Raw genomic sequence first — 288358 nt, 5'->3', positions numbered from 1 at the left:
AACTCTTCCAATCAATGTTCCGTGTGAGGTCATACGATACATTGATTGTTTCCGATGGTCTTGAACCGTTAGCAATTGAAATCACGATAGGCAAATGATCGCTACCGTGGGGATCAGGGATCACCTTCCACATGCAATCTAACTGTAGCGATGTCGAGCAAAGCGATAAATCCAACGCGCTTGCGCGTGCTGGTGGTGTAGGAATCCGCGTCATTTCTCCCGTGTTTAAGATGGTCATGTTGAAATTATCGCAAAGATCTTGGATTAATGTTGATCTATTATCATCATGAAGACAGCCCCATACCGTACCGTGCGAGTTAAAGTCTCCCAGAACTAGCCGCGGTGCCGGTAAGGATTCCGTGATATTACAAAGCGTTCGGTGCCCTACCGAGGCTCTAGGAGGAATGTAGATGGAAGCAATGCAAAGGTCTTTACCTTTGATTAAAACTTGACAAGCGACAATTTCAATGCCTGGTGTCGAAGGGAGGTTAATTCGATTGAAAGAATAGCACTTTTTGATCCCCAAAAGTACTCCTCCATAGGGGTTTTCTCGATCCAGACGAATTATATTAAAGTCGTGGAAGTTGAGATTTATATCGGAAGTTAACCAAGTTTCACATAATGCGAAAGCATCACATTTTAAACTATTTAGTAAAAATTTAAAGGAATCGATTTTCGGGAGGATACTTCTGCTGTTCCACTGTAGAACAGTGATCGAATCGGTGACCTCGTTCGATGACTTAGCCATCGAAGGATACGATCGCTGCAAGGAGGGGCCATTTAGTAGTCAACTGCTTCAAAAATGTTTGCACTATAGGGAGAAAACGTATCAGAAGGCTTTTAAGAGGATCAGTAACATTGAAAGCTGTGAAAATTAAGTCCACTATGTCAGAAAATTTCATTAGTCCGCTACTGGACTGAGTATCTGTTTGAAAAAAGGGGACACTTGGGGTTTTGGATGTCCCTGGAAGTGGTGGGTACTCCTTGTTAGAATTAATATTTCCAAGTCCTGGAGCAAATTGCTTCGGCTTTTGTGCATCACTTCCGTTGGATTTATTGGTTGTAGATGGCGCACTCTGAGTGGACGACACCTTGGCACCCTTACGAGGCAATGTAGGGGAGGCTGGATTTCTCCTCTTCCTGGATTCCCCTGGGTTAACCAAAGATGTTCCCTCTCGTGGGTCGTCAGATTCTTGCTCAACGTTAGCCAAACCAGCATAGGGATTTTCGGACAGGACAGATGGCGAAGCATTCTTTAGCATTTCTGCATAAGAACGCCTTGAGCGTTCCTTAAGGGAGCGCTTAATTTTATCCCCGCGCTGCTTGTACGCAGGGCATGATTTAAGAGCATGTGAAGGGCCCCGCAGCAAATACACTTTTCAGTTTCTTTGTCGCAAGAGTCATCCTCATGCTCTCCTTCGCATTTGCCGCATCGTTTCTTATTTCCACAATATGTGGCTGTGTGGCCCAACTGCTTGCAATTGCTGCAGCTCATGACCCGCGGTACAAACAGGCGAACTGGTAGGCGAACCCTGTCAAGGAGGATGTAGTTGGGAAGAGAGGACCCGGCGAATGTCACCCGAAGCGAGCCTGATAGAGAGTAGGTAGTCTTACCTCCCTCGGTGTTTGCGGTATACAATTGTTTGCATTCTAAGATCTTAATCTGTTCAAGAGAGGGGTCCTTAAAGCAGCCAACCCCGTGCTCCAACAGTTCTTCGCATTTCAGGCCCGGTTCGGACACTACCCCATCGATTTCACAGGCCACACAAGGCACGTACGCTTTAAATTCCCGCGTAAAGCGCTCACAGCAAGCAATCGCGTTTGCCTGGCCGAGATCACTCACTACAACACGTATCTTGTTTGCCCGAACACGTGTTATCTGAGTTACGGCCGGGTAATTAGCAGTCAGATCTCGAGAAAGTTTTAATACATTAACCGCTTTCTCTCCGGTCCGAAAATATACCACCCATGGCCCAGAGGAACCTTCTGGGTACTGCTTTATACGGGGAGCAATGCGAGTATTAGGGGGATCAGGGACTACCATGATTACATCAGATGGTATTTCGCCCTCGGCCATTTAAGCACGAGGGCAGAGCGTTATATAAACGGGAATGTGTCTTATTATTTGATTACAAGGTAGAGTAAAAGTAGGGAAAAGGAAAGAAAGCAAACGAGGAAAAAAAATAAAGCAAAACTTATCTGCAAACAACGTCGATTGTTCCGCACCAGCGAAAACAATGTACTGGATTTACTGTCGGCACCAGCAGAACGGCTGCTAACGAACGAACAAAGGATGACCTTGACTCACTAAAATTTACACACCGAGCACCACTGTGAAATATAACGATCCGTTCCGTTCAAAGGTTGGGAGACGTATGTACCTATCTTTTTGACAATAGACTTTTCGTGTTTCTTGGTCTCTCCGTTTTCAAGGAAAAATAGTTTTGAAACCCTACATGCACTAGAAAAAAGTTGGGCATGAAAGGGTTAATGAAGCAACGATTCTAGAGATCGAGGGGCTTGATCGTACCTATCTTAACACCCCGACCCGTATTGCTTATCCATGGTTGGGCTTACTATCATTTAGAACATCCAGAAGAGCCACCTCGTTGTAATGTTCCATTATTAGTTAGCACGTCAACTTTACGTACCTGGCCGTCTAGTCCTGGGTAGGTCTTTATCACACGGCCTCGCAACCAACCGTTTCGCACAGTTTCGTCTACCACAATCACTAAATCACCTTCCTGCAATGATTTTTGTTCTGAAAACCACTTGGTTCTTCTGGCGATAGTTGGAAGATAAGCTTGAACCCAACGCTTCCAACATTGGTTGAGTAGATGTTGTAAGAGTTTCCAGTTTGTTCTCAGGCAGATTGATTCATGTGCTGGAGACCTATTCGTGTTGGAGGTTCCGCCCGAGCTCATTAGGAGGAAGTTGTTCGGGGTTACTACTTCCTGCTTTGGCGTCTCTAAAGGTACAAATGTAAGTGGATGTGAGTTGACGATCATCTCTGCTTCCGATAAAAGCGTTGTTAGTCCCTCGTTGTCCAACTTGTCACGATGGGACAGTACTTTGAGGGCCTCCTTCACTGAGCGAACCTTTCTTTCCCATGCGCCACCCATGTGAGGGACTGATGGCGTATTGAAGTGCTATTCTGTTTCAGCATTGGTAAATGCTGCGGCTATCGAACGGTTAATTGTTTTGATCTCTTCAGACAGTTCTCTCGCTGCACCTCGGAAATTGGCGCCATTGTCGCTGAAGATCTGTTGAGGTGTCCCTCTTCTAGCGATGAACCTTCGAGTAGCAATTTTGCAAGACTCCGCAGATAATGGATGCACCACCTCCGCATGAATGGCACGCACCGTGAGGCAGGTGAACAGTGCCACCCAGCGCTTATGGTTGCTTCTTCCTCGTTTCACTAGTAACGGTCCAAAGTAGTCCAATCCAACAAATGTGAATGGACGAACATACGGAGTGACTCGTACCTGTGGGAGTGGCGCCATCCTTGGCTCAATCGGTTTAGCTCGGTATACACGGCACCACATACACTTCTTCACGATCTTGTTCACGACTGACCGTAGTTTAGGAACGTGGAATTTCTGTTGCATTTCGTTCATCACTGTACTTTTGTTAGCATGACCGTATAGGTGATGAAATCGAAGAATGAGCAATTCCGTTACATGACTCTACCTAGGTAAAATCACCGGATTTTGGAAGTTAAAACAATAGTATGCGGCCAGTCTATTCTCAACCACCAAAGGCGTCAGTCACAATACCACTGTGCTCTTTGCTGCTATCCAAGCCAGCGCATGAAGTTGCTTTTTTCTTGTGTGCTTAGTCTGAAGAACAAAGGGAACCGTTACTATTATTCTGTCAAGATGACTGAGTCTCATCAACAAAATGTGATTCTTCGGGCTAAACACGGTGACCATTGACTTCCGGTCGTTCCGCATAAGACCGAGTATTGGTGATGTGGAACATTTGCTGAAGGTGAAAATGCAGCTTCGGTTTTCGGATGTCAGCTTCATCCAGTTGGAGCACGTCAGGCACGCGGTGCTGATAACGTTCAACAAATGCGCCCAGGCGAAAAGATTCATTACGCAAAACAACTTGAAACACGTTCTGGATTGTGACACCGCAAAAATCAAGATCCCTCTGTATATGGATAACGGAAACGTGAAAGTTAAATTACATGATTTGGCACCACGTACTTGCGAAGTGGCCATTAAAAGATTCCTGTCGTATTTCGGAGAAGTGGAATCCATTACGGATACTTTCCAGGTATTTCAAATGGCGTTTTTGTGGTGAGAATGCGGGTAGACCAACCCATTCCCTCCTACCTTACCCTACAGCACACAACAGACGGGGGTGATACCAGTATACAGCGAACTCTATGTACATATCAAGGACAAACTAATACGTGCCAGTTCTGTGAACAAACGGCACATTACGGATAATCCTGCCCAGAGACCGCTAAGAAAACCTCATCTACTAAATACCAGCACTTACTCTCCAATATCATTCCCTGAGTCACAAACGGTTGCCAAATTTGTGGCTGCTGTTCAAGCAATAATGACAACTGCGAAAGCCGCTTCAAGTACCACAAACTCAACAGCTAATTTCAGCAATGAGGGAGCTACTAGTAATGCCGGAGGGTTCACGCTCGTGACCCGAAAGGGAAAGAAGTTAGGAACAACACCTGATCGCGAACATCAAGGCAGTAACCCCGATGATGACCTGGACATGTGCGAAGACGACAGAGATACAAATGACCCCCATGATATAGTTGACGTGGATGCAAATATTTCCCCGATACGAAAACGGATCTCCGCGCGCAAGGGCAAGTCGCGCGTACGGGATCGGTCTTAGCATTAATTGTTTGTTATTTTTATTGTTTACATCACGTAAATATATAAAAGACCCACGGCTCCGTGAAGCTAACGCCTTGAGGTGTGCCAAATAAACGAATTAAAAAAAAAGTATGCGGCATTCGGATCTATGCGACTTTCCATTCTGATGATGCCATCTTCGTCTAAGAACGGAGATAAACCTTTTAGTGGGCTAGTCTTACCAAGGCGTAAACGCTGGACAATCGGCAAATCAGCGTTTTGTTTCAGTACCGCAATTTCTGCCTCAAATGCTTCAGCTTCTACCATTCGCCACAAACTTTTCTCTGCAACTATATAATCATGCTGAGTTAGTGAAACGCTCCGTGATACTGGTGACGCTCTTTCGTGTGAACGACATTTTCTCGCAAAATGATGTAAATACGCAAGTCGTTTCAAGAGATCTTCAAAACGAGAAAGCTTAGAAGACTCGACCAATTCTCGGTTTGACGCTCGCCTATGTACGTGAAGGTTTCGTAGTTCCTCCGTCGCCTCATTTAGATCAAGCCAGTATGTTTCTGGCAAATATAAAAAATCAGGCCCACGGAACCAAATGTTCTGAACATCGAAACTTAGTCACTTCCCCACTTTGTTGCATGATCGGCAATATTCATCTTAGTTGGTACCTAATTCCATTCCTCAATCGCAGAGATACTTGCCGAAACAACGATTTCTCCTCTTCCTGGATTCTCCCGGGTTAACAAAAGATGTTCCTGTCTCAAAGCTTGTGGTGACAGTTATCGCAACATCAAACATGTAGTCTGATCGTGCGCCTAGTATTACGGCGCTAGATCTCCGGTAAACGATTCCCTGTGGCCTCGTTCCAGCCCGAGATGTGTTGGCTATCCTCGATCTCCCTTATATGTAATATACATATTTTTAAACACGATAATTGTCCAAATTTGGTTATCTCTTCTCTTTTCGTTGATATGCCAAAAGCGATCCGAAAATTTGGCCTCAAAATAGTTCATAGATAACAAGTCGGCGATTGGCTGACGATTTGCTAGAGCCCATCAAACAAATTTTCATGTGAGGTTGAAAAAATAGCGTCTCATAAAACTTTGTCTTCACTGTATCTGCGCTGGAATCGTGCGCTGGATTGATCGCCTATCGAAGCCCTTACGATAAACGCTGGATCGTTCTCTGAGCTATACTCAAGCGCGATCCTTCTGACGATCGTGTGATGGTTGCTGGAGAAAAAAAAAAACAACGGAAAACATGTTAATGAGTGATGCCGCACATCGTTAAACTGACACCTTTGTGCAAATAAATAGATTTTATGGCCACTTGTGACGTCGGTGGTCAAGAACGAAACCGTCCGTTTGCTAATTGTCCCTCAAGGGTGCCATCAGAGAAGCAGGTTGGCCCGATCATAAATACACATATAGGGATGTCCGTTGCTTGCAAGTACCCTACCCTATAATGAAGGAGGCTGTGGTGAACGCTCGGAACCGGATCGTGAGCTGTCAGCGATTAATTACAAGAAATAACACGCATAGCCTGCTGCCTCAGCAATCAACGCCGAACGATGGACGGTTTCGATTAACAATTGGTATCTTGCCCTTAAGACTTAAGATGGTCAGGAAATGTAATAAATATAATGTTTAGTAGGGGTTTCGTAGGGCATACGAATTCATTACGTTTCTGTTATTGGCGGTGGTGATAAAGATGGATAACTTTATTCGCCATCCTGTCGGTTGTTGTTATACATGAAATGTACACAAACATTGTGACCTATAATAATTGATTGCCGAGATTCTGCGATTTATTGCAACCAGTTGATTATCATTACTCACATCAATTCTGGAGCCTTAAGTCAGATTGGTTTTTGCTTGATGGAGTGATGATGATTATTCAAAAGTCGCGTAAAGTGGTATGATGGATGCACATTTATTTATAGACTTATGAACGGCAAATTCACGGATAACAGAAGAGTGTTTAAACTTTTTTAAAAGGTAATGGTTTATTTAAAGGTAATAGATGCGCTACTGAGTGTAATTGTGTCTGTTCTCTGTGGCAAATCGGTGGGGTTGGAAGAACCGGCACTTTCAAAGCAACATTCCAAGCATTTTTGAAAGTTCTTCAACTAGATGACTCTTGCAAAAGAAAATTTATCTGGATTTTAGATTGTATCATGGGTTGAGGAATGTTGATGCTCCGCAAAAAACCACTTATGACACCGATTCGTTCGTTCATGATAACAAAGAGTCGATGCCCAATATGTTGCTGCTTTACAACGATGAAACTGTGGAAAATCTATCTCGGGAACACGTGGCTCTGCATTATAAAAAAAACACAAACGCACACACATTCCCGGTTTGCGATTACTCTCTTTCAACCGTTCTCTTTTAACGACACAATGAAAAGCATAATCATCGAGTTAATTCCAGCAGGCCTTGACTAATTCTTTGTCTGGTCAGTGGTCGTGGACTGAACACAGACATGCCTGATAGAGAGAGGGCTCCACAATAGGGATTACGATGATTAACGGAGCAAATCCTGCCGTGATTCATTACAAAAAATTCTTGGAATCGTTTCAGAGCTTTACCGCGTTCTACACAAGTGTTGGATGTTTCGCATCAATAAATAACTGTTCGGCGATTTGGGTAGGTATGGATGTGGGGTGCCACGATTTCAACCCTATTGCTTCGGCCCGAAATGGACCCGATGGAATTTCGCATGTTCGCACATCATAACGGCAGACGGTTTTCGCCCTGCCTCGCGCACTATTCTATAGTTCTATAGACAGAGCGGGGTAGCGAAAACAACAACAACAAAACCCGTGTAAATAGAGCGACCGAAAGGTGCGAAGAATTGACTGATTTTTTTTTTTGCCGCCTCCTGTGATCCATTCCGGTCCTACCTACGGCGCAAGATCGAAAGTCTAGTCGGAAGAACACGACGCATGCTTGGTTTGGTGAGCAGGTCGTTGACCGCGATGTTGTTTCAACCGTCGTCGGTTGGTTGATCTTTCGCGGCCACTCCCCACTGGACACCCCAGGCGGCGGCATCTGTCCCCTTCGACACCATCGTCACCGTCCAAGCTCCGCCAGCCTTCAGGCAATGGGAGCCAACTGCGCTGCGGCGTGACTCTCACCGAGATACCTTCGTTTAGGATGGATGTTCTAATTGCTCACGGTATGTAAAGTGGTACTTTCCCACAGGTTCCCTTTCTTCATTAAAAGCCGAGCTCTTCAATAATTGCGAAATGTTTGCCGCCGAAGGAAGCTCAGTCGAGTCACTGTTCAGTGACATCGAGTTGCATCACTGTACGTTCGTCGTATACATGTGCCACCGGCATTCGATCGCTTCCTGAAGGGGATGAGATAAATGTCCGTCAAAGCTGTGTCACGTTTCGACATTTACGATTTACCATTTCGGTACGCGCATATGTCACCCAGCTATTATGTTGTCCTTTAATGAGTTTTCCGCTAAGCAGAAAATGATTTACAACTGCCTGGTGACGGCTGTCGCGGCCATCTATGCCTGACATTCGAGAAAATGCCAAAGCCTACCTGATCGTTGGGGGACGTGCACTCGCAGACTGTAGACGATCTAGCATAACGAAGGTTTATTATTTTCACACAGTGATATAAAATGTTGTGATGCAACTGCATGGAAAGAAAAACAAACAATTGGAAAAAAAATCACGATTCATACTATGAAGCGGAGGAAAAAACGATCAATAAGTGAACGCCAGTCGCCACCTTGTTAATCGCTGAGTTGCGACTACTATTCGTGTGCTTTCAAAAATATTGTTATGTTTGTTTTCTATTTTCATACGCTATACTTTCACGCCCCGTTTGGCCGTCACCAGGAGTCAGGGGGACTAACAGCCTCGAAAATGGTGAAATTTTATATTTCTTCATCAATTCGGAACTCGACAAAACTGTGGGAACAATGACAACAGCTAAACAATCGACTCTGCGGCAAAAAAATAGTTCAAAAGGATCTGAGTGGTAGCAGTTGGTAGTAACTTCATGCAAGTTGCTTTTACCGGTGAGCTTCCGAAATCATGAATGACATTTAGAAATTTGTGGTTGATGGGATACCAAACGAAAAAAAAGGTGGGAGTGGGAAGCAATAACTGAAAACAGCTTGCTGGGGAGCGGGTAAAAGCAGTTTGTTTTACAAACTCTGGTGTTCGTCAGATGAACAAAGCAATCTGTTTTTTTTGTTTTTGAACTATATGAAATCGTAGGGAATATGGGTAAGGAAACTGAAGAGCATTATGACAAGTTCCAGTTGATAGAAACACCATTTTGGTGTAATGGGGTTTGACGGGGACATAGTTTCCGTTTTTTTTTGATATAGTATTTACTTACTATAATTTCAGTGGAATAATTTTTTTGGAAAACTGTAGATCCAAAGAATACATTCAGGGCTACTATCGTTACTTATTGGTTAGCGGAATATAATTTCGCATATGTTATGTATAGTTTACTTTTTATTCTGCTTGCTTGGGCGTTCCACTTGAGTCTAACAGCATGGTCGAGAAGCGAGTATCATTATTTTTGTCTTAGTCATCAATTTGCCAAAGTAACTAACAAACTTGACAAAATCAGCTACATTTCAGGGGTGGTTTTTGTCATAATTGATGCTGCCTTGGTGCTCGCGATCAGATATTCTTGCTTCTTGCACTTGAGTGTCATAATTATTACACACACCACATTTGAAAGTAGTTTTCTCACTGATGGTGCTGGTTGTTAATACGGAGATGTTGGTTGCAGCTTTTGCTTTTATCATTATTCTCTGAAACCCTCACCCCACGTCTTCTTAATGAGAAAGAGAATGTGACTTTTCTAGGAGTTGGAAGTCGATTGTTGCGAGTTTCGTCACATACCACAGTGTTTTTGCCAAAATCGTGCAATCTAATAATTACGCCTAGATCGTTCAATTTGAGTCAATGATGTCTTCGGAGGAATTTGTGGACATCATAAGTCATTTTGTATGGTGCTGTCATTTTAATGTTTAATCTCTCTAAAAGTGAGATATATTTATCAACTTTCTTGCAAGAGTATATATTAAAATTATGTACTCGGCAAAGTTGTAGAGCAAACTATTGCCAACAACTTTACTGAAGACACAAAGTATTTACCATTAATATCTTCAACATTTTTGCTGGTTACTTGTGGATGCTCCCTTTAAAGCCAATTCATTTATATAACTTTTTAGATAACATTCTGACGGTATACTCCGTAAAATGGTTTAAATTATCAAAATGGACAACTTTATAAATTTCAACAATGGCTTGTCTCGTGTATTTTCAAAGTAACTTGGCAATATTTGAAAACAAAAGTGTTTCAAATGGTGATTGGTTGTTAACGTGGAAACAGGTGAGTTTTCATCAATAGTATTTTCGGACTACTGATCAAAAATAGCAAAGTTTGTCATTTGCTGCTATGATTTTTATGATTAATCCTTCTATAAGCAAGATTTTATAACATTTTTCTTTGGTATCAGAAATGAGCTGTGGAGATTGCTTTCACGATTATCTTTGCTGAATACTCGAAGTCTCTTCTTTAAATACTTAAAAAGTCAGAGCTGGTTTTATTTGGATGACCGCCAAAAATATTTAAAAAAAAATTTCGATTATTTTATATATTGTAATTTGTAGTTTATTTATCAGCAGAACGAAAACTTGTAAGTTACAAACTTTGTATAAAGTCAAGTATATTTCAATCGTCAAAATGCATAATTTTCATTAATACATAATTTTTCTTATTTACTCAACAACTGTAAGTCACGTCGTCTAATGTAAAATAGTTAAGTTTTGGCAGTTTGAATTATAAAAAGACCATTGATTTTATTGGCTTATTGGTACTTGGATTTCATTGGTTGTCATCGTGTAATATCAAAGCATAGTGAAACGGAGTAGTGAAACAAATCCTTGACACATGCACTTCCGATTTCAGTTAGCTCAGCCCACAATAAAACACAAACATTTGGTGGTATTATTGTTATTAATATCGAGTGTCAATTTTCAGTTTTGGAGCTAAAAGTAGAGAGCCTCAAAAATTTAATAATACACAATAATACGAATAATCGTAATAACTGACAACACATAATTGTTAAGGATTGCAGATTCAACACGCGAAAATCGTAGTACTTGACATGATTATCAGATCGCGAAAACAACCTCAAATCAACTTATTACTTTTTGATGTAGGACAAGGTATTGTTCCATACTCAAACAACGCTCTGTAACAACGTAGATCAGATTGCCAGGTGTTAATTCTGTCAGAAAGAGAAATGTTTGCAAATATATTTTTTTAACAAATTGCATTACGAGAGAAATCCGTTGGGTAATTTCTCTTGAAAATCTGGGTAGAAGTAGTTTAGAGTGTATTGTTTATACTGTATTTTTATCGCTGTATGTTTTTCGAAATTCAAAAAATCCTCAGCTCTCACATTGGGTCATCGGAAAACAACTCGGAATCGTGCAGTCAACGGTGAGCATCGAACGGAAGGAGAAATGCGATGAGAATGGATGTTCTATTAGTGATCAGGATCACAATCGTGTAGTGAAAGCGTTTAATCCCAATGCTTTGGTAAGGGATGTGGACAATAAGTTGAATCTGTCACTACAAGTCTTTCGTTCAGATAGCCAAGGACTGGGAGGGACTGCACACGTACAAAGTGCAGAAGGCTCCAAATCGTGACGAACGGCAAAATAGGTGGGAAAGTCACGTGCTCGGAAACTGTGCGCTCAGATGCTGACGAAACCTCATTTGTTTCATCATGGATGATGTGACTTACATCAAAGCGAACTTCCGGCAGTTTCCTGGGCTACTGTTCTACACCGCTCAGCACAAGTTTGATGTTCCGGAGGAAGTAAAGAAGCAGAAATTTTCAAAGTTTGCCAATAAGTACATGATTTGGCAAGCGATCTGCTAATGTTGCAAACGGAGTGCGCCATTCGTGATTAACGGGTCTGTAAACTGGAAGATCTACCTTCAAGAGCGTCTGCTTCCTCTGTTGAAGCAACACGAGGGCCCTACAATCTTCTGGTCAGATCTAGCTTCGTGCCACTAGTCAAATGTTGTCCTGGAGTGGTACGAAGTCAACGGAGTCACTTTCGTATCCAAGGACATGAACCCTTCCAACGCACCGGAACTATGGCCCATCGAAAAATACTGGGCAATTATGAAGCAGGTATCCCAAGGATTTGAGGAAGACATGAAGAAAAATTGGGTTTTCGAACAGAAGAAGCTGCAGTCAGATATTGTACAGAGCCTAATGAGTGGGCTTTAGCGCATGGTGCGAGTGTATGGTTGTGGTATTGAAGTTAAATGAAATAAATATGCCAAAAGCTTACTAATGGTTTATATTATATTGTCTCTCGCGCGATCATGAATCAGTCACATGGTTATAAAATCAAATTTATGCTCGCGAAGTTACATACATGCTAGCGCAAGCGACAAACACGTTAACATACAAACGCTCGATTCCTTCGCGATCATCTACGCACACCTGCACCCGTGATCTCACAACCAGGATAACGCCCCGTAGATTAAGTGAACGTTTTAACACTTCTAAATTTACAAACGCGGTCTCAAGTCCTTACTCTCGGCTCTAGCAGCCAAGGTCCATGCCTTCAGTTGGACCAATAAAAAATGACGCTCAAATCCACTAGACAACACATTCCACGGTGATATGGACTGATATGGACACTCTATTCTTGCATCCGAACCGTATACACGCGAATGAACACACGGTTATAAAATCGAATTTTTACATGGGAAGTTACATACACGCTAGCACACGCGACATGGAAATGCCTACGCGATCGAACACATTAACGTACAAACGCTCGAGCCCTTCGCGATTGGGAAGTCTCTACGCCCGTACATATCTGAACCGTTCAATTAATATCACATTTAGAATCACGGTCAGCTAAAATTGGTCTTAAGTAGTGTTTTAGTGGGCGACATTTCCCGTCTCGTCTGCAATTATAGCGAGTGATTCTGACGGGGGATCCATCACAGCTCTACAGCAGTACAACTTTCAAAAAAAATATGAAAATTCTACTTTAAATGTATAATTCGTTGGTTATGGGCTTTAACTAACTTTAAATATTCATAATTTAATTCGAACTATCATCATCATCATCATCATCGTAACTGTGTAACCGACTAATCCGGGTGTTTTGGATCATAAAGTAATTTAAAAACAAAAATATGTGTTAAAAATTTAAATTGTAAATAAACCCATTTTTTCTATTTTTTATATTTTGTCAAGAAAAACCTCAAGAGAAAAGAAACATTTTAAATGTAATTGTATGAAGGAGAACTTATCGGTAAAAAAAGTTTTTCTAACAATAACTTTATACATGTTTTTAAATTTCATGCTAATTGACATACAAAACTATAATTTTATTACAGAATATAATTCTAACTCTCATTTTAAATCAAAATGTATTTAACAAAAATCTTCCAAAATGCGATAGTTTTCGAGATATTTGGAATTTTGTTCCAACAAAAACAGTTAATTCGTGTGATTATGCTCTTTTTAAAAGTTATTCGCGTTACCCAATTATAAAATGTCAAAAATTTAATGTTTATCGTTTTAAAGAGGTAAAAGAAACTTTTTCAGTGTATTTGGATCATGGAGAAGCTTTCAATAAAAAAATTTTCCTAACAACAATTTTTGACATATTTTTATAATTCTTACTATTTGCAGTAAAAAATACAATATTTATTTTGAATATGATTCTAAAAGCTATTTTAAATCAAATCGCTAATGATAAAAATTTTCTGAAATGTAGTAGTTCTCGAGATATTTAAAATTTTGATTTAACAACATAATTCTTTTGTTTTACTACGACATTTTCAGAAGTTATTCGCATTTCTCCAATTATATTTACTTTTTCAAAAGGCCCATAATATTTCCTGTAACTTTCTCTTTGACATCAAGGTGATATTGTAAACCATTTGAAAGCTATACGAAAACAATCAAAATATTATTCAACCATAGGGTCTTATGATTAAACTAAATAGTTCGATCATACTTTGGTTGTTTTCGTATAGCTTTCAAATGGTTTACAATATCACATTGATGTCAAAAAAAGTTACAGGAAATGTTATGGGCCTTTTGAAAAACCTTTTTTTGTTGATGGAGAAACGCGAATAACTTCCGAAAAGGTCGTAAGAAAACAAAAGAATTGTGTTGTTAAAACGAAATTTGAAATATCTCGAGAACTACTACATTTCAGAATTTTTTTGTTATTAGCATTTTGATTTAGAATAGCGTTTAAAATCATATTCAAAAAGAAAATTGTATTTTTGACTGCAAATAGTATTAATTATAAAAATATGTCAAAAATTGTTGTTAGGAAATTTTTTTTATTGACAGCTTCTCCATGATTCAAATACACTGAAAAAGTTTCTTTTACGTCTTTAAAACGATAAACATTAGATTTTTGACATTTTATGATGGGGTAACGCGAATAAGTTTTAAAAAGAGTATAATCACACTAATTAACTGTTTTTGTTGGACAAAATTCCAAATATCTCGAAAACTATCGCATTTTGAAAGATTTTTGTTAAATACATTTTGATTTAAAATAAGACTAAGAATTATATTCTGTAATAAAATTAAAGTTTTGTATGTCAATTAGTATGAAATTGAAAAACATGTATAAAGTTATTGTTAGAAAAACTTTTTTACCGATAAGTTCTCCATCATACAATCACATTCAAAATATTTCTTTTTCCTTTAGGTTTTTGCTTCTAAAATATAAAAAATCAGAAAAAATATTTTTTTGCAATTTGAATTTTTAACACAAATTTTTGTTTTTGTGAAAAATGACACTTCTTTTTCAGTGTATATTTTTTTCGCACATAAATATTCATTCCCTGAACAATCGAAATAATCGAACAAATTTGAAATTAATGAACGTACACATGTTTAGGCCCTTTTAAAAAATTGCTCTTGTATCAAAATATTGCAATTGTCAGAGAAAATAATGGAGATTCATAAACCGACCACAACTTCAAAGTTTCGTTCGAATCGACGATGGTCATATTTTGTGGTCGGCCGGTTTCTCATGGAATCCCTCATTATTAATAGTCTTTCTCCGGACGTAAAAGTTCACATATAAGGCGATTTCAATCAACGCGGTATTGATTTCATACCAGATGCTGATATTGAGAGCATCCTACTTCCTGTTGTAGGGGAAAATGAAACTTTGCAGTTCATTTGCGATAAATCTGTCAGTTTAGGCCTTAATCAAATAAATCACATAAGAAATCAGCGGCATTGTTATTTAGATTTGTTAATGACGAATATAGACGAAGACTTCTGTGTAGCGGAATCACTTACTCTCTTATGGAAGAATGAAGCTTGTCATACAGCCATTGAGTTTTCTCTATTCTTGCATGTTAACGACAGACCTGGTGATAGTGAATTTGAGGAGGTATTTGACTACGAGTCCGCTAACTATGAAAGCTTGAGGCAAAAAATTAATGCTATAAACTGCCGTAGACATCTTCTACAAAATATTATTTGAAGTCATTCACAAAGATATACCATTGAAAAAAAAGCCGTCACCGTTAATAGAGAAATCAAAAATATAAAAAATCGTAAGCAGAAAGCACACAAAATCTGCAGAAAATATAACAGCGAAGATAACTTAACAAACTGTTTAAATCTATGCGATCAATTGAACCTTGCCATTCATATCGCGTTTGAAGAGTACAATGCAAGAACAGAACGTGAGCCAAAATCCACAACTTCAATTCCACACTCTGACGACGACGAGGACACTGAAGATGTGATTTGCAAGATCAAAACCATACGCAGCTGCTGAAAAAACATTTTGAACATTTCCTTACTCGGTTTCATTATTTTTCACGTCATTTGCCACTTCCTCATTTTCTTACCTGAATGACGTCAATGTATTTATTATTTGTGTTATTAATTTTCAAGTAATCTGTAGTATTCATACTCTTCAAATTAAAGTTGAACCGCTGATTTTCTAGGTGTGTACATTGTTTTGTTTAACCTATCGTACCCCCACATTTTAAAAAACATCGAAAAAAGTACCTTCGACTTAATGGATTTAACTTGTAAAATATTTAGCCATACGTAAAATTATTATTGCCAGTACATTGTCAGATATTTAACCTTTCCAATGGGTGCCTGTTTGTAAACAACAGTGCAAAAATACCATCGCAACTGAACCTACTTGACCCCACTCTACTCTTTTTCTCATAAGATTGAATGTGGTCAATGCTTGGAAGCTTATACAAAATCGCATCTAAAATGATATTGATGCTTCGACTCAACTATAGATCACGGAAAATACTTGAAAATCATCCGGAAAATCTGGTCAACTCTTGAACATAGTCCTAGAACCCTGAATTTTTTTTGCGGATATTCCGGAAAGTTTTCACGAAACCAATAGGGTCTTTGTTCCGGTCACACATGCAATAATAATTCCAGTTCCGGATCTTTCGGAAGGTCACGTTACCAGTAGGGTTCCTATCCAGCATGAATTTATGCGAATGATGTTCCCAACAATATTTTCGAAAAAAAATCTCAGAGCTCTATGACAAAGCTCATGAATTGGACAGTGCTACGGGTGTTCCAGATCTTCCGGAAGGTCATTATGAAGCCAAAAAAATATATGTAGGTCATAAGTACGAGTTTATTCAAATGAGAATTCAAGAAGCACCAAAATACACGTAGTTATAAGATCAACTTCATGCATTGATCAGTTCTGGATTATCCGGATGGCTATTATGTTACCAATGGTTCAAGTTTTTACTCGGAACTACGAATTTAACTGAACAAATGCTTTCGAACAAAAAACTTCAAAATGCTAGAACTAAATTAATTAATTCGCCAGTTTTATGGATATTCCGGTTCTTCCAGATGATTTTCGCGTAGAATCCAGGGTCAGTAGTTGAAGTAGAGTATCAATTTCATTTAATTTTAGATGGGATTTTATATAATATTTCAAGAATATTACAAAACTTTGGGATCAGTTTCATTGATTGACCACATTTTCGCTTGTTAAGTATTATGAGAAATGCTATTGTACCGCGGAATCGGTATTGGATTCTTTATACGGAACATCCAAGATAGGTCGTGTCGTGTACAAAACTAACATGTACATTCTCAGTTTTGTATTGTTTGTGTTTTCTATTAGTATTCTGTAAATGAACCTGTGATTTATGAAGACGGTTTTGAATACATCTATGTTTACCAAACTGGTCAGAAACAGTAACATTTACCGGACACTGAAAATTGAAACTTTGGGTTCAAGTTCATATAGATTTGGCTGAAAATTTCTCTTAAAACTGAGTTCGAAATCCGGGTCAATGTAACCCGCTAACACCTTCAATTCGTAACTTTTTTTTGTACAGCCCTTCAGGAATGTCCGAAAATTTTGTACTCTATTGAAAATCTCCATGAAAGAGGAAAAGTCAAGAAATCCAAAACTCCTAGGTACTTAAACTTAAAAAGTTATCATATTTTGAAAGTTCATTGACCCCAACACCTAAAGAAGGTTAATAAAAAGAAAAAAAAAATGTAGCATGATGGGGATCCATCCAGCAGCTTGTTGAAGCAATCACAATAGTCGATGAAATAAAACATCCCGGCAGACAATTAGTGAGGGCAAAAACTAGTTCATTCAAGAGTTTCAACTTCGCAAAATACTTAGTGAATGGTGTGCTTCTCCGTGACTTAACTTTTTGTCGGTTTAGACAGCATAAATAGTTAAGTGATTTTACGCTTGTCCGGACATGCCGCAGATTCAGGTGATTCGCTTTTAATGCCAAAATATCCTAACTCATGCGTGTAGAAGACAAAGGTTAAGTCGCCGGGTAACTCTAAGTTTGCTCATATCACCATAATCTACGCTTTCCTAAACTTTCTTCCTTTAACTCTTTGCTCTTCCTTGAGTACTATGGCTCTTAATATTGAAAAATATTTCACACTTTCCAGTCCCTTGCTAATGTAATGTCGTTGTCGTGTTTTTGATATGTTCTTTAGTTAATTAAATTCACTGAATTTTATTACCTGAAGTACGCTTTCTGGTGAAGAAATTGTGGGTATTCAACCATCCGGGCTATGTATACGCGTACGTCTTGCTTAACAAATCATATAAAAAGATGCAGACAGGTTTCTTCCATTAAAGTACTGCCAGTCAGAGGTAGATGTATTGGTCATGGTAAATTTTAGTAAAAAAGAAAATTACAAAAATAAACCACACGATTGATAAAAATATGTCCCATTCTATGATCAATCTCCAATCCACGAATCCAATCAAACGAAGGAATCTTCAAAAGTAACACCGGAGAAGAATTCTATCATCAATCAACACGCGGAAATCTATTCAAACACGTGGCCCCAATGTTCATTCCGCCGATCCGATCCGATGATGACAACATTGAAATTTTATTCTTCCCAATAATTGATCACTTCCCTCCCCGGGCGAGCATCAACGCTCTAATCAATGGTTTGAAGGTCTCTTATAAACTTCTCAATGGCGGCGCGCCGTTCGTCTAACCTCGCCAGCCTGCACAATTGGAAACAACTTTATTTCAACCAACGATTAGTTATCAATTGTATTTACTCAGTCTTCTTCAGCACCACCAGCCATCAGTTGTGTAGGGTGACTCTTTTTCATTTTAGTTTGCAATTTTCGGTTTTTTTTTCAATCGGCTAACGTTTGATAAGTTAAAACGATTCGTATTGGGAGAATAGAAATGCCAACTTAATTACGTTGTCTCTTTGCTGGAAACAGCTTTTCATATCTTATCCGGTATTGATATTAGATTGCCAAATGGGATGTCTCATTTCAAATTTAGTAAGCATCCGAGGACATCCCTATCCGGATATTCCTGATCATAATACACACTGGTGGCATGTTTGCTGACCGAACCGCGTGAAGCAATAACAATTTTCGCCTAAAGCCAAGAGGAGAAGATCTTGCAAGTCGATAAGAGTATTAACTTCCACACTGTGAGCATTTATTATTATTATTGCCTTCCTACCTTTCCACCCCGACCGGCCAAATCGAGGTGAAGATAATTTACTTACGGATGAAACTGCGCGAACATGGCGGGAGGGAAAGGAACTCGTGATGAAAATTAACAATGCATTGCCGCAACTACGAGTTCATCGGTCTGTGCCCGAATGCTCGCTGTTTTGTGTTCCGTCGATCGCGCTAATGTCAAATGATTTACACCCAATTTGGTCCCCCGCGGTACAGCGGCGAGTTACGCAAAAATACGTAAATTTCCCAGTTGGCGCGGAAAATTGGCTCCCCAAGCCACTTACTAATAGATAATTGCGCACTCAAACAAAGGAGAGTTCAGTCGCTGGTGTCTAATTGGTCGGATTATCACTGTTCCATTGTAGTAGTAGTAGTAGCAGTAGTAGTAATACCCAGAGGTATAGTAGTAGCGCCATGCAAAGTGCACTTCAATTAAGCCAGCATCAATTAGACGCATTTTCCATCTCATTATTTGCGGCACTTGTGTCGCTCGAGTCCATTTGATTATGATAGCACCTGAACAACAGAGAAGAAAAAAACTAAAATATGAAAAGCTCTCTTCCCCACACTCATTTCGGGTGGGGAAAAATTAGTCAATTGGCTCACGGGTCACGTAACAACAGATCTCCTCCTTCTCCAGTCTCAGCTCCGAGTATCACTTTACAATGTTGCAAGATGATGATGATGATGATGAGGTACCTACTTCCCAGGTCGGATGATGAGTAAGTGAGTGTGAGAAGCTCCTCAGCTTTTCGACAGTCAAGGGGGCCCTACTCTAATGTTTCGCAAATATTGATACCCGAGTGGCCGGTGCTATTTATACATAGGCAAACCGCAGCGATTACTACGATGAAGCTAACTAATGGGCAAGCCATTATGTAAGACAAGATGGCCCCGTTGTTTGGCAGAATGAATAAGCAATCAATCAATCGGTTGTCTCGATGGGGCAATTAATATGAAGGATTAATCTCTATAATTGAGACTGCTCTTGGTGTACCTATGTTTGTTACTTTTTTCGTTCAAGTTTAACTTGAGTCATCATATTTTTGTTTTACGGTACCTGAAACAATTTCGTTTTATGGTTAGAAAAAAAAATCAGTCTAAACGACAACCTTGTGTGCCCTGTTGTAAACCGCGGCCTTCATTTGTTGATGTTCGCCGTTTGCTTGGTTAAAGATAATTACTAGGTGTGTGGAGCTAATAGCTGGTGGAGTCCAATTTAAACGTTAGGGAAAAGTAAACATAGAACTCCGCATGTACGTGCGTTTGTTTTGTTTGCATTTTTTTCTGACGTTTGACTCACCAATAAATTACGAAATATAATTGCAAGGGTTGTTGCGTTCCAAATCAAGAAAAAATCAAGTGGATTCTTCGATTCAAATGTAATTTTTTAGATTTTCAAGTAATATTTCGATGCTGGAATTACAAACTCGGCACCATTCCAGTTAGGTATCGAAAATGCGGGGAAATACACATTATTCGGATTTACGATTTTTCATCGAAGATAAAACTGGTTTTTGAAGAAATGCTGTTCATACCTCTCTAAGGATTTTCCCAAAAGATTTTTTCACAGGGATCATAAAAAAGAAGGGTGTTCTGTCATTTGGCTTAAAGACATTTAGCCGAATGCAGATTTACCGTTCGCTCTTTGACCAACTGTCATTTGGGCGAAATGGTCAATTGACAGAATGGGTCATTAGGCCGAATGTCTATTGGTCGAATGGGTCATTTGTTCCGAATGGAATTGCATTCGGAACAAATGACCCATACGAATTAAATAGGTCATTTGGCCGAATGCCTTTTGGCCGATTGCCGATGGACCGAATGCCGATTAGCTAAATGCCATTTGGCCGATTGAGTAATTAGGTCGAAAGCTATTCTATTTGTTTACATAAGCATAATAGATATGAATTAATCAATATAGAATGTAATTTTTTGCCTTAAATTGAATTCTGGTTATTTACTCTTGTATTTACAGTATTTGTATCTATTAAATGTTCTATGGATACATTCTTTCTTTTTAGCATGAGCTGTTCTTTCTATATACTTCTTGTCTACAAGAAAATTGTATTGTGGAGGTTTTTTCGCGAATAATTTTGCTAAACACCAAGTTTCCTCTTCAAACACTTTAGAAGTTACAGCTTGCCATTTTTTATCACGCATACAAAATCGATTGTTAACCTTCCGGCAGTCGCGCTATTGTACTGAGTGCACGTTGCTCTGAAAATCTAGCAAAATCGTCTTCAGGCATCAGCGGCTGCTCGTCCGGTGGACCGTATACTTCAGTAGAGTTAGGTATCTTTTCCAATATGGTTCCTATGAGTTTTAAATGTTCAATGAAGTTGTATAACTATAACTATAACTATAAACTATAAACTATAAACTATAAACTATAAACTATAAACTATAAACTATAAACTATAAACTATAAACTATAAACTATAAACTATAAACTATAAACTATAAACTATAAACTATAAACTATAAACTATAAACTATAAACTATAAACTATAAACTATAAACTATAAACTATAAACTATAAACTATAAACTATAAACTATAAACTATAAACTATAAACTATAAACTATAAACTATAAACTATAAACTATAAACTATAAACTATAAACTATAAACTATAAACTATAAACTATAAACTATAAACTATAAACTATAAACTATAAACTATAAACTATAAACTATAAACTATAAACTATAAACTATAAACTATAAACTATAAACTATAAACTATAAACTATAAACTATAAACTATAAACTATAAACTATAAACTATAAACTATAAACTATAAACTATAAACTATAAACTATAAACTATAAACTATAAACTATAAACTATAAACTATAAACTATAAACTATAAACTATAAACTATAAACTATAAACTATAAACTATAAACTATAAACTATAAACTATAAACTATAAACTATAAACTATAAACTATAAACTATAAACTATAAACTATAAACTATAAACTATAAACTATAAACTATAAACTATAAACTATAAACTATAAACTATAAACTATAAACTATAAACTATAAACTATAAACTATAAACTATAAACTATAAACTATAAACTATAAACTATAAACTATAAACTATAAACTATAAACTATAAACTATAAACTATAAACTATAAACTATAAACTATAAACTATAAACTATAAACTATAAACTATAAACTATAAACTATAAACTATAAACTATAAACTATAAACTATAAACTATAAACTATAAACTATAAACTATAAACTATAAACTATAAACTATAAACTATAAACTATAAACTATAAACTATAAACTATAAACTATAAACTATAAACTATAAACTATAAACTATAAACTATAAACTATAAACTATAAACTATAAACTATAAACTATAAACTATAAACTATAAACTATAAACTATAAACTATAAACTATAAACTATAAACTATAAACTATAAACTATAAACTATAAACTATAAACTATAAACTATAAACTATAAACTATAAACTATAAACTATAAACTATAAACTATAAACTATAAACTATAAACTATAAACTATAAACTATAAACTATAAACTATAAACTATAAACTATAAACTATAAACTATAAACTATAAACTATAAACTATAAACTATAAACTATAAACTATAAACTATAAACTATAAACTATAAACTATAAACTATAAACTATAAACTATAAACTATAAACTATAAACTATAAACTATAAACTATAAACTATAAACTATAAACTATAAACTATAAACTATAAACTATAAACTATAAACTATAAACTATAAACTATAAACTATAAACTATAAACTATAAACTATAAACTATAAACTATAAACTATAAACTATAAACTATAAACTATAAACTATAAACTATAAACTATAAACTATAAACTATAAACTATAAACTATAAACTATAAACTATAAACTATAAACTATAAACTATAAACTATAAACTATAAACTATAAACTATAAACTATAAACTATAAACTATAAACTATAAACTATAAACTATAAACTATAAACTATAAACTATAAACTATAAACTATAAACTATAAACTATAAACTATAAACTATAAACTATAAACTATAAACTATAAACTATAAACTATAAACTATAAACTATAAACTATAAACTATAAACTATAAACTATAAACTATAAACTATAAACTATAAACTATAAACTATAAACTATAAACTATAAACTATAAACTATAAACTATAAACTATAAACTATAAACTATAAACTATAAACTATAAACTATAAACTATAAACTATAAACTATAAACTATAAACTATAAACTATAAACTATAAACTATAAACTATAAACTATAAACTATAAACTATAAACTATAAACTATAAACTATAAACTATAAACTATAAACTATAAACTATAAACTATAAACTATAAACTATAAACTATAAACTATAAACTATAAACTATAAACTATAAACTATAAACTATAAACTATAAACTATAAACTATAAACTATAAACTATAAACTATAAACTATAAACTATAAACTATAAACTATAAACTATAAACTATAAACTATAAACTATAAACTATAAACTATAAACTATAAACTATAAACTATAAACTATAAACTATAAACTATAAACTATAAACTATAAACTATAAACTATAAACTATAAACTATAAACTATAAACTATAAACTATAAACTATAAACTATAAACTATAAACTATAAACTATAAACTATAAACTATAAACTATAAACTATAAACTATAAACTATAAACTATAAACTATAAACTATAAACTATAAACTATAAACTATAAACTATAAACTATAAACTATAAACTATAAACTATAAACTATAAACTATAAACTATAAACTATAAACTATAAACTATAAACTATAAACTATAAACTATAAACTATAAACTATAAACTATAAACTATAAACTATAAACTATAAACTATAAACTATAAACTATAAACTATAAACTATAAACTATAAACTATAAACTATAAACTATAAACTATAAACTATAAACTATAAACTATAAACTATAAACTATAAACTATAAACTATAAACTATAAACTATAAACTATAAACTATAAACTATAAACTATAAACTATAAACTATAAACTATAAACTATAAACTATAAACTATAAACTATAAACTATAAACTATAAACTATAAACTATAAACTATAAACTATAAACTATAAACTATAAACTATAAACTATAAACTATAAACTATAAACTATAAACTATAAACTATAAACTATAAACTATAAACTATAAACTATAAACTATAAACTATAAACTATAAACTATAAACTATAAACTATAAACTATAAACTATAAACTATAAACTATAAACTATAAACTATAAACTATAAACTGTAAACTATAAACTATAAACTATAAACTATAAACTATAAACTATAACTATAACTTACTGAAATTCCTAAATCAAAGCGATAACGCTTTGATTTAGAAATTTCAGTAAGCGACAACGCCTTGACTTAGCTCATTCATATTCCGATCTGTTATGCCGTTGACTATTACCAAAATAATTGAATTGTTCACTAATAACAACACTGTGCTACGGTGATTTTGTACTTTTCAAGAGACCTAGTATAGATTGTAGATCTCATCAAATGCAACACAAAACAAAGTATGGAAAAGTTTGTATGCACTCAAAAACTTGATTTTGTAGCAAATAAACGATTTTTCGAAACTTTCGGCACTAAAATTTTTTTTGCGTGATCATTTTTCACCCGATTTTAAATTTTTTGAGTGTTTTGGAAAGAAAAAGAAATTTCCTTTTCAACGATATTCTATTTTATGTTCTTTTGTTAAAAGTTGTATGCGCTTTTGGGACAACAATATGAAAGTTATCATTATCCTGCTATTTTTTATTAAAAATAAAAAAAATACTCAACATTTTCATTAGGAAACGTTTTGTTTTAAACAAAATTTAAGAAGACCATTTTATTCCGCATCCAATGATTTATTTTTGATCAAAATCGGTTGAAAAATGGCTGAGATATTATTTTTTTTCCAAATTAGAAACCCGCTCGAATGAACTCTTAAGGGGTTTGCGAGGTATTGTCTCGCACTATAAGATTCTATAATTATATCTTCCGTTATTTTATCCAATTTCATGTTCAAAGTTCACACACATACTTTTGAATGTATACGTAATCGAGCAAAAGAGAGTCGTTTTTTGAAATTTTTTTATGAGACCGTCCCCTTAAAAGTTCATGCGAGCAGTTTTCTAATTTGGAAAAAATAGTAACTCTGTCATTTTGCAACCGATTTTGATCATAAACAGGTCGTTGGATACAGAATTGAATGTTGTTAACGGTGTTTTTAAAGTGAGTGCGCTGGTAGAATGACCTTTTTCCTCCTACTTAACTATAAAACTCAAAACTCGCTTAACTACTATTGAACAAATTACGCTATGCACCTATGAGGGGCAAACTACGACGTGCATGTATTGTAATTAGACAGCATACCATGGACAATAGAGTGACAAGAAAAAATTACCCCTATCGGTCCACCCCTGACTCGATTTCTAGTCCCACCAGGAGCACTTGCACCAAATTTGAAGGAAATCGGATAAGTTTAGCTACCGGACCAACGTTCCGGAAGTTTGTATGGAATTTTTCGACAGTTTACATGGAGAAAATCCACTACCTCACATTTTCACCGCCAGGTGGCACTGTATGCATCGTATCATCACTGTAAGTGAAAATAAGAAAGATAACTTTGTCGAAGACTGCTAGTCAATCCGGCTTTGTTAAAAGAAGTTATGTGGAAGTTAAAGTTCAGGAGCGTTGGTCCGGTAGCTAGACTTGTCCGAATTGCTTCAAGTTTGGAGCAAGTATTCCTGGTGGGATTAGAAATCGAGTCAGGGGTGGGCCGATTGAGTTTTCAAAAATATAATAATTTTTCTGGGCAGTCTAATGGACAGCCTAGCGCGGAAGATGCAGATGAGAATGCATCTTAACCGATTAACAATTTATCAACGGAAAACCAGTCAAAAACAGAGTTTTCAATGCCAATACCAGAATCACAAACGGTACTCAAATTTGTGGCAGCTGTTCAAATCATAATGAACACCGCAAAAGAAGCATCCTGCGCCCCAAAACCAACTAAGCAATATCAGCGAGGATGCCAATAACAATGCCCCGATAGATTTACACTCGTCACCCGAAAGTACAAGAAACAGGGAAGAACATCTGATGGCGGGTACCAATACAACTTCAATGAAAAGTGGCCTTAACATGACAGGCACAAGAGAATTGAATGATCTACATGACGCAGTAGGTGAGCAGACGAACGTTTCCCCGCCGCGAAAGAAGATTCCCGCGCGCAAATGAAAGTTGCGTGCACGGAAACCGACGGATGATAAATAACATTTGTTTTTATTTACATATTTTATATATTTAAAGCATATCAAAGATCTACGGCTCCATCAAGTTACCGCTATCAGCCGTGTCAAAAAAAAAACGAAACAAAACACAAAAGTTATCGAGATAAAAATAATTTCTGCTAGAATTTTGGTAGCTCCTAGAAGAAGAGAAAGAAGAGTATTGTGTCCATTTTGCGATAACTTGGAAATCATTATCGAGCGATAGTAAATATTTAGAGTGAACGTTACGGTTTCAGCAATCTAATTTAGGCTTTCTTAGCAATTGAGGTGGCTAATAGTTTGTTCTCTGAATATAATAACTATGATTAAGAGCCCGTGTAATGTAATAACAAACAAAAATGCTAATGTTTTTTACTTTTCTCTTCTATTTGCAGGTGAGTCAATCCAAGGCCATTATATTTAGTAAGTATTATTCACTATTTAAGGTTTGATTTGCTTTAGATATATCACATTTATTCGAGATTAGATAAAACTTTCTAACATTTTGTATTGATCCTGTATCCACCGAGATCTTAGAGATTGTATTTTAACCTAATATGTTTCTGATTTCTGTCGTATTCAAACTTTTAGATTTGATCAAAGTTTACTGTAAACCGACTACCATAACCAGCACTATGCTGTCTAGTCAGAATATCAACTGGTCATAGACAAAGGATAAAGAGTAGCTTATTCGCACTAGTTGCTTTCCAAACTGAACAATTTAATAATTCATCAAGTTTAGGTACATTAAGGGAGTAACGATCAGAAATTGAACAAACAAGTATGTGTGTCGATTTACAAACTTTTCGTTAAAATTCATATATAATAAAAAATTCACTAAAGTTTCCCTTTCAGCGAGTGCAAGGCCTTTTGAAATAGGAGGTCGAAATAAAACCGACTCCTCGGCTCGAATTATATCCATGCTCCTCAACCGGGCATAATGTGATCTTTTCCGGGGCCAAAGACAAATAGTTTTCAAATCTATTGCAGATTTCCCGGGTTCTGATGGAACGATATTCAGCTGTGACAGAAATGTCGAAAATTCGCCATGACAAGCTTCGTGTGGTGGTAAATGGTTTCAAGCAAGAAAATTACATTGCTGGTTACGGGCCTTTTCCATAGGAGTACACAGTATATATTCCAGGTAACAAGGTTGAAATAAGTGTGGTCATTTTCAATACGAGTCTTAATCGCGCGTATCTGTTAACACACGCGATTTAACTATTTTAAAAACGCAATGATTCAGTCAGTATTCTAGATACTGGACTGCAAACATTTGCATTCCGCATGGATTGCAGCTGACGGAAAGAGGACATATCATCTCAAAAGAGGCTCTTCTTGCGGTGAAAGCTCGAAAGCCCTTTCCGTATTTCATGAGGCACATATGGAAGCTCCTGTGTGATTTGTCTGTACTATCATACAAGATTAACTAATTTTGGATCCCTTCGAATTGCTTCATCCCAGGTAATGAAGAGGCGGACTATTTCCTATTTCGCTAAGGCGGCGCATTGGAAGGTGACATTTTCGAATGATCAATCTGCTTTAATGAATTTTTCAATATTTATCCTCAGAGGACGGTAGAAAGACAACGTGAAGCAGTTGAGAGTTTGGACGGTGGCTACATTTTATTATCCCGGAGGTATCAATGAAGCCTTTTGGTTTGGAAGGACTGGATATAAGTCGGGATTCCATTCGTGTAATGTCTCGGCTTATGTCCTTATGCTACTCAGATGTTGAAATTTATACCCTCCTGAATGTCTTCCTGAAGCATTATAGCCCTCCCTATGTTTTCCTAGTTTTAATTACTAAATTCAATAATCTTTAGAAAAAATGTCACTGTTGCGAGGCACATTTTCTATACACGAGTTTTCCTACATTCGATTTGATCTGCCGGCATAGTTCGGTTCCAGTCACTTTGCCAAACGTTCTAAATTTTCTTCTTAAAGAACCGAACGATATTTTGGGAAGGGATTGGAATGTCTAGTTTTTCCTTCGTATTCAAGTCTGCAAGCTTTAACTTTACCAGAAATAACTGAATGCCATCTCGTCATACTCATTGGTCATTGGCGCAAAAGCAGCTAGTGCATATGCTTCGGCTGAGAATATGCTGCCTGGTCGGTAATCTGACATGATGTGCCTTCTCGGACGTTTCTCTGTAGTTCGTCGTCGACTTTTGGTATTGAGCTATACCAGTCTCTCTCAGTTAATCTTAGAAAACTGCATGGTATTGGCGTGGGGTATCTGGTGACTGATGCATTTGAAACCATTCCGTCTACGGCAGTGCAGGTAGAAGTCAGCCTTCGTGATGTCCCCTTGTGACGTGATAAAACTAGGTACTATTCGTCTGATGAAGACATTATTGCTGGCATTGAAAAGTTGAGGTCCTCAACCTCAGCTGGTCCGGATGGGATCTCTGCTATCATCTTGAAAAGGTGTGCGAGTGCTTTATGCGCATCTCTAAAACTAATCTTCAACCAATCGTTATCGAAAGCAACGTTTCCTCTTTGTTGGAAAAAGTCGTTTATGTTTCCCATCTTTAAGAAAGGAGATAAGCAAGACATAGAAAATTATCATGGCATAACTTCCCTTTGTGCTGGCTCATAACCGTTCGAAATTCTTGCAAGCGATGTGCTATTCCGCGAAGTGAAAACATGTATATCGACAGTTCAACATGGGTTTTACCCAGGTAGATCAACAGTCAAGAATTGAGCACAATTCACTTCGCATTGCATTAAAAATTATAGAAACTGGAGCCCAAGTGGATACCATTTATACCGATCTTAAACCAGCGTTCGATCGCGTCGATCACTCCCTTCTACTGGCAAAGATAGAGCAGCTTGATGTCTCGCACAGTTTTACTGCGTAGCTCAAATGTTATCTTGTTGGCCTTTCCATATCTTTTAAACTTTATTTATCAGGTGTGCCCCAAGGTAGCAATCTCGGACCCTTACTGTTCTCCTTGTTTTTCAATGACGTTTGTAATGTACTTCCGCCTGAATGCAAACTTATTTACGCAGATGACCTTAAACTGTTTCTCATTGTGCGATCTGAATTAGACTGTATTGAACTAGAGCGTCAACTAGATGAATTTTGTGACGGGTGTGTTCGAAATCGGCTGACTCTCAGTGTATCCAAATGTTCAGTAATATCTTTCACAGGCTCATTAAACCTAAAAAACCTGTCGGGTAAAACCGACACCCCATAGGGGTAAGACCTTCATTTGATTTATTTTCTCTCTATTTTTTTTATTAAAAATGTGATATATGCGTGAGTAATAAAGTGTGAGTATGCGTGGGGCAAATATGTGCTTGTTGTAGCTTCATCATGTAGGAAGGGGATGAGAGTCCGAAAGCTTGGTGTTACAAACAAGAGTTCTTTTTGCTATAGCATTATTTCTTGGTATTCCCAAATAATGCTTACGCACAGCATTGCAACCTACAGTGTTATTTTATTTCCTAAGAGAAGATTTGCAAGCGTTCTACATCCTGCTTATAGGATTCATTCATCTATAAGTGATACACATTTCTTAGTAAAACTACCTATTTCAGACTTTGATTTTTCGGGACTCTGATCATCAAATATCTACCAGGGTATACAAAAGATCATTGTCTCACTGTGATAAAGTTCATCTATCACAAACCAAGAGAACACTAGAAATTCAGTTTGAAGCTTTTTGCAGAAATAGCAAAGCTTCGATAGAATCTGATAAGCAAAAACTCCAATTTCTGATTTTTAAAGAGACTTATAAGAAATAAACGCAGTAAAAATATTTCTGATATTACTATAGTGTACTAATAGTGTAATTGAAGTATCACAAAGATCCCCAGTCTTTTATAATGAATCGCAAATAAACACAACCATCTTAACAGCATGTCGGTTTTACTCCAACTGCGAACATTTTTTTAATTTTTTTTCTTCATTGCACCCAGTTGATCATAGGAAACGTCGATAATAATACGTACTAAAAAGTGGTGATTCGAAAAGCTTTTTCGGTTAAAACCTTAAAATCTAACATCCAGATGAGTATGAACGCTGCTGTCGAATGTTTTGTTTATTTTTATGACATTCGACGTACTAACGTAAATCTAATTTGTCTTCAAATGCTCTAAATAATCGTATTACTAATAAAGTGTCATGATGAAAAGAATAAAAATTTGATTTCTAGGGAAAGTTGTGGGGCTTTGGTTTGGCCCATAATTTCCCTTCGTAATCTGAAAATAATTTTTGAAATTAACTGAATGTGGTGAATTTGGCACCACTTGCATCAAGTACAGGTCGGACTCGATTATCCGGGGATTTCAAAAAAATCTCACCCCGGATAATCGAATCACCCGGATAATCGAATCAAACTTTTTTTTTGCGTTATTTTATGAATTTAAGCTTCATACGTGGTGAAATTGGAAATAAAATGGTCAGGGTAAATTTTCCTATTATGGTAAATGTAAATGTACCTATTTTGGCCCTAGTCAATTTTTCAGACTTTCAGGGTGTGATTTGTATTTTCAGTTGGTTTTCATTTATTATTCATATTGGTAACGAGTTACCGGTATGTATCAGTTGTTTATAGCTATTTGTGTAAGAATTCTAAGACAAACTTTTTAATAAGGTGTGTTTTTTGCATTACATGTCAAACTCGATTACCCGGGTCTTCAATTTTCCAATGTAAACGATTCGATTACTCGAACACCAGAAAAAAAATAAAAGTAAGTAAACTGGGGTCGTCTGTTTCTTGGCTCCAATTTAATTTACGTGGTGGTGTTACATATCAATAGCTAACAAGTCTTTTAATCCTCATTCTAGTTAGAAGAGTGCGTGTTGCGCCCCCATAAAAAGATCCTCGTCCTTGTCCTTGTAGCATTATTTAGTTGACCAATGTCGTACCTGATTGTCAGGTAATAACTACGCGTGTAGTCTTCGCAAACTCTCCCACTCATACTTGTCACTAGCGAAGGACTACCAGGTTACGTAGATGGCGCCTCAGCGAGAAGTATTGCTATCCATTTTTGCTTGAGCTACCCAAGAATTGAAATCACCTCCAGGGATGGGCGGGTCTCTTTTGAGAACCATTTCTTGAACAACTTTTTAACCATTTCTTGAACAACTTTTTTCTACCGCGTATAGGGTCCCACAACTATTTTTCATTAGAGCTGTTGGCGTCAAGAAACACGAAAAACCTGGTTTAATAAAGATAGGTGCTTCTTGTGCAGTGCTAGAAGCTTCTCAATATTTACCTTCCGATCTAGTTCAATTGCATGAAAAAGATAATTGGGGGATATCTAAATTAGAAAATTTTAGCAGTTTTCAATAATATTGCCAGTCTAAGAAAATATTCCAAAATTTAATTTTCACCATTAACTGAAACTATCACTGGCAGCACTGCTTCAGCGGAACCCAATCAGATTAATTGTAATAACTTCTGTTCTACTGATAATATTTATAACTTTTAGTGCTCAAATGAAAGATCTTAGTCGCTTTTATTAGCCTTACTTGTCGTTGTGTAAACTAAAAGTTATAGTCATTTGGAAACGTGGTTGTTTATCAACAAGAAGGGCGTGAGGGGGTTAAAGATGCCATTGGAATTCTGAGCAGGAATCAATTGTTGAAGGGGATAATGGGAGAAGAGCAATATTGTGTCAAAGTCCACTGGAATTCAGAGCGGGATATTTACACCGGATTTCAATGAAAATAGGACCATGATTCTAACAGTATCTGAAATAAATCATAATCTTCAGCGGAATTCTATCTTGACAAGGATTTGATCAGACATTTAAGAAACTTTTCTCTAGAATCCTGCATAAAAATTCAGAGAAAAAAACCATATAAATACGGACGAATATTCAATCAAAATTCTGAAATAGATTCCATTGGGATGCTAAGAAAACTTCGATCAGAATCCCGGAAAGTATCCAAACAGAATCCTGAGAAGCATGTCATCATTATCCCAAGAGATAGCCAGAAATCAACCGAGCAATGTAGGTATAATGATATTTTATGTGGCCTGTGTATTTACGTGTATCACGAGAAAAGTGTACTTTTAGTGTAAAATTAAAAAGTTGCATATTTGGCAAAACTGGTGTTAAAAATTTTGAAAAAATTATCTCTCTGATTGATTATAATGCAAACAGTACTAGAGATATAATTCGAAGAAAAACAATTTTTTAAACAATTTGTTAAAATTAAAAGTGTTCTCATGGACTGAGGGGCTGTTCAAACGACACAACAATTTAAGTTATTATATATTGGCTCCAGGCACGGATTCAGAAAAAAAATTCTGGAGGGGTCTGAAATTTCGGCTTTAAAATGAACATTGTGCAATTCGTAACACGTAAAAACCTTAGTTAATGGATACAAGTTTTGGTTGGTCAAATTAGGTTTGGAATGATTTTAAGTTTGAAACTAATATAAACTTAAATTTAACTTAAAATTTCTCTCTGTTTTCACTTGTTGAGAAATTTTAAATTAAATTTCAAAGCGGGTCCGGACCCCCAGGACCCTCCCCCTGGATCCGCCACTGATTGGCTCTAAATGAACAATTTCTTCAAAACTGGTTCCAATCCATGCAGGTCGATTCCAAGTTTTGGTTTTTTTAGGTCACTTTGCGCGGAATAACCCATAAGCTATTTTTGGTAGGTCAAAATTTGAGAGGAGATTGATCCTAGACCCCTCAATTACCCGAAAAAATGTTCTATTGACTGCAATAATCGAATTAGTACTAAAATAAGACATTATAGTTGAAATCAGATTTTTTTTCTAAACACCCGGATAATCGAATCATTTTCCCCGGATAATCGAATCACGGATAATCGAATCCCCGGATAATCGAGTCCGACCTGTATACTCAAACTGCACAAAACATTGCTTAACGCAGGGCTGATTTTTGGAACAAGTTGTGTTCTCATTTAGCCCTTCGTTATGCAAATTTGCGATATTATGATGGATTGGCTAAGCGCGGTTATTCACGAAGCGCGGTCGTTTCTTTCAATTGGGAAAGGTCGCGTGGAATTTTGGGTAAATGCGCTAATATATTGAAATTTTTATTAACTCCAATCTTGCTTAGCGGCTATTCATATAATAGATAATACAATAACAATCAAATGCTCATAAAAACAGATCCTGACTGTTATTCTTGTTCTTAATCATATTGAGTTTTTGTCTCAACTCTACTCAATCAAAAAAATACATTTTCAGCACATGTTGAAATGTATGCAATTTTATGTTTTATAGACAATCAAGCTATTCAAACTCGGCTTCCCATTCGAAAAATTGTCCCTAATCCTTTGGAACATCTCTTCAAAGAAAGCTTATAATAATTCAGGCAATTATTTTATTTTATTTTGATGTAATTTTACAATTATGGGATCTCGGCTAAGAGATAAGTTACCATTTCCACAATTTTCCAAAAGTTGGCATGATGCTTAAAACAATAGGTTCTCAATGCAGGGATCAGACAATATTCTTCCAAAAATATTTTGTACAATATTTAACTAAATTAGTCAGCATCAATCAATTTACCTACAAAAATTTGAATCAGAAAATTAACATTGACGGAAAAATGCTTCGATCGTTTCTAAGTGTTTGGCAACTGAAGTTGCCGATTTGTTTTCCAACGTCAATTATCTGACAAGTGGACTTGCTGAAACCGACTGAAATTCTTTCTGACCAAATTTGCGGCTTGGTTCATGAAATTAGCGGGAACCAATCAGGAACGAGCTTCAGTCAGATGATTTGAAATCGGTTTTTTTTCGTGTGTGTATGCTATCTTACAGCAATCAGAAATGAAAATGATGGGTTCTGCTAGTAGTACGTTTCAACACAAACTGATTCATCCACCAGTCGTGAACAGCTCACAAATATTTCTTGGTATTGTACAGCCATCCGTTCGCGCCAAGCAACCCAATACGATTGTCGATAGAAACAAATCTGTAGCGGACCTATATTTAAAACATCATTTAAGTGTTCGGTTGGTGCACCATATTGACGGCTCTGACTGAGATGAGCTAAAAAATTTCACCATTTTCGGCAGTTTTTGAAAGATTTTTTAAAACACAGTATTTTCGGTATTAATGCATGTTATACATACTCCAAATTTTAATACTACATTGCGGAACATATTTTCGATAAAATTACCTTAAACCTCAAATGATTCTATTAAGTATGATGGAAGTTATTAACGTTTAAAATCTGACGCGACTGCCACAGCCGATATTTTGAAACGGGCCCCCATATTGAAACGTTAGAAGTATTCTACTTCAAAATCAATATCTTCGATTGGTTCTAATATAATATAGCATAATTCTTCAATTTTACAGTAACTTTGTAATAAGCGTGCTAGCGGCTGACCTTTCGCTAAGGCTTACCAAAAACTTCATTTCCGATTATACGATAATCTCAGGAAACGATAGTTAAAAATCGTTTAACTAAGGGAATTATTCCTATACGCTGACGACTAATTTATGAACCGAAAGCCTCACCTAGAAACAACCCGCTTGGGACAACTGGTACCACCGAACCTTGACAGTACGGCATCCATGCGTCAGGTTCGACATTCCAACCATAAAATACCTGACCATTTCTAGTGCAGAATGCGTTACAAAAAACAAACGTCCATTTATACACGCTTAACTTATTATTGTTTCGCTTGATCGCAGAAACCACCTCAGCCGCACCTCCGTCAAGTCGAGCAGGAGGAAAGAAGGCGCAGCTTCAGCAACCGCAGCAACCTCTGATCGAACGCTATGATCGTCATCGAAAACCACGGGCGCGCAAATTTACACCGATTTATCGGCCACTTATAACCGTAAACTCTTGCGGTGATTGCGACGGTCTCCCAAGTTCACGGTTCCAACCTTCCACGTTGTACCTACCTGTCGTTGCTTCCAAATGCGCGTTGACGACAACGGCGCAGACAGGACATTACCCCCGCGCGATAGGTGAAGACTTTAAGGAAAGACTTGAAACGATTGCTGGTTAGCAACACGGTCATATTTTTTAACCATGCTCATCTAATCACAACCGTAGCACTGTTTTGCATTAGAAGAGGTAACATAGTGTTCCGAAGGTCTCTTATACTGATCGACCGTTGCCAAATAGCTTGTTAGTTCGACACCCAGTGTAAATATTTAGCCGAACAGGGTCCATCGCCAGCCGGCCCATCTCCGCTCACTCATCAGTGTGTAAATAATCAACAGATGAGCTGCTGAAATCGATTCGGTTCGTTCGGTTCTAATGTTCGCCAGTAGCCAGGCAGTGGAGGCATCAGATGGCGATGGCATGGACGATCATGACTCGCGATAAATGCGCGGATATTTGGATTCAAATGGGCGTATTATGGTGGCTTTTATGGTCAACACGAGAGAGGAGAAACCGCCATTAGGTAGGAACCTTTTGTTGGGCCGTTTTGGCTGGTAGGAGCATGACATGCGTGAATTGAAATCATTCAACTACTTGCTTCGGTTCCCATTCGTCAAAAAGAAGCTCCCGATGGGTTCCGCTTCCTTACGATTGTAAGGCTGTGAGTAATGATGGTGGAGCATGCTTGAAAGAATAGAGCGCGTTCAAGTAGCTTGGTGAAGGTGAAGAATTTGCATTGTTTGAACTGATGATCCGGAATAGTTTAGAGGATCGATGTAGGTTGTGATGCCAGGTGTTTTAAACAGCTTCTGGTAATCAATACGAACTAATGACAACATTCAAATTGAGTTATACAGACTTTTCGAAAAAAAATTGAGAAGGCGTTAAATTTATTGTTTTTTTGAATTAATGTCCTTATGATGGTCAAATCGATTGCCATGTACTGATGAGACAAAGTTAAAACTTTAATCCTAACTTGATAACACTATTGTTACATCTTCTTTTCTCCCGCATGAGAAGGAAAAGATTGCAACAAGGTACCTTACAATTGGAAGACTGAATGATGAAGTTGAGTCAACTCACTGCAATATTTCGGCGGCGAGGCCAAGGGTGTCATTCCAGAGCATGTTCGAAGGGAGAAAATGTTGAAATTGGTCAACAATTTTCTGCTCTGACAGGCGTTTGAGAATTGGTAAAATTCACGTTCCCTAAATCACTTCTGGACTGAAGACACAGGAAAGAGTTAGCGATCGGCTTTGGAATTAGACACATGATCAACGGTAAACATGCTCTAGTCTGTAAAAATTCTGTTATGGCAGTGATATCCGGGCTGTCCTCGGACAGCTTTCGAGGAGGGTTGGCCCTTTTTTCAATCTTAAGTCTTTCTTACATTCACCTGGACACTGCATTTGAAAAATCTATTTGCGATTTTTTGTGTGGGACTAAAATAAAAATACGCTTCCACTTCATCATGAGGCATCTTAGCTTAGGTAGACTGAAAATGAACAAAGAACCAAAAAAATCATGCTTGGGAGGAGCAAATCATTCTCACTATGCGTGTTACACTAATCCAACATATTCATAAAATTGTCAATAACGTCCGATGCTGTTCTACCGGGGAAGGAAAGGATTGTTAGTTCGACACTCGCTGTTGATAGATACCGAGACTATCTCTGTACCTCCCCGAGCATCACGGGAAAGGAATTCAGTTAGTAGGAAAGTGAAAACATTATGAGGTATGTCTTGGTAGACAATATGATCTTAGGAAATTTTCGAAGGTCGCTCGCGATCAATTTCCGAGAATTTTAAACAAGCAACTTGAACTCCGCACAGCCGGCCATCAGGAGTGTTGCTTCTTATTTACACTTCAACGATCATTGCCAGATATTTTTTTTTTAGTTTTCGTTAAGCTTGAGCTTGAACGTCACGTTAAATAGCGAGAAAATGTCTGGAAACATCGATATTTTTGTCAAATAAAACTAGCGAAGGAAAAGAAAGAAATAGTCTCGAAAAATTAATTGAGGTTAATGAACAAACAGAAGCTACAACAGCACTCGATTTCATTTGTAAAGAGAACATGAAATAATTTTGAGCGGCCCAAAATGCGCAGAAAACATTACTTTGTATGACGGATACATTACCAGTTACACACGCGCGTCGTTTGTTCCCCCATCTCTGTCAGGATGCGACCCACAGAACTTCACTAATACAGCTCCTGCCCGAAGCGAAACTGAGTCAGTCTCCAACCCCAACCGCAGTCAAAATACTTGAACTGACAGTGGTTGAAGCAAGAACTCGGTTAGCACCGCAGAGCGGTAAGGGATAGGAATTCTGTATCGGAGGTGAATGGCGACATAGCTTGGCCTCATGTTGCACAATAATACAGCTTTGCCAACCCACTGCCACTGCATCATGATGCAACTAGATAAAACTACTTTAAATCTGCACATGAAGTGTTTGGTGGCACGTTTGATTCAATAGTAATTTGGCGCCAATCATCATGCATCTCTATACCAGCAAATATTTTAAAAATTCGGTTTTTGGTCTTTTAGGGCAAAAAACAGGCAACATGATATCTTGAAATTCGAAAAGTAGAAATGAATTGCCGTAGTATTTCAAGTAGAGTGGGTCAAGCAGGTCAGGTTTTTTTTGGCGAGCTCGTGCGATGGTGTTTTTTGCACTGATTTTAACAAATATGCACTCGTTGGAAAGAATTATAATAATGATTTTATGCCTGGCTAAATATTTTTCAAGCTTCGATGTTTTAAAATATAAGGGTTCATATTCGAAGTTAAATAAAACAATTGGGGGGTGGGTATAACGCAGTTGGTAAATCAATTGCCTTGTACGCAGCTCACCTGGGTTCAAGTTCCAACCCCGCACATATGGTTAGAGATTTTCCTTAAGAGATTTTTCTAACTCGAAGAGGCGAATGACCTTAAGAATAAAACCTCTATAATCAGAAAAAACAATTGATACGCCTAGAAAATCGGCGGCGCAACTTTTATTTGAAGAGTATGATTATTTAAAAATTAAGAATGCAGATAATAAATGGAATCCATTGAATTCATTCTGGAAAGAAAATGAGAAAGTGGCTAATGATGTAAAAAGTATGAAATCGCGGAAGGAAATGTTGAAAAAACCTGTTTTTCAGCAGCTGCGTGTGGTTTTGTACATGTGAATGACTTCTTCGGCGTCCTCGTCGTCGCCAAATTGTAGAATAGAAGTTGTGCATTCCGGCTTACCTGGTTGGTTAGCGGTAGGACGATCACGTTTGCGCTTCGAGGCATTTTTTGGGTTCCTTTTCCTTTTCTTCTTCGGTCATGTTTTGTCGATTATCTGCTTTAACAACACCTTCGATTGTTATAATGTTAACTAACGAACAATATTTGACGCGCTTTTATTGATGACGAGCACTTTCCTTTCACACGAGAACATAATGTTTCGAACGGAACCTTGAATTGTTTAGAGGCTGATCGAGTTCTTACGCCATCTTGAGCAGCTGCTATTGCGTTCTTTATATTCTAATCCCTAATTAATACCATCCTTTACACTTTGTTTTGGCATATTTCGCACAAAATTACGCACCACTACCTGTCAAAATAATTTAAATTTACATTGTAGTAGTTACCTATACCACAGACTAACACACATAACACTATGAGGAAATTCCTCTGAAAAATATCGATCCGCTCATTTTACCGGAACTCTAGCTCCACCTTTTATACACGGTCCCAAACAATCATTTGCTAGAGTGTTATCCCTTAGGCCTGGGAACAATTTTTCACTAGTGTTCTATCCCCTGCATACTTGTTCACATGTCACTGGCGCCATCATCGCAAATGCGGCTATTGTCCCAACTAAAATACATATTTAAAATTTTCGTTAAATCTTTGTTTTCGAGTGTTATGTCTGCTAGTCTGTGCCCAAATGGCTGATCGTATGTGCCCTAGGATTATGTATTATCTTGATGTCCGTATTTTTTCAAAACAAAAAATATCGAAAAACCAACATAAAACTCGTGTTCAGCATTTTTTGCGCACGAAAAAATTCACCTGACAATTTTTACATTGAATAAATGTACTGTACTGAGGACGAAAGACAATGCGTTTTCGAAGAACAACGCGCGAAAGAATAAAAGACGCCGTTACTATGTATTAGTGATTCGCGGTTAGAAACGAAATGACAGTCGTCAACGATGTTCTCTACCATGTATCGAATTCACCCAACACGAGCCACTTTTGCAATAACAAAGCGAATATAATGCCAGATACCAATTGTACCCCCATACAAATTTGACCCATTCTACAACTATATTTAATAAATCAATTCACAAAACAATAATTAGTCCATGAATAATATACCAAAATTTGGGGAAAAGTTTATGTCAAAATTTCAAAACAATTAGCAAAGTTGCTTGAAAGTAAAAATTATTAGAGATGCCTTCTGAATTTGTAAACCTATTAACGAACACACGACGTAGGTCGCTAATAATATTTTATGAATCAAGAACCAGCTAATGAACCACGAACATGTATCTATGGACAATAATCTGAGTGCTGTTCAAATATACATATTATTATGACCATGTACAAAATCGTTTATTATATGTACTATAGCAGAAAATATTTTATTATTTTGTGAATTACGTCATGAGTACATATGGTAAATCGTGAGAAACATACTAAGACTCATGCACCAGTTTACGAGGCATGATGGATCCATGAATAATAATTCTGAGTTTTGCGAAATAGTTCGCATGCCAATATCCTCGGATTATGATGGTGAAATCGATAAGTAATATCACGATTTTGTGAATTATTTCACGAGCATGTATATAAAATTAATGTTTTATGTATGATCACCGATGAGAGTTTGATATGCGAGGCTCTGTAAACATACCAATGAGGTAGTTCTAAAATATATTATGTTATTTTGGTATGCTATACGGTACACTCGCAGTGTTGGCATAAAAAACCTAATGTTTCAAAGGTTTTCTTCCATTTAATTCCACTATGTGTTTATAGTTAAATGCACTTCACTATTTAACAGATACCAGTATTTCGATTACTCCCAGCAAACCAGCAATCGTATATAAAAGTTTACAATAAATTACAAATGATGACAGACTAAATCAAAATTACAAATAGTGCAAGCAAAAATTATGTTTTGTTGTAAAAAGTTCACATAAAATGCAAATCTGTGATCGAAATACAATGTTGACTTGAAGTTATTTATTAGTCCACTACAACTTAAAACAAAATTGTTCATGCGGAATAATAAAGACAATTTTGAAATTAATTTGCAATTGGATTAAACTGCAAAATCGTTCAAAAAATAGTCACCTCCTATAGCACTTCGCAAATTCTCTGCCAGACTAGTTCAATATTTGAGCAATAAAAATGGCTTGAGTACAGAACTTGTGATTTGACAGGTATAGAAGGTATCATTGGTGTGCCATATTTAGGTTGGATTATGGTATTTTTAGATCGTAATCACAAAGCGATAAAAATGATCAAATATAATCGTTGCTTGACAGTGTATAAATAGATGAGTACATAGCGGCTATGCTAGGAATACGAAGATCCCAGGTTCGAAACTGGAAGTAAATCGTAGCAGGTAATTTTAATAATTGCTGTTCCAGTAACTCCAACCTCACCCATGAAAACAAATATCTACCAGTCTGGACGTAACTTATAACAGAATTATGGAAATTTCATCCTGATTTTTTATTTTCATAATATTATTTTTTAAAAAATACTTCTTGTTACCACATTGGGGACCTTAAGCTGCAAACACCTTCATGTGTGATTGTAAAGTTGATCATATATAAACTCAAAATGATAAGCTAGATGATTGTATACTGCTCCTGATGAGATCAATCAATCACATAGTTCTACTATACCGATTTGTTGTACGTATATGGCCTCCACTTTTGTTCACATAGAAGAGATCTGTGCATTTTATACAATCAATTCATATCGTTGAAGAGTACAGTTAATTAAATTGCAACTTATTAAAGTGAATCAAAATGTTGGCTGGGCTACTTGTAATCTTCTTCAGTGTTTGTACCAGTCTATAGGAAATTACGGGATTGTAAAGTCGTTTTATCTAGTGGACCGGGTAGGCTGTGGTCGGTGGGTACCTAGATGCATGAAGCTGACCGTTTTTTGCATGTAGGTAAAATTTCGAAGAGCTATGAATATCCGTTACCTTGGTCTCGATTTAATAAGGAAGGAGACAAATGTTTGAAAATTTCCAGGCTTTCAGCTACGTCTAATTTCCAAAGATTAGAGACTTGACGCTGAATTTTCATATCTTCTATAGTTAAGTTATGTTTTTCTGAAAAACGTGTTCCGCTACCTTGGATTTAAAGTGAAATGGTAAATCTTTATCAGATTCTCTAGAAGCTTTTGCTATTTCCGCAATATGCTCTTTGAATCGAATTTTTAATGTTCTCCTGGTTTGTCCAATATAAACTTTATCACAATGTGAACATGATATTTTGTATATCCCCGATTTGCTCAGTGTTTCTATCGGATCCTTTGTGGATTCTAGTATTGATTTTAGCTGGTAATTTTTACTACTGAAAACTAGATCTACACCAAACTTTTTTAATTTTTTCCTAAGTGGATAAGACGTATTCTGGTTGCAAAACTTTGAAACGAGTGAGATTCTCACCCAAGAGGGGTTTACAGTCTTTGAGAGTTTTTCAACACGTTTAATCATGTCAGGGAGGGGGTTCGTTCTCTGTGCCTTTCTCATTTCTTCAAACTTTGACTCCATGACCGATTATGTTCAATATAATTGTGAAAATGTCTGTTACATTCTTAATACACTTCGCACCAACACACTCTCGCTAGCCACGGATGATGTCTTCCTTTCTTCCCTTGCTACGCTCCTGTAAAATTCATAAATCCTATGTCAGTCGAAAGAAAATTAGGTTGAAGATTTTTAGAGTGATTGCATAACCTTTCTATACGAGAAAGGCGAAGGCAAAAATTTGCCAAAACGCAACAAAAAAATCAATCTTTGTTAAAGTTTTTTTCGAGATTTCATCAAATTTCGACGTTTCGTGCATGTTAAAGACATTAGGTATCAAATATATAAATTCGATTTTTAAATTTTCCTATTCAGTTCCTACTTTTATGAACTCAGAAACCGTCGCAGACTTTCGGGTGTCACTAGAGATTTGGACTGTTATAGTGGTATCAGAAGCATCACTCCTAAGACCCAACGAAATTGTAAGCCTCTTTTTTGTCGTTTTATCAGTGAGAGAATCGAAGCACCGAAAACATTCGATCATTTGTATTTCAAATTACAAGTTCATTGAAACTAGAGAACAGTGACTAGCCGGGCCTCTGAGATTCTTTGCTTTTTGAGGGGTGAAGCCGTAACTCCGCAAACGGATTCAAATCGACATAAAATTCAATAGCAGCAAAACATTTTTTTCGACATAACACAAAATCTAGTCGTTTCATGCGTTTTGGAGGTATTTGGCATCGAAAGTACGAATTCGATTTCATGTGGTCCCCAAAAAAAATTGTTCCGGCTTATGTGGGAATTTCATAGGTCACCGGAAGGATCGGTTTATATTTCCGGAACCATATAACCGATTCGTACGAAATTTTATAGACATCTATGGCTTATATACCTTTCATTTGGGACTAAGTTTGTGAAGATCGTCCCAACCTTCCCCGATAAACTGTTGTAAATTTGTTAATTTAATATTTTTAATCTATTTAATTGAAAACATTAAATAGATTAAAAATATTAAAAAGTGTAAAAGAGAAGCTGTACCGCTCGCGTCTGGTGGCTGTACTGGGGACAGTATTTCTTTGTCATGTTACTGCTTTACTTACAGACTGCCGTACAGCGCTGAGCGTCCTGCAATAGCGAACGACAGCAGCGACGAAAGAGAAATACAGCCGCAGAAAAGGTAGGCATTTTGCATCCTTGATCGCATCATTTGGATATCCTGGTGGTACCAGTTTATATGGGAATTTGCTGTGTGACCGCACTCTTCAACCCGAAACTTCGGAACCGGAATTCCGATCAACAAAAAATTCAATAGCAGCCAATGGGAAGGTTGTACCTTTCATTTGAGACTTATTTTGTGCAAATCGGTTCAGCCATCTTTGAGAAACAGAGGTGACATTTTTTTCCACATACACACATCCACACATACACACACAGACATTTTCCGATCTTAAAGAACTGAGTCGAATGGTATATGTGAATCGGCTCTTAGGGCCTCGGTTAAAAAATCGATGTTTGGAGCGATTGCATAACCTTTCTATATGAGAAAGACAAAATGATTTTTGACATTTAATTTGATCTATCGAACCTTGAACAGCTATAACTTGTTTTAGAGACTGTTGTGGTTGTCAGTCCCTTGGTTTGTAGGACTGTTGGGTACGTTTATAAATGGCAATACATACAGACAGTTAACAGTGTAGGAAGAAGGAGGAAAAGATTAAACTGTCATTCGAAGTCTAGAAGTCTAATTTACAAGCTGTTCTTATCAAACTAAATCTAAATCCAAAGTTTTATCTTTTTAACCTAAATAAAATTACCAAAAAGATCGGTGTGGGAAGTGCAGAATTAAAACTTATAACTACTTATTAAAACGTAAGTTAACCTAAACATGCAATATACTTTACTTAATATGAAAACAATAATAACTGTTCCACGTGGTGTGCGTTGGCTTTCACATCGCTAACAGACAGTTATATGACGTCAGTACAGAATAAATTTGTATTCACTAAATAGATAGCCATATATCACAAATTTCAAACAGCCGAAGCATCAGAAATCCGGCCAGAGCGATTTGCGAACCGCTTGTAACGGCCTGTTGAGGGAACATAGGGAGAAACAAAATTTGCAAGATTTCCTATAAAATAAAATAATGAAACTAAAACTAATTTAAGTAAAATATTTCAGCTTTAAGCTGTCAACTAAAAAAGGCTGCTCTAAGGATTGTTAATCCTCAAATCCGAACAGAGACATTATAATATCATGCATCCTTCGGCAAAGTTGTTCAGCATATCCTGGACTACACTTCTACCTAATTGGTGGCATACTACAGGAAGAATTGTAGTCTGTAGAATTGAAAATGCAAAAAGTAGGTTTTCCCACACTAATTTCCATACAAATTTCAAGCGCTTCTCCGGGTCAAAGCCAATCGACCCCAAATTTGGCACAGTTATTTGGGACCCCAAATGGAACCAAAAAAGTGCTGTGCAATATCTCTTCCAGCTTTTCGAATGAGCCAACAACGTACTCACGATGGTTGCATATTCCTGGAAGTAACTATGAAAATTAACTATCAACCCACGTGCTGCGACAATCTGTCGTTAATGACTGCAGACACAGTCAGTTTGATAGCCCTTGAATGATTCCCACTAGTGGCCAACCAGTCGGACGAAACTGGGATGTGGGTGTGCCCTTGGCTTGGTCCTATATCGATCGGTTGCCGGTGCTGTTTGCACTTGTAAACGGCTATCATGAATATGAAATCACTGCCATCAACCAACCTACCACTGCCAAATTGGCAAAGCTGACGTAAAAGCCTTGGAATACCCCTCTGAATATGACACCAATTTCGGAATCAGTCAGTCAGTCCACAGCAGAAACCAAAGTCCTGAATAATGTTTTACGACAGCCATCGCGTAGAGCTTCGAAGTAAGTAGGACGAAATGTTTGTCGCATGTGAGGATACATTGAGCATCAGTAGCTATTTGCGGGGACTGAGGGAGTTGAATCTTATAGCGAAATGGCCAGCTGTGAGATGAATATTTCATAAGATAGCATGCTCGACTGTAATGGGTAGTACGTTTGTGTCAAATTGGAACATGTTAGGAGATTCTGCAGTGGAACAAATTTAATACAAGATGAATCAAGTCAGAAACTGTACAATATTGGAGACTAACGTTCAAACGATTAACAGTTATAAATTAGAATTCTTGTTAAGGTATTTCGAATCGATTTAATTGCCTCCTCAAACAGATGGCACGCAATAGTAGCCTCAGTTCCAATGATTAAAACCAATATTAAACTGCAGCTAATTTGCCACAACCGACAGCTAACGCAAGCCAGCCAGTCCCTGTCTCTACCATCCAATTCTCGGAAACAATTTTCCAACCGCAACGAGCTGGCGCCAGAGGATGTTCACTTCAATCGAGTCTGTCAAGCCATCAGATAGCGATCCACCCTTCCGCTTCCAGGACAGCTTACAAATGGTGCGCACCAGGTAGGTACATATTATTTTCCATTTGAAACCGATCCGCGCCATAATTCCAACTATCATGTTCACTTGAGCAGGTTATTTTTATTCATTCTATATTTAGAGCTCACTCTCTCTCTCTCCCTGCTTGCTGGCAGCATCCAGCATCGCCGGTCGAACGACTGAAGGCAGAACAATCCCAAGAATGTGCCAGGAGAATTAATTATATCGGGACAGTTTTATTACACTATCTCCGCGGGAACAGGGGAGGCTCTCCAGGACGGGAACTTGCTTCTGTTGCAGTCTGCTCCAAGATCGCCATCGTGTGCAAGTAAGTGCGCGCCCGGCCGGTGCAAGGGGTTTGTTCCTACGATGCTAAGACAAACCAATAACCAAGCCGACACACCGCCACGGCTTTGATATATTACTCCCGTACTTGGGAAACGATTTGTAATAATCGACTTAATCCACGTGCATGCGAGCAAGCAAGCAAGCAAGCGAACAAACGTCAGCAGCAGCATGGGGAGGCGACGTGCATCTTGCTCTCTGGGATTCAGTTGCGATGGTTACGCTACACTTGCTGATTGAATTGATAATGAAGAAAGTAGCAACACGGTAAGTTAAAAGTGGGAAATCCGATCGACGGGCTTTTCTCCGTTTACGAAATTAACGGTGATCGTGGGTTTGTTGTTTCTATGGTCATTGGTAATAGTAAGGCTTGTCAACGGGATAATCTTTTGTCTTCTGTTGGCAGCAGTCTTAGGTAGCATAACTACGAATCACTCAAGTCTACCAACATGTTGCCTGGCCAACACAGATTTGTCCCTCTTTATCATGATAACCAACAAAAGTTCTCAGTAATCTCTAGCTAATTGAATGTCGTTAAAAGGTATAAAAGGCGTAAATTATACCTGTGAATTAAATGAATGTGATAAATTAATAGAATTTCAACAAAATCAACTAAATAATTAAAATTTAAAAATTGAACCATATGAATGGAATGAATGAAATAATTAAATTAAGAAATAGACTACATATATGAAATAATTAAAATAATAGTATGAAAAAAATAAATATAATGAATAAAACGCATTTAATCCACCTAACAGTGTGATAAGACATTTCTTATAACTCTTATCACTCTCTTCGGATATTATATCGATTGAGAGCATTTAGAACTTAATACTTCGCGATGCTTTTGATAACACGTGCTACATGGAATAGGGGCAGGACTCAGAGAGTCGCTCAAATCAGCATAGGACAACATAAGTGCTAGAAATGACCCATAAAATAGACATACAAACGAATTATTAGGGAAAGTTGTTTAATAAGTTTTTTTAATATTAGGATAAAAAGCTGAAAATTTATATATTTTCTCAATATGTAACATATAAACCCTTAAGTATACCAATTAATTTAGGATACCCTGTTAACAGCGCACGAATGGGAATAGCCAAATTTATTAAAAAGTCGATAAAATAACCCTTTGAAAACTATCAAAAATTTGGTGTAGTTCGATGTAATTGAAAAAAATAGCCCCAAAAAATTATTATTATTATTATCTTTATTCTTTCATCTGACTATTTTTTACATGAAATAAAACTTAAACCTAAATCCTGCAACTATTCCGAATCCGTCCGATGAAGCGGGAGGACGACTCACCAAATTCTTGCATCTCCTCAACAGTGGGGCGAATCATTACCGTTATCGGTTCGTGATAACCAAGGCTCGAGAAGAGAACCATTACGTAAAGGGCTTGGTGGCACTCGAATGTTTAGCAACGATAGAAGTTTCGAGCAGTCGACTTCGCCATTCAGCAGCTTGGCAACAAATCCCGCTTGTTGAATTCTCCGCCGTCGTTCTAGAGTGTCCATTAGAGTGGGACATGGTTATATGAAAAAAATAAAATTTGGCTCCGAGCTACTTTTTGGGTCCCATTTAGCTCCCAGAACAACTCTGCAAATTTTTAGCTCGATAGGTGAAACTATATTTTTGCGCCCGCATTTTAAAGTTTACATGGGATTTCGTATGGGGAAATTGCCTATTGTAAATTAATTCTTCCAAGAGTCGCCCGTTACCTCCTAAAAATAAATAGATTTCTGATTTTTATAGCAATTATTGTCAAGGAAACAAAGTCTAGAAGACTGCAAAACGATCTGATGCTCGTGGAAAAAGTTATTAAGCAAAAACCGATTGATGCCCCGAAGATTGATGAAAATTTCACTTTTCATAGCATCACTGCTTCTGACGGTCTAATTATATACAAAAATTTTAACTTTCTCTTATTATGTACAAAAGAAGCCTCAATTTATCCCTCAAAATCTTGCGAAGTGGCTAAATAGTGTAGAAAAACGATTTAGACACATTAAGAGAGGATTGAAATAAAATTGCGTATAATTGGACAACCAACAGCAGTGGTGCTAGAAAAAATGAATATTTTGTCAATCGTTAGAGCATCAATCGGTTTCTGCTTTATAACTTTTTTCTCAAGCATCAGATCGTTTTGAGGTTTTCGAGACTTTGTTTCTTTGTTAAATTTCCTATAAAAGTCACATAACGATTTATTTTTAGGAAGTAATGGGCGACTCCTGGAAGAATTATTTTGTAAATGTTAATTTTCCCATACAAAATCCCATGTAAACTTTAAACAGCTGGCGCAAAAATATAGTTTCACCAATCGAGCTAAGAATTTGCACAGTTGTTTTAGGACCCAAATGGTATTTAAAAAGTTGCTCGGAGCTGGAAACTAATTTTTGTCCCACCCTAGTGTCCATGTTCAGCAATTTACAGTGATCAGAATATGGTGGAAGATTATGAGGATCTCGCTACGTTAGATTTCATAGGGCCAATCTAATAAATTTGCGCTGCACACTTTCAATCCTTCAGATCGAATTCAACTGAAAAGGAATCCAACCTACTGAGGCACTTTCTAAAATTGGCCGGACGAGCGAGCAGTAGAGAGCTTTCAGGCAGTACGGGTCAGTGAAGTCCTTCGCTATTTTCAAGATGAACCCCAATTGCCTGTTTGCTTTTGCAATGACAGCTGTACGGTGTACGCTAAAAGTAAGTTTATGATCGAACAACACTCCCAGATCACTGAATCTTTGCAGAACCTCGCCATTGATGGTGTAGTCGAAATTTAGTGGTTGCCTGAGACGGTAGTAGGACATAACCATACACTTTGGTACGCTTACGGTCAGCTTATTCCGTTTACACCAATCAACGAACAGATTCAATATTGATTGGAGGCGAACGCAATCGTCGATGTTACGCACAATAAAATACAGCTTTAGATCGTACATCATTGAAGTATAACACGAACAGTAGTGGGTCGAGATTACTGCCCTGTGGTACTCCAGATGGGTTGGTGAAACACGACGAAGTTCTCGATTCGAGCTTGACACGAAGAGACCTACCAGTCAGATAAGATTTCTGCCATTGAACAAAGCGCTGCGATGCACCTAGCTTGGATAACTTAGCTAAAACAATATCATGATTAATTGAATCAAACACTGCTTTTAGATCGGTGTAAATAACGTCACCTTGTGTCCCGCGCTCCAAATGTTCAAAACAGGTAGTAGTGAAATCGAGAAGATTCGTTGTGACGGATCGTCCAGGCATGAATCCATGTTGGTCGCTAGAAATGTAGCTTTTGGTACTCTCGAGAATAATGCTACTCACAATAATCTCGAAGATTTTTGATGTCGCAGATAAACTGGTGATCCCTCTATAGTTCGTGACATTACGCCTGTCTCCTTTTTTAGGAACCATGAACGACTGCTTCAAATTGCAGGAAATTTCGAATCAGCGAACGATTGGTTGAATATTCTGCATAGCGGTTCTGCAAGGGCACCAATGTTACGGCATAGCACCACAGAAGGAATGCCGTCAGGCCCAGGCGAGAATGTACTTTTTAATTTCTTTGCGGCTTTTGCAACCATTGCAGGTGTAACCTCAAAGCTATCAAAATCTAATAGGTTACCTGGAACCAGCAGCAAATATCGACGAAAAATGAGTAGCAAACAGCGTCAACTGAAATCCAAGCCCAAGTCGTTCTGGAAGTATGTTAACGAGCAGCGAAAAGAATCCGGTTTGCCATCTTGTATGTCGTTTAATGGAGTTTTAGGCACCGACACTAAGGAATTTTGCAAACTGTTCTCCGACAAATTTTCAAGCGTTTTTTTTCCAACGAGCGCCTGCCACCACAACAAGTCGCTGCCGCCGCTAATTTAACTCCTTCTCTAGGACGAACCATCAACCGAATTTGTGTTGATAATGCTGCCATTCTTGCAGCAAATGCCAAACTGAAAGCATCTTGTTCCCCGGGTCCAGATGGTGTTCCCTCGATTTTTGTCAAAAAGTGCATCAGCGGGCTTCTTGAACCACTTCGGCGAGCCTTCGTGCTATCACTCACTACTGGTACATTCCCTTCCTGGTGGAAAGCAGCGGACATGTTTCCAGTTCATAAAAAAGGAAACAAATCGAACATTGACAATTATCGGGGAATCTCGTGTTTAAGTGCTGTATCAAAACTGTTCGAGCTGGTTGTGTTAGATCCTATTTTCTTTCACTGCAAACACTACATTGCAGATGACCAACACGGTTTCATGCCTAAACGATCGACAACGACAAACCTGCTCTCGTTCACAACATATGTAATGGATGGATTCGCTGACGGATTGCAAACCGATGCTATTTATATGGATCTATCTGCGGCCTTCGACAAAATCAACCATGATATCGCAATAGCGAAGCTGGACAAACTCGGTATTCATGGACAACTACTGCGCTGGTTTCGTTCCTACCTCGATGGAAGGCAACTCCAAATCAGCATTAAGGACTGTCTATCTACACCATTCTTCGCTACATCCGGCATCCCACAAGGAAGCTATCTCGGTCCAGTGATATTCCTCCTCTACTTTAATGACGTCAACATCAAATTACAAGGACCCCGCCTTTCTTTTGCCGACGACATGAAAATGTTTCGACAAATACGGGATAAAACCGATGCCGAGTTTCTTCAGAGTGAATTGGAGAGCTTTAGTACGTGGTGTGATCTAAACATAATGGTTTTAAACCCGACCAAATGCTCAATCGTTACGTTCACGTGGAAACGCCATTCGACTCAGTTTAACTACCATTTCTTCGGCTTGAGCATTCCAAGACACTCTAACGTCAAGGATCTCGGAGTCATCATGGATTTGGCACTAACGTTCAAACCACATACATCATCCATTGTGGATAAGGCTTCAAGACAGCTTGGGTTCATCTTCCGAATAGCGAAAAACTTTAAGAACGTATACTGTTTAAAATCTCTCTATTGCGCGCTGGTTCGCTCAATACTGGAATATTGTTCTGCTGTTTGGAACCCTTACTACCAGAACGGTGTCGACAGAATCGAGGCCGTCCAACGCCGGTTCATACGCTTTGCACTCCGACATCTTCCTTGGCAAAACAGATTTCGGCTGCCGAGCTACGAAAACCGTTGTCAGTTAATACCGCTCGATACTCTAAGCATCCGGAGGGACTGCTCTCGAGCCCTGTTCATCTCAGACTTACGGATTGCCCTTCAATCCTCGGACGCCTCGATCTTCAAGCTCGCGTTCGAGCTCTGCGCAATAGCTCTCTTCTGCGAGTCCCGTTCAGGAGAACTAACTAAGGGCGCCAGAGCGCTGTTACCGGACTCCAGCGTGTGTTTAACAGTATGGCGACGGCGTTTTACTTCAACCTGAAAAGGAATTCGATAAAAACTAAAATAATGCGTATTCTGAAATGTAATTAGTTTAAGTAATCACCATTGGGCCCAAGGGTCTGTTGGTGACGGTATAACAAATAAACAAATAAACAAATTTGTGAGAAAACTAACGACTGTTGGTGGAATTCCTTTTATAGGGGTTATGTTCGGCTTCCAGTCTTTGAACTATTTAACAAACGGAATATTTACTTATCATCCGACGTTTCGGCTACATGTATTGCGCCTTTCTCAAGGAATCTACAAAACGTTACACTCAGTCAAAATTACATTACAAGAAACATTGATTAACCTAAACACTTACTAAGCTAGTTACCGTGTTATCGTCAAGCACACCTTCGTATATTGGTGCAATTGTCATATTTAGCTGTTCTGAGGGTGAAATGTGCAAGAAATGTATGATTATCGGCGCGATGCCTTTTGAATTTGAAAATGTTACTTTTGCGTATTGCCACTGACTCACGTATGTGGCGGTTTAAGAATTATCCGAAAACGGTCCGTAAACGAAGAAAACTACAGTGTTTGCTGTTTCTGTATCCACTTCTGTTTTGATCACAGCGGTACTCATGATCAGTGATCGTACCCCTCTCTAGGTGGGATCCGTGTGTGTATTTTCGTGTTTTTCTTCTCTCTCCTCTCTGTGTTGTTAAGTTCTAGACCACTACATAACGAAGCACCACGACTTTGACTTCAATCGGGTAGAGGTATTGAACAGCACATGGAAGAGACAAAATTTAGCTATACTCGAAACATGCCACATTGTAAACACACCACACACAGTCAATAAACGCACTGACACAGACAATTTGAGTAACACGTATGCAGGGGTTTTACACACAGTCAAAAACTTAAGTAGTTTTCAAGCCAATAAATATATCGTAGAGAAGAAGTAACAAATTCCGTCTAAATACTGTTTCAATAAAAAGTGATCCGGCCCATTACGCAGATAAGATTAGCTTACCTAGGCAATACTCCCACGGTCGGCTGTGTGGAGTTCAAATTGCTTTTGTTCAGGGAGCATATGATACTCGCGGTAGCCGGCTGCCCAGAGTTTAAAAAGAACTAAAAACTAAACAAGATCTTTTCTTTTTCGAGTCATCGTGCACTCGAAGACTAACTAAACAACTACCTAATAAAATATGCTTTACAGGTCGCATCGCTTGCTTGGAGCGAATCCTAGACCTGATACCCTTCCAAACTACCAACTCCGCGACACCTATGGAAGAGTCTGATGAATCGTCGTCCTTCCGTTAAGTAGGTGGAGCATCAACACTTCCTGTCTACCTTATCCTTTATCCTTCCCCGTGAACGATGAAGATGGGGGCGGCCGGCAATGATGGCTATCATGCCGTTGAGGTTTTAATGTGGTTCGGATCGGTATGAATTCCTACTTACCATTTCCTAAGCAACTCTTATTAGATAATCAGCAGTCAAACATGATGAAGTCAGTGTGCAATCCGCCAAAATCATCGTCACAACGCAACGCAACAATAAATTGCACCACATTTCCACATGATTTTGCAAAATAATACAATCCTTTGAAGAATTAATCGATTGCGAATATTGACTTCAATTTCATACACTGCTCCATCCAAAATGAAATCGATGGAAATTCTGTTACTCATGTAAATCTATGGATTATCGTGTTGAATTATTTAATTCAGTCGATCCACCATGCTTTCAGGAGTATTGGTTTTATACGTAACCTACCCAGCAGTCTTCGTCAGATGAAGGTTTTTATATTTAATCGAAAGAATAAAGTTCTTTCTACGAATTTTTGCGATTAAGTAAGTTGCTTAAGGTGTAAATTGATAAAAAAATATTCGAAAATTGACAATAACTTTGTTGTTTCGAGAGCTACGGATTCATCATTGTTATAAAAAATGTGTATTTTATCGCTTTTAACAACTTTGTAGAAGACACTTTTAATAATAAAAAGTAATCGTTAAAAGTTATATTCGAAAAACTGTTTTACGGGGTCTATCCCAAGCAAACCTACATATCTCGCTACTGTTACTATATAGAGCTTTAGTATCTTCGGTAAAGTTTTACACAATAATATTTTCTAGAGCTTTACTGAAGACAGCGAGCTTCTAGCTAAATAATTTGGGAAAAAAAATTATATCTCACTTTTAGAGGACTAATCACTCAATTCATTATATCAAAGGATGCATCTATTTATATCTAGAAACTTCTTCGAAAAAATCCATTCACCAAAACCAATGGCTCAGCAATTATTCAATTTTGATCGCAAAAATGCTTCGGTTGAAAAATTTTATTTAAGCGACCGTGTACTGCTACCTCGAATTCGAATGATACCAAGGGATTTCAAACGATTGTGTGTAGGAAAACAGATCAATTTATTTAATTGTGCTCCAGGTGGTCAAACTAAGAATATTGTCTATCCGCGAGAATTACAATAAGTTTCTTCTTTGTAACAAAAATATTTGTTATTTTTAGTATATTTAAAATATTTCGTTTAGTCCTGATGGGTGTAGCGAAGCGCACCGGGTTACAGCTAGTAAAATGTATAAAATGTATAAAATGCATAAAATTTATAAAATTTAAGTGAATTAAAGGAATAAAAGATATATAACAAGTTGAAAGAAAATAATGAAATGGGTGGAATAAATAAATAATATAAAATTTTAAAGAAAATCCAAATGATTAATGTATATAAAATAAATGAATGATATGGATGAAGATAAAAAAGCAATAAAATGAGTAGAACGAATAAAATATAATTAGTCCAAAATTAAAGATATTCCAACATTCTCAATGCCTTAAATTAACAAAACGCATAAAATTCATGAAATTAATTAACTGAAAAATGAGTATATGAAATGAAATTGAAGTCAAAATGATTTAAATAAAATAAATGAATGAAACAAGGTGGACGAATTTGAGAACCAACGTTCTGTAATGTTTCTGAAAATCCCTTTAATTGTAGAATTAAGATACATTGCACTTTCAAGTGTTTTTATTCTTTTCTATTTTCATCTTTTCGTGTTCGTTCTTCTTTTCTTGACAACGACGTTTAAGATATTTAATCTAGATTTGTTGATGGACCTTAATTAGTTATCAGGAAGCTGGAACATTCAACTTGTTTCGTAATTCAAAGATGTCTTTTTGGTCGCAGATTTCTTAAGAAAAGTATTTATTTTGCGTCAAATGGCAAACGCACTATTGGAAGATTTTACTAAACATATTTTGTCTCATTTTATGTAGATTTCTCTAGAACTTCCGCATTAATAACTATTTCAGGTAAAATTATTTCATCTTCATTCAAAATTCGAAGTTGAAAATAGCAAATTTCTTATATGATGGAACCGAGTAAGGGGGTAAAAGAAATGTTGTGGGGATTATTCGCAGTCATTTCAAAGTTGACCCTGTATATCAATAAAATGTCAAAGATTAATAATATTGGCAAATACGTCTGCCTGAGATATAAATACTAATGAAACTGAATATTTTCAGACCACCCCATAGAACAATTTGCCAGACATGAAATTAAAAATTTTGCATTTGTTGGAATAAGAAATGTAACTCATGTAACGACATACAGTGAGTTAGAATTTAAGAGCAGTTATCGACTGAATAGTTCTTCGAATAGTCTTGAAGAGCGATTAACCGACTGATTGTTTTCTCATTTGCATGTCAAAATTCTACGTGAGCTGCTTAGCTCTAGGCGTTCAAAGTAATTGTATGAATTGTTTAGATTTAGCGTTCGACCGGCACCAAGTAGGTGTCAGATACTGTCTAGATGAATTCGAAACGCCGAAATCCAACTGGTTTGGGTGTAGTACCCTCATACACTAATTGAAAGCGAAGACTGTCTGGCAACTCTGTCCAGAACCTGTAGACAGTAACAGCAACGCCACTTGCGGGTAAAGGTGGTTCTTTCCATAGTGATGCACACACATATATTTTTACATTAAACTTCCTACCTTCGTCCAATAGAGGCGTTGTAACCTCTGTCGCTTCTTGTTTGTATGGGGGAAGGAAACAGATATCAGTCTTCTTAGTATGTAGTCTTCGTTGAAAGTAAACTTTTACCACGCACACTGTTTATAGCAAAAAGAATGGCAAACAGCGAAATCAACTACCACAAGTTTAGAAGAGACTAAATGTTTTCTCAAGGGCGGTGTGATCTGTCCAACTATTCAATTCTTTTTTCATCTCCTCGTGCTGGGAAAGACATTTTAAAATTTTTTTTAATACGGTTATAAGATATATTTTGTCGGGGAGTCGTGAATTTCCTCCCCCTGTCTTTCTTCTCATTTTTGACCTCTATGTAGATAAACAATACGTTTGACTAGGGTTTGCTCAGGAACACAAGATTTTTGGAAGCTAGCTTAGTCATTAGACTGGTTCAATTTTTAACTTTTAGCTCCACCAGGCTTTTCTGATTCCTTTTATGGTCCTTAGTAATTGTGCGAATTTTAGTACCGATTGGTTGTGTCTACGGACCCTCCAAAAATTTCAAAGTTTATATGGAAGTTTGTATGGAAAATCGGTTAACATTGAAAATAAATTCTTAAAAAATCACCTCATCATTCAATTAATCAGAACACTATATATTTCTAAAGGTATTCTTCTACTGAACACATTCGGGGAACATTGCAAGTTTATGAAAATTCGTTTAGAAAAGAAAAGTTATTAACAAAAGAAGCAGTTTGACTTCAAAACAAGTGGATTTTATTAGTAACTATAGCAACCCTGTTTGAATAGCTCCATCGTTATTCAAGTGTAAACTAGGCTTACCACTCACCGCTCTCGTATGGCTGATGCAGCTATTTAAACAGGGTTGCTATGATTAATAATAAAATCCACTTGTTTTGAAGTCATGCTGCTTCTTTAGTTAATAACTTTTCTCAGCGATTTTTTACAAACATGCAATGTTCCACGAATATGTTCAGAAGAAGAATACCTTTAGAAATATATAGTGTTCTCATGAATTGATGGATGAGGTGATTTTTTAAGAATTTATTTTCAATTTTAACCGATTTTCCATACTAATTTCCATATAAACTTTGAAATTTTTGGAGGGTCCGTAGACACAACCGATCGGTACCAAAATTTGCACAATTACTAAGGGCCATAAAAGGAATCAGTAGAGCCTGGTGGAGCTAAAAGTCAAAAATTGAACCAGTCTATTAGTCATGTTACTAAGTTAGTGTCTGATTCTGATGAGCCGAAGCTATAACGTAAATTCCATAACTAATTTGATTATTGATGTCGTGTTCTTCAAGCGCAAATGTGATTTCACCTAATTCTCTCCTTAGTGGGAACAACTGATTCGATCCCAATTTTTTCTCCTTATGGGAAATATAGCATGGAACACTTGTTTTACGTTTATTCGCACATCCCGTCCCAGTTTTTCCTGTACTATCAGCGACAGGAACAAAACATTTTACTTTCATCCATCGTCAATGGCTACTTCAATCCTTCTAAATTGTTCAGTTCCGATTTGATTATAACTCATGCAAAATGCGTCAACTCTATTTTTTCCTTCACACAACTCGTTCGTACCTAGTGCTTTCGTTTGCCTCTCTGTCTGATTACATTCCCCTATTAAATTATAATTAAATCGTCATATTATATAATTTTCATCATACTTCTTTGTCTTCTGAGCTTCTCGGTTGATCAATCCGTACGATCGCACTATCAATTTGAAATCAATTTATCCTTGTCCAATTTCCTGATGGACGTAAGCTTTTTCCTCGCATGAATATTAATTATTAATATTTATCATCTCTTTTCTTCTTACAGGTAATTACCGGCGAGTTCCTTCGAGGCAACCAGGCAACAGGTGGCGTCCGGAGGTATGACTAACACCATCCATCACCGATCCGTCCTCAAAAAGATCGTATCTGAAGAGTGCTTCTTCGAGTGTCAGTAACTCGATTTATACAGTCTCACCTCTGTTTTAATGCGCTTGGTCTGAAGGGTTATGAACGTACGGCTTACTACTATGTATAACTCAGTTTAATTGAAACGTGGATCGTATGGTGGCGGGCGATCTGTGCGGTGCCGCGTTCCCAGAGACGGACGACGTCACCTTTTGTCCGGGTGTTACTTTTTACCCCCGCAGCTGCAGATTTTAATGGGGTCTGAGTCATGAGATGGGGCGAAGATGAGCACCTGGAAGCGTTGATTAGATAGACGGACGACCTTGGCTAATGTTTATGTTTGGTCGGTCATCCTGCAGAGTGGCCTGTCTGTGAGAAATTCCTTACGGCGGTGACTGTACTTTGCGGTACTTATAGTTTTATGTTTGTGTTCGTTCGATGAATAGCACGATTGAATAGCTAAAATTAGAAGTGATTCAATCATCAATCTTGTGGCGTGATCTTCTATAGGCTCGCGGGGTGATAAGCTTGTATGATTCAACACCAGGATCTGTTCCTCTCTGTGAATTGGAATTTATTTATTCAACTACATTTTACATATTTTTACTACAATATTGAACAATATCACGACATTTAATTGCATTTACAATTCATTGACACCTTTTTCGGCACTAATTTAACGTGCGGAAAGCACGCTCATTATACCAATTTTTCACATACCTCTGCCACCATCAAAATTCTTCTGCATACAATTGAATTCCCTTTCCCCATCGTCTAGTCGGATGCCCTGACTAACCAACGATTCAATTGTGGCACAGCAAAACAAAAGCTACAATTATACGCATAGCAAACCGTACCGTCAAGGCGCCCCGTACGAGTCACCCGTGCCACTAACACCGGTAGGGTAGGTACGGGGGACGCAGAATGCATCGGAACCGTGTCAAGTTCAAACGATGCGCGATGGTTGATGGGTTTTGAGGGTAATTTCAGCAACAAATTATTACACCGATTAAAGACGCGTACACAATTGATTATTATTACTATTGTGGTAGGTACGTGTTCGAAATGAATGAACTTTCGCTGTGAATCGGGTGCGAATCAGTCTGAGGCTTTCGATTTTAATTTCAATCCAAGGAGGCAATGAATTGGCACGACACGGGTGATGCCAGCGAACATTCCCTTGGCGGGTAAGCCGTTGCGAACCTTCACGTGCTAATTTTACGGCACCCCTTCGTACGCATGACTTCGTGAGATGGCACTGGGAATTGGGCCCAGCCGGCTGGGGTAGCATTGGGTGGACCTGATTGATTGACTTACTTTCGAGGTCGATTGGGTGAGAAATTAGCAATCTTCTGTTTGTGGGACTGTATGTGGTGGCGAATTGTAATGAACGTTGGCTGTAAAAATGAGGAATTTCCCAAGGGTGTCAGCATTGTATTCAGTTGCTTTTGTGCTTAACTGCTTCGGGTACATATGAAGTATGGATCAAATGATTTAGAGTCACTGTTCGCTTTCAATCTGATGGTATATTAAAAATATCGAGGACATGCATTTTCTAGAATAGTTTTTGACTAAATTGATGACTGGAGAAGCGAAATATGGGTGTCGATCTTCTCAGTAGGACCAAGCGGTTAATCTTTCGAGGTGACTAAGACGAATTTCGCGCCAAATCGTATTCAGAGTTGGCAGCACCCTCCCAGATTTTAATGAAACTTTCTGTACATGAAGACTTTGTCACAAAAAGCCACTTTGCATACTTTGTTTTTCCAAAAATGATCTGGACTGTCTTTTGAAAAGGGCTAAACTTTTTTTACCATTTTTTTTCAAATAGCTATAGTCTAAAAATGACAAATCCTACAAAAAATGTTGTAGGAGTGGTTTTCACAAAATTAGTCAAATTTTCGAATAAAAATATTGAAAAAATTCTACACTGAAAACAATCGATTTTAAAAATTTAAAGCCGATTTACAAAAAATCCCCATTTTAGATTCAGATGAAATTTTGTTCTAAGATAGATAATTATGTTCCCTACCTACAGTCAAAAATTCAAGTTGGGCACTTCAAAGAAAAAAAAGTTATTTGAAAAAAACTTTTCCTTGTGCAAATTGAATTTTTTTCTTTCTATAGAAAACTAAACCAAAGAAATTCATAATCATCTCAGAATCCAATAATACTCAGTTTGTGGGAAGATATTGTCTAATTTAGCAACTAAGCATATATTTATTAAGGGGTTAATACTTTTTCATTTTTCATAAAATCGAATTTTTTTTTTGTCTGAAGGTACAACTCCTTGAGAATGTTTTCCCAAATTTTTCTAGAGATCCGGGAAATAGATCGAAAGTTACAGCGCTTCCAAACACGCTTCGTTTACCAAGAGCAGTAGTAATTTAAAATTTAAAACTCGATTATCTCGAAATGTTGTCTTACTAAAAATGTTTTTTCCGCGATCACGATTGCTGAAAAACTACTCAATCAATTTTCTTAATTTTTTTTTCAATTGATCGTAATTAATTTTTCTCGTACTTTAACGATTCGAAGAATTTTTTAATACAATTTTTAGAGCTTAAAACAGCGATTTTTTACTTAAAACGTTCTCGAATGCAGGTAAGGTTAAGGTACGAGGAATACTCATATACTAATGGAATTTTTTGAATTTTGGGATTTTAGAAGATCTATTGGTCTTCAATTGTGATCACCGCAAACCTCTTAAATAAAAAAGGGTTTCGGGGAAAAAGCCATAACTCCGCCAATTATCAATTTATTTTTATAAACTTATGCTTGTTTATTTCACTGAAACATGTACTACCAAAATATTATAAGTTTGATGTAACGAAATCATTGCTTTATTCCTCTACATAAATTCAAACTTTCTTGACATTTCTTTCATTTTGAATTTTACATAATTATTTATTTATTTTTATATTTAACGTTTGTCTTAAAACTATCTTAATGCATGCTATTTTGTATTATTTCTATACATACATTTTCGTCTCTACTTTGCCACCAGGAATAGGCACAAAACTGTGAAATTTTTGAGTTTCAGATATTGTTTTGGCGTTATTATACAGGTCTTCGAGTTCTTCTGACATTTTGTTGTACTGTTCAGTGAATATGTAGCAGAAAATTAATTTTTTGATATTTTTATCAATTTGTTCAACTGTCCAGTTTTATAACTCTCGGGGAGTTAATATGATATTTCCATAGTCGCGAGTAGGACTGGCTCTTTTTGCCATTCGCTTGAGAGTGCCACTAATAGCATCACAGAGTCCTTTTCCATGGGATGCTGCAACAAAAGGCCATCCTGCGCTTTACTCATACTTTGACTGGAATCAACACAAGCTTGCGAAGTATTGCTTATTTTTGTATTGTGCTGCTGCTTCATCAGACTTAAAATAAATTTTAGAAAAGTTTGTCAATTGTTTCATAAAATTTATCAGTTTTGAGAGGAACAAATGAACTGCAGTCTTCGAGTTTCCTTGTCTTCCAGTTTTACAGTCTTCATTCAAGACTTCATGTACAGAAAGTTTCATTAAAATCTGAAAGGGTGCTGCCAACATTTGTTCGAGTTGGCGCGAAATTCGTCAATTGTGGTTTGAAAACCGTCGGTTGTTTTCTAATTTATGAATGAATTTAAGAGCATTACGACTTTTAGGCATCACGGGTGGAATGATATCTATTAGTAAGGAGAAGAAGAAAAGGGTCATTCACTGAAGACCCGATTTCATCGGCCTGCGATTTAGTCTACTTCCGATTTTTTGACACTATTTTGAAACCAGCCTCATATGAAAATCCATTTGATGTACTCTAGCAGCCAAACTATGCCAAATTTGAGTATATCATTTTTTGAGCATATTTTTCTTATTTTAGAGACGCAGTATATTAAAAAAAATTAAATTTAAAGCCTTTAGATAATAATTGTTTATAACGACTTATTTTCAATTCGCTTTTTTCCGTATTTTACTCCACAAGCAAGCCTTTGAAGTTTTCCTAGCTTTTTATGAGTTGATATCTTTTTTGTTGTAGGCCACTAAACCAGCGAGGTATATTCTTGGTTTGACTATTGTAGAGTGAACCATACTTAGTCTGAGATCCCATTTTTTACTAATTGTTCCACTGCACACTCAAAGAGCACTAGTTGCCTTGCTTATAACCTGCTCAATATGTGCATTCCAGTTTTGTTTTTTATCTATTTTCAACCCCAGATACTCTACCTCAGACGACATTGCAACTACTGTTCCGTTGAGCAAAAGTGTTGATATGGAATGTTTCCTTTTTCAAGTGAATGGGATTATGTTCAGGCCCTATTTTTTACATCATTTCGATGTGAAGTTCAATGCAGTTTGTATTCTATTTGAGATAACATTGTCACATTTTCCCCTCACGAGGATTACAACACAATCTGCAAATCCAATCGCTTCGTATCTCCTTTCAGTTGATGATTTCAATAGCTCATCTACAACTAATGGCTACAATAAGGGTGATAGAACTCCACCTTGAGGGCATCCATTATTTCGGTGTCGTGTATTTAAGCATGCTAGTTATTGCACGGTTTGTTAGCATTGAGTTGATCCAATTTATTGTATATATTTCAAATTCATGTTTTCTCAGAGCATTCCCCATTGAACTATGAAATGTATTGGCAAAAGCTATATCTATGTTGAGAAAATCCGAATATGAGATTTCTTTTGTTTCAATAAAATTCTCTAATTTTCCAACCAACATGTGTAATGCATCTATTGTTGACTTGTTGCTTTGATATGCGAATTCAAATTCGTTTAGTGGAGAGTCTTTCAAGTATTCTGTTTTAAAGTGTAAGTCAATCATTTTCTCAATTATTTTCAGAAATATGGAGGTAAGCTGAATGGCCTAAAAAGTGAATGTATCGTACTTCCCCGATTTTGGTATAAATATTACCCTTGTTTTGTCACCATCTTGTAAGTGACAGGTATGCTGTATGCTTTTTGTAGCATTATTGGCCAGGCACGTAGCCAGAGAGGTGGGGGTGTATCTTGTTTGGTTTGAACAAATTAATAAGAGAATGTTGAGGAAGATTGCTATTTCGAACCTCCAAAGACACTGGTCACGATACCTATTCAGTATGCTGAGTCTGATAAAAACAGTTCCTTTCATATTGTGTAACCCATCGAAAAAACAATAGCAACTGTTACTTTCAATTTTGCTGTGGTGATCTATCGAGATGAGCGAGTCGCAGAAGCAAGAGGTGGTGTTCCAGCCAAATACGAAGGCTATTGACTTCTGGCCTTTTTGCATAAGCCATTCGTGATGCGAAACATTTGATGAAGGTGAAAATAGAGATTATGCTCACGGAAGTCGCCTTTATCGAGTTCTACAATATCAGGCATTCAGTGCTGATACCGTTCAACAAATTAGACGAGACGAATCTCTGGTTGATTAAAAGATTCATGCCACATTCGAAAGAAATGGAATTCATTATAAATCTAGGAAGTAATTCCCCGTATTTCGAATTATGTTTTTTTGATTTGTGATGTGATGAACATGGCAGTATCCTTGATGATGATACGGAAGTGTACGGTACTCGAATTTTTAACAACGATAGAAGTTTCGAGCAGTCGACTTCGCCATTCAACAGTTTGACCACAAATCCCACTTGTTGAATTCTCGGCCGACGTTCTAGGGTGTCCTGAACACGATTGAATTCAACTAGTGTCCGTAAGATTGAATTCAACTGGAAAGGAATCCAAACTACTGAGGCACTTTCTAGAATCGGCCGGACGAGCGAGCTGTAGAGAGCTTTCAAGCAGTACGGGTCAGTGAAGTCCTTCGCTTTTTCGAGATGTACCCCAATTGCTGGTTTGCTTTTGCGATAAGTTTATGTGTAAGTTTATGATCGAGCAACGTGCCATTTGAGCCAGACGCTACTGATTCCTGATGATCGAGCAACACCTCAGATCACTGAATCGATCAGTTCTTTGCAGAACCTTACCATTGATAGTGTGGTCGAAATTTAGTGGCTGCCTGAGACGTTAATATGACATAACCATACAGTTTGGAACGCTTACGATAAGTTTATTCCGTTCACATCAATCAACGAACAGATCCAATATTGATTGGAGGCGATCGCAATCATCGATGTTACGCACAATAAAATACAGCTTTGGATCGTCTGCATACGCAAGTCTGCATCCTGGTGCAAGTAACAGCATTACATCATTGAAGTATAACACGAACAGTAGTGGGTCGAGATTACCGCCCTGTGGTACTCTTGATGAGTTAGTGAAACACAACGAAGTTCTCGACTTGAGCAAAGAAAAAGTCAAATAAGATTTCAGCCATTGAACAAAGCGCTCCGATGCGCCTAGCTTGCATAACTTTACTAAAAGAATATCATGGTTAATCGAATCAAACGCTGCTTTTAGATCGGTGTAAATAACGATGACTTGTGTCCTGCGTTCCAAAAACAGGTAGTAGTGAAATCTAGAAGATTCGTTGTGCCGGATCGTTCATGAATTCATGTTGGTCGCTAGAAGTGTAGCTTTTAGTACTCTCGAGAATAATTCCATTCACAACAATCCCGAAGATCGTCGATGCCGCAGATAAACCGATTTTCCATACTACTTTCCATAGAAACTTTGAAAGTTTTTGAGGGGCCGTAGACACAACCAATCGGTACCAAAATTTGCACAATTACTAAGGGCCATAAAAGGAATCAGGTCTAATATGTATACGTCTTCGTCAAAATAGACTTTTCTACGGCTCATGTACGTACACTAGACTGGTTCAATTTTTGAGTTTTAGCTCCACCAGGTTTTATTGATTCCTTTTATGACCCTTAGTAATTGTGCAAATTTCGGTACCGATCGGTTGTATCTACGGACCCTCCAAAAATTTCAAAGTTTATATGGAAAGTAGTATGGAAAATCGGTTAAAATTGAAAATAAATTCTTAAAAAATCACCTCATCAATCAATTCATGAGAACACTATAAATTTCTAAAGGTATTCTTCAACTGAACACATTCGTGGAACATTTTAAGCTTGTAAAAATTCGCTGAGAAATGTTATTAACTATGACACCAAAACAAGTGGATTTTATTATTAATCATAGCAACCCTGTTTTAATAGCTCCATTGTTATACAAGTGTAAACTAGGCTTACCACCAACCGCTCCCGTATGGAAGATGCAGCTATTCAAACAGGGTTGCTATGATTAATAATAAAATCCACTTGTTTTGATGTCATGCTGCTTCTTTAGTTAATAACTTTTCTCAGCGAATTTTCACAAACTTACAATGTTCCACGAATATGTTTAGTAGAAGAATACCTTTAGAAATATATAGTGTTCTTATGAATTGATTGATGAAGTGATTTTTTAAGAATTTATTTTCAATTTTAACCGATTTTCCATACTAATTTCCATATAAACTTTGAAATTTTTGGGTGCGCGACGTTCGGCATAAATACGTTAGGCATAAGTACGTTAGGCATAATTGACGTTAGGCATAATGGACTATTGGCATAATTCACAAAAATATAAAAGTAATCGCAAGCCTTTATTTATTGTAGATATTTCAACCTTACTCCCGTTTTCGGGTTAGAAAAAACTATGTCTTGCTATACCATACCTTCGTATGACTTTAACGAGAGACCATGATATAAAAATACAATACGAGATATTTATCCCTTACAAGTGCAGATTTTTTTCTATTTCTTTCCTCATTCAAGTCTATTTCTTTCCTCATTCAAGTCAACAGTTTTTGTTCAAACATATTTCAATTCTATTGGATGTATTACTAATATAACTGTAATCAAGTATTTAAAAATAAGTCAAAATAATCAAAAATTAAGTTTTGGAGCTATGGAAACTTGCAGCATTATGGATAGCATCCGCATTAGGCTAAGGTTGTTATGTTAGTGACGATACCTCTTTTTCGGTAACTCGTCACAGTACACGAAAAGACTCTCTCGTATCAGACAGTTTCCGTAGTTCCACCTTTGATGACCTCAAGAATATAATCTTTGAACTGTATCCCAGATTATACAGTTCAAAGAATATATGAATATGGCTGCTTCTATATTGTCTCCTATCTATATATATAAAAGTCAATGTTTGTATGTATATAATTTATGGACTCCCAAACGGCTTAACGGATTGCCGTAAAAATTTATACATAGTAGGCATTTGTTATGGAGCGTGTTCATGTGCTATTGGATGGAGATTATCTGCCCGCCAGATGGCGCTTCGGAAAAAATGAGTTTTCGTCCGATTTCGTTGAAAGTCGCAGCAACGCGCGATGGGCATTGGCTAGTATTAAATAAAATAAAAACAGCAATATCAATATATACGTTGAATGAATAATAAAATGCATCATTCTTTCTTTCATGAGCTGTTCTTAAAGACATATATTTTCTTCTTGGAAAATTGCACCATGCATGAATTTAAGGAGTAATCTAAGTTAATATGCGTTATTCATGCCTTAATATAAATGAGATTGTTTTAAAACAAGCTGTTTGAGTCTATTTTAGTCATATGCAATTTATCGGCTGTATGTCGAGAAATTAATGCAATCTGAGTTAGTTCCAACTTTTAGTACAATACCGCTTTTGCCGCAACGCACTCATTGTGGTATGCCAAATGTATTCCCATACACTGGAAATTTTCACATGTCGCTGTTATTGTATTCGGGCCTAAACAATGAAATCTTTGCAATCCTATTTATAAAGTTGGATCAGCTTCCAGAGTATTTCAACAACATCAATAAAGGTGAAACATTCATGCAATCACCCGAGGCCATCACCTTAAAAAAATAAGTTTCTTGGAATGATCCTTCGACAAGATAATTTATGCCTATCGTCCATTATGCCTAACGTATATTATGCCTAAAGTCCATTATGCTTAACGTCTTTATGCCTAACGTCCATTATGCCTAACGTACGTATGCCAAACGTCCGTATACCAAACGTCCGTATGCCTAACGTATTTATGCCTAATGGGGTACACCCGAAATTTTTGGAGGGTCCGTAGACGCAACCGATTGGTACCAAAATTTGCACAATTACGAAGGGCCGTAAAAGGAATCAATAAAACCTGGTGGAGCAAAAAGTCAAAAATTGAACCAGTCTAACGTACACGTCACAAGCCTAGGGATCGAAGTAAGCCACGGTAGTAGGCGGAAGGAAAACAAAATTGGTGCGCAGTCAAATACAAATTTTGGATTTGGCGCAATTTTTGTGTCAATGTTTTTTTCTGAGAAAATTGTATCAGAAGAATAGAACTTATTCCAATGGACGAGGAATTCACCGTGGAATTACTAAAAACAGAGAAAGTGAACAATGAGAGTCTCTCATTGTTGGATTTGTCTTTTTGAAGAAAAGCCTCGCGGTTTCGAATATACGTGATGCGGACTCAACTTGATTTGCGACTACCTAGATGCCAGGGTTTGTTGGAGAATGCACGAGAAAATGATAAACTTTGATATGAAAGACAGAATGCTCTAGAACCCCCAACTTTTCGTATTCTGACAAAGATCACAAAGATTCCATAGGATTCCTAAAAAAATCACATTAGAAAAAGTACAAAAAATGTATGATTTGCAGTATAGAGCAGAAAAGTTATTGGAAATAGATGATTTTTGCCACATAATATCCTGAAAGGCTCATTTTCTGTATTTTCCGAGAAACGGGAATATCTCCATTGAAATACTAATGTTATTTTCTTTTGAAAAGGTATAGGCTGTAATTTTCCGGATGCAACTTCAAAAGTTATAGCAATTAATATTTTTTCTCATATTTTCCCCTAGTACGAATGTTAAAAACGTAAAACGAAATGAGCGGGGGTATATAATTGTCCGAATGATGTGAAATTTAGCACTTGCTAGTTGTTTAGTAGTCGAATACCATGAAGATGTTTGCTCTGTTTGCTTCGAAACTCTGTCTTTATGCGGTACTGGTGTACATATTATTGCATTTTTAACATATTTAACTGTCTAACGATCTACAAAGTTCGTGTCTTCAGTACAGTTGTTCATCAGGTCATGGCCATGAGGATGACAATCATTTTGATATTAAGCTTTATCATTTCGCGGCGCTAATGACCGGATACTCTAGTCATATGGAGAAATTCACTCCCCCTGAACCGTCCACTCAAAATTGTGGATCACGTGAGTATTCAAAAGTCCACTGCTAGCAGCTACAAGGTTATACAAACGAATTTATACACGCGAAGTTACGTACACGCGATACACGCCAACGCAATCAAACACAACTTAACATACAAACACTCGAGTCCTGCGTGATAATACAACATTGGTTATAAACACGAACATGCATTTGTGATCATCCACGCAAACCAACGTCCGTGATCTCGCACGACAACGTTCCTGTGATTAGGCGAACTTTTTAAGATCTTCGAATTCATAACTGTGCCCAACTATACAAACGCGCGTTCCCACGTCTGGAAGCCCCTAGTGTCGGTCCTAGCCTAAGCTCATTTTCTATCATGCACTAGACAACAAGTTTCAGGGCGTCATGACTCTTAGCATTCTAGCGATATGATGGAACCTCTCGCTCTTCAAGCATCTGAACCGTACACTCAAAATTGAGCTTCAGATTAACGGTCTGCGTGATTATTCAAGTATCCACGCCCACGCGATCAAACGCAAACGCTCGAGCTCTTCGCGATCATCCATGCACACTTACTCACTAGTTCTCCAATTTCTAAGATCAGAGGCAGTTTGATTCGGTTATATGTCAGCGCTTCCCCGAGTTGGTATATTTGGCGGTCACTCAAGAGAAAATGTTTAGCGTTTTCAAAGAATCTCATCTGCCTATAGTTTTTAATAGCAGTAACAGATGTCCCGACAAGAAGATCGTCAATATCGCACTCTTCCTGAGACAAGAGAGTATAATAATCTGTCGTGGTCACTGACGGAGCTGTCAGTACATGCCAGTGCGCACTTTAATACAGATTCTATCAGGTTTGTACCCTGAAAACACGGTTATTTGAAAAAACTAAAGTCGTGCTTCGAGTAACTTTTCAGATGCCTATTTGAATTCTAAAATTTTACATGGGGTTTCTAATGGACAATTAACTTTTACAAAACAGTTCCTTTGTGACTGGCCTATTTTTAAGATCAATCCAGATCATCTTGCATGCCACCTCTGGCAGCAAAATCTATACCCATGTTATTTCTTCGAATATTTTTATGATTTTTCCCATACACACTAAATTGATGGCCTACTTGGCTCAAATTTGGAAAAGTCTTAGAGTCGCATGGAGAAGCATCCTATTATGCATCTGTTAAATGATAAGGGCCCCTTAGTTCAGTGGTCTTAAGACGGCTCTGCCTTATCTTAATGGAAGACTACGCATTGTTCGAATTACAATAGTTCTATTTATGGACCAAGGATCTATCAATTATGAGATCAGGTTCTTCCGATTAACAAAGTTCCAGAAAGTGGAGTATGAAGATCATATTCAATAGCTTTTTAATAATGGGGTTGACATGGATATAATGAAACATCAAACCTCAACCAAATTCACCCTTCAGTGCGGTCACTAGGCTCGATTCTCAGAACAATCATTTCAAGTTGCTCTTTCTTTGGTTCACCAAAAACTTCAACGGTCGTTTGTCACGGTTCAGCAACATAGCATTAGAAAATAAGGCGACAATTCAAATTCGCCCAGCTCCAACAAAACAGGAATTGGTCCCTTGTGAAATGAACAAATACATCATAAAAAGAATCATACGAAGGAATAATGTTTGACCGACAAACAGGCGACCGTGGGAACTCGTGACTCAAAATTAGCTAGGTGTTACAATGGTTACCGCCCAGTCTCCTGCAACCCCATTCCTACCACTCAACTGTGAACAGTTTTCATAGCGATCCATCGGAGACGGACTATCGTCAAATCACGAAAATTGGAAATAAATTTGCCTATTAACAGCGACCCGTCATAATAAGTGGAAGTGGAAAACGAAGAAGAAGAAGAAGCGCATCAGCAAAAGACCATCAACGGGCACCAGGAAATGGCAAAGGCCATCAGAAACAGACCGCACCAGTGAGAGAGAGACGATCGGGCTGTGAGCTGTGCAAAAACCGTCCAGAACCTTTGACTTGGCTGTTTCTCATATTTTCTGTTTTGTTTGCATTACATTATATCGGTTCGAGTGGAATGTTTTGCCTTATCACTGCTGAGCCATCCTGCTGTGCTAATGACTGAAGAGACCAATCGACTAGTTTTTTTTTCTCATTTTTCGTCTGCCTTTACAAGCGGTTCTAACCGACTGAAAGAACATCGTTTACAATGTTTTATGGTGCTGCCAAAGCTCTTCGAGAATTTTTATTTAGTTTGGCCATTAGTAAACGGAAACTGACTGACCATTTCGCGACGGATGAAGGAAGGAAGATACCACCAAGTATTCCAAAAGACAAGTTCTAAAACGGACAATGTTGATTTATTGGTACACAGGAAACGGTACTTACAATCCATAAACGACAATCACGTTTCAACGTAGCTGCCAACCAATCGACACGACACGAAGCCCCGCTATTGCTAAACAACCTCGCCGACAATCCCTTCGTCAAGTGTTCCTTTCCGCCATATCAATTCAAACAGGGATAATCCCTATCATCGTCATTGGCACTTGTTAGGCGGCGCTATAAACTGCAACTGCAAGGTCAGTTGAACATTGTAACATAGAATAAAAGACACCGATAGGATCGCAACAGCAACAGAATGTAGGAACTGGTTAGAATCTCGATAATGAGCCACAAATAGTTTAATTGGGCGGAAAATTGTACTACTGCGACTTATCATGTTCCGCGAGTGTCAATCGCTTCTCGAAGTGAAAAATACCCAAGTTCCTGCTGGTTAGTAGCGCAGTTGTAAAAAAGCAGATAACAGGCTTCCTTCCTTTCCCTCTCTCTCTTTCTCTGCTAGAGGACCTTTCCTACCACATCGTGTGGCATTTCTATAGCTGCCTAATGAAGTTTCATCCTTCTTTATTGGCCAACGCAATGCCAAGACGGAGAAATGTTTCGAAGATGGCAAACCAATGATAAGCTACCGTTCCGCGTCGTTCTTCGCCTTCGTCGTCCCCAGAGCCGTTGTCTATTTCGCAATGCGATAACTCATAATTAACAGCAATTAATACATACAAGAACTCGGGACATATCAGTTTACACCAGTTTTAATTGGATGCCTTGACTTCTGGTACACTTCGTACTTGGCCCCGGCCACCGGCCGCTGTGGAGTACCCACCGCCAGAGTTCATAGGATCATTATTTATGTGGTGCATCACGTTACCAACTAAACGACCGACCAACCGACCAACCGCTGCCGGGATAGAACTCCGAGAAACGGAATAATCACCTTTCAGTTCACCGCGGTTGCAACTTTCCGTTTGCAGTCGCCCTGCGCCAATAAAGGTGGATTGTAAAGGATTATGCGATTGCGATCTCTGCTTTCTTTTGGTTGACTGTGAAATTTTTTTCAGCGGTGACAAATTGCAGCAGACTTCTCCGTGAAATTCGTTCGGATGAAAGGTTCTTTTTTTGAATGGCCAAGCGGTTCACTATTTGGTTGGATTTAACGTTTGTCGGGGTGGAATTTGTTTGAAATGGCTCGTCAAGCACAAGAACTTTAGTTACTATTCATTCATAGCCCATTATTTTTTGGAAAACTTTGAACGCGGATAGTTTTAAATCATATTTTTTGTGAAGTTCCGTTACACGGTGACAACGATTTCTAAAGACCCAAATTACATCTGAAATGTGAAACCTTTTAAATCCCACTGGTCAGCAGTGGTATTATAAAAAAGATTTCTGCATATGGTCCAATCACCTCATGTAAACAATTAATTCTGGGGATATAGTAGGTGTTAGCTCTACCGATTTTGCAATGACCTCTTTCAAAATGACAGAGACCTAGCGATACATTCCGAGGCCATTTTGCCGTCGGTAAGCCCCGCACAGTTATAATACGTATACCATTATTATACCAGTATTATAATCAAACTTTCGATTCCTTGCCACGAATGCATGTTCAATTCCTATTTTAGTGTATTATGATTTTATTTACTTGGATTTAATATATTAATATGTTGGGTATCTCAGCTTTTACATACCATATTGCCTCAATTTTTAGTTAATCTACATAATTGACTGAAAAATAAAAGTTCTGAAAGCAAGCATTGAGGATTATTTATTGCAATATTAACGGGTGCTCAATAAAAAATTTTCATTCTTCAAAAAAATGTCGCTAAATATTGGAGAAGGGGCTCTGGTCAGCCGTACGACGCTACTTATTCGCGATGCTGTCACAAAAGCGCTGGACGGTACTGACGTCCATCTTCCGGATACAATTCCGGATCCTGGTGATCAACTGCTTCGTATCCTTGCCCAGCCAATTATTTTTGTAGACCAGGGCACTGAGAGAGCCGACAAAATCCTCCATGGGACGACACTGGAGAAAGTTGGTCGGGTTCCTTTCTTTCGGCACGTACAGTATCTTTTTCTGTTCAAGATACTCGAGCGTCTTCTTGGCGTAACGGGAAGATGCCAGAAGACGTACTTCCCACCCGCATGATCCTCCTTTAAGAACGGCAGAAGAATTTTCTTAAGACACTACTCCTGCTACACTCGTTGATTGATAGCCAGACCGCTCGGCTTGAGCCACGGCTTTGAAATCCCTCTGTCCGATATGGTGGCGTACAGCATAATTTTTTTTTTCAAATTTATGCTTAAACTCATATTTTACATCGGGGAGTGTGGCCGACTTGTCACTGGAATAGTAGCGGTCATTTCCTGGAATGTGGGTCTTCGAGAGCGGAAAGTAACTTTCGTCGTCCAACACGAACGACGTCCCGCGGTAGTTCTTCGTCATCTACCGACACTGCGATTTCACAATCGCTATCTGCTCGTCCGTGTATTCGTGGAACCGAGTCTTCTTCCGACAGATGATGTCCTCCATCTTGAGGGTTCGGTGAATCAAGGTATGGGAGCAGTGATATTTTCCGCCGGCGTCACGCAAACTCGTTCCGTCCTTGTTGTCGAACAGCCTTTTCAACGATTCCTTCTTCTTCGTTATTATCCGTCCACTCCACGCTCAGGAATGACAAGATCTGGTAAACTATACTCACGGGCACGTCTTCGTCTCGGAAGTGGTCTACCGTAAACTTTTTTCCACGATGACCATGCGTTTCATAAAACCGTACAACATGCTCGCGGAGTGGTTGCTGTTTCGACGCCATCTTCGATTGAACTGACAGCACCCAGACAACCATTTTACATTTATTTCACAATCTATGATCGCGTTGTGCGTACATTCATGCGTGAACATTAAATCGCATAAGGTGCTTCAAATGCGCCATATGCGTAGAAAAGTGGAGGCGATATATACGCATTATGAAAAAAAAAAGTTCTACCATATGAGATGTAAAAAATAAGTTTATGCGAATTATGTACTACAAGTCGAGTAATTTAAATACTCATTGCGACTTTAAAATCTCATATTTGCGATACAAAGGAACATTATAAATGAATTACTTTAGCAACATATGCATGTGTGTCCGTTATAATTTCGATTTTTTATTGTTATATACGATTTACACCGTATTTTTTTTCAGTGCCAAAAAACGAAAAAATAAACTGAATTAGTTCCAAAAACAATATTGCTATCCATGGCGTGGTTTTCGTGTCAATATCTTGGAAGCTGTGTGCACATTATTTTTGTATTTGTTCGTCTTATATCCGACATATTTTGTCTTCCATCCAGACTCGAACTTTGAACTTTTTAGTCGCCAAGCGGCACTCTCTTCTCTGATATATCTCCTACTTATCAGAAATGCCGAGATAATGATTTTAAACAGCTCTTTGTTCGATGTAATCCATGCAACTTCATGCGATTTCTGGTTGTTTGGGCAGTCCAGAGCGCGATTCTCTTGGAGAGAAAAAAATTTACGCTCTTTACTTCAAATACAGAAAGGTATTGAAATCATTCTCATTTTTTCTTGAACACTTGGTATATTAGTTATTAGGTATAGGAAGCACAGGAACAAGCGGATACATTTTGCTCACGAGAACAAAAAAACGGTACAGAATGTTGAGTCCGTTTTAGTTCAAATGATATTTGTTGCACTTGCTGTGTCATATGTTTCATTTTCCGATTGTCAATACATATAATGTGCAGAAATGAGGAACATATAAACGTTATTTTTAGTGATGACCAAACAAGAATGACTTGGAGATATTTTATAAAAAACAAGACCTATCTCCTCAATATTCAGTAACTGCGATGGATATTCATCTAAATTGTAACTGAGCATTTATTCATTTGAAATTCGATCCAGCTTTTTAGCAATCGTAAATAATTAATCTGTTGATGTAGAATTCACTGCACCGCCGAAACCTGAGATGAAAACACGACTGAGACCGCCTTTTCCGGACACGCATCAGCCAATCACTCGCAATTAACTTCGCAACACCTCCAGGTACTCGAGCACAAGCGGCAAACACGCAACACTGGCCAATCACGCAATTGCTTCCACTGTCGTGCGCGATCCTTTTATACCCGAATTATTTTTTGGAATTTTTTAAAATTGACACTCTGCTTACAGGCTCTTGCATCTTGGAGATTCATGCCACTACAAAACCCAAAATGGTTAGCTGCTAAGTCGGTGTTCGTTCTTTTGTAGATAGAGATTTAACAACAAACAAATGTTATTCATGCATTAACGAATTATGTTGGCACACAGCGAATAATGGGGACTAATCCGAACGTCGCGTAGGAAAATACTTAAAGAAATGTTTGTAATTTATACTACCTTTTGTAATTCATAGTTTAAAACTAGAAATATAAATCGTTGCATCAGCCTGATTCCAACGGTCAAGATAGTAAGTCTTCTTTCTATCACTGACAGCGTAAAGCAAACAACTAACACAGTTACTTTAAACATGTTTGCATTGTCGCAGTGATGTATCGAAATGATCACAGAAGCAGAAAGCTCCGGCTAAATACGGTGTCTATTCTTGTTTCGTATTAAATCGAGTATTGCGAATGTGGAATATTTATTGAATGCACGAATGGAGTTTAGACTTACGAAAGTCGCTTAATTCTAGATCCATCGTATCAAGATTACAGTAATTATTTTGCATAGCCACCTAAATACACGACTGTGCGTGACAGCGCTAAAATCTACACACCAAAACAATGAAATTTAAACGACATGTAAATCAATACGAATGTAAACATACAACGATTGAATCCAAAATTTGATTGAAAATTACGTTAAAATCAGTTGGAGCATCAGACAGCATACAATTTTACACTTTCATTCGTGTAATATTACATGTCATTCATTTTACAACCGTATTTGAGTAAAAATACATTGAAGTGCATTGGTTTTTCGTTTAGAGAAACTGTAATTTTCAATCCACGTGTAAAATTATAATAAAATTCGTTAAAGAACGCACGACAAGTCGTGTGTATTTGTGGTGGAACTTAATTTTACATTTATATTCATGCTCCAAATATGTGCATGAAAATAAAATTACAAAATTTTTTTTTCTGTGTACTTCAAAGGTGCAAAGGGTGGTATTTGCAATAATAAAGATTTGTGATTTGCATTGAATAGTATAGTCGGAAGAAATGTGTCGGTCCAGCTGCATTCTTAATACAAAAGCACCTTTAAAAAATTATGTCGCTATTCGGAAATCTCAGTCATTTTCGAAGGTGCATTTGTGGTGAGAGTGTGATTGAACCGATTAATTTCTTCCGACCGGACTCTTCTATACAAATTTCTAGGTGGTACCATAACACAGATCACTCGTCACACATATTAATTAGAATGAAACACGTGACCACTATATGATCAGATGGCACATTATGAAAAACCATGCTTAGAAACTACTTAGGAAAAGTCATCAACGTAAATCAAACTCAACAGAGTCTATAATACCACAAATTGTGTGACTGCAAGTCTGAAAATAAATTCAAAATCTGCATCCAGTACCTCAACATCTCCAGCCAGCGCCATAAACGTGGAAATTTGTATCAACAACGGCCGGTTTATATTCGTGACCTGTAAGTGTGAGAAGCAAGCCATAATATCTGATCGCGAGCATTAAAATGACATTCCCGCGACGACAGGAACGCATAAAACCACGATAGCGAAATGATTGACACCCTAAAGTACAGTTCTAGCACAGACAAACAGATATAGTACTATGAGAAACTTTATCTAAAAATATCTCTAATATATCGTATCGTCTGCATTTTTGTTAATAATTAATTAATAATCTCTAGGGGGAGAGAATTATGGAGAACTAAATTTAAATGAATTTGGAGTCTTGGTGTCTACGGTAAAGTTTTAGAAAATTATATTAGAAACAACTTTGTTGGAGCTCCCTATATCGATTTGTAGAACAATTTTACAAAATTTTACAACGTTATTTTCATGCACTTTTTCACATAAATTTCCTTGTTGACGGGCTCGGTCGCAATGAAAATGTCACATCAAACCACAGGTACAGAAAGCCTGCCGAATCAGATATTTCTGTGTGATCTTCGACAGCTTCATATGCTTGAAAATATCCCGGTTGCCTTTACGCTGGTGGTAGTTGATTTGGTCACTTTTACGGGTTTCACTAACTTGGCGTGCAAGTACTTCGAATTCAGGCAATACGCGAGCAAATTTCCCTGTGTTTCTTCTCTTGCTTGGACGACACTGTCCAAGAGCAAATGTCAAATAAAAAAGCCTGCACGAAGGCAAATGAGGTTTTTTTTCGAATTTGTTGAATTTCATGCAAAGAAATTCGTCAATTCGTCGTAAATCCTTTTAAATATCTCTACGAAATTTGGAGTGGCTTTGAAAGTAGCCGATTTATCAATATTTTCATATTTAATCCAGAAGTCGGTATTGCATGGATTTTTTCGAATCTTTGTCTGGTTCCACCTAGAATTCGTTAAAAATCAACGCATTCGGCCAAGATGGTACGCTACAACATTGCCAGACTCTGAAAATACAACTTCTCATTTGTTCGGTAGTGTTGCTGATTTTTTTTGGGTTCAGAGAAAACTGATTCAGGTGATTATCGCGAGTTTTTTATTTATATATTTGGTGCAATATTATTGAAGAACTCATAATTAAAACTTTGTAGAAATTGCAAAAATAGTAGCAAAATGAAAATGTTTTAAATTTTAATAAAAACAAGAAGAACATTCAATAGAAATTGAATTTAAAGAGACAAAAATAGCAAAAGGAACAAACGAGGAAAACTAATAAATAGATACAATGAAACAAAAGAAAAAAGCTACAAAATGACATTAAAATATTGGAAAAAGATTAGAAATATGCAAATAGTCAAAATCTGCCAATATCCAATAAATAAAAAGAGCTAAAACGGAGAAACAACAGAAAAAGGACAAAATTAAGAAAATTTAAAATTTTTAAAAAATCTTGCATGTGTGAAAACAGTTTGAATAAATAGCAAAATAAAACCGAATGCTTAATTAAAACAATCAAATTAAACTAAGGAAATGAGAAAGAAAATTGGAAAAGCATTGCAGAAACAGAAAAATATTGCAAAATGGGTAAAGTATTAAAAAACGGTAAAATAACGAGATTTAAACTAAAACATCATGAACAGGGAAAACATTTAAAAATTAAAAAGAAAGAAAAATGAACACAGCAAAAATATAAAAACAAGACTACAATAACAAATATAGAAATGAACGAAATGGATCCACTGAGATAGTCGTAAAAATAACAATTATACAAAACATTTGAAATATAAAAATTAGTACCACATTTAAAAATTGAAAGCATGAGAACAGGGAAATAATAAAATGTTTCAATGGTTTCAAAACAGAAGAAATGATAAAGTACAAGAATGGAATGAAAAAAAAAATCTATGAAAAATCAAGAAAGTATGCTCAAAGAAGTATTAAGTAATAAAAATAAATGGAAATAGATTGAAGAAAAAATAGAAAACAGGAACAAGTGGAAATAGCCCAAAATCAGACAATAGTGAAATCATAGAAAACATGTAAAATCCAAATTGTTTGAATGGGTAGAAATGAAAATCCTAGAAGAAATTGAAAAAAAACAGGAATATTATCGTGAAGAAAAACAAGAGAAAATTTAAAAAATAAATAAATCTTTAAAAAATAAATGCGGAAAAAAATAAATTTTGGTGAAATGGAAAACCGAAAACAAGCACAAAACATAAAAAGATCAAAATGGAGTAATAATGAAAATATCCACAAAAAATGTAACAAAATAGAAAACATGGAATTCAAAAATTGTTTAAATGTGTAAAAAAGAAAATGCTAAGTGTAATGGAACATCCCAATAAACAAAGATGGGTGAATATTGGAAAAATCCATACAAAAGAAAAGCATAAATTTCAAAACTGATAAATGGAAAACAGAAATTTTCACAACAAGAAAAAAATTTAAACGAAAAAATAGACAAAAACAAATGAGAGAAACCTATAATGAAAAATATGGAAAAAGGAGGATACAGAAAACTACAATAAGTTTATTGGAAGATATGAAAAAATATAAAGTAATAATGGAAAATAAAAGGTGAGTTAAATAAAGAAACGAATAAAATGATAGACAAAAAGCAAAAATGAAAAAAAACATGAAAAGATGAATCGAATTGAAAAATTGAGACAAATGCAAAACATGGGACAAGTTTTAAGAAAGACACAAAAATGGTAAAAAAAAAGAAAAAGAAAAATATGGGGCAAAATATATAAAAAGGTAAAATAAGATTGAATGAAGAAAATAGAAAGAATACAAAACTTGGATGAAACGGAAAAAAAGCAAATATGAAACAAAAGAAAAAATGCAAAAATTCATTTAAATTGAGAAAGCTTGTTAAAAATGGCAAAAACTGTCGGGTTCTCGTATTTAAACAAAAATATTGAAAATAACTGTGGATCGATTTATTCGTGGATATTCATGTTCTTTTTCGATTTGTGGAGTTTTTCAGAATTAGTTTCACAAATCGTATTTGACCAGTCGAGCTTTCTAAAAGAAGGTTGCTGAGTTTTTTCTTATTTCTAATACATTATTTTGTGATTCATTTTGCAGCCACGTCAGATTGAAATAAGTAGAAATAGAAGTCACATGTCGTCTTGAAAAAATAAAAATTCACGATTGTACTAATCATTAAAAAACAACTGTTTTCTTCAAACCCATACACAGATTGAAAGTTTCGAATTAATTAGTAAAATACGAATTAAAATTAGTTTCGAGAGCCCAGAACTTTCAACTTTAACTAACTTAATTTTTTAAATAGTTGGTTAAAATTATGAGATAATTGTTGTAAAGTATGAAATAGAAAGTAAATTTCAGTCTTCTAAAACACAATTCACAAAAAAAGATCTTGTTTTTTGCCCACTGCGCGTTAAAATCGTTTTTGAGTTCCAAGTTTCAAAGTTTTCCTTTGATTAGTTTCATGCAGTATAAAATCATCAAATTCTCAAATCAAATCAAATTCAAATTCTCAAAAAAATCAAATTCTCATAAACCCGACTCTGACGTACTAGAGAGAAACAGAATTACTTTTCTTGGACTTTCCGAAAAATAATATGCTCACTCAGCAAACCAAAGTTGTTTTTGTTGTTGTCGAACTGCGCAATATAATCAAATAACCGTTAAAAGACCCCAAAAAAATATTTTCGAGTATAATGTCTGTTAGTCTGTGGTGCTAGGTCATGAAAACGTATTTCGATACTATCATCATCGTCACATATTGGTTCTAACACTATCAGTTTCGACATCGTGTTGCATATTTTGCTTCATACTGAAACTTTCTCACCGACCCTACTAAATGTCCGAACATTATCAGTACACAATTACGCGTAAGATGAAACTGTATATGGGACTCTTCAGCCGGATTGAGCTCTATTTTCACCTTTAACGCGCACTGTAAATCTATTACGCGTTTTTTTTTTAAGTTAATAGCAACGGTATATTGCAGTAGGTGGGGTGCTTTTTACTTTTTAAGCTCGCTCAATTTGTTTCACAGTAGGAACGCAGTCGGACTTACTCTTGTATTCATCTTATCGTGTCTTTCACTAGTTATGGTAAGCATGACTTTAGCATGTGTTTTTCATGTACTTTGCTAATTTCATCCAACCAAACATCAATTGGTAACAGAGTTTCAGGGTGTCACGGAGCCGTTTCTTCAGTTCATGAAATGAACTATACCTACTATTTACATTTTAACGACATTCAATTAGCTAGAGATTACTGGGTAGGGAAAGTTAAGAAAATTTACAGCCATAGTACTCAAGTGAGAGCAAGGATGTGAAGTATACAGATCGGAAAACTATAAGTGGCAGGGTCATTAGAACAGGCTTAATAGCTTACGGGCTTAACTTTTGTCTTTTGCTGATATTTACTATTTATAATGCACAAAAATATTTCTTAACAGAAAACGACGAATGAACATTTTCATTATATTTACAAATTTATATTTTCAGCCTAATGTATATTAAAATGTCCCGAGAGATAGAAGTTGTATAACATTCCACTGAAACAAACCGGAAGAGTAGAACTGAAAAATACGTTTACTGAGCAAACGATTTGTTGAGGAATTGAGTCCGCCGCTATCATAGAAATAATCGAAGAATTTAACTTGTTCCTTCATCAAGCATTATGTTTATTTTCGATGGTTGAAAATTTGTAAAAATACCGAAAAACTAGATTTTCAAAAACTTTCAGCCGCTAATCTTAAACTTCAGAATCGTGAAATCAGTTCTTGTCAGGTGTTCGAAGGCAATGAACAGAGCTACTGAGTATACTGAGGAGACAGATTTTAGGAACTTATGGTATCTTGAAAATTTGTCCAGAAAAATTCAGAATTGTGATATCCCGTCTTAAGCAAGTGAATGACATTTTTGAGGGACTACCACGTCTACATGGCCGCTCTCCAAGTTGCGATCGATGGTGTGGTCACCGTTTTCAGTTTGTCATGTGTGAATCACGTGGTTGGCTGTTTCAAGGAATCTTTGGGCAAAAAACAAAAGGTCGAAAAGACAAAAAGTCGGATAAATTTTAAGTCGAGACAAAATTTAATATTATCAATTTTTTGAGAAGAAAAAATGCCCTTCAAGGATCAAAAAATCAAATATCATAGCTAATGTATGTATTGATAACACTTTAAAGGATTGGCAACGTTCAAACAAATGAGAATAAGTATTTTTGAAAATATCCTTTAAGCCTAAAAAATGGTTTATAATATATTTAGAATTATCTTTTTCTCTGTATGTTATAATGAAATGTTAAATACATATAAAAATAAATAAATAGTCAGCACTGCCGCCTAATGTGACTACGCCACTATACTTCGTGTGCTAACTGACGTCGCTCCGTTCAGTTGGACCTAAATTAATTTACAGCCTCTATGGTTGAGTATGCCGGACAGACGAGTGGATCACAGGTTTGCTTGCGAGGGGCCGCCGCTTGCGACTGATATGATGTACCCCAAATCGCAAATTATCATTGAGCGCTTGGCGGATCATTTTGATTCAACGGAAATGTTTCGAAAGGACCTATACAGAACCATCTTAAGCTAACTCAGGGTCCATGGACACATTGGAATTAAGGGACCTCTATAAGTTAACACGTTGTTTGAAGTTAAAGAATTCCTTGCCAAAGAAGTAGGAATAATAAAGTTGGCAGATTGAATTCACTGTTTGACATCCACCGTCCACATCGAGAAGGATGCTTCTTCACACTACTTGATGTGATTCTGATTGTGATATTGAGGCTACGGTTTAGATGTGGGGACGTGAAGATTTAGTGATCGCGTGGAAACGAGCGTTTATATGGTTGTACTTGAGATCGCGTTTTTAAATTTATGAATGCTAAAGCGTTTAATTAATCGCCGGGGCGATTTCGAGATTGCGGGCATAAGTCTGCATGAATGATCGCGAAGAGCTCGAGCGTTTGTAGGTTAATGCGTTTGATCGCGTATGCATTTTTATGTCGCGTATGTAAATTCGATTTTATAACAGTATGGGTATTCGCGTGGGACCTTGTATGATCGCGGGGGAATGTACGGTTCAGATGTTAGAAGAGCATGAGTTCCATCATATAACTAGAGCTTCCGGTGCTGTCGCGCTGAAATTCGTTGTCTAGTGTATAAGAGAAAATTGTCTTTTGGATGGTCCTACAGAATCTATGCCTTCTTAGGCTAAGGCCGACACCAGGGGCTTCCAGACGTGACAGATTCATGATTGCGTGGAAACGCTCATTTGCATAAGCCCACTTGAGATCGCGTTTATAAATTCGAACATATTTTAAAAGTTTGCAAAATCACAGGAGCGTTACATCACGGGTGCTGGTTTGTATGTTAAAAGGTTTGTTTGCGTGGGGGTGTGTCGCTTATGTATAACTTCCCGTGGGCTTTTGAATATTCGCGCAGTTCGAGATTTTCAGATCAAGAAAGGGGTTGATTTCTCCATATGCCTAGAGTATCCGGTAATGGCGCCATCAAACTTATAGTGTACATGAAATTGTTTATTTTTTGAGACGAGACTGAAGGCTTCTGGACGTGAGCGATCCATGATCACGTGGGAACGGGCATTGATATAATCACACTTGAGACCGGGTATATGAATTCGTAAGTGCCTACATATTGACTTGATCGCCACAGTGTTTTATGTATACGAAATCGCGGGCATAGGTGTGCACGAATGATCGCGATTGTATGTTCACATGCGATTTGTCTTATCGCAAAGGACACAAGGGTTTCTATGATAACGTGTTTGATCGCATTTTTATGTCGCTTATGCTAGTATGTAAATAACTTCGAGTGTCGTTTATATAACCATGTAGTCGTTTGCACTGAAGCCGCATTTAGAAATTCGTAAGTTCTGACATATTGGCTTAATTACCGGGAGGACTTCACGATTGCGAGATCATGGTCTTAGGGTTGCGTGAATGTTTGCGCTTGCTACCGAGTGTGTATTATCGTGAAAGAATCGAGCGTTTGTATGTCATTGTGCTAGTTCTATTTGTGGTCGTTTGCTGATCCCCGTGTGCTGTTGAGTATCGTCGAGAAAGACACTGCAAGTGAAGGAACAACACATTCATTAGATATATGCATTCAGTAAAAATTAGCTAGATGTACGACTTGTATTCTACAATATACTAAAGAAAGACATTAGTAATTGTGACCATCATGCATAGAACAGCAAAAAAACAATTGACATGAAAGATGTGGAAGGCTAAAACATACAGTACATGACAACATTAATATTCCTAAACCGTAGAAATACTAACTATTGGATTAACTTTGGTTTAGGTTGGTGCTAGTAGGAAATAGCATGCAACATAAAATAGAGCCAATAAGCTCTCCCGGTTTTCTTGATGCACCACTATCGAGGCGTATTGCAATCAACATCTTGAAGCAACTTTCTATTAGAGATCAATATGAAAAGCTATAATTATATTCAATAGAATATGAATGGCGATTTTCTCAGTTGTCAGGTTAAATGGAGATTTGCGAATAAAAGTATTAAGGGGGTCCTCTACAAATGTGGTTTTAAAAAAATCGGTTTTTCCACTCTAAAACATAAAATAATTACATTTCTAAAAGGTTTTAACGGAATACACAAGTTGAACATGGCTGCACGCTGTCCTCTATATCTCTTCTTCGCAGGTTTCGTAAAAGTCGTGGTCTTGCAACTGGTTGTTTCAGATGAATTACATGACCGAAAATCCTGCCAACCATTTAACCTTACATTTTTGCGAGGGGTGCATTCAAGCTCAACAAGGGCTTCAATTTTATAGTGCGATTACTGCAAAAAAGGTATTTGACTACTAATGACCCATCAGAATGAAAAAGTTTGACAAGAAACTTCAGTATGGCAAGCAATTTGCTCATGTGGATAAAATGTTTGCTTGTTTTCTCCACAGGGAAAATATATTCTTTAGCCCTGGTTGAACAATTTCCTCAATTTTCTGAAGATGGATTATACTTGCTCTGACCATTTCGCACCGGATGACTCATATACTGATTACAATACCATTAGAGCCATACAATGATAGTCCCCTAGAAAAGGCACCAGCTTACAATTCCCTGTGATCATCCATACTCGCTGCCCGGGAAACCAATTTTTTTCGATAACTACGATGTCATTTTTGAATGTTATGATAACGCTAATAGACGAAAGTCGATTAGGGTGTCCAGATTTGTCGACACTTCACAACAGTATCGTTTATCTCGAAGTAATACCGACCCTGTGAGAGGAAATGGTGTGGAATGGTACATGTATAATCTTATGACAACTATGTGTTAAATCTAACGGAGCTAAATTGATGACCGAATGATGGGTTAACATTTTGACTAATTCTTGTTTTTTTCTATCTTCTATTACAGGTAATTATCGACAGAAGGGACCGCTTAGTTGATAGTTTTCTCAAATGGATGTTTACATTACAATGAGGTTGGTAAAATGGATTTTCCCATATATGCGCTAGACACGGAGCGTGACGCTAGGTTCATTACTGATACAATTGTTAATGAGTATTTTACATAAATCAATGTTCCGCCCGAACAACAGTAATTTAGTGCAGAATCGATCGAGTGTAAATGGAAAATATCCCATTTCGCACACTTATCAATTAGCTGCGGAACAGAAACCACGCAGAAAGCGCACGAAAGTATCGATCCAGCAAATCAGTGCCGGACGTACAACACAAGTGCAGAAAAACTTTCTAACCCACCGAAGGTCATCCGCTGCCACAGATCTACAAATAATTTGCCGGCAAATTAATACTAATGACAGATTATTTCCGAACGCGCAAACGAAAATAATGGAGCTCGCGCGACTTCCAGGCGCGACTTCGCCGACTAACGCCATCATCCAGTGTGCGGTACTTATAGCCATCATCGTCGCCGCCTGCCTTGATAGTCGAGAAGGGGTGACTTCCACATAGCTATAGGCAGACAGCCAGGTCGAAAGGACTTCGCCGAGTCCAATCAGGTAACTCACGGGATATTAATTTTTTGCATCGATTTGCCACCGTCGTCATACGCGAACAACCATATGTTTCGACACGAGGTCGTGGCCGTCGGGTCCGCTGAGCCGGTAAACATTCTGACTTCTCGGGGGTGGGACGGGTTGAAATGCGCTATTACCGTGTGGAACCATTGTAAGGGTATTGCCTGAAGTGCGAACTTTAAATTTTTCCAACCCGTTTTCAACCGGTTTACATGATGGAAGTCAACGCACATCAAGAGGCATGTAATCGAATTAAAGTTCTTCGCAAGGGTTTCTGTGGTAATGTCAAACGTGTAAGCTTCGGCGGTATGGTGAACGGTACACATCCCGGTTGGCAGTCCAATTTGTCCTGTCGTACTTCCGTTCGATCCATTCACCAGCCCTACCCTGGTTTTCTACATGAATTATTATGTTTGTCATTACCATGCTGACGAAGGCGCCGTCCGTTTCAATTTAGTAACAGTGCGTGCGTTGTCAACGCACCCAACTGTGGAGCATACACGGAACCAAACACGCACGCACTCATTCTATGTAGTAGCTACAGGTCGTTCCAGTTCGGATGACTTTTGCTTTTTCTTTTGTGCCAGTTTTTGTCAGTTGCAGCGGGCTACAGTGTGTGATTCTAAGTAATTACATATTGATTTAACATTAAAAGTTCTTGTAATCGTTTGCCTGGTGCTGTGCGCTCCGCTTCGGTGCCGGCATTTTGTATTGCCTGGTTATGAGTTTGCGATGATGATTACAGAGTTTTTTTAATGTTTTCCGACGATATTGGTAACAGGTTGGTAGCTTCTACTAAATTGGATCGAAAGGTGATTTGGACTGGCTTCAATGCGATAGACAATATTTAGATTCAGTGTCTATCCACATGGAGTATTCATAAGATAGTGATTTTTTTCTCAGACTGTAACATGATCATTGTGCTGATTGAAGACGGACGAAGCATTTTTTTCAGAAGACTGTGAAATCAGTTGACGCTAGCTTAGAGTGACAGAAAAAAAATGACCCCCATCGGCCCACCCCTGAGTCGATTCCTAGTCCCACCAGGAGTGTCTGCTCCAAATTTAAGCCAAATCGAACAAGTCTAGCTACCGGACCAACGTGCTTGAAGTTTGTATGGGATTTTTCGACAATTTACATGGAGAAAACCCACTTGCGAACATTTTCACCGCTAGGGGGCACTGTATACATCAGATTATCACCAAAAGTGAAACTTAAGAAGATAATTCTATTATCTACAACTTTGTTGAAGACTGCAAAGCGATCCGACTCGAACAAGAAAAGTTATTAAACTTATAACGAAGTGATGTCTGAGTCAGTTTTGCATGGGGCCTAGCAGTGAATGGTAGTGTATCAGTACTAGGTTCTTACAAACTAAACATTTTTATGGAATAATGGTTAGATTTAGCTCACTAGTGTGTTCGGAAGAATTGTAATACATAATACGAGTTATGTTTTGGTTAGAAAACTTTAGTTCCATCTGTGACCGCATAGATGGCGCCAACACTAACTTTTCAACGGAGAGAGATAGAAATTAGGTGTCTTCTACAAAGTTGTAGAACAAGATTTTTTCAGTAATTTTGCCAAACATCTCGATATTCTATCTCTCTCCGTTGAAAAGTTAGTGTTGGCGCCATCTATGCGGTCACAGGTGGAACTAAATTTTTTTAACCAAAATATAACTCGTGTTATGTACTGCAATTCTTCCGAACATACTATTCAGCTAAATCTAACCATTATTCCACAAAAATGTTCAGTTTGTTAGAACCTAGTACTGATATACTACCACGTACTGCTAGGCCCCATGCAAAACTGACTCAGACATCACTTCACTAAAAGTTTAATAACTTCTTTCAACAAAGCCGGATTCACTAGCAGTCTTCGACAAAGTTGTAGACAATTAAATTATCTTTCTTATTTTCACTTACAGTGATAATACGATGCATACAGTGCCACCTAGCGGTGAAAATTCGAGCTAGTGGGTTTTTTTCCATGTAAATTGTCGAAAAATCTCATACAAACTTTAGGCACCTTGGTCCGGTAGCTAGACTTGTCCGATTTGCTTCAAATTTGGAGCAAGTACTCCTGGTGGGACTAGGAATCGACTCAGGGTGGACCGAGTGAGTTCAAAAATTCATTATTTTTCTGGGCACTCTACGCTAGCTGTTTGAAGGCGACGGACGGAGCATTTTTCCGAGATTGTACATTCAAATCGGTTAACCCTTAAATGCGCAATGTTGTTTTAAAACAACATTGTGAAAACCATCGCAAAATTATCATAGTGACATATTAAAACTATGAGACAAATTTCAGAAAAGTTGACAAAAATTGCTTTGCGCCTTTAAGGGTTAACTGAGCAAACGATTTTTTGGGGATTTAACCCGCCTCTATCATAGAAAAACACCCTTCACAAAAAAAACAATATTTCCGATGCTTGGAAACTTGGAAAAAACACCGAAAATCCGATTTCCAAAAGACTGACTGTGAAATAATTTGACGCTAGGTGTTTTAAGTGGACGGACGGAGTATATATTCAGTAGACTTCATAACAAGACCAGTGTACTAAGGAGACAATTTGTAGGAGCGATGACCTGGTTGGTGGATAGTTATTTAATGTGCATAATATTTGAGTTGAATTACCAGTTCGAATGCCGTCACGGCATTCTTTTTTAGAAAACGAGTAAAAAATAAGCTTTTATGACCGGCTGCTGTTAATTTTTTTACACATTATTCTTGCCGTTTGTTATCGGTTTTGCCTATATCCTATATTATCTCCCGTAATTGCTATCTCTTCAACTTTTGACAGTGCTTCGGACTCTAGAATCTTGCATAAATGAACTAGTCTGAAAATGGCCTTTTCTATAGAGCTGACACAGAAATATTAAGGGGCGACGGATATTACAAAAATGCACCCAAATAAGTTTAGCATTGCATATTTCTGACGATGATTTTTTATAAAGTGCTACCGTGTTTACATTCCCGCCTACAAAGTCAAGATCGACGGCGTGATCACTGACTAGTTTTAGATGCTATTTAAAAGCCACTTTTGGCTTACTGCATTGCTGTTAAAATTCTTTTTAACTGCTGTCGTGCATTTAAAATACTGTTTACTAACAAGACATTTCGAAATAGATTTTTGAAGGCTGATTAAAAACAGTCAAGCATGCAAAATATTATGCATCTAAAACAGAATGTTCTTAAGTTAAATGTTTTTTTCAGTATCTCAAAGAATTGCACTTTGCATTTTTGTAGTTGTGGTTTTTATCCGCTTCTGACGAATGTCATCAAACCCATACTCGTGGCTTATTCGATACAAATTGCACAGTTTTAAAACGTACTACTTTTAACGCCTCTGGCGCGTATCGAGTCAGGACTAGATTGTTGTCGAAAATGGGTCAACATCACCTTGACTTTGTTCTACTGTTCGTTTGATAGACACTGGTTCGACATTGACCCTTTATTCTGGCCTATATTTCGTTCGACATTTAATTTAATTTATCGTGTTTTTAGTTCTAATAAGAATTCTTCTCGATTTTTGCTAATTTGGAGATCATTTGTAGTTTTTGCATTAATGGAAGTGTTTCTCTAATTTAGTCGTGTATCTTATACATAACATCTCAATATCGCTTATCAGTCGGGTCTAATTCACGCAGTTTGTTGCTGCGTGTTGAGATTCGCTTTCCTTGCGATGGGTATGCATTGTTCTCTGCACTGCACTGGGGATCAATCAGTCTGCCTTCTCACGCGTAATCTTTCGCGTCCATGTCGTCATCGGTACAGCTTTCTTACTAGTCACGATCGTATGTTCTTCTGTTTCTTGTTCTTGTGAGGTTGCTATTGTGTATTCGTCTTCTTCGGGACGCACATGTTTTGGTTGGTGATTTGGAGGTACTGCGCGCGATAGGTGTTGAATGAACATTTCTTTCCACCTGTTTCGCACAAGTTGATTTTGCAACTGTTTGTAGATTAGCGTAAGATAACTACGTACTAGATTTTGTCGTATTTGTTGAATTTTATTTAGAGCTGTCCGCAACGAGGTGACAGGAAACGCCTCAAAATACGAATACGTAGAAAAGAATTCATAGTGAATATTTTATGTGGCGTGTGTCCTATTGCCTCATCTACGGGCAGCTTAACAGGTTTTTCGAGGTGTGGTGTGTTTTCCTGTTGAACTGGCACATTGTTGTCTGCTTCGGTTAATTTGAATGAGATGGTTATATATGAAGGAATTTATTTTGTTGGACGCATTCTCCGTTGGGAACACCCAAGAAGCAGTTTTTCTGAATATTATTTGTTAGGGAGACCACTTGTCTGTATTTTTGTATGAACCTTTTAATCACGCCGTCAGGGGTACGCGGAGCCAAACCATGTAAGCGGACTTCTATAGTGTCGTTGTATATGCCAGTATATATCCGAACTAGAATCCTATATATGCTGTATTCAAAACTACCGCATACAGTGGTGTGCTCCATATTTTCCGCCAAACGATTGGCTCTGCTTGGGCAATATTTTTGCAAATAATCAGCACACTATGTTTGATGTGGTAAAATTACAGGATCTTAGCTTTTGTCCACTTGAGCTCAATTTGTACTTTGAACGTCTGTTCAATTTCCCGAACTGATGGTCTTATGGAACATTTTGAATAGTCAATAGCAACACAATCCACCCACAGTGTACTGCTTGTGGAGTGGACAGCGACAGAGCGGTAGATGAAATTGACAGCTTTACTGATATCGGAACGATTTTTAACTTCTACCCTGCAGAAGATTAGAAGGTTGAACGGTATTACATGGTTGGTCTGGGGTGTAGTGAACCTATCTCCATCGCGATACAGTTGAATAATTTTATTTGTGACATAGTGACTTAAAACAACATTTCCTATAGAAGAGTTTTGTGCATTTCGACAATTATTTATCTCATAAATCGGAAGCATTTTTATTTGTATCCAAATCAGCTTCCCATCTTTCCCAACTTCATTGGTGCATATAGAAAGTAGCGCTATACCTATTGGAAATTTTTATTCAATTCACATGGTACCGCCTATGTCATTCAGAAGTGAGTCATTTATTTTTGCGCTTTTTGCTCGAATATGCAGTTAAAAACGCGTTATGTTTTTGGTTTGATCTTTTGAACTCGATATATCTCTTGAATTTAAAAAGTCCTCAAATTTTGTAAAGTTGTTCAGATGCCCTTGGTCGTGCAGACAGTTGGAGATTCTCTTTCTTTATTTTCTCATTGGATTTTTGCGGCGTTACTATAGCACTTTCCACTAATTTTACAATGCAGATCGAAAGACGGCAGTTTCGACTATCATATTATACAAAAGAATTGAGCGATAAACGTTAAAGTGACGGAGTTATTAACATATGAGAAAATAAACATTAAGAGTCTCTCACTGTCAGATATGATTTTTGAAAAAAAAGCCTTGAGATATATTCCTGCTGCGGGTACCAATATATACAAAGCCATATAGTCTGAGATACCGTCGCTTGAAATCAATGTACTGTATATAAGACTGGTTCAATTTTTGACTTTTAGCTCCACCAGGCTTTTCTGATTCCTTTTATGGTCCTTAGTAATTGTGCAAATTTTGGTACCGATTGGTTGTGTATACGGACCCAACCAAAATTTCAAAGTTTATATGGAAGTTTGTAAGGAAAATCGGTTAACATTGAAAATAAATTCTTAAAAAATCACCTCATCATTCAATTAATCAGAACACTATATATTTCTGAAGGTAGTCTTCTACTGAACACATTCGGGGAAAGTTGCAAGTTTATGAAAATTCGCTGAGAAAAGTTATTCACTAAAGAAGGCGGTATGGCGAAGAGGGCACTTTGGTATTCGTAAGATGAATCTTACATGAGTGGTGTGAGTGATCACAGAATAAATCGATTTGCTTTCGTCATACCGTTCGTTCCGCTCCCATTGAATCATGTGAACGCTATGACGTCGACCCGATGTGCTTCTGGATTGTTTACATATTTCTGGTTGCCAATACTAGCAAATCGTGTGTTCTACCACACCTATATGTACCTCATTGGCTTGAAATGAGTTGTCAAAACGATGGATCACATGATAAATACCCCCAAAGAATTTACCCAATGCAAATAATGCATTACATATTTTCGTGCATATTCCGAACTAGAATCATGCCTTCTTTGCATTGTAGACCAAATATAGCTTCGGCATTACACCAACACAACATAATCCATGATAAAACATATTCAATGAGAATTCACGGTACAGTATAATAAATTCGCTTGTAAAAGTGTTAGTTCGAACGAGGAGTATCAAATCAAAGAAAGTTTGCATTGCTTTCTTTTGTTTACTGTTACTGCTGTTTATTTCAAGCGATTTTGACGTCATCAAACTGATCCCCATCGATCGGTGGAAAAACGATGTTGCCTATTGTCAAACTCTGTATGTAGGGACAGGGATGTCAGCTACCTACATATTTAACCTGTTCACGAGTGTGTGTGTGTGAATTACGTAGTGAGATTTTCTCACTGCGAATGGTCTATGCAGCATCATTTTCGCTCACTCAGTCATCGAGTGTAAACAAATGGTTTACGCTTCGGTGCTCGAATTGATTGTCGATGGTTATTTAACAGAACTGTGGAGTGCATTGGAATGACATTTCCGAGGGAAAGTGGAAATAACATGGTCAAATAACACTTCTGCCTGAAAGGGCAGAGCCAATGCACTTCACCACCTGCACAATCGGGGTGCTATCGCTATTCCAAAACACGAAAAAATAAGTTTATCTATTATTGATTTCCACGAAATTAAAATATTATCACCTTCTCCGGTTTAAAGGAAAAAAACAAAAAAAATTATCCGGAAAATTATTCTCATGCTATTTGTGGAGACGGAGAATTTTGCGACTCATCTTATCTCGGAAAAGTTGGACATCGGATAAGCTTCTTCTCGCGTGAGTGAGAGAGAATTACAATGCCTGTTACTATTGCTGCAAAGCCCAAAAATGATCCAATGATCTTAATCTGGTAATCAACCATCCGTTTAAATTTGTAGGTCTATTAACAACCTACAAATGGCTGTTGCTTTTAAGTTTGAGGGAACGCTTTTAAAATAAACATCATCCTAACGATTCGACGATCGGCTCTATACTATGAAGTAGGCTATGCTATTGGCGAAATTTAAATAAGTTCCGTGAGCACGTCGTTGCTGTTGTGCTTTTTTATGACATGCGCCATTTTGCACATTTCGAGAAAAACGATTTTTAAAGTTTGAGACACTTGAAACTCACACGTGTTTTGATGACAAAATTTGTTTTGCATGCTATAATCGCGCATGGAAACATTTCTATACAAATAATGCATCCATTTTTAACTTTTATTCACATCTTTAGCTTAAGTTGGTCTGAAAAAAATCGGTGAGATGTATTTTGAAGGAAACGGGTCAGGTAATCTAGAAAAATAGTAATTTTTCGGTGCAGTCTTGCTAAATTTTCGATATTTCCAGTTTGCAACTTAAACAGAATTTTTCTCACAATTAGGTTATTGAGCTATATATAGTTTCCCGTTCCATTCGATAAATTTTAGGTCCAATATACATAATAAAACTTAATTTAAAAAAAAATTCGTTGTTATACGTAAAAACGGTTGTTTACATCTGGCCTATCAATACAACACTCGAAATGAAAAAAACTATGCATTGGATGGTGTTTATGTCAAATAGAAATAACCCTGCGGGAAAACCGGGAGCACATGTATTAATTTTTTTCTGATAGGGCATCATTTGTCGTGAAATTCGATATGTCAAATGCTTCTGATCCAGACTGTTGACATATTTCTTTATTTTAAATTTTAATATTATTTTTACGTTTCCGGAGTTGGAAAAAACATTGTTGAGATCACGAAAATAAGCTTTATCGATGTATGTAATAAAAATGATGTTTTTCCTCTCATTTAATGACCCAATTCGCGTTTTTGTTTGAAAATAATTATGGCATTGTGTTTCTCAGATAGTTTTATACAGAAAAAAATATATAATACATCAAGATAACTTGAGCCAATCCCCAGACAGAGTCATCAAGTATAATGTAAAAATTCTGGAAACACCACTTTGTAAAGATTTTTTAGACAAGTAATATGGCATATCTAACTCAGTTTCCCCGTGTGAAAACAACAGGCTCTGTCTAGCTGGGACTAATGGCTGAAGCAGGAGAGTTAATGCTTCGTATAGCTAATATAATTAGATTAAATAATTCTGCAGTCTTCAGGGTTATTCGTCGAAAATAGTAAAATCCTACAACCAAACCATCGCCTTGCCTTGATAGACTGCAGGCGATTTCAAAAATCAAAGCAGCGGAAGGTCACACAGATGTTGCATCCCGGAAAGTTTCTAAACGATTTGCGCAAAGAAACAACTTTCTGTCGAGCGTGCAAGTATTATTGCTTTACATATATAAGGTTCTAAAACTTGCTTCAGGATTATTAATAAGGAATTTTTCAATTTATTCACCTTAACAGTGCGATGGTTTCGCCTATCGCGTCACCGGATGTTTCCGTAGACAGATCGTGCAGTCGGACGTTGACTGCAATTTTCTTTTTTGTGTGGGGGGATTTTGATAATTGCTGGGCACTAGACTGCCCAGAAAAATAATGAATTTTTGAAAACTTAATCCACGAACTGAGTCAAATGGTATACGACAGACGGCCCTCCGGGCCGGGATTGAATTAACGGTGTTCAGAATGATTGCATAACCTTTTTAATAGGAGAAAGGCAAAAAACTGGAAGAAAGCAAAGAATTAAAATGATAAATGAAATGTTTTATTCCTTGAATGAACTTGAACTGATAGAAAGATAGCATATATTGATACTAAAATTAAGGACAGTTGAAGTAAGTAAAGAAGGGACGCAACTAACACATCCGGAATATATCTTTGACGTCTTGGTGGCAAACATACCTTCTGCAATTCCTCGTCGGCATTATCCTGTCCTGGATGGCTATCAGTAAATTTATCTTGTTTTAGCCACAGGTTCGATGCAGCCTTGTCGATGTACGGCTGCTCCAACTGGTGGGGGTGGGCACCAGACTGCCCAGTCTCAAATTTTTGAAAACTCAGTTGGCTCTTCCTGAGTTGATTCCTAGTCCCATCAGGAGTCTTTTATCCAAATCGGCGAGTCTAGCTACTAGACCAACGTGTTAGAAATTTGTATGGGATTTTTTGACAATATACATGGAATCAGCGTACTAAGTTGCATTTTCACTGCTTGGTGGCACTGTATAAATCACTTTATCACTGCAAGTGAAAATTAGAAAGATATTTTTTTACGTACAACTTTGTCGAACACTGCAAAGCATAAACCTAAGCATAAGAGATCGCCCGTAGTTGCTACTCCGTTATTGACCAGAACCAAATTAGGTTGCAAAATGTTCATTGGAACAACATGCTTGGGAATAACATGATGAGCCACACTGTACAATCTATTCTGGTCTCGACTCAATACCAACGCCGGCTACGTCCGAATGCAGATCTTCTGGGAAAGGAAGGAATGTTAGTCTGATACATGTTGCTACTAGAGACCGAGGAATCTTCTGCATCATCACATGTATCACGGAAAAGGGAGAGTTGTTAGTAAATGTGCCAATAGCGTTTTCATGTAATAATTGCTCTGGGCAGCCGGCTGCCGAGACTTTGGGAAATTTATCATTTGTTGTATTAATACGATTAGCAAAATAAGCAACTTGAACTCCGGATAGCTATAAGGAACACTGCTTGTTTTTTAATAATATTCAATCACGCAACGAATTTGTTCGTGGTTTCATTTTCACCGCTTTGTGGCTGTATAAATCACTTTATCACTGCAAGTGAAAACTAGAAAGATATTTTTTTTACCTACAACTTTGTCGAACACTGCCAATCAGTTTAAATTTTTTAGAAGAAATTATTAAGCATTTAATGAAATGCTGTCTGAGTCAGTTTTGCATGGGACCTAACAGCACAAGGTGGTGAATCATTAGTTGATTCCTACGAACTTTATTTTTTGCTCAATAATAGTTGGGTTCAACTGAAAAGTATGTTTGGAATTATTTTAGTGCATGATATGAGTCATCTTTTGACCACAAAATTTCAGTTACATATTTCACCGCATAGAGAGCGCCAACACTAAATTTTAAAAGAAGACAGATATAATATGGACATGTTTCTAAGAATTACTGGAAAAAATTTGTTCTACAATTTTGTAGAAGACAACTAATTTCTATCTCTTTCCACTAAGTAGTTATCGTTGGCGCCCTCTTGGTGGTGAAGCGTAGAACTAAAATTTGTTAGTTAAATAATGATGCATAGTATGTTCTCAAATTCTTTTAAATATACTATTTTGCTAAACCCAACCAGCATTTCACAAAGTAAAAGTTCGTGGAAATCGACTACTGATATCATGTGCTGTTAGGTCTCATGCAAAACTGACTCAGACATAGCTTCATTAAAAACACTCCCAGTAGGACGAAGAATCGAAAGAGATGGCCCGAAGGGGGTTGGGTTGTTTTATTCTTGTCACTCTAGTGGGCACCGTGCTTTCTGCTTCCACTACTGCTTACAGTAGTTGCTGCTTGATATAGTCCATGTCGGTTAGCACTTTCCACAAAGTATTCTCGCAGTTGTAGCACCAGCGCTACGCATAGTGCCTGAATGCCGACTATTCCTTGTCCCTAGGTAATGTGAATCTCTCCAGCGCCGACTGCGGATGACGTATTCCCGCTTGTCTAAGCACCTTCCTCAATTTACTCTCAAGATATTCCAGGTCAATCCGGTTCCATTTTGATGACACCGAAACTGTAGGTCAACGCGCAGCAAACGTGTTGATTGCTCTCCTTATTTCCCGTATTCCTGAAAGAACCATGTCCCAAATCATCACGCTTTCGTCGATCTCGCCCTGGTAATAGCTGAACAGATCGGAATTTCTCTAGGCCAAACGCCATGTCGACGTCGTCACTTATCTTTTCGACTAGTTTGATTACTACACCCAGTAGATTTGTCGAGTCATCATAGATCTTGAAATCGTCCATGTGGAAGGTATGAGTATTCTCTGCCGGTGAGCTTTCCTCATACTTTATCTGATAGCCATGCCCGTTTCGATTGAGTGTCCTACTGAACATTTTAGAATGCAACACGTGTTTCCCACTTCTGAGCTGCAGAGTCGTCGTTTTCCTCTCCAACGCCTGCTGCAAAAACCTCACGGCTACAGGATTAGCTTTATACATCTCCAATACCTTGATGAGGAACACATACCACGTATGCTTTTTTGTAATCGATTAAGGCCATACTAAGGTTCCGTTGGTAACATACAACTTCTTCAACAATGATTGCATCGATGATGGCTTGAACTATGCAGTGATTGTGTTTTTCTTGCATCCCTTCTGCTCCTCTGTCAGGATGCTATTCTGCTTACAGTGGGTCCATACGTATGTGGTGATGAAGGTGCTCCTGCTCTAATGCGGACTTGGTCTGTACTTGGATGGGTTGGACGTGTTGCTGTCCTTAGGAAGGAGAATTGTAGTACCACGGGTGATTGATTCCGGTAATAAGCATGATTGGCGTAATGCCCTGTTGAAAGTGCAGCCATCGTGGGATGTACAACGGTCAGCTTCATGTACCAAAAGTCGGCATCTCGTCAATATCTTAACCTGACCATTCCTCCTTGCGCCATAGCCGCGGTTACCCTTCGCGATGTTGTACGGGGGTCTCCCAAATAGTGACCCAAAAGTTAGTGACATCGCCGATATCCGGTAGGCCTTCGCTTCGGGCTTCTCGTGTTTGATTTGCTCGTACAAGTGTATCGCCTCAGCCGTTTTAATAAGACACTGTGTTGCTGTTCTAGTGTGTCGAGTTTTTCTGTCAGCAGGTGAGCTCCCCGCACGCGAAGCTCAGTAAGTGCAATGATCGTAGCCGTATGACGGCATAATTTCGCCGATCTTTTGCCGTCGCCAATAGCCTTTCAATAGCGGCACGTTTATTCGAGATCCTACTCTCCCATTGAGGTACTTGTCTTTCCCGGTGATTTTGAGGCGCGTCGTCTCTACGTGTTAGTTGGTATCCTAATCATCTTCCAGACACCACTGCAGCCTAGAATACTATTAGCTGCAGATCTTTCATATTCTGCACAAAATTCAGGTATATCGGAAGAACGTCAGCATTCATGATCTGAACTTCACATGTCAACTTAAAATAATACTGCAGTTTCGGGATCCTGGGGTGCGACATTGGGTCCATGTCGCGATACTGCGCAATCGCTTCGTCGATATTGAAGACCTAGTAGCTGCTTAGTAGCTGCTGATCAATAGTTGGATCTTCTAGCAATGATTCTCTTTCTTTTCCTTTTTATTAACGACTAAGAGTGAGTCAATTTTGTGCTGAAACGAACGAAACGGTGAAGGAATAATCTTTGGAATAACGTGAAATAGCGACATATGAGCAAGATTAGAGCTTCCTAAAGACTTAACCCTTTGTCTTCTATTGCAGGAGTCAGGACCGTTTCGCTCTTCCTTGAGTAGTATGGCTCTTAATATTAAAAAAATACTTCTCGTCTTCCAGTCCCTTGCTAATTGAATGTCATTGCAACATAAAAAGTTTAAATATACGTTAAATTCAATAGCAAGAAATTCAGTCTATTTTCAACCGTCAAAGACAGCGGTCACGATACTCAGTGTGCTCCTGCTTCTGTCCGAGCCAGTACAAAGCGAACGAAAAAACAGTTACTTGTGCGCATTGTTTGAAGAACAAAGGATACCGTTATTTGTATTCTTGGGTGATTTTTCAAGATGACTGAGTCTCATCAACAAAACGTGATTATTCGGCCTAACACAGTGGCGATTGACTTCAGGTCTTTTCGCATAAGAACAAGTATTCGTGATGTGTGACATCTGCTGAATGTGAGAATGCAGCTTCGGTTTTCGGAAGTCACCTCCATACAGCTTGAACACGTCAGGCATGCGGTGCTGATAACCTTCAACAAATTCGCCCAGGCGAAAAGATTTATTTCGCAGAGCAACTTGAAACATGTGCTTGTTTGTGACAACGTTGAAATTAAGATCCCCATATACATGGATAATGGAAACATGGAAGTTAAATTACATGATTTATTTCCACTTACTTGCAAAGTGGCAATTAAAAAATTCATGTCGAATTTCGGAGCAGTGGAATCTATTACGGAGGACACATGGAGAAACTACTTCCCAGGTGTTTCAAATGGTGTCTTTGTGGTGAGAATGCGAGTAGACCAACCCATTCCCTCCTACCTTACCCTGCAGTACAACTCAGAAGGGGGTGATACCATTACATAGCGAACTCTTTGTACATATCAAGGACAAACGAATACGTGATCTCCGCTCGCAGTAGCAAGTTGCGCGCACGGGATCTTACAGGTTCAAAATAAAATGTATTGTAATTTTTATTTTTCACATCTTGTAAATATATAAAAGACCCATGGCTCCTATAAGCTAACGCATTGAGCCGTGTCAAATAAACGAATTAAAAAATAGAAATTGTGCCCCCTCACGCAAAATAGGATTGCTACGGCTCTGTCACCTAGTTCTTTGTTTCGATCGATTAGTAGACGCGTTGACGGTAAATTTGATTTCCTTCGGTGCTATAAAAATTGTGGTCGAAACGATACTCAATCACCAGGATTTCATCACGCTGACCAAATCTTTAACGTCTTTCATAATTTTGAATATGTTTCGAATATACGCTCGTAATTTGTAAATGTTCAATAACTAATGAACAACTGTACGGACGACATACACATTGTTTGAAACCGCCATGGGCCGGTCAAAAATGTCTAATCCGTAGGTTCTCATGCCAGCATATCGTTTCCTAATAAATGTCGAACTAATGAACTTATCACATGTAGGAGCGAGAGTATGTTCCACCCAGTGCTAGCAGCGACATGCGACCTCTAAAGGTTAAAATCTTTTTTTTTGTTACGGTCCGGATCTGGTCCGCGGGCCATACCTACTTTGAGGCACCCCTGGCGTAGTAAATTATTCTAGTAGCGCCAGTAATAGAGACAAGCATAGCGGCTGAGTTGGCTTGCTTTGTTTCTCATTCACGTGGTCCTCACGTCAGAGAATTTTCATTTAGCGCGTGAGAAATCGCTTCGTTGCGTTCGTGAGTGAGATTAATCATCGGTTGCTTAGATGTTCAAGTGCAAAATTGCAAACTTTGTGTGTTTGCAACATGCAAAACGCCACGCCTTAGCATGATTCAATTGAATAAAAATAGTTCGGTTTGTGTTACCTGCTACATACACCGCAACTTTTCTATAATCGTAATGTGCATCCAACCCATTGAGCTCTTCTCACAAAAATTGCCAACTCAAGCCAGGGGAACCTGGCATTTGGACTGAAATTTGCTACCGCAAAACTGCAACGAAACAAACTCATGCGACGAACCTATGTACGTGTATCTGGCTCCGAAAATTTACGTTGTGTTCAACCTACTTCTCCTACCCGGCACGAGGATTAACCTGAACCAGGCCGCCTATGGCCGCCTGCATGCGTCATTTGCACAACTGAATCTCGGTTTGGCTGCAGCGCTGGCGTTGGTTGTTGAAATGTTAATCATAAACCTTTTTTGTCTCGGTTTGTGGTCGTTTTTACATTTCTTATAAAAGAAACGTATAGAATTCGCTCAAACTTTCAAGATTTTTTCCGAGGCCCGGAGGGCCGAGTCTTATATACCAATCGACTCAGCTCGACGATTTGGGACAATGTCTGTGTGTGTGTGTGTGTGTGTGTGTGTGTGTGTGTGTGTGTGTGTGTAACAGACAAATTCTCATTCGTGTTTCTCAGCAATGGCTGAACCGATCTTATCCAAACCAATTTTAAATGAAAGAACTAAAAAACAGTATGAACGCTATTAATTTGTTTTTGATTCTGATGTTTAGTTTCCAAGATATGAATGTTTGAATGTGTAAAAATGGCGTTTTTTGCAGTTTTTTTCAATTATCTGCCGAAACTGACATGACAGAATTACAATTTATATGTTTTTAGACAGCTTTAACGAATACCTTTCGAACAAGCTATAGATTGTTGAAATCGGACTATTATCAAAAGAGATATTAAACATTAAATACGGACGAAAGATTTTTATCATTTCCCATTGCCAGAAATATGACCAAAAACATATAATCTATTATTAACGCCAAAACGGCTTATTTTAGGTCAATTGTATCTTCGGATAATTTAATGGAGGTAATATGTCCTTTCTTTTGGTATTGTGCTGTTGCTGATTAATCCCCCTATGAGTGAGATATTTTCACAAATTTTCTTGGAAGTGATTATATCTAAATAATGCCTTCAGCAAATTTGTAGCTCTTACTTTTGCGAATAACTTTACTGAAGACTTCAAATATCTATTTTGAATACTTTAAAAGTTATGGGTTGTTGTTTGTTGCTTACTCTTTGTTGGCTATTTATTGTTCAATATAGTAATAATCCATTGAAATAAGCCAAACATTATTTCGATAAAACGAATTTTTTATGTCATTTTTCTATCTACAACCGCTAGAAATAATCACCGAACACTTCCAAGTTGTCTGGAAGGAACTTGATAACTTATCAGTGTAAAAATGTTCATTTGTGCGAACCTTCTGACTGCAATTTTTCTAACTTATAACCATCGGATCGATCTGAAACATATCGAAAAAAGAAAAGCGAAATAAATAACCCCAAGTAACGGCATAGCCAAGAGAAGGTTTTGGAGTTTAACACCATACAACCCCCCTCCCCCACCACACCCAAAAAAAAAATTGGATTGAAGTTGAAAATTTATTGATGCAGACTGATTTAATTCAATAATACAATAACAATTATCTGATCCGTAGATTGATAACCTGTTGTAAACATCATGAGGACTTTTGATAAATTGTCGGAATGGGGTCCTGATATGTAACTGATAACTGATTTATTGGTCTTGATTTCACAGTTGTCTAATAGCATCAATATCAAATTCCTGCCTGAAAACATTCCAATAGAAAATTCCAGAGTTCTGTAATCAATAATAATCCTCAGATTTCTTTTCAAATTGAGCTCGCTTTTGTAGAGATGTACTGTAATAAGGGTCTTTATTTAATAGAAAGCGAAGTTAAAATTGATTTAATGTCTATGAAACATAGAACTGCTCACCAAAACATTGCATAACTTTCAACATTTGCTAAAAATGTTCTTGCCTTTCTCATTCACTCTAAAATTCGTCAATCTAATCCCGACCCGGAGGGCCGAGTGTCATATGCCAATCGACTCAGTTCGTCGAGATCGGAAAATGTCTGTGTGTATGTATATGTCTGTATGCGTGTATGTGTATATGTGGAAAAAAAATTGACCTCTGTTTCTCAGAGATGGCTAGACCGATTTGCACAAAGTTAGTCTCAAATGAAAGGTACAACCTTCCCATCGGCTGCTATTAAATTTTCTATTGATTGGACTTCCGGTTCCGGAGTTACGAGTTGAAGAGTGCAATCACACAGCAAATTCCCATATAAACTGAAATGAAAATTTTTCAAAATCAAATTTGTATTTTGGATGCCAAATGACTTTAAAATGCATGAAACATTAAAATGCATGACAAAAATTGACTTTTTTGGACTTTGGTACATTTTTGCCTTTCTCATATAGAAAGGTTATGCAATCACTCTAAAAATCGTCAATGATACCGGCCCGGAGAGAATATGCAGTGAGGGGTTGCTACTTAAAATTAAAACTAGTTTAAAATTTGTTAACAAGTTGAAAATTTTCGGCAGGACCCGGATCTCCCGGATCTTTCTCCATAATCCGCCGCTGGTTTCAAGCGATGTTTCAGTATCACATAGTATCTCAAGATCGTAGCTGTCGATCCGTTGTATGTATGTGCAAATCGTACTGAACATGTAATATTCATTTCCACCATTGTATTGAACATAACCAGCCATGGAATCGTAGTCTGGACAAATTAGACAAGCACAATTGCACCACTAGGTGGATTAAAACAGGTTTTTATTTTGGGAATGCGTCGAGTTGAGACGAAAACGTAATATGATTAATAACGAGGATAACACTTTCCGAATGTAGAGAGAAATTTATGAAAAATGACGATTTCCATTCGACTCTAGCAGGTCCTGATCGATTTTGATGGGCATTTGATTTTTGTTGTATGACCAATTATATGTATAGGTCAAATGTTCAAAAACAGTAATTTAAGGTCAAGATAGCATCATTTTGAAACCGCCAATTTCGGAAGTTTAGTATCTTCAATGAGTTTTACAAACGTTAAACAGCGCATCATTTGATAAAATAATTTTGACGATATATCGTCCAAGAAGTATTTATGGTGAATTTTCTCGGGTTAATATTCATGACAAGTCTCAACAAATTCGCTAAAGACACGAACTCTGTTACTATTTTCTGAAAAATTAATTCTGCATAATTTTATAACTTCAAAAATTACGGTTTCGGAATTATGCCGTTTGGACAGTAAGATCGATTTTCACCAAACCCCCACCAAACCGAATTTCTGGCTACACCGCTGACTTCCAGTAAGTAAAAACAAAGTCGTTCTACACTCGTTCACAAGAAACGTCTTCGAATGCTGAATATCTATTATAATACATTAAAACCCCGATTTTATCAGCCAAATATGAACATCTGTTTGATGGGCTCTAGCAGACGAACAAGACTGAATTCGAGTAAATCCTTTCTTGAGCACGTTTTCCTTATCATGGAGATGGAAATATGTAAAGTAAAAAGTTCATCATAATCAGAAATAGTTATCAGACTACATCAAGGGACGAGAAGAATATTTTAACAGCTTCAGTTTATTATAAAGAAAAAAATTTCCCGATTTAGTCAATGTACCCATTTTGTCAGCCTAAAATACACCATGAGACTGATAAAAATGGGTCTTTATTGCATGTATTATTCACTGTGTTTCACAGTAATAGGTATATTTCACTTTTGGGGATTTGTTTATTGCATCGAACTACAACAATTTTTAGGTAGTTTTCAAGGGGTTCTTCCAAAATTTGGCGAACCTATTCCAATTCGTATACCAATTAATCGGTATACTTAAGGGTTTATATGTTGCAGATAGAGAAAATACTGAATTTTTTTTTTCCTACACAATATTACGAAAGCAATTTTTCTTAATAAGTTTGTGAAAATTATAAACTATTTGAAATTTTTAAATAGTTTTATTTTTTATTTAACCGTGATTTTTTAATAAATAGTGACCATCGCTTCACAACGTAGTCTATTTCTCATGGCTTGCGGTGAGCACGATCTCTCGAATTGCTGAACTGAAAATTATGGAATAGAAATTAATTTTTAGTATTCTTTACAGATTTAACTAGCCGCGCAGATAGCTCTGAATTAGACCCGCTGGTGCCCTAAGACGATTTCGCTAGATTTTCAGAGCACTGTGCACCCAGTGTATTAACGCAAGTGACGGAAGGTTATCGAAAAGTTTCGCGAAAATGAAAATTTCAGTAATGATGATGATTTTCCCAAACGGTTCGTTTTCGAGAGGTTTTTATTTGTTCTTTGGCATTAGGATTAGCGATAATAATTCAAATCAAGGATACTACTGGGAAGTCACCTTTAGAAAAAGTCGATGTCGAAGTAAAATTTGGAACTATGCACGCATGCACTTCAGAGATAGCGTGATATCAGGAGCTGCGATTTCATTAAATTTTCTTAGTTCTCAGTCGCGTTGGAAATTTGAGTAAAGTATAAACTTCAAATCGATTAAAAAAAAATCGATTTTTTTGGCTCAGTACAATATATAAATTTAGTTTTCCCACCACAATTTAGATATTTAGATATTTTATGGGCCATTTTTTCGCTTTCCCATTGATTTGGTTTGAGATTTCTAGCACTGATGTTGTCCTATGCTGATTTGAGCGATTCTTTGAGTCCTGCCACTATCCCATGTAATATGTGTTATCAAAAACATCGCGAAGCATCACGTTCTAAATGTTCTCAAACGATATAATATCCGAAGAGAGTGATAAGAGTTATAAGAAATGTCTCATCACACTGTTAGGTGGATTAAAAGCGTTTTTTAAACTACACACTGCTGCGGCCCTGGATCGGTTAAGGTCACGTGTGTAACGAAATTTGCTCCTATTTTCTCTTGTTTCGGCTCACTGACCCACTGATGGGGCCATGTCAGACATGTGAGAATATACAGATGTACTACACAGTGCAATAAAATTGACACGCGAGAAAAAGGTCAGTCTGATGTGCATTTTTGCGTGGATTAAGAAACTCATGAATATGCAATTGGGAAGCGTGTCCTCAAAGAAGGTTTACGTTGCGCTTCGTTTAGTTGATAGTTTCGAACTGACAAGATTAAAAGATTGTTCGAAAAAGCGCGAAACGCAATTACAACAGTCATTCGCAGCTCATCGCGATCGCCTGCTTGGATTGCTGATTGGTCTTTCCGCATAACATTGTAATAATCTGTCGATTCATGCGAATCAAAATAAATGGCTGATAGCTATCGGTAATTACCATTTCCGCAGTTTGCCAATCAAGATTTTCATTCGCTTCATTTGAATCGTGCGACACAATTCGAAACACAGCTTGTTTCCAATGAATAGATACGTGCCAGAGATGGCCAATTATTATTAAACTTCGGAAGGTCCGATGGAGTCGTCAATGATCGCCGGTGGCGATAGCGGTAGGTACATTGTAGACCGAATTAAGTCAGAAGAGTGACATTCTGTTCGGGACACGAAACTGATTCGATACATGCCGAAGGCCAAAAACATCTTCTCCGTTCTTTTAGGGATTTAAGATCGTTTTAATGATAACATACCATTCGTAATGTTTTTATGCGATTTCTAGATTAACAAGTGAAAAGGGTTTATGGTTACCATAAAATAAAAAAAAAATAATAGCAACAAACCTCTTTAGTTTTACTATAATTATGAAAATTTTAAATTTTCCGTGTACTCGCCATATATACTCGTATCTAATCTTGAATTTTTTATTATTTCTGGAGACCTAGAAAAAATTGATAGAACTAGGTCATTTATTGTAAATTGAACGATGGCGTAGTTTTTGTGTTGACAAAATATGTTTCTTGACATTATATATATCAACTTAACGTTAACTGTAGTTAACGTTCATGCTGTAATATTCTAGGAATCTTTAAGAAAATGTGTTTACTATTGAATATTCATTTAGAAATGAAACCCAGATCAGGTCATTTTTCGATTTTTAATCACCTGATATGCCATAGTGCATACATAGTCTTTAAATTCTTGCCAGCACCTGCGCGTGCAGTAAAATAAATCACCTAAATTACAAGTAATTTTCTCATTGTCCCCGCACATATGGAACCTAACTGGCACAAACCAAATTGGCCGAACTCTAATGCGCGCTCAGGCTCATTACAATGCAACAGTAGGTAAACTCTAGAGGTTCGTGTGTTAGCATTAGCTATTAGTTTTTAGTTGTTTTTTTTGTGCGTTCGCGAGGAGGTTCGTTGCCTTCCGCAACTTACACAGCACAATCAATATTTCGTTCCACTGTGCGAGGAAAGTGGTATGCGAATCGCGTTGACTCGAGCCAGTCATACAAGTTTCGAAACAGTCAGTTGCGATGGTCATTGGGTCAGGCTCAGGATGGGATTGAGGGTGGTCACGCGCCATCATCGGTGTTTCGATTGTAATGAGAACTGGGCACGCCATCTCAGCTAGCTAGGTAAACCGCAGTCGGTCGCCGGTGTTGACGTCAAACTTATTAGCGTACTGGTACTAATGCTCCGTGGCAGTCATGTGGAGGAAAACATGTGGTTCTACAGCGAAACATGTGATTGCCGCTTGGCATACGGAAACTTGTCTAACATTCGGCTCTTATACAATTGTTTCTAAGTTTGTATTGCGTTGAAAATAAAACAAAAATTACCAAGGTCAGATAAGTCCGGCATTCGGTAGTTCAAGCATCAGTCAAGGATTGACTCATTTGTTGTAGAAGACGACAGAAAACAGGAGAGAGGTTTCGTGCCCAGAACTGTACTGGAAGGACTAAAGGCTAAAATACGACAGTCGCGAACGGAGTATTACGGACCTTGCCTCTGTTATGCCCAGCGATTTCTGAAGTGACAGAAATGAGTTTGAACCTATATCAGTTATGATGCAAACCCCCGTAACATCATTTGGCGCAACACAGATATCAGGCTATGAATTGATGGAATGTACCATGAATCTCCACATACTCATTGCACAAATTCGCCCAATACGTACACGATCTGGAGGAAAGAGATGTTAGGTGTAACTCTAAGCTCTGACGTAATAGCTTGGATTTTCGTTCCGGCTCATGCCTCCTGAGCTTGAACAGTAATTATGTGTACATAAATATATTTTATTTGACGATTTCAACGCCAATACCTTATTTAGAACTGGTGGTAGCCAACGGGGAAAAACGATCGAAAATGTTGAGTGAAGCTAAGCAATCATGTGAAAAAATTCCCCCGGAGGCGAGGCGTTTAACTCTTAGAGGTGTATTTTTTCCCTTTTTCTCGTGTAGCTGCAAAAGTAGGACTGGAGGTAGGTATCTTCATTTAATTGAAAGATTTTGTTTAAAACACATTTCAAGCCAATTGGATATATTACCGTTCCAATTGTAACCAAATGTTGATGAACATTGTAAAATACTATGTTGCGTTTCGGCTTCGCCTCATCAGAAACCGACACTAACACATTGTCGGAATAGATTAGCGCCGGCTTGACGCAAATCCCTTAAAACTAAAACACACTATGTGTTTCAATCAAACGACTGATCAAACGTGATGTCCCGTTCGAGCAGAAGTTCTGTTTATGCCGATGAGACACAAGTGAAGCCGAAACTTGTCTTGGCTTAGCAGGCCTATGCGAAAGCACTATGCTATATTTCACCCTAAGGAGGAAAATTTGGTAAAACCCAAAATTTCTCACTAGGGTAAAAATTTGATGGTAAAAACCAGTCTTTGTACAGGAGGGCACAAATCCTTATTTCATACTATGTTGCGTTTCGGCTTCGCCTCATCAGAAACCGACACTAACACATTGTCGGAATAGATTAGCGCCGGCTTGACTCAAATCCCTTAAAACTAAAACACACTATGTGTTTCAATCAAAAATAGGTCATTGGAAAATCGGTAGAGCTAACACCTACTACATCCCGAGATTAAGTTGTTTGCACGGGATGACTGGACCACATGCAGAAACTTTTTTTCATAGCACCGCTGCCAATCAGCGGCCAGACGCACACTATCTTAGATTAGTTCTTGCATACATATTATTCGATTCAATAATTATATTCTTGAGACTATTAAAAACTGCGGAATCTGTTTGATACGAAGTAGAGCTTTTTCGTGTACTGTAACGTGTCACCGAAACAAAGAAGGTATCGTCACAAATGAAACATCGGTAGCCTAATGCTGAAGTTGTCCTTAATACTGCAAGCTTCAAAACTTAATGTTTGTTCATTAGATTGCGTAATTTTTTTTCTATATTTTGACACGATTGTATTGGTAATACATCTGATAGTCTTGAAACGTACTTGAACCAAAATTGTTCACTTAAATTAAGAAAATATCCAGCTCATTGAATAATCGGAAAAATAGAAGAGAATTATACATTTGATAAAAACTCGCGTATTTTTTTTACTTTGCAATCTTTCGCTAAATTTATACGAGAGTACGGTATAGGAAAGCGTAGTTTTTTTAAACGGGTGATTCGTCACCACTGTCACTTTGGTTATGCAACTATTTCTTCTGCTCTTTTTTTGCTGCAATTAAGCAGTAGTCTTCGTTGTACTATTTTCAAAGTTGCACATGTTTTGTCGTATACAATTTTAAATGTTCGTTGTTTTGATGATATTGTAAGGGAGGACGTATGCGCCAATTGATGCCAGTTGGGCTCACTTTGTTATGCACTAAACAGACTAATATCCGTGGGGAGGACGCCTGGTCTTGTCTGCGTGGAGTGATGACTTCAGCCATGTAGGGTTGAGCGAGAAAGACAAAAGGCCAGTTATAGATTTTCCTCAGTAATCTCATGTTTTTATACTTCTTGGCATAACCAGTAGTGATCATAACAATAAATAAATTGCGCACGGAAGTAATTCTTTAGAATCAGCATTCTGTTATACTAATGCTACGGAAATAACTCAGTTTCCATTCCTGTTTTTATATTATTTTTGCAGTTTAATATTTATAAAAGCCCCTCTTACTACGAAATCAGTATGATGGAAAAGTGAACGTTACCGATTTATTAAAATATAAGCAATGCTCCTCATGGTCGGCTATTCAGAGTTCATGTTTCTTATTTGGCCAATCGTATTAAAACAACAAATGATAAATTACCCAAATCCTCGGCAGCCGGCTGCCCAGAGCAATTATTACATGATAACGCCATTGGCTCACTTACTAATAACTCTCCCATTCCCGTGGTACATGCGGAGATGCAGAGGATTCTTCATTATCTAACAGCGACATGTATTGGACTAACATTCCTTCTTTTCCCAGATCTGCATTCGGACGTGCAGAAATCAATATAGATTGCATAATGTGGCTCATCATGTTATTTCCAAGCATTTTGTTCCAATGAACATTTTGCAATCTCAATTGCAGGCATTGCATTTATCGCTCATATGAGTAAATGCGCCCGGATAGTTTGCTACTGCGACAATAAAAACTCACATTTTCACACGAAAGGCTTTTCACACAACTTCTCCGGATAAATACAACGTGTTGTTTCTCCGGATAAATAAAACAGCCGGAGAATGAGTGAATGAGTTTATCACGGTATCCTTTTTGCGTTCGCTGCTTTGCAAAACACGAAAAAACAAGTCTATCATATTTCTTTGCCGCCTTTCTTTGTAATCAAGTGTATTTTTTTACGTTTTTATTGATTTCCACGAAATTAAAATTTTATCACCTTCTCCGGTGAGAAGGAAAAAGTCAAATAAATTTTATCCGGAAAATCATTCTCACGCTATTTGTGGAGACGGAGAATTCTGCGACTCATCTTTTCTCGGAAAAGTTGGACATCGGATAAGCTACTTTTCGCGTGAGTGAGAGAGAATTACAATGCCTGCTCAATTGGTTTTGGTCAATTGGTTGTTATTCGATTTAAGTATAATTTTAAACATTGCCTCGTTATTCGATATTACGGTGGTCGGGTGCCCAGAGAATATTAACATTTTGAAATGCGCGCGAATTCTAGCACAATTTCCAATCATTATCTTTATTAACAATCTCCCTCCTCCCGTGACAATTGTGAAGTGTGCAGTAGTATATAAGGCTTCTGGTGAAAGCATGTGTCGGACTAACATTCCTTCCCTTTCTTACTGCGAGCTACGTTCGGGTCTGGCCGGTGCCGGTATTGATCAATAAACAATTTGGGATTACCAGGAGTTGTACATTGAAGGATGGTTTGTTACTCTCAGGCATTATCATCTATTGATTCTCTGTACAATTTCAGCTAGTCCCGATCAATAACGGAATATCAGCTAAGGGTGGTCGCACAAGCTCTAGCTTAAACTCAAGCTCTAGCAATGTTTTGTTATTAAACGGTGTTGAAATGTGCTTACAAACGAAAAACGTGTGGTTTCTAGACGATATGTCTAAAAAAATGATCCTGAAACTTGCCAATAATGAATCTACTATAAGTTTGCTCCTGAGTTCAATATGGTACATTTAATTGAAGAAAGAGAAATGATAAAATTTGATGGGATTGAAAAGGTATCCCTAGAACCCCAACTTCTCATATTTTGACTAAGGTCACAAAGGTTCCATTTGATTTCTGAAAGTCTTGTTCCATTACGAAAACTGCAAAAAATGTATGATTTGCAACTTACAGCAGAAATGTCATTGAATATGCGATATTTGGGACTTAAAATATTCTAGGTTACCGGTATTTTTCAAAAAAACTAGTAGATCTCTATTCAAATACTGGTATTGTTTCCTTTCAGGCATTGCATTTATCGCTCATATGAGTTAAGGCGTCCGGATAATTTACTACTGTGACAATAAAAACTCACATTTTCACACGAAAAGTTATTGGCACTCACACAACTTCTCCGGATAAATACAACGTGTTATTTCTCCGGGTAAATAAAACTATCGGAGAATGAGCGAATGAGTTTATCACGGTACCCTTTTTGCGCTCGCTGCCTTGCTGTCGCTATTCAAAAACACGAAAAAACAAGTCAAATGTACTTCTTTGCCGCTTTTCTTTGAAATTAAGTATATATTTTGACGCTTTTGTTGATTTCCAAGTAATTAAAATATTATCGCCTTCTCCGTTGAGAAGGAAAAGATCAAATAAATGTTATCCGGAAAATTATTCTCACGCTATTTGTGGAGACGGAGAATTTTGCGACTTATCTTATCTCGGAAAAGTTGGACATCGGATAAGCTGCTTCTCGTGTGAGTGAGAGAGAATTACAATGTCTGTTTCCTTTAGAAACAAGGTATACCGAGTTCAAAATCACATTTCACAGGTTTGTTTTTTAAGCGATTTTTCTTCAATGTATCCTCGTTTCAGCTGTTAATCATTTACTTTAGTCAATTGGTGCTTTTGTAGCTAAATTTCTAATCTAACAGGGAAAAAAGTCTTGAAAAACGAAGTTGTGCAACATAATATAGCGCATCTTTCCAGAAAATAATGTGGGTGATTGATCCGCCTAGACAAAGAATCAACTGTTCAAAAACATTATTTAAAGATGTGATGCTTCAGAGTTTTTGCACTAGAACTCGTCAGTAGGCATTCATCCAAATGACCCGTTTCTTCCAAATGACCCGTTCGGTAAAAAGACCCGTTCGGTCAAATAACCCGTTCGGTCAAATGACCCGTTCGGTCAAATGAACCCGTTCGGTCAAATGAACCCGTTCGGTCAAATGAACCCGTTCGGTCAAATGAACCCGTTCGGTCAAATGAACCCGTTCGGTCAAATGAACCCGTTCGGTCAAATGAACCCGTTCGGTCAAATGAACCCGTTCGGTCAAATGAACCCGTTCGGTCAAATGAACCCGTTCGGTCAAATGAACCCGTTCGGTCAAATGAACCCGTTCGGTCAAATGAACCCGTTCGGTCAAATGAACCCGTTCGGTCAAATGAACCCGTTCGGTCAAATGAACCCGTTCGGTCAAATGAACCCGTTCGGTCAAATGAACCCGTTCGGTCAAATGAACCCGTTCGGTCAAATGAACCCGTTCGGTCAAATGAACCCGTTCGGTCAAATGAACCCGTTCGGTCAAATGAACCCGTTCGGTCAAATGAACCCGTTCGGTCAAATGAACCCGTTCGGTCAAATGAACCCGTTCGGTCAAATGAACCCGTTCGGTCAAATGAACCCGTTCGGTCAAATGAACCCGTTCGGTCAAATGAACCCGTTCGGTCAAATGAACCCGTTCGGTCAAATGAACCCGTTCGGTCAAATGAACCCGTTCGGTCAAATGAACCCGTTCGGTCAAATGAACCCGTTCGGTCAAATGAACCCGTTCGGTCAAATGAACCCGTTCGGTCAAATGAACCCGTTCGGTCAAATGAACCCGTTCGGTCAAATGAACCCGTTCGGTCAAATGAACCCGTTCGGTCAAATGAACCCGTTCGGTCAAATGAACCCGTTCGGTCAAATGAACCCGTTCGGTCAAATGAACCCGTTCGGTCAAATGAACCCGTTCGGTCAAATGAACCCGTTCGGTCAAATGAACCCGTTCGGTCAAATGAACCCGTTCGGTCAAATGAACCCGTTCGGTCAAATGAACCCGTTCGGTCAAATGAACCCGTTCGGTCAAATGAACCCGTTCGGTCAAATGAACCCGTTCGGTCAAATGAACCCGTTCGGTCAAATGAACCCGTTCGGTCAAATGAACCCGTGCGGTCAAATGAACCCGTTCGGTCAAATGAACCCGTTCGGTCAAATGAACCCGTTCGGTCAAATGAACCCGTTCGGTCAAATGAACCCGTTCGGTCAAATGAACCCGTTCGGTCAAATGAACCCGTTCGGTCAAATGAACCCGTTCGGTCAAATGAACCCGTTCGGTCAAATGAACCCGTTCGGTCAAATAACCCTTTCGGTCAAATGACCCGTTCGGTCAAATGACCCGTTCGGTCAAATGACCCGTTCGGTCAAATGTATCTAAACTGTGTAGCCAACGACGTGTAGCTATGGGGTTCGATGATGTGTATGAGTTTGGTTGAACACTAAGGAATCATTTGGGAACTTTTCGCTCACAGTTCTGCTGTGAAAAAATCAGATGCATTTGCGCTCCAGATGATTTATTTTGGGTGTACGGGACAAATAACGTATTCAAATCACAAGGTTAAAAATTACGCGAAACAAGAGATCTTGCCAAAAATAATTTATTTAAATTAGTTTCAAATGTTAATTTCTCAAAAAAAAATCTGATTATCGCTTAAAAACACACATACATCCAGTTCCATACGAATCAGTTTGGTCGAAAAGCAATTTTGCAGTACTGTCTGTCAGAAATAGTTTCGTTTCGCACGCTGCTTTGAAATTGACTATTAAATCTTCACAAAATCTCTCGTTTTCCTCTATTTCTTAGCAATATACCTAATCAAATATAATTGGCAATAAAATCCTCGCACAACTCTCGAATGTGCAAGCTGCTGCCAACGCATTAACCAAGGTGCCAACATGGCTACCACTCATAAACCATTACCCATCAGAGCCGGGGGGGGGAGCTGCATGCATTTCAATGTGAAATATGTCGTGCCAAGCATACTGCAACAATGCTAATAATGACGCTTTGGCTAATAAAGTGAAGCAGCTGTTTTGTTATGAACCTGCACCGCGCTGCAAAACTAGGACATATTTCATTCGCGAGCAGTAGGAGCACTGCTGCTACAATGGCAATCTTACAGCGTGGATACTAATGATTCATCCGGCATGGTCGTTTGTGTTTTGTGGCACCTTAGTAATACTAATCGGGAAACGCAGACCAATAGCGGGGCGGCATGCGATCAAGTCAGGGGTGTAACCAGATATTGGATCATGAAGATGGGTGAAGTTAAGGGAAATTCGTTTATATTTTTGAATATGCTCAATTTTAATGTAGATGCTTTTTCTGCATATATTTGAAATTCAGTTATGTTAGTTTTAATTTTTGTTGTTGTGCGTAGTGTGTAGTTTGATTACAGAATTGACACATGGTGATCTGATTTTCATAAACACACAGCGTAGACTGAGCATAAGGAATGTAAAAGGCTAAGATTACGAAAGACAAATTAATGTGAGCTATCCACATTTAAGTCAAACGAATTTCGTTATCAATGCCCAGCAGAAAACTCTGTCTTTTTTCAAGTTACGTTGGTGACCAAAGATTTTTATGGTAATTAACTTTCTGACTTATTGTACTGAATTCATTTTCTGGTATTTTTTGGCAAGCTTAGACATTTTTTGCTTTCTAACTTACCCAAAGACATCGAATTTTCGCGTTTTTACGTTTATCTGGAGGCCAAGGCTGCCTGCCACGATACTGATGAGTCGAAACACCTTGACCTGATATATTTTTCAGAAGTCTTCGCGACGTTTGATCAAATTGGATTCCAAAAAAAATTATTTGAAATTATTCTTGAAACTTAATTACCTTGCCTTACATAATTGATTGCGGTCACGCCACTGGAACAAGTGTTAATTAGGTGAGTTGTACCGCAGAGTAATTGACAGCTGCAGTTCCAGCTAATTAGCGGTTTTATTATTCACGTTGTTGGGCGTGAAAGCAATTGATTTTTACAGTGTATGTATGAGTTTTATGGATTTACCTATTCAATGAATTTAGACATCCAACTTGTCGTGGATTTAACGCTTCACGTTTCTAAGCTTGTCGGTGATGCTGGGCAGTAATTAAATTCCGGTTATCTGGTTATGTTTTTAAAAAATGACGCACTTAATGATAGTTTTATGTTGTAACTAGTTAGTCCCTAATTAAATTACCTATAGAACTAGGTAACGCATGAAGCTATTAAGTGCGTCTTCTTTTGAAAAAGAGATAGAAAACCGGAAATTAATTGCTATACAACATAAACCTCACCGATAAACTCAGAACCGCGAAGCGTCTAATTCATAACAAGTTGGATGTCTAAATTCATTGAACAGGAAAACCCATCAAAACCCGGAAATTAATTGCTATACAACATATATATTTAATATATTTAAAGAGTATCTGTGTCGTGAGAGGTTAACTAGCTGTCGATGAAGTGATACTTGTTTCAACTTGAATGTTTCAATTTAATCTTCAAGCATCATAAGAAGGTAAAGTGTAATATAATCAATCCTCAACACCTAAACATTAAGTAAAATAAACTAAAACGAATCACAAGTAGTTAAAAATATAATGTTCCCTAGTTTTTCACGAATGCTCAACATGCCAAGCCAATTACTCAGAGCAATGTGGAAACATAAAAAAAAAAAAATTGAAATACAAAACTCAATCTCATCAACGAACTTTTTCTCATAAAAACATGACTCTTCATTGTGTGATAATCTTGGCCGGTGCACGGGGTACGTTTTTTTCGCAAATTGGTGGTCCTCCCTCGTTTGCAGCAGCCAACCAGCCGCGTAGCGTCAATGACGTGTGTATGAATGTGTGTGTGTGTGCGAGTTGCATTATCCGATTGGCATGGCTTGGGTAATTTTCGCTTTTTGAGTTCATATAGGCATATATATCTGATGCCGATTGAAATCTGTCAAATAACGGCGAAACATGACGTTGAAAAATGTTTTCGCGCAAAAAGCGCAAGCGATTCGGCTGGTTACAATGGAAGAATAAGCCGGACGCGGTGTGTGTGTGAACTTTTAATCGAAATGCATTTATCGCTGAAGAAATTGGTTTCGCTTCCAGCAAGCGGCGCGCGATTTAGTTAAGAAGAACGAGAGCAGGTCGGTTATCATCAGCTGATGATTTGGTACTGCATTGTTTTGGTTTGAGTTTTTTCCCGCGTTTACGGTTCCGTCATCCGATTAGGATCGTTACCATTTCGAAGTAAGTGAAGAGCAGCTAATTGAATGCCGGTTGTGGTTGGGAAAAGAACCAAGCAGGCGGGGAATAATTTACGTTAAAAATCGTTCGTCATCTTTACCACGTGTTGAAGGGCAACTTTGTGTCCATCTATTTTTGGGGTCAGCCTTGGAAACAACGTTGTTTGTTGCTTTACACACTAGCGTTTTTTCGAAGCATGCTAGGACCTTCCTATATAAAAACTTTGCGGTCGGAAAATAATCAATAACCATTCGTCCCAGGCGGAGTGGGCGAGCCATAGTGAAAGACAAAATCTAACCTCCCATGACAGGTGGTTTGTAGTCGAGCATGTGTGTGCCCAAGATATCACGCGAGACGTGGCCAGCTGAACTGCCAGGTAGGTATATAAACACGCCAATGAGCAAACGCATCCATCTGCTGCTAACCCCTGTACTAGCTAGTTATCAACAAGAACTTTCGCTTCCTGACACGCGATTCTGCCGTTTGACTGGCTAGTCGCTAATGCGTAGCATGCCATGTGTCTTCTGGTCGGGTCTACACGGAGAACTTTACGTTACACTTTTCGTGTATATATCTAGCATGTGGTTGCGTGCAGGAAAACGCACCTGTTCATGCGTGCTTTAAAAATCAGTAACCAATAAATAGGTATCAAAGTTGCAAAAACGTTCCACTTTGTGGAACGATGCAGCGGATAAACTGTTGCGTTCTGAATGTTCTAAAGGATGAAGCTGTCATTTAGATGATTTTCATTTATTTTTTAAATGAAAAGGTGTCTATGTTATAGATATCATTTTTGACGGGATTTCCAAAAATGTATTTTAAATAGCTTATCTAAAATTTATTTGCACGAGGTCTACGTCATTTTGTTGTAGATGGTGGTAGTGATGACATGTCATACTAGTGATCAAGTTTCATACCTACACTGATGATACAACTATCACAGTCCATTCAACAAGTAAAGGGCGAACACGAAATTTTTGCGGCACCGAAAATGTCATGCCAATTTTCTTATAGTGTTTAAAATCAAACCACAATTTTAGGGTAGTTTTATACATATATTTACTTCAAAAATCAAAAGAAAAGTTAATCGCCTTGAGTGTAAAATGGAACGCATTTTCGCTTGATGCCCTCCATCAAAGTCTTTACAGTGTCATCCGGTACCAGTTTCTCAGTTTTTTCCATTTTCTTAACATGTCCTTCTCGTCTTTGACTGTCTTCTTATTCTTCCGAAGCTCCCGCTTTATCATTGCCCAGTACTGCTCCACCGGGCGCAGCTCCGGACAGTTTGGCGGATTCATGTTCTTTGGAACAAAATGGACAGAATTGGCCTCATACCACTCCAGGACACTTTTAGAATAGTGGCATGATGCCAAATATGGCCAAAATAGCGGAGCTTCGTCGTGCTGCTGCAAGAACGGCAAAAGCCGCTTCTCGAGGCACTCAGAGTTGTAGATCTCGCCATTTACTGTGACCTTTGTAACGAAAGGCTCACTTCTCAGTCCGCAAGAGCAGATGGCCTGCCAAATGAGATATTTGGAGGCAAACTTCGACATTTTCTTCTTCTTAAATTTGTCGTCCACATAGAACTTGCTCTTGCCGGTAAAAACTCCAACTCCGGAATTTGCTTAAAATCGGCTTTTATATACGTTTCGTCGTCCATCACACAGCAGCCATATTTTGTCAGCATCTTTTCGTAGAGCTTCCGTGCCCGAGTTTTAGCTGTCGATTGTTACCGCTCATCGCGGTTTGGGAAGTTCTGTACCTTGTATGTATGTAGTCCAGCTCTCTTCTTTGCATTCACGGCTTGAGACGTTGGGATTTGCTTTAATCATCCGCTTCATCTTTCCTTCCGTCTTTTTGTTCTCCGGTCCCGGTTTTCTTCCAGCTCCTTTGCCGTGGTCCAACGTCAACCGCTCTTGGAACCGCTTCAACACTCTGGAGACGGTTGAATGGTGAATGTTCAACATTTTTCCCAACTGCCGCACAGTGGGACGAGCCCGGACTTAAGCCCATATATGAAGGTTATGCGATATTCTCACTAGTATTTTTCTCGTATCAGCTGAGCCATCAGACCCATTTTCGCGAGATTTTAGGTGATTTGAATGCAAAATGAATTTTTACAGCTTTTTGAAGGGCATAACTCAAGTGTTTTTTGCATTATCGTAAAATCGCCAAAAATAAGTCACTAGTTGGTTTAGTTAGCGTTTAGATAACTGTTTGTCATGAATTTTTATTGAATTCGAACTTCTAAAGCGATAACAACGACGACGCCCGTGAATGCCCGCGATCACACTAATTTAATTTGAATATTTACTTTATGACTAGAATAATTACACTAATTTATGCACAACTTTCAAATAGCATTTAGAGCATGATCACAAAGGGTTTTACTAGTGATCAAGAGTAAGGAGCCGAGTGGGAAGTATCGTTTTTAAGTGGTAAAGGAATTAAGAATGTTTAAAATTCAGTAAATATTTTCAACCATCTGAAATGTGTCATGAAATGTTTCATGAACTATTTTTGCTAACTTACGCAATAACTTTCAAATTGAGTGAACACAGTTGAATTCTAGTCATTTGGTGAGACTATTTTTTCCGAGTTTGCATAGCACTGATATAGCTTAAGGGTATGCGATATTATCCAAATAAAATAGGACAATTTTTAAATGAACAAAATGAAAACAAAATCGTTGACCATCTTTTTGATTAGTGAATGTAAATCAATATTCCACTAAGACGCTCAAAATGTTTGTTTTGAAAATGAAAAAAATGTAGTTTTCATACCAAGTAACCCACTAATGAATTAAACGTTCCAAAATTAGACAATCACATCTTATTTGATCTTTAAAAATAACATAGTCATTTCTAAAGCCCCATAATGAGATGTCAATCAATTCGTTTAAATACGGAAAATAAATTTCAAAATTACAATTGAAAGAAATCTTTATAAAAGATAAAATATTTACTTTTGAGCCACTCTAATAAGTTGTAAAGTAAATTTCTATTTTCTATAACCAACATAGGAATTCAGCACACAAACATGTCTTTAAAAAAAATTTGAACCTTCACAACAAAATAATTATTTTTGAGCCACCCTAATGTATAATGATTTTTTTTTGCAAATGTTAATATCAAAAACGATTTAGCATACAAAAATTAATATACACAAATTTTAAGAACGATTTAGAAAAAGAATATTTTGAGACACCCTAATGAATAGTAAATATTCATTTTGAAATGTTTTAATATCCAAAATTACATAAAAACGTCCTATATGAACCGATACGGAAAAGTTTGGACTTTAGTCCACCTTTTGTTCTAAGTCGTGCCACTGTGTGCCGGTGCGACAGGTCAGGAAATTCCAGGTGTTTGGAAAGAATATGTTCTCTCGACTCCCGTTGGTTCACCTCCATTTTCGTTGAATCGAAAAACACGACTTCGAGTTTGACAGCATGTAAACAATACACATCAATCAGAAAGTGTGAAAATTTGGTTGATTTTTACCCAATGGTAAAAAAGTTATGCCCTGTTGAACTGCCCTTAAAAGCATAAGAGTCCCATATAGATTTTTGTTGAAAATGTGTTATAGGTTGGATTGTATTCTGTATCACCACTGAATCACAATGCGCAAATAAGATTACCAGGTTTGTTCAGAAAATATCGAAAAAAATACCAAAACATTGTTGTCCCATCCATAAGGCTCAATGAAAATGTAAATCTTGAACAGCGTTTTTCTCAGCTTGCTGTTTTTCAATATGGGACTCTTATGCTTTTATGGGCAGTGAATGTGTCGCAATAATTTCGTGTTCTCCCTTTATGAAACTTTTTTTAGTGTTAAAAACAGATTTCAAACAACATTCACTCTAACACTTCGCCTGAGATTGAGCTTATAGTTTCATCACCTCTCACGTGCTCGCATCTTTTGCTGGTGTTCATGACAAACATGATAAAACAACTTTATTCTTAAAAAATTCTGTTTTCTTGCTAGTGGATATTTTGTTATCTCAACGAAAATTATGATTTGTTCTTCGAAGAGAGGAAAAACAATCAGATACATTGGGTTGAAAAAATGATTATCGCGAAATTTAATGACACGAAGAATATGGGCATCAGATATTTTGCTTCTCGGGCCCTGATAAGATTCATCTCTGTGTTGTACTTGTATGTACATTTGACTACCCAGAAATAAATGAATTTTTAAAAACTTAATCGACCCCTGCCTGAGTCGATTCATAGTCCCACCATTTTAACCCTGCAAGTTAAAATAACAAATATCATTTTATTGTCTGAAACGTTGTCGAAGACTTGACTTGCTGTCTTCGACAAAGATGTACACATCATTCTCAGCAAAAGTTTTTTTATGGTGCACTTATTTTGTGGCGCTGCCAGGTTGACATCCTTAGTCGCTGAAATTATAGTCTTTTAGACTATAAACCAAGATTTACTAAAAAATGTTGTTCTAAATAGCTGTGCCTTCTTCCCAATTTCATCATTTACCATATATTTAAAAGTTAAAATAAGTTGTTACTAAATAACTAGTTCCAGAATAATTACCAATAAATAGTTGCAGAGTCTGGCAGAAAAAAGAGTTGTTGAGACTTGAAAGCTAGTTAAAGCGCATTACTGTCATGTAGACAGTCTCTAGATACAAATAGTCTTCATTACTTCTATAGTTACAAATCACACGCACACCTAAAAGAATCTAGCTGATTTAAACACATCATAGCCATAGAGTTGAGTTCAGTCTGTCTTCATATGTCGTCTTGAATATGGAGAGTGCACAATAGACTGCCCAGAAAAATAATGAATTTTTGAAAACACAATCGGCCCACCCCTGTGTCGATTCCTAGTCCCACCAGGAGTACTTGCTCCAAATTTGAAGCAAATCGAACAAGTCTAGCTACCGGACCAACGTGCTTGAAGTTTGTATGGGATTTTTCGACAAATTACATGGAGAAAACCCTCTTGCTCACATTTTCGCCGCTAGGTGGCACTGTATACATCAGATTATCACCAAAAGTGAAACTTAAGAAGATAATTGTATTATCTACAACTTTGTTGAAGACTGCAAAGCGATCTGACTCCAATAGGAAAAGTTATTAAACTTTTAACGAAGTAATGTCTGAGTCAGTTTTGCATGGGGCCTAGCAGTGCATGGTAGTGTATCAGTACTAGGTTCTAACAAACTAAACATTTTTGTGGATTAATGGTTAGATTTAGCTGAATAGTATGTTCGGAAGAATTGCAGTACATACTACGAGTTATGTTTTGGTTAGAAAATTTTAGTTCCACATCTGACCGCATAGATGGCGCCAACACTAACTTTTCAACGAAAAGAGATAGAAATTAGGTGTCTTCTACAAAGTTGTAGAACAAGAATATTGCAGTAATTCTTCCAAACATCTCGATATTCTATCTCTCTCCGTTGAAAAGTTAGTGTTGGCGCCATCTATGCGGTCACAGATTGAACTAAAATTTTCGAACCAAAACATAACTCGTATTATGTACTGCAATTCTTCCGAACATACTATTCAGCTAAATCTAACCATTAATCCACAAAAATGTTTAGTTTGTTAGAACCTAGTACTGATACAGTATCATGCACTGCTAGGCCCCATGCAAAACTGACTCAGACATTACTTCGTTAAAAGTTTAATAACTTTTCCTATTGGAATCCGATCGCTTTGCAGTCTTCAACAAAGTTGTAGATAATAAAATTATCTTCTTAAGTTTCACTTTTGGTGATAATCTGATGTATACAGTGCCACCTAGCGGCGAAAATGTGGGCAAGGTGGTTTTCTCCATGTAAATTGTCGAAAAATCCCATACAAACTTCAAGCACGTTGGTCCGGTAGCTAGACTTGTCCGATTTGCTTCAAATTTGGAGCAAGTACTCCTGGTGGGACTAGGAATCGACTCAGGGGTGGGCCGATTGAGTTTTCAAAAATTCATTATTTTTCTGGGCAGTCTAGTGCACAAGTTTCATACGTTTTTCCATACTTAGTCTCAAGTGCCCTGGAATGTTATGGATCTGTGTTGCTAAGTCGTTTCCGTGCAGTTTGGACCGATTGCAGTTACCGAGACAAACGACACGGGTTAATTGGTTGCCTTAACACACCGATCACAACGAGAGTCATTTTCGTTTTTTTTCAGATATCTATTTGAACATTTCGTGAAAGATATAATGGATCCCGTGTTACATACTTAGCTAGAATTTCATCAAAACTTTGGTTAGAGGAGGAACAATCTGATACATCGATCTTTCATAGGCAATGAAAGAATATTTCTCTTTCTATATTTAGATCCAAATAATCGCAAACTATTTAAATCAGTAGACAAATTCAAACTAAGAAAAACAAAATATCAGAAAAATATCCTGATAGTCTCCTTAAGTTTTTTGAGTTTTTGTTACGATGAGCCCGAATTGACAAAATTCGGCCAATTTTGAGAAGCCCAAGATAATATAGGGGAACGCGGGGCAAGTCCGACACCTTAAGCGCAATAATTTTTCTAAAATTCCACAAAGTTCCTAAAATTGTATATTCTGTGGATAATCCTGGTTTAGGTGTTTCTTAACAAAATATAATTTTTTCAGCGTTTCAAAAAATTGAATTCATTAAAAATTATTGGTTGCCAAAAAATGGAGAAAAAGGTCATTTTAAAAACGCTGCGGGTAAGACCGACACCCCAAAGGGGCAAGAGCGACCCCCTTTTGAACTTTCTTTTTGTCCAAATTTTTCCGTTAAAAATGTATTGTGTATGTGTGAAAAAGTGCAATTATGTGTATATGAGTATGTGTGATGCAAACGCATACTTTCTGTAGTTTCATCGCGTAGCAAGAGGAAGAGCATTCGAATGCGTGGTGTTATGAATAAATAATGTTTAACGCATGGTTTATATTATGGTACGGGTTTTCTCAAGTAATTCTTTCGAGCTTTATTGCCACTTGTATAGCCATTCTAACGAGGAAGAGCTGTTCTGCAAGCAGATTATATACGCTGTTACTAGGACTCATTCACTTAGAAGTGACGCACGCTTCGTAGTAAGCTATCCGGTTCGTGTTGTGATTTTTCGGAACATTGTTGATCAACAATCCGACGGCCAATGAAATTTTTTCATCAATATCATTTCAAAATCTCATATTAGATTATACTTTTCGTTTCTTTTTGTAATATTATTATGAATCACGTTCAATTAATTTTTAATTTTTTTGGTCGACTTGAGACAATACTGATAAATAAATGCAAAAAACATAGTTTCCGTGTATTTCAATTATTAACATGACGTAATTATAGTATAATTGAACACAACAAATATACCCAGTCGTTTGTATTGAATCAAAAACGAACCCAATTATCTAAACACCGTGTCGGTCTTACCCCACCCAAAAACTGTCGGTCTTACCCCAACAGCGCCCATTTTTGTTGAATGCTCAATTAACAGTATTGAAGTACTCAAACTTATCTTCAATACATACAAATAACGATATGGAGAGTAGAATAGAATGTGTGACAAAAAACTGGTCATTTTCAAAGCTTTTGTGTTATTAAAACCTTAAAATGTATCAACTAAAAATAACATCCAAAAGCGCATCAACTTTGCTTTCGCTTGTTTTGTTTATTTTGTTGACGTTTATGAACCCATATGGCATCGATATGTATCGAAATGCCAAAAATAATCGTACTAATAATATCCTGTCATTATTGTATGATTTAAAATTTGATATCAGGGAAAAGTCGTGGGGTGTCGGGCTTACCCAGGGTGTCGGGCTTCCCCCCAGTTCCCCTATCTAATTTATTTCAGGCTAATTTGAAGCAAATAGTGAACTTGGAAACTTCCGGTCAAATGAGTCCGTTTAAACAACATTTGAAGATTTTTTTCGAATGGTATTAGAAAATTAGAAAAATATGGTTAAATAGAGTTTTCTGATACAAGACCTAACCCGTCTACGTGTTTTATTACTAAATCAGTACACATGCGGTAGCTTCCCGAGCAAATTGACTGCCCCAAGTTAATGCTTTCATGGTGCTCTCGATGTTTTCCTTTGCTTCTAGCACTATCAGGCCATCACGGTGAACCCTAGCATTTCTGCTGGTTGTTGATTTGGAGATACTAGATGCAGGTTTTGCAGTTGTCATTATTGCCGGAACAGCTGCCGCTGGTTTGTGGTTCAGATTATGGTATGATGTTTTGCAGTTTGTTGTATTTGCCGTATGTGCATGGTTTCCGTACTTGTTCTCTTGATATGTGAAAAGTGTGTGTTGTGATTTTTTTTCACCTGCAGCAACCTGCATTAGAGAAACGCGTGAATACGTTAAGCCAAAAGAAGCTTTGTTTAGCTTGCATTTTTCACATCTCGCAGTTTATACGGTAGCTCGTGAGCAGAAAATAAACAAGAGACCTGGTACACATACACAGGGGATTCGATTCGTAGTCTCACCAGGAATGTCTGCTCAAAATTCGAACAAAATTCGATAAGTTTAGCTACTGGACCAACGTGTTTGAAGTTTGTAGGGGAATTTTTGACAATGGACATGGAGGAAACACACTAGCTTGCAGTTTTACCGCTAAGTGGCACTGTATGTACCAGATTATCACTACAGATCAAAAATAGAAAGACAAATTGAATTGTGTACAACTTTGCCGGAGACTGCAAACCAATTAAACTCCCTTGGGAGAAGCTATTAAACGTTTAATGAAGTGCTGTCTGAGTCAGTTTTAAATTAAGCGTAACAACGCTTGGTGATGTATCAGTAATCAATTACTACGAACCTGCTATCTGCATCATACGTTAGGCAAAATATGTAGATTACGGTTGAAATAAGGTATCGCAAAAATAGACTCGGCTGTCTCACTATTGCTGATCAATACAAGAGTTTTATTACTACCTGATGTTTCGGCCTTTGGTGATATTCTTTGTGAAGGGAAATAAAGTCTTTTGTTTTCGTAAAATGGTCGCCTTTTGACGGTATTTATTAATCAGACTCCGTACTATCGAACACGACCAGTTGACGAAAAATAATAGCTTTCCTCGATGAAGAGCCGAAACGTAGAGAAATAGTAACACCCTTGTTTTGATCATTAAAACTGACACAGTTTGGATGAATTTTAGCATGTAATATGAGTCATGTTCTGGAAAGAAAATTAGAGGGCGCCAACACAGACTATTTTTTTGAACCGTTAGTGACAGCGCCCTCTATACTTTGAAAGGTGAAACGAAAATTTTTTAGAAAATATATGACTCATATTATTTACTAAAATTTTTCCAAACGTATTCAACAATTTTTTCGGCAAGAAATACAATTCTTGGGAATCCACTACTGATTCACCACCATACGCCGTTAAGCCTCATGTAAAACTTTCTCGTGTTAATACAGAGCTGAATTGGTGCTTTGAGGCGTTATTTCAGTTAATTCACCTAATACTTTCCAGTTTTACAACAGGAAATAGTTAATAGTTTTTCTTTGGAACATAAATCAGTTTTTCTGTTTTAATTGGATTACCAAGTTATTAAACAACCTAATTATGGCTAAAATTTTCTAAAGTTCAGTTACAATTCTTTGTATCATTGTGAATAATTTAAAACAAAAATCACGTCTTAATTAGATTTACCCATTCATACATATAAAAGAACCAATTCTGTTTTATACTTGACCGGAGAGAACACTAATTTTAATCAGTGGGCGAGAGCATGCAGGCATAGTTCACTTAAGCTGAACGCAAAAAAAACTGTGCTGCAGAAACTCAATAGGTTGTATATGTGAGCAACCGAAAATATGAAGGTTCCTACAGAAGTAGTTGACTTTAGAAAGATCTCTTATCAGTATATTTGTATTTTTATATTTTTCAAAATAATAGATCAACGACTTGCACGGCAGATCCCGGCTGTCCAAAATAGCACGAATATGGACATAGCTCGGTCTCTTAAGGAATTTTCTAACCAACAACATGCTCGATGTTTTGGTAACCCTTGCGACACACGCATAGTTTACTATCAGTGATCTCCATATGAAAGAGATGTACATAGTGCTTATAGCCACTGAACGAAGATGGTCCTGGTACATCTACGAAAATCCTTTTTCATGGGCGTGTATTCTATGCAAAACGTGTAATCTGGATCTTAGAAAAACATATGTAAAAGAATTAATATATTTCGCACGCGGCTAAAGTACACTGTTATAAACTTAGTTCGCGATTGAAACTCGACAAGTCACAAAATATCTAATGACCAATTCATCACTTCGCACCATCTCAGAAATGGAACTTGATTTCGGGCAATACGCAAACAATGATATTGCATTCATTACACGTTGATGATGTAAGTATTTGCGGAAGAAACAGTAGCTCCTATACTCAGTTACTGAGAGTGTAGTTATTTGATAAACCTATGTAAGTTTCCCTGGTCTACCCTGATGTATTCTTTTCAAATGCATTTATCGTCGAACTATCCATCAGGTACTTACATGCGAAACTTCAGCGATTATTCTATCCACTATTAGAAGCCGAAGCTGAGCTGGACCACACTTCATTGAAAACCAACTCGATTTCCTTCTTGGATTATTCGATACGCGCAAGAATGCAAAAAATATTCAAAGAAACCTTGCATTGGTTATTGCAAATCTGTAGCTCTGTGACAGAAACCGCGCTGCAATTCGCCACTTGTATTCATGAGTTGGCAAGATATTTATCAATGTCATTCAGGTAGAAATTGTTAAGAAGTTAAGCCTAAACAAGAGCCTTGTGGAAAACTCTTGTAGCCGCTTCAAGAAGTGGCCGTATCGTTACGAGAAAAGGTAATGTTTATCTGAGATAACATTTGTAACAGAATCGTATCTTATCGGCGAAGATAAGGGAAACCATTTGCTCTTTAGAGGGTTTGCTAGTTAAATTTTTGTTGAAAGCAGTGCAGTCTAGGTGTAGTAGAATGCAATCGGCCGATACGAATTGTGATCGAAAGCTGGTTATCCTGGTTTATGAATTACAGTCAGTATTACTTGTCTCCAGTCTCGTAGATCAATGTACTCTACAGAAACAAGTTGTATAAATTTAATTATCGACTCTTTGCTGGAGCGAACAGATTCTTCAAATAATTGAGTTTGATTCGTTGTGATCCAAGATTATTATTTTTGCATGACACTGATGTACCTTTCATCGTTAAATGTGTATTAAATGCTATAACTTAGCAATTAGAAAATTACAGCTCACACATCTATTTAAAGAAAATAACCTAGTATTAAAATGGAGATAATTTTGGCCCAAAAATCTCCTATTTTTAATAATTTATCTGCTCCATGATGCAAACCATACATATTTTGCAGTTTTTCTTATGTGAAAAAATTTCAGAAATCGAACGGAACCAATTTTTTTGACATTAACTCTACAAATCACATTTTTTTCATTAAATGTCCTAATGCTTCAACTTTCCCTATTTTTACAGGAGTTAATATGTGCGATTTTATGATAAAAATGTGAAATCGAGACTATAAGTCAGATAATTAGAAGTTTCTGAATTTTACCGGTAACGAATCTATTTTTATGCCATTTGAAATCACTTTTTATCTCACGGCTATCTTCGCTGTCATATGTCACTAGTCTTCCAAGATCAGGCATAGCATTTATCGCTCATATGAGTAAATGCGTCCAGGTGATTTGCTACTGCGGCAATAAAAACTCACATTTTCACACTAAAAGTTATTGGGACTCACACAACTTATCCGGATAAATACAACGTGTTATTTCTCCGTATAAATAAAACCGCAGGAGAATGAGCGAATGAGTATATCACGGTATCCTTTTTGCGCTCGCTGCCTTGCTGTCACTATTCACACGAAAAAACAAGTTTATCGGACTTCATTGTCGCCTCTTTTTGAAATTGAATGTATATTTTGACGCTTTTATTGATTTCCACGAAATTAAAATATTATCACCTTCTCCGGTAAGAAGGATAAAATAAAATAAATTTTATCCGGAAAATGATTTCGCTATTTGTGTAGACGGAGAATTTTGCGACTCATCTTATCTCGGAAAAGTTGGACATCGGATAAGCATATTCTCGCGTGAGTGAGAGAGACAATGCCTGTCCAAGAAATATGAACTCTTCGACAACCTCTTACCGTGTTCATTTTTATCTCCGAACCAACATCGTGCTGACGACCTGGTTCTCTTTCAACTACTATTTATTTTATTTTACCAAAGTTTATACTCCACTTATTTAGTTTTGGGTGGTTCCAATTTTATCAAGATCATAAAAATTAACACCTTGTATTCATTCTAGATACCTTCAGTGTAGAAAGACAAACTGCAGAAAAGTCTGCTGAAGATATCTAAGCTCTATCTGTCATACTTTTAATTTAACAAAAAAAAAATTGAAGAAATGAAAGGTTAGGCTTTTGACGCTTTGTTGATATAAACTAGTGTTGTATATAACGAAGAAAATATTCTCAAGCTATTTGTGAAGACGAAGAATTGTGCGCATAATCTTATCCGTAATAGGTGGACATTGATTAACCCTCTTCTCGTGTGAGTTAGTGAGAATTACGATGCCTGACTGAAACGCAAACAATTCCCTCGTACGAGGTTTGAAAGCATGATTGAAAGTGTATTTTGAAACTAATCAACTATGTCACTAATTGTAATTGATGGTAATTATTTTTATCGAAGACCGCACTCTTTCCTAAATTTGCACAGAAGCACGATTTTAAAACACGTAGTTTTTCAGAACAAACTTCAATTTTATTCAATCAGGTACAAACAACGATCGAAACATTCCTCCAGTACTTCAACCCACTCACAACCTGCTATCCGTCAGCAGCTTCGCCCACCGTTCAGCCTCCTTGGTGAGAATCTGTTCCTTCTGTCCCTTACTCAGACCGGGCTGCGAAATAAGCTCCTTCACGTTACGAATAGCCTTCAACAGGTGCGGTTTCTCCTTCAACTGTTCCAATTCCGGAGCTTTCTCTTCCGGAAGGGCAGGCAGTCCATCCAATTCCAGCTTTTCGACGTGTGTCAACAATGCTAGCAAAATGTTAACGATGTTGGTTTCGATTTCGGTGTGAATGTCCGCCTGGACATTGACTCCCACCGAGACGATGTCTCCGACGTTGTTGTCACTGATCGAAATTGGATCACAGCAGGCGGCTCCCAGCAGGACGATCAGGGCGAGCGCAATGGTACACTTCATTGTGGTGAGTTTGGGCACTTTTTGGAAAAAAGTTCACGGTTGGGAAGTAAGTGGTTCAGTTGGCTATTGATTAATGTATGATTATTAGAATTGAAATTGAACGGTTTATAAGGCGAAACGCGTATTGATAAGAACTATCAGTTTATCACCAAATAATGAGTTGACAGCATAAGACAATTGACTTCCGTTGAACAATCAGTAAGCAGAAGGTATCTCTTAGATAAGGCCAATCGAATGAATCATTTGAAGGTGATTTTTGGTACCTTTAATCAGTAGCAGTTGAATCTGGTTACGAAATGTGTGTCGAGTTTCTAGCAGTTTTTTTTTCGGAGAACAATGTTTTGCAATGTTATGATGATTTCCCTCAAAACCTTTTTATTGCATGCTAGCAAACGAGTTATCCAACAAGTACAGCGCCCTGTGGAAGATTAACATTTTATTAATATAGTGCTCAAATTTCACAATTATCTTGATGAGCATATTTGAGTCTATTGAGATCTTGGTGTATCATTAAAAAATGCAGAAAGTTTCACTTGAATCGATTTACGTTTAGTGCTACAATGAAGCCAAGAGTACTGCGGAGTACGCCAATTGAGTTTTATACTCAAGAAAATCAATCGGTATGTATTACGAAAATATTTAAAACTTAAACTGTTTATGATACAGTATAATGAGTTTGAAAATTTGGTGGCACGTTCAGAGAAAGAGCTGCCAGCATCTCTTGGAATAAAATAACATTTCGTTAAAGGATAAAAAGAAATTCCAGGTGCTCAATACAAAACTGGCAAAATCATTGAAAGTCAGTACGAACCTGTTTTCTACGAGAATTTCGGGTTACGTTCCCACAAATTCTAAATAAATGAAAGAATGAAAAACAATCGGTAACGAGAATCCCTTATGTTACTGAAGGAGTTTGACAGGCGATGCTATCACACGGTTTTGTTTGTCGATGAGAAATTTTTCTCAGACGAGCATTCCCACAATCCTCAACATGATCACCAGCTTCTGTCAAAAGGTACTTCTAACCGTATAAATGTGTCTAGATTACACAATCCAGCTTCGGTGGTGGTTTGGACATGAATTACGGCTACTGCTAAAACCCTCGTTACGAGAATGGTATAACAACTAACCAGTACCAGACCATCTTATTATTTTTATTTATTTAAGCTTTAACCTCAAGGGTCATTCGCATTTTTAAAAGAATATGCATTTCAAAGATACGATTCAATTTACAATTCATGAAAGATAAAAAACCGAATATTATTGCTGTCGTCTATCCTGGACGCACTGGTTTTCGCTCCTTGTGTTAATTTTCTCTCTCGGTTGTGAGCGATGGTCTGGTTTACTCCCTGCTGCTTGTTGATCGTTTCGTATGTTTCCTCTCGTGATCATGTTTGCGTTAACGGCGTCGACGCTAGAGCAGCTTTGATTTTCGCTGTTAGATGTTATCTCAATATCCCCTCGGGGTGTTGATATATCCGCTCACTGTTTGAGTAGAGGTTCTAAATCCCTCCGGGGGTTGGAAGTTTTATTCCTGCTGTTGTAGCACCTGCAGATCGTTCAGAATCACTCCGGGGGTGCAGAATGCTCTGTTTTAATTGTTCTGTGTCGTTGTTTTCCTTACCCCTAACCTTACCACTTCCCCAATCCTTCCCATCAGGAAAATGATGAAAAGACGATTCTTGGCAAGGCACAAATCTCCGATCAACATGGGGAACGTGCCATTTGAGCCAGACGCTACTGATTCCTGATTCCTGGTATAGCCGTCTTGTTTTTTGTTTATTATTTCCTTAGGTATGTTAGCTATTGCTTTGGGAATACATTATTTGTCCGGCATTTGTTTTTTGGCTGGCAGTCTGTGGCGTATCAGGAGATGTCTAAGGTTGTTTTGTTAATTTTGGTTGTAGTTAATGCATTTTCTTTATTTTTTGGCGCATGGTTTACTGTAGTGTAACGACTGCTTACAGAACTGGTACGTGGACGATTGTCTAGGGTATGTGCATAGGGTTGTTTGAATGTGGTTAACACCTTGGGATGATCTGCTATAGAAATCAAGTAAGAAGGTATAACTTGGATTAGCCGCATTCCCACCACTCGAACACCGTCGAGAATACCAGGGAAAAAGTTTTTAAAGTGCCATTTGTGACGGATTCCACTTTTTCATACTTCGACATGAATCTTTCAATATAATCCGTGAGCGGTGTTAAATCGTGTAGGCAAATTTCCGTCAGATCATTGCCCATACACACGAGGATTTTATTTTTGACGTTTTCATTGTCGACGTCCTGTCTAGACCTTCTATTTCTTGGCGGTTTTCAGATTCCTGAGATTCGGAAAGTTAAAAAATTAATTTCCTGGAAATTATTGCGATTCACTTAACACAGCTGCTTATGTTGTTGTACAACATTGTAATACGTCGCAGAGCATTCGATGTTTTTTTTTGTCAAATCAATACAAAGCACCTTCTTTAGTCATCTTCTTCTTTTGTGGCACAGACCTGTTGGTCCATATTTATTTTAGTCATCTTGTATATTGAATGAAGTTATGCAGTTCCTTCACGGTACTACGTGCGATTATTTCCATAAAATGAAAAATTTCACAGTAGGAACAATACCTCTCTGAATTAAGACTGAATAGAAAACAAGTTACCAATTAGGTTTTACACCAACCCCACGAAATTACGTTTGACAATATTCGGTGGTTTGTTTACATGGGAGTTACGTGAGTTCGAATGTAAAAGATGAGCACCCGTTGCACTCGCACTTACGCAACTGACGAAGTAAACAAACCACCGAGAGTTGTCAAACATGAACTCCATTCACCATGAGTTCATTCTTGTCGTCATCTTGTAGTATTCAATGCACGTACTGTATTCATGCAGCGCTTATTGTATATGATGGCGATCTTTGAATGTACGTGGCGTTCTTGAAATGGGTCATTGGATGTGCTGTAGGGCTTTCACCTTCCGTCGCCAGAGCTAACAAAGTTTACATATATGAATGAACCTAAGGTATCTATACATAAACAGTGCTGGAAAAAGGAGCAAAATATATGATAATGGGAGCTTCACGCTCTTTGGCCATTACGCCCGTATGTATGTCTCTTTCTAAATCCGAAGCGGATCATACTAAGTGAGCTTCTTTATTAGCTCAGTAGTTCATGAAGATATATACCAGCTGAAGACTGCTCTTTACGAAGCAACAACGAGGTAAATGTATTTCAGGTTGCAGATATCTGTGAAGTAACACAACTCAGCATAAATAATTTTGGCAAAGATGATTTTCCTAATGTACTCCTTTCATTCGTACATTTAATCTTAATCACCAATTTTCTAACATTTTCTTGCATAGTTAGTAATGAGTTACTAAAAGATGTTTCCAATTTTTTCACAAAATTAAACCATGTAAATTGATGTTATGCCCTCGCTTCGCGACTGGTAGCACGGTGTGAAGCACTGCCCATCATTTTCATGCAGTTGGATAATGGGGAACTATTCGTCATATTGTTGACCCGTGTATTGTTTAACGATTAACGTGCTTTACACACTGACAGCACGGCCAATATCTGAACCAAGAGAGATACTCTTCAGGCATCAGAATATTCTCCCCTCCGATGCCCATGTCTCTCATTTAGATGACATAAGGCATGCGTCCACAGCAGCGTGAATTCATACTTCTCGTTCATTTGAGGTTTCACAATTCAAGCCCTGTAAATAATTGTAGAAAGCTCATCTAGTTTCAATTTCGCTTTGTTGCTACAGATGACATTTGTGCTTTTTTATGCTCAAACATTGTCTTACACGATTGAAGGCAGAGAGTTAACGCCATCAAAAATTGGCCTCCGATCAGCATTCGCATTGAACGATTGCAATGCTGCTCTGCATCCGAAAGAGAATGTCAGAAAAGGGTAATGTCAGAAAAATAGCCACGAGGTTGATAAGACTACTCGATGGCATTTAAATTGTATGATGGCAATTCTAACAGCTAAACGGAACTGGAAAATTGACCAATCATAGCTAACAACAAATGATCGACAGGAATCGGATAAATTTCAAAAATTTACAAATGGGAAATAAATAGCAAATCTTCTCCGCAAACGGGAAACAAGAGCTATGATGACAGGATCTCTTTTCTTCTATTTGTTGGAAGTGAGTGATGGTGAAATGATCGTGTTCACCCATATTTATACATTCGAGATACTTTGGTATTTTTATTATTAAACTATTGAATTCTTAAATTTCCAAATTTATGTTTTTGAATTTGTTTATAAAATACGGCACAAGTTGTTGGCTAAAGATCGCGCGACTTACAGTTGCTCGTGAAGACCTTTTAATGCGGCGCGCGAATATTTCATTTCTCTCCTACTGCGTTTTGAGAGCCGTGCATTTCTCTCTCGCGCTTGTATACTTTCGTGCCATAATCGTGATCTCTACCTTGACGTTCGCTATCAGGGTCCCGCAAACTCCGTTCCTGGTAAAAGCTTCCTCATCGATCGTACTGGTTGGTGATTTTGAGGTACTAGATGCAACTTTTTCGGTTGTCATTATTACCTTAACAGTAGCCACAAATATGGCAACCGTTTATTGTTTAGGCAATTGTGTTGGGGATCGCGTTTTGGAATTTTTTGCTATAGATGCACTTTGCTCGGCGGTTTCTGAGCAAGCTGTCCGTAATGTGCATGACTCGTACTAATCTGTCCTTGATATGTTCAAAAATTTCCCCATATAATGGAACTATAGTATTGTTTTTTATACTGCAGGGTCAAGTAAGAATAAAAGGGTCGGTCTACTCGCACTGTCATCGAAAGAACACCATTTGAAAAATTTGGATTCCACTATGTTGATCTTTATCAACACTGGATAAGTGATATGGTCGAATTGCGTAAAGGTGACTTCCGAAAATCTACACTCTTAGAGAAAAACGAAAATTACATTTGACGTATACAAGGTAGCGACATCTATTTCTGTCTGATAAAAAGATTTTACATCCCAAGTAGCAAATCGCAACTAGTTTTAATCGTCTAAGTCCGAACTATGTTGCAACGAGAAAACAATAAAGTTATTTTTGTTGCACTGGTTGAACATAGATTACATCAAGGTTATTTAATAACATCTTTTGTCACCAAACAGTCATTTATGTTGCCAGCTATAACATGTTCATTAATGTTCCGAACTGATTGCTGATGCTGCAGAGTTTGTTGAAATTTAGTTACGATTTTAATTTTGTGATATATATTTTGACAATTGCACATTTGTCCAACACCAAAATTCTCACTGAAAACGTTTCAGTTTACAAACTCATATTCGTGTTATACGTATGTATCCGTCACATACCATCATTTCGCCTTTCAGCACAAACTCACATGTATTAATAAAATGCTTTCGCAACATTGTATCAACAAATTCACAACTAATGCTTTGCAAAACGAAAAATAAGTTGTATTTTTGATTGCACTTGACATTATAGAGGCATTGAATTGTACGGTGGCGCCAACTATAATATGTTCGGTGTTTTGGAAAAATATAAACAAACAGCATGTATGTTATTGCTGAATTTAAACGAAACGATTAAATCCTTTCCACACAGATTATATAATTAATACATTAGAAAATAATTTTGGAACTAAGAACAAGATGGGTGGTATTAGTAGTATGGATTTGAAACAAATCATTTACTTAGAGTACCTTCCGAAAACAAAATAACGTGATCTTAGGAGTTATACTATTTAGCAAATTCCTTGTTTAATATGTGAAGCGTCTGAAAATACTACTCCATGATATGTCAATTTTGAAAATATTTTTTTTGTAATTGTTTTGCTGAATGACATTTTGTCTATGAATGCAAAAATTTCTTGATAACGCCACCCGGCAAGGGACCGTCAACAAACCATGTAGATCAAATTCCTGCATTTTTAGACCCACTCGACATTCGCAGACTTGAGTAGGCTTTTTCCAACAAACAGTATTTAAAAATGTTCCACTAAAACATTTTTTCCAATTCGTGAGGCGGTATAATGGGTATTTTGTTGCATTTAATTTACAATTGAGATTATTTACCAAATGAATTGGTGTAGTATCCTTATTTTTTTTATTGCAGCCTTCATGAAGAAAAATCTACGCTTGAACTACGTTCTCGAATTTTGATATTTTACATTAAACAATTACTTTTTAGACAAGGCTAATTTTTGGTTAAATGGGTATGAAAAACAAACAAAACGCTGTTGTCGGTATGATGAGTGGCCTGAAGATATCCTAGAAACTCCGTGGCACCCTATAAATTTTGTCTTTTTCTTCAAAAACTATGTAGAGAGAGCTGCTTTTTTTTCAAATATTGCCGTACAACGTGTTGTGACCACCGAGAGAATTTGAGGGGACCGAGAAAAAATAAAATCACTTCGAATACTTTCCAATAACAACTTTAATTTTCGTGTTCGTTTTGTTTGTAAGGGTAAGAAGAGATACAACTAATAAAGCGCGGGAAGCACAAGGTACTTCTATATGAAGGTATACACAGTATCAATAAGGTGTAATATACAAGGGGTGGCATATAGTAGGGTGAATAAATAACACAACGATTTATTGAAACCAAGTTCGAAGATGAATCATATTGAAAAAGAGCAATGTCGATTGATCACATGTCAACTCAGTCGTCAAATAATCCAAAATAAAAATAAAACGTTGAAAGCACCCTTTATCGATAAATGTATTGCTAAGGAAAAAAATATTGCCAATTTCAGTTCCTATAATCATTGAGTCGTTATTCCAATCCATCCATTCGCAAGTATAAATACATTTGATTTGCCGTTGGTTTAAAATAGCTCCTATTATAGTGGAAATAGTTTATTTTTATTGTCTTGTAATAATATTTCCCTGTGCTTCGCATAGGAGTATAACCCAATAGTTCAACTATTGATATTAATGCTACTACTGCGGCAACAGAAAGATTTCGTTGAAATCATACATGTCACATGTTTACATTTTTCCGATACACCGAACATGTTATAGTTGGCGCCACCGTACAGTTCGACGCCTGTATAATATGAAGTATAGCGCATGAAGTGTCATCAGTGAATTTTCGCAACGTAATGCAAACGAAAATACAACTTAATTATTATTTGGCTGAACTTAAGTTATGAATTGGTCAATTCAGTGTTGCGAATGCCTTTCATAAATACGTGTGAGTTTGAGATTCAAGGTATAACGATGACATGTGCCTGATACGTGCATATGACATGAATACGACTAGATCGTTTTCAGCAAAAATAGTGTAGTACAGGGTCATATTAAGGAAAGGTATATTTGCATGTAAACTGAAAATTGTTCGATGAAGACAAAACGTATGCTGGAATAATAGTTGTTTACAAATAAAAATATTTGCTCATTGATATAAATTTGTTCGAAAAGCGCATTGTTTCGTATTCACCAAAATCACATCCTAAATTTGGCCCTGTATGGCTTGAAAACCATATTGCTTATGATTCATTTTCTATTGCATTGGAAATAAAACCTCAACCGGCTCGCGAACATTTATAAAAGTCTACCGTTAAAGACAGTTATGTTCCTGATTTATGGTTATTTTGTGTTTTATTGAATAACATTGGATTTATAATATGATTCGGTTTTCCCCTTGAAAAATTGTTTTTAAATACTATTTATAATATGGTTTCACCAAGAGCGCGTGAAATAATAAGAAGTGGAATAAAATATCACTCGATAGACTCTGATGCGCAGTAAAATTTGATGCTTCTTTGGCAATTTTTGATATGCTTTCTTCATTCGCTAACTGTTCATATTTAAATAATCAACATGTATTTTGACTTGTTCTTCATTTTCATTTCCACTGGTAACATAATCTTAACTAGTTGCATGAAAATATGTTACTTTTCAGTTGCGATTGACAGACCAGGTGAACGACAAAAAGGTATCATTAAGTAATCTTGTTGCGATCTACATTCAACATATTGACAACAATATGATTTCATTTTGCTATTCTCAAATCGTTATTGCAGCGAAACGGGAACTAGTTTTTACAGTTCTGCTCAATCATAATTATGTTGAAAATCGGCCTAAAACTGCGCTTTTTGGGTCGCGCAGGAAGTTAGATGTCAGTTGCAACAGCACCTATTTTTTGTTACCAGCAGGTTATGAAATAGTTACTGAAACAAAAATTGCTACTTGGGATGTTATTATATGTAAAAATAAATATTGTGACTCTTTTGATTTAAAACTCGGACAGAATGACCTAGGAAAAGCCGAGCAACTCACATTTTTACATATAATCAAATGTAAATTTATCTGCATTAGGACGCACACCACGAATGCTTGGTCTTCCGTGATAGATCACTGAGGTAAAAATAAATGAAACGGGCTCCTTTGTTATTCAAACAATGGACACAAGATAAAAATTTGTGACTGGTTTTGTATGATAGTTCAAAGCTAAAAGAACTATCATTCTTTAATTTGCTGTGTACAAAAATTAACATTGTCAGCGCACACATTTTTCAATATTCTTCCATTGCTCCAGGCATCGAAAAAATCTTCAAAACTAGTACTAGTCTGCAATATTTTCGATTCGTGTGTTTAGTTGTTTTAAAGCTATTAATTTGAGTATGAGCATGTTGACTGTACAATTCGTAGTTGCCACTCCGTAATTGACCAGAACATGCGAAATCGCACAGAGAATCAACGAACGGGGGTATCTATCCATTCTCAATGTGCACGTTTCGAGACTTCTATACTTTGAACAGCCAATAACGGCACCGGACACGTCCTTACAAGCATCGGGGAAGGAAAGGAATGTTAGTGTAACAAACGTTGTTATGGAGACCGTGTATACTAGGGTGGGACAAAAATTAGATTCCAGCTTTTTAGGTACCATTTGGGTCCTAGTACAACTGTGTAAATTCTTAGCTCGATCGGGGAAAATATATTTTTGCGCCCACTGTTTAAAGTTTACATGGGATTTTTTATGAGAAAATTAACTTTTACAAAATAATTCCTCCAGGAGTCGTCTGTTACTTCCTAAAAATAAAGGAAATTTAACGAAGAAACAAAGTCTCGAAAACTACAAAGTGATCTGACGCTTGGGAAAAAAGTTATTGAGCAGAGACCGATTGATGCTCTGACGATTGGTTGGCTGTCCAGTTGTGCGCAATTTTGTTTTGATCCTCTCTTAATGTGTCTAAATCGTTTATCTACACTATTTGGCCACTTTGCAAGGTTTTGAGGGATAAATTGAGGCTTCTTCTGTACATAATAAGAGAAAGTTAAAAAATTTTATATATAATTAGACCGTCAGAAACAGTGATGCTATGAAAAGTGAAATCAATCTTCAGGGCATCAATCGGTGTTTGCTTAAAAACTTTTCCACGAGTATCAGATCATTTTGCAGTTTTCTAGACTTTGTTTCCTTGAAAAATTTCCTATAAAAATCAGACATCTATTTATTTTTAGGAGGTAACGGACGACTCTTGGAAGAATTAATTTGAAAAAGACGATTTCCCCATGTGAAATCCCATGTAAACTTTAAACCGCGGGCGCAAAAATATAGTTTCTCCGATCGAGCAGAAAATTTGCAGAGTTGTTCTGGGAGCTAAATGGAACTCAAAAAGTTACTCGGAGCCAAATATTATTTTTTTCATTTAACCATGTCCCACTCTAGCGGATACCATTTGTATCTCCATGTTTGTCACGGGTAGGAGTTTTTGTTAGTAGGATGGGGTAAATAGTTACATAATACATAACTCTCAGAAGTATTATCATGCGTTCATTGTTCTGGACAGCCGGCTGCCGAGAATTTATGATAGATTTATCGTTTGTTGAATTAATTAGGAAACTATAACTTTTGATTAAGGCAAGATTTGCTCACAAAAACAAGTAAGGCTAATAAATGTGACTATTGCCTTTCATTTGAGTAGTAACAGTTACAAGAATCAGCTCTAGAACTGAAGTTATTGCAATTATTCTGATTGGATTCCAATGAAGCAGTGCTGCCAGGGACAGTTTACTTTGACGACGTAAAATGATTTTTTCATCTATCTTCGTTATTGTTCAATATTATTGAAAACTGATAAAACTTATCGATTTAAAGTGTCTTTGGTTACGTTTTCCACGTAAGTAGACTATTGCAAATATTCTAGCAGAATTGTATTGAGCATTGGAGAATAAAAATTGAGCAGCTTCTAGCACTACGAGGGAAGCATCTATCTTCATGAAATATGGCTTTTCGTGTTTCTTGACCCCACAGTTTTCAAGGAAAAATAGTTTTGAATTTCTGCGTGCACTAGAATCGAATCAGGGGTAGATCGATAGGGTGGTTCCTGGGGTTCGGGCAAAAATTTCCAACTAATTGAGAAATTTTAAATTTGTTTCTATTTTAAATTAGTTTGAAACACAAAATCACTTCAAACCGCAATTTTCACTGGTTTCAATTAATAAGGTTGTTACGTACTAACTATTGTACAGTGTTCATTTCAAAATCGAAATTCCTGGATACGCCCCTGAACCGAATTCACTTACTTAACACATCAAAGGTTTGTGGCACTATGTCCTTACACACAAAGATTGTATACCGCTTGTAGTTAATATTGGCTACAATTTTATATTAAACTATCAAAGGGTAGGTTTAAAGTGTGCGCAAAATCTATAAAAATGGTACAGATTGTTTTGTAAAACAACAGATGGAATAGATTCAACTCTCCTAAATAGTCACAAATGTGACAAAACTGATATGATCCTAAAACTAACGTGAACAATAAAAAAATTAATTATACAAACTAACGATAGCTCGAAACGATTGAACGGCACGATACAACGTTTTCGACCCACAGTTGGCGACGCTGTCACCGACCGGCGGCACGTAGAACTGTTCTATTTAACATTGGAACATGCAATGCTACGGCATAATTCTACTGGTAGTGCGCCTACTGCGCTCTGCTTGAGTTTTCAGTAAGAGATTGTTCCCCGTCCGGTCCAGCCAGCCAGCCAGCATGGAAACGTCGCTCGTTGCTATAAACATCTAATTACAACTGGTAAAGTGAGACGCGTGCCAAACCAGTTTCTCGGTGCCTCCGTAAGTTGATTTCATGTTTTGAATGGTGCCGCTGAAAAGCATCGGGAATGGAGTAGTTCTAGTGATTTAGTTTCATGTCAGTGGCGATACTGCATTTACATAAGTTCTAGTTCGACGAGGTGTTATCCGAAAGGAAAACAAGTGTACTTCAAAATACAAGTAATTTTTATCATTGATAGTGGATAGTACAGTGTTTACAGTAAGAACACAATTGCTCGAAATCGGAATGGTCACAGTTCTCAGGTAAATTAATGATTTCACGTTAGATTGTTTTACAGCTCCACAACGAAAAGATGTGAGATAATCGATTCCAATTTAGCAGTACAAGGGACGTGTTGGACTTGTGGTTGTCCTGCAGAACACAATTACATATTTGGAAAATTCACTCCCTATTGGTTGGATGGGAAACCGTCTGGAACAGTTTCCCCTCTCAGTATGTACAGAAAATGGATAGGCAAATTCGAATTACCCAACCCTGTGGTATCCGACAGATGAGTTTCCGCACTGTCGGTTGTGTGCTATTCTGGTTTAAGGGGGTGGTTTACGCCAGGTGGTAAAAAATTAGTTTATTTTGAAATGAGTGAAAAATAAACGAATGGGCGATTTAGAGGTATTCTCACCACAACGTTGGCCTATGCTTTTACACAATTTTCTCAATGCATCTTTGAAAATACTTTGAATTGGTTTCTGAACTTTTCTTGATATATTTTCCAATAATTATTCCATTTGGCAAAAAAATCTTAACTGAAACTAACAGATTTTGAAATATTCAAATAAAACTTTAGAACTTGATGCCACACGACCGACGATCCAACAAACTCTTTCCGGGAAGCTACACGGCTACCCGCTTTTGGGTCGATCGCCCGCTACAACTCCTTGTTATTTCATCCAGACAGAGGGATGCAATTGGTCCATAAATTACAACAACCAGACTGCGCGGAAACCTGACCCCACCGCGACGACGACGGTGGCGACATTTCCCCCATTTTCACTCTTAATTATACGAATGTATTACGTGAAAATGGACACTTGCCATGCTGAAACTTGTTGTCGGAATATGCACATGGGGGACCATCCCTCGTAATTGTGTGTACGTACCTACAATGTACATTGAGAAAAATCATTCACGAAGTACTTCAGCGAGAGCGAACAAACGAATGCATTTATTTCACGTGCAGTTTTTCGCTCAGTAAACCTAACATCGGAGGGGTTTGGTTTATGTTTTATAGCAAATATCCCTTTTAACTCAAAATGGGAATTCACGGTGCAAAAAATGCAATTGAGGATTTCGAGATTAGAATAAAAGCGCTGGCACATCATGACACGGTCTGGTGACGATGGAGGTTGAACTTTTTGATAGCTTTATATGGGGCTTAATCCGCTTGCAGTTTAATGGATAGATGCACTTACGACTAGAAGGGGGATGGACCCTTCGCAGTATTTCCGTTGTATTGTTATCATCATTGGTGTTTTCAGTAGCTGCTTCTACCACTGTCTATGTAGGATCCAGGATCCGTGTAGGATGATTCACCCTCTTTGGGATGACAAAAAATATTACGTACTTAGAAGTTTTGTGTAATCAGAATGTTTAAAGTTTTTCTGACATTTGCATATTTTTATACAAGGGTAGTGAAAACTCATAATATTGAGCGGGGAATCGTAGGAAGTTGCTAGCTGAGTTGCGTTTTCTAGGCATATCTACCATGATCGCAGGTAGAATCCCAATGCTTCAACAGGTCGAGAAAGTTCAAAAAATCAATTACGAGAAAAATGTATGTCGGCGACTCTTAACAATTTATTATCTTATTCGGGTTGAACAAATTGATGACAAAATGTTAGAAAAAATACTATTTTCAACCACCAACGACAACGGTCACGATACTACGCGTGCTTTCTGCTTCTGCCCGAGCCAGCGCAAAGTGAACGACAAAACCGGTTATTTTTATTTTGTGTTTTTTTGCTTCAAGAACAAAAGAAACTGTTACTCTAATGCTTGTCATGGTGATTGTGGTATCGAGATTAGGGTGTCCCAAAATAACATCATGTTAAAAAAGTCATCGGGCTCACTTCTTAAATGAAAGGTTAGGGTATTGGGACCACTTTCTTCTTCGGAGTGAGTTTGCTAAAATGCTTCCTACTGGTGGCGACTTTTGATTTTTTGAAAAATGGGCCGATTTTGGATAAACTTTCAAATTTATGCCTGTTGAAGTGGTCCTGAACTGTCTTAGATTTTTTTTCAGCATTTTTAATTTTTCTGGAGATCCAAACGGAGAAGTTTGGTTAGTTAGTTTGTACAAATTTGGAATTATAAGAGCGGCAGGGCCATTATAACTTAGTAAAATCGGTATTGTCGTATAAGACCGAGAATTTTAAATACTGTTGAGAGATTATTTTCAGCATATTGCGAAAAAATACTTAAAATAATAAAAAAACATGTCTTGATGAAAGTTATGTATTTTGACGATTAGAAGAACTTCGTCGAAGAATTTCAAAATATAGTATCCATATTTGAAAAGATATTAAAAGTATTTTTAGGGGACATCCAAATAGAATGAGCTTTACATTCTAAAGTTTTTCAAGTAGAGATTTAGTGTATTCAGCAAAAATATTCGAGAAAACCATATTCACAGTTTTGCTGATATGACGTCTATCAATACATCTGTTTCTCTTACTAAAATCAGACGTTATCGAGCTCTATTTTACCAATTGCACAATTTTCAAGTAGACACGTATTACAGTAGTATATAGAAATAACAGCTCATATTAAAAAGAAGGAAAATATTCACAGAACATTGGATAGCTAATATTGTAAATACAAAAATAAATAACCAGTATTCAATTTATGACCACAATCAGATTCGCTATTATTTAGTACATATCTATGGATTTCGCTATTACGGTTATTCAGTTAAAAAGAATAGCATTCGGTCTAATCACTCAATTGGCTAAATGGCGTTCCGCCAATCAGCATTCGGCCAGTCAGTATTCAGCTAAAAGGCATCCGTTCATCTTATTTGTTACATATGAAAAGATAGGAAATAACCGAACCCTTTTGATACATTCCAAATAAAAGAGGTTGCTCTTTTGATATGTTCGAAATAAAGAATGGCTGAAACCTCGCACCGCCATTAACTTTTACAATATGTAAAAATTAAATAATTAGACTCAAATCTGTCTATCGAGTTTTGCAGACTAAGTGTTAGTATCCTTTTCCCTAGCGGTAAAGCCTTAGTTACATTGTTTGCCGCACGTTCACGTCCATGTCGTCATCTATTTCTTATTCTTACGGTTTGCTATTGTGAATCTGTCTTCATCGGCAATCTTTCCTTTATTGGTGATGCTGGTTGTTGGTTCGGAGGTACTAGGCGCAATCATTGCTACTTCACTGCTGGTAATGGCAGTAGGTTTCGTATTTGTTACTGCCCGATTCACAGTCTTTGGCTTAGCAAACGTTTGTGGTTTAGTCTCGGTCGTAGTAAATGAAATTTCCTTAGCAGGCCCTGCGCAAGCTTTCGGAGAGTTGATCACATAATTGAAAGGTAATGATTTGGTAGTGGTGCATTACATTCTCTTCCGCATCTTCCTCGCAAGGTTGTCCATGGTGCGCTGTCTGATTACAATACTTGCACGTAGGAGTTTGCCCCTCATGGGTGCATAGCGTAGTTTGTTTAACAGTTGTTCCGTGCGTTTTGAGTTTTATAGTCAATTAGAAGGGAATAGGACTTTCGGCCCGCATTCTTACTACGGGAACACGGTTGGGAATACCCGGGAAGAAGTTTCTCCATTTATCAGGTGTAACAAATTCTACTACGAGAATCTTAATTCTAACGTTGTTAGTTTTAACCACGTGTTTCACGTTGTTCTGCAAAACAAAAAGTTCAACTTTGGCTAACGTGTTGAGTGATATCAATACGATGATGTTGAAGGCGACTTTCTTATGCCTAAGCTACATTTTTTTATTTAAAGTAAACTACCGCGGCGTTGGGTCGGAGCGATACAATGTTTCCTTTGTTCTCGAGACAATACACAGTAGATCAAGAGGCTACTACTTATCGTTCAATTGATTAGATTGAACATTTAACTAAGATATGGTAAGGTATGATGGGATAGGTTTTGTCGAATGCCATGCAAAAAGTCTCTCCAAGGATGGTCATAAATGTTAACGTCATTACATTCGACGACGTCTTGCATGTGGCTCTGCGTTGCGAATGATTCTGTTTGGGTAATGGTTTTTGAACATAATCAGTACCGCGTGACGCAGGTGGTGAAACTGTAATTTCGTCACTTTTGCTGTACAGCTTCATATTTTTTCTTAAATAATTCTTACACTTCGCGAATAGACACATCGAAAAACCAACAGTAACTCAGATTTCGGATTAATGAACATTTGTATTCACCTTTAACACAGTAGAAATGTTTGGCTTTTGCAGTGGACAAAGCGACGCATGGGTAGATTTGATTACTTGGTAGCGATTTTTAACTATACTAAACAAGATGAGAAGGCAGCCGACGCTATGTAGCCTTATCAAGTCTCAACAGTTTTGAGAAATTTTTCAACGTCAATATTTGCTTAGTCCAAAAATTAACAATGTTACGATATGTAGCGAAAATTCAATTAAATAGTGAAATAATATTAACCGATCTGCTTTTTGTCATTGTTTCAGGGTTCGAGAAACATTTCAGAACGAGCAAAATCTGTCTATGAAGTCTGTCTGTGAAAAGACATTCACAGTAGAAATGATGACTTAAAGTATTTGTTAAATAAGTAGTTGTGATTGCAGTTTTTTAAACTTTCTCACTTATTTGTTATTACTATCGAACACATGTTGGTACTTTCACAAAACGTCTTTAATGTAGTTTTGTTTTCGAATTTAAGTTATCATGAAATTTACTAAAGCGTCAACGTCGCGTGATGCCACAGAACTGTTAATAGTAACAGAACGCCAGATCAGACCAAACAGCTTTGAATTCTTTTACCACATCCACGAATGCCAGATCAGAAAAGACATTCCTTTGAATTCTTTGGATTATTAAATATCCATTGTTGTAATTTTTGTTGTAAATAAATAAAAGAAATGACGATTGTTTGGAGATTCTTGCATTCCAACAGATTGATTTTGTTGATTAAGTGGATAGAACGGACACTACGCTGCAATACCAAATTTGACCCAAGAAAAAGTCATGTGCATTACGGTATCCGCTCTGCTAGGCGTGACCGATAAGATCATTTTTGGTGTCCAGTCGTAGACCGCCGACGATATGAACCTACGAGATCCACAGATCTACTCAAGAAACTGTTGGTCATGAAGAAGTTACAGTGCCGACAGTATGAATCGAGCCGAGTGCCTCCCAAGAACAGTGTTTTACCGATAGATGCAACTAGAATCAAGTTAATCGATATAATAAACCCCGAACTATTTACCGTCATTCAACTTAAACACTAAATACGTGTCAATTCCTTGAACACGCATTCGTGGCATGGAATTCAAAGCTTGATTATAATACTGGTACAAATGTGGTACACGTATTATAATTGAGCGTGGTTTGCTGACGGGAAATGACCCCGGACTATACCGTCATGTCATTCTAAAATGGGTCATTGAAAAATCGCTAGAGCTAACATCTACTATATCCCGAGATTGAGTTGTTCGCATAGGGTGATTGGACCATATGCAAAAAACTTTTTTTTTCATAATACCACTGTCGACCATCACACACACACATCCCTAGTAACAATTGAGGTTTTATGGTAGTTTTATAGCCTCTTATAAAATTTAGATTGCACCAGTAGCGTGCTATATAACGACAATTTTTACTTGGGGTGTTTTGGAGATTCGTATCTTTATTTTGTTGGTTTCACTAAAAACTTTTGCAAAATCTCTGCTATATTTCTCCTAAGTGGAGAACAAATTTGATAAAAACTATTTTTCTTCAACAAGAAGAAAATTGTTTAAAACCATCTTTGCGCGCGAAGGCCACAAAACCTATAACAAAATTAGTTATGGAATTTACGTTTCGACTTCGTCTCATCAGAATCCGACACTATCTTAGTGACAGGACCAACCTTTTTTTCTTCTGGGACATCACGCTTGACAAGGGCTGCTCAGCAACACAAATTGCATCTTCGTTTTCAGAGCTAGCGTCAATCAGGCGCTAGCTTAGTCCTGGCACTGACTTAGTGTCGCATTCGGATGAGACGAGGTCGAGACGCAAATTCAACAACTAGTTTACTTTAAAAAATCGTTTAGTTTTCAGTGATTATTTCAGTTAATCAGAATTAGTTCTATACGCTTTCAATTTTTAAGCCCCTCGAAATATAATCCTGGTTACGGATCTGGTTTGAACAAGTATTTTTAGTAGAACTCTACGCACAACTACTGGTAAATGCAATTTGGTGAGCTCTTCAGTGTTTTGAGATTGTTGCTGACTTGTGAATCATGAAAAAAAACCAAGAAACATTTGCAAATAATTGTGGTTAATTTTGTATACATTAGGGATGGTCGGGTTTCAATTCTTTTGAACCCGGACCCGACCCGAGCCCGAAAGCTTGAAAATTGAAAAACCCGAACCCGACCCAAGCCCGAAATAATAAAATTTTAAAAACCCAAGCCCAAACATTCTAAAATTGCAAAACCCGAAAATAAAAATTTTGTAAAACCCGAGCCCGACCCGAACCCGATATTTTCAAAATTTAAAAATCCGAACCCGGCCCGAACTAGAAAATTTATAATTCGAGAAATCCGATCTGAACCGGACTTATTAATACGAAGAATCAACCAAAGATCCCGAAGATTTTTAAATTCAGGCATCCGAGCTGGATCCAAGGATCATCCAAAAGAATCATCCAAAATTGTTATAGAATCACTCGAACCTGAAGTAGCACCAGATGCGTCCAGTTATATCTATCTATGGCAAAACGAATTACTGTCGAGAGAAATTGGCATTTATATTTACTATTACTAAACGTCGCATTTGTAATGTTCTGAGAAACTTATAAATCGTCGATATCTTAATCGGAAAGTAGGATAAATCGGCTAACGGCTAACAAGAGGCATAATGATGACAGATTCAAACAACTTTGCACGTCGCACTTAACCAAAATTTCTAATCGAAAACTGTCAATTGGCAAGTCGTATTCGACAGTTTACAGGACGTCACCCGCGTTACTGGTCGGTACGGTCAAACTTATCTTGTGTCAAAGGGTGTCAATCAAAATTCTCTGTCGCGTTCTTGATGTTGAATGCTCTCTCATAAGTACTCGTTTAAAAAAGAAAATAATTCGGACAGTTTGTGAATCTTAAGAAAATAAATTTTATACATGAATAAAAAATACAATAGTTGAGCATCAGAAAATATAACCAATTCTAGTGATTTAAAGGTGGGGAAATTTAGTACGGTTATATGTGTCATCCATTCGTATCACGAAGTAAATAAAGTAAATAAAGTTAATACTACAAAAAGAGACTGGGTGTTATGTGTAGACGCAAACAGTGTCAAGAAATGGTTGGCTGTTCGAAAACCCGACCCGAACCCGAAAGTTGAAAATTTCAAAAACCCGGATCCAACCCGAACCCGAGAAATTGAAATTTGAACACCCGGAACCCGACTCGAACCCGAGAAGTTCAAATTTACAAAACCCGAAACCCGTTGGGTTCGGGTCGGGTCCGGGTCCAAAAACCCGAACCCGACCATCTATAGTTTACATCATACAATAAAAAGTGATGAATAGCAGTCAAGCGGAAAATTCTTGGGCAAGCTTGGTGGTCTTAAATTTAAGGCACATTTTTGCCTTGGAATGAATTCATCTGTTCAGTAAAGCGGAAAAACCGCTTAAAACGCAGTTGATGTCAAAAAGAAGGACGCAGATTGAAACACTTTTTCGCGACCTTCGTTTTGCTATGACAATCTGAATATTCAACCTCGTTCTTATTTATACTCAATCATTTTCGGTTGCCATTTTAATTTTCATTAAATGAAATTGAAGCAATATGCATAATGAAATACAATTAGAACGTAGTAACCACCTCTATGCACATTAGACCTCTCCACATTTTGAAAAAGTTTTGAAGTATACATGGGTCAGCTCAAATTTTTGTTCTAGGTGTGAATTTAAGAACTTTCGCCAAAAGTGGCCTCATTTGGATATGATTTAGAGGTGTCTCCAATCAAAAATCGTGTTTTTGCTATGTTTCCATAGTAACATCACTTACACTCTGATTTAATTTCGCACATCTTCCAATACCATCGTTAGCTTGTAAATCTACGGGATTGAACAGCGTCAAATAAATAACACTACTGACCTATTTTCACAAAGTGCTGGTGGTATGGAAAGTAGCACATTGGGCCTTTTTGCCTGGTTCTGCTAAATGAAAAATACATTTTCAACTCTGATTTAGTTTCGTATGGGAAAATCTGTGGACACGAGTCAAAACGTAACATTAAGCAGTGACCGACGAGAAAAGTTAGACTAAAGGAACCGAATGCTTGCAGCAGCTACATGTCACAATAGGGTACGATATAGGGAACTTGCAGAAACCGATAAAATACCAATGCAGACCTTATCACATCGTTGAATGTAGTAGTTCTACGAAGTTATTAGTTTTAAATACAAATACAAAAGGAAATTACTGTTGGTCGACATATGATCGAACTTTGACAAGGCAGTATTGTTAGAGTCAGTAGCATCATTGTAAATAGTACAATCGTTATTTTTTTGTATTGTAGAAGTATGTGAAAAAAGCTTCGACGTCACTTCAGAATATTTGTTATATTCTTTTCAAATCTTCTTGCATTTTCTTTTTTTTTCAGGAAATTTTAAAACATTCTAACACTAATTCAATTCAAATAAACGATAACAAAATCGGAAAAACAAGTTGGACAAGATAGGGTAATCATTGAATTGGGAACACCGTACACTAGATCTAGTTTTGGCAGTTCTAAATTATACTACTGCTCGTCATTTTGAAACAGGTTTTTTAGAGTTGGAGAACTATTTTGGAGAGGCGAATAACTCTCATACTCTCTTTCAACCATAACTGTAGGATTAAAGTACTTTTGGTGTTACATTCATGATGTATACAAGTGCTACTTTGATAAGTTTGTTTGAACGTTTCAATTTCATGTCATCAGTATTTAGCAGCCGACTTAAGACTTCATAGCCATGTTGGTCATAAACAAGTTTTTAAACAGCTATAACTCTTCACCTAGACAAACTTTGCTCACTAAATCTAGTTAGGTTAATACCTGCGAATATTGCCTCTTATTTGAGCACTTACAGTCATTAGTATTATCCGTACAATTGAAGTAATTGCAATATGACTTGTAGGAAGCAGTGCTGCCAAGAAAAGTTTCAACAAAGGGCAAAAAAAGAAACTTCGATATAAATCTTTCGTCTACAAATATTTTTGAGAACTGAAACAATATCATATCAATTAATGTCGTCTTCGACTACATTTTCCATGCAATTGGACTATTGTAGAATGGCTAGGAGAATTGTATTACGCATCAAAAGATGCCAATTGGGCAGCTTGCAGCACAACAGTTTGATGAAAACAAGTTTTTTGTGTTTCTGGTGCTCAACAATCTCCAGGAAAACAGTTTTGATGCAGTCGATGTGTTTCACTTATGTTACCAAACTCGACCAACTTACCCTAGCCCTGGGGTTGGTTGGCCAAATTTTCCCTCGGCCGCTTTTATTTCTAAATAACTTTTTCCCTGATTTTTTTTATGAATGAAAAAATCACACATGTGCTTAAGCGTTGTATCTTCATGACAGTACCAGTGGTTGATCCAGGGGGAGGGTCTTGGGGGTACGGACTCTTCCTGAATTTTTTTAACTAGTTGAGAAATTTTGAAATAGTTTCTATTTTAAATTCGTTCTATACTCAAAATCATTCCAAACCGGATTCGACCACCAAAACTGTTATTTAAGGACATTATACATGCGAGCCACAACATAGCTTTTACACCGCACGCACCCCTCTTCCTTGCCTAACCATGTATCTGACATGAGCAAATATAAAAATGCGTTTTTCAATACACTAACCTTGCCGGTGTACCACGAAACTGCTACTTGAGGAAGCTAGAACATTTTCCTATACAATCAACCCGAGTTTTTGACGGAATTCCATCTATCGCTCTTATTTTGTGCGAAAATATTCCCCTCTTCACTTGGGGTCTTCTTTTCGAAACGCTTTTGGTTTTCTTCTTCTCATTTTCAGAACACTTTTTCAAATGCACTTTAATCATACACAACTGAAAAAACACCCGCGAAACTTTAATCGTTTAGTAACTAAACTTCAAATTTTCTGCCAATGTGCAGATGACTGAAGGAAAATGTCCGAAAACTCTTATTTGTGCTTTTTAATTTTCACTTCGAATTCCATTTTTTCTCAAAGTAAACAAGCGCGTCGGTGCCTAGCAACAAGCGTGTGTTGCTGGCTTACACATATCTTCACCTTAAATGAGGTTATTACGAATTACGTATTGTGCAATGAAAATTTTAAAATCGAAATTTCGGACCCCCTCCGAAATTTTTCTGGATCCGCCCCTCGACAGCACAAAACGTTTATCAAAAAGTCTAGCCGAATGAGTAGAAAAATTCTAAAAGCAAAACTCGGCCAACCAGCCCCTGTCTCCCCCTACTGTAAGTGTAAGAAATTAGTGCTGATAATTCCATGTTGTGGCATAATGTTGCCAGAGATTAAAAAAAATGTTATTAACATTTGAGCGTTGGAAATTTAATAGGGTGACGAGCCCATTTTTGCCATGTTTCTATTGTCACCATACCCATTTGAAGCCGTTGGTTAGAGCAGTGTCTGCCATCTTCGTTCAACGCATTGAGTCAAATGGTAGCGCAACAATAGGAGCACTCGATTCGAGTTTTTGTTGCGCTCAAACACGAAAACTTCACTGTTTTCAGCGCATTTGTGTTATTATATTGGTTCTTAACAACGAAGCAAAGCTGTTGATGTCAATTTTTAGGCATTTCATTGAATGTAGGCCGAGAAATTAATGAATTAGTGAGGTATCCTGCTTAGTATGGTGAAAATAGGCACTTCACCCTACATTAACAATTTCCATTTCTAAAAGTATTTCAAAAGATGATTTTGCGTTTCCCAACACTTTTGACACAGTTTATGATGGAAGGTCAATCAATAAAGGAATCACTTTATTTGGCTCACATTGGAGTATACCTGGGTCAAAATGGGTTATTTACACCAGTGAGGCTAAACTTGAATTCCTGAAGGCATGAAAGGTGCAAAGTATAGGATATTCGTTAAAATTCTTTGAGATGTGGAACATTACAAAAATTTTATTAAATAAGTGTTATATAGATGCATAAGGAATATTACACTGATCATTTATACTTCGAAGGAAAAGATAATCATAAAGCTTCAATAAGAAATTAAGATAGACTCATCGCCTTAATACAATTTAACCGATAAGCATATTAACAAGGTAACAATGTAGTTACCATAATAAATCACATCAGCATTCTAAGCACTCTCTCCTCGAACGAGATTATCCTCGTTAACTCAACCGCTCGGTGTATAGCTTTATGTTACCCACCAACAAAGTACGGTGCATCCGTAGGGAGCTGTAAAAAGAGCATAATCTTTCCCCAAACCGGTGACATTCATTCGCGCAAGCCTGCTTGCTTGTCGGCTGATGATGCACGTGTGCACTGAACAAAAAAAAAGCAACCATTCGCCTCGGCAGACTGACAGGCTGCTGCCGTGGGTTGCCATTCTCATTACACATGACACTAATGGCTATCTCGTTACCCCCTTTCTTACCTTTGCAGGCAGATCTTTGTAACTTCAACGCCGATGATCTGGTAGCTTCATCACATGCATCATAATCATCATCATCATCATCATTAGCATCGGGGATGCTGTTTGACTGCATGACGTTTACCCGCTAACGGCACACATCGTGAGGCGCATTGTATGTGTGTGTGTGTTCGGGTGGTTGTGATTGAAAGTGAAGAGATCGAGCGGTTCACGGGGGTGGTAGATGCCAACATCTCCGGGAACCGGCCTGAATCGATGCGCCCTTGAAGGGCCCAGCGCCAGCGCAGTAGGCTAGGCTAGTCGGAGACGAGATCGTCTGCTGGTGGTGAGTAACTTAACCTCCAAATTATAGCTCTTAAGTTTTTTTCATCCAATATGTCACATTCATCAATTTAATTTCATATGTCGTGGCTGGTTCACATATTCATTGAAGCGATGTACTGTTTCAATAGATTGAGGTAGGGTAAAGGGCCTATTTGGACTATATTCCATTTATCATCCAACGTATTTCATGTTGTTGGTTAGAGCAGCGTCGTTGTTTAACGCATTGGCTTACATGGATGGATTAAAATGTGGCTACACGATTCGGGTATTTGTTACACTCAAAATAGAGAATTGGTTCTTAGGAACTAGGCAAAGATATTGATGGCAATATGTAAGCATTCCATTAATTTAAGGCCGAATGAACAAAATAGTGCGGTGTCTACCCGCATAGGCCCAGAATAGGTTCATTACACTACTTACTTAAACTGCCACTCTTGGTTGAAGTACTGCCTAAGACAGCCAGCAGTAGTTATGTCTTCACCTTCCTGTGCTAAATGCTTAATCGTTACCTGAGGGAATAGGTAGGTGATTTAGGATTTCGCATCGTTGCATTTTAATGACAATGATGAGCCCAGCCTACTTGGTCTTGCCTTCTCTGATATAATGAGGTTTGAGTTGTCGTGGAAAATCAATATTATTTTAAAATTTTCCGCAGTTGATGCTATTGTTTGATGCCTGTTTGTACTTTCATGTGATGCTTGAACATCTAAATTAAAATGCACAATGAATAAAAGACTAAAGATTATCATTGGGCATGTTTCATTTATTAAACACTTACACTGCTAGATCGACATTGGTTGTTTCTAGAAATCGCGTTCAACACTCTGAAACTGGAATGATGTTAATAGAGAAGGTAAAGAATCTGAATATACATTGGGAGACAAAACGATCTGTTCAGTAAGCTTGTAATTTGTTTGAAATCAACTTTCTGAAATGCAGCTGAAATGAAACTCAGGATAGTCGTCTATCGAGAGTGTTGCTTGTATTTTTTCAACGATGTGCAAACATTTGTAGATTTTCACAAGTTACTGATTTGATTGAGCACGGTGGATGATTTTGTCTACTGGACTGATTTTATCATAATTTTACCGCGCATTGAGTGCACTATGATAAGAAACTCCAGTGGAAACGTCGTTGAGTATCAGCGGTTGCTCATTTGGGGAGTCATCCCGTTCAGAATGAAATAACAAAAATATTAAAGAATGTGTAATTTTGTAATGACGATATTTTCCGCTATAAGTTGTGTTATAACTCTGGTCTCGTTAATAGTTAAAAAGACAGAAAAATGACATCAGTATATATAAAACATGTAACAATTTGTCAGAATTATAACAAATATTGATAGGTTGACCCAAGTTTATCTTACAACAATTGTAGCCGAAATCAATTACAATCGATTGGTATATATATAAAAGTGTAGTCATCACTTTGAATTTGACCTTACTTGCCAACTAAATCAAATTTCCGTACTTCTACGTATTTTGTCTATTTTTTGAGAAAATATAAAAATGTGTTCTTTCAGAAATTGTAGCCACCATTAATTTCAATCGAATGGTGTATAAAAAGGTATAAATCATCCCTTAAAATTCGACGTTATTTACCCACTAAATGAAATTTCTGTGCTTATACGTAGTTTTGGCTATTTTTTTAGAAAATATGAAAATATGTTCTTTCAGAAATTGTAGCCAAAATCAATTACAATCGATTGGTGTATAAATTGCATAGGTGATAGCTTTGAATACTTGAAGTTATTTGTCAACTAAATGAAATTACTGTAGTTCTACGTACTTTTGTCTATTTTTGAGAAAATATAAAAATCGTTCTTCCAGAAATTGTAACCAAAATCAATTATAATCGATTGGTATATAAAAAGGTATAGGCCATCACTTTGAACTCGACGTTGTTTGCCAACTAAATGGAATTTCTTTACTTCTACGTACTTTTGGCTATTTTTTGAGAAAATATAAAAATGTGTTTTTTCAGAAATTGTAGCCGCCATCAATTACAATCGACTGGTGTATTAAAATGTATAGGTCATTGCTTCAAATTGAAAGTTATGTGACGAATATTTTAAAATTCTGAACTTCTTCGTATTTACTGAATCGTCCTAACACACTCTATTATTTAGTAACTTACATACAATAATGTGTTTCTCCACGTTCGTGCAATCATTTTGATATAATAATATCTATGTATAATATGTAGAACTATTGAGTAAACAGGTAATTTTCAAACCGTAAATCTAACAAGTCGCAAAGAATTTCAATCAACCGTATGCTACGTACATTGTAAAAATCCTATCTCCTAAAAACTCGAAAAAGTATAGTAATTTTTGAAAATCTACTATTTATTGCATATATTACAAGTCTAGAAGCTCTAAGGATTGCATTGGTGTAAGGAAAATTGAAATTGGTTGACAAACGGTCGAGATACGATTGTTTGAACAGAAAAAGTCATTTCGTCTGTACTGACTCTCAATTACTGTTTTTACAATTACTTCAGATATACAAATTTGATTTCCATCATTCTTTGTTCACTGTTTTTATAAAAGTGAAGTGGTGAAGAAAGAATTAAAATTGGTGAGCAAACAGCTAAGATATGGCAAGTCAAAGAAGCGTTCCCATTTTTTTCTCACTGACTTTGTTATACTCTTTTTTCTGTAACTTACGGTAGACAACTCTATTCTTCTATTTTTTAATTTGACGTATTCACAAAAGACATATCTTTCTATTGGTGAAGACAGATTTAAAATCGATTATGTAACGGCTGAGATATGACCGGTCAAAGTAAGCGTTCCCATTCCCCCCCCCCCCCCCCTTGGTAGTCCGCGTAACTTTTTACCCCCTTGGTATTCCGAGTGTTAATTATTGTATAATATCAATGATTTTAGCGTGTATGTCTAAAAATGGAATGTAAGCAAAAGATAGCATACATTAGGGCGCTTTTTGTCTGTATAATCAAAGTCATATGATTGCATACATGCTGGCTGCTTGTTATTGTGATGAGCGCTTTGAACCTGGCTGTTCTGAGTTTGATCGAAGACTGCATATCAAGAAGACTGGCAACTCTGTCCAGAATCTGGAGACAGTAACAGCAACGCCACTTGCGGGTAAAGGTGATACTTCCCATAGTGATGCACACACACATATACACTTACATAAAGCTTCCTACCTTCCTCCAATAGAGGCGCTGTAACCTCTGTCGCTTCTCGTTTGTATGGGGGAAGGAAAGAGATATCAGTCTTCTTTATATGTAGTCTTCGGTTTGATCCTACATTACCCAGCGATACTTTTTTGAGGGATGCATAATGATATGATGTTATATGCATCCGTCAATGACAAGACGAAATAGATACAGAAAGCGTTTCGAGACCGCACACATTGAACTTTGCCAAAACCTAAAGGCTATTTGTTTTCCTTTCATCATACGCTTTGTTTTCATTCCGTTGTATTCACAAATACAGCTGCCTCTATGGTGGTAGACTGAATAGCTTAATTGTATATCTTCAGATAGGACAAGGGAAGTTATTTTTAGATATTTGTGTTATGTTGGTGATTATGTTTTTGTCGATAGCATAAAAGCAGTGGATTCAGGGATTACAATACAATCTCTTTCCAGTCACCATTATTGCTTGTAACTTGTTGTTTAAATTGTTTTGGAATTCTCGTTACGGACATATGGATTAATGAGTCTTATACAAACGAATACCACAAAAAAACTACTAATTGTGGCTGCTATTGAAATAATGAAATATGTGCAACTGAAACCTTCGCTAGTTTGAAGAACCATTATATTTGCATCCCTCATCGACAGTTCAGGGAATCTTTGGGACACTTTTTCCGGATCTCATTTGTGGATATTTTTTGATTTTGATCCGTTTTTTTCATAAAAGTTCATACAAATACAATGAAAAAATGTGTCATGCAAATTTCAATAGAAATACGAAAAGTTTAAAGTACGTAAGTTACATGTCTGTTTCCAAAATTTTGAGGAATGGTAACTGATGGTTAGTTCCAAATTTTCAAAAAGATCCGAGCAATAGATTGAAAAATATAGCGCTTCGAATCGCGCTTTGTCTAACATGAGTAGTGGTAATCTGAAATTTTAAACACAATTATCTCGAAATTTCGTTTTTCCAAAAATGGCTTTTCCATTCCATGAAAAATCTTCCCGTGTACAGGAAAAAATAGTATTTTTTCAACTAATCGTTAAGGTACAAGAAATACTCCCATACTAGTGGATTTTTTGAGCTTTAGGATTTTAGGTGATCTGGTGGACTTCCCGTGTGATTACCATAAGTCTCGTAAATAAAAATAGGTTTCGGGAAAAACGTCCATTATCAATATATTTTTATAAACTAAGGCTTGTTGCTTTCACTGAAATTTACTATTTTACACTTTACTTTATTTTTTACAATACTGTATGTTTGATGTAAGAAAATTATTGCTTAATGCCTTTACATTAATCCAAACTTTCTTCAAAATTTTCTCGCAAAAAGGTATGTAACCCTTTAAACGATGTTTTGATTTCTTACAACCTTATTATAAATAATATCATATTATAAATCTAGTAACTTTTTCGCCATGACCAGTATATCATAAATCTTGCAAAAAATTTCAAATTTTCACGAGAATTTTGGGGTTCAAAAATTCAAATGCTATCGGTGCTTTAGGAGTGTAATATGAATATGAATTATATGAGAAATTTATTTTCTCGCTACTCTATCACTGTATTACTTGGTGATCTTTGTGTTCGTATACCTCACGACTGAACGCAATGCTTAATCCAAAGGGTAAAAACATAAACTCTAGACATATTTTCACTTTGAAATGGATTTACTTATACAAAATGTTCCCCAAATCGAATTTTTTGAATCACGTAGATGTGTTTTCATAGCCCGATATTCAAAATCGGTTTAGCTTTGCCCCTAAACACTAGTAAACCCGTACTCTTTATGTAATGGTCTCATGATAGTAATTGGTAAGTGAAGAATGAAAACAACAAAGAAAATAGTGTCTAATGGTCACGTTAGGCTTTTCATTCGAGGCTAAGTTCGATTATATCGGTTCAGCCATTGCTGAGATAATTGCATGACATTAGTGTACACACACAGGTAGAGGGAGGCAGCAGGGACAGGAAGCAAAGGAATCCAGAGTCGAAATCTTTGGAACCATTTCCAAACTATTCATATAATACACACCATATTGGAAATACTACTGATATATTTCACCATTATAATTCAACTATTATACTACCATACTTATTTAGTTACCATTTCCAATATCATCCACGTATCCTATATTGGAGATTTGTATACTACATCGTACTTTTGCGTTGGTCTTTGTTATACGTATATCTGTTTACGCTGCTCCAAAAATCTGTAGCTTAATATGATCAAAAATCCTCGTCAGGGCCGTCTTAAGACCACTCGGGGCCCCTGGGCACAACTGAGCTGAAGGGCCCCTATAATTGAACAGGTATAAACTATTTGTAGAGTAGGATGATCAAAAAATGATCCCCAGCATCAGGGAACTATCTATACCACCTTGAGATTTATTTTTCAAATTTAAGCCAAATCATTCAACCATGTGTAAATACTGCAGAAATCAAATTTGATGATTTTGATATATCTTAAAAAATATTAGCATTTCTAACCAATCTGACCAAAAGTGGTAAAGAGTCTAACACACTAACTATATGCGGTTGTGGTAGTTCGAGGCGAGCAACGTTCAGTGTCATGGACTTACCAGCTGCGCTATTCCCCCATATGATATACTCTGATCTTAATATTTGTAAGAAGCTGTTTGAGGCTGAAGAGTGCCTCCGTCAATAATGAGGAATGATGGAGTAAGGCGGGTTAAACATCATCACTACAATGTCAACGATTCATTCAATAATTGTTCTTTCACTATTACTAACTAGGAAAAATATTTAGCAATATGCCAAAAAATTCAACTTGTTAATAGATGACGACTACATGATTTACAAAAGTTACATTGATTCGTAAAGTGTTGTTCTCAATTTTTTACTGTTGCTGATATGATGCAGCTGGAAAAAATCAATTGCCAGCTTTACAAAAAAGCCCAATTTTTTCAATCATAATTCAACTACATTTACAGATGACAATATTCAATATTTCAGCCATTGAAATCAATTGATATTACGTTGAATCTAAGTGCGTGATTCGTTTTAGTTATTCGCATTTTTCGCTGAAAGAATAGAACGATTCTTTGACATAGTATCTCTTCATGCACAAATTGTTGATGAGGTAGATTTTTGTTATACATTCCGACAGATTTTTTTCTTGCTTTCTTTTAAAGTTAACGGTTCGGAGAGGCGAAGATAGCAAACAAGTATTGGTAGTTAAGTGGCAAGTCTAAGGTTTTGATGGTAGAGTCGCCTCTCTGGTGTCGGTAATAAGCACTCAGGCCAGAAAAAGACAGAGAGAAATAAAATTAAATAATAACAATAATAACCTTTAGAAAGTACAAATTTTCAATACCTTCATTGCAACGTAAACAAACGAACATAGCGAAACATCGAAATTACTCGAACCTATCAATATGAGCAACACAATTCATTTCAAAAATCATCTGCAACCATCTTCCAACGAAGCTCATCAAAGACGAAAAGCAAATGCTATATCACTTTGACTGCAATATTATACAACATGTAAACCCAAACATAAATGCATAAAAATTTAAGTTAAAAAAAATTCATTTCGATACCAGTCATGTAAAACAATCGAAATAGGAAACACATTGAATGCAGGTTGCCGTGAGGCTCCAATCCTTGACTACTGATTCCTGATTCTAACGGCCTAAAATATTTTTGATAAGACGGAGTGTCGTACAAAAATGCCTAATCTGGCCGCGTATCGTGAAATCTCAAGAAGTCCAGCAGTCATTTTTAGAGGTTTTCATGAAGATTTGTCGGTTCACAATTCCTGATGTGATGAAGAAATTAAAATTGGCCACATGCGCGGATCACTTGCAAAACAAGGATTGTGTACCGAATCTTCTTCTTCCACTTTCTGTACAACTTCAATTTGCAAATTTTGCCACCTTGTTGCCGCTCCTGCTTAGTGCCTTTCGAACTTTCTATACGTATTGTAGAAAACATTTCATTGGAGCGAATAAAGGGGCTATAACCCAAGCTCATTAGCTAGGGCAGGGCTAAATACCTCTGTCCCATCTCAGAAGCTTAGGACAAAAGGAATGACAATAATCCACTTAGCCAAGTCACTCCCAACGATTTACTAAACCCCCATCAAATTGACACGGTCGGTACGGTTGTCCACGTTACTTCCAAAATGATTCGTTGAATAAATTCTTCATTAAATAATTTGATTGTCGTATAATTTTGAATCATCTTCATTCTGTACGCTTCACAGTTGGCCTGGCCGCTTTAATGATTGTGTCACATACCATATGTGCCACAAACATTAATACTTACAAGAAAAATTGTAGGCGAACGTCTGCAATTTTCCAGGTTTCTTACATGTATTGGCTGTGTATGTGTAGACTAGGCAAGACTAGTATTGTAGAAAACATTTCGTTGTTTTTGCTCAAAATGATATGAAACTTGAATCGAAATGTTGGATTGACATTTGAATTGGTCCAATACCATCCTAGTCGTGTAGTGCCTCGTTCCCTACCGCTACAATCACTCCGTTTGATTGTCTGATGCTCTTTAACCCTTTCGCGCCCAACTTTTTTCTAGTGCATATAGGGTTTCAAAACTATTTTTCCTTCAAAACGGTGGGGTCAAAAACACGAAAACCCTTTTTTCATAAAAATAGGTGCTTCCCTCGCAGTGTTAGAAGCTGTTCAACTTTTACTTTGCAATGCTCAATACAATTCTCCTAGAATATTTACAATAGTCCACTTGTGTGGAAAACGTAGCCAAAGACAGTCTAAATTGATCAGTTTTATCAGGTTTTAGTAATATTGAAACATAACGAAGATATATGGAAAACTCAATTTCCGTCGTTAACAGAAACTGCCCCTAGTAGCACTGCTCTATCGTAATCCAATCAGAGTAATTGCAATAACCCCAGTTCTAGAGATGATTCTTGTAACTGTTAATACTCAAATGAAAGGACATCAAAAATAAATAGACATATTTATTAGCCTTATTTGTTTTTATGAGCAAATCTTGTCTCAACCGAAAGTTATAGCTGTTTAAAAAATTCAAAATGATTCTTCATTCATCCTAAGTTGGGGGCCCCTAAAAACCCGGGGCCCCTGGCCCAGTCTGCCCATGCATAAAGACGGTACTGATCCTCGTCTTACAATACTGTGGCGATAGCTCAATTGGATAAAGCGACAGTTCATTTAGTGTCAGCGAAGCTCTCTTCAGAAGATGGCGTGTAACAAAATAAAACTTCATCAATCGATAGAATTGAAATGTGAAAGGGAAGAAAATTTTGTCAGAGGTGGATTGGTGAGGTCACCAGCAGTAGCTGAAGTCATTCAGCAAGAACAGGAGGAGGAGAAGCAGCAGCAACAACAGCCAGAGCAGAGCGGGATGAGTTTCACTCCACAGAAGCCTAAAGTAGTGGCAGCGAAGTACTTGGTGAAGGAGCTCCACAAGTTTGTGTACGCGAGAAACAATGTCCATAAGGACTCCGAATCCGAAAGACGTTAGTGTATGCCGTGAGGGAGTAACTATGACATAGTTACGTGGAGGGCTGAGCGAGCATTGGCGTCTGCTAAGGATACTATCTTCCTAGCTTCTCCCTCGGAATCAGGGGAAGGAGAAGCAGATTGGAGTAGAGAACACGCCAGTTTCTGTGACTCCGAAGAGGACATGAACCTCGCCAGTAGATGGAATACCAGGAAGCCCAAGAGGCAGGCGCTCGAGGACGCTATTGTTGTCGAAGAAAAGGACGTCACCCAACAGGGAGAAAGCTGGAGTACCGCTGTAGGTCGGGAGGAGAAATACGGCAAATAGCAAAAGCAGCAGAAAGAGTGGAAATGTGGAGCAGAAGGGGAAAGGAAAATCTCCGGCTCGATAGATGGCGCCAAAGGGAGAAGCCGTTTTCGTCAAAGCCAATAACGCGACGACGTATGCAGCGCTGCTCAAAAAGGTCGGAGAGGACCCGGAATCAGAGTTAAAAATAATAGAAGCTCTTTTTTGACGGCTGAAAATGAACCTGATGCGACTCGCGGTGAATAGAAAAAACATTCATTCAAATATCCATACTATTCATTCAGTTGAATATCGTACAATATATTCATTTCACTAATAATCTAGCAAAATGTTTTCAAATGCCGATAAAGCATATAAAACAACAATCATCATCGCTTACATTGTGCCACGGCCTACTTTGATGCGTTCGATTCGTTGTTGCACAGTCGCTTCGTGTAATAATCGGAGATGAATGAAAATCTGCATGGATGAATGGACGGTTTGTTCGTTTGACGTTTTCAGCTGCGTCACTGAATATTGAAAATGAATGCGGCTGAATATGATCAATTTTCATTCAGTGAGTTTGAATATTTCTAACTCTGCCCGGAGGTGAGGGATTTGGGGAAAAAAGTGGAATCAGACGTACTCAAATAATTCGAAATGCTCTTCGACTTGAACAAGGATGCCACGACTAGCAGCTCGACCTAACAGAAGGTTATTACCAAATTATTACGTGAAAAAGCAGAAGTTGAAGCCTTAAATCCGGAGTTAGTGATTGTGTGAAGGACCTTGATGAAATCACTACGGAAAACGAGCTAAGAGGTGCACTGAAGCACGAGTTTAACCTGTGGCCAAGTTGCACATGATGATCCAACAAGGAGCTGGAGGTAAGCAAAGTTACGGTTGGATGGTCGATAGCCGCTCCACGAGTGAATAAACAAGCGGAGAAATGCTTCAAGTGTTTGGGCTTTGGACATTTGGCAGAGGCTTGCAAAGGCCCTGATAGATCCGGGATGTGCTGGAAAAACGGGGAGACGGCCTACAAGAGGGCGACTGCAGACCAGCGGTGATAGGGATAACCCCCGATAAATCTGAATCAGTGTGACACCGCGCAGCAACTGTTCTGGCAGTCTAAGACAGAAACTATGTGTGATTTTGCTTTGATTATAGAGCCATATCAAGCCCCCCTGATAATGGTAACTGGGTGGCGGATAGTTCGGGAATAGCTGTGATACAAGGTTAGATTTCCATTCAGGAAGTGATAGAAGGCTCATACGAAGGGCTTCGTGATCGCCGCGTTTTCGTGTGTAGCTGCTACGCTCCTCCAAGGTGGACAGTAGAGCAGTTCTGCCCAATGCTGGAGCTGTTAACCGAGCAGTTGAACGGTCGGAAACCGGTAGTCATTGGTGGTGACGTCAACGCCTGGACTGTGGAGTAGGGCAGTAGAGTAACCAACACAAGAGGGTGTATCCTGCAGGAAGCTCTAGCGAAGTTAGACGTACGATTGTGCAAAGAAGGTTCACATTTCGGAGAGACGGGAGGGAGTGTATCATCAACGTCAAATTCTGCAATTCTTTATTGCCGGCGAACATGGATTGGAGAGTATGCGAAACGTATAAAAATAGCGACCACCAGCCGATTCGTTACCGTATCGGTCAACGGAACCCTGCTACAGCGCGGAGAAGGATGACCGGAGAGCGAAAGTGGATGACGAAAGCCTTCAATAAATAACTCTTCGTTGATGCACTTCGGCCGAACGGCGGGACTGAGAATATAGATGCGGCTGACCTAACAAGAATGATTGTGGCGGCTTGTGACGACACAATGCCGCAAAAACTAGAGCCACGCAGCAGACGGTGTCCAGTTTACTGGTGGAACGAAACGCTTAGTACGCTACGTGCTGCATGTCTCAGAGTCAGAATACGGGCTCAGAGAGCAATATCGGAGCCAGATGAAGAAGAGCGCAAGCCAGCGTTTCGGGAAGCTAGGGTCGCTTTAAAACGGGAGATCAGGTTTAGCAAGTCAGATTGCCACAAGAAGTGGTGCCGAGAAGTATACGTCAATCTCTGGGGGACGCACACCGAATCGTGATGGCGAAAATGAAGGGCCCGTTGACGCCAGCTGAAATGTGCCCGGGTAAGCTGAAAATCGTCGTAGGGAGTCTTCCCGAAGCACGATCCAACTACCTCGCCACCTACATCGTACAGCGAAGAAGAAGAAAACACAACCGATAGGCAAGTAGCTAACGATGAGCTTGCAGAAGCATAGAAGTCCCGGAAATCTTCCCCGTTCCGGATGGAATACCAAACGTGTTGCCGAAAGCTGCAATCCTGGCATATCCTGACATGTTCAGAATGTTGCTGCAGATGTGTTTAAATGAAGGCAACTTCCCCGAAATGTGGAAGGTACAGATAGATATGAAGAATACATTTAACAGGGCCAACTGGGAAGCCATCACTGCAGCGCTGCACTGAATGAGGGTTCCCGAGTATATATGCCAGATCCTGAAGAGCCACTTCCAGAGCAGAGTGCTACAGAACGAGACGAGCGAAGGGCAGAAGTCAATGCGAGTTATAGCGGGTGTTCGTCAGGGCTCCATTCTTGGTCCAACTCATTGGAACGGGACACAGGGTCTTAACACTGCGGTTGCTCAGAAAAGTGAAAATCGTGGGTTTCTCGGACAACGTGTCACTAACGGTAATGGGTGAGACACTTCAAGAAGAAGTGGAGGTGTCGATGACGGAGACAATAGACGCGACCGAGAGCTGGATGAACGGGGTAAAGCTGCAAATGGCTCACCACAAGACGAAAGTGTTGTTGGTCAGCAACTGTAAAGCGGTTCAGCGGATGCAGATCGACGTCGAAAGGCACGTGATTTCATCGTAGCGTGCACTGAAGCAATCAACAACCACATCGACTACGCCTGCGAAAAGTCGGCGAAGGCAACGAACGCAATAGCAAGCATCATGCCAAACGTCGGAGGCAGCAGCGACGTTTGCTATCTACTGTTTCGTAAATCGATACTCCGATATGGGGTTCCTGTCTGGGTCGCTGCGCTGAAAACCAATCGGATCCTTGAAAAACTGAACAAGACATTCCGGCTGATGGCCGTACTAATCGCGAATGCTAACTAGAATAACTACCTAAAACCCATCACGCGTTGCTGCGACTTTCAATGAAACAGCAGGAAAACACACTTTGTTGCGAAGTGCATCTGGCGGGCAGGTAATCCCCACCCAGTAGCACACAAACACGCTCCATAACAAATGCCTACTATGTATAATTTTTTACGGCTATTGGTTAAGCCGTTCGGGAGTCAATAAATCATATTTGTATTTGTATTTCATCATACTTGCAGAGTAAGGGATCACCCTTATAAAATTTCCACAATCGGATTCCACGTTGCTCACACCACAATCTTTTTCATAAAAAAAATATTTGTAAACTATAAACTAAAAACAGACATGTGAATTCTAATATTTGTCGCTCATCTCACTCGAGTTAGTTCCCTTCATTTAGCCAGGCCATACATTCACGACGGAATCTTGCCGCTGAATTGAGAGATTTTATTCGGATTGGAATCAGATTCTACTGGATAACTTCATGAATGAAAAAAGTGTCGTTATTATGAGAAGAGTTATGAGGTATAAGAGCAAAGTGGTGAACTCTAGTACTTCTGAAAGGCTACAACTTGTCAAGGAGATAGTTTGGACCATGGTGTATAATATTATATAAAGTGACACATCATCGATATTGGAAAAAGCTGTAAAAAGAACATTCCAATAGTTGCCGCTGTAAGTGGGTTACGCTAGCAAATCTAGATAGATTGTAAACCCATCGAATACAATGGTTCAATGATACTCTTAATCGATTATAAGAAGCCGCTGAAGCATTCAAAATCATTTCCACACCATAAGAAAAATAGGGTAACTTAAACAGTTTTAGCATGACGCATTCCCGCAGTAAGTCTCAAGTGTCGCAATCCTGCATAGATGCGCCCACACTGAACATTTATTTGGGAGTCCTATTCAAGGTTCGATTGGAATATCATACCTAGATTGCGAACTTTGGCAACATACTCTATTTTTTGATTGTGAATAATTGTACCGAATAACACGGTATGAACTTGCCTTCTGGAAATAAACATGACTTTTGTTTTCGACGAATAAATGGGAAGCATTACTTGAGGACCAATCCAAAATGTTTTTTTTTTAAATCCGAATTGATAAGTGTGGTCCTCTAAGTTGGAATCAGTTGAGCAGATGTACAGTTGTACATCATCTGCGAACATATGAATTAAGCAGTATTGTAGAACTGAAGGCAAATCGTTTATGAATAACGAGAATAACAGAGGTCCTAGAACGGATCCATGGGGTACGCCTGACATAATTTTGATTGGATTTGATAGACTTCCATATATTTCTACTGCTTGTGTACGTAAATTCAAATAAGATTTGATGAGAGAAACAGCACCACGACTGAAACCAAGCTGATGTGATAGTTTCCGAAGTTATTTGACGTGAGATACTCTATCTGGTACTGTGTCCAGATCTGAAACCAGACTGGTACGGACTGAGGAGATTAAACCGTTGAATATAAGCTTACACTTGAGTTTTCAAAATAATTTCAAAAGTTTTGGACAGTGAAAATAGAATACTGATTGGACGGAGATTATTCAAACTGATCAAGTTTTTTTCGTATCGAAATTATTTTAGCGGTCTTCCATGCTTGAGGAAATTTAGCAGTTGAAATGAATAAATTGAAAAAGTACGTTACTGGCGTGAGGATAAACGGTAAAATATCCTTTATAAACCTCAGAGGGAAACACCCATGCCGATGGCATTTGAAGTTATCGAAAAATTAGCATTAGAGACTTCCAGCTCATTGCACGGAGTGAATAGAAAACCATCAGAATTTGAAGGTGGTTTAGATTGAGGTTCAGGATCTTGTGTAAAGTTGTCACCAAAAAAAAGGAAAAATTTCGTCTCCAGTGTTATCGAACGCTTAGCTTTCTGAGTTTCATCCAAAGCTCTTTACTTGAATTCGATGATTCTAAATTAGAGGTCATATAGTTCGATTTCGCTTGATTAACGAGTTGAGTTACTTTGTTACGAAGTCTTTTGAACTGGACATGGTCAGCAATTATTTTACTAGAAGTCCATTGGCGATATGCAGTATCCCTGACAATCATGGCATTCAAGACTTAATTGTTGAACCATGGAGCATATACATACAAATTTTAACTTTTATATGTATAGATATAGATGATCCCCATCTGCATCGCTTTGGTTGAGAACCTGGAATGCTACCAGCGGAGAAATGCATGTAATGCAAGAAGACTAGTCATAGCGGACTCGTTCGCTAAGTGGCAGTAGGAGTGAGACAAAGTGGGGCAAGGAAGGTGGACCCACCCACTCATCCCAAATGTGCGTTTTTTTGTCCGTGCACGGATGCTTCTGGAAGTACTTGTATCGGTTTGGACATGCTTAGTCACCCCTTTTCACGAACTGTGTGAATGTGCAAGAGACACCGGAAAACGTGATCTTCGAATGCCCTACGTTCGAAGAAGTTCGTAGATTGGCTAGAAAGTAACTGTGAAGCCACAAAGCGAAAACCGAGAGAAATTACGTCTCAGGGGAACTCTCCGACGGTGTAGACTAGGTCCACTGCCGGGGACCAGTTGAGTAGTACGCGACGTAGCACCGGGTTCGGGTCGTCGGGGCGCTAGTGAACCGGACCTCAGGCTTCACCGGAATCGCCGCACCGACCGCGACACCCTACCGGGTATCTCGTGAGTAGGCTAGATCCACCACCTGGGATTAGGTCGAATACACCTCATCGAAAAGCTAGCAGTAGGTCATTGGGGCACCAGTGAACCGGAATCGCTGGATGGACCTCAGCACCTACTGGCTGGCCCATTCAGTAGGCTAGGTCCAGCGTACTAGATCGAGTAGGTCAGGACGAAGCGGGGAGCTGAATGGCGAACATCATTATAGGGAGAAATCTACCGCTGGGGAATTCACAGTAGGGTAGATTTGCCGCCGCAGACTATCCTACTGAATCGTAACAAAAATTAGAGTTAATTGGCTCACGAAACAAACACCGGTGTCGAGAGAAATTCTGCTGCCGGGGAACTCTCAGTCGGAGTAGGGTAGTTCACCGCCGAATAATATCCGAATAGATCTCGATAAAACTGGGAGCTAAATGGCTCAAGGAAGCGGGTATCGGTGTCGGGAGAAATTCCTCCGTCCTGGAACTATAGGTCGGAGTTGGGTGAGTTCACTGTCGGGGACTATCCGAGTAGATCGTGATAAGCTGCTAAGCTGAAAGACTCATGGAAACAGGAGCTAAATGGAATCAGCATCTGAACGGCTTACGAAGACGAGAGCTAAAATTGTGACGTAATATATGGAGGCAAGAAGCAAGTGCAGAGTCGAGTGTTAAATCAAAGCTCAAAGGTCGAGCTATTTCACGAACCAAGTGAGGCTCCGAGATAGAGAAGAAGAAAGAGGTTCGACGAAAGAACAACGAGCCTACCCCCCACGAAATAATATTTTTATGTGGGTAAGAAAGGCGAATAAAAAAGAATAGTGTTTTAGTGGTTAGGCACACTATAAAAACTCACACACATGCAGACATTGTCACAATTTGTCGAGCTGAGCTGAGTTGATATACGTGATTCGGCCCTCTGGGCCTCGGAAAAACTTTTTAACGATTGAGCGAATCCTATACATTTGTTTTGTAAGAAATGTAAAAAAAATATTCTCTTCGTTCATATATGTATTTTACACATTTTAAAGCCATCATAGCATGCTATAACTCTGCCAAATTTCAGAAGTTTTCGATTACTGTGAAATTATGAATTATTATATGAATTTTCATATAAAACGTAAGGCAAAATAAACTTGGCACACGTGTTAAAATGGTTCAATTTAGCTCAAATTTTGCCCAATGTTTTTGGTACCTTGATTCATTTTTTGGCCGGCGATAGACAGAATTCTAACATCGCAAAAAAATTCTACTCTAATGATCTTGGGTATGATTGTATTTATAGGTTTCAAAGATATTACAGTTTAGCATTAAAATATAAATCCATAGATAAGTTGCCAATATTGAACGCTCAACGCTTTTGTTTTAATCTCTGAAATTAGTTCAGCAATTGGCGAAATAGGTAGAAAGTTCTTAAGGTTCAAAGAGTACGAACAGTTCCGCATCCATTGAAGTGAAGAAAGACGTTAAAACCATGATGTGGAGCTATACTATAAAGCTGTGACTTCAGATCAATTCTCTTAATTTTACATATCAGCTCGTATCCCGCAAGCTTTCGAGTTATTATTTCAAATTTTCGAAGAAGATTTACGATGTTAAAACCAAGATGATTCATTATTATTGGTTGCAAATTCCAAATTTCATGTTCTTCCCTTGCGACATTCCTTCCGAGGTACACGACTCGAAAATGATTGTTTTGCCCCCGTGGCTTGTGTGGGAAAATAGCAATAAACTTTTCCACCCTCGCGGTAAATAACTCAGACGAAACGCTGTCGTGTCGACGGAAAACTAAGTCAAGATTACAAAAATCGTTATTTTTAATTAGTCTAAGGTCGGATTGCTAGTTTAATGTACCCGTCCAGAACTCGCAAAATTTGTTTGTTTCGCTGATTACAATAGAGCCCTGTTGATGGCGTTGATGGCTTTCCTGTGGCGATATCTAAAAATATTCGCACACCTTCAACTTTTGGCTTCTAATCTAAATCCGCCATCGGTTCATATAGCTATAATAAGCAGGTATAAATTAGTTTGTTGGATGAAATTCGGAATATTTTTTCACGTCGTGGGTTTTCGATGCTCACCCAACCAATAAAAAAGTACCAGCAAAGGCGTCACGCTAAGTGGAGCAATGAAAAGTGTACGGTTATCGTTGCATTCTGGGTGCAATAAATGTCAAGCTAGGGAACAGTGCGAAGCCAATATGAGCTTATCAAGATCGTGTTATGGAAAACACCCGATGGGAAGCATTTTTTTTTCGAACCTAATTAATTTGGCATGGTTCATAAGTTTCGCGCGAAAGTTGTATTTTTTTAATATTCAATTTACAATATATTTTTCGACTAAAGGATTTGTCAGGTATTACTTACTAACCAACCAACGACTGGCATCACTTCCCAACACCCAACAATTTCAGTATCTGTGAGAAATTGTTGCTCAGCTACAGTCCCATTCGTCACTGTCACCCTCGATGGGGCTAGGCCCCGGGAATACATAGTGCACCTTTGCGGGTGGATGATGGTTGGATGGATGAATAGATTAGCCGGCAAAGCCGGGGAAACGTCTTGAATTTCACCTGACGAATGACAACCCGGCGCCTCGAGTGCGGAATGGGATGTGGGTGGTTGATGGGATTAGTGCGATATCGAATGCACTACGAGGCTTGGCTAGTTGATTATTATCTGGCGCCTCACTTGTTCGAGTTGACGTACCGTACGATCGTTGCAACGTTTTCGTGCATGCGTGTGTGTATGTGTGGAAGAGAGAACGGGATAAAGAGCTTACGTGGTGGGTGGGAAAAGACACTTATGCTGATCGAATTTTCTTGTCGCGTAATTAGGTGTTTTATTGCTGATTTGTAGAATTGCATCGAGTGACGCATGCTGAATTGGATATGCTAGCTTTGAATGTAAATTGGAATCGCGTTGAGATTCAATCTAAATATACATTAACTAGAGTTGTCATCGCCTTGATGTTTATGGGAATCGGGGAATCGTTTGAGAGATTTATAGCTGTTTAATAGCTAACCGATTGTTTCGTCTAACTTCTACTGCCATAAACATTTTCTATTCTTTAAACTTCAACAGTAGTTAATTTCGCATAAATCACAAATCATTCGAATCACCTTAACAATTGATAGGAACTAACATGCTTCCACCAGTTTATGAGGTTATATGTGATATTCCGTGACAAAAATGGCAAAGTTATGGCTATTTGTAGCGTATTACCTCTTAAAGGTAAATATCGCCACCCGCAACGCTTTCAACGCGGTTATCTCGGATTGTTTTTTAGCCAAAGAATCGTTGCGGCTCTCACAATTTTTTGAATATGTATCAAAATTGAATGGACTTCAATTAGGATAAAAAACAACATTTTTAAATCTCGAAAACCAAAACTCCAAAAAAGAAAAATTCTTTACTCAGAAACGAAGCAATGCAAGGGTCAGGGCATCTGGGCATTTTTAATTAAGAGCTTTACTTATAGGTCCATTGGAGATCGATCTAAAAGACTTTGTTGGAGGATTCTAGAATTTATTTGGAGCAACAAAGCAATTTTTAAGTTTTACATTTCTTACAAAAGAAATGTATAGGATTCGCTCAAACTTTGACAACTTTTTCCGAGGCCCGGAGGGCCGAGTCTCATATACCAATCGACTCAGCTCGACAAATTGAGACAATGTCTGTATGTGTGTGTGTGTGTGTGTATGTGTGTATGTATGTATGTACAAAATGTCATGTAATTATCTCAGCAATGGCTGAACCGATCTTAATGAAATTAGTTTCAAATGAAAGGCCTAACGTTGCCATTTGACACTATTATTTTTGATTTTCGATATGTTGTTTACTTTCTGAGATATGGGCGATTTTGCCAAAACACAGCAGGTTTTTTGCAAATAACTTTCGAACAATACAATATTGTCCCACAAACTGCACATAAATAGAAAGCTTGTAAAAATACCTTTCTAACAAGTTATAGATTGTCTAAATCCGTACACGAGCGGCGAAGATATTAAACATTTTGTATTTTTAGTCCTCGCTTGCCAATTTCCACTAATTAAAAATGCGATTGTTTCATACAGAGTATTGCTTTACTGGTGTTTTAGGGGCAAAACTAAACCGATTTTGAATATCGGGGTATGAAAACACATCTACGTGGTTCAAGGAATTCGATGTTGAGAACATTTTGTGAATTACCTTTATAATAAATGAACTATTTCTCAAAAATCAATTGATAAGCTCACTTCAAAGACAAAATAATGTGTTGATAAAGAAACAGTGAGTTCTAGTATTTATTCCTTGGATTAGGCATTGCGTTCAATCATGAGGTAAATGTTGGATGGTATATCAATACACAGATCAACAAGTAATTCACCTAGTAGTGAGATAAAAGATTTCTACTATAATTATACTTGTGGCGTCAACGAAAGCAAGTATATATTTGAAGCCCAAAAATCTAGCGAAAATTTAGCTCTTTTGCAAGATTTAGGTTATACTGGTTATGGCGCAAAAATTACTACTTACATTATTTATGATAAGAATGTAAGAATCAATATATCATAATAATATACCTATAAAAATAATGTCACTACATTAACCATCATTTGCCATTCCTCACACGCCCCCCCCCCCCCCCCATCTCTCTCTCTCTCTCTCTCTCTCTCTCTCTCTCTCTCTTTCTCTCTCTGTCTCTTTTCTATCGCATCTATCTATCTATTTCTGTATCCATTTCTAAGTTGTGTGATAAGAAAAAAAAAAAAAAAAAAAAGAAAGAAAGAAAAAGAAGATCTTCTGCCAATCTGAAATTTTTATTAATTGTAATTGCGAAGGTTTGGGAAAACAAAACTATTTTTTGTCTGCTGCTACATCAACTCAACTTTAATTCAATTGTATTCAAAGCCTTTATCTACACTATAATAAAGGAAATTCATGGCTATATCAGAAAAATATTTGGCTTAACTGGGTAATATGAAAGTTTGACGATGGAAATTTTCAAAAGAGACATTCCATGTGCGATATTTAAACTATTCGTATTTTGAATGAAATATATGCTCAAAGACTGAAAGCTGAAGCCAGCAGGATTGGAATTGCCATCAACGTTTCGAAGACAAAATACATGAGAGGAAGAGGTTCTGACAATGTGAACCTCCCACCCGAGTTCGGATTGACGGTGACGAAATCGAGATTGTCGACGAATTCATGTATTTGGGCTCACTGGTAACCGACGACAATGATAACAGCAGAGAAATTCAGAGACGGATCATAGCGGGAAATCGTGCCTACTTTGGACTCCAGAGGACGCTCCGGTCGAACAAAATTCGCCGCCGCACGAAGTTGATTATCTTCAAGACGCTGATTAGATCGGTGGTCCTCTACGGCCACGAGACCTGGACTATGCTCGTGGAGGACCAACGCGCCCTTGGAGTTTTCGAACGAAAAGTGTTGCGTACCATCTATGGTGGCGTGCAGATGGAAGACGGAACGTTGCGCAGGCGAATGAACCATGAATTGTATCAGCTGCACATTCGTTGTATTGGTACGAACTTTCATGAAAAATAGCGGATCAAAGACCAAAAATATTCACAAATTAGATCCAAGAAAAGAAGTCCCCAAAGTACCCACTCTCGATGGGGGATGCAACTACAATGTGTCTTCTAACTTATCGTCGTCAATATTTGGATTTACTGAGTAGTTTGAACCATTTCTTTTTCACAATATTGGTCTGTATAGGACTTATTTATCCATATTTCCTGCACGAGAATTCCGAACGAAACAATACAAACACGGCTTTTATGCAATCGACATAGCCTAGACATTTCACACTATTTTCTTCAATGCAAATAAAAACTTTGAAATATCTACCTGTCTCATTCACGAATCGCATTCTCCCTCTGTCGTTCTCTGTTCAAGGGGCTTGAAAGCACATGTGACCTTGTCTCACTTTACTATATTTAATTACGCGTTATAATACTGGACCAGTAAATTCTGTTCTGCACATAAATCTTTTTTCGGAAATATGTGACCAAAAAGTAAACTTCGAATTCGTCAAGTAAAGAAGCATGAAAACAAAAAGAATAAAACCAAAAAAGATGGAAGCCCTAGAAAGTCCATTGCATATTTATTAGCCTTTTCTCAGAAGATGGGATTTTCAAAAACATTTCAAAACTTTCTGATGCAATGGTTTTCAAATTCGTGCAATTCGGTTTATTCATTTTCTTTATTGAAAAATGTTTTTGGCTTCAAATATATGACCATTTCATTTTAATTAATTATTTCATTCCGCATCTTTTCATTCGTTTTGTTCATCTGCGTTCATTTTACTTATTTTATTCGTTTCATTCTTTGGATTCACTCTGATCAGTTTAGTCTTTTTGTGCATTTTACTCTTATCATTGATTGTTTTCATTGTATGCATTTTATTATTTTTTCCAATTTATTCATTTTGTTCAGTTTCTTCATTTTAATAATCTGACTACTTTTTCAGTTTTAATCATTTCATCCAAATAATTTATTTGATTCAATTTATTTCTTTATATTAATTTATAACCTTTTACCATTGTTCAATTTTTCATTTTAATCAATGCATTTAATTCTGCTAATTTTCTTCTTTTTATTCATTTTATCACTTCAGCTCATGTTTATTTGATTCGTTTGTTTTATTTATGCATTTCATTTATTTTTTACTTTATTCATTTTGTTCATCCATTCTTTTTATTCATTTGATCCATTTCATTAATTTGATTCATTGTATTCACTGGATGAATTAAATCAATTTGATTCATTTAATTCATTTAATTAATTTGATTCATGTGATTCATTAGATTCATTTGATTTATTTGATTCATTTGATTCAATTGATTGATTTGAGTGATTTGATTCATTTGATTTATTTGATTCATTTGATTCATTTGAATTATTTGATTCATTTGATTCATTTGATTCATTTGATTCATTTGATTCATTTGATTCATTTTATTTATCTGATTCATTTTATTCATATCTTTAATTTTATGCATTTCATGTTCAGTCATTCGTTTTATTTAATTCAATTTGCTAGTATGAGTCAATTTATTCTATTAATCTTATAACTATTTCTAAATATAATCTTAATTTTTATGTAATAACCTAATCTAATTTGATTCGTGTATATTATAATTTTGATTTCCATTAATTTTTCTACTCATTTTATGAATTTAAAAACCTATTGTTTCATTTTTTGCTTTACTTATTTATTTCGGTCGTTTTGTTTTGTTTTCTATAATTTATTCAGTTTATTCGAGATTTTATTCGTGCAAGACTAGAAACTGTTTTCATCCCACCTCTAGTTGGGTGCCTACTTCTCGTGAGTTCTGCAAACTAATCCAATAGTGAAATGTGTAAGAGATGTCTCATCTCACTGCTAGGTGGATTAAATCGGTTTTTTCTTTAATTTTTTTTGTTCATTTTATTTATTTTATTCATTTGAACCCTTAAATTAAATTGATTCATTTAATTCATTTGATTCATTTGCTTCACTTGATTCATTTGATTAATTTGATTCATTTGATTCATTTGATTCATTTGATTCATTTGATTCATTTAATTCATTTGATTCATTTGATTTATTTAAATTATTTGATCCATTTGATTCATTTGATTCGATTAATTCATTTTGTTTTATTCATTTCAGGTTCAGTCATTCCATTTATTTATTTCATTCAATTTGCTAGTTTGAGTAAATTTATTCTATTAATCTTATACTTATTTCTAAATATAGTCTAAATTTTCATTAATTAAGCCAATATAATTTGATTCGTGTATTTTATAATTTTGATTTACTACTTCGCATGAGTTCTGCAAACTAATGAATGATCCTACAGTGATATGTGTAAGAAATGTCTCATCTCACTGCTAGGTGGATTAAATCGGTTTTTTTTGTTAAAACTTACTATTTTAAAACTTGATCCAATTTTTTCGCATCTCCTACCCGAACCATTTCTCTTTTGATTGTACATATTTGTTGCAGATCTTCTGATGATATCACAATCACGAGAGTGGCTCATAATGACCACTACTAACCACAATGAAAGTTTTTTTTTTTGCACTAATCTCCAAATCACCTCGCATGTTATACAACCCCGTATTTGAGCAAATGTGCGAATTATCTCGTGCTCGCGTTAATTTTCTATTTCGACTCCCAGCGGTACCAGAAAGTGGAATGATTTGCATCACGAAACCTGTGCAGCTACATATTTGGGGTTTTTTTTACGGGTAGGTCTTTGAACCGTACATGTTTGCATTTTACGACCGTTTTGTCGTTTCATAATTTCCCAGTAACTTCAATTATTCACTCTGTCGAACCGCATCAACCAGTCTGCGCCATATGTATTTGAGGGTAATTTGAAGTTCATTATCACCCAATCTCGACAGTAAATAGGTAGCTGCTCTGTTTACGCTTTGTCTCTGTTTGAAGAATCTTGTCTTTTTATCTGCCAGTTGCTGTTGACAAGAAGTTTGGTGAATCATTCGAAGCGCCTTTACGCGGGTCGTGTCATTTAGTCGGTGTTAATTTGGTGATTCACTACGGGGATATCTCGGTGTAAGACTGGCTCGAGTTGGATGTACGTTGTAATTAGAATGGATATAGTGATTATTTGTGTAGAAGTGATTTTCGGAAATGACAATGTTGAAGTGGTTGATCGTATAATATTTTGAAATCACGTGTATAGTACTTCTAATGATGTATTTAAGTTTGACACTAAGTCGTCAAGAGCTGCTTTACTAAGGAAGTGTTAGAAGGAAACGGATTGAAAAATTAGCAAGTGGAATAGCAAGAATGACAACCCACAGCCCTTGCTCTTCGAACAATACTGAATTTAGATAAGGTTGAATGTTTGTGTGTCGATTTTATCATCAGTGATTTGGAGTCAGACGATACATAAATTACTCATGAGATGAATACGAAACGCAACAATCATGTTTTAAGTAAAGTTTTGTGTGTTAGTATCAACGATCTTCATTTGGCGCGAAACACGATCGTTTGGAATCGGTCACTGGTATGTATCGATCACTTATCTCTTTTTCCGATCGGTACCAGGCTAATAGCGAGAGTTCTCATCGGCTTATGAACCCGCGACACTAGCCAGTCCGGTCCACCCTGCTTAGTCGACGGTCAAGATGCTGTCATGTGCATCTCAGTATTTTAATGTGTGTTTCAGTTGTTTCGTTCGCACGTATTAAACTAAAATTAAGTTTAATTTTTATTTTTCATTTTCGTTAATTATTAAGTATATCGCGAGTATTTGTTTAACCGAAGGCAAGATATCATTTAACTCCAAATACCTATTGGAAATTTTACCTGCCAATTCTGATAATCAGGGCCGTCTTAAGACCACTCGGGGCCCATGGGCACTATTGAACTAAGGGGCTCCCATCATTGAACAGGTTTAAATAGATGTATATTAGCATGGCTCTTCATGCCACACTAAGATTTCCAAACTTGAACCAAGTAGGCCAACCATCAAAATAAATGGAGAAGATGTATAGTTATCGATTCCACCGGCAGGTGGCATTATACTTGCAAAATGGTCAAGTGACTCTATCATGCGCAGAATTTAGAAGCAAGGAAAACCTCAGACACCCCAAGTTAAATACAATAGCGTTTTAAAGGATAAAGCAGAATATGGCATAGAAGATCTAAGAATTTTAACAATAGACATATTGGAAAAGCCATTGGAAAGATAAAAAGGTTTGTAATAAATAAATATTATGTGACGGTTCTCTTAATAACAGTTACAAAATATAGCACTATCCTGGCAGAATTAACATGTGGTAATCTGACCTTCATAGTTGCATGACGTTGTTTCGAGAATGAAGAGTGTTTACGGGGAATGCTGAAGTATAGCGAGTTTACCGTCCACCATTTGAACGTTGGCTTGACCGGTAAAAAAAATTTGTATTCCGTGATGAGTTTAGATGGCTTTCGCAAACAAAGCGCGAAATTTCCTACTTATTGGGTATTTTTAATAGAACGGTTTTCACATGTTCAATCTGTACATTTTAGCATCGATAGTATAGTGTTTAAACGTCGTATATGGGCGAACGTTGATATTTTAGGAGATTAGGTAAAGTGAAGCATCACACGTTCTAATTTTCACAATGCTGAGAAAATAAAGAAAGAAGCATTTGTTGTTAATTTTTTATTGTATTTTTTTGTTATTTTTTCGTAGTTCTCCTCTTCTCATAGATCTAAAGCTAAAGAATGCCCAATGTATAAGAGATGTTCGAAGCAAACTGAATCAACAAATCCCGTTTAGATTTGTTTAGAACTTATTGATTGTGATCAATTCAACATTCCTGATATGATGAAACTGGTCAGAGTCGACATCCAACTTCTGAAAAAACACATATTCTCTTCCATTGAAGTTTTCACTTCGCCGAGTCTTGTCACCTTTGAAATCAATCCATCGATGATCGATATCAATCCATTAATGTTGATTCTAAGCGCGCATGTCACCTTGAGGTTCATTCATGTACCATCCTTGCTGTAGGAATACAAATAACGTCTTTTTGCAATATTCCTTTGTGTATGAATTTTTTGCCGAGGCAGATTTTTTTAGGCTGTGAACCATTTGGTGAAATTTTTAACTTTTAGTTAAAATCTGACACTTCGTAAGTTATTTGCAGAATAACCCTACTCTGGAGCATGGTTAAAATTGACAGAGCGATAGTTAAATTTGACAGCTCGATAGTTAAAATTTTGCCCATCATGCAGAATAAAAAGGTGGAAACATTTTCTGTACCTAATTGACGTTGTCAATATTTTTCAATAAAAAATTATGGGATAAAAATGGAAACGATAACGTGTTGTGTTAAGATTTGTTTGGGTTATTTCATGATGTGGATGTTTACTTTTCGAGGCTATGACTGTCATGCTTAATATAAAAAAAAACTAATTTTGAAATATCGACAAATGTTCACACCTCTACTAACTTGTGGTCATCGCAGCTGTTAATTATAAATAACTATTCATATGTCAATTTTTGAAATGGATCGCTCTCTCGGTTAAATTTTTCCATTCAAGAGAAAATAACTTTTGAACTGTCAAATTTTAACTAAAGGTTAAAAAAATCGCCAAATGGTTTACAGCCTTATTAAATAATTCAATAGACGTCTTGTATACTCGTTTACTACGGCCCGCTTAGGAAGACGTATGTGAACGTGAGTGAACGAAATGATACATTTTTAATAACAAGCTACTAACTCTCATTTTATAGACAGCGACAGTGGTTACCTAATAGACCTGACTGCTGTTTACCACAGCGTGTCTAAGTTTAATTTAAGCCAGGCCCGTGCGCAGAAAATTCTCAAGAGAGGGGGTTTTGATTTTTAACTTTTATTTTAAAAGAAACGTATAGAAACCCTCAAACTTTGAACATTTTTTCAGAGGCCTGGACCTAGTCTTGTGAACCAAACGACTCTGCTCAACAAATTGGGTAAATGTTTGTTATCGAGAAGGAGTCATCAAAAGACACCGCTGCATAGTGGTCGGAAACCCCAAAAACGTGAACTTAATTCACTAGAGGCCAAACCATCGAATATATTCACAGGGTATCTTTGGACGAATTGTGCGTGTCTTCGACAAAGTTTTAGAAATGCTCGTAATAAAGAATTTTGTTGAACTAATTGAACTTGTAGGATTTAATGTTATCGATTTGTGAAGCATTTTCTATGGCAACACCCTCAAATTTAGTTTTTTTAAATAACTATTTCCACTGTGACTTTTCGTGCAAACCGTGCTCCAGACAAATGTGGAGGCATTAAAACCACATAATATTGTTGAAGACTGTAACTAAAAATACCCAAGTAAAAAAAACAGTACAAAATGAGCTTAACACCTTCTTACCTTTATTATGCGTAGTCCAGACATTGAAAATAGTGCTCGTCCATTTTGGTTTGCACCTTTCTCAACAATATTATGTGGTTTTAATACCTCAACATTTGTCTGGAACATCGTTTGCACGAAAAGTCACAGCGAAAAAGCTATCTTAAAAATCTAAATTTAAGGGGTTTGCCTTAGAAAACGCTTTATAAATCGATAACATTAAGTCCTACAAGCTCAAGTTGTTGAACAAAGTTCTCCATTATGAGCATTCCTAAAACTTTATCGAAGACACCATCTTTCTACCTCGTCAGTATAAAAAGTTAATTTTTCTAGTTCAATCATAGTAAGCCATGCCTCAATTTAATTTTTATCAGATTGTGGGGAATATTCGTACGAACAAGTCCCTTCAAAAATACTCTATGAATGTGGTTTGGCCCCTAGTGACGTTCAATGGTTTGGCCCCTAGTGACGTTTTTGGCATTTCCGACCACTGTGTGTTGCCTGCTGGTTCGTGGTGGATTCGGATTGGTCTGAGTAGTTGTTAAGCCAACCGACTAAACTTAAACCTCTTGTATCTCGTAATCCTCATCCATCCGGGGCAACCGTTAAGTACTGCTTTAGTAAGGATTGTGTTCTTGCTTATTTTGTTTTGTGTTAATCATCATGTCTTTATCCATAGCTACTTTCCCTTACTTGCTGTCAAACCTTCGTGATATATCTCACCTGCTCAGGTCTGCTGCAAATATCTTACCCTGTTGAGACATGAACCGATCCAGGGGTGTCGACCATAAGGATTTACATCTGTTTACAACATCCTTCGCCGGGTTTCTTTTCCTTCTTGATGCTAGTCGTTCCTATTTTGCTGCTAGCTGGTGCTGAGAACGTCTTGGCGGCAGTATTTCACCCTATACCGATGCCCATTTTCGCGATCCATTTCGCTGCCACTCTAACGGAATAATCATCGGCGGTAAAATTTCTCTAGACAACGATATCCCGATTTTCTCCAACTTCGTGTTTTTCCTCCTTGACTGCCGTTGCTAGCCCACTGACCGACATTTACTGTCTACTAGACAGTGTCTACTCACTACTTTAGCTAATATCGAAGCTTGTTGAAACGTTAACCGATACTTCAGAGTAGCGGTCCAACTTGACATACATCCCTTTCCAGCCACCCTCGCAAAGTTTCGTCCTTGTTTTCTTCATTGACTTGTTTCTAGAGTGACCAAACTCAAATGACATTTTATGTGTCCAAATGGTTTGCAGTATATTTTTTTCCTGAACAGGATAATAAATTTTTAAAAGTAATTTTTATTCAGCTCATGGGGGGGTGTTTGAACCTCCAAACCCCGCACGGGCCTGATTTAAGCCATCCTCCGTAAGGGAAGTGGCTCACATTATACATATTGCGTTCCTCGTTTGACCGTAAACCGAGGTTTTAACTTTATCCTATATAAACTCCATTGTAAAATTTAAATCATTTTATTCCAGGATCACAAGGTTTCTTATGATCAGGAAAAAAAGATTATTATTATTAATAATTGGTGTCGCTCCTTTTGAGAACGATCAGGCAAAGTTCTAGAATGTTTGTAAATTGACCTCTTTTAGGTCAAAATCAACATTATTGGTTCGGTACCCGTTTAAAAGGGTCCAGGCATAGTGGAAGAGTAGAATTTAGAGGGGCTTATTTTTGTAGATTTGTCCGTTGACGGTCCCAAATGTGATAAAAATCAAATCATTTGTCCACATCCGCAAAACTCTTGCCAGATTGGGATTTGTTGGCCATTGTGTTCTGTTTGTCACTACGGATCAGTCCCTTCCAAACTTTATATACTACCTTGGCATTGCTAAAAAAATAAAACTTGAACTGAAATGTTTGTGCAACGGTTGAATTGGTTCAATATTATCCTAACTTTGCTGTGATGCGTTTCCTGCTGCTAGTATCATTCTGTTTGGTTGTCTGATGGTTTTTTTGCTTCGATCACATGGAATACGAATCAATGCGCGATCCCGAACTGCTTTGCTATTGATTCATTAATATGTTGTATTGGGATATTGATAAAGTAATGCCAGTATATACTTTAAAATGTTAACCACTTTCAATTCGATTTTCTGTCATTTTAGCAAAGCACTGAATAGTTACAAATTTGTTTATTTGTTTATTTGTTGTACCGTCACCAACAGACCCCTTGGCCCCAATGGTGGTTACTTAAACTAATTACATTTCAGAATACGCATTATTTTAGTTTTTATCGAATTCCTTGTCAGGTTGGAATGAAACGCCGTCGCCACACTGTTAAACACACGCTGGAGTCCGGTAACAGCGCTCTGGCAACCATAGTTGGTTCTCCTGAACGGAACTCGCAGAAGGGAGTTATTACGTAGAGCTCGAACGTGTGCTTGAAGATCCAGACGTCCGAGGAATGTAGGGCAATCCACCCTGGCAGACAGTAAGTCCGAGACGAACAGGGCTCGGGAGCAATCCCTCCGGATGCTTAGAGTATCGAGCTGTATTAACTGACAACGGTTTTCGTTGCTCGGCAGCTGAAATCTGTTTTGCCATGGAAGATGTCGGAGTGCAAAGCGTATGAACCGGCGTTGGACGGCCTCGATTCTGTCGACACCGTTCTGGTAGTAAGGGTTCCAAACAGCAGAACAATATTCCAGTGTTGAGCGAACCAGCGCGCAATAGAGAGATTTTAAACAGTATACGTCCTTAAAGTTTTTCGCTATTCGGAAGATGAACCCAAGCTGTCTTGAAGCCTTATCCACAATGAATGATGTATGTGGTTTGAACGTTAGTGCCAAATCCATGATGACTCCGAGATCCTTGACGTTAGAGTGTTTTGGAATACTTGAGTCGAAGAGATGGTAGTTAAACTGAATCGGATGGCGTTTCCGCGTGAACGTAACGATTGAGCATTTGCTCGGGTTTAAAACCATTCTGTTTAGATCACACCACGTACTAAAGCTCTCCAGTTCACTCTGAAGAAACTCGGCATCGGTTTTATCCCGTATTTGTCGAAACATTTTCATGTCGTCGGCAAAAGAAAGGCGGGGTCCTTGTAATTTGATGTTGACGTCATTAAAGTAGAGGAGGAATATCACTGGACCGAGATGGCTTCCTTGTGGGATGCCGGATGTAGCGAAGAATGGTGTAGATAGACAGTCCTTAATGCTGATTTGGAGTTGCCTTGCATCGAGGTAGGAACGAAACCAGCGCAGTAGTTGTCCATGAATACCGAGTTTGTCCAGCTTCGCTATTGCGATATCATGATTGATTTTGTCGAAGGCCGCAGATAAATCCATGTAAATAGCATCGGTTTGCAATCCGTCAGCGAATCCATCGAGTACATATGTTGTGAACGAGAGCAGGTTAGTCGTTGTCGATCGTTTAGGCATAAAGCCGTGTTGATCGTCTGCAATGTAGTGTTTGCAGTGAAAGAAAAGAGGGTCTAAGACAACCAGCTCGAATAGTTTTGATACTGCACTTAAACACGAGATTCCCCGATAATTGTCAATGTTCGATTTGTTTCCTTTTTTGTGAACTGGAAACATGTGCGCTGCTTTCCAGCAGGAAGGGAATGTTCCAGTATTGAGTGATAGCACAAAGACTCGCCGAAGTGGTTCAAGAAGCCCGCTGATGCACTTTTTGGCAAAAATCGAGGGAACGCCATCTGGGCCCGGGGAACTAGATGCTTTCAGCTTGGAATTTGCTGCAAGAATGGTAGCATTATCGACACAAATTCGGTTGATGGTTCGTCCTAGAGAAGAAGTTAGATTTGAAGCGGCAGCGACTTGTTGTGGGGAAAGGTTCTCGTCGGAAAAAACGCTTGAAAATTTGTCGGAAAACAATTGGCAAATTTCCTTAGTGTCGGTGCCTAAAACTCCATTTAATGACATACAAGATGGTAACCCGGATTCTTTTCGCTGCTCGTTCACATATTTCCAAAACGACTTGGGCTTGGATTTCAGTTGACGTTCGACGTTTCGCCCCTGGCGCAGGCCCAGTGTGCCCATGCGGAAAGACGGTACTGCCGATAATGCTGGTCAATGAACGGAGCGACAGAATTGTGAATAAATTGTCGGTCGTAACTATTTAAACCCTAATCGATGCCTGGAGCCTAGCACCGATAAATAGAGCTATCGAAGAGTGTTGAAATACAACGTTGTTTTCAATTTAATTTTTTTTGAAAACTAGTTTTGCTTGGAATTCTTATCTAACCAGTGTTGCATTAAATTTTTGATAATTTTTAGATTTTTCAGACATTTTTGCCTCAATTTTGGTGTATTTTCGTTTCCCGTTTTGTTGAAAAAAAAAGTTCAAAGTCCCTTAAAAACACTCAATTGTTAGCTATTTTAGCTGCGGTAAAGTCAGTTGTGGCCCAAATTCAAAGTGTCTGATTTTTATAAAAAGCCTGGAGTTGCTTAGACTAATCAAAAAAGAGCTATGCATCAGGACAGGACTCCGACACGAATGCACCCCACCGGTGTAAAGTGTCGTTAATAAACAACAACAATGACAGGACTACTTACCGGACACTGTCCGAGTAAATATCATCTTAAGAAATTGGTAAACTTGCAAACGAAAAAACAAGTGAAACATCAGAGCGTCTGCTCTGCGAATGCAGTGCATTGATATAACGCAGACTAAGAGTCCTCGGTAAAGGAACATTGGAGCCTTTTGATATTTGGACTGCAAATCCCAAGCAGGTAATGAACTTCATACAAAGTGGAGTGCCTAACTGGGAATAGTGTGTATCTCAATAACAACAATCACTCATCAATAGTGATATGTCACAGTAGATAGTACACTTACATTAAGGAGGGGTTTAAAGATGCATACCACAATAAATACTGGTCGCAGTGGTTCGTCTCCAACAATTTTAAAAAATAAATTCTGACGAGGGGGATTAATAGCCTTATAGACAAATTATAGTGTAACACCTAGGGATCATCCATAAATGACGTAGCATTATATGGGGGAGGGGGGAGTATTGCATTTTGTGATGATGTGTGACGACAGGGGGTAGGGGGTTATGTCATGCTACGTAGCTTTTTAAAACTAACATCGTTTTTTTATATTTTTCGGTGACAGGGGGGGGGGAGAATTACCGTCAAGCTACGTAATTACCAGGGAGTATTCAGAGGTTGGTGACAAAATGATACGATGAGGGAGGGGGGTGTTAGAAATCATTCAAAAAATGCTACGTCATTTATGGATCGTCCCCTATATTGTTTTAGCATGAACAAATTGACAACAGCACACAATTTTTTTTGATTCCTAGAAAAAAGTCCAATAAGAACCGAAACGTTGGAGAAAGAGAGCAACGTGTGTTCCTGATTTTTATTGACTGAAATGCCGATCTTTGCACATAAATTATTACTATAACAGTTGAAAGTACACTAATGCTCATAATTCTTTTCCAGTTTAACCCTTTCATGTCCAACTTTTTTCTAGTGCATGTAGGGTATCAAAACAATTTTTCCTTGAAAACGGTGGGGTCAAGAAACACGAAAAGTCCTTTATCATAAAGATAGGTGCTTCCTCCGCAGTGCTAGAAGCTGCTCAATTTTTACCTTCCAATGCTCGATACAATTCTACTAGAATTTACTCCAATTGCGTGGAAAACGTAGCCAAAGACAGCCTAAATTGATAAGTTTTATCTGGTTTCAATTATATTGGAATATAACGAAGATATAAAATTCCTTTTCCGTCGTAAACGTAAACTGTCCCTGGCAGCACTGCTACATCGCAATCCAATCAGAATAATTGCAATAACTTCACCTCTAGAGCTGATCCTTGTTACTGTTAATACTCAAATGAAAGGCAATAGTCACATTTATTAGCCTTACTTGTTTTTGTGAGAAAATATTGGATCAATCAAAAGTTATAGCTGTTTAAAAACGTTGTTGTCCACAAACAACGTGGGCATGAATGGCTTAATATTTCCATGTATTTTTTATGACTATCAGTCATCCCTAGAAAATATATAAAACTAAAAAACACCTAATCTTTTCATCATTTCACGGAGTTGGATTGAAAAAAGTAAAGGGGATCAAGTCTCCCCTAGACACCACAAAACGCTGCCAGGAAAATCGTAATCCGAATCGCCGAAACCCAGTTGCTGCTAACCGTGGAACAAATCTTACCGACCTCATCGGTCCTTCCATAATACCGACAGTCGCACCGGAAAAATTTTGGCTGTATCTTTCGGTCTAGAATCCATTAGTGACGAACGATGATGCATAGAAAATCGCGTCATGTTTTTTGAATCCAAGTTGCCAAGTGCGGCTAGTGCCGAGGGGAAAGGATACCAGCCCCATTTTGTTTGTTTCGTACAAAGTTTGCCGTGATCCTGGAGTGGCATTACGCATCTCGAAACGAAAGGTTTATTGTATGCAAGCTTGTATGAAAAAGTCGATTCGAAATGGTTCCATAATGTCGCCCCTGACCTTAAGAATCAGTCACTGAACCCACCGTTGTGGCCTACTGGCCTGCTCTTTCGGGAGTTCATCGATCAGTCAAAATACTTATTTCGGCGAACTACCCCGTACAGAGTCGTCACACCAGCTGTCACTCGGCTGAGTCCATCACCGATAACACGTTTTGCTGATAACGATTCCTGTTCTCACCGATACGGGAAAACTTTCAACAGGCCCTTATTTTTCCGACGAAATCGAGCCACCCATTGTTATCCGCCATGGTTGTCGGTCCTGTTCTGTCATTGAAGACAGAGCCAGAGTTCTCCAGTCAAGAATTCGAAGTGACATCCGCCACCCTGCCGCTAATAAATTATCGCTTTACTACCAAAACGTTCGCGGTTTACAAACGAAAACAAACGCACTATTTTCAGAGCCGTAGTGTGGAATGCTGGCGCCCTTGGCGGGGTTTCAGTTTAACGCCCCCTTGATATTTTTGGCCCTCCTCTTTAACTGACCTTTCGAATAATAATTCAAGGAGGCATTGGAGTTTTTATCAAGTTTTCTAACTAATTTACAAAAATTCTGTTTTTTAAAAACGCGAAAGCAAAATATAACATATGGCAAAACACGCTTAAGTGTTCAAAAAACATTTTTAGTATCATGCGAAAATCTCTTTTCGATTTCCATTCGGATCTTTGAAGTTGAAATGCAGTGTCGATAATTGGGGCTTGTATGATTATGGCAAACGAAAATTTGAAAAGGGTCTTTTCTCAAAAATCATATCATGTATGGAATGACAAAAATTATAAAAATACTCTCCTTTACAACTTTGTCGAAGACAGCAAAGCGGCATCTCTTCTGGTTCAAAAGATAAATTTTCTATAGACATTGCCGTTTCTATAGATTCCCGGAAAAAACATTTTTCTAGCCGCAGCACGAAGTAATCTCCCCAGTAAATCTATGTTTATTTTCGCAAATAAATTCGCCCGAAAACTGATCTGACAAAGAATTAATAGCTGTGGACTCAAAACCGAGTTTTTCAGAACCAACGACACGATGGAGTCATTTATTCATCGATTTCAAATCGGCGTTTGACAAAATCGATCGAGATAAGCTATGGCAGATAATACACGAGTATGGTTTTCCGGATAAGCTAACACGATTTGTCAAAGCGACGATGGATCGGGTGATGTGCGTTGTTCGAGTATTAGGAACACTCTCGAGTCCCTTTGAATCTCGAAGAGGGTTACGGCAAGGTGATGGTCTATCGTATCTGCTGTTAAACGTCGCGTTAGAAGGTGTAATAAGGAGAGCGGGGATAGACACGAGTGGCACGATCTTTAGGAAGTCCGTCCAGCTTCTTGGCTTCGCCGACGACATTGATAAAATTGCACGGAACTTTGAGGCGATGTCGGAAACGTACATCAGCCTGAAAGCTGAAGCCAGCAGGATTGAACTTGCCATCAACGTTTCGAAGACAAAATACATGAGAGGAAGAGGTTCTAGAGACGACAATGTGAAGCGGAGTTCGGATTGGCGGTGACAAAATCGAGATGATCGACGAATTCGTGTATTTGGGCTCACTAGTAACCGCCGACAACGAAAATGATTTCAGTCGAACGAACTTGCACGTAATTCTTTAAGCAAATAGGTATTATTTAGCTAAAACTGTAAAAATTTATTTATTAATTCTGTAATCTTATGTTATTAGGTAATTGTATGACATACAATAATTCTGTCCTTGATTAAGTCCAAATACCTGTTCTTCCAATCTCAAACGTCTTTGGTTTGGCCGGATCCTTAGCTTTAATTGTAATAACGTAAAATTTTATAAAAGGGGTTTCAATTCAATCGGAAAGTTCACTTTGGGTGGCAATTTTTCTTGTTCCTACTTTCTACCCAGCTGTATCTTCTTCTACCTGTCATTTCGCTTCTTGGCACTCGCACACATCATCTTATCCCTTAATCAGCCATCATGAGGTTAAGATAATTCCGTCGCAACAACCATCTTCGCTGGGTTATTTTTCCTCCTTGGCGATACTCGTTCCTTTTCATCTACTAGCTGGTGCTGAGAGTTTCATAGCGGCAGAATTTCTCCCGATACCGATGCACGTTTTCATGAGCTATTTAGCGCAAAGATCACCTACGCTAAAATTTCTCTAAACAAGGATATCCCGATTTCGTCAAAATAGAATTGTTTGGAGAAAACCCGATGAAAATCACGAGTTATTCGAGAAGAGCCATCCATGCTGTGAAGTGAAGGGAAAAACAAATTGATTTGCTTCTTCATTTGTTGTCGATACTTCGGGTTGGGTGCGTTCGCTGCGCCAGATTGCTTTACTTCATTTTCAATGCAAGTAGGATGCTTCGTATATGAAGAAAGCTTTCTTGTGAATAGGAAAGAAACATTTCTAGACGTATTTTTCCCATAATCACGAGCAAAGAATTTGTTCCGTCTATTCTCAAGGGAGCATGAAAAGAAACTACCTGGATTAATCTTACCTTACCCGCCTACCTCTATTACAAACCAAGCAGATTTACGAAATTCGGAAAACGTTGCATTCCAGTATGCAGATTTATCAACAGATACTGGCTCGCCGCTTGATCCATTTCACATGACTAGTTATCTATTAAGCAGTGATATTCGGAACAATTTGAAATAAGATATATACAACAATCATCATGATGAATGTCCAGAAATCTTATAATAATCTTGAGTATAGTATTATAGTAATAATACCCGTGAGTAACCGTAAGGTTTTCCATTAGTACCTATTCGTAAATTTATTTTTTGACGGCTGTCCTACTGGAGCTGTAGAGCTCGGAAGAGCTCTCCTTCAGAATCATTCGCTATTACAGATGAAACGGGAAATGTCATCCACTTAAACACTGCTTAAGGCCAATTGCAGCGGCGGGCCGTGATTCTGAATGTTATATTCATTGTACGTTTTAGTTATGTGCAGGCATAAGGACTTCACGATCGCATGTATCATCGCGAGGTGCTCGAGCGTTTGTGCGTTAACGTGTTTGATTGCGTGGGGCTTGGAAGTCACGTGTATGCTAGCGTATATGTAGCTTCGTATGTATAAATTCGTAGTACCTACTCGTAATTAAAGCTATTACCGGTAAAAGGTATTTATAAGAAACAAGCTTTATGAAGCTTGCGGCAAAACTTTTACTACTACAAAATACCAAACCGTATTTTTACAGACATTGATTATTAAAAAGCTCCAGAGCATTTCCTTGCTTCGCAATTCCAATTAAACTACTATCGTGAGAAACCCCTGATAATCAGCCAGGATTAAAATAGGTGACTAACACCTTGAGCAGAAATAGTTTTGCATATTTTTTGCTCGCATTCCAAAATTATTCAACATCGTTGCTCGAATCAACCCTCTGATCAACTAAACCCACGAATTAATCAATTAATTTAATTCGCATCGTAAAGTTCTAATTTAACGAACTTACATCCCATCATAATAATCATCATATCTTCATAAGGCTCACCACAAACGAGTCGAGTCATTTCGCTACATGGTCCCTCTTCAATTATTCGCTTTGCCTTTTTTTCTTCTCTTCCCAGATTTCATCACCATCCCGTCGGATCGGATCGAAGCAAGTGACCGCGACTACGATTCTCTCTATGCCTAGCAGCAGCAAGGGATCATCGCCACCGCAGCCAACCAGCCGAAGAAGCAAACGAAGACGAACGCCGCACGATGACGTGAATGAACTTGACTGCGAAGCGACGAAACTGATTGGACCATTTTTACACAATCAACAAAAAAACCAATAATCACCTACAGCAAACGTTCTTCTATCCTTCTTCTGCCACGGACGAATCCCGCGATACGCAAACACATCGACCCCCGGACGATTGCTTCCGACTGATTCCGACAGAGAGAACACTACTAGCGCACACAACACTCCTTCTACCTTTGTATACCTCTTGATGAAACAGCTCAAGGACCAGAAGTTCAAACTCTTCAGAATGCTGACCCGAAGGAATTGGCTGCTGCGGTGCAGCATCCTGATCAACGTGGCCGTGCTGCTGTACCTCTGCAGCCATGTGCTGATCGGTGGTGGCAATTTTGCCCTCGGACCGGCCTACATCATCTCCGATGAGTCGATGATGAAGTCGCCGACACAGTACCGAACACACATTCCGACCCATCTGGCCCAGCAGCTGAGGCAGGAGGAACGGGAAGCACTGATGCTGCAGCAGCTGACGCAGTCCCAACAGCAGCAACAGCAGCAGCAGCTACAACAACAGCAGACAGGACACAGTAGTGTAGTAGTGAAGATTCAGGAGAATGGGGTAAGCAGCTTTTAAACAAAATTTATCTTGATTTGCCGCGATTACGCGGCGGTTCAATGACCTTTTGATACTTTTTTTTCGGTTCACAAACTAGCATTCGTTTGCTTTCATGTTATGTCTTTTTAAAGAGAGCCGTAATTTTGGCGACATCCGTATGTCAATAGGGGACGACAATCTGCCTGGGTTAATATTTAATGAGCAATAATTCTGGGAACATGACCAATTATGATGTTCGTAGCCATTGCCTCGCGCTTCCAGGAAGCAACCAGCAATCATTTGGTCACCCATGGGTGACCACTGGAAATTACAATTCCCCCCTCCCGTCTGGAATGACATACTTTTTCGAGTACATATGCACGAATCACCATTTCAAGTGGTCATGTGTCGCCAGCGGGCAGTTTGGTAAAATATTCGAGTAATTTGTGCTAGCGCAAGATGCATAAAACTTCAACCGTCAGACGAATGCTAATGACATTTGCCGACAGACCTGCATCGAATTAGCATTCGTTTTGGAAGTGACGCTTCCTGAGACTGAAAATCCGAGGTCCGCTTGGGGGGGGGGGTGACCTCGCTGTGTATGATGGGTTCAATTGATATTGAAATGGAATGCAAATTCGAGCTGGTGTTGATGCAGTGACATCATCGCTGGACCTGTGTGTCCTACTCGGCAACTGGAACTAAGTGGTTCGGAAGGATAATCATTTTTCGTAATTGAGAGCTATACGGTGTTTCGGACGTGACATTCGGCTTTCGTGGCAATAAATGTCTGTTTTAATGGGACCCTCAAACTTCGCTATTTGATTAATGGCCTTTGCAGAGTGCAACGATATTATCTTGAGAATACTGCATGCGCTGTAGTGTTCCTGTTTACTTTTCAAATAGAAATATTTAAGGACACATTGTTTATTAGTCATACGTTTTTGCAATTGTGTGCTGGTTATAAACAAACAAAAAATCTACTTCTGAATGCAAGGTAGTTTTATAGATAGAAATAAAACTCAGCATCTGAGAAATTTAACTTAATCAATACCCAAACATTATCAATGTTTTCTGCATTGAGAGAGTTTAAAATGTTCTGATAAAGTTTTACGCAAAATTTCTGCCGGTAGCTCTACAGTATGATAAAGTGTTTAAGGGTCTTTTCTTTTGGACGAAAATAAGGCAAAGTTTGTTAACTTGTTGCAGCATAAGTAAAAGGCGTAAGAGTTTGATGGTTAAATACGTTTATTTGTTTATTTGTTGTACCGTCACCAACAGACCCCTTGGCCCCAATGGTGGTTACTTAAACTAAATACATTTCAGAATACGCATTATTTTAGTTTTTATCGAATTCCTTGTCAGGTTGAAATCAAACGCCGTCGCCACACTGTTAAACACACGCTGGAGTCCGGTAACAGCGCTCTGGCAACCATAGTTGGTTCTCCTGAACGGAACTCGCAGAAGGGAGTTATTATGTAGAGCTCGAACGTGGGCTTGAAGATCCAGACGACCGAGGATTGTAGGGAAATCCACCCTGGCAGACAGTAAGTCTGAGACGAACAGTGCTCGAGAGCAGTCCCTCCGGATGCTTAGAGTATCGAGCTGTATTAACTCACAACGGTTTTCGTAGCTTGGCAGCTGAAATCTGTTTTGCCAAGGAAGATGTCGGAGTGCAAAGCGTATGAACCGGCGTTGGACGGCCTCGATTCTGTCGACACCGTTCTGGTAGTAAGAATTCCAAACAGCAGAACAATATTCCAGTGTTGAGCGAACCAGCGCGCAATAGAGAGATTTTAAACAGTATACGTCCTTAAAGTTTTTCGCTATTCGGAAGATGAACCCAAGCTGTCTTGAAGCCTTATCCACAATGGATGATGTATGTGGTTTGAACGTTAGTGCCAAATCCATGATGACTCCGAGATCCTTGACGTTAGAGTGTTTTGGAATACTCGAGTCGAAGAGATGGTAGTTAAACTGAATCGGATGGCGTTTCCGCGTGAACGTAACGATTGAGCATTTGCTCGGGTTTAAAACCATTCTGTTTAGATCACACCACGTACTAAAGCTCTCCAATTCACTCTGAAGAAACTCGGCATCGGTTTTATCCTGTATTTGTCGAAACATTTTCATGTCGTCGGCAAAAGAAAGGCGGGGTCCTTGTAATTTGATGTTGACGTCATTAAAGTAGAGGAGGAATATCACTGGACCGAGATGGCTTCCTTGTGGGATGCCGGATGTAGCGAAGAATGGTGTAGATAGACAGTCCTTAATGCTGATTTGGAGTTGCCTTCCATCGAGGTAGGAACGAAACCAGCGCAGTAGTTGTCCATGAATACCTAGTTTCTCCAGCCTCGATATCATGATTGATTTTGTCGAAGGCCGCAGATAAATCCATGTAAATAGCATCGGTTTGCAATCCGTCAGCGAATCCATCGAGTACATATGTTGTGAACGAGAGCAGGTTAGTCGTTGTCGATCGTTTAGGCATAAAGCCGTGTTGATCTGCAATGTAGTGTTTGCAGTGAAAGAAAAGAGGGTCTAAGACAACCAGCTCGAATAGTTTTGATACTGCACTTAAACACGAGATTCCCCGATAATTGTCAATGTTCGATTTGTTTCCTTTTTTGTGAACTGGAAACATGTGCGCTGCTTTCCAGCAGGAAGGGAATGTTCCAGTATTGAGTGATAGCATAAAGACTCGCCGAAGTGGTTCAAGAAGCCCGCTGATGCACTTTTTGACAAAAATCGAGGGAACGCCATCTGGACCCGGGGAACTAGATGCTTTCAGCTTGGAATTTGCTGCAAGAATGACAGCATTATCGACACAAATTCGGTTGATGGTTCGTCCTAGAGAAGGAGTTAGATTTGAAGCGGCAGCGACTTGTTGTGGTGGCAAGCGCTCGTTGGAAAAAAACGCTTGAAAATTTGTCGGAGAACAGTTGGCAAATTTCCTTAGTGTCGGTGCCTAAAACTCCATTAAACGACATACAAGATGGCAAACCGGATTCCTTTCGCTGCTCGTTAACATACTTCCAGAACGACTGGGGCTTGGATTTCAGTTGACGCTCGACGTTTCGCTGGTGTCTAAAAAAGGCGCGTCTGCTTTGTTGTTTGTATTCGTGGTTGAGTTGAAAGTAATGATTTCCTAATGCAAGTGCCTTATGCTTCGAGAATTTTTTAAATGCAGCTCGTTTGGCAGATTTTAAACGTCTTAGGACGGTTGATTGCCAGGGAGGGTGTTCATCGGTACTAATTGTTCGTTTTGGTACATGGCGGTCGATAAGGTAGTTAAGAATACTAGAAAACGTCATCGCTGCTTCGTTCGCGTCGTCATTGTTAATATTTTCGTCCCAGTTTATATCCAACAGCGTGCTAACGATGCTGTCGTAGTCAGCGTTTTTAAAATCGTAGACGATAGAGCTTGAGACGTCTTCAAAATTCACTCCTAAGTTACCAGCGAATACAAGATGTAGTGGGGGATGATGACGCACCTGCTTGACTAAAGGAGTCGGTGCAGTGCAGCAGTACGGAGCGCAATCCCGGGCACTTACAAAGCAGAGGTCCAATGTACGTCCATTCTCGTTGGTGACATTATTAATTTGCCGAAGAGTTGCGCTGCTGTAGTTGTCCAAAATACAACTGGCATTGTTAATAAGCGCAGATTTTTCGATATCCAATCGTAGAATACCATTACTTGCTTGGCACCACGTCAAGCCAGGTAAGCTGAAGTCGCCCAGTATAACGATATCATCAGACGGGGCGGCGATCGAGGCGATAAAAGAAACGGAGGAAAGATGTACATCGATCAGGCTGGAATCACGAATTCTGTCAGGTGGAAAATAAACAACACACAGGAAGACATTGCGATCGGCAAGTTTCACTGATATCCACACTTGCTCGGAGCTCGCCCACCGCTCATCGTTGATCACTCGGGCTTTTATACCATGGCGAACGGCGATGAGTACACCACCACCTGATGTCTTGTGGCTGTTGAGGGCATTGCGATCACATCGGAAGACATCAAATGTTGAACCAAACACCTGGCGAGACAGAGTACGGTTGTCGAGCCACGTCTCGGTTAAGGCGATGACGTCATAACAGCAGCCCGTGGTCGCGAGCAAATAGCTGTCCGTTGATGAGTTTAAGCCACCAACATTCTGGTAGTAAATCTCGATGTTATTGGATGACGGATCAGGTTCTGCAGAGAGCGAATCAACTGTATCGCGCCCCAGAATATGGCGATCATCATCGGCGAGAGAAATGGTTGACATCTGGTCACAAGATGTTAGAGCAAAAGACAAATTACTGGAAGCAAAGAATATATCAGCGCTTGAAGTGTTCGGATCAGATGTATACTTGCCATTTGTGGCGGGTTGGAAGACCCTTTCACCCATCCCACACACAGGACCGGGACGACTGATGATCGCTGGCTGCAAGGGCTCGACTGTAGCGGGGGGATCGAGGGCTTCCATTGTACCAACTGCGTTGCGTCCCAGTATGCAATCAGCGTCGACACTCCGTCACAATGGCGGTGTAGCTTGGTATAGTGGCATTGCCAATCGTTGCGGAGTCCTCTGTAGGGTTGATGGGCCGGGTTGCATTAGCGGAATACATGCGGCTTCCGAGGACGGAGGAAAATCAGTCGGTGGGCACCAAATGTTCTGGGTACGGCTATCCTCAAATTCCCTGAACAATATGCCTTGCGGCCATGTGTCAGGGTTAAGAGCTGCTTCACGGTACTTTGGGTGAACTCCAACTTTGAAAGATATGAAGTTCAGAGTACTGACGTCTATGCCTTTTTTAACAAGCGGAATAACCTTTATTTCCTCGTTGCAGTTTAGTCCTTCTTTGGACATTTTTTCAACTGTCTCTTTGCTAACGCTGGGATGAAAGCGGGAAAGCTACATCCAGAGCAACAGAGTGGAAGGTGGAACCGTGAGAATGTTGCTATTATCGACTAGCTTTCGACTGTCGACAAGAATACTGCTCGGATCAGGGCCATCCTCGCGACAACGCTTCTGAGGTGGTCGAGAGGTACCGGAATTTGGCCGGACTGGAGTGGCTGTTGAAACCTTTCTGGCGAGGTGCGAAATTTGCTGGTTATTTTTTGATAACTCTGCCTTTAGTTCAGCACAGACGTCATCCGTTTTCCCAGCGATAGCAGCGATAACACATCCAAGCGAGGAAACGGTGTTGCGAAAGTGAGCAAACTTCATCAACTTGACACATTCATTGCACATCCAAAATAAATTTGGGTTTTCGGCAAGTTTTTTCAAGAACGACTTGTTGAGTTGTTTACCGCACTGCATATGCACCACATTTTTGCAAAATCCCATGCTTTCGATAAAGTCATCGTCCGATTTGACGGTTTTCGCGCAGTGATCTACCCGCCCTAGATCCGACTTTTCGTTTTCGTCTCACTGTGCGCCAAGTTGTGATGTGGGAAATACTTTCCTCTACCCGTGTGCAGGTGGCGAAGTGAGCGCGTGATTTTTTTTTACACACAGGTCCAGTGATGTAAACAATCTCGATTTTCACTGGATTTTTCACGACACAAAAACAAAATTTGTAGAATACACTTTAAAACTTCACAATATCAAGGGCGTAAACAAAATTTAGAATCGACTGATACGATAAACGATGATTAAACGGCACAAATCACGTCAAATATTAAAAAAATAACTGGTGCTATCAACACAAACAACTAATCGGTGAAAATACACTGAACCAAATTGAAGACTTCGTAAAAAAAAGTATCTGGGTGAAATTCAAAATGGTGGCTTCAACGTTCACAATGACGATTTCAGCCTGCCTCTGTGCGAGAAAAATGGGTACGAAAACTACGAGCCTGCAGCCTGTTGTAGTAAACTAAAATAAAAACTCATTGTAATTTCTTTAAAGAAATTCTGTTCGACTTATACCCAATTGGAATGAAATTTGACGATTCATATTATTGTATTATAAAAATTTGAATTCTAAAATAAACTTTTTTGTTACCTTTTCTACTTGAACCACGTTCAAAAATTATAAATAAATAATACTACTTACTAGTTTTAGGTTTAGGTCGTAAACAATTTCATTGCTTTTCAGAAATTATAATGATTTTTTATTTCGGTTCACTACAAGCAGGCCCGTAGCTAGGATTTTGTTTCAGAAGGGGCTTAAAAAATTATTGCATAAATATATAAATTCTGATGATTAGTGATGATAGTCACTAGAAACTGAATGAAAGTTTTGAGTGAAAACAATTCCAAAATTAAGACAATAGAAACTAAAAATCATAAAAATATGTTGTGTGTCTTGAAAGGCTATAGTACATCGACGAATTAATTAATTAATTGCAACATTAACATTTCGAATTTGATTTTTATTATTTATTTACAAGTTGCAAGTTACAAGTTACTCTAGTTGCAACATTGGATATTCAAGAGAATTTACGGGTTAACCGATTATGGTGGTGCTATAAAGTTCAAGGTGTTCTAGGCTACACGTTTACAGGGTGTGGAAGACGCTACGTTGGAATGAATAGGAAATATTTAGAGAATGTTCGAATGAAGAGAATGTCGAAATTTTCTCTAAATCTTCTGATTTGGCAAGCAAATTATAGATGCAGACAAACGATTTAACTCCTAGTTTTTGATTTGATGTCTTGCCACTATTACCCGTTCTGTATCATTACGCTAACGCAATTTTATGATATTTTCAATTTACGGGGTGTTGTTGAGGTGGGTCAAAAATCGATTTCAGCCAGTTACAACATGTTAGTCGCACATCCGCACTCTATTCATTTCTGTTCAATGTATCGTCACCTCGTTTTCAAACTTATTTGGACATTAATTTTAAACCATAGAAAGCAACTAAAATGTGGCTGCTAGTTGCAGCATTAGGTTCATTATGATTGATTGACTAATAAAGTAGAGTGAATCGACCTAATACAGAAATTCAAATTGTGCAAAAATTAAAATTTAAGTAACTAACTTTATTTTAGCTAATATTTAGTACTATATACTAGTTTTGTGAAGCTCGACAATCACTTGCAATGAGGTTGTTTTTTGGAGAGTTTTAGTGCTCAGTCTTCAATAAAACTTCAACTTATTTATTATACACATAATTCGTTTATTTGGCTCGGCTCAATGCGTTATCTAAATGGTTCCGTGTGTCCTGCTTACAAAGCAGAGATATGTTTTCCTGACAAACATCCTCCTCTCTCCGGATCACGAGTGCAAACTATCTCAATGGTTGATTTGAGGTACCTGACGTAACTATTCCGCTGTTAATATTACCTGAACAGGTACCACAAATTTGGCAATTGTTTGTGGTTCAGGTATTGGCATTGGATTGGCATTGGATATTGTGGATGTGCAAAGAATTAGCTGTGTAATGGTACTATCGCATTATGTTTTGTATTGTAGAGTAGGGAAGGAGGAAATGGGTCGGGAGACCCGAATTCTCACCACAAAAACACCATTTGAAATACCGGGAAGTGGTTCCTAGATGTGATTTTTATAATGAATTCCATTTCTTCCAAATGTGACATGAATCTTTTAATAGCCACAGTGCAAGTAAGTGGTTTGTAGCCGAACATTCATTTTCTCATCGTCCATATAAAAGAAGATCTTGATTATAGTATTGTTTCATACAATCACGTATTATAAGTTGTTGTGAAAAATGGTTTGTTTCTGCCGGACATCGTAGAACTCGATAAAGGCGACTTCCGTAAACCTATCCTCAATATTCACCTTCAGCAAATGTTTCACATGACGAATGCTCGGTCGTATGCAAAATGGCCGGAATTCAATAGCCTGCGTATTTGGCCGGAACACCACTACTTGCTCCTGCGACTCACTCATCTCGACAGATCACCACAGCAAGAATTAAATTAACAGCTTCTTTTCTTCTTCTTTTTCGCACACAATATGAAAGAAATTATTTTTGTCGTTCACTTCGCACTGGTTCGGGCAGAAGCAGAAAGTACACTGCGTATCGTGACTGTTGTCTTTGGTGGTTCGAAATAGCAATATTTTTCAATATTTTCTCAGTAATTTGTTTAAACTAAACGATATACAAATGAGCTAAAAGTCACCGAAAAATTTGTTTTTTCTTTTATTATTTTTAAAAAATTTAGCCCTCTCTCTGGCTATGTCCCTGTACAAGAGATTCCAGGCTGGTTGTTTTCGAGCTATGTTTCGCGCGCAGAGGCAGACGGAAATCACCATTTTAATGCCGCCATTTTGAATATCTTGAATAATAAACGTATTCAACCATCAAAACCGGAAGTTCTTACGCCTTTTAATCATTTCACAAAAAATAATTAACAAACTTTGCCTTATTTTCGTTCAAAAGAAAAAGAACTTCCTCTCAACAAAGCAGTTTATAGTTATAGATAACTTTTATTCATATTGTTTTCCAAACCGTAAATATTTTTGTCCAGCATACAATTTGAAGTTATTTGTAATACTTTGCTTCAATACGTATGTATGTGTGTCTATATAATAGGGGTACCCAAGGCTTCAATGGTGCCAAATTTATCTGGTACCGGCTGAGTTATATTTTTCCAAATTCAACAATAAAATACTATACTATGGAGGACCCTAAGGAGGAAAAATTAGGTAAACACCAACCTTTCTCCCAAAGGCGATAATTTTTGGTGAAACCACTCTGTACGTGAAGGGCACAAATCCTAACTTAATAAAGTTATGGGTGCGTTTCGACTTCGTCTCAACAGAAACCTACATTGTCGGAATAGATTAGGGCCGGCTTGACGCTAAATCCCAAAACGGAAACACTATTTATGTTTCCAATCAAACGACAGGTCAAACGTGATGTCCTATTAGACCAGAAGTTCTGTTAAGCCGATGACTTTATTAAGTTAGGATTTGTGTTCTTCACGTGCAAAGAGGAGCTTTGAGAGAAAGATGGGTGTTTTCCTAATTTTTCCTCTTCGCATTGATCTGCTAAGCCGTAACAAGTGTTGGCTTCGCTGTGTCTCATCGGTTTCTTAGCATAATGATGTGTTGTAGTGAGCAGCGAAGCTTTTTTCAGTATTTCTGCAGAAATTTTTTGGAGAGCATCGTTTAAGGAACGCGATTCAGATTCCTCGATGTTTGTACGCGTTGCATGGTAAAAGATCACAAGGAAACTCTCCACAATAGCCACACTTTTCAGCATTCTCAATGCAAGAGTCATCCTCATGATTCTCAGCGCAATCGTCTCACCGAGTCTTATTACTACAACTTCCTATTCGCAATGAAAGATGCGCGATACAAACAGCTGAACAGGCAGACGATCCTTGTAGAAGAAGACTTAATTAAACACACACCGGTCCCGCCAAAGGTCACCCGACAGCAATTTTGTCCCGTCTAGTGCGACCGCCATTCAAAAATCTACGCTCACTGAAGCCAAACAGCCAATCCCATGCTTCAGTAGGTGCGCGCACGATGTACTTAAATCGGTGACTACACAGTCGTTCTCTACATTGGGAACGGGTATGTAGACGCGTTAGTACTTCATAAAAGGCGTGTCGCTAAGAACGTCATTTGATTGCTTTAGACGCTATACATTGGTATAAGACAAATTAAAAGCTGTCTTTCAAAACCTAAGTCCCAACTGAACTACAAAATTTCCCAAGTCCTGCAAAAGCAATCTTCAAAAAAAATATCGATCTCTACGTGTCATGGTATTCTAAGACATTTGGCACCATAAATACGAATTCGATTTTCGAAATCCCTCTATTGGTAGTTTTTGAACTTTGACCATTTTGCGCAATCTCTTAATCATATGTGATTGAGCTTAAATGTAACAGAGACTACAGTAATCTTTTTCTAGCCGATAAAAATTCTCGAAAATAATCCTTACATTTTTTTGGGAGCTTGAAATTCCACGAGTCGAAAAACTATCTTACCACCTAATCGCGTGAAAGATGCATGTATTTGGCATTCCTATGGTTCTTCACCATGGGGTATCAGGAATCAGTAGCGATTGGCTCAAATGGCACGTTGCCCATGTTGAACGGAGATTTGTTACTTGCCGTGATTTTTCTTTTTATTATTTTCCCGAAAATGACGACGCTGAGAGCGTATACAGTACGGAAGTGTTCTTCATTCCCAAAGGGAATAAAAGACACTTCTCGATGAGCGGATATATTAACACCCCTGACGAGATATTGTCATTGGAATTCGGTTTAAACCGATTTCTAGTTTAGTCTAGTCTAGTCTACACATACACAGCCAATACATGTAGGGATCCTGGAAAATTGCAGACGTTTCCTCTACAATTTTTCTTGTCAATATTAACCCTTTCATGCCCAACTTTTTTCTAGTGCATGTAAGGTTTCAAAACTATTTTTCCTTGAAAACGGTTGGGTCTAGAAACACCAAAAGCCTATTTTCATAAAGATAGGTGCTTCCATGGCAGTGCTAGAAGCTGGTCAATTTTTACCCTCTAATGCTCAATACAATTCTCCTAGAATAATTACAATAGTCCAAAATCGTGGAAAACGTAGCCAACGACAGTCTACATTGATAAGTTTTATCAGTTTTTAATAATATTGCACCATAACGAAGATATATTAAAAAATATATTTTCCATCGTCAACGTAAACTGTCCCTGGCAGCACTGCTCCATCGGAATCCAATCAGACTAATTGCAATAACTTCAGTTCTAGAGCTGATCCTTGTAACTGTTAATACTCAAATTAAAGGCAATAATCACATTAATGAGCCTTACTTGTTTTTGTGAGCAAATCTCGCCTCAATCAAAAGTTATAGCTGTTTAAAAACGTTGTTGTCCACAAACAACATGGGCATGAATGGGTTAATGATTGTGGTACATATGATATGTGACACAATCATTAATGCAGCCAGGCCAACTGTGCAGCGTACAAAGTGAAGATGATTCAAAATTATACGGCAATCAAATTATTCATTTAATGAATAATTTAATCAACGGATTATTTTGAACCTTGAATAAGGAAGAAACGTGGACAACCGTACCGACTGTTTCAATTTGATGGGGATTTGATAAATCGTTGGGAGTGACTTGGCTAAGAGGTTTAATGTCATTCCTTTGGTCCTGGGTTCCTGTGATGGGATGGGACAGAAGTATTTAGCCCTGGGTTATGAGTCTAGGTTATAGCGCCTTTACTCGCTCTCATTCGAATTCGGTTTAAACCGATCTAGGTTTATAAAATTTCACCGCGACTTTTTGGAAGCCATAGATCTGTTTATAACGCTTTTTCGCCAGAAATTACAAAGATAGATGGATACTGCAAAAATACTGCTGTATTTTCTCTGTAATATATAACAAGTTCTCAGCACTTCCCAGTAAACTCTATAGCTCTTTACTACACTGGGTTAGAAACAATAGCATATTCTTGGTATTCAGTTTCCCGTACATAAGTTCTTCTATGTATGGAGAGCCAAAAATCCGGATACGCAACTGCATTACTGCAGGGCAGTTACATATCAAATAGTATGAATTTCCGTAATCGGATTCACAAAGATCACGCGAATAATACTGAGCACGGTGAATAAAAGACATGTGATAATTGAGTTTGCAATGTCCTGTCAGTATCCTGACTAGAATAATGCAATTGCAGCAAATTCTTGGACATTTTCGGACACACATCCGGCGGAGAACTCTTTATTTGAACGATGCAGCCCTAGAGCGTATCTTTTGTTCTATCAAATTTATCAACAGTGCTAAAACTAGTTCAGGACCAAAAAAATATCCTGTTGAAGTGCCGATTGTACACCACGCAGAATCGCGAAGATTTCTGCTGGGAATACGGTACAGTATCTACCAAGCGAATAAAATTGGTTTAATCTTATTTCACGGCAATAGGCACCAGCACCGACAAGGCCCTCAAAAAAAAAAACAAACTACGTATTCTTCAAGTTTTCGCTCCGTCCGGCCAGACAGCCATTCCTCGCGAGGAGGAATTCTCACATTGAAAGTTCCAAAAAGGAAAACTAAATGTGAGTGTAAGGTCACTGGGAGCAAGTGTATACTCATCCCAAGTTACCATTTAGGGCCACAGTATGTGTGTGTGGCTAGTTGCACGATCTATTGGGTTACTGTTCCAGAGCCCAGTAACATTAAGACGGTATTCACAAGAAAGTGCTTCTTGCTTCAGAAACACATATAGTGGTTTTATGTTCAGGAGTGCCTCTAAAGCAGCAATAGGTGTTGGCGAGAACGTGTTGACTGGTGCCACCAAGACCATCCTCTGAAGATGTTTTAACTTTGATTGGATTGTCGTGACTTCTCCCTTCTGCCATAAACAAGGCACCCGTATGCCAGTATTGGTTTAACAATTGTACTTGGGTTTGAGTCCGCAAGATTTGCCGAAAGCCTGTCTACATTGGCCGAAGGCCATGCAAGTTTTCTTGATCCTGAAATCGATGTGAGCTGTCCAATTAAGTTTTGAGTCAAAGAACTGCTATGGACGAGCTCCGGTTGTAATCCTTCGTTGCGTGAAAAGCACCATTGAGGTTTTATTTGGATTAACTGATAGTCCAACATGAAGACACCACCACTCAACAACACATAAGGCTTGTTGCATCAAATCAAAAAGTCTGTTAATGCAAATACCGGTGATCATTATATGATAATCATCGGCGAAACCATACGTCGGAAACCCAAGCTCATTAAGTTTCCTCAACAAGCCATCGACGACAAGGTTCCATAAAAGTGGTGACAGCACACCACCTTGAGGACATCCGCCGACACTCAGTTTCCTTATCTCTACTTATTTTAACGATGAGCACAGATGTCGGTTGCTAAGCATTGCGTGTATCCAGGTCGTGATATATGAAGGTACTGCATGACCTCGAACTGCTTCCTAAATGGATTCGAAAGACACTTTGTCAAAAGAACCTTCAATATCGAAAAAAAACTCCTAAACCTGATTGCTTTTGTGAAAAAGCTTTTTCAATGTTGTAGACAACATTGTGTAATAGGGTGGTAGTAGACTTCCCCCGCTGATATGCATATCCCGAATGTAGTGGTCGATTAAACGTTCCACTGAGTTGAGAAGGAAGGAGGTCAGAATGATCGGTCTAAATCTCTTTGCCTCCTCATAAGTGACGCGGCCACTTTTGGGAATGAATTTTACAGTTTTTTTCCTACCACTCTAATGGAATGTATCCTGTTGCAAGACTACAAGTAAGAACTTTTTATTCAAAACATGCTTGAAAAGTTCATATTCGCTTTGTAGTAGAACTGGAATGATTCCATCTTTTCCCGGAGACTTACGGAGCAAAACTGCCAATCGTCTATTTGATCGCTTCGGTTGTCACAATTCTACTAATCAGAACTACCTCGGGGACAGTCGTCAGTGATGGCTCCGTACAGCCTAGAAAGTGTGTGTCAAAAAGACAGTTGAGTTTAACAACTTCGTCAGACAAGTATTTTCCATTAGCAGTTCTAATTGAACTGACATGAAAGTCTTTCGATTTCAAAAATAACTTATTTAATCTGCTAGTCTCGTTGAGACTTGAAACAATTGTGCAGAGGCTTTTCCAACCACTTCGAGGATTGATTGGATTGAAGGGCATTTCTGTATGCTTTACGAGCCAACTTAAATGCCTCCGACCCGTCCCTGCGTCTGCGATTCCAAGTTTTTTGTCATAACTTTTTCAGTCGAACAAGTTTGGTATTCCACCTTTAGAAGCACGCATAACTCGAAGCGGGCAAGCCTCTTGGTATGCTGCTACTATGAGTGAGTTTGTTTTATCAACGGCATCATCCAAGTCACTTGGAAATTCAATCGTCGGAAGATACCCATGAAACTTAGTTGCCAAGCCCTCTTCGTAAAGGTCCCAGTTCGTAGATTTGAGATTACGATATGTGACGATATCCAGCGAGACGCTTAAATGATCAAAGATGATGTACTTATGATCAGATAACTACGGTTCGAGCTCGTTTGGTACGAGCCAGTTTGCCAAACTCATGCGTAATACCGTCAGAGCAGAGAGTTACATCTAACACCTCCTCTTTGCCAGCTCGGGCAAATGTTGGATGATTTTCTACAATACGTATGTGCAGATTTTTGCTACTCAAGTTTTCCATCAATTAGTCAACGACCTTATGTTAATAGTTCTGTGTATTATTTCCCAATGCACTTTCCAACATACTCTTCAAGGTTTTGTCGCTTCAAAATTAACTTCGATCTTGCTTCCATAATGGTTCAGCTGTTAGAGTAGTAAATTAAATTGAGTAATGAAGCATACACTAATGTCATTAGAATAAATTTCTACAATGTTGTTCGCCGCCAAGCCAGCAAGTTTTCTGAGACAACATTCGTGAATAAACTTTACTACTCGACTTATTGTTTTAACGAGTAGCATAGCAGTAACTGTGCCCAAGAACGGAGGGATTTCTTATTTCGCTGCCTCAATAATAAACAACCCAAAGACAACATCTAGACTAGCTGTCTACTTCAATCTTCGTCATCAAATTCGTCCTTCTAGTAACTGACTGGCCCTGTTGACCTTCAGCAGCCCTTACCAATTATTCATTTCTCGAACCGCTTACGGAGCCAAATTAACATCCATAAATAACACTGAAACTGAACTCCACCAATTTTCGTTTAAATATAGTTCAAACTCGCCTACTGCGATGACTGACGCTGGGCCAATCAAGCGAGCCAATGACGCGTGATGAAGGCAATTTAGTTTAATTCCTGTACCTCTTGCCCGGTGGAATGGAATTGATGACGGTAATGATATGGCAGTTCAGTTGTGGTGTGGTGGTATGGTGACCAATGCCACAACGAGCCCACCTCCTGTCGAAAGGTTTTAGGGTCAACCAGCAACAGATTGAGCAGCGGGACGGGGATTCGAAATTGATCTTGAATTTGATGCGCTGCACGTTTTCAGTGCACAACTGGTTCGCAGGATGATTGATGTGAGCTTATTTGGCCTTTAGCATTGATTTAGAGCGCCGCTTCCATCGCATGCCCCACGTGGTCATTTTGTATTTGTAAATCGCACAGTATTATTTGATCAATTCTTTTTACTCACATTGCAGATCAGCGTCCAAGAGGTGCCCCAACAGCAGCAGCAGCAGCAGCAGCAACAACAACAGAACCAGCAGGACCAGCTGCTGTTGGAAGCTGGGCGCGATGTAGATAACACTAATAATAACGTAAACTTAGATGATAGACGATTCGATGTGCCAACCGAAACAAGTAACAGCAACAACAACAACAACAACAACGGCCCTAGCGGGTCGAACAAGGCCGCCGAAGTTCTGTACCAGGACGGAGTGGTTGCCAATGGCGCCGGAGCTGGTCTCCTCAATGCTAGTGATATCTTCTCGACCACGGCGTCGATCGATCTCGATATGAAGCTACGGTAAGTGCTGGGCGAGGAGCAACGTCGATGTCTTTATTTGCTGCATTTTCTGACGTCCCTCTATTTAATTCGCTGCCAGGTCGTTGCTAAACTGTCACGATCGTGACTACGAGCCGTACATCGGCCAGCGGGGTGACTTCTGGGTGCTGAAGAACTACATCCGCGCCGAGCACGGCGGGCTGCGTTGCCATGAAACCATCACCTACACCACACATGCCGACTACACGTTCCTCGATAATCTGATACCACTGCTGGAAAGGTGAGTAGTAACTATAGTAGACCTGCGGGTACAGGATCGGTCAAGGTTCGTCGCCTACTGCTCAGACGCTGCTGTTTCATTAGCCGATCAAATTGATTTATATGTGCGCTTCTTTTTTGATTTTATCGCCGACGTAAAAAGTGCCCATGGATTAGCTGTTTATTGCAATTATTATCGACAAATCGGTGCTCCCGTAGTGTTAAGTTACTTGCTAATAAAGTTGTCAAGTTTGTGAATAGTTTATTGGTCGATTGGTGGCTTTACAGTCAGTTTGAATTCGCATTGCATGCCAATTAAGTGTGATGTTGCCGATATCGATGTTGTACGTACTTACTTACTTTATTTTTTGCTTCTAGGTGGAATGCCCCGGTCAGTTTAGCGATGCATGCGCCAGGCACAGACTTTGCGCCCACCCTGAACGCGGTCAAGTATCTGAGAGACTGCCTACCAGAAAGTCATTTAGTCCGTCAGTTTGTCACGTTTCATATTTATTTTAGCAGTAAACATATTCCAAAAAACGTAAGTTAGCCTTTGGTCATCAATGTTTAAGCTAAACCAAGAATTTACTGATATGGTGTTCTAACGCAGGTTCCTAAGTACGAGAAAGTATTAGAACCACCCAGCAACTGCACACAGCCGGCACCGTACTTCAACGTGTCGAGCTCGCAGCTGTACAAGTCGCAGAAGAAGCTGCTGTATCCGGTCAATGTGGGGCGGAATATTGCCCGAGATGCGGCGATGACCCACTTCATCCTAGCTAGTGATATCGAATTGTACCCGAATCCGGGTCTAGTACATAAGTTCTTAGAGATGATAGTTAGAAACGAGCCGGTGCTGCAGCGTAAGAATCCCAGGTAATTATTACCTTTTATCCATTGGTCAATTGCTTTCCAAATTAATCCTTCTCTTTCACTGAAATTGTAGGGTATTTCCACTGTCGATATTCGAGGTGGACAGCAGTTCGCCAGTCCCGAGGGACAAAACCGAACTGCAGGAGCTTCTGCGTAACGGCAAAGCGATTCCATTCCACAAACGAGTCTGCTCCAGCTGTCACGGGGTGCCCAAATCGAAGGAGTGGATCGCTGCCAATGAAACCGATGGTCAGTAGAATCGGGTGACCGTTCATTATCTAGCAGTAATCGAATTTTATACTTCTAGATTTGGGCGTGTTCCACATAGGAAAACGGGTGGGCTACTTTGTCCACTGGGAGCCGATCTACATCGGTACTCACGCCGATCCCCACTACGACGAGCGGTTGAGTTGGGAAGGCAAAAGTGATAAAATGACGCAGGTGAGTTCGAGACACCGCAATGCGGTTTTCCGTCTCTTATAAAGTGATAGTGTTTCACCTTGTAATTAATAATGCATCTGGACAGTATCACCTCCTTAGATTTTAGATAGCTTTAAGTGACGCCTCAAGTCATCCTTTTGTGTTTAACTCTCCGGTACTCGCGCGAATGGCTCCCCGAATGAGCAGCCATTGCCAAACAAACGACATCGCTCGCAGTCCTTCGTTACTTTCTTCGCATCCTTGTCTGTGCCTACCAACCAGATTCTATATCTCAGTCGCGATGGCATTGAGGTTCCACCAGGATGACCCTCATTAACAAGTTGCAACTTCCTGCATCGAAGTGTACTAGGGATAACTTCCCTGCATTTTCTAATTATATTATAGGTATAATTCCTCTTAAGTAAATTGACTACTTTTTGAAATTGTTCATACGTGTTGTGCATCGTTGTACAACATTTAGATCCCCGTAACGACAATTTCAGCAGACTCTTGTAGCATTGATGTTGACCTAGCTGTCGGAACTGTCAGCTTCTTCGACGTTTACTTATACTGAGAGTTTGGATAACCGGAATTTGAACGATTGTGGTCTGAGGACTAACCGTTCAATTCGGCTTGGGGGCGGATTCGTGGCTTGGAAAACGACCATTAATTGTTTCCAGTTCAAACTGTTTGCCATTGGAGTAGATTTGAAATTTTTCTATGCTCAAAACTATCACTAGCGCTCCCAGGCATATTGATGAGAAGCTGACTAATTTTAGATTATCGCATTCCTTGCTGTAGGAATCGAAATAATGGTTCTTTGTAATGTTCTATCCCTTTGTACGAATTTTAATTATAATAACCTCCCGACTCACACTTAAAAGACGATGCCGGTGGTTGAGTTGTACGCCTGAATGGTTTAATTCCAGTCGAGGTCGGTGAAATTTTGAAGTATAAAATCACCGATCACGGTATTGTAAATCATAGTTTAAATGTAAGTATTTTAGAAAAAAGAAAGAGTTGTTCCAATTTTTGAAATTTTATTACTCCGCCATTTCATTGAGCCGCTTATTTTTGGAAAAGTAAAATAAATAAAGAAACGCATAACTATTTTCCTCAAAAAACATTATTGCCAACTTTCTGGAAATCATTGACATGATGACAGATGTGTTCTATTAAATTCCATCTTCTAAGCCAATTCCCTGTAACTTTACCTTGACTTCTTTTATTTAGTTTGTCTAGATAGGGAAAACTTATTTAGACACTTTCTTTAATATGTGTTTAGTTTCAAACAATCTTGTGATTTTACGAACGTTCAAGGTGGTTCAAAATTTCTCGATAGGGCGTAGTTCTAGGATGTTTGGAAGGTTGACGTCACTATCGATTGTGTACCAGTCTAAAATGGTCGGGCATAGTGGAAGACACTACATTAGTAATAACATCTAAAATGGTCGGGCCTCCGTGGCGCCTCAAAAAAAGGAAAAAAAAAGTTTTTGGAGGGTCCTTGAGGATTCGTCCATCGACGATACTAGATGTGATAAGGAGCTGATTCATTTGGGCCCTTCCGCAAATCGCTTGCTAAACATTGAATTGTTTACTCATTTTGGTAACTTTATCTTAAACAGGCCGCAAGGCTGTTTGTCATTACGATATGGTGCCTTTTTAACATTTTATACTTATTTATTCCAAATTCTGGCCATAGAAAATTGAAACTTCTATCGAGATATCGGTTTGACGCATGCATTTGTTCAATACCACCCTGATTTTGTTGTGCTGTATTTCTTACCGCTATCATCTTTCCGCTTAGTTGACTGATGCTCGTTGATCATCTTGATCACATAAGATACAAATCAATTTGTAATTGTGAGTTGATCTGCTACGGATCCGGTGGCAAGAATTGTTTGGATAATGACGAAACTCTGACAACATATTCATTAGAACCATATTCGATTCCAATTCCAATAGTTCGGGGCCCCTGGCCCTGGCTTGTACCCATTCGTAAAGACGGTACTGAATAAGATATGGCTGTGTCTGTAGACACTATCCAAACCCTATGGCTATAGCCACGACAACTTTTTGGTGTACTCTTTCTGTTGGAATACCTATTGTTGCAGGCACTAGATCCTTGGAAATAAATTCGGTGAAAGGAAAAAATCGGATGTTGTTCGCAAAGTGCAAGGTTGCTCGTGGAGGACCTTTGTCTTTACCGTAAAGCAACTTACTTCTATGTGCTGGAAGTTTGCGAACACGATCTTCTATTGTCCATAGTTCTTGGATAAATCAAGTTCCTTTCGATTCGTTACAAAGAAAATAAGAACTCATAACGAAACTCGTTGATTGGAGGTGAAAAGCGAATAATTCAAATGTTTCGTTGAACCGAACGTTCAGTTGAGAAAGGATCGAGAAACTATCAATTTCATCAACAAGGAGCGTAGCTACAAACACGGTTTGTGCAATCAGGCGCCTCTGCTCGAGCGTTTCAATATTCAAAAGGCGGCACCCGTCTGTATATTGAACCGTTTTCCAACAGGAAAAAAAAAACTGAAGTTGGTTCCCCCAACGCTTAGTGGAACTTCAATCAACTACGCAGAAGAAGCGAAACACCTAGGTGTTATCCTAGTCATAAAACTGAATTAGAACTCGCAACTGACATACGCCGTTAACAAAGCAACAACAGCACTGTGGGCGTGCAGTAAACTCTTCGGGAAAACTTGGGGCCCAAAGTTAAGCAAAAGACCGCCCAAGCTAAACTAACTAAAGTTCAGGGGCTAGCCTGCCTCTCTATCACAGGCGCTATGAAATCAACACCCACTACAGCTATGGAAGTAATGCTTCATCTACCTTCATCGCACAAACATTTATGAGGGAGGCAAGACTTGGCTCTCTGAGAGTGCTAAAGGGTAATCCACTATTTGATGGGGATTTAAAGGATCACCTGAGTATAATGAAGGAAATCAAACTAAACGCTGTCTTGACTACAGTTCAAGATAAAATGGAGGCTAAACCGAACTTCGATATCTCTTATGAGGTCCACATAGTGGATCGTCAGATAGATATAGAGGGTCCCATACTACCTTAAGGTACAATATCATTCTATACGGATGGTTCCAAAATGGGTGAGCTGACTGGCTCGTGAGTGTACGGTCTAAGAATTAAAAATCAACGAATAGTCTAAGCGATCACATTGTAGCTAAGACCTGATGTATGATTTAATCCTTTGCACAGGCTTCACACCTCGACTACACTGAAACTTCCATTTACAAACTCTTTTTTATGTAATATTCGATTTACTTAAAGTTTTTTAGGAAGCAAATTCGAAGTAACAACTTCTGTTTGAATACGTGCGTACTGAAGTTGTACACAATTTAACATATTCGTAGTTAGCTATTACTAACAAAAATTAAGTATTTTCGGAAAGGGGTAGACGAGTAGATGACGAAAATCGACGTCCAAAGCCATTTCGAAATCCAAATGGCATCTTACGATTCAGTAAAAGTAGACGAGTCATCGAAAATGCTACTCCTTCAGAAATTACCACTTTGGATTTTCAAATGGCGTCAAACATCGATTTTCATTATCTACTCGGTAAGCCCTTTGCGTGAATATTCAATTAACTTTACTTTTGATGGATTCATTTCATCAGCATTCTTTGCAGTGATAACGTTCGTTGATCATTAGACATGCGATTAAAGTCGTTCTTCGCCGACTTGTGACATCCGTTGAATTTTATACTATATTGAACTATTTCTTTAACTTCATGGAGTATAGAGAAAAAATCACTATGCTGTTTTTTTATTTTATAAATTTCGAGGATGAGACCTTGAGTATGGACCTCATTCTTAAACGACCGAAAGGTTACGCTTGTAGATCTTGAGACCTTCACTGCATGGAATTCGTTGAATTATTGGATCATGCGTAAATATAACTAGACCTGATGAAAGGAATTTCAATCAGATAGCGAAGTAAACTTGTTTCACGAACTAAATCCCAAATAATTCTTTCTTTGTTTTTCTGTGCCGGTTGGGAAGTATGTGAAATATTGAGTTGTACTTCTTTCTTCCTTTCTCGAAAGAAGAGGGGAATGTTTTGAGTGCACTAACCATGAGACATTTAGCTTGGATTTCACCCATGCTTCCTTCTTCCGAGGCCACAAGTAGCACTTCCTCTGTGCGTCGCTAACCTTAGGTATTACTGTTTTGCCGGCGGTATCAGCTAAACTTGCTGTGCTCTTTACTGAATCTTTTGTCATCTGAGTCTTCCTATACAATCCTAGTGAACAATAACATATAAACGATCTAGTCTATCGCGATAATGCAAATGTGTATTCACGCATGCCGCCCCTAAAAACGTTTCAATCGCAATCATAAAAACATCCCGGTGATTAAGTCAACGTGTTTGCACTTTCGATTTTTTAAACGCGGTTTCAAGCGCCAACATACAAACGCTCCCTCTCACGCGATTATCACTCTTACTCATCCGAGAGCTCCCATTATAAAATTATATAAACCAGACAACTCTCAGGGTACCACAGTTGAAGGCTCCAGTGAGATGGGGGAGCGAAGTTTTTCCCTTCTTCTCAACCGTACACTCAAAACTTCAGAATGGCGTCTCGAGCAAACTACCAGACGGCTACTCAGTTATATAAACACGGTTATCATACATGCGCACATTCAAAAGTCTACGCGAATATGCTAACGACTACATTATTCAAACGAATTTAAACACGATAAGTTACGTACATAAGCCGCACATATTCACTGGTTAACATACAAACGCTAGAGCCCTGCACGATAATTCAACCTTGGTCACAAACGCAAACATACAATTTCGATCATCCTCGAAAACCTACGCCTAAGATTTGATTAGGTGAACGTTTTGACATTTACTAATTTTTCAGCGCTGTGTCAAGTGCATGTTTCCTCGCAATCGTGAATCGGTCACTTCTGGAAGTCTATACCCTCGGTTTTAGGCTTTCAGTTAGACCGATTTAAAAAAAATGACGCCTATATACACTGGATAACCGATATCAAGGCGAATTGGCCGGGACGCTAGCGGTATGGGGAAACTTACTCTCTTCTAGCATCTGGATTGTACACTCAGAATAAATCATCAGAATCGTGGTTCGCGTGAATATTCTACAACCCACGCGAATATGCAAACACATAATCAAATTTATACACGCGAAACTACCTACACGCTAGCGACACACAATCGCTCATGTGATCAAACACGCTAACATACAAACACTCGAACACTTCGCGATCGTTCACGCACATCTACGGTCGCGTACTCACTAACACGAAAAATCCCCGATGATTGAGTGAATGTGTTGACAAATAAACGCTCGTTCCCACGCGATCATGTTGTTTAAATACGTACACTTAATATAAAAATCGGAATCACGACGAAAATGACCTTAGGCAGTGCTTTGGTGGGCGACCCTTTTGAAATTGTTGTGAGCAATTCTGATAGAGAGCCCTTCTGATAACCAAGCTCTAGAGCTCCAGTTTGACTACTATAAAAAAGACCGTGACTATAAAAAACTACGTTTATGTACTTTTTTCGTTGTAGCCAACGGGAAAACGGATCGAAATGGTGAGTTTAACGAAAGCAAACATGTGAAAAAATATCCTAGATGCAGGATTCGAATATGCAAATTTCGATTTGATGCACAAACCCTTATGTTATCCCTGGGCTTTGATGACGTCCCAGGAAGAACACATGATTATCGCATTGGCGACAGTGAACGTACCACGGCATCTAAAGCAAGATCAAACACAACTGCCAATGCCACCCAACACCAGTGCTACGAAATTTCAAAATCAGTTACCAATTTCTGCTTGCATTTACCGAAACCGGCATTCAGATTCAACGGCTCCCTCATTCATTCACTTTCCAATTGACTGAAATTTCATGCAGAATCGAATGCTTGAGTGCAGAGAAAATATAAATTCATTCAGCATTCATTTGTTAGTATGTCCACAGTTTGAAGGTAAAAGTTAGCATCTTCTACATTTTCGAACATAAGTGAACTGAGTAATCTATATATGGTGCACTTTTACTCAATAATCTCTCTCAGAGCTAGCATAGAAACAAAATTCACTTTACTTCTGAAACCGACCATGTCCGAACTTGAATGCGCAGCTTCGGGAGAACGAATGACGAGGGAAACGAACCAAAAATTCCATTCATCGCAGCGGGCATGAATTGAATTTCGTTTTTTTTTCAAGTTCACGCAGGGATGCCAATTTTTTTAAGCTCTGCTCAACACATTTGATCCAATTTGTTTTTCGCCGTTAGATACCAATGCCGGGGTTTTTATTATCGTATGGTGTCTGATTTTTTTTTATCGTGGGTGACAGAGTTAATGTGCATTGTGCCTGAGTTGCAAGGGTTGCAAGTTTTAATCCTGACTCTTAAGAAAATTTTTACTTAATTACTTTCGTTTAGCTTACTATTTCGATCTGTTTTCCCGTAAAATACCACAAAAAGTCTTAAATAAGTTATTGGAATTTACGTCAAAACCCAAAAAAATGAGTTGATTGTTTACGTTTTTGAAATTCAGAGAATCATTTTGAATTTTTTTTCAAATATTCCAAGTTTAAAAAGACGAAAACATTGGGAATCCAAACCATCATCATGTCCATACCGAACACTTCGAAGTTGTCATTAGAAACAGTGCTAAACCTTTCCTCGATGACGTCATTTACGGTCATATTTCAGCGCAGTTCCTGTACGCCAAAATGCAGATTTTATTACGGGGCAGTTGTTGTTCTTTGTGATATACGGAAATGGAAAATCGATGAAGCAATGGATTCCATAATCTGAATAATACCGTTTCTTCTCCGTTTGACCGTAATGCCCCCTGAATTCTCCCCTCTTTTTCTGAATTACAAAATGGTCCACTTTTCTAATTGTCACCTCCTGACTGAATACTTTAACTGCGAAAGTACGTACGCGCAAACCACCTCTTCTCCTGCCTAAATCCTTCTTTGACATGTCTTGTAAAGACTTGTTATTGAATGATTTTATTATAGCCCAACAGTTGATTTTATGCGATTCAAATCGCCACAGACCTGACAAAACGTTTTTTAGCTGAGACCGAAATCATAAAAGTAGGAATAAACCAGGTTATTTCGTATGTCTTGGAACATGTAAATACGGTTGCTATGATCGCGTATAAATCCCTTCGCGAGACGTGGAGATTGACGGTGTTTTCATCGAATTGATTCTGTTCGTCGACAACATGCTGATGTATAGAGTAGACTATATCAAGGACTCCTTGATTCAACCAGTTAAGCTTGTTGTATGCAAGTTATTGCATTCGGTATTGATTGTAGATTAGTTGAAATTTTATCTCTCATTAGATTTTAAAACAATAAAAAAGTTAGGGCCCCGAAAAAAATAGGATTTCCTTATCAAAACTTTTCGTACAACTCATATGGAAATATAACACTTTTTTCCTTTCTTACTTGCAGGGCTACGCCCTCTGCGTACTGGACTACGATTTCCACATCCTGGACAATGGGTTCCTGGTGCACAAACCGGGCATCAAGGTGCTCAAGAAGGACCCGAAACGGGCGATGCTGGCAGCCAAAACGAACCAGCTGATCAAGAAGATCATCTATCCGGAGCTGCAGGTCATGTACGGAACCCGGAAAGGCTGTGCTGTATAGTTGAAGGGGAAACCCACGACCCAATAGTATAAGGACGCTAACGGTAAGCCTGGTGGTGGTGGCGGTGATGTTACGAGCAATACGAGCGGCCGCACAAGCATCGGTAGAAGTAGCAGCAGCAGCAGCAGCAGCAACAGCAGGGAGCTCGTTTTTAGTAACTTTGGTGGTGGTGGTATCGATCCGGATGGGTTGTCCGGGCCTTTGTCCCTGTCCTCGTCCTCACTGGCTACGGCCGGCGCCGGGTTCCTGTTGGCCTTCCGGGAGCGACCGCACGTCAGCAGCCGCAGAAAGAAGGGCAAACGGAAGGGGTACGTGCGACGAAGGTAAGAATGATAATTTCTACACGTGTAAGAGAATGGGAGTGAGTGGATGATCACGAGAAGCACTTGTGAAGTGTGTATTGAATGCAATAATAGTCGTTTTAAGAACACAATCAGGAGCGAACGGAGGAATAAGGCGCGGTTGTAGGTTTGTAAGCAGAAAAGTGATATAATGTATTGACGTAACATACTCTTAGGGTTAGGCAAAGAAGTTTAAAAAGGGCTTTTCTCTATCGTGTTGACAAAAATACCGTCTTGGTGTGGACAAAATTTGTGTTTCGAGTTGGTACACACACACATTTCAATTTGGATCCAAAGCAAAGATATGTCGTTTAATTGTTATAATCCACGGAAAAGCAGGTGGAATAACCAAGAACAAGATGGTGTTGGATATTTTTTAACCACTTTTACACTGAGGAAAAAATAATTCATTTAGAGAATAAAGACACTAATCGAAACGCAACATGAAAATAAGTAAACACGAACACAAAACAGCTACTGACTAATAAACGAAGTAATATGAAAACTAGTGTTACCACTTGGTGATCCTTGTACGGTTATGGACTGTAGCATTACTTCACTACCTACGGTTCAGACAGTGGATGTGGCCAGCAGCAGTCACCAACATCCAAAGTTGCAGATTATCCTAGTTCAACTGCGATGAAACTGCCTTCCTTGTTTCGGCACTAAATAGTGTTTCGTGGTTTACTGCACTGGTAGTTGAAATGCAAACGTTTTTAAGCCTAAATTGACGAAGATTATAGTTTTTAGTTTGGTCATGCTCTCCAAATTAATTCATAAAAATATTCGATCATTTTCAAAACAGCTACTGAAGTATCCGTCGAACCAAAGTTTGAACCACGAAATACTGATTATTATAATTTTGTTCCGTCTTATTGATCACACGAAAGAATCTCTTCCAAACACAAAAATTTCCAACCACATCTTTAATTTTTCTCTAAGATGAGTGCCTTATTGTATTGAACACAACAAAAAAAACGATATGAAATAAACACAAAACATGTGTTTAAAACTACAAAAAAGAGAAAAAACATTTTCGTACTAGAATTTAGAAACCACCCAACACATTTGTCTAATCACTTTAAATGTCATTGAGTCATCATTCACGAATCGAACCGAAACCTAAATCACGTCGCAACCTTCGCTCGGATATCCTATCGGCGGCCTCAACGGAAATGAGAGTCTACTTCTACGTTTATCAGTTTATTTGTAAATAGTAGCCAACAGCATCCTCACAGCTCTAGAAGGGTTAAATTAAGATTAGTCTTATTATTTGCCTATAGGTGGTGTACAATTAAGTTTCGAACAAGTAGAACATGTGCTCATTTTAAATCATAGTTTTGTACCATATTGCTAGGCGAATATTTTCAACCCCCTCAATGTTCGTACGAACCATCATCAATATTATTTCTTTGTGTAAGTGTGCTCACAAGAGTCAGTAGAAAATAGAAGGTTCGTTATAAGCATCTAAAAAGTTGAGGTTTATTTTTAGAATTTAGTTAGTTGGATTTATGTTTCACTTTTACATAGAGTTTCAATCGCTGGCAACACTGTATAGTTACTATTGTAGATCGTAACGTTGTAGCGGAAAGTACTGCAAAGTTAATCCGTAGACGAAATAGATGCAACTACAGGAGAGGATACAAGTAATAGTATTGTTTTAACGAGACAAAAATACAAAACATTTCACATCCTACAGAGAGTAATCGAATATGTTAGCTACAAAAATCAATAACTTATTTATTGCTTTTATCGAACGATGAACGACCAGAGCATTTCCGCCATCTCTTTCCCAACACAAACACACATCCAAGCGAACTATCATTAGAAGACATCACAGTCACATTGAAACACTGAATCGTCATCGACACTGAAAACAAAAAGTATGGATAAAAATATCTGTGAGCAAAGTGAGAAAATTGAAAAAAAACTCTACTATTAGAACAACTACAACACAAGCGCCCAACTCTTTTTAGTGAGCGACTACCAACCAACCCTGGAAAAATAAATGTATTTAAACTAAGCGGTTGTGGTGATTGCGTTAATAGAAAGATCTGAGAAATCATTCAGTCGGCGTTATTCTGAGGGGCCAACGATTCCGAGAGTCGACTTGGGTGAGAAAAGTTTATACGGAGGGAGATGAGAATAGTCATTTCACGTCACACGCCGCGCAGAAAAAGACCGAGTAGTGAAGAGATTGTCAAATTCATCGAGCTCCTTTGTGCCATTCAGCACCGAAACTCTCTTCTCGAACCATTCAGCACCACTTACTCGTTGAGCTCCCGACTTGTTCGCGAACTACTAGGTCCAGTTTCCGACGATGTACCTAGCCTACTCCGATGGAGAGTTCCCCGACGAGACAAGTTCTCCCGAAACCGAACCAATCAATCAGGTGTTGAGATCAGTTTAACTAATATGATGGAGCAGAGCGTCCGGTTCACTGGTTCCCCGTTGACCCATACTTGGCGTTTTATCGCGGTCTACTCGACTAGTCCCCGGCGGTGAATCTAGCCTACTCTGGCGCCACCATTTTTTTGATCGCGTTCCACGTGTTTACGTCACTTGTTATTCTGTGGACGACATTATCCGGGCTGATGTCCGGTTCTTCCGTTCCCAGCATCTCTCTGCGTGGCGCTTCGAACCTCGGACATTCATTGATCTCAAGATTCGTCTTCTCAACGTTCGCACACTATGGGCACAACAGTGAGGTTGCGTGCCCGAACCTATGAAGATACTTCCTGAATCAGCCGTGGTCCGACAGGAGCTGTGTTAGCTGGACGTTCACCTCTCCTTACCTCCGTATCCACGTCGACAGGTTTGGGATGAGCCGGTAGATCCACCTCCTTGTTTCTGTACTGTCCCATTCCTGCTGCCACCTCGCCATCGAATCGATTCTCAACATTCTCACGTTTTTTTTGTATTTCTCCGATTGAGGCACTCGATATTCTGTGCCAGGGTGATTCAGATGGGGATCATCCAGGCGATAACGCATACGGGCCTCCGATGATATTGTTCTGTAAGCACTCGTGACTCAACCGGAATGTTCTGTTCAACTTTTCACGGTTCCGCCTGGTTTTCAGTGCCGCACTCCAGGTAGGAACCCCATATCGGAGTATCTATGACGAAACAGTAGATAGCAGGTGTCTCCTGCTGCTTCTCCAACCGCTGACGTTTGGCATGATCCTCGCTATTGCGTTTGTTACCTTCGCCGACTTTTCGTAGGCGTAGTTGACGTGTTTGTTGAAGTTCTACCGGTCGTCGATTATTACTCCCAATTGCTGAACCGCCCTGCTGTTGCTGAATAACAACACTTCCGTTTTGCAGCTGACCCCGTTCATACAGCTCTCGATCGCGTCTATTGTTTCCGTCACCGACATTTCCACTTCTTCAAGTGTCTCCCGTCAGTGGCACGTCGTCCGCGAAACCCACGATTCCTGGGCAGCTGCTTAGCACTGCGGCCCCATCGTACATCCCGTTCCAAAGAACACCAGCTGTCAGTCGCATTGACTTCTGCCATTCGCTCGTCTCGTACAGGAGCACTATGCTCTTGAAGTAGCTCTTCACGATCTGGCATAGATAGTCGGGAAACCTCATTCTGTGCAGCGCTGCAGCTATGGCTTCCCAGATGGCGCTGTTAAATGCATTTTCCACATCTATCGTGACCACAGCTCAGTATCGATCTCCTCTTCGCTTCTGTTTACAAGCCTTCTCAGCACTCTCGAGCACTGTCCGAATTGCATCCACTGTCGATGCTCCTTTACGGAATCGCTCACCTTCCATGAATTTCGTCAAGCTGTTAAGGATGATCTTTTCCAGGAGTTTTCCGAGTGTATCCAGCAGGCATATGGGCCTGTACGAGGCCGGATCGCCATGTGCTTTCCCTGGCTTTGGCAGCAACACCAGCTTCTGAACCTTCCACATTTCAGAAAAGTTGCCTTCATTTGGACACTTCTGCAGCACTATCCTTAACATGTCCGGATAAGCCAGGATCGCAGCTTTCAGTACCACGTTTGGTATTCCATCCGGCTTTCTTTGATTTCAGCCGCTTCGATGGTTCTGCGAGCTCGTCATTAGTCATTTGCCGATCGTCCGGGTTTGCTTCTTCTCCGCCTTACGGTGTTGGTGGTCAGATAGTTGGATCGTGAATCGGGAAAAAACCCTCGTCAATTATTTTCTACTTAATCGAGCACATTTCGGCTGGCGTCATCGAATCCTTCATTTTTGCCATCACGACTCGGTACGCGTCGCCTCAGGGATTGGCGTCTACTTCTCGGCACAGCTCCTTATTTGAATCTGATTTGCTAAGCTTCATCTCCTGTTAAGGCGGCCCTAGCTTCCCGAAACGCTGCCTTGCGTTCCTCTCCATCTAGTCCCAATACTGCTCTCTTAGCACGCCATCCGGCTCTAAGACAAGCTGCGCGTAACGTACTAAGCGTCTCGTTCCACCAGCATCAGAAATCAGGAATCAGTAGCGTCTGGCTCAAATGGCACGTTCACCATGTTGATCGGAGATTTGTGCCTTGCCAAGAATCGTCTTTTCATCATTTTCCTGATGGGAAGGATTGGGGAAGTGGTAAGGTTAGGGGTAAGGAAAACAACGACACAGAACAATTAAAACAGAGCATTCTGCACCCCCGGAGTGATGCTGAACGATCTGCAGGTGCAGGAATAAAATTTCCAACTCCCGGAGGGATTTAGAACCTCTACTCAAACAGTGAGCGGATATATCAACACCCCGAGGGGATATTGAGATAACAGAACGAAAACACCCCCGAAGAGATATTGTCATTCAAATACGGCTAAAAAACTATAGCTCTTTACCACACTGGGTTAGGAACAAAAGCATATCCTTAAATTTCAGCTCTCTGTACATAGGTTCATCTACACACCAAAAAATAATGAAATTTAAACGACATGTAAATCAATACGAATGTAAACATACAACGATTGAATCAAAAATTTGATTGAAAATTACGTTAAAATCAATTGGAGCATCAAACAGCATACAATTTTACACTTTCATTCGTGTAATATTACATGTCATTCATTTTACAGCAGTATTCGAGTAAAAACACATTGAAGTGCATTGGTTTTCCGTTTAAAGAAACTGTAATTTTCAATTCACGTGTAAAATTATAATAAAATTCGTTGAAGAAAGCACGACAAGTCGTGTGTATTTGTGGTGGAACTTAATTTTACATTTATATTCATGCTCCAAATATGTGCATGAAAATAAACTTAAAATTACAAAATATTTTTTTCTGTGTATGTATGGAGAACCAAAAATCCGGATGCGCAATTGTATTAATACAGGGCAATTGTATATCAAATGATATGATGTTCCGTAATCGGATTCACAAAGTTCACATGAATAATACTCAGCGCGCTTAGTAGTAGCCATGTGATGATTGAGTTTGTAATGTCCAGTCAGTGCCCTGACTAAAATACTGCAATTGTGCTTGGAAAAATGCAACAAATTCTTTGACATTTTCGGACTCACATCCGGCAGAAAAGTGTTTGTTTGAACGCAAGTTTGCAAGCTACGCCAATTGGTTGGCATGTTCGCATGCAGCCCAAGAGCGAATCTTGTGCTTTATCCAACTTATCGACAGTGGTAGAACTGGTTCTTAACCAACGAAGTCAGTCGCAGCGCCAGTTCGTCTTTTCGACATGCGTTTACTAATTTCAATTTCGAATCTGCCAAACTGAGTGCTTTCAGGGCAGCCTGACTGTCTGGGCAAAAATAGATTCTTTTACCGCAAACTCCCTGTTGAAGTGCCGATTGTACGCCAACTACCAAGCGAATGAGATTGATTTAATCTCGTTTCACGACAATAGAATAAAGAACCGTCAGTATAACAAACTACGCATTCTCCAAGTTGTCGTTCCATCCAGCCAGATAGCCATTCCACGCGAAGAGGAATTCTCACATTGAAAGTCCTAAAAAGAAAACTACATGTGAGTGTAAGGTCACTGGGAGTAAGTGTATACTCATCCCAAGTAACCATTTGGGGTCACAGTCTTGTGTGACTAGTTGCACGAGCTATTGGGTTACTGTTCCAGAGCCCAGTAACCATAAGACGGTATGCACAGGAAAGTTTTTTTCTTTTTTAAGAAACACATATAGTGGTTTTATGTTCAAGAGCGCCTCTAGAGCAGCAGCAGATGTTGTCGAGAACGCACCAGTTATCGCCATCAAGACCGTCCTCTGAAGATGGTTTAGCTTTGATTGGATTGTCATGACTTCTCCCTTTTGACATCAAACAAGGCACCCGTATGCCAGTATTTGTCCAACAATTGTTGTGTAGATCCCCTGAGTGTACTTGGGTTTAAGTCCTCAAGATTTGCCGAAAGCCCGTCTGCATTGACCGAAAGCCTTGCAAGCTTTCTTGATTCTGAAATCGATGTAAGAATTACCCCAACGTACCCTACTTGATCTGCGACAATAATTTTAGAGTCAACGAACTGCAATCGACGAGCTTCTGTTGTAAGACTTCGTTGTATGAAAAGCACCATTGATGTTTTATTTGGAATAACTGATAGTCCACAAAGCATTACTCAACAAAAATAAGGAATGTTGCATCATATCAAAAAGGATGTTAATGCAAATACAGGTGATCATTGTGTAATAATCATCGGCGAAACCATACGTCGGAAATCCAAGCTCATTTAGTTTTCTCAACAAGCTATCGGCGACAAGGTTCCATAGAAGTGGTGACAGCACACCACCTTGAGGACATCCGCAGACACTCAGTTTCCTCATCTCTACTTGTCTTAACGATGAGCACAGATATCGATTGCTAAGTATTGCGTGTATCCAGTTCGTAATACATGACCTCCATGACCTCGTGCTGCTTCCAAAATGGATTCGAAAGAAACGCTGTCAAAAGCACCTTCAATATCGAGAAAAACTCCTAAACTTGATTGATTTTTCGTAAAAGCTTTTTCAATGTTTTAGATAACATTGTGTAACAGGGTAGACTTCCCCCGCTGGTATGCATGTTGCATTGGATGCAGCGGGTGCTCGCCTAAGCTAACATCTCGAATGTAGTGGTCGACAAAACGTTCCACTAATTTGAGAAGGAAGGAGGTCAAACGCGGCCACCTTTGAGAATGAATTTGACAGTTATTTCCTGGCACGTAATGCCAGACTACAAGTAAGAACTGGAATGATTCCATCCTTTCCCGGAGACTTATGCGGAGTAAAACTTTCAATCGCCCATTTGATCGATTCGGTTGTCACAAATCTACGAGCAAATGCCCAAAAATCAGAACTACCTGAAAAGAACTCAGAGGCTGTCATCAGTGATGGCTCCGTACTGCCTGGAAAGTGTGTGTCAAAAAGACAGTTGAGTACTACATCTTCGTCAGACGACTATTCACCATCAGCAGTTCTAATTGAACTGACGTGAAAGTCTTTCGATTTCTAAAGTAACTTATTCAATCTACTAGTCTCGTTGAGACTTGAGACATTTGTGCAGAGGCTTTTCCAACCACTTCGCTCAGAGGATCGAAGGGCATTTCTGTATGCTTTACGAGCCAACTTAAATGCCTCCGACCCGTCCCACATAAGAGTATTTCTATCAAAAAGCTGGCCAAAATACAAAAACTAATATTTTAATAAACCTCGCGTATTTTATCGTTTTTACATTCTTAGATACCTGTAGCATAAAGTGTCGGCCATTTTGAAAATATCTTGAATATGTATGATCAAAGCTAGCTGTGAAAACTTTACCATTTTCTACCACATGTATTTTTTCGCAAGTGGATCGATGAAAAAAATTGTTTCGGGGTCTTTTCTGAAGGTTAGAAGTGTTCTCAACTAAAAACTCGATATGGGAGCGAATAATGCAGGTATGTAGAGTAAATTGAATCGTTGATTTAACTGGATACATGTAAAGAGAAGCTATAAGGGAGGCTTAATGAATGGCTCCTAGGGAGTGGGCGTAGCGTATTGGTAAATCGATTGCCTTGTACGCAGCGCACCTGGGCTCGAGTCCCGACCCCGCACATAGGGTTAGAAATTTTTCCTAAGAGATTTTTCTAACCCGAAGAGGCGAATGACCTTAAGGTTAAAACCTCTATAATTGAAATAAAAAAAAAAAAAAAAAAAAAAAAATGGCTCCTTTTTGAGATATTTTCGCTCATCGATTTTGGCAAAAAGCATTTTTGTTTATGTTTTAAACCTCTCAAAGCAAAAAATGTAATATATTTAGAAAGCTTAGGAACTCTCAAATCATATTCAAAAAGAAAAAATCACGCATCCTCACGCTTTGAAGATTTAGGTAGTTTTGAAGTTTGGAAGACTTTTAATTGTGTTTTTCGGATTTTATAAATTGTTTTTCTTAAACATTGGTTAGAAAACATTAAAATTGTTCTTTCAGATACTGAAAAGGATGAACGAGAATTTTCAAGAAATTATCTTTTTGAGCTGATAGAGCAATGTTCCTCCCGTTCAATAGATAGCAAGTTATTGTTCGTAGAGGAAAAACTCAGGGACACCCTCAAGTGTCCTGTGGATTCCTATAAAGTGCTTAAACATCAATTAAGCTGCTTTAAGACACAGTTTAAACGCAAGTGGGCAGATTCTTACAACCATAAGGAACGGTTTGTCGATGCAAACAAAGTTTGGTTGAACTCAACTATCAAGCTATCTACTTGGGCTGAATGTTCAACTGCCGGTCGTCCTCTAAAGCAGTTTTCTGAATCAAGCGAGCGAAGCAAGCGAAGAAGAACCCAGGAACTTAGAGAAAATACATCATTCGATGAGTTGAGCTATGCTGCACATATGAGTCAAAGAGCTGCCGGAAACACAGTGGTTGCCGGCATTATCAAGGACATAACTGAAAGTCCATCAAAAGCGACAGATTTCAAAAATGCGATAGCTGTTGTACAACAAAATAATATACACAAACACTCTCCAGAACAGGCGCTAGCGATATTCGTCGAAGCAAATCTTTCGAAAAAAAAACAGTACAATGTTATCCATTCTTCAAACAAACATATCTTTCCTTGTTACTCGCTTTTGAAGAACGCAAAAAGGAATTGCTATCCATCAGAAGAGGCATTTCTTGTAACGGAATCGTGTGTTGAGGTGAAATTGCAGGCCCTTTTGGATCATACCGTAATACGCTTGTGTCAGTACCTGGAGGAAGTTATCGTTAGGTTTTCTGATGAAGAAAGGCAAAATTTTGAACTTTTCAGTAAGTGGGGGTGTGATGGTTCTCAACAAGTCCCAAATAATCAAAAATTCGAAAGCCAAACGGACAGCGATTCAAACATTTTCCTTACTTCGTTTGTTCCCCTCCGACTGATAAGTAATGTTAGTGGACTGAAGAAAATTATTTGGTAAAATCCCGTTCCGTCATCGCCGAGATTTTGTCGTCCAATTAGAATGAGATTTGTCCGTGAATCGAACGATGTTACCAACGAAGAGATAGCGTATATTGAGAACCAAACAAATGGTCTTACGAAAACGGAATTTTGGTCATCGACAGGAGACGTTATAAATATTGCACATATATTGGCACCAACAATGGTTGATGCAAAGGTTTGTAATGCAGCTACAAACACCACTTCGACCATGAGATGTTACATGTGTGGACAAACATCGAAGGATTTCAATAATCTGACCAAACATAAAACGGCAAATCCTGAAACCTACAAGTTTGGACTTTCTATTTTGCACGCTAGAATGTTTTTTGAGCTAATTTTGCACATTGGTTATAAACTGCCAATAAAAAGATGGCAAGCCCGAACCGAAGATAACGCTATTGTTTCTCAAACGAAACTCAGAATCCAACAAGCTTTTAAAAAGAAAATGGGTTTACTCGTGGATATTCCTAAAGCTGGTGTAGGAAACACTAATGACGGAAATATGTGACGCACGTTTTTCTCTGATACAAACAAAGCTTCTCAGATAACTGGAGTAGATGTTACTCTAATCAATAGGTTTAAAGTTATACTTGAGGCCATATTCAGGGGAGCGGTACAAAAGGCCGAATCAAAGAGAATAGGGAAAGAGACGAATAGTGTGAAGCCAAAAATACCTTATTGAGCAGACCAATCGTGCAATGTAAATAAACATTACTCACGCCTCAGTTGGAGGAGATAAGTATTGTACATCTATCAAAAAAGAAATTTCAATTTTCGTCAGAATTTGGTTCAATCGTGATTGTGAGGTGCATTCTAGAGTATATGTATGTGTAAAAACACGCTTTAAAATTATTTGATGTCTTTGTTTCGAAATGCGCATCGTTTGATAAACAAATCCAACAATCGACATACGGTTTGTTTTCAAAATATAATAGAAGTCATTTAAAGTGCTGCCTGTTGAAGCGGTTGCCAAAATTCTAGTGTTGAAATCATCATAAAGGGAGTGTTGCCGTTTTGACTGATTTTCACTCTTCGTCTCTTTCCCTATTCTCTTTGGGCCGAATCACAAAAATCCGAAACACAAAAGGCCGAAGATGTTCTAACCTACCACAAAAGGCCGAAACCCGAAAAGGCCGAATCACAAAAGGCCGAATCTCAAAAGGCCGAATCACATAAAACCGCAAGTCCACATGCATCAGAAATCGAATGATCTAATCTGTTGGTGTTGATGATACTTTAGTATTGCCCATGACTAATATTTTAAAATAAAATCGCGTTTATAAAAAGCATAGATAATAAAAGAAAATTAATATAAAAAAGTCAGTTTGGCTAAATGTAACCGCTAGCCACAACTATTGTTTGGTTGTTGCACTGCGCCAGCGCATACGGCGAAGCTAGTGCGATGCGGCCTAGCCGCATAACCGAGGCCAAGGAAGCGGCGTAAAGCCGCTGAGGATCCGCCGGACGAGGTGGCCGCCGACCCGCCGTCGGAAGCGGCGGCCTCGCGCAAGCAAACCTGTGATCCACTCGTTTGCCCGGATTACTCAAACATAGGGGCTTAAATTAGTTTAAGTCCGACGGAACGGAGCGATGTCGGACAGCACTTACCATGAAGCGATGTGGCGTAGCCACATTAGGCTTCGTGCTGTTTATTTATTCCAGTAAAGCGGCAAATATCCAACGAGAAAAGTGTCGTAAATATTCCAAACATTATTCTATTGAAAAAAATCGTAAAAAATCACTCTTAGAAAGTTTCCAGTTCCAACCGCTCTACATATTTACCATTCTGAAAAGGTACATCGACATTTTGGAGACCCCGCTTTTTGGCAACCTCGTGGAATAACTTCATTGTGTTCTGTCTCGAGTTGGTGATTATGGAATCATATTAGGCTTAAGGCAAGCAGTAGCCTGTGGAACAACGACCAACTTGCCGTGTTTAACATTCTACATGACAGGTAGTATGGAAAGTTGTGCTCAAACTGATATTATTTACTATATCATCATTGAAAATTTTCAGTTTCAACTGCTCTACATATTTGTCATTCTTATTTGACCAGTCGGCTTAACGGCATTCGGCCAAACTACATTCGGCCTACCGGCTTTCAGCCCAATGACTCAGCACCTTGATATTCGCTGCATATTTACAGCGAGAAAGATGACGTAAATGACGTAAATATTATTTTCAATGGTTCCAATCAAATTTTTTCAAAGGTTCCAATCAAATTGTTGAAAGCTTCGTTCAAATCTTGTTTTCAGTTCCAAAGGCTTTGTTTCTCACCCTGTTTGGTGCATTCGTCCTAGTGTGCCTCGCCCTAATGACTATTCGTCTATATATCCTTCGGTCGGATAACCCTTTGACTAATGACCCCCAGCATCGTTCTAATCTACTACAAAATGCCCGAAAAGACCTTATTAGAAAATATGTGATGCGGATAGCGCATATTTTAACGAAAAATGGTCAATCAATGTTGAATAGATTTTTAGAAATCCTGCCATGTTAATTATTGTACTATCTTTTCGGGTATTTTTCCTTCTTTTTAACATGAGCTGTTCTTTTGAATTAAATTTAATTTAATTAAATAAAAAATCAATTAAAGCAGTTTTCAGTCATCAATTCATGATATGATATGCACCAGCTCATTAATAACGCCATGGACCTTAGCGATTTGATCTCGTGCTTCGGATTTTGTAGTTCGGCCTTTTGTAATTCGGCCTTTTGTGATTCGGCCTTTTGTGATTCGGCCTTTTGTGATTCGGCCTTTCGTAGTACTTCCATATTCAGTAGGTATAGTATTGATTCCGAGAAATTTTCAACATATGCTATGGAAACGGCCCAGATATATGTTGACATGTATGGCTGGCATCCAATGTCTCCGACATTACACAAAATCTTGATGCACGGAGCAGAAATAATAAAACACGCGTTGCTTCCAATAGGACAACTCGTGGAAGAAGCTGCTGAGGCTCGCAATAAGCATTTTCGCAATTACCGACTAAACTTTGCTAGAAAGTTTTCAAGACAGTTGTGTAACCGCGATATAATTATCCGGCTTTTATTAAGTTCCGATCCCTTGCTGAGCAGTTCCCGTCCGAAGGTAAACAAAAAGAGTAAACCGTTTTCCACAGAAGCGCTCCAACTTCTACTTCCGGATCAGATTATTGTGAACGCTCTTGGAAATAATGGGACAGGAAACGCAAAATCAGGCGAAGACGAGAGTGATTCGGACTCATAAAAGCTTAATGTTAATGAAATCATTTCTTATATTAAAAATAATGGATTATATTATCTTTGAATAAATACATCAAATATGAGAATTGTTGGCGGGTATAGCATAGTAAATCGATTGCCTTGTACGTATTTCATCTGTATTCTGCTCCCAACCTACGAGTTAGAAATTTTTCTAGCCCGAAAAGAGGCGAATGACCCTAAGGTTAAAACCTCTATAAAAGAAACACAAAAAACAATGTGAATTTGTAATCCAAATTTTATTTACAACGATAAACGTGATTAAAATTAGTGTGACTGCAACAAAAGAGAGAATAGTGTATTAGAAAGCTACTATGTCACTGTTGGGTGAAGTTTACTGTAAATAAACATTTCTTTAGACTATTTAACGCACAAGATGACGGAAAATCCATCAAAATAATTTTGGCCACCTTTTTACATAATATACTCCTATGTGCGTACCTGCGTCTGCGATTTCAAGCTGTTCTATATAACTTTTTGAGTCGAACAAGTTCGGTGTTCCAGGAAGGTTTTCCTCTAGAAGTACGCATATTTTGAAGTGGAAAAACCTCTTGGTAGGCTGCTACTTTGAGTGAGCATGTTTTATCTACGACCTCATCCAAGTCACTTGGAGATTCAATCGTCGCAAGATACCCATAGAAACTAAGTCGCCTAGCCCTCTTCGTAGAGGTCCCAGTTAGTAGATTTGGGATTAAGATATATGACGATATCCAGCGAGAAGTTTAAATAACCAAAGACGATGTACTTATGATCAGATAATAACGGGTCGAGCTCGTTTGGTACGAGCCAGTTTGCCAATTCATGCGTAATACCGTCAGAACAGAGAGTTACATCTAACACCACTTCTCTGCCTGCTCATGCAAATATTGGGCGGTTTCCTGTATTGAGAATGTGCAGATTTGTACTACTTAAGTGTTCCATTGATTCGGTGCCTCTCAAATTGATATCTGAGCTGTCCCAAATTATGTGATGGGAACTGGTTTTCTGCTTTCGAAAATGAATAGGCACATTAGAAGCTGTTCCGTCAATGGGATAATCAGACACGCGCTTTTTAGTGAACAAGGAAGCGCATTAATTAGTAAAGGCCGGTGGCGTAGTCCTCGTTTGCATTTGTTTTCAGAGCAAAAACGATGCTTCAGTTTCCCCCCGCATAATATGTACTCGGGATATGTCGAGAGATTATGCGGAGTCTGTCTACAGTTGAAAGACTTTTCAATATCCCGTTATGGCAGTTCGTGTACCCGGCACAAAAAAAACGAACAGGTAGACGACCCCAGTTCAAAATAGCAAAGTTTGGATGAGCAGATTCAGTGAAAGGCACGAAATGAAACTGATGGAAAATAGGTTGATTGTTTATACTCCTCGATTTTTGCGGAACGCAATAGCTTGCAATCCTGACTTGTCACTGACTGAAGCAAAGGATTCTCGAAGGAGCCCGCCCGATACTTCGGCGGATCTTCGCAACAACCGCAGACTACATGCGGAGACTACACCATCAATCCCTACTTCTCGGCCGGGTACGTAAACAAGATACTTCTTCGTAGAAAACGCGCAGCGAGCAATCATATTTTTCTGTTTAAGGTCGCTCACAGATTCATATGGTCTAGCCATGACTATATTGCTCACGGTCGAGTATTGTTTAGTTAGATCACACGATTTATCGATAATGTTAAATGGCTTATCTTTGGTATGGAAGTAGATCATCCAGGGGCGGGTTGTATTAGATGGATATAATTTCTATCCTAAAGGAGGCTTAGCCTACACTATCATGCAACAGGGACGCAGGGTCGGGACAACTAAGCTGATCGCAATTTTGAAGATAATAATAATAGCTGATAAGGGAAGGCGGACGGAAATAGCTGACTACCAGCCGTCTCGAGTCGTGTTTTCAGTGGCCATTAACTCAAAACATTCGTGTCGACGAGTCCATAACACTTCATTGACAACAGTCGAGTTTCGCGTTTGTTGGGACAATGGAAATCTGGAACGATAGCACATAATTATACCTAAAGCATCAATGAAGGCATATTTCAAAAAATTAGATGGAAGTTGGGACTTCACGTCTAGGTAGATGTCCAATCACTTTATGTTGGATGTGCTTCTCCGCCACTCTGCTCTCGGTTAATGATCATTGTGTTTATGGAGAGGGTTGCCAAGCCCTTGATCATGTCGTTTGGTCTTACGCTGATTATCATGTAGCCCGATCCTAAATGCTTACGAGTACGAGTATTCTTCTTGTTCGTGACTTCCCGGTTTCCGCAATCATGCATATGTGCACCTTATCTGGCATTTCCGAAAAATGATGAATGTTCAAAATTGATTACCTCCAATACATTGTCGTGCTCTTATCCTATACTATTCATAAATGTATAAGATTTCCATATAATCCGATTCCTTTCATAAAGTTTGTACTGGACAATAATTTCAAAATTTTGCACCGTAATAATCGAAAGAGATAGTTATCAAATCCTATTGTTAGATATATCTACTTCAAAAAGTCTCAAGAATTATGTCTGTATTATGTTGTCGAACGCAATTTTTTAACGATATCTCAGCTAAAACTTATTCCAATTTCCTTCATATTAATGCATGTAATTAAGTATTCGGTTCCAGGCCACACAAAACCAATCTACTACATTGGAAATCAACATAACTTAATGAACCTTGTCCGGTAAAGTCTTCCATGCGTATCTAGTAAACAAAACTAATGGCAACAACTTTTTTGATAAATATTTTGTTCATCTATAATGACTTTTCCACATAATAAAAACTGTGACTTGAGCTAGGACCGTCACCCTTCTGTACATCGATAGCTCTTATCAGCAGTAGCATTTCGATTAGGAATAGTAGCACACACCTGCCGAAAGCGTTCAGTAACAGCAACCACCTCGAACAAGTCCGATTGTACTTGAAAGGTAACACACAATCAATCATATAGCTACAAATTGTATTCCGGGTCGAATAAGTTTTATTGGTTAAATAAGTTATTGAACGAGTGACATTATTTTTGTATGTAAACATTCGTACAGTGATGTTGTAAACGTTTGAAAAACACATCTTTCGGGACACGGTGAGTGGTCCCGATACAAGTAATTTTTATCTATCTGAATCCCCTACAAGGAAGGAGCTTATACTGTTGGTGAGTCATCATCGAAATCGCAAATCTTTTCAATTATATTCACTATGATTCATAAAATCGAAAGATAGGATACATGATAACGGACATTACAATTCATTGATTAAAATACAAAAGATTTGATTCGAAAAAACAATTTTATTCAATATTATCACTGGATATATTTAACCCTTTTATGTCTAACTAATACTGATGGGTTCATGAAACACAAAAAATTGGTGCAGTTTCTTAGTTTTCAAACATAACTTTAATTTTTAGGAAAAATAGATTTGAATCTTTGATTTTTGATTTTCACAGAATTTTAGCAAAATGCCAGAATGATACGTGGCATCTTTAAATCATGTCCCTCTCTGACGTGCTTGTTCCTTGCTACAGTTGTACGATTTGTCACAATCGCCTCCTCCTAATCCGATCATCATCGCCCGCAGGCATCCCAGAATGGTGCCTGGCCTGGCCTCTTCTTCCACCATGTTCCCAGTTAGCCAACTCACTCCCAGGCTAGAAAAAAAACAGATTAGTTCAATTGAAATTTTCGCTTAACACTACCCATCCATACTCACTTCCAAACTGCCATCCAATACCGCCGGGTGAACTTCAGCTCCCTCGAGAACCGATTCCCCTCGCAGATAGTCTTCTGAGCGCACTGCCCTTCATCCTGCATGGCAAACACTGCGGCATCCATCGAGTCCAGCACCTTCCGGGCGATCGCGTTTATTTCCCCCAACCTCGCACCATCCGACATAGGAAGCGATCGAGCCGTTCGTCGTCGCACCTCTTCCTCGGTTCCACCCTCCAGTTCACCACCACCACCGTCGACCGGAATCATCATCATGTTGGCATCGGTTTTGGTCATCGTTATGCACATGATCACCTGCAGGATAAACATACCAAACGAAAGAAAGGCCAACGTCGTTAGTGCGATGTCAAACAGATCCTTCAAACCGAGCCCTTTGCTGACACTCTTCTCTTCGAATTCGATTGCCGGATGGTAGGAGTAATCGCCACGTGCTGAATCGTAGCTGGCCTCGCCTTGTAGCAATTCATGCTGGTGGAAGTTTTTGCTTGCAGCTGGCTGGGGACCATAGATTGGAGGTTGTTGGGAAGGGTATTGATACGGGTTTCTATAGTGATTGTAGCTACTGTGATATCCAGGTTGTGGGTCTGGCTGTTGGACAGCATAACCGGTGATGACTCCTTCGTCAAAGTATTCATCTTCCGAAGTACGTGGGTTCGATGTGGGACTTGCATTCGCACGGTGGCTCTGTGGTTGGTGATCGGAACTATTGGCTGACAAGCTGGGCGAGAGATAGTTCCTGTAGATGTCATCTAAGGTACTGGATCTGAAAAATTAATAGAATCGATTAGTATTTTTACGAGATGTTACAATTGACGATCATGGATCATACTTCGATAGCCAGTCTTTGTATCCAGAGGAACCCTGATCGTAGAGCATCCGATCTTTTGAGACAAGGTTATTGGTGTCGGAGACCATCACTCCGACTCGTTTCGAGAATTCCAGTGTTTTTGGAATCACTTCCGATATGATTTGGTTTGCCAAGAATCCATTGCACAGGTACTTGTTTATCATTTTCCTGGTGGGAGGTGCAATACAATAGAAAAATTAAATGTGATACATATTGATGTGTCGTGGCAAAACATCACGCGAAATGTTTCCCCATTACTTCGAATTCCACGTTAGCATACTGCTGACCTACATATAAGTTTCCGAGATAAACTGAACTTGGCAACGCTAAATGATGAAAACATGCTGTTGGTGTTGCTTTTATTTCTAGTATGTTTACAGAATGTGTTTCGATATGCATAAAACTGCAAAGTGTTTGCGTGGTATTAAAATTGAGTAGGGTAATGGGCCTATTTTGATACTACTAAGATTACTCGACCTACAATCAACATTAACTGTGATTTTATTATCGTTTGGGGGTAATATGTAATTCTTTTAGGATAGACTTGCCAATGTACGAGGAGAACGTTTTCGCGACGAAAAAACAAATACGCATATCGTGGTTCTTTAATTTCTCTCTTGTTGTCGTTACCGTCCATGCCATCTTCGTTAATGCTGTCTTGATGCTCGCAATCAAATGTACTTCATTGCTTTTTGCAATTAAGATTCATGAATGTGAACTCATTGTCGTTAATATTAATCTCCGCACTGGTTGGACTGTCTGTTGATGTTGAGATACTGGACGAAGTTTTTGCAGTTGTTGAGCTTATGCAGTTGAACAGCAACCTTATGTGATTCAGGTGATTGTATTCTTGACTTGTAGATGGATTTAAAACAAAACCGTTACAGTTCAATGTCGGGCTACCATCGTGTGTGTCGTAGGAAGCGGCTGGAAACAGGAGTCCCAAAGTCAAGGTGTTGTTCCGTGCATTGCTCGCAAATCACGGGAATCAAATTTTGATCGTGTTCCATTATACAGCTTTGCTTCATACAAATCGTCTTGGAAAGATAGAATCTTTCCCATGCTGCTGTAAAAGGGATCTAATATTCTCAAACGTGTCCTGAAAAAGATTATGTTTACCAGTCCTGCTACCGGGTATATCCCGAAATCATGACGAGAAATAACTGTTATATTTATTCCCAACGGGGGTGCTCAAGCTATGAAGAAGCCAAGAGTTTTAGCCCCATGAGCTTAAGTTCTTTTCTTCTAAAAGCTTTGAACGTATTATCGAACATCACATCAGGAATGTTGGTTTAGTTGAATATCCATTGCACTAATTGCAACATGCATTTCAGTGTGGGAAGTCCACGACCACTCCGCTTCTCTATGTTGTTTACTACATTGAACAGGCCTTCTGATTCAAGTAATCTAGCTTGGGTACTGTTGACAATGTGTTCTTCCAATCTATTCTGGAAGCGACGGGCGGGCACGGGGTATCTGCATGTATGTCGGATTAGATAAACGCAATGCGTAGTAACCGCATTCTTTGCTTGTCACTGAGACAGAAAAAGGTAAAGAAATTGAGTATTCGCTGTAGTCCTCAGGGTAGCGTTCTGTCACCTTTGCTATAGAACCTCACTGCCAACGGCTTGTTGAGGGAACTCAATGAACTTGGATTTCCAACCTACGGGTTTGCCGACGATTTCCCAATACTAATTACTGGACTTTGCATCGGAACAATCTTTGACTTAAAGCAACAAGCATTAAGAGCTGTCGAACAGTGATGTCGACAAGTTAAATTGTCAAACAAAATTAACCCAAACAAAACTTCAATGGTTCTTTTCACGCAGAAGCGAATAACAACCGGAGTTCCTCGCTTGCAATTCTTTGATTCTGAGCTACTGTGTCCAGATCAAATCAAATACGTTAGAGTTATATTGGATTCCAAACTGAATTAGTTTACTCACACTGAGTTCAGAGTCATATGTGGCCGTAGGGCAGTGCAGACGAGCTTTTGAAAAGACCTAGGGTCTCAAATCTAAATACATTTATTGGATTTACACGACAATTGTACGTCCAATACTATCATACGGATGCCTTGTGTGGTGGGAGAGCGGAGAGGGGAGAGGTGATGATGGTCCAGTCAAAACTGAACCCTCTGCAAAGAATGGCGTTGACTAATGCTTTCATCGCAATTCCGACTACAGCCCTTGAGGCCCTTTTAAATATTAAACTATGACACATACACTTTAAAAAATATGTGTGCTTCACTACGTATGCACACAAACTGCAGGTTGCTGGGCTCTATAACAATAACCATGTAGATCTTGCTACCAGGCATACACGACTGTGGTCACAAATGGTTACATGGGGTGAAGATATTCTTGCTCCCAGCGAAATTATACTCACATGTAGTTTTCCTTATACGTCATTCCATGTCAAGATTCCCTCTCGAGAAAAGTGATTGTCTGGCTATATGGAGAGACAATAACAAACGCAAGTGGTCTTTTACACTGATGGTTCTCTGATGGAGGGACGTGCTGGTGCTGGTGTATACTGTCGTGAAATGAAATAGAAACAATCTTACTCCCTAGGTAGATAATGTATTGTATTCAAAATAGAAATCTTCACGGTTTTATGCGGAATGTAATCGTCACATAAACAGAGTTTGTCCGGCAAAGTTATAAACTTCTGCTCCGATCGTCAGGTTGCAATCAAGGCCCTTAGCTCAGACAAATCAGGGTCCCAACTAATGATCGTGTACTGAACCCAAATTGAAGAATTAGGCTTCGTCCGAGCACCGTAATTTTTAGAGAAATCCACAAACGTGTCGCCAAACAAAGAAGTTTCTAGAACAACCGTGCCCAGTTATTACAAAAAATCTACATTTTTCAAAACTCCACGGCAGCCTGCTGAACAGGGCTTTAACCGGCCATTGCAAACTCCATTAGCACATGGCAACCATTCAGCGCGCTGAGTTTTTTCATATGATCTTTGTGAATCCGACTACGGAACCTCATATCATCTGATATGCAACTGCCCAGCATTAACTCAATTGCGATTTCAAGTTTTCGGCCATTATATAGACGACACCGTGTTTGAACCACTGAAACTCAGAGACAATTAAAGTTTCTTATCCAGTAGACTTACTATCAGGGTGATTTGAATTACCTGTGCGTTTAACTTATCTGCTGTTTGTTTTTGTTTTTGTGCTGCCTCCTCCTTCTCCTTTTCTTCCGCTCAGGAAATAATGAGCAAACGCGGCAAGGGGCCTACAAATGACATAGCTTTTCTTGGCGATTGTATATGTCATGGATCCATAAGAAAAGTTATCTCACTTGACAATCTTACAGTTGCTACAATTTTGATTCTAAAAATCATACGTTCATCTATATTGCTTATTTTTGATTAGATGTTTATCCCCTGTAAAGTTTCATTTGGCGGAGAATACGTATCTCATAAATTTGAAACAGCATAAAAAATCTTTACGTTGTTTGGTGAGCTTGTAATTCCACGAATCAAAAATCTTAGTACATGAAAAATCGCGTGGAAATAAATTAGTATGAATTTACATTTATTACTTTTAGAAATAGAGTAACACTAAATTGTTTTCTTTCATCAATGGGTGTTTATGCCTGTCAAACAAATTTAAACTTAATGCTACGTCGCACAACTACCCTCCTTCTTGTCACACTTCGTCACAAATTTGGTGTACCCCCTAGCCCCTAAAATGCTACGTCATTTATACATGGTTCCCAAGGTACAAATCCCCGACAACGTACGGGGAACGTGTCATTTGAGCCGATATATTCTGATTCCTGATTACAGGTTGCAATCAAGGCCCTTAGGTAGGATGAATCACGATCTAAGCTATGGCAAAAAATGCTTTCATCAAATTTTTGCAAAAAACACGATTGGTTTGTACTAACTATATCAACTAAAAGAGCCGACAGTTAAACGATGTTCATGATTTCAGGAGATAAGTTACGATTTTCGTAATTTCTCGCCACGTTGCCGTGATATTTTATTTAAATTTTTCTGGCCGTGTATTGAGACATGTGGAAGAATGTGACTCATGTTCATGATTTCAGAAGTTTTATCATGATATTCGTCCTTTCTCTTCATCGTGATGTTATTTTTCGGTTACTATCTGCTTTTTTACTCGGAGTAATGTGACGATTTGAACTGGAGTGTAAAAGCGTGACAGGTTCGCGGTATCTTGTTGTTAGTCACGATCATGGTTTGTGGCTCTGCGCTGTAATCTATTTTTGGTACTAAAAGCTGTTTTCGTTTTCTGTCCGGAAATCACACTGAACCTTATCAAATGAATTACGATATTTGTGGTCCTATAAGCTTTCTTGTGTATACTGCTCGTTCCTGTTACTGGTAGTTAGCAGGTAGACAAAACTCCATGAAAAAGATAATGAAACAAAAATGATTCCATGAATAATAATTCTTATTTTGTGAAATAGTTCACGTCAAAAGTTCATGACCATGGGTAGAGTTGTATGAAATTGAAAATGATTAGGGATATTTTCTAAATATCACAAGCACGCAAGATAGATCGGGAATCATGTACAAAGAATCATGAACCACATCACGAATTCATGAACATTTTATGATTTTGTGAACTATTTCACGGATCGCGACTATTATATTAGGAATCATCAATTAATTCTCAAAGTTTAAAAGGATTGATGAATAATATTTCTAGCTACGTGAAATAGTTCAAGAGAAAATATCCAGCCTGTTGTGATTTTGTGAGCTATTGATATTCGAGAAAACAAGATAATGATCAAGATGTAGTAAATTATGAATCCGTTCTCGTCGTATAGTCAGACTCTAACGGGTGTTCACTAAAAAATGAAAAAATTTTCAATCATGTAGTTAATAAACAAAAAAAATCAACGAATGCAGTATTTTTTTTATTAAAAACAATGTTTATTCTTCAAAAAAATGTCAATGAATATTAACGAAGGGGCCCTGGTCAGCCGTACGACGCAACTTAATTGTGATGCTCTCACAAGAGCGCTGGACGGCACTGACGTCCATCTTCCGGATCCTGGTGGTCAACTGCTTCGTATCCTTGGCCCGCCAATTATATTTGTACACTAGGGCAAAAAATCTTTAATGGAACGGCACTGGGATAAGCTGGTCGGGTTCTTTTCTTTCGGCATGTACGGTATCTTTTTCTGCTCAAGCTACTGGAAGACGCCTTGTCCGGCCAGAAGACGTACTTCCCATCCGCATGATGTTCATTTAAGAACGGCAGAAGAATTTTCTCAAGACACTTCTCTTGGTACACTTGTTGATTAATGACCAGACCGCGGGGCTTGTACCACAGCTTTGAAATCCCTCTGTCTGATATGGCGATGTACAGCTTAACTTTTTTTTTCAAAATTATGCTTTAACTTATATTTTAATTCAATGTGGCCGACTTGTCGCTGGGATAGTTGCTGTCATTTCCCGGAATGTGGGTCCTCGAGAGCGGAAAGTAACTTTCGTCGTTCAACACGAACGACGTACCGCGGTAGTTCTTCGTCATCCACCGGCACTGCCATTTTACGATCGCTATCTTCTCGTCCGTGTACTCGAGGGACCAAGTCTTCTTCCGACAGATGATGTCCTCCATCTTGAGGGTTCGGTATGAGGTATGGGAGCAGTGATATTTTCGGCCGGCGTCACGCAAAAGCATTCCGTCCATGTTGTCGAACAGCTTTTTCAACGCTTTCTTTTTCTTCTTCGTCATTATCTTCGCAGGACGACCGCAGCCGGATTTCCGCTCTACGCTCAGGGATGCTAGGATCCTGTAAACTGTACTCACGGGCACGTTTTCGGCTCAAAAGTGGTCTACAGTAAACTTTTTCCCACGGTGACCACGCGTTTCGTAAAACCGTACAACACGCTCGCGAAGTGTTTGCTGTTTTGACACCATCTTCGATTGATCTGACAGCACCCAAGCGAAAAGAAACTTACCACTCATTTCTAGGGAGTCCAGGGCAATTCTCTTGCAAAGAAACAAATTTACGTTCTTTACTTTAATTATTACAGAAAGGTACTGAAATTATTCTCATTTTTATTGAACAACCGTTATATAATGTTCCTAAATATATGAATAAAATAACGTGGCAACCGTTGTTTTATAAATAATATTGTAAAAGTTATGAATTAGTTCACGTACAGAAAATCGATTTGGCAATGACATGGGGGAAACCGTGAATAGTTTGATCATATGCTGCGTTGTAAAATTTAGATTATTGCCTTTCTCATATAAAGAAAGGCTATGCAATCACTGTAAAAATCGACTTTTTAACCGAGGCCCGGAGGGCCGAGTGTCATACACCATTCGATTCAGTTCGTCGAGATCGGCAAATGTCTGTGTGTGTATGTGTGTGTGTTATTTAAACTCACACAATTTTCTCAGAGATGGCTGAACCGATTTTCGCAAACTTAGTTTCATCTGAAAGGTATAACGCTCCCATAAGCTGCTATTGAATTTTTAGTTGATCCGACTTTCGGTTCCGGAGTTACGAATTGAAGAGCGCGGTCACACAGCAAATTCCCATATAAACTGGTACCACCATGATGTTCAAATGATGTAAAACATATTAAAATTGATGTAACATTACTCTAGTTTGCGGGTCTGGATCACTAATGATCAATCAAAGCAGCTTTGACCACATTGGCCACCTATGACGGTTCATGACGCCCTCGGGGAACCCGCCAAGTTCCTAAGCTAATATCACACCCATTCCACAACGAATTCTCTACCGATTTTTACGAACTTAATTTCAAATGAAAGATACAGTAATGCCATTGACTGCTGCTGAATTTCATTCGGTTCTGACTCTTGCTTCCGGAGTTACAGGGGTGTTAGTAAGGATACACTGGAATTTCCCATATAAATCGGTACAATCGTAATACCTCAGAGGCTAAAAACTATTGAAATGGTCACCAAATTACTTCTAATCGCAGATCTAGATCACTGATTGCCAATCAAACATTCATTGAATATATTGTCCACTATCGACGATTCCGGAAGTCCGGAATTCCGGGCATATTCTACAATTAAAGTCACATCGGTTCTTCGGTGATGACTGAACCGATTTTCTCAAACCAAGTCTCAAATGGAAGGCAAAATATGCAGTTGAGTATTGCGTCGCCGCCCCCCCCCTTGCCCTTACACGTCCCTCCTTCATCACTCCCCTCCCCTTGGACCACTCTCACGCCCGCATTTCCTTTATCCTCCACGTATACCGAAATAAGATGAAGGATTTCTGACGCATCCTCCACTCCCACTCTACTAACCCACCATTCCCTCCCCTTTCAAACCCATTCCACCAACATTTCAAACTATAATCACATGAAGATAACATTGAACTCATGCTGATTAAGCTAATTAAATATTATTCTTTTGCCTTTCTCATACAGAAAGGTTATGCAATTGCTCCAAAAACCGACTTCCTAACCGAGGCCCGGAGGGCCGAGTCTCATATAACATTCGACTCAGTTCGCCGAGATCGCAAAATATCTATGTGTATGTATGTGTGTGTATGTATGTATGTATGTATGTATGTATGTATGTATGTATGTATATATGTGTGTGTATGTGCGGATTTGTTAACAAAATGTCCACATCGGTTTCTCGGAGATGGCTGAACCGATTTTTACAAACTAAGATTCAAATGAAAGGTATAATATTCCCATAGGTTGCTATTGAATTTCATTTTCAACCGACATCTTGTTCCGGAGTTCGGCAAATGTCTGTGTGTGTATGTATGTATGTGTGTGTATGTGCGTCTGTGTGTGTATGTGACCAAAAATGTCACTCATTTTTCTCAGAGATGGCTGAACTAATTTTGACAAATTTCGTCTCAAATGAAAGGTGCAACGTTCCCATAGGCTGCTATTGAATTTCTAATGGATCCGACTTCCGGTTCCGGAATTACAGAGTGATGAGTACGAACACGCAGAAAATGTCGATTTTAATAAATTCTGCAATGAATGTATAAAGGTGAAAAATTTTCCAAAATATGACCACAACTGCTTCGATTTGTAGTATTAGGTCACTAACATCCATTCAAAGTCTATTTGGCCACATTGGCCACCATCATCGGTTCCGGAAGCCCCGGCGGAAGTATCTAAATTCAGAATAACAGTCACATCGGTTTCTCGGAGATGGCTAGACCGATGCAACTAAACTTGGTCTCAAAAGAAAGATATTGCGTCCCTGTAAATGGCTATTTAATTTCATCCCGATCCGACTTCCGGTTCCAGAGTTACAGGTTGTGGTGTACGATCACTTAGCAAATTGTGATTCAAACTGATACTCCGATGAAAGCAAAAAAGGTAAAAATTTCGCTAAAATGTCTCTCAAACAAATTAAATTTGCTGTTCTAGGTCCCCGACGGCCAACCAAACTTTCGTTCACTACATTGACCACCATAGACGGTGCCGCAAGTGCCCGGGAAAAGCGGCCATCTTTCAAAATTTACGAACTCACATCAGTTTCCCGGAAATGGTTGGGCCGATTTTCACAATGATAGCTATAATATCCCCACAGATGTCTACAAAATTTCGCACGGATCGCTTATATGGTTCTGGAAATATAGACTGAACCGTCCGGTCACATATGAAATTCCCATATAAGCCGGAGCTCAAAATTTTTTTCAAATGGGGGACCCCATGAAATTTCAGAAATCAAATTCGTATTTTTGATGTCAAACATCTTTAAAATGTATGAAACGTCGAGATTTTATGTCATCACGAAAATTTTTTTTTTGTAATTATCGACTTTTTTGGACTTTGCCGATTTCGTACCTTTTTGCCTTTCTCATATAGAAAGGTTATGCAATCACTCTGAAAAACGTCAACCTAATCCCGGCCCGGAGGGCCGAGTGTCATATCCCATTCGACTCAGTTCGTCGAGATCGGAAAAAGCCTGTATGTGTGTGTGTGTATGTATGTGTGTGTATGTGTGTGTGTTTGTGTGTGTGTGTATGTGTGTGTGTATGTATGTGCGTATGTGTCAAATAATGTCACTCATTTTTCTCAGAGATGGCTGGACCGATTTGTCCAAACTTAGTCTCAAATGAAAGGTGCAACCTTCCCATCGGCTGCTATTGAATTTTGAATCGATCGGAATTCTGGTTCCGGAATTACGGGTTTCAGAGTGCGGCCACACAGAAATTTCTCATAAAAACTATAGGAAAAATTAAAAATAGAATTTTTATTTTTGATGCCAAATGTATTCAAGGTGCATAAAACGTCGAGATTTGATGCAAACACGAAAAAAATTTGACGAATATTCACTTTTTTGGATTTTGCACATTTTTGCCTTTCTCATATAGAAAGGTTATGCAATCACTCTGAAAAACGTCAACCTAATCCCGGAGGGCCAAATTTTTTTTTCGACTAGCATAAGGTTTCTGGATTTTAACAGGGGCGTAGTTGATGGTTTACGGAGAGGGGTTACACCCCCCCTCTACTGTTCACTCCCCTCCTTTAAAAATCTCCTTAAATCACCCCTCAGACCACCACCTCATACCCCTCCCTTTCAACCCCATAATCTTTAAACCACCACTATATTACAAAGCATACCAATTTAAGCTGGGGAGTCGTTCGTTCATGGGACTTTCGCCCTCTTCACATACCCAGCCCCGCATGACAAAATGAGTTAGCAAGCAGATAACATTGATCTAATGCTGATTAGGCTAATGGAGTATGATATTTTTTTGTTTCAAGTGTTTCACCGTCGACACGTAGCTCATCAAGTTCGTGGCTGGCATGCCATTGTGTATAAGTGCAAAGTGTACTAAGAATGTAATGGACATTTCCACAATTATGTTGAACATAAAAAGCCTCCGTGCCATAGTTTAGAGAAATGAGAAAGGCACATTTGCACCGCTAGGTGGATTAAAACAGGTTTTTCAGTTCAATATAACCGTGGCTTTTTCTTTCTTTTACAAAATTTTAGAACTCGAATAATGATTTCTTTTCTTGTATATTTGTCATGTTATGTATAAAAATAAAATGTAATATTTGCATTTGAAAGTTTTTAATGAATATAAACAACACAAACATTCACGTGTTCATGATTGAGAAAGGCACAATTGCACCGCTAGGTGGATTAAAACAGGTTTTTTGAATACATATGATTCTTACCACCATTTCAAAGCAATATGCTAATAGCAATAAATTTCTAAAATGTGGTATTTCTCGAGACATTTTTAGTTTTGTTTTAAAAACACAATTCTTTTGTTTTATTACGACCATTTCAGAAGCTATTCGCGATTTTCCAACAACAACAATAGGTTTTTCCAAAGGCCCATAGCATTTCCTGCAACTTTCCTGCTACACGAAAATAATCAAAATACTATTCAGCCATAGCGTCTGATGATTGAACTAAATAGCTCGATCATATTTTGATTGTTTTCATGTAGCTTTCAAATCCACGGGAGTTTGGAAAAGCTTCCACGGGAGCTTGGAAAACCTTCCACGGAAGCTTGGAAAAGCTTCCACGAAAGCTTGGAAAAGCTTCCACGAAAGCTTGGAAAAGCTTCCACGGAAGCTTGGAAAAGCTTCCACGGAAGCTTGGAAAAACTTCCAGGGAAGCTTGGACAAGCTTCCACGGAGGCTTGGAAAAGCTTCCACGGAAGCTTGGAGAAGCTTCCACGGAAGCTTGGAAAAGCTTCCACGGAAGCTTGGAAAAGCTTCCACGGAAGCTTGGAAAAGCTTCCACGGAAGCTTGGAAAAGCTTCCACGGAAGCTTGGAAAAGCTTCCACGGAAGCTTGGAAAAGCTTCCACGGAAGCTTGGAAAAGCTTCCACGGAAGCTTGGAAAAGCTTCCACGGAAGCTTGGAAAAGCTTCCACGGAAGCTTGGAAAAGCTTCCACGGAAGCTTGGAAAAGCTTCCACGGAAGCTTGGAAAAGCTTCCACGGAAGCTTGGAAAAGCTTCCACGGAAGCTTGGAAAAGCTTCCACGGAAGCTTGGAAAAGCTTCCACGGAAGCTTGGAAAAGCTTCCACGGAAGCTTGGAAAAGCTTCCACGGAAGCTTGGAAAAGCTTCCACGGAAGCTTGGAAAAGCTTCCATGGAAGCTTGGAAAAGCTTCCACGGAAGCTTGGAAAAGCTTCCACGGAAGCTTGGAAAAGCTTCCACGGAAGCTTGGAAAAGCTTCCACGGAAGCTTAGAAAAGCTTCCACGGAAGCTTAGAAAAGCTTCCACGGAAGCTTGGAAAAGCTTCCACGGAAGCTTGGAAAAGCCTCCACGGAAGCTTGGAAAAGCTTCCACGGAAGCTTGGAAAAGTAATTTAAAAGTATTTCCATAGAGGGCCGCCTTGGGGAGATCTGATTTTTCCAGCATTTGTTGTGCTTTTCTTGTACTTTAATTTGTTTACAAAGTGGTTTGCCCGTTTTTCGCCGGTTAAAAGTTATTGGCATTGGAAAAACAGCTATTTTCAATAAAAACGTGAATATCTACACACATACTAGCGATAACAAGTTTCCGTCTTCGGCAAAGTAATGCAGTTTAATAGTCCAAACAATGTTCTAGAACATTTACACTGCTGGTCAATAAAATAGGTGTGAGATAAAAATACATGAAATTTTGAGTTTTCTCTAAAAATATTTCTATATTCAAATATTTTATAGTTAGGCACAGTCGTAAATATGAAAAACAACACTTTTATTTGTAAATTAAATGTTATGCTTTATCGTAACTCTTTCTTCTCTATGAAATCCAAAAAAGTACCTGGTCTATGAAATAGGTGTATTGTAATCCATTGCATTAAAATTTTTCAAATCCAACGATTTTAAGACTTCAACATTTTTAGCAACTAGTAACCTGTGTAAGCTCCCTTATTCAACCAAATTTTATCCATTTGTCTTGACATTGAGTCATTCAAACGCTGATAAGTTTCCGTTGGTATAGGGTAGCATTCCTTTTAAGCTGCTTCCCACAAACGATCCTTATTTGTGAAGATTTCGCTAAAATTGCAATACGATGGTCAGCTGCTGTAGATGTTTTCTTGGGTTTTTTGCGTGTTTCCTTTTTTCAAAGGTTTTAAGGCATTTGTAACGAAGTTTTCGGAACGCCGCAGTGTATTCGGGATTTATTTATACGTCTTATCTTCTTGAACAAAATTTCTTAGCGCTGGACTTATTCAACATTTAAGTACATTCATTATCACGCAGAATTCAAACTTCACCAAATAAAACGTATAATGGAATTATGTAAAATATTAACACGTTAATATATTTCACACACCTATTATATTGACCACACGAAAAAGCCTGCGGCAGTCTTGTTTTGCATTTTGACAAAGATTGCAAATAGAATCAGCGCCAACAACCCACTAGTATCTTGACAGATCCCAAAGCTTTTGTGTGCGGTAGGTGTGATTGAGACTGCTGCAACTTGGTATGCGTAATTGAGAGAAAATCAAAATAATCTATCACACACCTATTTTATTGGCCAGCAGTGTATATAATGGAAAAAATCTAGAAGAAAACTTATGATGAAAAAACTGTTTTTAAGGGGCCTTTTACAAAATAATGTCCCATATCTCAAAACCTTAAAAGATAGAGAGTTAAAGTCTTCGGGTAAAATATTTGTAACGAGTTTTTCTACAACTTTACTGAAGTAAGTATTTGTCTATCTGAATTATTGGAGAAAATAAATTTCGTAACTCACTTTTAGGGGTATTAATCATTAATCTGATAAGACAGAAAGAAGGGGAGTTCTACTCCAAGAAACTTTCTCAAAGACACCATATTTCTAAAGTCAACCGTTTTACGCAATCTAAAAAAACCCCTTTTTAGGCTCTTTGGGACCACTGTGCTCTGGTGGACACTACAGATAAATACTGAATGTAAGGTAAATTAATTAATTTTGAATTAAAACTAATGCAATCAATAAATTTTAGATTAAAGCTGCTTATACCTCTGAGTTGCTGCAAGAATTTGTTTATTTGCCCACCATATCAGACAGTTTGAACAAGTTGCATAGCTCGTATCACTTATCAAGGTGAATCCAGATTTGTAGGACTCTTTACCTCATCCTACTAACAAAAACTCCTTCCAGTGTCAAACGTGGAAATGCAGAGGTATACACGGTCTCAATGACTGTAAGGACGTGGCCCGCACCGTTATTGGCATTTCAAAGTATAGAACTCTCGAAACGTGCACATTGAGGATGGATGGCTACTCCCAAGCCCCATTCGATGATTCTCTGTGCAATTTCTCTTATTCCGGTCAATCACGGAGTAGCAACTAAGAATTTTACGGTCATCATGCTCATGCTCATTTCTAGCTACATCATTTAGTCTGAATAAAAATTGCATTAATATTTTTTGTATATCGATCTGAATTGCTTGTTTTAAGATGTAGATATGTCAAAATTTATTCCCCTTAGTATTATTATAAAAATAATTTTAAATTTCAAATGAATCCTAAATATTTTCAAGAAATTAAAATTGCAAAATGAAGAAATTTATATTTGAATAAAAAAAATAAATTGAATTTCAGGCGCATGCATTTAGTGCGCAAGACCCATACATGGTTAATCTCAGGTTTTGGTTTGTTCCAAACTCTCGAGTGGGGGGCAATTCCCCTCTCGGTTATTCTCGAGTGGGTTGTACTACCCATTCTACCCACGTAAAGGCCCTGGAGTTAAAAAATAAACATATTTCATACCTGTGAAATTTCATCGTTGAAAACGCCTTCCCGAAGGTTCCATCGTCCTTCGTCAAATTTGCCAATCCAATTCGTATACTATCTAACGGTGGATCCGACCTACTTTTGGCCGGTTCATTTTCGGGACTTTCAAGCATCAGAAAACTAGCCGGCATCATGCGTTCGTCCAAAAGATCGTTCATATCGATGGTAAAAACACTTTGCTCCATTCCTTTTCCGAATGCATTTTTCACCGTAAAAATCACTATCAACAGTACAGTTTCCATATCCTATCACAATATGTACCAGGGTACTTTACAGAAAGCGACCGTTTATCACTGCAGACAGTTGCGAAATGCGAAGGGAGTTACAGTTTGGTGATTATCTGTGCAATGCAGAACATATGCAGTTCACTTGAACCATGCTACCTACATGTTAGGCTGATTTTTCCGACTCGCTGCCTTTGTCGTTTGTCGCTTTTCCTTTCTATCTTCAATGTAAGCTCTTTTATTTGTTATGCATATAACGGTCCGTATATGGTTGAAGACTAATCAGGAATGGTTCTGTTTTATTTCATTTCAGCTCAACGACATACCATAATCAGCAAGCATACCAAAGAAAGCATAATGAGCATGAACAGAACTATTCTATATACTCGATTAAACTCTAGTCAAACACCTCGAAAATCATTAATTCTGAGGATAGTTCTGCCTCTAGTAGCCGTATCCTTCGTTTTGTTTTGTGCCGTGGGGTATCTCAGTTCACAGCCTACTTACCATGTGTACGGCCGTCACAGCAATCAACACTCGCCCATCACTCAGCAGTACGTCAACCAATCACAGTTAATGGAACAGTTAAGGTAAGTTTACTATCCTCAAATACGGTTGGGAGCGAAACAGAACTAAGCTCGATTCAAAACAGATCTCTTTACGATTGTAAATCCGTAGACGACAGCTATCGCATCGAGCAGCGTGGTAACTTCTGGGTGTTGAAAAATTTCATCACCCCTGACAGGGAGCAGCCTCTTCGCTGCTATGAAACCATAACCTACACAACCCACGCAGATTATCGGTTCTTGGAGAATATTGTTCCGCTGTTGGAGCGGTGGCAAGCTCCGATCAGTATTGCAGTGTATGCACCGGGGGAAGAGTTTGACCTAGCAATCGAGGCGCTGCGGTTCCATATGTTTTGCCATCGGCAGTCGTACCTGATGGAGGAGTACGCCTCGGTACATCTTTACTTTGATTTTGATCGTATGCCATCGAAACCGGTACGTATATTGATTTAGAATGGTGTGTTTGGAAAAGCGAATCAATACCGTTGAAAGAAAATCCCATCATATCCATTTAATCTTACTAAATATCCTACCATTACAGATCGATTACTACCGCAACCTCACCTTCAAACCCTACAACTGTCCAGTCAATAGCGAAGGATCTCCGGAACCGGACAGAACCTCCAATCGCGAGTATCCGGTGAATGTGGGACGAAATATCGCCCGGGATGCTGCGCAGACCCATTTCGTGCTAGCCAGTGACATTGAGCTCTATCCGAATCCGGGTTTCATCGAAATGTTCCAGCGCATGATCGCGAATCCAGTCTACCGGTACACGTTGCAAACTCCCAGCGTCTATGTGCTGCCAATTTTCGAAGTGGCGGAAACCTCTACCGTCCCCGAGGATAAGATCGAGCTGTTGAGGATGATGAAACATGGTGATGCGATAAAATTCCACGAGAAGATTTGTGAGCAATGCCACACCGTACCGAATTACGAGGAGTGGAAGCGAGTAATCAAAACGGATGAAACCATGGACATTTTGGTCACTGCTAAAAGGAAGGGTCAGTTCGAGGTGTGGGAACCGATCTACGTTGGTACGAAGCAGGATCCCCTGTACGACGAGCGGCTTAGCTGGGAGGGGAAGTTCGACAAAATGACTCAGGTTCGTTGTTCGCCATGGCATTGATGTTGCTTGAATTCGTTCACTATCTCATTGCTCTTTATTTCAGGGATACATTATGTGTGTTTTAGGTTACAACTTTCATGTGTTGGATAATGGCTTTCTGGTGCACAAACCAGGAATGAAAACTGTCAGCGAAGCTTCGAGACCGGATTTAGAGAATAGGCAGAGAAAGTTCATCGATACTACAATTTTCGCTGAGTTAAAAATCTTGTTTGGCGAAGCTCATTCCTGTTCGATTACGTGATTCGGAAATTAAGCGGTTGTTTCTATACAAATAAATTCTAACGCTAATGCTATGCTATGACCTACACTTTAATTGAGTATTATGAAGAGGTTTATTTACAGGACCCTTTCGAGGTGACCTTTTATATTGCACATCCGGTTACATTTTCGATTCCATCGCAAGCATTCGTTAACTCGTTGAAGGCATAATCCGGAGCACACAGATTTACTCGTGGCCTATCGTCGACACAGATGAAGTATTTTTGACAATTGTCCGGAGCCCGGTAAAACCGTATCGGAGCAATCAATCCATCCGCTTGCGGTGGGCATTTAAAACCAAGGAAAGCATCCGCATCGCAATCTTCAACCAAATCGGGCCAATCGCACTGGTAGGTAGCACTGTTGAAGGCTAATCCATAGGGACAATCCAGCACATAACCGACGCCATTGTCACAATTCATAAACTGACCACAGTGGCTACGATCACCAACCTTGAAATAGCCGAACTGATGGGGACACTGTTCGGTGGCGAGGGCTGGTTGGGTTCGGGTCCGGCCGCTACAGTCGACATCGATTGGATACTGACAGGGATAGGAGAACGGACTTGCCTTGGCGTTGAACAGAAGACCGTCGGGGCAAAGTTTGCGTTGCGGAACACCGTCCTGTGAATAGGGGAATTGTTATTATTTGTTATGGGTTTAATATGTGTGAAACTCACAATACATTCAATGTAGGCATCACACTGGTCAGAAACTACGAAGCGACCGTTACTTTCCGGACATGACTGGCTGTGCACTGAGGGAGAAAGGGAGTAGAAAAGAAATCGATTAACGTTTTCAATGTCTTACGGTTGTAAAGTAACTAATTTGTTTATTACGCGACCTTAATACACACTTTTGAAATATTTACTTTGATTTTACTATGTTATGAATTTTACATCACATTTCAAATTCAATATATCGGATTAACAGCTGTAATTTTTAGTCCAACAATTGAAAAATTGTGCATCCATAGATATTAATTGTTTTGATTGTTTTCTATGAAATAGTATAAAAACTTAAAGCTCTCGCCGCTTTCGGACTTCAATGAAGCGCCGAAAGCGCTTCAATATATTGCTGTCGAGTAAGCATTTTCTACCTAGTAGCACAACAACTTGCCCAGATTGGCACTGCATATAGCATTGCCGGTCTAAATATATGTTCATAAATTAATAGTTTGTTCTTTAGGCAGAGCCTAAAATTCCTATTTATAGGAGGGTATAAACATTTTATATATTTGTTGCATTATGTTTGGATTCCCTCAATGTGATCCTTAAAAGTTAATTTTTTATCGTAAATCAAACCCAAGTATTTAACTTGATCTGACCACGTTAAATTCAAACCATTAAATTTAATAATATGGTTATTATTTGGTTTACGGGAAGAAGCTCTTGGCTTATGCGGAAACACAATCAATTGTGTTTTTGCCGCATTAGTGGAAATTTTCGACTTTTTAACCGAGGCCCGCAGGACCGAATCTCTTATACCATTCGACTCAGTTCGTCGAGATCGGAAAAAGTCTGTATGTGTGTGTATGTATGTATGGATGTGTGTATGTGTCAAATAATCTCACCGATTTTTCTCAGAGATGGCTGGACCGATTTGAACAAACTTAGTCTCAAATCCCTATTGATTTTTTTTATTGATCCGATTTCCGGTTCCGGAGTTACGGATTGAAGAGTACGATCACACAGCAAATTCCCATATAAACTGGTACCACCATGCTGTCCAAATGATGCAATACATAATAAAATGTGCACAACATTCCTTGGATTTGCGTGTCTGGATCATTAATGACCCATCGAAGCCACCTTGACCACATTGGTCATCTCTGACGGTTCTTGATGCCCCCGGGGAACTTGCTGACGCCTTTAGTTAATGTCATACCTATTTCTCATCGATTGATTTACCGATTTTTACAAACTTGGTCTGAAATAAAAGGTCCAACATTCCCATCAGCTGCTATTAAATTTCTAATTGATCTGACTTCCGGTTCCGGAAGTACAGGATGATGAATACGAACACACAGCAAATTTCGATTTCAACGTATAATGCGATGAATGTAATAAGGTGAAAATTTTTCAAAAATGTAACCACAACTGCTTAGATTTGTAGTTCTAGGTCACTAATAGTCATTCAAAGTCTATTTGGTCACATTGGATGCCATCGATGGTTCCGGAAGCCCCGGCGGAAGTATTCAAATTCAGAATAACAGTTACATCGATTGCTCAGCGATGTCTGGACAGATTTGACCAAACTTTGCCTCAAATGAACGGTGTTGCGTCCCTAGAAGCTGTTATTAATTTTTTTTGCGGAGTTACGAGTTGTGAAGTGTTGTCACAGAGAAAACTCCTATTTACACCGATACACAGTGGTCACAATGGTACCAAAACGTGCGTTTAATTAATTGTGCTCTAGGAGTTGATTTTAGTGATTTGGTGTGTTAGGAATACTTTTTTGGAATGTAAGCCCCTTTCTTTTGATGTATACTGAATTGTGATTAATCCACCTAAAAGTGAGATAGGAAATTTATTTCTACTAACTTTCAAGATTAAGTCATGATGTCAATGACAAAGTTGTAGAAAATTTCACTACGAGAAAACAACATGTAACGGCGTTGAGATAAAGCGCGTTGTTCGTAAAAGGCACCCAACAATCATTTTTTCATTATAACTTTTTCTGAGCTTTTTTCAATTCTTTAAATGCTCTAAGAAGATGTTGGAATTTAGAAACTTAAGAGATTTGTCGAAGACGTCAACATTTTTTATTTGAAAACTTAAGAGCTATTGAATAAAATAATTTAAAAATACCGCCATTTTGAATGTCAATTACTACGAGATGTGGAAATATGTGGAAGACATTTCGATTCTATCGCGATACCACGATGAATGCAATTTTTTTCGCCAAAATCGGAGCATCTTGCATTTGCAGTTCTATGGTATTGGCGGCCCATCGATATCTTGTTGGCCACATTGACCACCGTAGACCGTTGTGGAAGTGCCTGGAAAAAGGGCAAATTCAAAATTAAAAAAACTCACATCAGTTTCTCGGAGATAGTTGGGCCGATCGGTTGTTTGGTTCCGGAAATATAGAACGAATCGCCCAGTCACATAAGAAATTTTTTAATTTTTTTTTTGGCTTGAAAAGTCAAGATTTTGTTATCCCCTAAAAAAAATGAGAAAAATCGACTTTTGGAAACTATTGATTTCGCACATTTTTTTCTATTTTCATAGAGAAAGATTAAGCAATCGGGTGAGAATTTCGACCTTTTAACCGAGGCCCGCAGGGTCGAGTTTTTTACACCATTCGGTTCAGTTCGTCGAGATCGCAAAGTGTCTGTGTGGATGTTTGTGTCAAATAACGTCACTCATTTTTTTCAGAGATGGCTGAACCGATTTGCACAAACTTAGTTCCAAATGAACGGTATAACGATCCCATAAGCTGCTATTCTATTGAATTTAGTTAATCCGACTTCCGGTTCCGGAGTTACGGGGATTCGAGTGTGTATCTTCGTCGCGAGCGGCTGACTCTCGTAGAGCTCCCTTCGAGTCGGTTAATTTTCATCATTTTCGGCACAGTTTACTACCTCCCGGTTATCGAAAGTGTGAATAACGATGCAATTTAACGATTATTGAAAGTGAAGTGGCTTTTAAAGGCATTTTTCGGCATATTTTCGACAGACGCGAGTGGTAACAGTTTGTGAAAATCGAATTCCGGCAAATGAAAAAATATCTTTTCCTCGCATTACGAGCCGTCGACTCCCGATGCAAGGACAATAAAAGTGCACAGAGAACATCTAGAAACACAGTGTACATTATAAAAATAGTGTAAAATGGTTTTTTTAGAGAAAAAAATTCAATTCGAAAAGTGAAAAAATATGGCAATAAGAAAAATTGACATTCAAATAATTGGCGTTTCACCAGCGACTAGCGACTACCAGGTGTCGCCCCAAAATTCTACAACCGAAAAATAGGTGGCAAATCAGCCGGTTGGTGCTCAGCTAATTTCGTCCGCGTCCCTTGTCACTTATTGTTATTGGATGTTTCATCGGCGGTGCTATCTTTGAAAATGAGCCACCTTGGATATTCAACTGTTTTTTAGTTTCTTATTTTATTGCAAATGAGTAGAGGTTTTGATTCTTTTATATTCTGGATTGCAGATATTTTCTCGCATGTAAATTTTGGTTGTTCGTTGATGTGATGGCGCTGTAAGGGAACACGTATCTGCCGGTCGGCAAACTTTTCTTTGGACTGAGCAAACTAATTTCTATGTTTGTTTACGGTTTGTTTTACTAACGGGGAACTGATCCACAGAGCATTCAATGTGCGTAGGGAAAACACATGGCTTTATTTGAGTGGAATGATGACTTCAGTCATGTATAAGGTTTGAGATTTGACAATTCGCGAGAGGGATCGGGGACCGGTTGGCAATTACCTTCAGTTATGTCAGCACGAAGAATAAGTGTTTTGCTGTCATGTTCATTGGTTAGCTTTCAATTCTATCTCATGCCTCCACGCGAGTCTAAGTCTATTGATGACATTTGGTCCTTAAACCTGCGACGACTGGGAGCTATCAGCCTTCTGCCATTAGTAGCTGAATGAGAGATTGCGATCAGATCTAGCCGAGAAAACAATACCGTACAGTTGTTCGGAAATCAGCTCCAATAAGACTTTAATTTGACTAGTATCGATGATCGCGGGTCAATACGTACTGAAAATTCGCCGCGTCTGTTTTAATGAATCTAATTTCAAGTTCCGTTATTGGTAGCAAGCCCGTGCATCAGGTTAACGATCCCCTGTATTTTCCTTCAATGCTCGATATAATCGTTCGTATACGTGTATTTCATAAACAATCCGATATTAGAAATAGGAAGCACTTTCGTTGATTTATAACATCTAGAGCTATCATAACTTTTTGTCTGTAGAACGTGTTATCACTCGGTAGTTTGTAATCCAAAAAATATATCGTAGAGAAGGAATAGCGAAATTAGTCTAAATAATGTCGCAATAAATAGTGATCCGGCCCATTACGCAGATAAGATTAGATTTTCTAGGCAATACTCCCACGATCGGCTGTGTGGAGTTGAAATTGCTTTTGTTTATAAAACATAGGATACTCTCGGTAGCCTGCTACCCAGAGTTTAAAAAGAACCAAAAACTAAACAAGATCTTCTTTTTCGAGCGATCGTGTTCTCGAAAACTAACTGAACTACTACCTAATAAACTATGTACAGGTCGCATCGCTTGCATGGAGCGAATCCTAGAACACCAACTCCGCGACACCTATGGGAGAGTCTGATGAACCTTCTGTAGAAGATTCCTCATTTTATTCAAACGATCGCCGGGTAAAATCAGCACCGACACGATAGAAACCACGAAAAAATTCGTTGGGTGATTGAATATTATTAAAAAATATAAGCAGTGCTCTTTATAGCCGGCTATCCGGAGTTCAAGTTGGTTATTTTGCTAATCGTATTAATACAACAAATGATAAATTTCCCATATTCTCGGCAGCCGGCTGCCCAGAGCAATTACTACATGATAACGCTATTGGCACACTTACTATCAACTCTCCCCTTCCCGTGATACATGTGGAGATGCAGAGGATTCCTCTGTCTCTAGTAGCAACATGTATCGGACTAACATTCCTACCTTTCCCAGATGATCTGCATTCGGACGTGGCCGGCATCGGTATTGATCAGCATGCAGGGATCAGAATAGAATGTACAATGTGGCTCATCATGTTATTCCCAAGCATGTTGTTCCAATGAACATTTTGCAACCTAATTTGGTTCTGGTCAATAACGGAGTAGCAACTACGGGCGATCTCTTATGCTTATGCTTATGCTTCCGGTTCCGGAGTTAGGGGTTGAAGAGTACGGTCACACCACAAATTCCTTTATAAACTGGTAACACCATGGTGCCCGAACGATACATATTCTAATAGGTTTAACATTACTTGAATTTGCGGGTCGAGATCACTAATGACCAATCAAAGTAGCTTTGAGCACATTGGCCACCTATGACGGTTCTTGATGCCCCCGAGAAACTCGCCAAGTTCCTAAGCTAATGTCACGCCTATTTTCCATCGAACTCTTAACCGATTTTTACATGTTAAATGAAGGATATAATACTTCCATTGACTGCTATTGAATTTCATTCAGTACTGACTTTTGGTTCCGGAGTTACAGGTAGGTTATTACAGTCACATGGGAATTTCTCATAAAAACCGGTACAATTGTAATACCTCATAGGTTAAAAGTCTATGTACATATGTACATCAAATTACTTCGCTGGCCTAGATCACTGATGGCAAATCAAATATTCTTGGAATAAATTGTCCACTATCGATAATTTCGGAACATATTCCAGAATTAAAGCCACTTCGGTGATGACTGAACCAATTTTCACTAACCTAGTCGCAAATGGAAGGTATAATATGAAGTTGGCTGTTGCACCCCGCATCATCCCCTCCATAACTCTCTCACCCCCCACCCCATCTCAGATCAACCGCACACCCACATTCCCTACACCCACCTGTATACCAGAATATGTTAGGTTGTTGCCAACGCATCCTCTCCTCCCAATACCTATCACACTACCCTCCCCCACCACTCCGCATTTCAAATTATGCTAATATGAAGATAACATTGAACTAACGCCGATTAAGCTAATTAAATATTTAATTTTTATTAATTATTGGGGACGTTTCGACTTCGTCTCATCAGAAACCGACACTAACTTTTTGTCGGATTAGATTAGCGCCGGCTTGACACTAAATCCCTAAAACTAAACACACTTTGTGTTTCAAACGAACGACTAGTCAAACGTGATGTCCCGTTATTAGGATTGCCACCCCTCCGGGTTTGGCCCGGAGACTCCGGTTTTCGGAAGAGATTCGGGTTTTACATCAATATCTCCGGGTTTGCTGGGAAGAAGCATAATTTCAATTTTTTGGAATTAAATAATTCTTTACAAAATATTTAAAAAGTCTAAGTTAACTATTACTCTGGTTCAGATTTATTTTTCCCGACTAATCCTTCATTTCAAGGTGGCGAAGATGAGTTCACCAAATATTGCTTATTTCTTCCACAAAGCAATGAAAATGAAAAACAAATACAAATCAAGGAAAGTAATATTTCACTATATGCTACAATTGAAATGTTGCATCCCACTAAGTCGTCCAAAATAATGTGAAAAAGTTATTTTGCAGCAATTTTACCAAATCAATTCACTGTTGGTGGTGCTTATCACCAGCTGCACCGCAGTATGACAGATATTTGTTCTAATCCAACTGACTAGGTCAACATCAATCGAGTTCTTCCGGTGTTGTTGCCACTCCTTCGGCGACCCTTAACTGTTGGTTAGGGAGGTGAGTTTTGCCCCTTAGTTGCGACCTCTGGTGATGAATAACCGACACCACATAGTGCTTTCCAAGTAATGCCACAGCCCTGCCTCATTTGCTCTCCTTTTCCTGTTAGTTATGGAGGAGAGCAATGCTCGTTCGTCTTATCTTCCACAGCGAGAGTAGCTGGTGCTTTTGTATTCCTGGCAATTAGTCGGGGAAGTAAAATACCATACCATATTAAACAGACAAAACCGTTCTCAAACGTGAAAAATTTACAGCTTTAGTTTAACGTAGTAATAAAATGCTATTAAAATGGTCTAAAATGCCGAGCAATCACTTTGATTTCAATTACTGTCTAGTTCCACTCAAAATCCACAACACACCCCTCCCCCGCCCCGGTCAATGAAAATCTCCGAGTCAAAGTTTCTCCAGAGGTGGCAAACCCGTGATGTTTATTTTTGTTATACTTACCATTTGTATTATAAAAATATTGTAATAAGTAATAATTGTAATAAGAATGTATTATAGATATTTCCACAATGTTATATTGAACGTAGCCAGCTATTAAACCATAGCTTTGATAAATGAGAAAGGCACAATTGCACCACTAGGTGGATTAAACAAGTTTTTCAGGTAATCATTAAAAATATTCAAGCTTCGTTGCAGTCGACTGCAGATAATACGAAGACTCCTCCCAGTGGCTGAGATGCTAGTATCATCACAGAAAAGTGACTTTTTACAGCCTGTAGGTAGATTTGTAAGATCAGAGGAAAAAATATTGCATAGGATTGGTGCGACGCTTGATCCTTGAGGGACGCCTGCTTTAACGGGTAGCTTATTAGATTTACAATTCTGATAAGAAACCTGTAGGGTACGGTTAGAAAGATAGTTTTTAATTATCGTTATTATGTAAATTGTAAAATTGAAATCCCACATTTTGGCAATTAATCCTTTGTGCCAAACACTGTCGAAAGCTTCTTCGATGTCTAGAAGAGCAACTCCAGTGGAATAGCCCTCTGAGATATTTGCCTTTATCATGTTAGTTACTCTCACAAGTTGATGAGTAGTTGAATGTCCAATACGACATCCAAACTGCTCAGGTAGAAAAATAGAATTCTCATTGATGTGTTACATCATTCTAGTTAGGATGATTTTTTCAAATAATTTACTAATAGAAGAGAGTAAACTAAATGGTCGATAGCTAGATGCTTCTGCTGGATTTTTATCTGGTTATCTATCGGGGGTTTTTAAAATATGTGTATGAGAGACATACATGATCAGATAACAGGCGCTAGAACACTAGGCGCACGACCAGACAACATGTTTAATGTTGCGATAACAGTCATCACAAGCGCAGAGACCGTTCTCCTTAACCCCAATACTCCGAAGACGCGCATTCAACGTATCATGCTTGGACATGACCCGATATATCACCCAAAGGAATTCACGACCTTAATCCATTCCATTTAACCATGGTTTGCTGATACCTTTCGGATTCCAAAACTTTCATTTCAAGTGTCCTCTGACAAGATACACTGAAAAACTCGCAGAAGCTACGCGATCTTTCATAAATATCTTCTTCTAATGCCTAAGTGTCCGCCTTCTCATTACTAGAAATGAAGCAATGTGAAAGAACTCAAACTAATATTTGTGTCTTGTAATCTAGTACGATGTTTCGTTTCGTCTGAATCAAGCCAGTCAAAACGTTGCACGCCTCCAACGGAGGAATTTCTTGTTTTGAGTCGATTGTTTCGGAAATAGTGAGCTCGAGCTTGTGCGACCACCCCTGGCTGCTACTCCGTTATCGATCTGGATTAGCTAAAGTTGCACAGGGAATAAGTAGATAATTAAAGTGTTTATTGATCAACACCGGCGCCGGCCAGGCCCGAACGTAGGTCGCGGAAGGAAAGGGAAGGAATGGTTAGTCCGATACTCGCTTTTGCTAGAGACCGTATATACTACTGCACACTCCACAAGTATTACGGGAGGAGGATATTTGTTAGTAAGTTTAGAAGTTGGATTCTACTTCTTCTTTACCGACGCCAGAGAGATGACTCCACTATACCACACCACTCAACCACCGGCGCTCTCTGATTCGAATGTTTCGGATATAGTGGGCGCGTAACTCTTTGAATCAATGGGCACACTAAATGTAGCAAAGTATAATTATAAATCTAACGCGTTAGGCCGAGCTGGTGGGGTTGGCGTTCGTGTAATTTACATCGTAGTCAAGATGGTCATATTGAAATTGTCGCGAATATCATACATTAAGATAGATCAGTTATCGTCTTGAAGACAATCCCATGGCATACCGTGGAAGCTGCGATGACTACGGAAACAATATCCATAAGACTTTGCCTTTGATTCGAATTTGACAAGCGATAACTTCAATACCTGGCACCGAACAAAGGCGAATCCGATTGAAATAATAGCACGTTTTGATCCCTAAAACGCTACTACATAATGTTTCTGCGAATAATGTTAAAATTGTGGAAAATCTACGTCGAAAGTTCATCAGGTTTTCTATGATGCAAATACATTGTGTAAAACTTATGATAATAATAGGAGTGACGCACTTACTTCGATTTTGTAACAGCACCCATCAAGAGACACTTTCAGCCATTTACGAGGAAGATCAGGAAAGTAAATGATTCTCCTCTTTCGAAAATGTATAGGCACATTACAAGATATTTTCCTTCAATGGGATTGTCAGAATCTCGCTCTTTAGTGAGGGTAGAAATTAGTCGTGGCCGGTGGCGTAGCCCTTTTTAGCATTTCTTGTCGGAGTGGACCTCAAACGAATGCTTCAGTGTTTCCCCGTCTCATTTGGCCAATGGAAAATAAGTTGTTTTCTTATATTCCTCGATTGTTGTTTAACGCAATTGCTTGCATACCAGAATTTTTACTGATTGAAGCGAACGGTTCTGGAAGGAGCCAATCCCATATTTCGCAATTAAGGAACCTCCCGGAGACTACACCATCAATCTCTACTTTCCGGGCGGGTATGTATTTATTTTTTTTTTACAATGGAGAAGACCTTTATGTCCTAGCCCAGTACACGTGCTATTGGTAGGGTCCAATCTACCACACGGGGTGCACTGGGGGCGTGTCGGACTCGAATGGTGACCAGCCATTAATACCGACTAAACTCCATTGGGCTCCGCCATCATTCCTCCCAGGAACTACCTCTCGGTATTACTTCTGGGAGGATGGCTGTACTAAATGTACTCATTCACTCTCACTCACGCGTTCATACATCCTGTATGAGGCTTACTTGGGTGCTCTCTCAATCGCACTTTGATTCACTCTCAAACACTCCCACATGAGGCTGACTTTTGTACTAACCTTTTACGTTCGTTGCTAGGCTGACTTTTGTGCTAGCCTCTACCATACCTGTGAGGCTGACTTTTATGCTCACCCTTAACATGCCGTGTGAGACTGACTTGGATGCTCACCCTTTCACTCCTCTGCCACGCCATGAGGCATCGATAGCTAAGTTCCAACATACTACGCTACGACCCTCCCGTCTTGGCATGAGGCAGTCCACTTATACGCCTATACACTCACTCTTCTGTCTTGCTTCGGGGTGGCTGGGTTTACCCCTTACGCGGTTGCCATTCGCTGCGCCAAACCTGCCTCGGCATGAACAGACCATTCACTCCCTTTTTTGCGCTTGGCCTTTTTCGCTCCAGCTAACCAATCACTAGTTAGCCGTGCCCGTCGTCTGTTGCTCGGTTCGCCAGATCACCTGTAGCCTACTGGCAATCTGGATGGTAGCAGCCGAGACTGCGTTCCACTTCTCCACCGATTGACACATCCGCTGAATAAGGGTATCAGGGGTTGTGTCCCAGCCACAGACGTCAAGCATTGTTCTTCTGTCGACGTCGAACCGAGGACATACGAACAGTATGTGTTCGGCAGTTTCGTCTACACCTGGGCAGTCCAGGCAGGCTGGGACCTCGGCGTGCCCGAACCTGTGGAGGTACTGTCGGAAACAGCCATGACCTGACAGGAATTGTGTCAGATAGAAGTGAACTTCCCCATGGGGTCTTCCCACCCAGCTAGATATGCTAGGTATCAGCCGGTGGGTCAACCTACATTTCGAGGAGTTGTCCCACTCACGCTGCCATCTGGCGACCGAGGTCACCCTGGTGCGCTCGCGGGCTCCTCTATTTCCACGTAGCTCGAAACACTCCTCATCTTCCCGAATGACCAGCCCGATTGGCATCATGCTCGCTATCACTCAGGATGCATTGTGTGATACCGTGCGGTAGGCAGATATCACTCTGAGGCACATCACGCGGTAGGTGCTCTCCAGTTTCTGCTGGTAACTGGTTACCCTCAGTGCTCTTGACCATGACGGGCCGCCGTACCTGAGGATAGATACGGCAACGCCTGCCAGTAACCTACGTCTACACACCTTTGAGCTGTTGGACATCATTCTCGATAGAGCCGCAACAGCAGTCGACGTTCTCTTGCACGTATAGTCGACATGGCTGCCGAAGGTCAGCTTGTCGTCTATAATGACTCCGAGAGACTTCAGACTTCGCTGTGAAGTGATCGCGACTTCTCCCACATGGATAACTGCATGTTGTGCCGACTTGCGGTTGTTGACGATAACTACCTCCGTCTTATGATGAGCGAGCTCCAGGCCTCTCGCGCTCATCCATTTCTCCACCGTGCTAATCGCGTGTTCTGCGGTTAGTTCTACCTCAGGAATTGACTCCCCGTAGACCTCCAAGGTTACGTCGTCGGCAAAGCCGACGATCTTGACCCCAGGAGGGAACTTCAGTCTCAGAACCCCGTCATACATGAGGTTCCACAGCACCGGGCCTAGAATCGAGCCCTGCGGGACTCCGGCGGTAATCGGAACCCTTTTCTGACCGGCATCGGTCTCGTATAGCAGTACGCGGTTTTGGAAGTAACTTTCCAGGATCCGGTACAGACCCACCGGTAGGCTAAGCCGGTGTAACGAGAGCGCGATGGCATCCCAGCTTGCGCTGTTGAATGCGTTCTTCACGTCGAGTGTCACTAACACACAGTATCGAATACCTCGCCTTTTTCGTTGGATCGCTATCTCGGCAGTATTTATCACTGAGTTGAGAGCGTCCACTGTGGACTTACCCTTCCGAAAGCCAAACTGGTTGCTTGACAGACCGTCCGTACCTTCCGCGTACGGGGTGAGCCTGTTGAGGATGATCCTCTCAAGCAGTTTGCCAGTCGTGTCGATGAGACAGATTGGTCTGTACGCCGATGGGTCGCCTGGCGGCTTCCCGGGCTTTGGCAATAGCACCAATTTCTGCCTTTTCCATCTATCGGGGCATCTCTGCATAGCTAGCCTGAACATGTTCGGGTTCGCTGTGATCGCTGCCTTGAGAGCGTTGTTTGGAACTCCATCCGGCCCTGGAGCTTTGTTCATTGCTAGGGATTTAGCCACTGCGAGTAGTTCTTCATTCGTCACTGGAGCCACCATTTCGACCGTGCCCGCACTGTCTCGTAGTGCAGGTGGCCAGGGGCTTGTGGCTTGAGACGGGAAGAGTACTTCGATAATCGTTGCCAACCGGTCCGGAGACCGTTTTGGGGGTGAGGAGCCCCCTTTGGTCTTGGCCATCATAATCCGGTAGGCGTCACCCCACGGATTCGCGTTGGCACTCTCACACAGGTTGTCGAAACACGCTCTCTTGCTGCTTTTAATAGCCTTGTTAAGGGCCAATTTCGCAGCTCGAAACACTTCACGGCGGTTCTCTCTTGCATCCTCGGTGCGAGCTCTTTGCATCCTACGTCTAGCCCTGAGGCAGGCTGACCGTAGAGCTGCAATCTCGGCACTCCACCAGTATACCGGGCATCTGCCGTTTCTTGGCAGTGTTTTTCTCGGCATAGTGGCGTCGCACGCGCGTGATAGAACAGCTACCAGCGCATCCCCGCTTAGACTGTCGGTGTTGCCCTCCAGTCTCAGGGCCGCGGTGAAAGCTTCGCTGTCGAAGTGATTGGACTTCCACCCGCGTACCTGACAGGGATCTCCCGCCCTCGAATGCTGCACACCATAGTTGATCCTAAAGCGGATTGCTAAATGATCGCTATGGGTGTAGCCTCGTCTACCCTCCATTCCATGCCTGGAGCCAGACTCGGGCTGGCAAATGTTAGGTCAATCCACGCCTCCACTCCGTTTCTACGGAATGTACTAGCGGAGCCATTATTAGCTAGCACAGTATCGAGTTTCGCAAGCGCTTCCATTAGCGCTTGACCCCTGCTATTTGTACAGCGGCTGCCCCACTCCACTGCCCAATCGTTAAAGTCTCCCGCTATGACTACCGGTTTCCGGCCCACTAGGTCCGACGAGAGCCTGTCGATCATCTGGTAGAACTGTTCTATTGGCCACCTTGGTGGGGCGTAGCAGCTGTAATAGAACACACCATTGATCTTGGCAATCGCCACACCCTCGGCGGAGGGGTGTATTACCTCTTGAACCGGGAACCGTCCCGTTGTACAGATTGCCACCATTCCAGACCCGTCCGACACCCAATTGCCGTTGCCGGCAGGGATGCGGTACGGGTCTGATAAGAGGGCGACATCTGTCCTCTACTCCGAGACCGACTGCCACAGCAGCTGTTGGGCTGCTGCACAATGGTTAAGATTTAGCTGTGTGACGTTCACGGCTTCTTCTTATTTAACTCACCGAAGGGACACGAAGGTCCGCCCATAGCATGTTTATGGGCTTGCTTCTTAGCGGTGCAGATAAGGCACTTGTGTGCCTTAGTGCACCCCCGCTCTTTATGTCCCTCCTCGCCGCAGCGACGACATAGTTTGCTCCTATCTATGCCTTTGCACTCGTAGGCTTTGTGGCCGGACTCAAGGCATCGATAGCACCTATCCACTGAAGGCGGCTGGGGTATATTAATAGGGCATACCGACCAGCCGATCTTCAGCTTCCCTTTCTCGGTTACCTTTTTGGCATCCGCCTTCAGTAGCCTGAGGTAGGCTACTTGGGTGCCAGAGGGTCCATCTCTCAATCGCACAGAGGCCCGCTCGATTGTGACGTCGCAATGTTCCTTAACGGCTGCGACGACGTCTTCTGCGGTCGTGAACTCGTCCAGATGCTTGCACTGGAGAGTCATTTCCGCTCCTAGCGACCTGACTTGGGCGCCTTCTCCAAGGACCTCTTGGGCCAAGGCCTTGTATACCGCACTAGATTGTGCGCTTCGCTTCAGCACCAGAAGCATTTCTCCCGTGTTGGTGCGTCTCACACTACGCACATCTTGCCCAAGGGCCGAAAGGCTTTCGGCCGCCTTCATCGACTTTAGGACATCGGCATATTTGTCTTTGTCGGTTTTCAACCACAAGGCCTCGCCTCTGTCCTCGGCCTTCTTCACGGGCCGCTGTACCTCCGGTGTCGGTGCCGGCTTCTTCCTGGTGACCAGCGTCCAGGGGTTTGGGCTCCCCTGCCCCGGTCGCGCCGGGTTGCTGGTACCAACACTCTGCTCAGTGAGGTCACTCTCGCCCTCGCTTACCTCGCCCAAACGGCGTTTGACCTTAACGGCTGCACGCCGTGTGGTGTCGCTTTTTGCACCCTCGCCTGGCGACTTCCTAGGGCGCTTCGCGTTCGACGCCGTCTTGCGATTGCCCTTGCCCTTACCTTTTCCCTTCGAGGGGAACTCGGCCGCCGCTTCGAGCGACGTGGCTGCTCCATAGAAGGTGAAGGGCACTGTCTGAGTGCTCGTATCGACCTTCTCTTTTCCCTCCTTCTTGGAGGCCACTGTCTGGGTTTCTCTGTCGGACTTTTCCCGACATTCCACCCTCTTGGCATAAGCCTGCTGTTTCTGTCTTGCGACACGAACAGTTTTTCGGAGTTCCAGGAGACTCTGTTTTAACTCCTTGCTTATGTTTTGCTTTGCGCTAGTGTACTCGATTATTGCATCGAGCTGCTCCACCAGGGCGGGTATGTATACAAATACTTATTCGTACACGCCCGATTGTTGTTTAGTTAGATCAGGCGATATATGAATGATGTTAAATGGCTTATCTTTGGTCCGGAAGTAGACCGTCCAAGTGCCGGTTGTATTGAATGGATATGGTTTGTATTGAAAAGTAATTTTGTAATCGGGGAAATACTCAAGTCGTTCTCTGTCGGTCGTCAGAGATACCTCCCCATTAGAGAATATTATCAGCTCGCATCAATATTCACCAAAGAAGGTTATAGCGCAGGGAATGCAACGAAATTGGAAAGAATGGAGTGATTGGTACTTAGCTGTACAAATTTTACATGTAGTATCAGTAATCAATAAACACATTTTCGCCTAGCCGTCATACAGCCCGTTACAAAGGGCGCTTTCAAATGAACAGAATCTATTATAAGGAATTTTTTATTATCAGGGAGTTTTCATTGACACACGCCATGTCTAAACTTTCATCAAAACGAGTAGAAATTACTCCGAATCTTGCTACCCACTCGGGAAAAAAAAGTATTCCGTCGGCCCCGTGTGATGCTGCTGCTCTGCCTCCTTTGGTCTCCTTTTCCTGTTAGTTGTGGAGAAGAGTAATGCTAGTTCGACCTATTCTCCACAGCGAGAGTAGCTGGTGCTTTTGTATTCTTGCCACTTAGCCGGGGAAGTGAAATACTACACTTGATGAAACCGACAAAACTGTTCTCAAACGTTTACAGCTTTCTTTCAACGTCATGGAAGAGCGATGCGCACTAAGCTTCGCAAAAACATAACACTCTACGGTGATTGTGAGATAATTATGGTAATTTTATAATTAACCTTATCACTTAGCACCTTAGTATATGACGACATACAGAAGGAATGAAAGAGCACATTCATTTCTTCATTAATAGCTAATAAAAAGTGATAAAAGTGCTCTAAAATGTCGAGCATTCGCTTTGATTTACAATTTCTGTATAGTTCCACTCAAACTTCACCACTCCTCAGGTCAGTGAAAATCTCCGGGTCAAAGCCTCTCTAGAGGTGGCAACCGTACTAGTGTACATACATAAGAAATGATGAATTTTGGATTATCAATTGATCCTGACTGCCTAGAGAATTGGCGTCTTCAGCGAAGTCGATTATAGAATCAAGGTGGTCTGGATAGCAAGCTGTTTGATTCGGAATTGCAACACGGCGAGGTTAATGTGTACAATTTTTAACCATGACCTTGCCCATTTGAATTACCATAAGTGCTCTCTTTTTAAGGGGAGGGGTTGGTGTAAAGTGCTCAAACCGGAAATTATTTTGTTTTACTATTTTGAAGGCAAAGTACCAAAGGATCTATCTGTTTATACATTCATTGTGTACGTATACAAATTATTGTCGGTCACGCAGAGCCACACATACGAGCGTTCCAACAGTAGACGTCCAACCATTTCCACGTTGAGAAGTGCCGTGGCGAACACGATAACTCTTGATAAAATTGTCGGACACAGGAAATTCGATAAGATTTTTAAAGCTTAGACTTGTAGTTACTCGATGAACCAAAAAAAAAAAAAATAGAAAATAGTTCATATCTCATATTTCACTGTAAAATTAGCTCACTTTTCTTCAAAATAATAGGACAAAAAATATTTTTGTAGCTTTGGTATTCATTTCTCTTATTTTATTTATTTCTGTTTTTAGGTAGTTTCTTAAATTGTTGCACTTGTTTTGTATTCTATATTTTCAGAATTCCTTCATTTATTCGTTTTTTTTTGTATTTTATACTTTTTATAGCCTTGGTATTTTTGACAAGTTCTGCCTTTTTTAATATTTTTGAATTCAATCGTATTCGAAGTGAAGTCCCGTTTTTATCAGCTACTTGGTGTATTTTAGGCAAACAAAATGTGGACATCGACAGAAATGCACATATGTTATCTTGTTCCTTTTTATCGAACTGATGTTGTATTTGTGTATTTCGTGAATTTGGTGAATTTTGCAAATATTGCAAACTTTGTGATTCTTGAAATTTTGTCAATTTCATGAAATTTACCAGCATTCTAAATTTTGTGAATTTTAAAGTCCGAATGAAGATCTTTGAATATGCCAATATTAAATTCAAAATTTTAAAATTTGAATCCCAAGTTTTAAAATTCGAATCGTAACATTTACATACCCATTCATTTCGAATTCACAATTGTGAGTTTAGAATTCAGAATTAAAAATTTATTGGATTTTTGGATGTTTGAATCATTGAAATTTTGAGTTTTCAGATATTTGAATTTTTTTAAAATTTGGGATTTCAGATTTTTTCAATTTTTGATTTTTGGATTTTTTGAATATTAGATTTTTGGAATTGTGGATCTATGGATTTTTAGATTGTAAGATTTTGAGGTTCTTGGATTTTTGGATTTTTGAGTATTCGGATTTTTGGATCTTTGGATTTTTAGATATTTGCGTATTTGTATATTTAGATTTCTGGATTTTTGGATTCTTGAATTTTCAAATTTCTGAATATTTGGATATTTTGATTATTGGATTTTTAGGTTTTTAATTTTTTTTGAATAGTAATTCTTTGGATTTTTAGATTTTAAATTTTTGGATTCTTAAATTTCTGAATTTTTTAATTTTGTATATTTAGTTTTAATATATCTCTAATTTTGGATTTGGACTTGAGGATCGTTGGATTTTTGATTTAAGATCCTTAGATTTTTAAATTATTAGATTTTTGGATCCTTGGATTTTTTATTCTTTGGTTCATCGACAGGCTACACATACTATGAATTGACTTATTTGACGTCTAGGACACCAACACAGGTGCAATGTGTATAGACAATATACTTATAACGCGATGTTTACGATTTGCCATCTGATTTAACCTCATTTGGCAAAAAATCCACCCGATTTAACCTCAATCTCACACTAACACAACTGCACATGGATTAGTCAATTCTCATAAAAAAATTAAAGTCAATTCGTTGATTAGTTTTTGAGTTATCGTGTTCGCCAATTTGAAAAACGCGGTTTCGAGAAAAACGCTATTAAAGGGTGTCCCACATCAAATTGCCTCACGTAAACAAACGCTGTAGAAAATGACCCATTATGTATTTTCTCTTGAACATTTGAGTAGAAGTAGTTTAGAGTGTATCATTTACAGAGTATTTCCTTCGCTGTCAATTTTTGGAAAATTGTAGCCGATAGATTGAAATCTGCCTGTGTTATAGCAAATACGCGCGAGAAATGCATGGCTGTTTAAAACAAAAGAAGGTCAACCTGGCCACCAAGATTGTGGGAAACCTTTCTAGAGGATCAATACTAACAATTTAGAGGATAAAAAAGCCGTGGATTATTTTTGCCCTCTACACCAGACGTCCCCCTTAAAGAACTACATCATTAACCAAGTTCTGGTTTCAATAGTACATAACATAACAAAAATAGACTTTGTATAATGCACACGCGTCTATACTACCCATGATCGCATATTTGTCCCGTTTTCTATGGGATTTCCTATCTTTATAGGACTGGTTTGTGGTCATGGGCAGTATAATACTAGTCGCATAAAATGCGTTCAACTAGCGAAAATTGTGGGGTTCGCAAAATCGGTGTGACCGTATCGTCGTAAAAGCTGATGAACAAATTATTTACGGAGTGTCCGATAACACACCGAGTGTGCTCATCCTTTTGTTCCTTGTGTTCCGCTGTGTAGCTTTCAAAAGGTTACTAGGAGAAAGGATAGAAAGTTTATCTGTGATAGGGAGAAATTCTATTACTACCTTGATGTGCTAGAGACTTAAGCGAAGCCGTTTTTCTATCCAACGAGCAAAGAGCAATATAAAATAATTTTCATGCTAAAACCAATTTTTAGTCTTTCCCGTCCAAGCAGAAATGCTGAACTTTTCCACGATCAATACTAAAATTACAGATTGGAAATCGTTTACAGTGCTACACACCAAAAAATAATGAAATTTAAACGACATGTAAATCAATACGAATGTAAACATACAAAGATTGAATCAAAAATTTGATTGAAAATTACGTTAAAATCAATGCATTCAATTGGAGCATCAAAAAGCATACAATTTTACACTTTAATTCATGTAATATTACATGTCATTCATTTTACAGCAATATTCGTGTAAAAATACATTGAAGTGCATTGGTTTTCCGTTTAAAGAAACTGTAATTTTCAATCCACGTGTAAAATTATAATAAAATTCGTTGAAGAAAGCACGATATGTCGTGTGTATTTGTGGTGGAACTTAATTTTACATTTATATTCATGCTCCAAATATGTGCATGAAAAGAAACTTAAAATTACAAAATATTTTTTTCTGTGTACAGTACCTGACTAGCCATTGATTAGAAAAGAATGTTCAAAGTTAGATGACAGTTAAAAATTGGAACAGTTGTTAGTAATTACTATAACCAGTAAATTTAAATTCCCTGAACTGTGATGACTTTCCCTTTCTCAGGTTCAGGTACAAAACGATAAATGCGCTTCTAATTGAAACATATTCGACCTTTTAGAACACTGTTCTCACAATTGATGACAACCCATCCGTGAATCACCAACATCACTTCCTCAATCACGGTTACGCATCCCCTGTTGGTCTAATTTTCAACACCAATTAATTCTTGGAAGAACAAATATCCGCCTGAGGTGGCAAAGTTTACGAGAAATGCTAATATCGTAACCCAAGATGAACAGCGTCAAGGTGAACCGCTCATCTTCATATTTAATTCACGAAAGCAGCGGGCCGGCAGTAACGACGTGATCGGATCGTTATAACTATAGTCAGTTATTCGACCTTCGCACAATCGTTGAATGAAACGATAAACGCGCTAAGTTTCACATCTCATGAATCATGAATCATTTTCATTGCACTGGTACGCTATGCTAATTTGGTCTAATTTCAATCCATTGATAACGTTATCGACAGATACGAACACATTACATATATTACAAATCAAAATCTTCGCGCGTGGATGATTAGAAACAATCACAATTCCTCGTCAGCACAATATTTCAAACTATAAGTCAAATTACCGTAAATACAGAGCAGTGCCACGATGACAATCGATGCCGTGGGAAGAATTCCGGTTGGTCTCATCCTTGGAATAGATCTTATTTTTTTGCGCGGAAAAACTATATTCTGCTGACACTCGAATAAATCGTTTAGTTCAAACCGTTCTCACCGAAATCTGAATTAAGACTGAACGTTTCAGCGATCGTAAAACAGACCTGTTACCCAGTATCCCAGGAAAATGTGTGTGATCTTTAAAATAGAAGAGGAGGGAGAGGGGGTTATGAGAAAGAGTAAGGTGTTACTCCACTTGGGGATGGGTTTCCGCTCTGCATGCAGGTGACAAAACTTGAATCGCGGGTGGCGTCACGTTGTGGAATGACACGCTAAATAAACCTATAGTGTGTCTCGGAAACTAACCCTGATATTGAGGCGAAACTAAAGGTCAAATCAGTGATCTTTTCGGAAATCTGCAGGTGATCCTTGATCAAGAAATCCTACTGTTGCGTTGCGGTCACAAATTTTTCGAGACATTTATTTTCAAGCGACGACCAGGTAGAACATTCTCGCACGCGTTTTGCAAACAATAAAGATCGGCTGCTGTTTGGCAATAAATCTCGCAACGTGATGTATGGGGGATGCATTTCCCGATTGATAGGTAATGTTACAATCGTGTAAATATTTTTTCCGATTTTCTGTTAGTTATTTAAAGTTTTAATTAAATTTACAATAGTCTTCGCATTTACAATCATACACACATGTAAGATTCGAATTGAAACTACTTTTGGAACATCACATCTGTCGGGATGAATAACATCTTCTAAGCAGCTTACTGATGCAGACCGAGAATGTGTTTGAATATATAAAAAAAAGCTTTCAATGCATCACACGGAACTTCTCGTTTGCTTGCTGCAAACACGAAAAAGGTGGTAGCGACACTTCGGCACATTGTTGTTGTTCACATATTACCGGGCACGGGTTCCGCTATTCACAATTATTTAGGTGCATAAACTGCAGAAGCGATTGTCCTCTGCATGGGCTTCAAACTTTGAAGATGTGCTATTGCTCACACATTGCGGAAACCTTGACATTTTATCGAAGTCGTCTCCTGTGGTATCGCACCGCATGGAACGATGCGTTATTTGATCCCCCAATAACTTGTTATGGACAGAGCAGGCTTCCACAGAGAACAGGCTTTCATGTTCGAACAAATAAGTGTAAACATTTGATCGATTACCCTTTAAAACTATGCCATACCAGCATATCTCAACTAGAGTTATAAGCATGTCAGTTCGGAACTTCTATCTGATCAGTTGTTAATACTTGGTGAGGATTTTCCCTTTGCCTTTTAATAGAACATTAATTTTCACACAACGTAAATGCTCGAGATGGACGTCTGTTATCTGTGATGCTGTGGATGGATGACAAGGTTCCATAGCGGTTATTTCCTATTTATAAAATAAAGATTTTGGAAATTTGCAACAGTTTCTCCTAGAAGTAATTATACAGATTTACCATCAAAAAAAAAAATTAAGGGATTGGGTGTCGCAAAATTGCTGAGGGTGTCATTTAGGGGGTAAGATATTTTCTGTGAAAAAAGTCGTTTTGCCTTTCTTATGTGGGGTTTTCGATTGATTGACACCGGTGTAGTGGAGTGCACTGAAACTGCACCGTTTTTGCACTTTCTAGCAGAAGTGCAGAAAACTGGGTATGTTCCATTGACACTTCTGCTAGAAAGTGCAAAACCAGTGCACTCCACTACACCGGTGTCAATCAATCGAAAATCTCAATGTAGGTTTTTCGATTGATGGCACTGACACCGTGCCGGTGTTTTGCACTGGCCCAGTGTCAATGGAACACTCCAGTGCAAATCGAGTGCTGGCTTGAATGTGTGCGTGTAGTTACTTGAGCTGTCATTTAACAGCTGATGCTTGTTTGTTTACAAAAAAAATGGGTAGGAAACGAACAGTTTGTAATAGGGTTTTCGATTGATGGCACTGACACCGCGCCAGTGTTTTGCACTGGCACGGTGCCAATGGAACACTCCAATGCGAATCGAGTGTAGGCTTGAAAGTGTGAGTGTAGTTATCCGAGCTGTCATTTAACAGCTGTTGTTTGTTTACCAAATAAAATGTTATGTTAAAAAAAGAAGTTATTATCAATTTATATATTGTTTATGAAACGAGAATGAACATTCTTCGAAAGAGTGCGGCTTATCGTCTACTTTTGTAATTTAGCACCTCAGAAGCAAACGGTGTCATAAAAGTCTGATTTCGGAGTTAAAAGATAGCTGACGAGTTTATATTTACTGCATCATTCGAAATCCAGTTACTGTCGTGGTGAATAATTGTTTGCTAATGAATATAAAATTGCTCGGCATTGGAAAAATATCGATACAAGTGGATGAATGTGGGCGGAAATGAAGTGGTCACAATGATTTATTATAACATATTTTCTGCAACAATGAAATCTGTCTCGGTCGATGGAGCGGAAAAACCATACAGGATAATCTGCATGTATCGAAGTAAAAACTGGTTCTTTTCGGGGCTGAATTCCTCGAGCAGAAGTTACATTCATGGAAAGTTGATTCCTTCCGGATTGGTTAATGCAAAGGGTGTAGAATTTCAACACATCTGAATTATATTCCGCTGTCGATTGTTCTCAAAAATGTTATTCAAAAATTCATAACATGGTAGAATTAACTCGTTTGAATGTTTCTTATGTTGAATGATCCGGATATTCTTCACATTAATTGTAACGAAACCGCCCAATTTATTACGGATTGACGTTTGTGGTATTAGTAATTGTCAGTACCATATGGAGTATTGGTCATTGTCTTGAATCGCGGCTTTTTTACGAGTAATGAGTCAATTTTATTTGGAAATAGTTCAAAATGCACTAATCAACAAAAATTAATGAAAAGTTTTAGAGTAATTTCAAATAACAGAAAAATATAAAGCCCGATTATTTTTTTTAACCGTTATGTGTCCGACAGAGTACCTAGATACCTTTTCAGATTTCAATCCATGAAATTCCATTGTTACTCAAGGTGGAAAAGTATATTTGGTGACAGGTTTGCACCAAGCATAGCTTTTGCGGAAATGAAGTTGACTATGCGGCAAGCGGGAGTCTGGAGAAAGGCTCCCAGGTTTCACGTAACAGGCCGACAAGAGTACTTGGGTACCCGCAAAATTGAAATACTCATAATATACTACTTGTATTTTTTTAACTGATTTATACATTTTTGGATCTTTTGGATTCAGAAACTCATCTCCTTTAAGACTTGGTAAACACGAATCAGATGAATTCATTTGTTTCCCGGGAATCCGGATTTCCGGAGGCAAGTTCCAGTGCTGGGATGCTATTTGTGAATTTCAATGGAATACTGGTAATATGGATATCAAAAATCTTGGAATTGCATCAGCATGGAACTGCCTCTCATGGTTGGGGATTTGACCGCGGAACGGACATTCCAGAGCAGGTTCCCGTGATGCCATGAGTGGCCGTTGCGAGGTCAAATTTTCATATGGACCCGTAACGATAAATAACAGACTTCTGAGACAATTTGCAGAGTTTTTATACCCATATTGCCAGATTACAAGTTAAAATTCGCGAATCATATTCTAGAACTGGAACATTACTCCGGATTATCGAGACTAGATACATTCATCCGGTTCAATTTTACAGAATCAAAAAGTGGACGAGTTGCCTAATCCAAAACATTCCAATGTGTCCAAATCGGTTAAAAAGCAATTTTTGGATACCCGGGTGCCCTTGTCGGCCTCTTAAAGGTGTTTTTTGGACACACAACCGTAAAGTGCATTTCATCCTAGATTTCACCTGTTAATGTAATAAGGGAAAGCCGTATTAACCAAAAGCAATAAGCACTTACACCGCTCGTGCTAGGTAGCCTTCGTGCTCGAGCTGCAGGATTCGAAGAGCTAGCACAACGAGTTAGCACGATGAGCTCGAACGGTGCAGTAGTGTAAGCTATGGAATGAAGGTATTGGACAAAGCAAGAAACAACGATGCAGGCATCATTACTCACACTAACGCGTTGTTTTTATTCTACTTTGCTACAGCTCCGTGCAGCGTACTAGCTATCACCGTGCTAGCGAGAGCTCTCGCTCATCGGTGCTCGTGCTACTTGATAACTCTAGCTCATTGGAAACCAGCCCAAGCACTAGCTCAATGAATTTAGCTCTGACACATTTTGAGCTAGTGCACAGGAATAGGACACTGAGCAGCACTGTACTTGTGCATGCGTTTTCAAATCGTTATGAGAAAAGTATATATATATATATATATATATATATATATATATATATATATATATATATATATATATATATATATATATATATATATATATATATATATATATATATATATATATATATATATATATATATATATATATATATATATATATATATATATAATTATAAGACATTTATCAAAATTTGTTTATAATTGGAAACAATCCATATTAACGTAGCTTCTCTAAAAAGATGCCTATAGAAACTGAGGAAAAATTCCCCTCAATATCTAAAAAGACTGAAACCAATTTGCTCTTTGACAGTATATGTCATTTGAATTTCTGTTGAAAGTAGCGCAACCCGAGCAAATTTGCATTGGTTCAAATACCATACATCCCCATAAAAATACATTGGACATAGTCCACGCCAAATTTTACAACCATCAAAACACCATGAAATGGTCTAAAAAACCCATAAATATACCAGAATATTGTTTTTCAATGGGATCTTCCGGCCCATGGTGATGGTGTTTTCAAGGGTTGAACCCATTACAAACACTATCAAAACACCATGCAGTGGGGGTGAATTTGGACCATGATCATGGGGGCATTATGGGATTTTTGTTTGCTCAGGAAGGCAATCATTCATTCATTTGCTATTTGTAGCAGAAGCTATGTTGTGTATCTGAGAGCAAGCCATTAGCTTTGACCCAATCGTCAATCGATCTCTTCCTCGAACAACTGCCGGATACAGAACAGCATTTCAATCGGCCGATACAATTTGTGATCAGAGGCTGGCTTTCCTGGTTTTAAAATAACGATGACCTCCGCTGAGTCAGGTAAATTTTCAGCAAGTTGAATTTGATTCTGTCTGGCCCGGGCGTTATTGTTGCATGACAAATGTACGGGTACAGTGAAAACTCTACCAACGAAACCCGGCGAACCCATCGTAAACTTCAAGCCGCCGTAAGCGTGGTGAGCCAATGGGCGTTATCAGTCAGCTTTAACATGGCACCCGCTAAAAGCGTGATTACACACCGCTGCAACACAAACCACTTTGCAACAGGGAGGCCGTTCCTTCTGGTTGGAGCGGTAAGGACTGCTTCCTTCTACAAACAGCCAACGAGATCCATCGGGAATGCACAGACATGGATCTGCCACCGAACGTCCGTTTACACCGAGTTCGTGGCCGGAACTGGCACGTCCGCGGACCCAACCTGGATACAAGTCTGTCTGCAGAACGGTGGACCGCTGCTGGTTGTGAAGTCCGAGCCAAATACAACCGACTGATGGTATAGCAATCACGTGTTGGTTTTCACCGACGGCTCCAAGATGAGGTAGGAGTACGAGTAAGCGTAATAGAGGAAGATCTCTCCTTCGCCTACCGGCGCCATGCTCGGCCGATGTATCAGCTATCGCGCTTGCTATGGTCCAGAAACCGGAAGATACTCCCGTCGCCTTGCTGTTGGATTCTCTGGTAGTCATCTCCGCCATTGAGTCGCGAAAATCCCGCCACCCCTTCATCCAGGCTGTCGAGGCCGAGTATGACCCACTCAGAACCATCTGCTGGGTCCCCGGTAACTGCAGCATCGACGGCAACGAAAGGGCTGACCGCATGGCGGCCAAAGGGAGACACGGCCGCCGACATCTCCTCACACTTGTCCCAGCCTCAAAAAATTATGGCAAGTTGAAATCAAGGATAGCTGAAACTTTCTTGTGTCATTGGCACAGTACTACCGGACACTGGAGAGCAACAGTACTGTCGCGGCTCAGAGTTGGGCATACAAAAGTTTCCCATGCCCACACCGTATCGGGTGTCATCCACCAACATGTGTTTCATGTGGAACCCAAGCCACGGTGGAACATATTTTATTGAAAGCAACGTTTTGTTGAGTGAATAGCAACTAACAAACGGGAGGCTGTCTGAAATATTATGTTTAAATATAGCTGGGTTGTCTACAAACTTTGTTGCAATGCGACATCTTGTAGAAAACAAACGTCTATTGTTGGTTTTTCTATCAGAAACACATATTGTTAATACTGATGCATTTGATCAGTATAGCATTCCGGGTTATAAAGTTGCTTTTTGCCTATCTCATTCCAGACATACCGGTGGAGCTGCTATTTACGCCAAAGAATCGATTAAATTCAATGTTCGGTTAAACGAAGCAGTTGATAATAATTGGTTCTTGGGTATATCAGTTGAAAGAGGCATGCAGATGGGAAACTTTGCAGTAGTATACCATTCTCCTAGTTCTAGCGATCGACGATTTTTAGAAATTTTAGAAAACTGGTGGGAGAATTTCGTTGATTTAAGCAAACTTAATGTAATTTCGGGCGATTTCAATATTGATTGGCTCAACGATCAAAATTCGAATCAGTTGAAGCAGTTGGCTGAGTTTTTCAATTTCAAGCAAACGGTTAGTGGGTTTACAAGAATTTCCAGACACAGTAAAACATTGATAGATCACGTGTATTCCAATTTTGATGGGGTTCATTCGTATATAGAGGCCGATTGTAAAATTTCAGATCATGAGACAATTTCAATTTTGCTGGAGAGTGAACCAAACCGTGAAGAGGATAAAGTTAAAATTAAGTGCTGGAAAAGATATTCGAAACAAGCCATATCTCAACTGGTTTCGAGAAGCCTGGATTTTACGGAATTGAATGGAAATTTGGATAACAAGGCAGCTGTTCTAACTAATGTGTTAAAAGAGTGTACAAATAGTTTAGTTTCTCAAAAGTATATTAATTTAAATAACTCGAACAGCTGGTACTCTTTAGATCTTTTGCGCCTGAAACGTAAAAGGGATAAAAAGTACAAGAAATTTTGCAGAACTAATAGTGAACGTCTTTGGAATGGGTACACACACGCGCGAAATATTTATTCACGAGCTTTGAAAAAGACCAAATGTGAGTACATTCAAAGGAAGATCGATCAACATCAAAACAACAGCAAAGAGTTATGGAAAATCCTAAAGAATTTAATTAAACCTAAACCTAGTTCCTCGCAGTCCATAACTTTTAACGGGGTAGAAGAACAATCTGAGCAAATAATAGCTGAAAAATTGAACAGTTATTTCGTTAACAGTGTGCAACTGATCAATCAAAGTACACTCAGGTTTTTTTTTACGCGGGGGATACGAGCCGCGTAAATGAAAACCGCGTAAATTTCAAAATCCGCGTAAATGAAAACCGCGTAAATTTCAAAATCCGCGTAAATGAAAACCGCGTAAATTTCAAAATCCGCGTAAATGAAAACCGCGTAAATTTCAAAATCCGCGTAAAAAAAAACCGCGTAAAAAATACCGCGCAAAAAAAAAACGCGTAAAAAAAAACTTGAGTGTATTGAGCTGGTCAGTGAACCTGTGGAAATAACACAGCCGATTAATATTAACTGTAGATTTGATGGATTTCACCCAATCACTTTTGAACAATTGAAAGATATTTGTTTTTCTTTGGGAAAATCGGCTGGTATCGATAATGTCAATGCAAAAGTGATACAGGATTGCTTTCATGTCATCGGACACGATCTGCTGGACCTTGTAAATGAATCGCTACAAACTGGGCACGTGCCGACAGTTTGGAAGGAATCACTTGTGATTCCTATTCCCAAAGTTACTGGGACGGATAAAGCCGAAGAGTACCGCCCCATTAACATGTTGCACACATTAGTGAAAATTTTAGAACTTGTTGTTAAGGGCCAGCTGATGAGTTATTTGAATAATAATAATTTGCTAATTCCGGAGCAATCGGGATACCGAGAGGGACACTCTTGCGAAACCGCTTTGAATCTAGTGTTAGCAAAATGGAAAGAGAAAATCGAGGTTAAAGAGACTATTTTTGCTGTATTTTTGGATCTGAAACGCGCTTTTGAGACAATTTCGAGACCATTACTTTTGAAAACTTTAGAGCGATTTGGTATCGGAGGGATAGCGCATAAGTGGTTTGAAAACTATTTATGTGATAGAACTCAGAAAACTAGTTTCAACGATTTTGTATCTAGTCCTCTCGGCAATCCTCTTGGAGTGCCGCAAGGTAGTGTCTTAGGTTCTATTTTATTTATTATGTATATAAATGACATGAGGCGAGTTTTACGATTTTGTGACTTAAATTTGTTTGCTGACGACACTGTTCTGTTCATTGCAGCTAAGGATATAGATGAAGCCGTGGCGCATTTGAACGAAGATTTGCATTCCCTTGCTCGTTGGTTAAAATTTAAACAATTAAAGTTAAATGTTGCTAAAACTAAATATATGATCATCTCTTCGGCTAATACTAGGCCTGACGTTAACGTTGAAATAAATGGTGAGACTATTGATCGCGTTAGTGAATTAAAATATCTTGGAATAATCATTGATGACAAGTTAACCTTTAAGTCTCACATCGACAATGTCATCAAAAAGATTGCTAAAAAGTATGGTATATTGTGTCGTCTGAAAAATGATTTAACAATTAGTAGTAAAATTTTATTATATAAATCTATTGTTTCACCACATATTGACTTCTGCCCATCCATTGAGGTTACAGCGATTGCAAAATAGAATCATGCGATTAATTTTAAAATGTAACAGATACACTTCCTCTAGTTTCATGCTAAGCGCATTACAATGGCTCTCTGTGAAGCAAAGAATTTATTACTTAACAATGGTGTTCATTTTTAAAATTATTAATGGAATGCTGCCTCGATATTTGTGTGATCGAATTGAAAGAGGAAGTGATGTGCATAGGTACAACACTAGAAACGCGTCGGATCCAAGAACACCAAACTTTTTATTTAGTAGATCACAGAACTCCTTGTTGTACAAAGGAATAAGTTTTTTCAATTCGATGCCTAGGCATATTAAACGTGCAGCAACATTAGCGGAGTTCAAAACACTATGTATTTCACACGTAAAATCTGCTTTGTAGACAGATTTTTTGAATTTTTATATTTTGGAGTTATTTGAATAACTATGCAATACCACGAAGATTGTATTTTTTTCTCTTCTATTATTTGCATTTAGTCACACTAAGTTATTATATTCGCTATGATGATGATGGATTTTTGTTAATTGTTTATTATAGTTTTTAAAAATAATGAGATGTCTACAGAAGTCTGAGCCACGCGCGCGATAAACAGATAGAGACTAACTTGAAATCGAACATGGTGACCAGTACTAAGAGCTCATCGGGTTGAATTGAAGCTTTTAGACTTTTGTTGTGATCAGGGTCTGATTTGATGATGGAGTTGTGTTGACTTTGATCGACAATAGAGTTAAGTTCGGTTATTGCTGCGATAGTGGTAATAACGGAGTTAGCTCGTTGAGTATGGGGCTTGATGACTCCTTCTGATAACTACTAGATATCGGGTTCAATTCCTGATCAATCAAGGATGTTCTCGGATAGGAGTATCCCTTGATTGCCTTGGGTTAATGGTAGGAAACTTTCAATAAAGGGGTCGGATGTGGATGATATAACTCGACCGGACTCTGCACTGCCACTAGGCTCGTCACTGCTCACCTTAGCAGGTGGTAGTACCGATGTCTTGGTCAGGCGGGAGGAGTATTACAGAGAATTATCGGAAATGGAAGCTATTGGGTTCAATTCCCGATTCTATCAAGTATCTTCCCGGAATGGAAATTTTCTTGATGGACCCTGGTTGTTGGCGGAATATTCGAAATGTATCTGGTTACGTTCTTTTGAAGGAAAGCTATGTCTGCAAATTGAACCAGTCCGTTTCTTTTTGTTAACTGGTTTTGTTATGGATCAAAATATTAATTATCTTTTAGATAAATCGTTCAGCTCACACCTTTGTGGGGGTATGAGGTGGGACCATCATCATCATCATCATCATCATCATCAACTGTCCGGAGTACGGCGACCTCCGGCAGCTCTATAATCTACCGCACTACATCGGAGAGATCCTCGCTAACAACGACATCCGAGAGGAAGTGCTATTTTCCTTAGGAATGCAGGACTTTTCGACCTTCTCTGATGAATCAACCACACCGTTTCTCCAGGAAAAATACAACAGCAACCACACCTACACGCCACCGAAAAACTACCTAAAATTCAGTACTTTTGACTCAATCTCGTGGTATCGTGCAGGAAGGTAAAATTAGGTAAATCGTGTTGAAGGTAGTTTCCATTTAACTACGGCAAAAATAATAACTCAACTTTGAGTTTAATTTACTTAAATTTAAGTTGAATTTACCTAATTTTGAGTATACCCCAAACAACTTATAAGTACCTTACTGCACGGAAGACCTCGGCTGAGTCGAATCTCTCGTTTTGTTTTTGACAACACTAATAAGTGCGAAAGCGACGCACAGCTCAAAAGTACCTAAATTTAAGTTAAAAGAACTTATTCTGTAGGTTATTTTCTGGTAGCGTGTATATAACAAAACAATGATTTGCAAATGTACATAATGCGATGTTAATTGCGGCATCTTTTAGACTGTCTAATATTTTAACTAAATTGCTTGAGAGCTTAGAGCTAGGTGAATTCTGCAAATATAATTGTCATAGATGGTATGACTCGATATATGTTATGTTTTGGCATAATTTGAGAGTGTTGAAAGTAGTCCTACTGCTCAAAGTTTTACCAATACTCCCTTGGCCAGCGGTTTAGAGTTTAAATTCCTGTATTTCAAGAGACAAGTAAATCATACTCAATGGCCGGCTATCCAGAGTTAAACACAAGAAAAATGTAACTAAATATCGTTTTGCTCTGCATATTCGCGTACTTGAAGACTAACCAACCCAAATCCTAGACCTGTCCAGCAACATAAGTCCGTAATACTTATGGAGACGTTGCTGAGTCGGTTGCCTTCCCATAAGTAGGTATCACATTAACATTTATTATCCAATCCTATGTACCGGTGAAGATGGTTGTGGTTGGCAATGACGATTCTCATGCTATTAGTTCATGAAATTCAAAAGAGATACTGTTCATTCCCGATCATTTATGTTACAATCAAGATGACTTAGACTGCCTACATGCACATGATAATCGTTAGTATGCATGCAATCTACGAATAGCACAGTGCTTAGTAACGCATCGCACCAAGATGAACAAAACTCCGAATAGAATGATAGTTGTTCATTTTAATCCACTTTACATGAAAAAACTGCTCTCTGAAGCTTACTTCCCAAGACGTGTCGAATTAACGAAATCATAAATAAACTATACGTTTGGAATCTTATCCGACCAAATCCAAAACTAGTAAATAGAAAAATATCTTTATTTATTAGTACATATTTCCTAATATTGTCGGTTTGAGTCGATTGGAATCTTCATTATATGCTTCTTTAAGGCTGCCAATAAATTTCTTGAAGCATTTTCTTGATGAGAAATTGGACATCATAAATTGTAACAACCGTCCAATAAGAAGTTCTGCATTGATTGCCTCAATAACCTTATCGGAAAGAATGTAACCTACTTCCAGTAAATTGAGGGCCAGATGACTAATTTCAAATTACTTTATTTGTCATGTTCACTTTTCAATTAATACAAAATTGGATGTATTCTTCATACAGTGAAGACCCGATTTTATCAGCATGCGATTTTATCAGCCCCCGATTTAAGCTACCCCCGATTTTATCAGCACCATATGAGCGACCGAAAATAAAAGTCGCAAGGACAGAACATGCTTCGTAAAACCCGTTTCAAATATATTAGAATATAAAAACCGGATATAAACTTCAAGCATAAAAATCGGCTAAAAAACTTTCAGTAAAAAAACCGGAACGAAATACATCCGATTCTTACAAAGTAGTTTTTGTTAGCCGACTTTTAATCTTGAACATCAAGATATATGGATGCTCCTACGAGCGATTTAGTTATTTTTTTCTGCATCCACGAACTATACCAAGTATACGAACATGTAGCGCGAATGCCGGAAGCAAGCTGAAGGAGAACTTGGAAGAGGTCACACTCATAGATCTGATGGAAGAGGTGTGGAAAACAACCAATCAAATTCGTTAATACATAATATATTTCGTTCCAAATGAACCTTGTTCTGTTCTTTAAGACAGAGAAATATGCACATATGTAAAGTTGCTACAGCATCTTTATTTCCCAATCACCATGTCAAACGGGTAGTCAAGCAAATCCGCCGTCGGAGCTCTCGTCTTTCGATCGTACTTGAGACATCGCTGCAGCATTTTGACTTGCGGATCTTGGGCTGGGAGTTGGCTGAACCGTTCTCCGCGGAAGTGTCAAAGTTTCCGGGCTGATGTAGTTGAATGTGCCCGCTTGGCAAAACTTCATAATACTGGTGGAGTCGAAGGAGATATTGCTGGCGATGCCAAAGTCAATCAGTTTACCATAAGAAAGTTGGCCGGTTTGAGATCCAGATGGATGACACCTTGCTCGTGAATGTAGTGCACACACTGTACTATCTGGTACCAAATTTGCATAAGCATGTACAGCGGGATATCCTTGCGGTAGCTTTGCAGGATTTTGTGCAGATCATTATCACCCTTTTCCATTACCAGGTAAAGTTGGCTAGACTCCGCAACATGACAACTAAAAGTTCATCGTTTCGATTAGATTACATGGAACTGTTTTTTTTCTATAAATACTCACTAGTCATACAGCGCTACTACGTTTTCATTCCCTTGCAATTTCGCCATGTTTCGTTTTGTTTAAGTAGCCTTCTACTATGCTGGAATCGCCTTCGAAATCCACCAACTGAAAACAATGGGTTTGAGATATTTTCTTGAAATTATTCTTTCCCGAACACCTACCTTCAACGCACATTCAACGCCATTCCTCATTTGTTTGGCCGAAAACACTGAACTGGATCCACCGGAACCGAGCTTTTACAGAACCTGGTAATCCTTTTCGTTGATAGTGATAACGGGCAACGGTTTCGTCTGTTGTTCGACGGTTCCCTTTTATGGTTCACACTGAATTGCTTCTTTACGTGGAAACGATGGTGGCTCTGGAGATGATCGCCGCTTCGGAACCGCTTTTTGGGGAAATTCCAGCCCAGTAGAATTCCAGGCCACCTTTGGAACATTTTACTCCTACGTATGGATCAGTTCGTTACTGTTTTCTGCCACCTCGGCGGGACCCATCGAGATCGCGCCCGGGAAAATGGGAGCTACTAATCAATAAAACGCATACCTCTAGTCGACAGAATTGAAGTCGAAAGCTGGTAAACCATTGAGTACCAAATGCGATTCCGGCAGAAGGGTACTATCCCTGTCGTTTTCTGTAATTACAACAAATAATATTGTTATTTCAGAAAAATAAAACCAAGTTATATTCGCTTACCTGCGATAACCGATTTGTTTTGGCATCCATTTTGAACGTTGCTTTGACGTTTGCGTGATTGGTGTTGGTCTGTGTTGGTGAGTGCACTGGCTCCACCGACAAATTTTTCGGTGCCAAATCTCTGCCCCGAAATTGCACTGGAATTGCACTTTTTTATTGCAGTTCCAATCAATGGAACATGGTGTCGGTGTTTTGACAACACTTCTGCAAGAAAAGTGCAATTTCAGTGCAGAAAACTACACCAGTTCCTTCAATCGAAAACTCTATAAGTTACTATCAAGTATTGTTGTTCTAAAGCGGTTCTACCTGCAAATAGAATGGTTACCACAAGCTTTTGCAATCGAACAGCTTGAAAGAAAATAGTGTCGAAGTTTGAAATTAACTAGTTGAAGTTTGTTTTCTAGAAAAAAAACTGGAAGTGCTCTGAAGCAGTTCCCTTTTCTTCTGGTAACAAACAGCAGTTTTTTTACTCATGTTGTCTCTAGAGAAACTGAAAGCAAGAATCCAGTACTGGGACAAATCTTATCTGTTTTTGGCTACAGTTAAACTGAAGTGTAAAACAATTTCATGGGAAACACGTTACTTGACGCTGTCACTGTTGATTAAAAACTATACAGTAATAAATAAAATATGTTTGAATGCTCTGATCGGGACTTTCACCAACATTTCTTCAAATATTCATAACTGGATAGAGGTTACTCATTTGTATAACTTCTCAAAATGTGCGGATATTCATCCAGTTCAAAGTTAGCGAGACCATCTCGCACCGCGCTCCAGAAAGTTTTTTTGATATCTGTTCGGCCATCTATGGAAGCTGTCCTTCAATGTCAGCTTTCTTCTCCGAACAGTATAGATAAGCCGTGTAGTGTCGGTAGTGGTTGCTTCAACCGGCTAAGAATTACACTACGGACTTCCTGTTCCGGTGGTAAAAACCAGCCAAATCGGGAATCCCAAATCCAGTGTCATCCGACTCGTCCTATGGTTAAAATTTTTGAGGGGGTTTAAAATATTCTCAATGGCGAACGGAACCTGGGAAGAGCCGGGCGAGCACCCCAGTATGCTGCATTACGCAGCGGAACGCTCGTTCAACGCACCAATTTTTTTTTGCGTCGACGTTCAGCATTATTTTGCCGGATTTTTTTAGGGGTTTGCTGAAACTTTCGGCTGATTGTAGTTCGGTGAAGCTTTGCTGGGTTTAGATTATCAAATTTCGATGGGTACAGACGAACCTGCCCAGAGGCCGTGTGGCATACTGCCAAGAATTGAGCCGCTGGGTTTCTGCTCCTACGTCCTAGGAGGCGACTGAAAGCAGGAGTCCCAAAGTCAAGGTGTAGTTCCGTGCCGATGGCTGGATGGTCTAAAATATGCCAGTCGCGCACGGAGCATTTTGGGTTTTGCCCTTACTGTGTTATGCGAATCTCTGACACAGTGGACCATTATTTTCCTCGCAAATCGTGGGAATCAAATGATCATGTCCCATTTAATCCTGATATGGCGCATTGTGTTAACATCCCAATTTGCTTGGTGTTCTCTAGTTGTTGTGCAATATATTATGGAAATGAAATGTGCAGTTTTGTAACCAACAATGGTTAGAATAGCACAAATCGTTCTCCAGCATAAACGTACATCAATTATGAATCTATCTCGACTTATGCAGGAACGTACAACTTCATTGGCTCAAGAACCATACTTCCATAAAGGAAACTTCTATATTTGAAAAGTACATCACACTGCCTTCGTTGCTTACAACGAGACAGGCATGACAAACTCACGTGAAATACCTCGTGCTTGCATTCTTGCTATTGACGCGTGTCTCATCGGAGCTCACAACTCGCGATGTCTGCGCAATCTGCTTTTTTCAGTGATGCTTTTTTGCATATAAGTCAAACCTGTTCCGGCTTCGACACAAGAGGTTTGAAGGACGCATTTGCCAACGGCAGAATTATGCTTCTCTGCAGGGAAGAGTTGAACGGTCGAAGCATTCGTACTTTCATCGCTGAGACCCAACTCGCACCGCAAACGATTTGCCAACAAAAGTCGAACAACTTTCTAGTGCGGTTGTGGCGCTAAGTAAAAAGATCGACAATATGCCTGGATCAGCAGCTCAGTCTGTGTGGACAGCACCGAATACACCTACATGGCCTAGGGGCACTAAACGTTGCCGAATGGAAGACAAAACAGCTGTTCAGGCCCCGTCCGATTGTGGAACCAATCAGATCGATCTGAGTGATCTCTCAGTACGCTCTTTTATTACCAACGTTGACAAATTTTGGCTATACTTTTCTGGACCCAACCCACTAGTCACGGACGGTGACGTGCAGAAAATCATATCCCGTTGTTTGAATGTACCTGAACCCATTGATTTGGTACGGCTTGTATCGAAAGGTAAAGATGTCGCCGGCATGTCATTCGTGTCCTATAAAATTGGACTAAAGCCCGGTATGAAAACAAAGGCATTAGAGGTATCTTGGCCCGTTGGATTGTTATTTAGGGAATTCATACATCAGCCAAAAAACTTAAATCGACGAGTGATTCCCCTCAGCAACGAACCGATATCAGCATGTATGCGAAATTTCTCCACAGTTGAGGATCTGTTCGCCTTTGCAGAACCGTCGCACAAATTCGCGCAGAAGTCGCGATCTTCGTTATTATAATTAGATTTTCGTTTATTCATCAAGACTATGTGTTGTCAGATGAATTATATACATACATACATATATATATATATATATATATATATATATATATATATATATATATATATATATATATATATATATATATATATATATATATATATATATATATATATATATATATATATATATATATATATATATATATATATATATATATATATATATATATATATATATATATATATATATATATATATATATATATATATATATATATATATATATATATATATATATATATATTGTTTAGCATATCTACCGTATCCTTCTGATGATTTGAAAAGCATTGTATATTACTGTAGCAGAAATGGGCTTCCGCTAATTATGGGCAGTGATGCAAATGCTCATCACATCGTTTGGGGCAGACATAAATCTGAGAGGCTCTGAAGTGATGGAGTACATAAGTAGTACAAATCTACATAGTCTGAATGTGGGACCAACTTTTGCGAGGTCTGGGAGAGAGGAGGTGTTAGACATAACGCTTTGCTCTGAATTTTGGTATGAGCTGGGAATTTGGCTGGTTCCAAATGAAACTGAACCGTCTATCCGATTGTAAATATATATTTTTCGATCTTCTTGATGTCAGCCTCAGTATCTCATAATCCTAAATTTACAAACTGGGCCCTCTTTTTGGAAAACTTGGTGACTAAATTTCATGCGAAGAAACTTGACCACTTCGTACTGTTAAATCAACTGGGGAAACCCCGTGGTGGAGGGCTGAGCTTGAAAGAATGAAGAAGGATATGAGAAGAGCTTGGTACTGGCGTCAGCGTGATGACTCCAGGGCTTTCAGGCCATTGCGTAGTGCATATAAGAAATGTCTTAGATCTGCAGAGCGGGCTAGCTGGCAAAACCTATGCACTAATGTCTCTAGTCTGAACGAGGCTAACAGGTTAAATAAAAGTCTCTCGAAATCGAAATATTTTCAGATGAACTCCTTAAGAACCAGAGATGGTGTTTATGTGACGGACGAAAAAGATGTTCTTAATTGTCTCTTCGACGCACAGATTTTCAGGTTGTCTCGATCCGGAGGTGAACAATGTTCACAGATCTCATTCTGGTGATTCGGACTCGTGGGCGTTAGCACGCACATTGGTTTCCACTGAATCGGTCAAGCGGGCAGTATCAGCTTAAGTTCTTTTCTTCTGAAAGCTTTGAAACCGATAATTGATCATCACATCAGGAACGTTAATTTAGATGAATATCCACTGCACAAAATGCATCTTGCATATCAGTGCGGGAAATCCACGATTACTCTTCTTCATGCTGTTGTTTACAGCATTGAGAAGACCTTCTCGCTCAAGCAATCTAGGTTGGGTGTGTTCCTAGATATTGAAGGTGTTTTTGACATTGTGTACTTCCAGTGTATTCTAGAAGCGACTCGCGGTCATGGGGTATCTGTATGTATCTCATCCAATCTATCTAATCCAATTGTCATCCAAAAACTCTGCGGAGGTAAAGACTTATGGTCTATAAGCGTAATACACAATATAAGAGAAACTACCGTCAAGATCATATAATTTCGAAGCCGTTAACATCGAAGGTTCAGTATCTCTCGAGAACTTTTGTATATGGATAACTGCCCAGCCCGGAAAAAGAAAACTTTGATATCCTAATTACACATAACAGATCAACCAATCAATCACAATGAAGGACCCCAAGAACTTGTTGCGGAATGGGAACGTGTTAACAGCTCGTACAGGAGCAACTACCAGGTGGAAGGGGCCTGTTGAGTTGGTATTGAATGGACAAACGAGTGGAGAAGGCACAAACAGAATGGGATTTGAAAATGATGGACAAGCTGTGGATGTGAAGTGCGAAAGGCCACTCGAGAGTTGAAAAATGGCAAGGCCACTGGGAAGGATGAACTCCCGGCTGAACTTCTAAAAGTCGGGAGTGATTGGCTGTAATAAGTAATGGGTGGAAAAAGAAATGGCTTTGGTTGGATGCCGCCATGCAATACTCTCACGTATTCTGATTAGCAGGCTGCACCCGTTGGCTGAATCCTGAACGACACCCGTTGGCTGAACGATTAACGACGGATCAAATAACTTCCGCTCCTTCATGACGATGTCCATGTTGGCCAAATACTTTTTGACCATCTAGCCGATCGCACCAACTTGTTAATGTTTATTGGACCACCATGGTCCAAAAATACCGGAGTTACTCCGCATTGCGTTGGGGTTAGTCGATTTTGTCATTTGGGTTTTTATTAATAACATAGAAGTTTTCTATGAGATTAAACTGTTTTAAAACTTGTAGGATTTACTAAAGCACAACATATTGATGTATTTTGAGGAAGACTATGTGCAAGAACCAAATCTGACATTTTCAGATTACAAGTGACCTTCTAGGATCATATTCCGGACCCAATGAACATTCATTATTGACCTCTTGTGGCTAGTTCCAGGGCCCTCGGGGAAGATTGATCAAACCTCAAATTATTTCAGTATGGTGGGCTTTAATAAATTCTACAAATTTTAAAATAGTTTAAGTTTATTCTCATAGAAAATTTTCATGCTATTAATAGAAAAACTCCAAATGGCAAAACCAAATAGGAGCTATTCGGAATAACTCCGGTGTTTTAGATCACGGTAGTACGGTCTCCATTAGTATGAACTACAATAATACACAGTTCTTTTGGCGTATAAACCATCCAGATTGGTTAACTCTGTCAAGTGATATGAATTTCGGTTGTGAACTGCTTGCGAAAAAACTCTGGAACAACCTTCGCCGAGAAGGAATCCACAATAACAAAAAACTGATCCTGCGGACGGAAGTATCAGCATCCACCAACTCAACGACTTCTTCACTGACGGGCACCTACAGCTGCGTACACGAACAATACACCAAAGTGATTTGCCAGCAAGAGCGCTTCCGGACTTCACCAATAGTGGATTTCGCTTTCGTTCACCTCTTCAATGCGATCATCGATAGTCGCAGATTTCCGAAAATTGGAAAAAGGCCATCATAACGCCGATTCCAAAATCTGCCAATCCCTTCGAGCCAAAAGACTATCGTCCAATTAATGTCCTCCCAGCTATCTCTAAAATATTCGAGAAAATTCTGCTCGACCAGATCTCTAGGTATCTGGACAACCATCGACTACAGCTGCTTGCCAAACATCAATCAGGATATCGAAAACGTCATAGTACTACCACCACCCTAACAAAAGTCGTACACGATATCTATACCAACCTAGACGAAGGCAACTGTACTGTGATGGTTCTTGTCGACCTGTCGCTAGCTTTCAACCGCGTTTCAATCACCGGATACTCCGCAAAAAGCTAGAGGAAGAGTTTGGTTTCCATGCTGATGCTTGCGACTTGTTAACATCATACCTGAAGCACCGTACTCAGCTTGTCAAGGTAGATGGGAAGAAGTCAGCGGAGAGAGTACTTACAGATTGAACTCCCCAAGGATCCTGTCTCAGTGCACTGTTATTTTCCCTATATATTAATAGCATGCCTGAAATTCTCTCTGCGAATACCACCTGTACGCCGACGACAGGCAAATCTACATTTCCGGCCCGGTGCAAAATGCAGAAAATATTATCAATATATTAAATGCTGATCTCAACGCAATCGAACAGTGAACAGCGAGCAACAAACTTTTTCCTAACCCACAAAAACTCAGGCTATAATCTTCTGCAGCATAACACCCCTAAGGATCTCATTTTGCGGAAATTACCTCGCTGTCCAAAGAAGTCGCCAATCTAGAGTTAAAAATGGACTGCAACTTAAAATGGGCGGCACAGGTGAATAAACAAAGAAAGTATTCGGCACATTATGGACTTTCCGCCGCTTCGCATCTGTCCTTTCGACACCCACACGCAGGAAGCTGATGCGGAGCAGTCATCGTACCTTATCTCACACAGCACTACCAGTTCCGCATCAACTGCTTCATGCATAGTGGGTTTTACGAATCGCACCCCGGATATATCCTGGAACATCATCAGAAAAGTTTCTCGGAGCGCACAAGCTCATTCCACATCCCAACGAACACTACCAGCAGTAGAAAGTGTGCTGATTTACGGAGCCCTTAGCTGGAATGCGCTTCCAATTAAAACCGACAATCACCAGCTTCAAGGAATCACTAAACGAGATCTGAAAAGGCTATCAAAAACCAGAACTTATTGACGTGCATATTAATCCTTCCATTTGTTATAAATGTAATGTTATTTTTCCTTGACCTGAAAAACAGTTGGCACAAATAAAATTACAAATCACAAAAACTAACATTTTTGAAAAAAAGCGCTCTGCACGTATAATTTTTCAATGATCCAAATCGAATGTCAACAAGAACAGCTGTTAGCGGCCATGGCTGGGTTGTTTTGACGTTTGCGTTGTTGGTGTTAGTGAGTGCACTGGCTCCACCGACAAAATTTTCGGTGCCAAATATCTGCTCCGAAATTGCACTTTTTTATTGCAGTTCCAATCAATGGAACATGGTGTCGGTGTTTTGACAACACTCCTGCAAGAAAAGTGCAATTTCAGTGCAGAAAACTCCACCAGCTCCTTCAATCGAAAACTCTAATAGTGAGGTTAAAAAAACTTCAAAAGCCCGGTATGTAGTGTATTGGCACACTCCTTACTCTTTTTTCTCCCTTCTTTCCCATGGAACTACATCAAGGTATTACTCCGTGGGACCTCCTCCTTGTGCTCTATCTCGGAGCCTAACTTGGGCCATGAAATTGCTCGACCTTTGCGCTTTGATTTAACTCTCAACTCAAATCCGTCGCCGTTTAGCTCTCGTCCCAGTGAATCGTTTATCTGCTAAGTCCGTGAGCTATTTAGCTCCTGTTTCTGTACGTCATTCAGCTCCAAGCCTTATCACGTTCTACTCGGATAGTTCCCGGCGGTGAACTCACTCTACTCCGACTGAGAGTTCTCCGACGGAGGAATTTCTCCCGACACCGATACCAACTCTATTCAGCTATTTAGCTACCAGCTTTATTGAGATCTACTTGGTTAATATCCGGCAGTAAACTACCCTACAACAACTGAGAGTTTCCCGGCAACGGAATTTCTCTCTGTACCAATGTCTGTTTCGTAGGACAATTAGTTCCCATTTTTGTCACGATATAGACAGATAGTCCACGGCGATGCATCTACCCTACTGTGAATTCTCCGGTGGTAGATTTCTCTCGACACCTTTTTATTTTGAGGTTTTAACCTTAGGTTCGTTTCCATGAGCCTCGTCCCGATCTACTCCCCGCTTCGTCCTGATCTACCCGATCTAGTACCCGGCGGTGAACTTAGCCATCTCAACGGGCAAGCCGATAGGTGCTGAGGTCAGTCCAACGATTCCTGGTGGAGCGTAACTTCCGGTACACTAGCGCCCCAACGACCCACTGCTAGAAATTCTACCCGATCTACTCGCTCTAAACTCCGGTGGTGGATCTAACCTACTCACGAGCTACACGGTAGTGTATCAAGGTCGGTCCGGTTATTCCGGTGGAGTCTGACATCTGGCTCGCTAATGCCCCGACGACCCGAATTCGGTGTTACGTTGCGCACCACTCAACTGGTTCTCGGCGGTGGACCTTATCTACACCGGCGGAGAGTTTCTCAGCGGCGCAATTTCTGTCGAAACCCCATTTGTGGTTTCATGGTGGCGACGATGCTACTTTGTTCATCGCTTGGCCACTTTTCCTGCAGCTCGGAGAGTATACTCGAACCTAGGGTATTCGAAGACCACATGTTCCAGTGTCTCTTGCACGTTCACACACTCCGGACAAAGGGTGACGAAGCACGTCTAAATTGATGCAGGAACTGCGCCAAATGGAAGTTCACCTCTCCATGCTTCCTACGCACTCATACCGACACATTTGGGATGAGTCGGTGGGTCCACCTTCCTTTCTCCGCGTTGTTCCACTCTTGCTGCCACTTAGCTAACGAGTCCGCTCTGATCAGTCTCCTTGCGTTTCGTATATTCCTCCGTTGGTAGAATGGCACGTCCTCAGCCAGAGTGATGCAGACGAGAATCATCCTGGGAATTACGCATACCGCCTCCGACGACATCGTTCTGTACGCACTCGCGACACAAACAGCCATTAGGCGAAACGTGCTTGTCAACTTCGTCCGGTTCCACTTTGAGTTCAGCGCAGCAGCTTAGGCCGATACGCTATACCTCAGTATTGAAAATGAGACACCCGTCAGGAGAGACGCTGCATCTTGCTCCTCCGATGTTCGGCATGATCCTTGCCGATGCGTTAGTTGTCCTCGCAGCCTTCTCACCTAAATAGTCGACAAAGCTGTTGTAATT

At 38.8% G+C, this 288358-nt stretch overlaps 4 protein-coding genes and 1 long non-coding RNA gene across 7 annotated transcripts; 2 read left to right on the top strand and 3 right to left on the bottom strand.

Annotated features, from left to right (window-relative positions):
* Positions 1-83974: 83974 nt before the first annotated feature.
* On the top strand, positions 83975-214563 carry LOC131682042 (beta-1,4-glucuronyltransferase 1). 2 transcript variants are annotated; one of them, XM_058963214.1, is made up of 10 exons: positions 83975-83989; positions 150067-150380; positions 186924-187658; positions 202668-202993; positions 203073-203252; positions 203609-203771; positions 203841-204106; positions 204177-204352; positions 204411-204544; positions 212002-214563. In XM_058963214.1, exons 3-10 carry the CDS (start codon positions 187293-187295, stop codon positions 212197-212199), a joined length of 1809 nt encoding a protein of 602 aa, XP_058819197.1. In that variant the 5' UTR covers positions 83975-83989; positions 150067-150380; positions 186924-187292; the 3' UTR covers positions 212200-214563. The 2 variants fall into 2 exon arrangements, with proteins under 2 accessions (XP_058819197.1, XP_058819196.1); XM_058963213.1 differs by lacking the exon at positions 83975-83989 and adding an exon at positions 138325-138503.
* A 13473-nt stretch (positions 214564-228036) lies between these two features.
* Positions 228037-245578, top strand: LOC131682043 (beta-1,4-glucuronyltransferase 1-like). Of its 2 annotated transcripts, none has more exons than XM_058963216.1 (5): positions 228037-228077; positions 243956-244232; positions 244295-244643; positions 244750-245313; positions 245381-245578. In XM_058963216.1, the coding sequence occupies exons 2-5, from the start codon at positions 244000-244002 to the stop codon at positions 245576-245578; spliced, it is 1344 nt and encodes a 447-aa protein (XP_058819199.1). In that variant the 5' UTR covers positions 228037-228077; positions 243956-243999. The 2 variants fall into 2 exon arrangements, with proteins under 2 accessions (XP_058819199.1, XP_058819198.1); XM_058963215.1 differs by having other exon boundaries at positions 228048-228301.
* Positions 228462-229790, bottom strand: LOC131679387 (uncharacterized). Its single transcript, XM_058960099.1, has 3 exons — positions 229705-229790; positions 228859-229638; positions 228462-228796 (listed from the first exon to the last, which is right to left on the bottom strand). The coding sequence occupies exons 1-3, from the start codon at positions 229788-229790 to the stop codon at positions 228637-228639; spliced, it is 1026 nt and encodes a 341-aa protein (XP_058816082.1). The 3' UTR covers positions 228462-228636.
* On the bottom strand, positions 245349-266072 carry LOC131682044 (protein obstructor-E). The gene is made up of 3 exons (XM_058963218.1): positions 265893-266072; positions 246275-246351; positions 245349-246218 (listed from the first exon to the last, which is right to left on the bottom strand). The coding sequence occupies exons 1-3, from the start codon at positions 265954-265956 to the stop codon at positions 245700-245702; spliced, it is 660 nt and encodes a 219-aa protein (XP_058819201.1). The 5' UTR covers positions 265957-266072; the 3' UTR covers positions 245349-245699.
* A 12070-nt stretch (positions 266073-278142) lies between these two features.
* On the bottom strand, positions 278143-279656 carry LOC131681722 (uncharacterized). Its single transcript, XR_009303975.1, has 4 exons — positions 279393-279656; positions 278861-279330; positions 278700-278804; positions 278143-278639 (listed from the first exon to the last, which is right to left on the bottom strand). It is a non-coding gene; the product is annotated as an uncharacterized LOC131681722 (long non-coding RNA).
* Between the last annotated feature and the right edge of the window lie 8702 nt (positions 279657-288358).

Source organism: Topomyia yanbarensis, chromosome 2 (assembly GCF_030247195.1).
Source record: "Topomyia yanbarensis strain Yona2022 chromosome 2, ASM3024719v1, whole genome shotgun sequence".
NCBI lineage: Eukaryota > Metazoa > Arthropoda > Insecta > Diptera > Culicidae > Topomyia > Topomyia yanbarensis.
This window is presented reverse-complemented; position numbering and strand designations above follow the sequence as displayed.

Coding starts and splice junctions, on each gene's coding strand:
- LOC131679387 (XM_058960099.1), bottom strand. CDS start 229,790: ATGGTCTCCGACACCAATAACCTTGTCTCAAAAGATCGGATGCTCTAC. Junction 229,639..229,704: donor TACAAAGACTGGCTATCGAA/GTATGATCCATG, acceptor TTAATTTTTCAG/ATCCAGTACCTTAGATGACA. Junction 228,797..228,858: donor TATTGGATGGCAGTTTGGAA/GTGAGTATGGAT, acceptor TTTTTTTTCTAG/CCTGGGAGTGAGTTGGCTAA.
- LOC131682043 (XM_058963216.1), top strand. CDS start 244,000: ATGAGCATGAACAGAACTATTCTATATACTCGATTAAACTCTAGTCAA. Junction 244,644..244,749: donor ATCGTATGCCATCGAAACCG/GTACGTATATTG, acceptor CTACCATTACAG/ATCGATTACTACCGCAACCT. Junction 245,314..245,380: donor AGTTCGACAAAATGACTCAG/GTTCGTTGTTCG, acceptor TCTTTATTTCAG/GGATACATTATGTGTGTTTT.
- LOC131682042 (XM_058963214.1), top strand. CDS start 187,293: ATGAAACAGCTCAAGGACCAGAAGTTCAAACTCTTCAGAATGCTGACC. Junction 203,253..203,608: donor CTGATACCACTGCTGGAAAG/GTGAGTAGTAAC, acceptor TTTTGCTTCTAG/GTGGAATGCCCCGGTCAGTT. Junction 203,772..203,840: donor GTAAACATATTCCAAAAAAC/GTAAGTTAGCCT, acceptor GTTCTAACGCAG/GTTCCTAAGTACGAGAAAGT.
- LOC131682044 (XM_058963218.1), bottom strand. CDS start 265,956: ATGAGACCAACCGGAATTCTTCCCACGGCATCGATTGTCATCGTGGCA. Junction 246,352..265,892: donor GGCACTGCTCTGTATTTACG/GTAATTTGACTT, acceptor TTTCTCCCTCAG/TGCACAGCCAGTCATGTCCG. Junction 246,219..246,274: donor ATGCCTACATTGAATGTATT/GTGAGTTTCACA, acceptor CCCTATTCACAG/GACGGTGTTCCGCAACGCAA.